This window comes from Dendropsophus ebraccatus, chromosome 2 (assembly GCF_027789765.1).
Source record: "Dendropsophus ebraccatus isolate aDenEbr1 chromosome 2, aDenEbr1.pat, whole genome shotgun sequence".
NCBI lineage: Eukaryota > Metazoa > Chordata > Amphibia > Anura > Hylidae > Dendropsophus > Dendropsophus ebraccatus.
The window spans coordinates 23,825,878-24,114,235 of NC_091455.1; the positions used below are offsets into that span (position 1 = coordinate 23,825,878).

General features: G+C 44.4%; 2 protein-coding genes, 1 long non-coding RNA gene and 6 other non-coding genes across 11 annotated transcripts; 8 read left to right on the forward strand and 1 right to left on the reverse strand.

Moving 5' to 3' along the window:
* Positions 1-29,322: 29,322 nt before the first annotated feature.
* On the reverse strand, positions 29,323-35,372 carry UTP23 (UTP23 small subunit processome component). The gene is made up of 3 exons (XM_069959849.1): positions 35,058-35,372; positions 31,747-31,921; positions 29,323-29,929 (listed from the first exon to the last, which is right to left on the reverse strand). Exons 1-3 carry the CDS (start codon positions 35,243-35,245, stop codon positions 29,555-29,557), a joined length of 738 nt encoding a protein of 245 aa, XP_069815950.1. The 5' UTR covers positions 35,246-35,372; the 3' UTR covers positions 29,323-29,554.
* Positions 35,373-51,941: 16,569 nt separating this feature from the next.
* Positions 51,942-59,343, forward strand: LOC138784325 (uncharacterized). 3 transcript variants are annotated; one of them, XR_011361815.1, is made up of 9 exons: positions 51,942-52,206; positions 53,928-53,967; positions 54,594-54,721; positions 54,942-54,979; positions 57,616-57,657; positions 58,219-58,288; positions 58,726-58,764; positions 59,007-59,048; positions 59,263-59,343. It is a non-coding gene; the product is annotated as an uncharacterized lncRNA (long non-coding RNA). The 3 variants fall into 3 exon arrangements; XR_011361816.1 differs by having other exon boundaries at positions 59,010-59,048; XR_011361817.1 differs by having other exon boundaries at positions 53,931-53,967.
* Positions 53,752-53,832, forward strand: LOC138785041 (small nucleolar RNA SNORD103/SNORD85). Its single transcript, XR_011362025.1, has one exon. It is a non-coding gene; the product is annotated as a small nucleolar RNA SNORD103/SNORD85 (small nucleolar RNA).
* LOC138785037 (small nucleolar RNA SNORD103/SNORD85) lies at positions 54,010-54,093 on the forward strand. The gene has a single exon (XR_011362021.1). It is a non-coding gene; the product is annotated as a small nucleolar RNA SNORD103/SNORD85 (small nucleolar RNA).
* Positions 57,389-57,469, forward strand: LOC138785042 (small nucleolar RNA SNORD103/SNORD85). Its single transcript, XR_011362026.1, has one exon. It is a non-coding gene; the product is annotated as a small nucleolar RNA SNORD103/SNORD85 (small nucleolar RNA).
* On the forward strand, positions 57,705-57,788 carry LOC138785040 (small nucleolar RNA SNORD103/SNORD85). The gene has a single exon (XR_011362024.1). It is a non-coding gene; the product is annotated as a small nucleolar RNA SNORD103/SNORD85 (small nucleolar RNA).
* On the forward strand, positions 58,844-58,924 carry LOC138785043 (small nucleolar RNA SNORD103/SNORD85). The gene has a single exon (XR_011362027.1). It is a non-coding gene; the product is annotated as a small nucleolar RNA SNORD103/SNORD85 (small nucleolar RNA).
* On the forward strand, positions 59,096-59,179 carry LOC138785038 (small nucleolar RNA SNORD103/SNORD85). Its single transcript, XR_011362022.1, has one exon. It is a non-coding gene; the product is annotated as a small nucleolar RNA SNORD103/SNORD85 (small nucleolar RNA).
* A 32,913-nt stretch (positions 59,344-92,256) lies between the features above and the next one.
* EIF3H (eukaryotic translation initiation factor 3 subunit H) lies at positions 92,257-202,961 on the forward strand. Its single transcript, XM_069959850.1, has 8 exons — positions 92,257-92,380; positions 122,488-122,644; positions 173,181-173,348; positions 177,890-177,989; positions 179,434-179,583; positions 191,360-191,480; positions 197,441-197,573; positions 202,767-202,961. The coding sequence occupies exons 1-8, from the start codon at positions 92,300-92,302 to the stop codon at positions 202,862-202,864; spliced, it is 1,008 nt and encodes a 335-aa protein (XP_069815951.1). The 5' UTR covers positions 92,257-92,299; the 3' UTR covers positions 202,865-202,961.
* Positions 202,962-288,358: the final 85,397 nt, after the last annotated feature.

Genomic DNA, 288,358 nt, shown 5'->3' on the forward strand with positions numbered 1-288,358 from the left:
ACAATAATCATTTTTCCAAATCGCTTGCATTGCCAATTCAGTGGTTTTGGTCTCCTAAGCGCCTGCCTCCAGTATAACATGAAGCACATGAGAATTATATTACATGCTACAGCGATGGATCCCATACTAGAGATGGGGGTCCAGGGAAAGCTAATCTGTTTAAATTATGCTTGCGTGTCCTTCGACCTTGACCACTTGCTTAACATGACCAGGACCTTACTCTATCCATTCAGCTATGGCTAAAGGTGACCATACATTTTCTCGACCTTCTCATACACATGAATGTTCAGCATGGCTGAGCCGAATGTTCATGTTTCCTGTATGGGGTGGGAAGGGTAAGCTGCAGTCAGATAGGAGGGTCGGGCAATGAAAGTCCATCACATCTGACTCTTCCCCAACACATCTGTCGGGAGAGATTCAGGAGGTCGCCATAGACCTTAAGGAGCCGAATGATCATTTGCCCACAATTATCTCTCCTGACCTCCCCATGAACACTTGGCACAGCTAAATGTTCCTGAGTTCTCTATGGGAAGGGGAGGGGTACTGTCAGGAACTGTCCAAAGCAGGAGAGGTTTTCTATGGGGATTTGCTACTGCTCTGGACAGTTCCTGACATGGACAGAGGTGGCGGCAGAGAGCACTGTGTCAGACTAGAAAGAATGCACCACTTCCTACAGGACATACAGCAGCTGATAAGTATGGGAAGATTTAAGATTTGTAAAAAAAAAAAAAAAAAAGTAAATTACAAATCTATATAACTTTCTGAAACCAGTTGATTCCAAAGTAAAAGATTTTCGCTGGACAACCCCTTTAATGTTTTCAACCATGAAAGCTGCTTATTCTTCCTGTCTGGTCAGTAATAACCCGTCTCTCCGCACTAGATATATATTTCTATTGCCTGTATTAGTGATACTACCTAGACGCTCTAAACAAATATTCGGAGGTCTGTTTTTGATCATTTTGAGCACTTTAAATGTTATAAGATGTAAGAAGATTGCTATTACGGTTTATATAACGCTTGTTGGTAAAGGTAGGCGTTAGCTTAGCATTTGGAAAAGTTTTACAGGGCAAAGCAAGGTGACATACTCTATAATAGGATGGGGAACCTGCGGCTTTCCAGCTGTTGCAAAACTACAATTCCCATCATGCCTGGACAGCCAAAGCGTTAGCTTTGGCTGTCCAGGCATGATGGGAATTGTAGTTTTGCAACAGCTGGAAGGCAAAGGATCCCCATCTCTGGAATAGTTGGTGGATCTAAGTTTGGCCACACATAGAAGCGTTGGGGCTTTTATCGAGACACGTCCAATAGCTGGTGATGGATACTTAGATACATCAGACTGGAGTGGATTAATTGTGACTGATTCCTTTGGATACAATGGCAGGAATTATTTGCTCTCATCATATTTCTTGCTGTCAGGAACATCCCGGACCCCAAGTTAACGCTGACCCCGACCAGTCCTGTACCAGATACGCTGATGGATTTGCGTTGTCATCTGCCGGCACATATTTAGGTTATTAGAATACAGCAATTAATTCACATTACTGCCCCATCAAATAGACTGAAGCCTTAGGATGCCGGTGATAATGAGACTTGTTGTATGCCTGGACTTGTCTTAGGGTGCCTTCACACCTATCGGATCCACCGCGGGTCTCACTTCTGCGGATTCGTAGCGAGAACCGCTGTGGATCCGGTACCATTCACCCCTATGATAGCACATACTATGATTGACATCCGCTGTGAATATGTGCTTTAACCCCCCGCTGTCCGCAGCCCCGCCGCCGCATCCCCCATCCCCGGCCACATCAGCCCATCCCCCCATCCCCGGAGCATCCCCCCATCCCTGGCCGAATCCCCCCATCCCCGGCCGCATCCTGCAGCCCGCCGCCGAGAGCATACATTACCTGCTCGGCAACGCGGCTGCATTGAGGCTCCCAGCAGCCTCACTGCAGCCGCGCCGCTGAGCAGGTACTGTATGCTCTAGGCGGCGGGCTGCAGGATGGGGGATGAGGGATGCGGGCTGCTGGATGCGGCCGGGGATGGGGGATGCGGCGGCAGGGCTGCGGACAGCGGGGGGTTAAAGCACATATTCACAGCGGGATGTCAATCCCGCTGCGAGTATGTGCTATCATAGGGGTGAATTGATATTGGATCCGCAGCTGATCTCACTGCGAATCCGCAGAAGTGAGATCCGCTGCGGTAGGTGTGAAGGCACCCTTAAGGTCCTATTACATTAAACGATTATCGGCCGGTATAGGCCGCTACGGCCGTTAATCGTCCTGTGTAATAGAACACAATGATCAACCGACATGAACGATCAAGCGATCACCTGGGCAGCCCCCCCCCCCCCCCCGCACCTCTCTGCGGCCCCCGGCTCTTACCCGCTCGCTGCTGGGTGTAATATCAGCGACAGCGAGCGGGGAACAAAGAACAAACGAGCACTGACATCACTCGTTTGCTCCTCACAGTCGCCCAGTGTAATAGGGGCTTTAGAGGGCACATAGATCCCATTAGTGTGCGCACTAAGTAGCCTCTGCCTCCTATGCGTGCCCAGATCCGCATCCAGACGCATACAATCAAGGAAGAAAAAAATGGATCCAGCATTCAATAAAACTGGATCCAGGGGAGCATGGCGGCTCAGTGGTTATCATGTAGCCTTGCGGAACCGGGGTCCTGGGTTCAGATCCCACCAACAGCAACATTTGCAAAGAGTTTGTATGTTCTCTCTGTGTTTGTGTGGGAGTACTCAGGTTTCCTCCCAAACATATAGATTAGAGCCCTAATGGGGACAGGGGCCAAAATTGGCAGAAACTATGGAAAGTGCTGTGGAATCAGTTGGTGTTGGCTATCTCCTCTGAAGTCAGCACTGACCTCTCTGACCTCTGAATACCGGCTTTCATAAAGCTCCCACTGTGTAATCCTTTGTTCTCTGTTGACGACTAATCTCCATCCTCCCTCCTCCCCCCTCCCCTCTCCATAGGTTACACAGGGCCTGACTGATGTAAAAGAGTCGAGATTTCCTGATAATGAGCAGTGGATGAGAGAGAGGGGCCTGGGGAAAGTCTTTTTGAATACAGATAATGGTATATTTGCCTAATAAACCCAAATACAAAGTTTTTTAAAATCGCCTGGACTATTGATTTCTGCAAAAAAAAAACAAAAAAAAACGACAGTGACGGAGTTGCACAGACTTCAAAGGCAGCAGGCTGATAAGCAGATTGCTAACTTAACTGTACTGTAAATTTGCTTATTTCTGATGAAAATTAAATAGCGGTATATATAGTACATCTAGTAATAAAATAATACACGCTAAATCACACAGGTCCAATGCTCGAAAGCAAAGATTCAGAATGTCGGTGAATTAAAGGGAAACTCCAGCGAAAATCTTTTTCTTTCAAATCAACTGGTTTCGGAAAGTTATATAGATTTGTAATTTACTTCTATTTAAAAATCTCCAGTCTTCCCATACTTATCAGCTGCTGTATGTCCTGCAGTAAATGGTGTATTATTTCCAGTCTGTGACAGTGCTCTCTGCTGCCACCTCTGTCCATGTCAGGAACTGTCCAGAGCACTGTGTCATACTAGAAAGAATACACCACTTCCTGCAGGACATACAGAAGCTGATAAGTACTAGAAGACTGGAGATTTTTAAATAAAAGTAAATTACAAATCTGGATAACTTTCTGAAAACAGTTGATTTGAAAGAAAAACATTTTTGAACTACCCCTTTAAGGATAAGCACGGAGCCAATAAGAAGCCATGATTTACAGCTCTCCCTGCAGTAAGGCAAACAGACAGCCCTGACATTTACCCACAATATATGCAGTTTGCGCCGGGCTATGACAGGCAGATAAATACATGGTGGGATTTCTATCCGCTAACGGCGAGAATTATAACTCAATTAGCTTGAATCAATGTGGGGAACACTGTGTAAATTACCCCGGAGATCATCCCGCACTATTTTACACTGTCTACAAATAATAGTATCTCTTATTTAACACTGAGCCGGTGCAGAAGATGTATCCTTGTAACTGGCTGGCGGCTCTCTCCAGGACGCAGCCGAGCACAGAGAGCATTAAACAAGTGCACGAGAAGCCGACAGCTCTGACAAGCATGAAAATCCCCATCTTATTAACCCCTTTTACACTAGTAAAAAAAATAATAATTATACAAATTAAATATAATAGATAGATAGATATGTATATAAATAGATATATGTATATATATATATATATATATATATATATATATATATATATACTAAAAAATGTACCCGGCGCTGCCCGGGTATAAAGTGTCAGTGTGTAAAGAGGGTCCTGTATACCTGTAGTATAGAGTTGGTGGAGCTGCTGTATACCTGTAGTATAGAGTTGGAGGAGGTCTTGTATACCTAAAGTATATAGTTCGGGGGTCCTATATACCTGTAGTGTATAGTTTGGGGTTCTGTATACCTGTAGTATAGAGTTGGTGGAGGTGCTGTGGCAGTGTTATCCAGTCACAGTGTGGCGGTATTGGTCAGGTCTGGTATGGCAGTATTATCCAGTCACAGTATGGTGGTATTGGTCAGATCTGGTGGGGCGCTGTTATTCAGTCACAGTATGGCGGTATTGGTCAGGTCTGGTATGGCAGATTCATCCAGTCACAGTATGGTGGTATTGGTCAGGTCTGGTATGGCAGTGTTATCCAATCACAGTATGTTGGTATTGGTCAGGTCTGGTGTGACAGTGTTATCCAGTCACAGTATGGTGGTATTGGTCAGGTCTGGTGTGGCGATGTTATCCAGTCACAGTATGGCGGTATTGGTCAGGTCTGGTATGGCGGTGTTATCCAGTCACAGTATGGTGGTATTGGTCAGGTCTGGTATGGCAGATTCATCCAGTCACAGTATGGCAGTATTGGTAAGGTCTGGTATAGCGGTGTTATCCAGTCACTGTATGGCGGTATTGTTCAGGTCTGGTATGGCAGTGTTATTCAGTCACAGTGTGTCGTATTGGTCAGGTCTGGTATGGCGGTGTTATCCAGTCACAGTATGGCGGTATTGGTCAGGTCTGGTGTGGCGGTGTTATCCAGTCACAGCATGGCGGTATTGGTCAGGTCTGATATAGCAGTGTTATCCAGTCACAGTGTGGCCGTATTGGTCAGGTATGGTATGGCAGTGTTATCCAGTCACAGTGTGGCCATATTGGTCAGGTCTGGTATGGCAGAATTATCCAGTCACAGTTTGGTGGTATTGTCAGGTCTGGTATGGCGGTGCTATCCAGTCACAGTATGGTGGTATTGGTCAGGTCTGGTATGGCAGTGTTATCCAGTCACAGTATGGTGGTATTAGTCAGGTCTGGTGTGGCGGTGTTATCCAGTCACAGTATGGCGGTATTGGTCAGGTCTGATATGACAGTGTTATCCAGTCACAGTATGGCAGTATTGGTCAGGTCTGGCAGTGTTATCCAGTCACAGTATGGTGGTATTGGTCAGGTCTGGTGTGGCAGTGTTATCCAGTCACAGTATGGTGGTATTGGTCAGGTCTGGTATGGCAGATTCATCCAGTCACAGTATGGCAGTATTGGTCAGGTCTTATATGACAGTGTTATCCAGTCACAGTATGGCAGTATTGGTCAGGTCTGATATGACAGTGTTATCCAGTCACAGTATGGCAGTATTGGTAAGGTCTGGTGTGGCAGTGTTATCCAGTCACAGTATGGTGGTATTGGTCAGGTCTGGTATGGCAGTGTTATCCAATCACAGTATGGTGGTATTGGTCAGGTCTGGTATGGCAGTGTTATCCAGTCACAGTATGGTGGTATTGGTCAGGTCTGGTGTGGCGGTGTTATCCAGTCACAGTATGGCGGTATTGGTCAGGTCTGATATGACAGTGTTATCCAGTCACAGTATGGCAGTATTGGTCAGGTCTGGCAGTGTTATCCAGTCACAGTATGGTGGTATTGGTCAGGTCTGGTATGGCGGTGTTATCCAGTCACAGTATGGTGGTATTGGTCAGGTCTGGTATGGCAGTGTTATCCAGTCACAGTATGGTGGTATTGGTCAGGTCTGGTGTGGCGGTGTTATCCAGTCACAGTATGGCGGTATTGGTCAGGTCTGATATGACAGTGTTATCCAGTCACAGTATGGCAGTATTGGTCAGGTCTGGCAGTGTTATCCAGTCACAGTATGGTGGTATTGGTCAGGTCTGGTGTGGCAGTGTTATCCAGTCACAGTATGGTGGTATTGGTCAGGTCTGGTGTGGCGATGTTATCCAGTCACAGTATGGCGGTATTGGTCAGGTCTGGTATGGCAGATTCATCCAGTCACAGTATGGCAGTATTGGTCAGGTCTTATATGACAGTGTTATCCAGTCACAGTATGGCAGTATTGGTCAGGTCTGATATGACAGTGTTATCCAGTCACAGTATGGCAGTATTGGTAAGGTCTGGTGTGGCAGTGTTATCCAGTCACAGTATGGTGGTATTGGTCAGGTCTGGTATGGCAGTGTTATCCAATCACAGTATGGTGGTATTGGTCAGGTCTGGTATGGCAGTGTTATCCAGTCACAGTATGGTGGTATTGGTCAGGTCTGGTGTGGCGGTGTTATCCAGTCACAGTATGGCGGTATTGGTCAGGTCTGATATGACAGTGTTATCCAGTCACAGTATGGCAGTATTGGTCAGGTCTGGCAGTGTTATCCAGTCACAGTATGGTGGTATTGGTCAGGTCTGGTATGGCGGTGTTATCCAGTCACAGTATGGTGGTATTGGTCAGGTCTGGTATGGCAGTGTTATCCAGTCACAGTATGGTGGTATTGGTCAGGTCTGGTGTGGCGGTGTTATCCAGTCACAGTATGGCGGTATTGGTCAGGTCTGATATGACAGTGTTATCCAGTCACAGTATGGCAGTATTGGTCAGGTCTGGCAGTGTTATCCAGTCACAGTATGGTGGTATTGGTCAGGTCTGGTGTGGCAGTGTTATCCAGTCACAGTATGGTGGTATTGGTCAGGTCTGGTGTGGCGATGTTATCCAGTCACAGTATGGCGGTATTGGTCAGGTCTGGTATGGCAGATTCATCCAGTCACAGTATGGCAGTATTGGTCAGGTCTTATATGACAGTGTTATCCAGTCACAGTATGGCAGTATTGGTCAGGTCTGATATGACAGTGTTATCCAGTCACAGTATGGCAGTATTGGTAAGGTCTGGTGTGGCAGTGTTATCCAGTAACAGTATGGTGGTATTGAGCGTAGATGAAAGAAAAAAGTGGTGGATACCGGCACTCCAGACGTGAGGTTAAAACTTAGCGTTTAATAAATATGCATTAAAAAAGGATGTCACTAGACGGACCAACGCGTTTCACGCGACTGCGCTTAATCATGGTCTGAGTGTAAGTGAGCAAAAAGTTAGTTAAAAACACAAAGCATCCAATTGTATGGAAGTCACGTCCTGATACGTGGGGGCGGATCCTGGGGCAATGAACATATGTTAACCCTTTTGGATCCAGAATACCTGATGTGCTTAGGAAGGGCAGAAACACTATGTGTGGGGGTTATTAGAAAATCATAAATAATGAAATAAGAGGTCATTTTTATAGTTCATCCCCCTAGGTCTACGTGTATCTAGGCGGAAGATAGTTTCAGCTTCTCTATGAAGCAAAATCTTGTGCCAATCCCCTCCTCTATGTGGTTTGCTGACTTTAATTATACCATAGAAACCAAATGTCTCTAAGCTGCCACCATGTACTTCAAGAAAATGTTTTACCGCACCAGAAGAGTTCACGGTGTTGCCCTTTCTTATGCCGGCGATGTGCTCACTGATGCGGTTTTTCAATTTTCTGATAGTACAACCGACATATTTGAGCTTACACTGGTTGCACTCAATAATATAGATAACATGGTTGCTTTCACAATTAATGAAATTGGTAATTTCATAAGATTTGGTGTTAGTGCTGTCAGTGTAACGTTTCCAGGTGTTAGTGTGAACACATACCTGGCAGCGGCTGTGACCACACCTGAAATTCCCCTTAATGTTATCAGCATTGTTTGTATTGGGAGCATGATACATGCTGGGGGATAAAATATCTCCCAGGGATTTGCCTTTACGTGCTACACATCTGTGGCCTTGCTCTAAAATTTCTGCCAGAGTGTCGTCCTGTCTTAAAATAGATAAATTTTTGTTTAATATCTTTATGATATCAGGATACTCCGGAGAATAGGTGGTAGAAAAAGTAAGAGGATGGGGCTCCTTGTTATCCATATTGGCAGGGTTTTTGTTCACACGGCCCTGTAGCAAGGTACCCCTGTGTTTGTTATTTACAATTCTCCTGGCTCTTTTGAGGTGGTGGCCAGTGTAGCCTCGGGCACGCAAGCGCTCTGATGCCAGTTCACACTGGATGTTATACTCAGCTGCATCAGAGCAGGTGCGTTTTACACGGGTGAGTTCACCGACTGGTATAGCTCTGATGGTATGTTGGGGGTGTTGACTAGATGCGTGCAGTATGGTGTTGCCAGCTGTGGGTTTCCTGTATATTGATGTGCATACCCTAGTGCCTGATGGGGACATGGTAAGATTGATGTCCAGAAATGCCATATTGGTGGGATGATAATGATGGGTGAAGGAAAGATTTAAGTCGTTATTGTTAATGTATACAATGAAATTTTCAATGTTTATGGGATCTCCCTCCCAAACCAGCAAGAGATCGTCTATGAAACGACCATACCATTTTATGCATTGGAGGAATGGATTGATGGGGCAAAAAATGTATGTGGCTTCCCACCATGCCATGTAAAGACCGGCAAGAGTTGGTGAGAAACGCGCCCCCATAGGGGCTCCCCTAATCTGTAAGAAAAATTCTTCATTAAACACAAAAAAGTTATGTTTCAATAGGTATACCGTAACATCAATAATGTATTCTTTCAATTCATTGGAGTAATTGCTATACCTATATAGATGATAAGCCAGGGCAGTGATAGCAAGATCATGGGGGATCGAAGGATACAGGGCTGTCACATCACAGGTCAGCCAAGTGAAACTCCGAGACCATGTAAAATTATCAAAAGCTGTAAGTACAGACCCTGAATCCTTCAAATAGCCCGGCACACGTGTCACCAGGGGTTGTAATAGCTTGTCAACCCATTCGCATATTCGCTCATTGAGCGAGCCTACCCCCGATATTATGGGACGCAATGGTGGAGGGTGTAGTCCCTTGTGAATCTTTGGAAGTCCATAAAATATGGACAAAGTGGGGTGAGATGGTATAAGATAGTCCGCTTGTTTCTCATCCAGAATGCCTAGGGCGACGCCCTCTTGTACAAGATTTTTGAGGATGGCCACAAATTCAAGCGTTGGGTCATGGGTGAGTCTTTTATACGTGGACATATCATTCAGAATTGTATATGTTGTTTCTTCATATGTTTGAGAGTTCATGACCACGATCTTTCCCCCCTTGTCCGCCATTTTAATCACTATATTTTTAGTTGCTTGTAGTTCTTTAATGGCCTGCCTATCTGACCAAGTAGTGTTTGATTGATAGCTATTCACACAGGATTTAAGATGCAGGTTTTTTTGAGATCTCTCTCCATGGCGTGTTGAAATTCATCTAGCGCAGTTACCCTGGACTTGAGAGGATAATATGTGGGGTTACACGTATGTATGTGTACACTGTGCAGTTCTTTTTCTTTCTCTAACCTGCCTTCATATTCCAAATCCAATAACTCGGTTAAGTTGACTTGTTCTGAAAATAATAAGTTGACAAATTCATTTTCATATGAGGCATGAGAGTTAGGGTTGAGAGTGTTGGTATGCCCTTGACATGAGTCATAAAAATGACGCTTCAGTGTGAGCAACCTTGCAAACTTGTTCACATCCATTAAGGTTTTAAAAATTTCAAATTTTTGTGATGGAACAAACGTAAGTCCTTTGGATAGTATTCTTATATGGTTAGGTTTTAAAGGAAAAGAGGATAGATTGATTATGCTTTCTGATGCTGTAGACTCGTTGGTTGTAGACTTTTCCACATTTTCCAGTTGATGCGTTAATATTTTTTGTTGTGTCGTCTGTTCCGTGCGGGATATCGGTTTTCTTTTTCTGTGTTTTCGTCCCGCACGTCGTATCCGTTTTTTGAAGGTTGTTTGTTAGTTGTTGTAGTTCCACGTGCACCCTCCTGTTTGTTTTTTTTATTAGTAGTGTATTTTTGATTTTTCTTAGGTTTATTGTGTTGTTCTTGGTTGGATTCCAGTCCTGATTCAGAGTCTGTATAATCCGTTGTGTCCAGGTCTATAGAGGAAAAACTAACATGTGCTGTGTTGTCTTGGTATGTTTGCTCTTTGTTGACTTTTTTTAAAATAGATTTTGGTGTTTGTCGTCTGTTGTTTTTCCAGGTGTAAACCTGGTCATAGGTATAGTCATCATTGTCTCTCTGGAATTTGCGTTTTTTGACGCTTAGGATGTATTCCTCTAGTTCCTGAATGCGGTTTTTAGTTGTTTTATTGAGCTGGTCATATTCCGATGTGTTGGAAAAAGTCTGTAGTTCAATTTTGGTGGTTTCAAGCTGCGTTTTTAGATCTTCCAATTTAATTTGTTCATGTTTTGTGATAATTTTTATTAGTCGGAATGAAAAATCATTAATGGCCTCCATCCACTCTTTTTGGAAGTCCTCCGATATGTTTGCACTGGGGCTTTTGTATATTCGTAAGCCTCTGGGGATCATATTTTTCTCTGCATACGTATTGAGGGTATTCAGATCCCACCACAGGCGCAATTCCTGTGATCGGAGTTTCTCCCATTTATGGAACAAGTTTTTGCACTCGGGATTACCGGTGCTTGTTAAGTCAAACACAGCGGTTATTTTGCGTTTCCTTTCCTCCATTAATCCATTCAGGTCAAAATTAGCAATTTCGGATTCAGCTGGTACAGTCGCCTGAGCAGGTTCTAGGGTTAGTGCAAGTTCTTGTGACATGGTTTATCACATATGAGGGTGAAAAAGGGGAAGCTACCAGGTATATGTTTTTGTTTGAAAGAATGATTGTTGCATAAACTTTGTTGCAGTATTAGAAAACGGGGTGCAAAAAGCAAAATAGAAAGAATGAATGAGAAAAGTTCATATTATGCACCCCGAAAATTCCAAAGGGAGACACGAATCCCACAAAGGCCTTGTAAATTAACAGAGAAAAAAGATTAAAAAGGGGATTCAGCTCACCTAGGCGTTGTCTTCCTTGCAGCAATCACAGAGTGTGGAGGGTGCACGGATGTCCGGTGCTGGCTAGGCACTGATTACTGAGCGTAGATGAAAGAAAAAAGTGGTGGATACCGGCACTCCAGACGTGAGGTTAAAACTTAGCGTTTAATAAATATGCATTAAAAAAGGATGTCACTAGACGGACCAACGCGTTTCACGCGACTGCGCTTAATCATGGTCTGAGTGTAAGTGAGCAAAAAGTTAGTTAAAAACACAAAGCATCCAATTGTATGGAAGTCACGTCCTGATACGTGGTATTGGTCAGGTCTGGTATGGCAGTGTTATCCAATCACAGTATGGTGGTATTGGTCAGGTCTGGTATGGAGTTGTTATCCAGTCACAGTGTGGCGGTATTGGTCAGGTCTGGTGTGGCGGTGTTATCCAGTCACAGTATGGTGGTATTGGTCAGGTCTGGTATGGAGTTGTTATCCAGTCACAGTATGGTGGTATTGGTGAGGTCTGGCAGTGTTATCCAGTCACAGTATGGCGGTATTGGTCAGGTCTGGTATGGAGTTGTTATCCAGTCACAGTATGGCAGTATTGGTCAGGTCTGGCAGTGTTATCCAGTCACAGTATGGTGGTATTGGTCAGGTCTGGTGTGGCAGTGTTATCCAGTCACAGTATGGCGGTATTGGTCAGGTCTGGTATGGCAGATTCATCCAGTCACAGTATGGCAGTATTGGTCAGGTCTTATATGACAGTGTTATCCAGTCACAGTATGGCAGTATTGGTCAGGTCTGATATGACAGTGTTATCCAGTCACAGTATGGCAGTATTGGTAAGGTCTGGTGTGGCAGTGTTATCCAGTCACAGTATGGTGGTATTGGTCAGGTCTGGTATGGCAGTGTTATCCAGTCACAGTATGGTGGTATTGGTCAGGTCTGGTATGGCAGTGTTATCCAGTCACAGTATGGTGGTATTGGTCAGGTCTGGTGTGGCGGTGTTATCCAGTCACAGTATGGCGGTATTGGTCAGGTCTGATATGACAGTGTTATCCAGTCACAGTATGGCAGTATTGGTCAGGTCTGGCAGTGTTATCCAGTCACAGTATGGTGGTATTGGTCAGGTCTGGTGTGGCAGTGTTATCCAGTCACAGTATGGTGGTATTGGTCAGGTCTGGTGTGGCGATGTTATCCAGTCACAGTATGGCGGTATTGGTCAGGTCTGGTATGGCAGATTCATCCAGTCACAGTATGGCAGTATTGGTCAGGTCTTATATGACAGTGTTATCCAGTCACAGTATGGCAGTATTGGTCAGGTCTGATATGACAGTGTTATCCAGTCACAGTATGGCAGTATTGGTAAGGTCTGGTGTGGCAGTGTTATCCAGTAACAGTATGGTGGTATTGAGCGTAGATGAAAGAAAAAAGTGGTGGATACCGGCACTCCAGACGTGAGGTTAAAACTTAGCGTTTAATAAATATGCATTAAAAAAGGATGTCACTAGACGGACCAACGCGTTTCACGCGACTGCGCTTAATCATGGTCTGAGTGTAAGTGAGCAAAAAGTTAGTTAAAAACACAAAGCATCCAATTGTATGGAAGTCACGTCCTGATACGTGGGGGCGGATCCTGGGGCAATGAACATATGTTAACCCTTTTGGATCCAGAATACCTGATGTGCTTAGGAAGGGCAGAAACACTATGTGTGGGGGTTATTAGAAAATCATAAATAATGAAATAAGAGGTCATTTTTATAGTTCATCCCCCTAGGTCTACGTGTATCTAGGCGGAAGATAGTTTCAGCTTCTCTATGAAGCAAAGTCTTGTGCCAATCCCCTCCTCTATGTGGTTTGCTGACTTTAATTATACCATAGAAACCAAATGTCTCTAAGCTGCCACCATGTACTTCAAGAAAATGTTTTACCGCACCAGAAGAGTTCACGGTGTTGCCCTTTCTTATGCCGGCGATGTGCTCACTGATGCGGTTTTTCAATTTTCTGATAGTACAACCGACATATTTGAGCTTACACTGGTTGCACTCAATAATATAGATAACATGGTTGCTTTCACAATTAATGAAATTGGTAATTTCATAAGATTTGGTGTTAGTGCTGTCAGTGTAACGTTTCCTGGTGTTAGTGTGAACACATACCTGGCAGCGGCTGTGACCACACCTGAAATTCCCCTTAATGTTATCAGCATTGCTTGTATTGGGAGCATGATACATGCTGGGGGATAAAATATCTCCCGGGGGATAAAATATCTCCCAGGGATTTGCCTTTACGTGCTACACATCTGTGGCCTTGCTCTAAAATTTCTGCCAGAGTGTCGTCCTGTCTTAAAATAGATAAATTTTTGTTTAATATCTTTATGATATCAGGATACTCCGGAGAATAGGTGGTAGAAAAAGTAAGAGGATGGGGCTCCTTGTTATCCATATTGGCAGGGTTTTTGTTCACACGGCCCTGTAGCAAGGTACCCCTGTGTTTGTTATTTACAATTCTCCTGGCTCTTTTGAGGTGGTGGCCAGTGCAGCCTCGGGCACGCAAGCGCTCTGATGCCAGTTCACACTGGATGTTATACTCAGCTGCATCAGAGCAGGTGCGTTTTACACGGGTGAGTTCACCGACTGGTATAGCTCTGATGGTATGTTGGGGGTGTTGACTAGATGCGTGCAGTATGGTGTTGCCAGCTGTGGGTTTCCTGTATATTGATGTGCATACCCTAGTGCCTGATGGGGACATGGTAAGATTGATGTCCAGAAATGCCATATTGGTGGGATGATAATGATGGGTGAAGGAAAGATTTAAGTCGTTATTGTTAATGTATACAATGAAATTTTCAATGTTTATGGGATCTCCCTCCCAAACCAGCAAGAGATCGTCTATGAAACGACCATACCATTTTATGCATTGGAGGAATGGATTGATGGGGCAAAAAATGTATGTGGCTTCCCACCATGCCATGTAAAGACCGGCAAGAGTTGGTGAGAAACGCGCCCCCATAGGGGCTCCCCTAATCTGTAAGAAAAATTCTTCATTAAACACAAAAAAGTTATGTTTCAATAGGTATACCGTAACATCAACAATGTATTCTTTCAATTCGTTGGAGTAATTGCTATACCTATATAGATGATAAGCCAGGGCAGTGATAGCAAGATCATGGGGGATCGAAGGATACAGGGCTGTCACATCACAGGTCAGCCAAGTGAAACTCCGAGACCATGTAAAATTATCAAAAGCTGTAAGTACAGACCCTGAATCCTTCAAATAGCCCGGCACACGTGTCACCAGGGGTTGTAATAGCTTGTCAACCCATTCGCATATTCGCTCATTGAGCGAGCCTACCCCCGATATTATGGGACGCAATGGTGGAGGGTGTAGTCCCTTGTGAATCTTTGGAAGTCCATAAAATATGGACAAAGTGGGGTGAGATGGTATAAGATAGTCCGCTTGTTTCTCATCCAGAATGCCTAGGGCGACGCCCTCTTGTACAAGATTTTTGAGGATGGCCACAAATTCAAGCGTTGGGTCATGGGTGAGTCTTTTATACGTGGACATATCATTCAGAATTGTATATGTTGTTTCTTCATATGTTTGAGAGTTCATGACCACGATCTTTCCCCCCTTGTCCGCCATTTTAATCACTATATTTTTAGTTGCTTGTAGTTCTTTAATGGCCTGCCTATCTGACCAAGTAGTGTTTGATTGATAGCTATTCACACAGGATTTAAGATGCAGGTTTTTTTGAGATCTCTCTCCATGGCGTGTTGAAATTCATCTAGCGCAGTTACCCTGGACTTGAGAGGATAATATGTGGGGTTACACGTATGTATGTGTACACTGTGCAGTTCTTTTTCTTTCTCTAACCTGCCTTCATATTCCAAATCCAATAACTCGGTTAAGTTGACTTGTTCTGAAAATAATAAGTTGACAAATTCATTTTCATATGAGGCATGAGAGTTAGGGTTGAGAGTGTTGGTATGCCCTTGACATGAGTCATAAAAATGACGCTTCAGTGTGAGCAACCTTGCAAACTTGTTCACATCCATTAAGGTTTTAAAAATTTCAAATTTTTGTGATGGAACAAACGTAAGTCCTTTGGATAGTATTCTTATATGGTTAGGTTTTAAAGGAAAAGAGGATAGATTGATTATGCTTTCTGATGCTGTAGACTCGTTGGTTGTAGACTTTTCCACATTTTCCAGTTGATGCGTTAATATTTTTTGTTGTGTCGTCTGTTCCGTGCGGGATATCGGTTTTCTTTTTCTGTGTTTTCGTCCCGCACGTCGTATCCGTTTTTTGAAGGTTGTTTGTTAGTTGTTGTAGTTCCACGTGCACCCTCCTGTTTGTTTTTTTTATTAGTAGTGTATTTTTGATTTTTCTTAGGTTTATTGTGTTGTTCTTGGTTGGATTCCAGTCCTGATTCAGAGTCTGTATAATCCGTTGTGTCCAGGTCTATAGAGGAAAAACTAACATGTGCTGTGTTGTCTTGGTATGTTTGCTCTTTGTTGACTTTTTTTAAAATAGATTTTGGTGTTTGTCGTCTGTTGTTTTTCCAGGTGTAAACCTGGTCATAGGTATAGTCATCATTGTCTCTCTGGAATTTGCGTTTTTTGACGCTTAGGATGTATTCCTCTAGTTCCTGAATGCGGTTTTTAGTTGTTTTATTGAGCTGGTCATATTCCGATTTGTTGGAAAAAGTCTGTAGTTCAATTTTGGTGGTTTCAAGCTGCGTTTTTAGATCTTCCAATTTAATTTGTTCATGTTTTGTGATAATTTTTATTAGTCGGAATGAAAAATCATTAATGGCCTCCATCCACTCTTTTTGGAAGTCCTCCGATATGTTTGCACTGGGGCTTTTGTATATTCGTAAGCCTCTGGGGATCATATTTTTCTCTGCATACGTATTGAGGGTATTCAGATCCCACCACAGGCGCAATTCCTGTGATCGGAGTTTCTCCCATTTATGGAACAAGTTTTTGCACTCGGGATTACCGGTGCTTGTTAAGTCAAACACAGCGGTTATTTTGCGTTTCCTTTCCTCCATTAATCCATTCAGGTCAAAATTAGCAATTTCGGATTCAGCTGGTACAGTCGCCTGAGCAGGTTCTAGGGTTAGTGCAAGTTCTTGTGACATGGTTTATCACATATGAGGGTGAAAAAGGGGAAGCTACCAGGTATATGTTTTTGTTTGAAAGAATGATTGTTGCATAAACTTTGTTGCAGTATTAGAAAACGGGGTGCAAAAAGCAAAATAGAAAGAATGAATGAGAAAAGTTCATATTATGCACCCCGAAAATTCCAAAGGGAGACACGAATCCCACAAAGGCCTTGTAAATTAACAGAGAAAAAAGATTAAAAAGGGGATTCAGCTCACCTAGGCGTTGTCTTCCTTGCAGCAATCACAGAGTGTGGAGGGTGCACGGATGTCCGGTGCTGGCTAGGCACTGATTACTGAGCGTAGATGAAAGAAAAAAGTGGTGGATACCGGCACTCCAGACGTGAGGTTAAAACTTAGCGTTTAATAAATATGCATTAAAAAAGGATGTCACTAGACGGACCAACGCGTTTCACGCGACTGCGCTTAATCATGGTCTGAGTGTAAGTGAGCAAAAAGTTAGTTAAAAACACAAAGCATCCAATTGTATGGAAGTCACGTCCTGATACGTGGTATTGGTCAGGTCTGGTATGGCAGTGTTATCCAATCACAGTATGGTGGTATTGGTCAGGTCTGGTATGGAGTTGTTATCCAGTCACAGTGTGGCGGTATTGGTCAGGTCTGGTGTGGCGGTGTTATCCAGTCACAGTATGGTGGTATTGGTCAGGTCTGGTATGGAGTTGTTATCCAGTCACAGTATGGTGGTATTGGTGAGGTCTGGCAGTGTTATCCAGTCACAGTATGGCGGTATTGGTCAGGTCTGGTATGGAGTTGTTATCCAGTCACAGTATGGCGGTATTGGTCAGGTCTGGTGTGGTGGTTTTGGTCAGGTCTGTTGTGGCGGTGTTAAATGTGACGTGTGGAGCTATTACCTACCAGTCCTGATGCTAATTGGTGAGTGAGGATGGGGCGTCCTCAGGTTTAGTGCTTAAGGCAGCAGCAGCTGGTAATACTGCCCTGTATACCTGTATAGATGGAGTAGGGGGTCCTGTATACATGTACTGTATAGATGGAGTAGGGGGTCCTGTATACATTTACTGTATAGATGGAGTAGGGTGCCCTGTGTATACATGTACTGTATAGATGGAGTAGGGGGTCCTGTATATACATGTACTGTATAGATGGAGTAGGGGGTCCTGTATATACATGTACTGTATAGATGGAGTAGGGGGTCCTGTATACATGTACTGTATAGATGGAGTAGGGGGTCCTGTATATACATGTACTGTATAGATGGAGTAGGGAGTCCTGTATATACATGTACTGTATAGATGGAGTAGGGGGTCCTGTATACATGTACTGTATAGATGGAGTAGGGGGTCCTGTATATACATGTACTGTATAGATGGAGTAGGGGGTCCTGTATATACATGTACTGTATAGATGGAGTAGGGGGTCCTGTATATACATGTACTGTATAGATGGAGTAGGGGGTCCTGTATACATGTACTGTATAGATGGAGTAGGGGGTCTACCAGTTATTACTGTGGATGTTGTGAGGCAGCTTCCTTAGCAACCACAACTCCCTGTGAAAATGAAAGTAGTAATCCTATTGGTTGCTAAGGCTCCAACTGCCGCTTTCTCTGGGCAGCTGCAACTGATTATATCTCCTGTGTGCAGTGAGGAGTGTGCCGCTCTTTCCGCTCCCCCTCCCCTCCTGTACATCTAGCGAGGACGGACCTTCGCTAAAACCTTCCCGGGCACCCAATGTATCTGTGTGCCAAATTTGGGGTCAAACGGTTCAGGCGTTTGGAAGTCTATATGGGACAGACTTTCATTTTTATGATATAGATCAGGGGTGGGGAACCTCCGGCCCGCGGGCCGCGTCCGGCCCCTAACACCTCCGGATGCGGCCCGCGGCACCCCTGTGACATGCGCCGCTCTGGAGGAGAAGGAGCCGGCATTCACAGCTTCCTCCTGTGTCTGTGACAGTTACCAGACACAGGAGGACGCTGTGTATGCCGGCTCCTTCTCCTCCAGAGCGGCACACGTCTTCTGCGGTTTGCGGCTCTCCTGTCATATGCGCCGTGGTGGTGAGGCAGGAGCCGGCATACACAGCATCTTCCTGTGTCTGTGCCGGCTCCTTCCCCAACAGAGCGGCGCACGCCTGCAGGAGAAGACCGGCACAGAAGAGAGGAGGGAGAAGAGGACCTGGATAGCGTGGGAGCAGAGGAAAGGTGAGTGGGATGTTTATTTTTTTTTTTATTTGGGGCAGGCACTGGGGATTAACTAGGCCACCAGGGACATGACTGGGGGGGGGGGAGGGTTAAGAAGGCCACCAGGGACCTGACTGGGGGGTTAAGAAGGCCACCGGGGACCTGACTGGGGGGTTAAGAAGGCCACCGGGGACCTGACTGGGGGGTTAACTAGGCCACCAGGGACATGACTGAGGGGGTTAGGAAGGCCACCAGGGACATGACTGAGGGGGTTAAGAAGGCCACCAGGGACATGACTGAGGGGGTTAAGAAGGCCACCAGGGACATGACTGAGGGGGTTAAGAAGGCCACCAGGGACATGACTGAGGGGGTTAAGAAGGCCACCAGGGACATGACTGAGGGGGTTAAGAAGGCCACCGGGGACATGACTGGGGGGTTAAGAAGGCCACCGGGGACATGACTGGGGGGTTAAGAAGGCCACCGGGGACCTGACTGGGGGGTTAAGAAGGCCACCAGGGACCTGACTGGGGGGTTAACTAGGCCACCAGGGACATGACTGAGGGGGTTAAGAAGGCCACCAGGGACATGACTGAGGGGGTTAAGAAGGCCACCAGGGACATGACTGGGGGTTAACTAGGCTTCCAGGGACATGACTGGGGGGTTAACTATGCTACCAGGGACATGACTGGGGGGTTAACTAGGCTACCAGGGACATGACGGGGGGCTGACTAGGCTACCAGGGACATGACTGTGGGGTTATCTAGGCTACCAGGGACATGACTGAGGGGCTAAACTAGGCTACCACGGACATCACAGAGGGGCTTAACTAGGCTACCAGGGACATGACTGGGGGTATTAACTAGGCTAGCAGGGACATGACTGGGGGTATTAACTAGGCTAGCAGGGACATGACTGGGGGGATTAACTAGGCCTACCAGAAGCATCATTGGGTGTGGGTGTGGGGGGTAATTAGGCTACCAGGGACATGACTGGGGGGTTAACTCAGGCTACAGGGTATCACTAAGGATTCACATCAGGTACAAGGGGCATCACAGAGGGTTAACTACAATAGCAGGGGCATTAGGGGAACAATACTTTGCCTTGCCCCGGGTGCTGCAAACCCACGCTACCCTGCTGCGCACGGTATGCGGCCCTCGAATGATTTTATAAATGCCCGACCGGCCCTCGACATGGAAAAGGTTCCCCACCCCTGATATAGATGGTCCAAAAGTAGGTGGACAGAAGTGTACTAGGGTTATGAAGGGGGAGATTTATCAAACATGGTGTAAAGTGAAACTGGCCCAGTCGCCCCTAGTAACCAATCAGATTCCACCTTTCATTCCTCACAGACTCTTTGGAAAATGAAAGGTGGAATCTGATTGGTTGCTAGGGGCAACTGAGCCAGTTTCACTTTACACCATGTTTGATAAATCTCACCCTTCATAACCCTAGTACACTTCTGTCCACCTACTTTTGGACCACCCTGTATATCACACAAGTAATAATAAAAAAAAAAGAAAAATAATAATTTTAACCCCTTAAGGTCAAAGCCTATTTCCATTTTGCGCTTTTGCTTATTCCATTTTAAGTTTAAAAGTCCATAGCGCTTGCATTTTTTCACCTAGAGACGTATATGAGCGCTTATTTTTTGCGAAACCAATTGTACTTTGCAATGACAGGCATTATTTTTCCATAACATATGCTGCGAAACCGGAAAAAAATCATTTGCGCTGTCAAATTGAAAAAAAAAACGAATTTGTTTTGATTTCGGGGAGTTTCGCATTTACGCCGTCAGTCCTATGGTAAAACTGACTTGTTATGCATGTTCCTCAAGTCGTTACGATTACTATGATATATAACATGTATAACTTATATTGTATCTGATGGCCGGTAAAAAATTCAAACCATTGTTAACAGATATATGTTCCTTAAAATCGCTCCATTCCCAGGCTTATATCGCTTTTATCCTTTGGTCTATGGGGCTGTGTGAGTTGTCAGTTTTTGCGCCATGATGTGTTCTTTCTATCGGTACCTTGATTGCGCATATACGACTTTTTGATCGTTTTTTATTACATTTTTTCTGGATTTGATGCGACCAAAAATGCGCAATTTTGCACTTTAGAATTTTTTTGCGCTGACGCCGTTTACCGTGCGAGATCAGGAATGTGATTAATTAATAGTTCGGGCGATTACGCGCGCGGCGATACTAAATATGTTTATTTTTTTATTTGTTTATGAATTTATATTTATAAAATGGGAAAAGGGGGGTGATTTGGACTTTTATTAGGGGAGGGGATTTTTTATTAATAAAAACACTTTTTTACTTTTTTTTTACTGTAACTAGAAGCCCCCCTGGGGGGCTTGTATATACATAGCACTGATCTCTCATAGAGATCAATGCTGTGTATATACACAGCATTGCAAAGATCGATTAGATCGGTCATAGATTACTATGGCCTGCTGCAGGCCATAGCAATCTATTGCCGAGCCGGGATCAGCGTCATTCCGACGCTGAGGCCCGGCACGGGCAAAAGAACGGATCTCCCCCCCGCGATCGCATCGCGGGGGAGAGATCCGTCCCACTAGACACCAGGGACGTGCGGCGCAGTGCCTCTAAGTGCAGCTGTTAGGTTTGACACGCGCCGGCTAATAGAGGCACTGCCCGGCTGCACGTGTCAGTCGGGATCAGCGCCGTTCAGAGCGCGGTCCCGGCGGGACCCCGCTCTGAACACCCTGAGCGGCACCATGACGTATCAGATACGTCATGGGTCGCTAAGGGGTTAAAAAAAATAAACAGTGGTGCCCTGGATTACGAGCATAATTCGTTCCGGGACCGCGCTTGTAATTCAAATCACTCAATTACTCAAACCAAAGCAAATTTTCCCATAAGAAATCACTGATATGCAGACAGTTGGTTCCATACCCCAAAATAATGATTTTTTTTATTCTGAATAACATGTAAAACAAATGAAACAAACAATGATAAACAGCAGAATATGTGATATTATAAATTACTGTACAGTATAGCAATCAGCATGTGGAGTGTAATGTACAGTTCATAAACCTGAAATAACAGCAGCAGTTTGCAGATACAGGATACAACAGGCTAGAATAGAGAAGCAGGGCTGCTGTCAGAGGTCTGTGTGGTCACATGACAGCAATCGGGAAGGGGGATGTTCAGCATGGACCAATCAGGAAGTGAGAATCAAAGAGCTGTGCAGGAGGACAGAGACAGAAACTTTATATACAGCAGTGTGTATAGCTGAGTGTGAGTGCAGGCACATTATAGGAGCAGTGTATATAACTGAGTGTAAGTGCAGGCACATTATAGCAGGAATGGAGAGGATGGAAAACACAAGGACTGACAGAGACTGCAGGGAGTATGAAGGAATGAGCAGGGAATAAGTGGGCACATAAATGCAGCTCTCTCTGTCCAGGAGCTATGAAGAGATTACCTCCACAGTCCTGTCCCCTGATGTAAGCCCCAACCTGAAGTGTATCTGCTATGATTATGAAGGTGAGGGAGACTTCCTGGGTCAGAGTACAGGGCTGTAGACCCCGCTATGCAGACCATACCCCTCCCCCACTCCCCCTCCCACCCAGTACAGGGAGCTCTTACACCAAAGCAATGCTCTTACACCAAGTTACAATTTTGAAAAACTGTGAGCTCTTCTTGCAAAGCGCTCTCAATCAAAGTTACTCTTAAACCAAGGTACCACTGTGTGTGTGTATATATATATGTTCCACTAGTAAAAAGATAATAATTTAAAAAAGAATTATATATATTGCAAGGACCTTCCAAGTGCACAGCTATGACCGGAGTGTATTAATAGAGCGGGCGGTATTAAAAAGACTGTCACTGCGTCCAGGATTGATCAGTCCAGTAAACGCAATGAACATTGCCAATGGCAGTAAATCTATTACAAGCGACTCGAGCCTCTCTTGAAATATGTCACCTGGTAACACCTACCGTGCCGCCGCCGCCCCATCCCCCCCACTCGTGTTCCCTACACACAAATCCCATTCGTTGCATTTTATCCGTTTCATTCTGTTAATGGGTTTAGAGAAATAGAAGTATGATTTATACGGCCTGTAAGTCACAGCGATGGAGATGATAATGCATGGTGTCTCCGCCACGTACATTATCCGCAGACAATGAGCAGGGAAACTTGCTGACAGAGCGTATACAAGGGGTTTGGGAGGGCTTAAAGGGAATGTCCACCTTTTGACACTGGGTTGTATTTACTGTAGGTTCGGCATTTCCTAATCAATCTTCACTGTGGTCTAGTTGGCTGGCAAAGAGCGGCAAATCAGTGTATAGATATAGAGCGAAATGATAGAAGTGTCACTACCTGTAGTCACCTCTAGGGGGAGCTTAGGAGCTACACTGATATTGTTTGCCTGCTGTCTCCAACAAGCATATAATCTATTATGGAACTACATTGCTATTTAGTCTTTATTCTCTAAGACAAGAAGAAAAATGTACCCATACTGTAATTGAAACGAGTGATACACGCCTTTATGATGTCAGCAGAGAGAACATGCGTGCATGCCCAGGTGTTCATATAAAAATCAACAGGAAAAGTAAAATTAAAGGAGAAAGTCCAGCGAAAACTTTTATTAAAGTATTTTATTGCCCCCCAAAAGTTATACAAATCACCAATATACACCTATTATGGAAAATACACATAAAGTGCTTTTTTCCCTACACTTACTACTGCATCAAGGCTTCACTTCCTGGATAACATGGTGATGTCACTTCCTGGATAACATGGTGATGTCACTTCCTGGATAACATGGTGATGTCACTTCCTGGATAACATGGTGATGTCACTTCCTGGATAACATGGTGATGTCACTTCCTGGATAAAATGGTGATGTCACGACCCGACTCCCAGAGCTGTGGCTGCTGGAGAGGATGATGGCAGGGGGATGCTCAGTCTCCCTCCCGTGCCCTGTGTCCCTCAGTGTCCCCCTGCCATCATCCTCTCCAGCAGCCACAGCCCGCACAGCTCTGGGAGTCGGGTCGTGACATCACCATTTTATCCAGAAAGTGACATCACCATTTTATCCGGGAAGTGACATTACCATGTTATCCAGGAAGTGACATCCCCATGTTATTCAGGAAGTGACATCACCATGTTATCCAGGAAGTGACATCACCATGTTATCCAGGAAGTGACATCACCATGTTATCCAGGAAGTGACATCACCATGTTATCCAGGAAGTGAAGCCTTGATGCAGAATTAAGTGCAGGGTAAAAAGCACTTTATAAGCATTTCCCGTAATAAGTGTATATAGTTGATTTGTATAACTTTTGGGGGACAATACAACACTGTAATAAAAATTTTTACCGGACTTCTCCTTTAGGCTTCCTCTACACTCCTTTAAAAAAAAAAATCAAATGTTTCGGTCACTACCTATTAAACAGAATATAGCTTGTTTAAAAGTTGCCGATAGGTGGCGCTGTTGCACTACCAGTTTTTTATTTTATTTAATTAATTAAAGGGGTTGTTCACCAATTTTTCAAATCATTCAAATCAACTGGTGCCAGAAATTTATATAGATTTGTAAATTACTTCTATTCCAAAAATTTCTAGTCTTACAGTACTTATCTGCTACTGTATGTCCTGCAGAAAGTGGTATTCTTTCCAGTGTCTGGGAAGCAGTAGAGGTTTTCTATAGGGGTTTGCTCCTGCTGTGGACAGTTCATGACATGGACAGAGGTGGCAGCAGAGAGCACTGTGTCAGACTGGAAAGAATGCACCACTTCCTGTAGAACATACAGCAGCTGATAAGTACTGGGGGACTTGAGATTTTTTAATAGAAGTATATTACAAATCTTTGGCACTTTTTAGCACCAGTTGATTTTGGTAAACTGCCTCTTTAAGGCTTTCAAAGATGCGCAGATGAACAGCCTTTACTTCCCAACAGCGTGGCCTCCTCACCCAATCTTATCCCAGGTTGTTGGGGTTTTTTTTTTTTTTTTTGTAGGACCAGATCCACCCTGAAGGACCCACATGATTATCAGATCCGAAGGACGGCATTTGTTGGGTGATGTAGGGATTAAAGCTGACTGACTTGGTTTTGTGAATGGAGAGCATTGTTGAAAACCAAGGTGGACATAATGAAAGAGTTACAGCGCCACCTAGCAACGATTTTTTGAACATTTTTTATTTTAGCAAAAATAGTGAACGCATCATGTTATTTGTAGCAGCAAAATGTCCTCCAGAGCCCTCTGAGATGGGAAAGTTAAACCCTGTATAAAGAGCTTACACTGATCAGCCATAACATTAAAACCACTTACATGTCAAGTGAATTACATTGATTATCTGAGGACAATTGTATCTGCCAAGGGTCAGGAGATATTAGGCCGCAAGTGAACAGTCCTGACATGCCTAACACCAGTTTATAGATAAGACATAGCTGTATAGATAAGACACAGAGCTCCACCGTTATGTAAAATGACTTCTGCACAGGTCACAGGGCATGCCAAGAAACGTCTCCCATACAAATTAGTAAGGTCGGCTACAGACTAATGTGCCTATGTCCATGGGGCTTGCTGTGAAGCATATCTCTAGAAACTGTTAAAAACAGCTAGGACAATATTGCTACCTGCATAATAATGTTTAAAACATCAACAACAACAATAATAAGTAATATAAATGTAAATTTCCTACCATTTAGCTCTGAAAGATACCTGTCAGAGTCTTAGAAAATGTTGTTCTCTCAATGATAGTGATAACAGTAGGGCGGAGGTTACAGGCCAGCACAAAAAGCAGACAGGAGGGAGTGAAACCTTAAGGTCCCAATACACCTTCTACTTGTGGGGCCCGTGGTTCAGCCATCAGTATAAGGTACAGTATATAGGGCACTCCAGACTGTCCATCAACAGATGATGTTGGTGGATATAGGGGTCACACGTCATGGAAACTCACTGCCTGACTCCTTTGTTTTGGGAGAGATAAGCTGCAGCCAGAGCCTAAGGACAGTCACTGGACAGGAGAAATAAATGGTCGAATAATAGTTATTGAAAGTGTATGCCTACCTTACGAGGACATCTAGCACAGGCTGATGGGGAAATTAGATACAAGGCAGTCTGCTGGGGGGAATCATATAGGCTGTGTACAAGTATAGAGAGAAAATAGAGCTCATACAGCACACTGTAAAGGCTGTAGAAACAAAAGTAAGCAACATTTTAATAAAGACCTATAGAGGAAAGATTTATTTCCCAAAAATCCCCCCAAAAAGTGACAGCTAAATGATAGTTTTCCCAAGGTGTATAAAGTCAGACTGTATCCTTAAAGGGATACTCAGGCGAAAATCTTTTTCTTTTAAATGATCTGATGTCACAAAAGGTATGTAGATGTGTAATTTACTTCTATTTAAAAACCTTGTCTTTCTATACTTATCTGCTGCTGTATGTCCTGCAGGAAGTGGTGTATTCTTCCCAGTCTGAAACAGTGCTCTCTGCTGGCAACTCTGCCCATGTTAGGAACTGTCCAGAGCAGCAAATGCCCATACCCCCACCCTGCTGTGGACAGTCCCTGACATGGGCAGAAGTGGCAGCAGAGAGCACTGTGTCAGACTGGGAGGAATACACCACTTCCTGCAGGACATACAGCAGCTGATAAGTAGTGGAAGACTGGAGATTTTTAAATAGAAGTAAATTATAAGTTTATGAAACCAGGTGATTTGAAAGAAAAATATTTTCGCTGGAGTACTCCTTTAGGGTTTGGTGATAACTCCCTTGTCCTCCATAGGGGAGAGAGTTGTGGGCGTGCTCTGTGTGGAGGTTATTATGCAGGGAATTTTTATTCCTGCTTTGGCTTATTATAGTGTACAATTTTTTTTCCAATCTTTATAAAAATATTGCTCAGCGTCTCTGCTACCTGTTTTTACCTATAATGCCTGCTGGGTCCCTTTCAGACTGAAATACATAAAAATTACCAAGGAATTGGTTATTCACGATGACACATTCCCTTTAATAATTTGTATTAACACGTCTAGCCTGCAATTTCAGAAAAAAAAAAAAAATTGGAAAAACCGTAATTGGTTATTTTGTGATGATTCCAGTTAATATTCTGTATTACATATAGGAATTATAATACTCGGCCGGGCTGCCTGGCTGTAAATGTCCCTAATAGATAATAATTACACCGCTCGCAGATTTATGGCGCTCACCATCCTCAGTTAATCATTGTACATTGTACTTTTTTAGTTCGCTCACCACAACAAACTTTATTTCACAGCTGATGGCGCAGACATGGAGACTTACTGCAGGTCCTTGAACCGCTGTACTGTGACATTAATCTGAAAGTAGAAAAGTAGTTTTCAAGGTTCGGTTCATTGTATTGTTACCTCTACATATCAAGTTTTTACCAACCTTCAGCAAAAATATGTGTTTCCGAAGCTTAGTATCAAGTTCTTGAAGTCGAGAGAAAAAAAAAAAAAACGCCAAACTTTGTGTTTCCCATTAGGAATGTTCAGATCTAGAGAGAAAATCCACATTTTAACCATCAGCGGGGAGATTTATCAAACATGGTGTAAAGTGAAACTGGCTCAGTTGCCCCTAGCAACCAATCAGATTCCACCTTTCATTTTCCAAAGAGTCTGTGAGGAATGAAAGGTGGAATCTGATTGGTTGCTAGGGGCAACTAAACCAGTTTCACTTTACACCATGTCTGATAAACCTCCCCCTGTATTTCTATGGGAGTATCCCATGTCTGCTGTAGCTTGCTAGTCAGCTTTACTGTATAGATTGGGGCAGAATGAGTCATTAAATTATCTTCAGAGGCCCATAACACATCTCTGAGAATGGTTCACTACAGACGAGTGTGGAGAGCACAAAAGAGCTACAGCAGAGGTTGTGCCTTTATATTTGCAGGAAAATAACCCTTTCCTGACCACATGTGAGAATTCCCTCGGCTTGGAGCCCCTCACTCCTCTACAACAGATCTGGGAATGGAGAAGGTGGTGTGGGGGGAGATTGGGGGAAAGACAAGTTGGGGGGGGGTAACTACAATTGGAGAGGGGTCAGAGCTGCTATGAGTCTGTGGGGGTTAAGTTAGCAGGTGCCAGGTGGGTAGAGGGATGGTGGTTTGTCTCTGGTAAATATTTATTTCTGCAATGCAGTGTTGGTTTTCTTTAGGTTAAACGGTACACATTACTCCACTGCAGTGTTTTGTTTGTTTTTCTAAGTGGAGCAGTATGTATTCTGCAATGCAGTGTTGGTTTTCTCTAGGTGGAGCAGTATGTATTTCTGCAATGCAGTGTTGGTTTTCTCTAGGTGGAGCAGTATGTATTTCTGCAGTGCAGTGTTGGTTTTCTCTAGGTGGAGCAGTATGTATCTCTGCAATGCAGTGTTGGTTTTCTCTAGGTGGAGCAGTATGTATTTCTGCAATGCAGTGTTGGTTTTCTCTAGGTGGAGCAGTATGTATCTCTGCAATGCAGTGTTGGTTTTTATTAGGTGGAGCAGTGCACATTTCTACAGTGTTGGTTTAATCAGGTAGAAAATGATTTATTGATGCTTTGTTGTGTTGGTTTGTCACTAGTATTTGACTGTAGGTGTTTGGAATGGCAGTATTTGGTGCAGTATGTGTTTGTCAGCATCAATCATGGGTTGTTGTACCCTGACTGGCAGATCTCTCTCCATAGACGCATATATAAAAAAAATTATATATATGACACTTATTTAACTTTTGTCTAAAAGAACTATCATTGAAACTAATTTCTGACACATCAGCAGTGTGTATTGGTGGGGGTCCAGGTGCTGAGACCCCTGCCGATCGCTACAACGGACAGGCAGATATGCTCAGCAGCGAGCCCCCTGCCCCTTCATCTCTACTTTAAACTGCTTTAGTGAGCAGTCTACCGAATTATAACTGAAGTCTATAGACCTTCCAGCAATTCTGCACACCGGAAGTCTCATAGGCTTCCATTATAACCATAGACCACTCGCATTACCTATTTACAGCAAAGGTAAAGGGGCAGAGCTCGCTGCTTCTTCTCTCATCACCTAGACCTCACCAATACACACTTCTGACATGTCGCTATGACTTATCAGAAATTAGTTTGAATGATAAATAAGCACACTTTAAACTCTGCAATAGTTGGACATCCCGTATTAAGGTGCTCTGCCTTACTGTGAAAAAGTTTGCATTAGTTTCTCTAGTGTTACCTTAGACGTGGTCTGACTATCTACTGTACTGTATGAGTAAAACGATTCGTTATCTCTGCGATCCGCTCATCAGCCCTTATGCCTTTTAACTCAGTGCCGCTCCTCCCTGGGTGCTGGGAAAAGCTAGATCCAGTCCTGGGAAACTTCTTCCAGGACTGGATCCAGCTTTTTTCAGCACTTAAAGTGGAGCGACACCAAGTTAGAAGGCAGCCGGCTGATGAGCCAATTGCAGAGATAACAAAGAGCTTCACTTCATTATTACTGTAAATTCACTCATCTCTACTTACCTGTTCCGGGCCGCTTGCGCTCAGTTTTTCAGCATCATCCTGTGACGTTCCTATTGGAAATGGCTGCTTAGCTTAGAACCTATACCGTCTATACTGAGCATTACATCATAAGATGTTGCTGAGAAAACTGGCTGCACTGGAATGGGACAGGTAAGTATATATCACCGTCAAGTTCCCCGCACCATCCCCAATTATGAATTTTTCTCGGACAACCCCTTTAATTTTGGACAAAGGCTACCGAAATGAAATGAAGGGAAACTAAGAAAGCTAGTGAATGCACCGATACTCAGTGTTATGATGATTTCTGACATTGTTATGGTGTAGGTTAGGGAGGAAGGAAGATGCAATTCAAATAAGCACAAATTCACAATGTCAGCGCGAGTGTGAAAAAGGAAAACATTTACTGAAATAAATACAAAGAATTCTTTAAAATTTATAATAATAAATGTTGGACAAGATTAAAAAAACATGGCTGATTTCCTCCAGTCTATAAGCAGGGCCTGGTATTACAGCGGCAGTACCAGCCACAGCCAATCATCAATAGTGGCGCTGTTGTGGTAGGAAAGCCGCCATGTTTTTCTAATCTTCTGTGGTTGTTGATCTGGTGGACTTAGTTATGGCGTCTCTGCGGTGGGATTAGCTGTGGGCTTGTTCCTTTTTCTCTTTCTTTTCCTCTTCTTTTGCTCAGGAGCCGGTGCCAAGGGTTTCGGGTCACTTTTCTTCTTTTTCTTCATGCAGCTTAAAGGGTTGGGACCCCCGACACGCTTCCTCTTCCTCCCCTTGCGTTCTGTGACTCGGGGGACCCCCTGCTCGTCTTTCAGATGCTCGATGTTGTGTTTCTGGTGCTCAGGGAACATCTGGCTGGCCTGCAGAGCCTGGACGTGGGCCACAGACTTGGGGGACGGCTTGTCGAGAACCATCGTGTTCTGAATGATGAACATCAGGGGGACGCCGGCTCTTTTTTTCACTTTGTTTGCGAGTTCTTGGTCCTGGGGGGGAAACACAAAGGTCAAAATTGTTACATAAAAAGTTAAAAGCGCAATAAAAATCTAAAAAAAAACCTAACAAGTTACCTGTATATAGAAGGTAAAAAGATACCCACTTAAACCTTTAGTGACCACTGATACGGCTTTCTATGACGGTCACTTCTGGATCTTTTTCTGATTCTGACAGTTTTTTACGGCGGAATCAGAATAAGGATTTGCTGCGCTCCTACACCAGAATCACTAAAGATCAGTTTAACCCCTTAAAATCATAACAGCCTCATGTAACGGATTCTGGTAGTGTACCTACTGATCATAAGTCCCCTGGTAAGCTTCCGATCATCTCCATGGCAATCCTGGGGGCCTTCTGAAGACCCCCGGGCCTGCCATGGATATGGCTGTGTAAACTGCCTGTCAGCATAGTGCTGACATATACAATACACTGTACTATAGTAGTAGTGCAGTGAACTGTAACAGTGATCAGCAGATCATTGTTTAAAGGGTTATTCCATTTAAGCATAACTTTTCATATGTTGCTGCCCATGGTGAGACTAACAATTCCTTCCATACTTGTTATTATCTATTCAGTCTCCTTCCCCCAGTTCTGAGCTGCTGCTTTCTGCTGAAAACACAAAAATCTGTGTGTGAGCTTTTCTCTCTGTGTCCCCCTCCTCCTTCTGAGACAGATTATGTAAACAAGTCCCTGGCAAGCTGTATCTACAACATTATAGCTTCCTTGTAATGCTGGGAGGCTTAATCACAGTGGGTTCATCAGCAACCTGACCTCAGTTTAACCCTCGCAATATTACAAAGAAGCTACAATGTTGCAGATACAGCCTGCCAGGGACTTGTTTACACCAGCCGTCTCAGAAGGGAGGAGGGGGAGACGGAGAGAAAAGCTCAAACACAGATTTGTGTGTCTTCAGCAGAAAGCAGCAGCTCAAAACTGGGGGGAGGAGACTGAATAGATAACAGCAAGTATGGAAGGAATTTTTAGTCTCACCATGGGCAGCAACATATCAAAAGTTATGTTTAAGTGGAATAACCCTTTATGGTGCGTTCACACCTACAGGATCTGCAGCTGATTTTCTGCAGCAGATTTCATTTAAATAACTGAACACAGCATCAAATCTGCTGCAGATCCTGTAGGTGTGAACGCACCCTTAATGTACACTAGTGTAAAATTAAAGTTTGCAATAAAATATACCCCCCCATAATAACATTTCATTATATTCCTCACAGAGAATAAACTGAAGTGTTACATAAAACAAAACAAAAAACATACAAAAACTATACATTACACGTCAGTAACAACCTAAGCTTTAAAAGTATACCATTATTTATACTGTATGGTGCACACTGTATATAGCAAAAAAAAACAGAATTGCTGTAATTTGTCAATCCACCTCTGAAAAAACGTCATGACTGGCTGATGAGGATCCAACCAAATAGGCATCTACCTATCACAGGATCAGAGGTCCTAACCGCTAAGCTATTAAAGATGTCATCCAAGATTAGAAAAAACAGCTACTTTCTTGCAAAACAGCGCCATCCCTGTCATCAGGTTGCAAGTGGTATTACAATTCAGCCCCATTCACTTCAATGGGACTGAGCTGCAATACTGCATCCAACCTGAGGACAGGAGTGGTGCTGTTTCTGCATGTAAGTGCCCATGTTTTTCTAAGCCTTGCGGTAACAGTGGAAGTCTCCCATCTCTGCTTACTCCCGGCCTGTACAACAACTCTCCCAATCATCCGCAGATACTAAATCCCCACCAGGTAAGTAGACAGCTGAGCTGCAGTGTTTGGTTTTCTCACAGGTACCTGGGTGGCGATGAAATAATGGTGCTTGTTGTCGTCTGCGATCATGGATAGGAGGCAGGCGGATCCGCTGAGCGGGCTCTGGGAGTGAGCGCAGCTCCGGGTCTGGAATCTCTGAGCGATGAGTTTGGCTCCATACAGCTCCTTCCCCAGGGACTCCAACTCCTTAATAACACAGCTAGAAACACAGACATCACTGCATCAGGTGGCGTCATATACCTAGACAATACCCTCCTATTACACCCGTATTACTGGCGATTGTCGGCTCATCCGCGGCTTCATAGGCTTACACAGTCGGGAGACTTAGCTGCAATAAGGGGGGAAACCTGCTATAATATTCTGGGGTGAACATGAAAGCTAATGACCTGTTCAGATATTCAGTTCCATCTGTATTATAGTGCACAGCTGCACTGACAATTGTGCAGGCTTCAGAGCTGAAATCTCCCAAGATTCCCTGTTGACTTGAAGGGATTAACGTTCAAGGCAATGTCTTCTTTACGCTATGAACGGTATGAGGTATAACAACCTGTCCCTCTAAGTTACAGCTGCGCAGCTAAGACGCCATTCACATCTCATTGTCGGTTATACCGATACATAATGCGGCACACCTATAGTAGGACTATTGGATTTAAAGGGGTACTCCAGTGTGGGGGCACTTTTTTACTGGGACCGGGGAGGAGGTGGCCAAGGAAAAAGACGTCCACTCACCTCCCCGGTTCCAGCTGTGAGTCGCACATCGCGGCGCTCCGGTGCCAGGCCGCTTCCGGGTGTCTGACACGGGCCCGAGACATGACGTCTCAGGTCCGCTCAGCCACTCAGTGAAGGATGCGGGATCCGTTTCAAGTCTGATCAGATCCCGCTTCCTTCACTGAGTGGCTGAGCGGACCTGAGACGTCACGTCTCGGGCCCGCGTCAGACACCCGGAAGCAGTCGGGAACCGGGGACCAAAACGCCGCAATGCGGGACCCGCTGCTGAAACCGGGGAGGTGAGTGGAATTCTTTTTCCTCGGCCACCTCCTCCCCCATCCCAGTAAAAAAGTGCCCCCCTGCTGGAGTACCCCTTTAACGGAGAGAAAATATTTTACTACTGACTACAATCTGTCCGTCTTCTTCAAGGGGTACTCCCATCTGATGAAGTTATCCCATAGATGAGAGAATGAATGGAGTGGCAGCATGCACACACCGCTCACAGCTCCACTCAGCAGGGATCTGAGGGTTCCCCTTTAAATGGAAAATGTCAAAAGAGAAAACTTTTAAGGTCATGGAAAAGTATTAAAAGTTTTTATCAGTTGGGGTCGAAGTGTTCGGGAGAAGCAGCCAGGAGACGTCCACAATGAGCGCAGAGGCTACACAATATAAGTCTATAGCGCTGTCCGGCTCACAGAGAGAGGCCCCCCCATTACTCTCCACTCTACTACTGATCGGATGATTCCGGAACACTCACACCCCAACTCATAAAAACTTTTAATAACTTCCTTTGACATATCATAGAGACAAGTCAAAAGTTTTGATCAGTCCGTGTCTGAGATAGAGGCGGGAGAAGAAGCACTGCAGTACGTCCTCTCCCCGCTCTGTGTGACGAGATCAGTCGGGCTCCATAGAGCTCCATTATAAGTCTGACTGATCATGTGACACAGAGCCGGGAGAGGATGCGCTGCAGCACTGTCCTCTCCTGTGAACACTCAGACCCGGAACGATCAAAACTTTTGACATGTCTCTATGACATGTCTCTCGGATGTCTCTATGACATGTCTCTCGGATGTCTCTATGACATGTCTCTCGGATGTCTCTATGACATGTCTCTCGGATGTCTCTATGACATGTCAAAAGTTTTGTGAAGTGACAGGGACACTTTAAGGGTTCACAATGCTTTTTTGCTGTCCGTTTAACGGATGTGTTTAATGGTAAAAATGGATTTGTGTGTATCTGTACTTCCACTGACTTCTATTATAAAAAATAAAGATCAAACCGCATCCATTTTTGTGTACGCTAAAAAATACATGCGTTCTGATTTATTTTTTTTATAATGGAAGTCAATGAAAAAACAAATGCACACAAATCCATCTGTTTTCCCCTATTAAACGGACGGCAAAAGCACAGCGTCAAGCCGGTCTTACAAGTAAGAGATTGCGGGGGTCCGACCTCTGAGTTTGGAAAACCCCTTTAGGGTGTGTTCACACCTACCGCATCCACAGCTTATTTTTCCGCAGAAATCCGCAGGTCTGGTAGTGCAGATTTCAACCTGCGAGAAATCCGCGTATGTGTGCGTTTTGCGGTTTTTCCGCAGCAAGTTTATCGCAACTGAAATGTCCGTTTAAAATGTCTCTCATTCTAAATGGACATTTCAGTTGCGATAAACTTGCTGCAGAAAAACCGCAAAACGCACACATACGCGGATTTCTCGCAGGTTGAAATCTGCACTACCAGACCTGCGGATTTCTGCGGAAAAATAAGCTGCGGATGCGGTAGGTGTGAACGCACCCTTAGGGTATCAAATCCGCAGCGGATTTCACATTGCAAATGCGCAGTGAAATCCTCTGTGGATCCAGTGTCATTCATCCCTATGAGAGCACATCCTCGCGGCGGGATCGGCCCCGCAGCACTGATTGGCTGATGGGGATTGGCAGGAGCCGGGTAATGTATGCTCTTGGCGGTGGGCTGCGGGGGGTTAACTCACATACTCACAGCGGATGTCAATCCCGCTGCGAGTATGTGCTCTCATAGGGATGAATGGCACTAGATCCGCAGAGGATATCACTGCGGATCCGGTACGTGTGAAGGCACCATGAAAATTAAAGGCTATAACTGACTGATCACAAGAACGGAGTGAATGGAGCTGCGGAGTGTGTGACGGGGGGCGTCAGCATCCAAATACAGGGATCGTGACCATAAGACGCTGCAGCGGGGTCACACTGCTACAAGACTGGTGACTCTATAGCGCTAGGGTGCAGCAGCGACAAAACACAACAGCGCCAAGAACAGAGATGCCGAAATGCGACAATGCACAGGAGATGCTGAAATGCGACAATGCACCGGAGATGCCGAAATGCGACAATGCACCGGAGATGCCGAAATGCGACAATGCACCGGAGATGCCGAAATGCGACAATGCACCGGAGATGCCGAAATGGGACAATGCACCGGAGATGCCGAAATGGGACAATGCACCGGAGATGCCGAAATGCGACAATGCACAGGAGATGCCGAAATGGGACAGTGCACCGGAGATGCCGAAATGCGACAATGCACCGGAGATGCCGAAATGCGACGACACAGCAGCTGCAGGGGGCGCTCCGCTCCTGTAATACGGGTACCTGGTGGTGCACAGCTGCACCTCCCCCATCAGATACTTGGGCAGCTGCTCCTTGATCTGGATCTGGTTCTTCAGAGCCGCCTGGCAGAACGTCCCGTCCACCAGCACCTGGTACGGCTCCCGGAAGCGGAAGTTGTGTTTGTAGAAGCTCAGGTTCTTCTTGGCGTGTTTCTGCCTGGTGATCTTCATAGTGGCCGATTCCCGGTCACCCGGTCCCGAGCCGTGACGTCACGCACACCCGAGGAGCTGCGACTCTGCACGTGGGCGCTGTGTGCCGGAATTACGTCACGCCCCCCGTAAGGGCGGCGCCTGGGTTGGTCATGTGACTTGTTGGTGGCGTCACGTGAGCGCTCTGGAACGTTGGAATGATGGCTCAGACGGGGAATGTTCTAGATTCTAGAGCGTGATGCTTATCAGAGGTGTCACGTGATCAGGCTGGTCTATGTGGGACTACAACGCTCAGCGTGTCAAATGGGAATAGCAGAGCTAATACACAGTCACTGTCTAGTTATAGGATAGAACCCGGTGCTGATGGACATGTGGCCCTCCAGCTGTAGCTAAACTACAATTCCCATCATGCCTGGCTGTCTATGTATGATGGAGATAGATAGAAACAAAGCTTCGAGCCCTGAATAAGCAAAGTGCTGTCCTACAAGGTGACTCCACAGACATCACTACACGGTGACTCCACAGACATCACTACACGGTGACTCCACAGACATCACTACACGGTGACTCCACAGACATCACTACAGGGTGACTCCACAGACATCACTACACGGTGACTCCACAGACATCCCTACACGGTGACTCCACAGACATCCCTACACGGTGACTCCACAGACATCCCTACACGGTAACTCCACAGACATCCCTACACGGTAACTCCACAGACATCACTACACGGTGACTCCACAGACATCACTACACGGTGACTCCACAGACATCCCTACACGGTAACTCCACAGACATCACTACACGGTGACTCCACAGACATCACTACACGGTGACTCCAGAGACATCACTACAGGGTGACTCCACAGACATCACTACACGGTGACTCCACAGACATCACTACACGGTGACTCCACAGACATCACTACACGGTGACTCCACAGACATCCCTACACGGTGACTCCACAGACATCACTACACGGTGACTCCACAGACATCACTACACGGTGACTCCACAGACATCACTACACGGTGACTCCACAGACATCACTACACGGTGACTCCACAGACATCACTACACGGTGACTCCACAGACATCCCTACACGGTGACTCCACAGACATCCCTACACGGTGACTCCACAGACATCACTACACGGTGACTCCACAGACATCACTACACGGTGACTCCACAGACATCACTACACGGTGACTCCACAGACATCACTACAGGGTGACTCCACAGACATCACTACATGGTGACTCCACAGACATCCCTACACGGTGACTCCACAGACATCACTACACGGTGACTCCACAGACATCACTACACGGTGACTCCACAGACATCACTACGTGGCGACTCCACAGACATCACTACAAGGTGACTCCACAGACATCACTACACGGTGACTCCACAGACATCCCTACACGGTGACTCCACAGACATCCCTACACGGTGACTCCACAGACATCACTACACGGTGACTCCACAGACATCACTACACGGCGACTCCACAGACATCACTACACGGTGACTCCACAGACATCCCTACACGGTGACTCCACAGACATCACTACACGGTGACTCCACAGACATCACTACGTGGTGACTCCACAGACATCACTACACGGTGACTCCACAGACATCACTACACGGTGACTCCACAGACATCACTACACGGTGACTCCACAGACATCACTACACGGTGACTCCACAGACATCACTACATGGTGACTCCACAGACATCACTACATGGTGACTCCACAGACATCCCTACACGGTGACTCCACAGACATCACTACACGGTGACTCCACAGACATCACTACACGGTGACTCCACAGACATCACTACACGGTGACTCCACAGACATCACTACACGGTGACTCCACAGACATCACTACGTGGTGACTCCACAGACATCACTACACGGCGACTCCACAGACATCACTACACGGTGACTCCACAGACATCACTACACGGTGACTCCACAGACATCACTACACGGTGACTCCACAGACATCCCTACACAGTGACTCCACAGACATCACTACATGGTGACTCCACAGACATCTCTACACGGTGACTCCACAGACATCCCTACATGGTGACTCCACAGACATCACTACACGGTGACTCCACAGACATCACTACATGGTGACTCCACAGACATCCCTACACGGTGACTCCACAGACATCACTACATCCGGTCAGTGAGATCTGTTTTCCAGGTACGGTGCTGCTCCCCAATATCACCAGCTAACTCCCTGGGAGCAGAGGTTACTTGCTTGAAGAGTGCCTGTCGCTTGTAAAAACTTTTGACAATAAATAGGGGAGAGAGGCGGTAACTAGTCATCTGGGCGGGGAGCTGACTGTGACTAGTCGCCGCTCTCTGCCTGTCGGGATGATTGACAGACAGAGAGGTCACTAACAGGTCTCTCTGCCTGTCAACCATCCCCGCACTGCTCGATGACAGACAGAGAGAGGTGACTAGTCACGGGCAGCTCCCCGCTCAGATGACTAGTTGCCACCCCCCTCTCTCTGCATAATAAAACTTCTCCCCCTTTATAAAGCTACTGCTGCAGCCGCTTTGGCCGGTATATACTCCAGGAGCTGCATAGTAGATCTATCCTGTACTACTAGAAACATATCCACACAATCGTGCTGATTCCCTAAAAGAATACCCCACCTCTAAGGTTGTCGGCGACTGTCTTTATACCGGAGGGAATTTCTGAGGAAAGGAAGACACTGCATGAGATTTTGTCCAGTATGTAACTATTATTAGAATCAGGATGGCATGGGTATAGCTGGGTATAGCTGGGCTAGAGCTGCCTCCCAGCTGCTAAGTCACTGACTAAATTACATTATATTTGTACAAATCTCTGTCTGCCCCCCCTCACAGGGAGCCCTACAGCTGTGAGCACTGCTTATGCCCCTCTACTCTCCTCACCCCTATCAGTGCAGGGAAGTAACAGGAAGCTGAATGCCAGTTCCTGACACGGACAGAGGTGGCAGTATAGAGCACTGTGTCAGACTGGAAAGAATACATCACTTCCTGTAGGACATACAGCAGCTGATAAGTACTGGACGACTAAAGATTTTTAAAGTGATATTGTCACCCCCTTTACTCTATGTGTAGATCACCGCACCTTCCACAAGCTGCACAATCTATATATATAAAGTTTGTCTCTGTCTTCTTTATGCTCTAAAGTCACTGTAGTTCATCTGCAGGCAGTGTCACCTTGGTGGCGGCTTCATAACCTCTTCTGCCTCAGTCCATGATCTCATCATTGCACTTCATGAGGCTACAGTGCTGGGCTTATATATACCTGCAGTGTTATTCCGCAGGAGCCACACCCAGGACTGAACAGACCATGACTAGAGATGAGCCAATTTGCCGAAGTTCGGTTTCGTATGAACCTGAACTATCGGCTTCTTATTCCTGCTATCTGCAGCCTCCGTGAATAGGGTGGATACAGCCAGAGGACCGCCCGAAAAACTGGGATACAGACATTGGCATAGGCTGTATCCCAGTTTTCCGGGCGGTCCTCAGGCTGTATCCACCCTCTCCACGGAGCGGGCAGACAGCGAGAATCAGAAGCCGATAGTTCAGGTTCATACGAAACCGAACTTCGGCTAATTTGCTCATCTCTAACCATGACGTCCTTAAAGGAGAAGTTCGGTATTTTTTATTTTTTTAAGTTATTTCTTATGGAAAGTTAGACAAATTCCTAATGTACATTAATTATGGGAAATGCCCCTTAATTTAGTAGATCATGGAGACTTCTCGGAAATACCGTGACATCACGAATAAGGGTGTAATTCCTATGGAGTGGCCAGCACGGGGCGCAGTATATATAGAAGCCTATGGACTTCATTGATGGGATAATTTGGGGAGCACTACTACTCCCATCATCTGCTCATAGTATGAGCAGATGATGGGAGGAGTAGTGCCAGGGAGATCCCTAGCACCAAACACCGCCTCAGCAGACAGCCCCCACACCCGCCGCGCTCATAGATATAGATCTGGCCCCCAGCCACCCCACACACACGCCGCACAGCTGCCGCCAGGGACCTCAAAGATCTGGCCCCCAGCCACCCCACACACCTGCTGCCGCCAGTAAACTGCCAGCCCCCCCCATCACCCCATCACCAACCCTCCAGCCTCCCTGCCTCCCCCACCGCCGCACAACTCACTTCCCTGCCGGCGCCAATATCGGACTGCCAGATCACTGCAGCCCCCGTGTCCTGCAAATATCGGCAGGATGAGGGGGGGGGGCAGTGATCTGGCAGTCCGATACAAGCATCAGCAGGGAAGTGAGTTGTTCGGCGGTGGGGGAGGCAGGGAGGCTGGAGGGTTGGTGATGGGGAGGGGCTGGCAGTTTACCGGCGGCGGTGGGTGTGTGGGCTGGCTTGGGGCCAGATCTATAAGGTCGGGGGTGGGGGCTGTCTGCTGAGATGGGGGGCTTGGTGCTGGGGATCTCCCTGGCACTACTCCCATCATCTGCTCATACTATGAGCAGATGATGGGAGTAGTAGTAGTGCTTATCTGTCCCACTGCACCAAGCAGGGAGGGAGGGAGGAGGTAGTTAGATGCACATACCTCTCTCCCTCCCTGCTTGGTGCCTTCCATTTGGGGAGCAAATGTCCTTGCTCCCCAAATTATCCCATAAACATAGTGTACCAATAAAGTTTAGATTACATTACATTACACATTACATCTCCCATAGACTTCAATAAAGTCCTTAGGCTTCTATATATACTGTGCCTCCTGCTGGCCACTCCATAGGAATTACACCCTCATTCGTGACGTCACGGTATTTCAGAGAATCTGAAGTCTCCATGATCTACTAAATTAAGGGAAATAGCCCTATACAGTATGTGCATTTCCCATAGTTAATGTACATTAGAAATGTGTCTAACTTTCCATAAGAAATAACATATTAAAAAATACTTTTGGCCGGAGTTGTCCTTTAATATAAAATTATTAGGTATACATGTTCCCCGTACACCCTGCCAGTGCACTGTTCTCTGCATGCTCTGTATATGTGTCTGGCCCCCACCGGCCACCATATCCCCTCCTGCTTATATTCCATCTTCTATAGGAACCGCAGGAGGGACATTGGGGAAATGTGTTTTCCTGGAGAGCAGAACACTTCACTTATCTCATTACAGCGGCCATATCATTACCTCCACACCACGCTGAGCGCTCCTGATCTTCTCTCAGCCACACCATGGATTTATACATCAGAGGGGTCTTTTGTTGTGTGTTTTATTGGATGTTGCAAAATCCTTTTTTTTTTTTTTTTTAGCTAAAGGGGTGGTCCAGGCAAGACACCATCACGTTTTTCTACATCAGTGAGTTAGCCAGACCTTCAACCGGGAAGGAACAACCAAGCCTGGACAATCCACTTTAAGGCTATGTTCACACAATGCATGGACAACAGCGGCTGTACTGAGAATCAAACGAAGGCCATTGTTGCATAGAATATTGCATTGAAATCAATGCACGATGGCCGGAAATAATTGACATGTCTATTATTTCAACGGCCATAGCAAACAATGCATTGTGTGAACAACAGCTGTTGTTTGCATTGACTTCAATGCAACCTATTTCCCTATTAAAAGAACGGTCATTGTTTTAATTGAAAACAACAGCCGTTCTTTTCATAAAATGTATGTTGTGTGAACATAGCCTAAAGCTCATTCTGAGAATATTACATATAGATTTAGGCTATCTTAGCTCTGTGTAAGAACGGCCGCTGTCTTATGGTACTTTAACAATAATTCGCCCAATAGCACGATTAACAATTTTGAAGTAACAATTTGTTTTTAATAACGATCAGCGTTTAGACGGAACGATATATCATATGGAAAAATCGTTTTGCGATCGCTTAACCCTTTCTCGCACATAGGTTAAATCAGTGAAAGACTGTTTACACGGAACGATCTGCGAATTTTTTGCGAACGACCAACGATGATTTGAGAACATGTTGAAAGATCAAAATGAACAATTTCTCGCTCGTCGTTTGATGGTTCGATGCGTTTACACGTATGATTATCGTTCGAGTTCGATCGTTATCGTGCAAATTCGAACGATAATCGTTCTGTGTAAAAGGACCATTACAGGTTCACTTGGTTGATACTGCAGTACCGGATGAACATCATTTTATTTTAATTGGAATGCGGGCACATTCAGGTGTACCCACACTCCAATTGATCACAATGTAAAGTACGTCTACAAGCCGTATTCTACGGTCGCTTTTCACCGAACTGTGGCCCTAGAAAATAGACCTGTAGATTATTCTCTGGCTGCAGTGAACAACGGCCATAGTGTATACAGTCTGTATACACAACGGCCGTGATCCCATTCACTTCAACGCAACTGAACGCTGTTAGCAAACAACGGCCATTGTTTAATGAAAATATACAGTGTGTGAACTTAACTTGTGTGAAACCTACAGTGACCATTCTGGCCGATATATAGTTAAAGGGGTACTCCGGTGAAAATCTTTTTCTTTAAAACCAACTGGTTTCAGAAAATTATATAGATTCGTAATTTACTTCTATTTAAGAAACTCAAGTCTTCCCATACTTACCAGCTGCTGTATGTCCTGCAGGAAGTAGTGTCTCTTTTTCAGTCTGACAGAGTGCTCTCTGCTGCCATCTGTGTCCATGTCAGGAACTGTCCAAAGCAGCAGCAACTTCCCATAGAAAACCTTTTCTGTTCTGAACAGTTCCTGACATGGACAGAGGTGGCAGCAGAGAGCACTGTGTCAGACTGAAAAGAAAAGAAAACTTCCTGCAGGACATGCAGCAGCTGATACGTATGGGAAGACTTGAGATTTTGAAATAGGAGTAAATTACAAATCTATATAACTTTCTTAAAAAAGCTGATTTGAAAGAAAAAGATTTTCATCAGAGTACTCCTTTAATCCAAACATTTTGGCAGATATATAGTTAATCCATGCACTTTCCCGATATAGAGCTACAGGTTGCACCCCATACTATATGATGGCATTGATATGATTCATGGTGTAGATCTCTAATAGCCTCAGCCTGAAGGAACGGCTCGAACAAGTCAATATCCAGCAGTATTCCCATTACCGGACGCTTTGTTATTACAGCAGAGCTTGTGTGCGGCACTAATAATTATTGCTCAGTGTACGTATACACATATACATGATCACAGATGATAGAATAGCTTATTATAATAACAAGAAATGGAGAGACCCCCCTGCTAGTAATTAGAGATGAGCGAACCTGGAGCATGCTCGAGTCGATCCGAACCCGAACTTTCGGCATTTGATTAGCGGTGGCTGCTGAAGTTGGATAAAGCCCTAAGGCTATGTGGAAAACATGGATATAGTCATTGGCTGTATCCATGTTTTCCAGACAACCTTAGAGCTTTATCCAAGTTCAGCAGCCCCAGCTAGTCAAATACTGAACGTACGGGTTCGGATCGACTCGAACCCGAACCCGGTTCGCTCATCTCTACTAGTAATGTCTATGTGTGATGCTATGTAACTGCTGTGTGTATCCCAGTCAGAGAAGATAAGGGCCCTATTCCACCAGACGATTATCGTTCAGATTATCGTTAAATCGTTCGAATCTAAACGATAATCGTTCGGTTGAAATGCAGTTAACGATTAACGACCGAACGAGAAATCGTTGATCGCTTTCTAAGACCTGGACCTATTTTTATCGTTGCTCGTTCGCAAAGCGTTCGCAAATTGTTCGCATTGAATAAGACATCGTTCGGTCGTTCGCAATAGATACGAATGCAATAGCGAATAAATAGAGAAGAAAAAATTATCGCAATTACGATCATAAGTAACGATTATCGTTCCATGGAAATGAGTGAACGTTTTCAGGTCTTTCGCAATAGCGATCAATTGAGATCGTTAATCGTTAACAATTATGCAAACGATAATCGTCCGGTGGAATAGGGCCCTAAGAGTCAGCCCTGCTTGCATCTCCAACGTCCACAATGGGTAGTGTTATATGGAGACCCTGCAGCCGCGTCAGTAATTGTACTAAGATGAAAACGGTTCTCACCTTATAAACATACAGCAAAGGTGAGCTAATAAGGGACAGGACATCAACGTTCTCATTGTTGTGTTTTGCTTGCTATTAACCACCGTTGTGTGAACATAGCCTTAGGCTGGGTTAACAATTTTTTCACCATTTTTGAAAACTTTTTTTCAACCGTTTTATGCAAAAAAACAAAACAAAACATGAAAAACTGACTGGAATAACGGATGTATTTTTGATCAGTTTTTTGATCTTTTTTTTTTTTATATAATGGAAGCTAATGGAAAAATGGATCAAAAAACAATCCAAAAACTCATCCCTTATTTTTAACATACACAAAAAAACAAAACAAATGATTTTATGTCGTTCCCAAAATCGCTCATTTGCAATCGTTTATAGTTAATCGGTGGAAATGGAAAATCGCTTTGTCTAATAGTAACCTCATTCACTCCAGCCTTTCACAGTTTTAACATTCCGGCTGACTGGTGTCATTGTAACCCTCCTAGTTTTTTTTTTTTTTTAAACGATATTTTATTAGTGGCTTATGTAATGTTTGAACATACATATTGAAAATTCATTACATATTCAAAAAGAAAGTCGCTCACAGGCAACAAAGGATTGTATGTTTACAATATCATACAGATACAATGAGCCTTTGTAATAACCTTAACCCCTTAAGGTCAAAGCCTATTTTCGTTTTTGCGCTTTTGCTTATTCCATTTTAAGTTTAAAAGTCCATAGCGCTTGCATTTTTTCACCTAGAGACGTATATGAGCGCTTATTTTTTGCGAAACCAATTGTACTTTGCAATGACAGGCATTATTTTTCCATAACATATGCTGCGAAACCGGAAAAAAAAATCATTTGCGCTGTCAAATTGAAAAAAAAACGAATTTGTTTTGATTTCGGGGAGTTTTGCATTTACGTCGTCCGTCCTATGGTAAAACTGACTTGTTATGCATGTTCCTCAAGTCGTTACGATTACTATGATATATAACATGTATAACTTATATTGTATCGGATGGCCTGTAAAAAATTCAAACCATTGTTAACAAATATACGTTCCTTAAAATCGCTCCATTCCCAGGCTTATAGCGCTTTTATCCTTTGGTCTATGGGGCTGTGTCAGGTGTCAGTTTTTGCGCCATGATGTGTTCTTTCTATCGGTACCTTGATTGCGCATATACGACTTTTTGATCGTTTTTTATTAAATTTTTTCTGGATTTGATGCGACCAAAAATGCGCAATGTTGCACTTTGGAATTTTTTTGCGCTGACGCCGTTTACCGTGCGAGATCAGGAATGTGATTAATTAATAGTTCGGGCGATTACGAGCGCGGCGATACTAAATATGTTTATTTATTTATTTATTTATTAATTTATATTTATAAAATGGGAAAAGGGGGGTGATTTGGACTTTTATTAGGGGAGGGGATTTTTTATTAATAAAAACACTTTTTTACTTTTTTTTTTACTGTAACTAGAAGCCCCCCTGGGGGACTTGTATATAGACAGCACTGAACTCTCATAGAGATCAATGCTGTGTATATACACAGCAAAGATTGATTAGATCGGTCATAGATTACTATGGCCTGCTGCAGGCCATAGCAATCTATTGCCGAGCCGGGATCAGCGTCATTCCGACGCTGAGGCCCGGCACGGGCAGAAGAACGGATCTCCCCCCCCGTGATCGCATCGCGGGGGGGAGATCCGTCCCACTAGACACCAGGGACGTGAGGTCTGAAGCCTCTAAGTGCAGCTGTCAGGTTTGACAGCTGCACTTAGAGGCTTAATTAGCCGGCGCGGCAACGGGACCCGCGCCGGCTAATAGAGGCTCTGCCCGGCTGCACGTGTCAGCCGGGATCAGCGCCGTTCAGAGCGGGGTCCCGGCCTGAACACCCTCCGCGGCACCATGACGTATCAGATACGTCATGGGTCGCTAAGGGGTTAAAAGATATATTATCATATACAATACAATGTAGTCTTACCAAAAACATAAGTAGAAAAACAGTAATTTAAAAAACATGGTATAGATGTCAGATATTCAAATATGCTACCAATAGAATGGAGAGAATTGTCTTTAACAGGGAAACGGAAAAGCTTAAAGGACAACTCCCGCGGGACCCCCCCCCCCAAAAAAAAAACACAGACACCATACTCACCATCCCTCCGGTGACGATCGCCACTCCATTCGCCCGCAGTCCGCCTCACCGTCACCGCCGTCCGCCGTCCAGCGATGTCTCTGTCTTCCGGGTCCTGGGGATGGAAAAGGCTGCCAGTGCGCTTGCGCACCGGCAGCCTTTTCATTGGCTGGAGCGCATCACATGGCTTTCAGCAACCTCAGCCAATCAGGGCTGAGCAAGCTGGAAGCCATGTGATGCGCTCCAGCCAATGAAAAGGCTGCTGGTGCGCATGTGCACCAGCAGCCTTTTCCGTCCCATTCACTCTCTATGAAGACGCCGAGGAGGAAGAAGACCCGGACCGCCCCCCGGCTCTGACGTCGTCGTCACCAAATGCCGCCCGGGAGAAGAGGACCGTGACGATCGTAATAGGTAATGTATATATTCTTTAACTTCCGGGCGGGGGGGTCGGGGGTCCGAAAGTGGGGGAAGGGGGCCAGACCGGGTATTTAACCACATTACAAAGTTATATAACTTAGTAATGTGTGTTAAATAAGCTAAAAAAATTTTTTGTGGGAGTTGTCCTTTAAGATATTTGGAGTGCTCCCAGAGTTCCCTTTTGCGCGGCCATGCAATACCAATCAGTGTCCTTAAATTGATTAATGACAGAGTCTCTCTCTTCTATAGTAAAATCATGAATTAGAAATTGTGTCCATTTGGACATAAATGTTTTTGTTGATTTTTCTTTGGTGCGCAATACATCCAAAAGTTCCCAATGAAAGATCTCCTTCAGAGCGGAGATTACCTCAGAAATGTCTGGTAGAGTATCCAGTATCCAGTGTCTTAATAAACATTTCAGGGAAACTAATAGAGTTATATGAATTCCTTTAGAAGTAAGTAATTTAGGAGAGGGAGTAGTAGAGTCTATATCAATAAAATGAAAAAGATAACTAAGAGGGAGAAGTGGTATGGCATGGCCCCAAGTGGACAGAAGATAGAGCCGCACAGACTCGCGTGCAGGCCCAGGCACAATGAAACAAGTCTGCTTTAGGAAGTGAACATTTCGGGCAACTGTTTATGTGAGAAGTGTGGGAGTTGGAAAAAGGAATATTAAAGGCATATATAGCCTTGTGTATAAAGCGGAAATGTATTTCACGTAGAACCACATTGGGAGTGGCAGAATGCACTAGTTGAGATCCTCTCAATATTTGTTGGGTAAGATCCTCTGAAAAAATTACGGAGGACCATTTTTTGAAAAAAATTTGTCTAGATAAATTCTTTTGAGAGCGTGATCTAAGTTCTCCATATGTATGTGATAAAGAATTATGAACCGGTGGTGTTGGGAATAGATTATCAAATTCTATATCACTTTCTGCTTCTGCTATGTCCCGCACTCTGGAAGTAAGAAATTCAATTATAGAATCGTATTGAGGTAAATAAAATGAAGACAATTTAAATCGTGTTGACGATATCCCATGATAAGAAAGTGTTGGAATTAGTATCCAGCAGATCCCCAACAGAAGAAACATGTGCACTCTGCCACTCCGAGTAGTCCAATTTGCCTGAGTCAGGTGGGTAAAGTGGTGAATGCCACAGAGGAAATCTTTTCGATAGGCAAAAGGGTAAACCATATAATTTTCGTATCGCCTTCCATGTGGCAATGGTGTCTTTAAAGATAACACTTCTCTTAATTTCTGGGGGTAGTTCTGGTAATTTAGCATGTAGCAGGGTGGGTAAAGGCCAAGGTGCTGCTAAAGCTTTCTCAATTAAAATATTGGAGAAATATGACGTGTCCATAATCCAATCTTTAGCATGGCGAAAGAGAGCGGCTAAATTATATAATCTAATATCTGGGCATTGAGCGCCACCTTTAGAAGTAGGGAGACAGAGAGTGGAATAGGCAATACGAGGTCTCTTTGATTGCCAAATAAATTTAGTGAAATATGATTGGAGTAGGGAAACGTCAGAATGTTTGAGTAAAAGGGCTATTGTTTGCATTGGATATAACAGTTTTCCAAAACACATCATTTTGATTAAGTAGGTACGTCCTAGAATTGACAATGGTAGAGATTCCCATCTCTGGAGATCTTGTTTTATTCTCTTAATTATAGGGCGATAGTTCAGGGAATATAGTGAGGAGGGAGTTCTGCCAATCTGGATTCCAAGATAAGTAATATAGGATTTAGCGATGGAGACCCCCGCAGGACCCGAAGTAGACCTCTTATGTGGAGTTAGGTAAAGAAGTTGACTTTTATGTATATTGATTCTATACCCAGAAAAGGAACCAAAAAATTTTAAGGCATCTAATACTGCCGGAACATGTAGATCTGGGTTATCTAAATATATTAAAGTATCATCAGCAAAGCATGTAACTTTGATGACTTGGGAACCAACCCGTATGCCTGAGAAAAAGTCAGAAGAAATAAGATATCTAGCAAGAGGCTCCATTGCCAAATTGAACAATAGAGGGGATAGGGGGCAACCCTGTCTGGTACCTTTTTGTAAGGGAAAGCTATCTGAAAGGAAACCCGGGGTATGAATTCTAGCTTTCGGAGATGTGTATATTGTGGAAATAAAATCTTTGAATTGACCTGTGATACCAAATTTTGTTAAGGTCATGTCCAGCCACTCCCAGCTGATATTATCAAAAGCCTTTTCGGCGTCAATTGCCAACAGACCTGGAGAGTGGCTGGAACGACCCCCAGATTGGACACCAGACTGGGCCGCTAGTACCGTTCTTATATTAGTGACACCAGAACGTCCTTTTATAAAGCCAACTTGATGGCTGCCTATTAGTGATGGTAGGATGTCTGCCAATCTATTGGTCATAATCTTTGCCAACAATTTTAGGTCTACATTTATTAAAGAGATTGGCCTGTACGAATTAGGAGATGTCGGATCCTTCCCCTGTTTGTGTAGTATTTTGATATATGCAGTATCTCCCGAGGGGAGCATGTGATGGTCAGTCAGAATAGTTTGGAAAGTAGAAAGAAGAGTGGGGGAGAAGACAGAAGACGTAGATTTATAAAATTCCGCACTATAGCCGTCAGGGCCTGGAGCTTTGTTATTTTTAAGTGTAGAGATAGTGGCAGTAATTTCCTCCAATGTGACTGGGGCGTTGAGAGAATCAAGAGAAGGGGTATCAAGAGAAGGTAGAGTTAATGACTCTAGAAAGTTCTTACCAGCAGCTAGATCAAGCCTATCTTTGGAATATAGTGAGCGGTAAAATTGTTGTAAAAGTTGTGATATGACTTTAGGATCTTTTTGTATATTACCCGCTGTATCTTTGAGAGCAGGGATATGTGTAGTAGGTCTACGTCCTTTAGCAAGGTTAGCTAACATTTTCCCTGATTTATTACCATAGCGGAATAAACGGGATATGTATTGATCTCTATATATAGCATTGAGTTTTTCCTGTGCAATTTCGAAAGCTTGTCTAGCTGCTGTCCATTTAGATTTATTGTCATCTGTAGGGGAAGACAGGAAAAGAGTGTATGTAGAGCGCAGATCTTGGGAAAGTTGAAGATAGTTTTTACGTGCTTCACGTTTCTGGGCAGCCACATAAGAAATGATTTGGCCCCTTCGAACTGCTTTTGCAGTCTCCCAGAAAAGTATTGGGGATTGTGTATGTTCAGCATTGTTAGAATAAAAGTCTGACCACCATTTTTTTTAATAGTTTGATAAATGATTCATCATTAGCTAAATGAGAAGGAAGTCTCCAAATAATATCGGATCCCTTCTGAAAAATATCTCTTAATTGTAAACTAACCCTCCTAGTTATAATAGTCTCGTCCTTTCTATGTTACTGTGAGCGGATTATAATCCTCTAGGTGACTCCTGTACAGAAACAAGTGAGAAGGAAGCTGGAGAAGAGAAGGCTATGGGGGAGATTTATCAAACATGGTATAAAGTGAAACTGGCTCAGTTGCCCCTAGCAACCAATCAGATTCCACCTTTCATTCCTCACAGGCTCTTTGGAAAATGAGAGGTGGAATCTGATTGGTTGCTAGGGACAACTGAGCCAGTTTCGCTTTACACCATGTTAAATAAATCTCCCTCTATGTCTCTGTCTATTTTGCATTAGAGAAGAGGAGAATGCAATTTATTTTGCTGGGTGTCAATGGGCCATGACATTATAGGAGTCTGTCTCTGGAGCTATGATTGCTATGGTGGTGCGGTGTAGTTTATCATTATGGATTGGTTATAAAGTCTAGCTGGCGCAGCGAGAAATATCATTTGTCTCGTTTCAGATAATAAAATGTGGAAGCCGGTGCGCGGCTGCGCTGTCAATAATAAGGAGGCAATGTATGGGGGGGTTCTACTGATTCTTCTCGGGATTCCTATAATCTGCCCATAAGTAATCATACTAATGACTTCCTGCCGCTTCCTGCATCCATCTATGTGCCGCCACAATACTGGATCCACCGCGGACGCATCCTAACCCTGTTACTAACCTGGTAGTGAAGGGGTTAACTCTGTCCGGTTAATGGCGCTCATAAGCTTCATGGATCCCACTGATCCCTACTTCACGTATCTGTGTAAATCCATGTGATGTGTAAAGCTTAGGGAGGCCCCCCGCCTGGCGGTGACATAGTGCCGCTATATCCCAGCCGTGATTTCATTTCCTGTAAATCCTCCGGGTATTATAAGGAGCAGTGTAATCTAAAGAGCTATAGATCTCATGGAAAACAAGACGTTTCCACGGTTTACAATGGCGGCCGTGATATATATTGTATCAGGATACGTTACTGGGGCCGCAGGTTTTTAGATTTATTCTGTTTTCTTCTGTTCAGGACGTATTAATGGTTACGGAGAGGAATATATGACGCTGTGAGGGAAGACGGATTCAGTCTGTATCAGAGAGGACCTGATGCTTGTATAGAATGGATACAAAACTCCTACTCTCACTAATTTAAAGGGGATCTAGCATGAGGCCTGGGCGTACTAACCTGATGGTAATGTAAAGTGGCCAAGGCTGCCCTGATCAATGCACTCTCTTACGTTTCCCAATCCGTTTTGCTGTTCTTGAGATATGGGCAAAAATTATATGATGGTTTGGTACACTGCAGGCGGTCAAGAGCCCATAAGTGCCCATACCTTTCCTTATTGTGACGTTGCAACACCCAGCTCCTATGTGAACTCATATCTGGAGAATGGCGCAATGGATCAGGAATGGGATGCAGTACGTGTGGTTTACACGTACCATTATCGTTCGAATTCCATCATTATCGCGAAAATCCGCCCGATAATCGCTCCGTGTAAACGTAGCATAAGGGTCCGTTTACACACACAGATATCTGACAGATTTTTGCAGCCAAAACCAGAAATGGGTTTGAAAAAAAGAGAAATCTCAGTTTTTCCTTTATGACCTGTTCCCTGTTTATAGTCCATTCCTGGCTTTGGCTGCAAAAATCTGTCAGATAATCTGTGTGTGTAAACGGACCCTTATGCTACGTTTACACGGAGCGATAATTCGCCCGATCGTACGATTTCGAAGTAACGATTTTTTTTATAACGATCAGCGTTTAGATGGAACGATATATCGTACAGAAATTTCGTTTTGCGATCGCTCAAGCCTATCTCGCACATAGGTAAAATCAGTTAACGACTGTTTACATGGAACGATCTGCAAATTTATTGCGAACGATCAATGACGATTTATTAACATGTTCAAAGATCAAAATGAATGATTTTTAGCTAATCGCTTGATTGGTCGCTGCGTTTACACAGAACAATTATCGCTCAATGCGATCGTTATCGCGAAAATTCGCCCGATAATCGTTCCGTGTAAACGTAGCATTAGGCCTCAGTGTCTGCCATGCCTGATGTGCTGGTATAGTCTGCCTGTGACTGATCATTAGTGATACAGAGCAGGTGAAGATGCTGCCGCGCGCTGCTATAGTGACAGGTAAATCCTACAAACAAGGTCAGCTCAAATGATGGATAACCAATAAATTTATAAACAATTCACTTTATTAAGCATGAAAAATTACAGAAAAAATTAATATTTTAAATCTCTTTAAGCATATAGTACATGATCTATCACAGACCACAGGTATCAAAACCACATAATAATGATAGGAATAAAACAAAGGTGATATAGCAGCCACAACAATGATGTATAAATACAAAGGGGAGATTTATCAACCATGGTGTATGACTCAGTTGCCCCTAGCAACCAATCAGATTCCACCTTTTATTTTCCAAACAGTCGGAGGAATAAAAAGTGGAATCTGATTGGTTGCTAGGGGCAACTGAGTCAGTTTCACTTAAATACACCATGTTTGATAAATCTCCCCCATAGTGTGAACATAGCCTAAAAAACAATGCATGCAGCATTTTTTTTTCTTTTGTCCCATTAGATTCCAAAGAAAACCTGTCGGATCTACTAAAGTCAATTTACAGATGTAGTTGAGCTCTCTCTGCCAGACCTGAGCAGCACCTACGGCAAAGGCTTAGGAGCCCTCACACAGTGTCTGCGTTATCGCTGCGGTAATTGAGGATGTGTTTTGGTTTTTTTTTTTTCCCACCGGGTGCTGCCAATCACCGGGGTGGGCGGGGCCTCTGGGCAGTGACGTAACACGGCGCGCCTGAGCAGGAGAGCCACGTGCAGCACGGGGGAGGGAAGGGAGTCTCCGCTGCCCGGTCGGTAACATCCCGGAGCCCGACCTGACCCTGCAGCGCCTCAGCACGGCTCCGGGGACGGTACCGGAGGATGCCTGCTATACATGTGCTGGCGGGGCGCTACTGCCGCTTCCTCCCTGTTCAGACGAGGAGACGGCTCCGGCTTGTGAGACGCATGTGAGCCGCAGGGATCTGCAAGGTGAGAACAGCTTGTATTGTTTCCCAGCTATAAGTGTATGGTGAGGGCTGCCATGGTGTGTGCACGATGAGGATGCCCGGGCCTCGTGCTCTATGGCTGCCACGTGCTCCATACGATCCTATAGGCGGGCGGTGGGAGAGTGTTGTGGGCATGCTCTGTGACCTCTAACACGGGAGCTGGACCTATTGTGACTGATGGATCCTGGGTTTCTGATTAGAGAGTTTCTTGTCATTATCAGGGTCCCTGTCACCTGTATATGACCCCGGTGACATTACCTGCATGTGGCCTTCGCTATAGAACATGGATGGGCCACATGGGCGATTTTATTACCCCAAGATATAACTTTATCACTTAGACTATAAATGACTTTCCCATGGACACATATTCTCTGCCGTCTCTCCAGTCACTGTCTATGGGTATTTCCATCAGAAGCCAAATCCAGCGCTCTGCGGGAAACCCATAGAGAGAGGAAGGAGAAGAGGCCGGCATGGCTGGCAGAGGGCCCGGCGAGTTGTCGCCCGTCCTGTACTCGGGTAATTCACAATCTTGGAATAACACCTGGCATCAGCTATGCTACACAGCGCGTAGTAACTTACTATTGGGGGGGGGGGGGGGGGGCAGTTGTTTTTTTAGATTTAGTTTATGAAAGTTTATTTTACTGGAAATTAAAGTTTTTTCATCGAAAAGTAATCTAGGTCTGTAACTGAGTCAGCTCTAAGCAGCTGCAAACCAGAACCCCACGCCTATTCATTCTATTGCTGCTTATCGTTCGAATTTGCACGATAACGATCGAACTCAAAACGACAATTGCACGTGTGAATGCAGCGAACGATCAAACGACGAGCGAGAAATCGTTCATTTTTATCTTACATGTTCTTAAATCGTTGTTCGCAAAAAATTCGCCGATCGTTCCGTGTAAACAGTCCTTCACCGATTTTACCTATGTGCGAGATAGGCTTAAGCGATCGCACAACGACCGCAAAAGATATTTCTGTAATATATATCGTTCCGTCTAAACACTGATCGTTATTTAAAAAAAATTAAAAATCGTTACTTCGAAATCGTTAATCATACGATCGGGCGAATTATCGCTCTGTGTAAACGCAGCATATGACTTCTCCCTATGGCCACAGGTGGCAGCAGAGAGCACTGGGGCACTGACTAGAGTGATAGGAGAAAGGTATAAGATATTCTTCCAGAGGGACATATCAGCAGGTTAGAGGCTGATAGTTTCCATTTAAAGGGGTTTTCTAGAGTTGGATAATGTTTTTAAAACTGGCAGAAGTACAGGAGTAATCTATAAATCCTTGCTTGGTTTCTGTGGTTGGATCCCACTTCCTTGGAGGGTAGAATCTGCAGAAGAGCAAAACTGAGGTCAGGAAAGTTTTGCGTTCTGCTTTTTTTTTTTTTTTTTTTATATAACATAGAAAACCTTTCTGGTCTGTGATTAGTATTTTGCATGTTGTGCATTAGTTTTGGTTTGTACCTTATTGATATTTTCCAGTATAATGGAGTCGTAGCAGGTCACATGACCTGGTGACAAGGCCCGGCAGGGATGACACACTTGCCCTCACTGACCATATACTGATGATACATCTATCCGTACTCATCTGATACTGAGCCGGGCCTTGTGCACAGGATGTAACTGTATATCTGTCTCTATACGTGTCGTCATAAGTCGATCAGTTCTAACTTTTTTTTTCTTTTTCTTGTTTTCATAGCAGTAAAAGCATGAGGAGCGTTCCCTCTCCTGATCAGCTGGTAAGAATGAGTTATGGACATATATACATTGGGGCGTCTAGATCAAGCAATGATGTCTAACTTGCCCTATCTGAGAACTGTGTTCGATTGTGAGACCTTCACCGTACTCCTATTATCTGAGCTTGATCTCTACCTATAAAAATATAACGTCGGCACTTGGGTGTTGGGTTACTCATTCTTAAAGGGGTGGGGGGAAAGATTAAAAATACAATTATTAAAACATATATAATTTTTTTTACAACTGTAACCTAGATTTATGAAAGGGAATTTTTTATTTTATTTTTTACTTTTAAGTGGCAGGACTACGTAACCTCTCTGCTGCCACCAGTGGATCTGTTAGGTACTGCAGGGCTGCTGAAGCTGTGGTCTTCTGGTCCAGTTATATATCCCCAGTGCCTCTGCATACAGTGAAAGCGATACTGAGCCCCTCATGATTGTATATGATACATGTTACCATTATAATAGACATTACACATGGGTGACCTACCTGTGTCACTATGAGGGTGTTAAAATCTTATCCACTTACTGTAAAAATGCCGACAGTTGTTTGAATGGAAAACCGCAGTAAATGACGTATTATGCTACTTGACAGTTTCCTAATCTTTTTAAATGACTTTTCTATGCAGCAACAAGGACTTCGGTAACAGAGATGACCCTATGATATGGCATCACTTTATTATTAGTGGAACCAGAAAGGGAAGGGTCTGCAGTGTGGATGAAGCCCCTTGCTATGGATCACTATGACACCTAAGAGGTAAGATTTTGCCCTTTTGTATTTGTAAATCCAGTCTGACAAGGCCCGGCAGGGATGACACACTTGCCCTCACTGACTACATACTGATGATACATCTATCCGTACTCGTATAACACTGAGCCGGTCTTGTACTAACAGGACTTTACCATGAGCTTTTCCTGTATATTATTGCTATGAAATATTCAAGCATTTATACAGCTATTTTATTCTTTTACTCTAGTATCCGAAGTGTGAGGAGCGGCCTCTCCTGATCAGCTGGTAAGTATAGGAGTGTAAATGGGAAGAAGGGGTCTCCTTAGGGCTGGGCGATATTGGCCTAAATCAATATCGCGGTTTATCATTCATGTAGCCGCGGTAATGATAAATTGAACGATAATTATGACACGCCCCTTTTAAAAGCCACACCCCTTTTGAAAACCACATTTTCCGATGGTGATACAAACGTGGATTTATTCCATATAACAATGTGCAGCAAACTTCACAAGTAATATACGACGTTTTGGCGTCTCCTACGCCATTTTCAAGTGCCACTTGAAAATGGCGTAGGAGACGCCAAAACGTTGTATATTACTTGTGAAGTTTGCTGCACATTGTTATATGGAATAAATCCACGTTTGTATCACCATCAGTGCTGCAGAGTATTTTTTACTAGCTGACTTGATCCAAGATCTGGGATTCGACTGCTGGCAGCCACAGTTCATTTAGTGTGCGGCCTATATGGTTTGCTCTATCTATCTATTTATCGACAGATGGGAGATAGATAGATACTGTAGATAGATAGATAGATAGATAGATAGATACTGTAGATAGATAGATACGATAGATAGATACGATAGATACGATAGATAGATAGATAGAGAGATAGATAAGGAGATAGATAGGAAGATAGATAGGAAGATAGATAGGAAGATAGATAGGAAGATAGATAGGAAGATAGATAGGAAGATAGATAGGAAGATAGATAGGAAGATAGATAGGAAGATAGATAGGAAGATAGATAGGAAGATAGATAGGAAGATAGATAGGAAGATAGATAGGAAGATAGATAGGAAGATAGATAGGAAGATAGATAGGAAGATAGATAGGAAGATAGATAGGAAGATAGATAGGAAGATAGATAGGAAGATAGATAGGAAGATAGATAGGAAGATAGATAGGAAGATAGATAGGAAGATAGATAGGAAGATAGATAGGAAGATAGATAGGAAGATAGATAGGAAGATAGATAGGAAGATAGATAGGAAGATAGGAACAAAAAAAAGTCTATTAGTGCAGCACTCCTTTTTATAAGTATAGTTCGGTGCCTTCCAGCGTGCACCCTTGCGACCACAGGTGCTAAAGTATACAAATAGAAAAAGCTGTGGCACTCGAAATTCAGTGAAAAAATAATAAGTGTTTTTTATTCGCCCAAACCCGCGGTTTTGGGCGAATAAAAAACACTTATTATTTTTTCACTGAATTTCGAGTGCCACAGCTTTTTCTATTTAGATAGATAGGAGATAGATCTATCTCTCTCTCTTTATCTATCTATCTCCTATCTATCTATCTCCTATTATCTCTCTCTCTCTCTCTCTCTCTCTCTCTCTCTCTCTCTCTCTCTCTCTCTCTCTCTCTCTCTCTCTCTCTCTCTCTCTCTCTCTCTCTCTCTCTCTCTCTCTCTCTCTCTCTCTCTCTCTCTCTCTCTCTCTCTCTCTCTCTGTCTCTCTGTCTCTCTCTCATCTACCCCCAGTCACTCTGTCACAAGCTGTTCTGCCCCCCCTCTCCCTCACATACAGTTGGTGTCAGGTATGGGTCGGCACCTCCTTGCTCCACCAGCCACCGCTGTCTGTCTCTCCCGCACAGCCCCTGTCCCTCAGTGTTGGTGTAGCTCCGAGCACATATATCTGCTGGCAGTGTCCGGGGAAGAGCGTCACACACGGCTGCTTCCAGGACTGAGAAAAGATAACGGGCGCCGGGGATTCCTGTGCGGGACAGAGTGCGGTGCCCTGTGGAGCGAGGAGGTGCTGACCCATACCTGACCCCCTGCAGCCACTGTATATGCGGGAGAGGGGGGGTAGGGCTCACCGTGCAGCTTCCAGAGAAGCTAGGAGAAGTGAGCCGCCCGGCAGCAGCAGCGCTGAGCACACAGCACGCCTGTGCGCAGCCTGTCAGCTCTCCAGCCTTTCTCTTCAGCCCCCGCAGCAGGATCGTCTATCCCTTGCCTTGCACCAGTATATGTGCGTCCTGGCTGGGATCGGAATAGTTTTACACAGGCCAGTCAGGGTAGGAGCAGGGACACGTGGGAGATTAACTGAGGGGAGCAGTAGATGCGGCCACCGGGTGAGGGGAGGAAAAATACCGCAGATACCGTCCAGGCAGAGATGAGGTCGGTTAACCGACACCAGTGACGGTATCGGTATTTTTACGGTATATCGCCCAGCCCTAGGTCTCCTATCCAGCAAGGAGGTCTACCTTGATTTGCGGTAGTATGGGAAGATGGATTCCCACATCCGATACAGATCGCCTGTGCTAAGGATTGAACGTCAGTTTTGTTGTCCTGATAAACTTCTCGTAAGGGGTTTTATAACTTGTGCGTGAGTTTATTGAGTGATTGTCTTTTATAGGATGATTGTTGTAGATATATATATATATATATATATATATTATAAGGTTATCCACATGACAAGGCCCGGCAGGGATGACACACTTGCCCTCACTGAACATATACTGATGATAAATCAATCGGTACTCATCTGTGACTGAGCCGGGCCTAGTAAGCAGGTAGGGCTGTAATGTATAGCTCCTTCTGTATACTCTGCTATTGCTGTGCGGCTTCCAGGGAATGTGCTTTTATTTGCCTATAAATGCAGGTTGATCAGGTCTAACTTATTCTTCTCTTCCCTTAAATCCTTTAGTATCTGAAGTGTAAGGAGCATTCTCTCTCTTCTGATCAGCTGGTAAGCATGTGACTTTGGTTATAGACCTATATACATTGGTGTCTTGATCAAGCAATGATGTCTAACTTGCCCTATCTGAGAACTGTGTTCGATTGTGAGACCTTCACCGTACTCGTATTATCTGAGCTTGATCTGGACGTAGGAATATGTATAGTATATTATGACGTAGTATATGTATACATGTTGGGTTAAAAGCAATCTTAATCTTGTCAAAGAGGTGTGCCCGAAGTGCCGCAGAAGCAACTCTGTGTGATAGACAGGGCTTGGCTTCCAGCACCAAGCCCAGTTTAAATCCAGTGCATGCCCTATAGTTGTGGATTGCAGTTGTCCTTTGCTATAGACAGAGAAATAATGTGTTTGCTTTTCCTGTAACATTGTCACCACTTTGGTACTGAATTTCCAGATTCCCTGTCATTGTTCTTACAACACACAGGCCCCACAACACTTCCTGAGCGTTCTAAATCCTGTCTTCTAAGCCAGGGTTGTTATATCTGAGAAGCTAACTAGGATGGGCCATCATCTTATCAGAGTTGCTCATCTTATATTTGTTTTTACATATAGATGAGTTGAGAAGATCTGAAAAAAAAATGCTACAATAGGGTCTTGTCTGGATCTCTTTGGTTCCTCAAAGGTAAATTTTTGCTTTTTATTTTTGTAAATCCAGCCTATCTTGTCTAAAACATATTGTAAGTGCATGTTAGTGCTGTTATTCATACAGCTGTGGTGCCTGTCCTGATGGGATGCACTTGGGTACACTATATGTCTATAGAATAATCTGTGGTGAACTAGTTTGGGTCCATGTACCTCATTGAGATTTTCCAGTGGAATGAAGTTCCTGCGTCTAGATGGTCACATGACACAATGACAAGGCCCGACACGGATGACACACTTGCCCTCACTGAATATGTACTAATGATAAATCTATCCGTACTCCTCTATCACTGAGCGGGGCCTTGTACACAGGATGTTACCATCTACCTCCTCCTATGTGATTGCTTTGGGCAGACAGGGAATGTGGATTTATTCTGTTACAATGAGCTGATCAAGTCTGTGTCTTTTCCTCCTCAGCGGCAGACATGGTGAGGACAGGACTCCTCCGATCATCAGGTAAGATTATGGCTTCCTAAACAATTCTACATTTCCAGTATAATGGAGTCGTAGCAGGTCACATGACCTGGTGACAAGGCCCGGCAGGGATGACACACTTGCCCTCACTGACCATATACTGATGATACATCTATCCGTACTCATCTGTGACTGAGCCGGGCCTTGTGCACCGGACGTAACTATATCTGTCTGTATATATGTCATCATAAGTTGATCAGTTCTAACTATTCTTTTTTTCATAGCAGTAAAAGCATGAGGAGCGTTCTCTCTCTCCTGATCAGCTGGTAAGCATATGACTTTGGTTATTGACACTAACATTGGGCCGTCTCGATCAAGCAATGATGTCTAACTTGCCCTATCTGAGAACTGTGTTCGATTGTGAGACTTTCACCGTACTCCTATTATCTGAGCTTGATCCATACATAGTCATATGTAATGTATAGATATGGGCGCTGTTATTTATAACACACTTATGATTTCCTAATCTCTTCTATACAGGGAGAAGGACGTTGTTTCCGGGAGAAGATGATTGTTACAGGATCCATACGAGCTGAATACTTAATAAATGACTTGAGAAAAGATCGGAGTAGTTTTTTTTTTTTTTTTTGTCTATAACTTCTTATTTTACTTAATTGGATTCCAGGTCGAGACTTAACTCCATCTTATATAGTGGTCTCTCTTCTGGTCCAAGATGTAGTGTGGAACCATTGTTTGGTGGAGGAGTCAAGGTTTTTTTCTGGGATGACAAGTTAACTCCTATCAGTGGAGCTCTAAATAAATAAATAAATTATTTATTTTATTTATATAATATATATATATTATATCCTTTCCTTGCTCTAATACTGGCTTAGGGTATAAACCCACACACCGTATATGCAGCGTATTTACTGCTGCGATACGCAGCAAACTCGCAGCAAACTCGCAGCAGACTAGATCCAAATAACTGAACACAGCATCAAATCTGTACCAACAAATCTGCTGCGTATTTGTTGCATATCTGCTGCATATACGGTGTGTGGGTTTATACCCTTAAGGTGAGTTTACAATGAAGAATCTGCGCAGAGAAGTTCCTGTGGATTCCGCCTCATGCAGCTCCGCCCGTCCCAAAGACTCCATTCTATGGTTAGGTGGATTCTGCCACCCGCCCAAAGAATTGACGTGTCCATTATTTGGGTGGACTGTGGAACATGCCTGACCATAGAATGGAGTCTATGGAATGGGTGAAGGTGCGAGCGGCGGAATCCATGGGATGTTTTCCGCGGATTCCTCAGTCCTATCTTGTAAGTAACATTGGCAACAGGATGTGACCATTGGCCAGCACGTTCTCGACAGTATACATAGGAGACTGAATATGTGTGGCTTATGTGTAAGGGTTGCTAGAGAAGGTATAAGTAGACTAGTAGGGTCTGATAGGGTTTTTTCACCAGAATAAATACCAGTCATATACTAGAAATACAAAGTGACCTGTATTCACAATTAAAAGTAATTGTACCATGATCTGTGTCAGTATAATTTCTACATCAGACCTGTCAGGAGTTATTTGGCTGGCATAGACATTAATGGCCTGAGCATAGTCACCTGGGAGTTATTATTCGGTCACTTTCCTAATGTTTATCCTTGGACCCTGGATCTCTGTCCAGGTGCAAGTTTGGAAACTGCAATACTTACAATTAGTAAAATAAAACCTGCTGCCATCAGTATCCTAAACAAGGGACGTACGTCTTTATACTCTTCTAGGCTCCAGAGTAACCCAATTGTGGTATCCAGTGAGGAACGTTACATGTTCTGACATTTTGTGGTAGTAGTCAGTAGTCTCCCCCTGGCATGCTTACAGAACATGGTGTGCGTACAGATGGGGGGGAGACATAGAATAGTGTGCCTGCTGTCAAGATCCACGAGGGAATTCGATGAGTAGGGTGGGGCTGGGTCAGGTAGGTGGTTAGCGGCCTTACTTTTAGGGGGTGTCTAAGTTTGGGGTGGGTGCCGTAGTTTAGGCCAATGGGTAGGGTAGTGTGGGTGCCTTTATAATAGGAGAATGTCTGTCTTATTTTCGGTAGCTGTACGTTACTTTCTATGTAGAGTACTGAAGCATTTTCAGGGTTCTGCGCAGGTCAGATGGTCTCAGAAAAATAACATGAAGCCGCCCTCACCTGTTGCCCAGAAGCTACTATAGATGTCATCAATACGGAGGTTACACCAGTAGAATGGCCACTTTTATTGGTTGATCATCTAGTTCAGGGGTGTCAAACTCAGGCCCTCCAGCTGTTGCAAAACTACAATTCCCATCATGTCTGCTTTGGCTGTCCAGGGATGATGGGAATTGTAGTTTTGTAACAGCTGGAGGGCCTGAGTTTGACATCTATGATCTACGTAATCTGCAGATCCTGACAGTCTGTAGCGTTGTATGTTCAGTCTGGGCTCAGGTTATAAAGGTCCCGAAAGGAAAATATTGTAATATGAGGCTATTGTAAGTGGAGAGATCACTATAATACCTATGTATTTAAAATTATATCTAGTCCAAAGCAAACGATGGGATTATGTAAAATGAGATTGAGACATGTGTCCTGTGTGTCTCTAAAATTATATATATATATATATATATATATATATATATATATATATATATATATATATATGTGTGTGTGTATATGTATACACAGAAACGCACACACGCCTTGGATTACGAGCATAATTCGTTCCGGGACTGTGCTTGTAATCCAAACACACTCTTAAACCCAAGCAAATTTTCCCCATAAGAAGTCATAAAAAATGCAGACAATTGGTTCCACACCCCTAATATATTTTTTTTATTCTGAATAACAACATAATAAAAACATAATATAAAAAACATAATAAAACATTCAGAAACAGCAGAATATGTGATATTAAGTTACTGTACTGTAATGGAGAGGATGGGAAACACAAGGGCGGACAGAAGCTGCAGGGAGCAGGAAGGAATGAGCAGGGCAGATGTGGGCACATACATGCAGCACTCTGTCTGGGGAGAGATGGGTTACAGCTATAAAGAGATTACCCCCTTGAGTCCTGTCCCCTGATGCAAGCCTCAGCATGAAGTGGATCTGCTATGATTTGGAAGGTAAGGGAGACTTCCTGGGTCAGAGTACAGGGCTGTAGACCACTCTGTGCAGGACATGTCCCTCCTCCACTTGCGCTCCCACCCAGTACAGGGAGCTCTTAAAATAAAGCAATGCTCTTAAACCAAGTCACAATTTTTAAGAACCGAGTTCTTAAACCAAGGTACCACTGTGTGTGTGTGTATGTATATATATATATATACACACACACACACTTTATATAGTGTGTAGTGGAGTCAGTAAAGCTACAGGTTCCTTTCCATCACATTAGTGTCTTTTTAGCTTTGAATCATATAAAGACTGAACATCAATGTGGCTTATGTTATAGATCTATAATAGCTTCAGCCTGAAGGAACGGCTCTAACAAGTCAATATCCAGCAGTATTCCCATTAATGGTCGTCTTGTTATTACACCAGAGCTCGTATCCTACAGTAATAATTGTTCAATATTTCTGTATAACAGCAAAATAGGTCAATCTGGTTGACGTGTCTGTATGAGTTATTATAGCCAGAGATGCAGAGCTCCCGCCGCTATAATCTATGTAAGTGCTGTGTGTGTATACAGGCGGCCTCCATACTGATGGTTTTATTAAGATATCAGTTATCTGTTTTACATTACAGTGTCTTATTCCACCTTGGATGAAATGATAGATGGCAAATCTAAATCTTCTCAAAATTCTGTAGTGTAGGAAGCATTGGCTGCCTTTTTGTTTAAGGGTGCCTTCACACCTACCGGATCCGCAGCGGGCCTCACTTCTGCAGATTCGTAGCGAGAACCGCTGCGGATCCGGTACCATTCACCCCTATGATAGCACATACTCGCAGCAGGATTGACATCCCGCTGTGAATAAGGGCTTTAACCCCCCCCAAACCCCGGCGCATACATTACCTGCTCGGTGGCGTGGCTGCAGTGAGGCTTCCGGCTCCGGTCCCGCTCAGCTGATCTGAGCGGGACTGGAGCCGGCAGCCGCGCTGCAGGATGCGGCCGGGGATGGGGGGATGCGGACAGCGGGGGGGCTAAAGCACATATTCACAGCGGGATGTCAATCCTGCTGCGAGTATGTGCTATCATAGGGGTGAATGATACTGGATCCGCAGCTAATCTCACTGCGAATCCGCAGAGAGAACCGCTGCGGATCCGGTAGGTGGGAAGGCACCCTTGAAAAAGATAGGAGGTGCTCCATCCGTCTGCAGCGGTTCAATCAGATGTGAATATATACCATTGTAGGGTCACTACAACCATCAATGTAGTTTGGTTTTTCCGTCTTAAAGGGAACCAATCAGTACATTTGCGCTGATTGAGCTCCCAGAGAGTCTGCGCGCTTCTTGCAGCCGGGTCTTGCAGCCGGGTCTCTGGTGGTATTGGGGTATCTGGGCTACATAGGCTACATGGGCTTCATGTGTGGTAAAATGCATTTTAAAGTGACTCTGTACCCACAATCTGACCACCCCCAAACCACTTGTACCTTTAGATAGCTGCTTTTATTCCAAGATCTGTCCTGGGGTCTGTTCAACAGGTGATATAGTTATTGTCCTAAAACCCAATGGTCAGGGCTTAGATTGTGTATGCAATAGGCTGGCACACCCTCTCTGTCCTTCCTCCCCACCTTCCTCATCATTAGGAATGCTCCAGGCAGATTGTCTCCTATTCCCCAACTGTGTGAATACTAAACATGGGTTGGATTGTTAAGGCACCTGTTCAATGTTCAGACAGGAGAAAATGTTTCAGTGGCATTCCTAATGATGAAGAGGGTGTGGAGGAGGGACAGAGAGGTGGTGCCAGCCTAATGCATACACAATCTAAGTCCTGGGCATGGGGCTGCAAGTTTAAAAGTTGTTTTTTTAGGACAATAACTGCATCTTGGATTAAAATCTTGGATTAAAAGCAGATATCCAAAGGTACAAGTGGTTTGTGGGGGTCAGATTGTGGGTACAGAGTCACTTTAAGGCCAAGTTCACACAGTGTATTTTTCACTAAACAACGTCCGTTGTTTAATGACAGTGGCCGATTACTTTACAGCCTATGGAGTTATGGCCGTAGTGTATACACACTGTATACACTACAGCCGGGATTCCATGCGGCCCTACAGAAAACTGACATGTCTATTTTGTGCGGCCACTACTCCGTGAACACTTGAGTATTTTACATTATGTCCAATGGCAAATTGGAGTGTAGGTACACCCAACTGTGCTCAGATTCCAATTCAAATACATTGATGTTCACCCGGCCGGGTGAACATCACAGGCAGCCGCCGTTCTGTGACACACAGCTGATCTGTGAATGTCGCTGTCATCTACGAAGACAAGAAAGTCAGGATGAGAACTTCATGTTAGTGATCAGGTGTTATGGGAACATACAAGATGGAGGCTGGTCTGGTTATTGGGGGAGATTTATCAAATATGGTGTAAAGTGAAACTGGCTCAGTTGCCCCTAGCAACCAATCAGATTCCACCTTTCATTTTCCAAAGAGCCTGTGAGGAATGAAAGGTGGAATCTGATTGGTTGCTAGGGGCAACAGGGCCAGTTTCACTTTACATCATGTCTGATACATCTCCCCCATTGTGTTTCTGAAGTAATTCAGATAAAACCTGGCAATAAAAAATGCACAAACAATAATTACAATCAGTGGGATATTATGGATGATGGGGATGAGATTTAGGAGCAATGGCCTTGCATATACTCTGATCTCATCCTTGTCTTATTATAACTAGATGGCCCAGATTTATCACAGGGTCTAACCTGCCCACAGCAGCCAATCACAGATCAGCTTTCATTTTACTATAGCTAAAAGCTGAGCTGTGATTGGTTGCTCTGTCTATGCCTGCCTGTAACCTTGTAGCCACCTCTTCTTTATGATGTCACTGTATGACATCACAATAGCCCAACAGGTCTCTCTGATATGGTAATTAGGCTATTGTGATGTCATCAGTGACATATATAAGAGCTGACAGATATAGAATGTTTTGCTGGATGTCCTCTCAGTTGCTCACTGTCTGCCATATCGGCTACAGGCGGCTTCTTTCTCTCCCGTGGATTAGCGATTATTACTGATTATTGCTACTATTGGAGATATTTGGATATTATAGAATGGGCTGGTTCGGCTTCATAGCCTTCCTGCTCTTGTTTTCTGGCATAGATGCCAAACCACTGCCAACAGGCAACAGCCCGGAAATGCCGTTACCAACGGACATGAGCCTGGAGATGCCATTAGCAACGGACATGTGCCTGGAGATGCCATTAGCAACGGACATGTGCCTGGAGATGCCATTACCAACGGACATGAGCCTGGAGATGCCATTACCAACAGACATGAGCCTGGAGATGGAGACCACCAAAACTAAGAAGTTCATGCCCAGATCCTCCCTGGTAGAAGACCTGACAGAGGGGATATGGGAACTGGGAAAGTTGGTCCTCGCAGTCCTGGCCGTCCTTGCTGTAATACTCTGCATATGCCTACGTTTCGTCTGGAACATGTTCCAGAAATACGGGGATAAAATTCCTACTGAACAAATCCTCGACCTTTACAAGAAACCTCAAGTCGGCGGCAGATAAAAGATCGGTAAGTTGGGAATATTAATCACTATCTTATTTATTGTTTTATATGTTTATATAGCACAAGAGCTTACAATCTATGAGGGAAGGGTGGGAGGCTAGAGGCAGGGGGGGTAACATCACCTTTATTGATTATATATTTTTTATTGCAGGATTCGATGAGATCGACCGCACTGAAGATCTATAGAAACATCAGGATGATGAGTAACATCTGGAAATGCCGCCATCCTAAATTATACTTATTAATTGATCAATAAACAAAGAAAATCAGATCTTGGCGTGTTTCTTGTCTGTATACATGCTAGTGACAATCACTGATCAGCTTTACTAAAGGTGCGTTTAAACAGAGAGATTTATCTGACAGATTATTGAAGCCAAAGCCAGGAGCAGACTATAAACAGGGAACATGTCATAAAGGAAAGACAGATTTCTCCTCTTTTCAAATTCATTCCTGGCTTTGGCTTCAAAAATCTGTCATAATTCTCTCTGTGTAAACGCATCATTAGAAATGTAGTAGAGCTGATTTATTTTTAAAGGGAACCAATCAGCCAAGTTCGGCTAATATAGTTCCCGGGAGCACTGTATAAAGCTGTTATGCAGCTCGCGGCAAGGGAGGGCCGGGCAGGTAGTCATCTGGGCGGCTCGCCGTCTGTGTGTAGCCACTCATCTCTGCCTGTCAATCATCCCTACACATGGATGTGGAGCCGCCCAGATGACTACCTGCAGTGTATTGGCGGATTAAGGGTAGCTTCACACACAACGGATCCGCAACAGATTTTACTCTGCGAATTTGCATCGAAATCTGCTGCTGGTCCCTTGTCATTCATTTTGAATGAAAAGACACACTTGCAGCTGGATTGACATCCCGCTGCGAGTATGTAAATGCCTCCCCTTAACCTCCCACTGCCCCCCCCTTACCTGCTCCACACTTCAGCTTGCTTCGGGGGCTCCCGGCATCTGGACGTCTAACTCAGCCAATCAGTGTGCTGCGGCGGGGCAGTTAAGCAAGGATGTACAGCATCCTGAACACAACAGTTTGGCCCCCATGTGGTTAAGTGGTGATGCATAGCATATGGGGATAAAATTCCTTACAATAAAATCCTCCACCTTTATAAGAAACCACAAATCGGCATAAGATAATAGATCAATAAGTTGGAAATATATATATTTTTTTAAACTGTAATTTTTATTAGAATTTTATATGATAAAAGACAAATAGAAATAAGCAATGAAGCCAAAAACAGGTGGTTATACAGTACATCACATATCCAATGAAGCCTCAGAGGGAGATTGTACAGTGAGTAATCAAACAAGAACATTCAGTGCATAAGGAGACATGCTACATAGTCACTATAATATTGCAGCAATGAAAGTTCCAATGAGAAACTTCAGAATCAACCCAAATAAAGTATAATCTGTGACCTTAACCACCAATAGTGAAGAGAATTAAAGAAAAAGGAAAAACACACGAGAAGACAAGCAACTGAAACAGAAGGGAACGGGGAAAGACAAGACATGGAGAGGTAGGGAAGGGAGGGGAGGGGGGTAGAGTAGCGGTCCAGACTCCCTCAGGTATAGCCTTGCTGTGTAGAGTAAGCATCCCACGGGGACCACACCGCCTCAAAGAGGTCCAAGCGATTCGCCAGGGAGGCAGTGAGATAATCCATAGTTCTCATGTCTTTTATTCTAGCCACCAAGTCCGCCAGCGGGGGCGGTAGGGTCTGCTTCCACTGTTGCGCTATCAAGGTCTTAGCTGCTGTCAGTAGTTGCAATACAAGTTTAGTAGCTTTCTTACCAATAGTTCTGGGGGTCAGGTTGAGGAGGCACGCTAGGGGGTCACAGGGAAAAGGCTTCTGTATAATAGTAGATATCATGCCACAAACGGTGGACCAATAAGGCTTAATGCTCGGACAGTCCCAAAAGATATGGTGGACTGTTCCCATTCCCCTCAGGCATCGCCAACACAGAGGGGAAATGGAGGCATTCAATTTGTTAAGCAATTCGGGGGTGTGGTACCACAGCTGCCCTCTCCCATATGATCCCCCTCACTCCGGGGAGATGGTTTTTGCCAGGGCTCTCTCCCATTTCACCATGTACTTGTGACGAGTCGGGGTGTCGTCTACAGGCGAGCCCAGTACTTTATAAATATCAGAAATCAGGCCTTGCCCATTGGGGCCAGCTCTAGACAGCTGTTCGAATGCCGTAGGCTTGGAGACCGTGGTGGACCCCAACAGGGTGGTCATAAAGTGATGTAGCTGTAAGTACCTGAATTGCTCCATCAGAGGGAGTCCATGTTTTTCGCGCAAGTCCGCGAAAGATAGCAAGGTACGAGTAAGAGGATTGACAATGTCTGCAAATTGAAACAGATTGCGCTCTCCCCATGTCCGGACCACCACAGACTCCGTACCCGGGGCAAATGCGGGGGTAAGGAGGAATGAGGCTAAGGGCGAGAGTGGGGAAAAAAGTTTAAATTTAGTGGAGCATGTTAGCCAAATTTGTCTAGTATGTCAGATAGGGCCCAGGAGCGGGTCAGGGAAGGTAATGTCCGGGTTAGGGAGCCAAAGGAGGGAATTGGATGGATAGGGGCAAACCATCTCCGTTCTATGGCCATCCATTTGCTATAAGCATGATAGAAAGTCCAGGAGGAAATAGACCGTAGGTGGGTGGCCCAATAATAATGTACAACATTTGGCACTGCCAAGCCGCCCTGAACCTTACTAGCCAGCATTACGGATTTAGGGATTCTGTGTCTCTTCCCGTGCCATATAAATCTAAACATGGCTGCTTGGATGGCTTTAAGTTCATGCATTGGGACCCTAACTGGTAAGGTTTCAAAGTGGTACAGTAATTTAGGGAGAATAGACATCTTAACCGCTGCTATGCGGCCCAGGAGGGAGATGTAATGCTTGCTCCATTTCACCATAAGAGCTTTAACTTCTCTGAAGAGTGTGGGGAAGTTAGTGGAATACAAGGAGGGGTAAGATGCAGTCAAGCGGATCCCCAGGTATCGGATAGAGTCTGTTGACCAGCGAAACTTAAAGTTAGTACGCAAATGGTGCAGCTCCTCTGCTGGCAAGTTAAGAGGTAATGCCTCAGTTTTTGCCGTATTTACCTTGTAGCCCAATAACACCCCGAACTCTTGCAATAACTTGTGCAAATTAGGTAAGGTTACAAGTTGGTTGGTGGGGTTTAGTAATACATCGTCGGCGAACAACATTAGCTTGTATTCCCTCCCCCTGATGGAAACCCCGCTGATGTCCACATTATCTCTAATGGCAGCCGCCAGGGGCTCTATACAGAGAACAAATAACAGGGGCGAGAGCGGACAGCCCTGGCGGGTACCATTAGAGAGAGGGAACACTCCTGAGCTGTGATGCGAAGACTTAACAGATGCTGTCGGATGGGAGTATAATCCCTGAATCGCTGCCAGGAAAGGACCCGTGAAGCCGTAGGTGCGGAGGGCCTCGAACAAGAAAGGCCATCCCAGGCAGTCAAACGCCTTTTCGGCGTCTAGGCTCAGAACCAGTGCTTTATCATTTTGGAGGTTGACAGCATCTATTATATCGATCGCTCGCCTAGTATTGTCTGCCCCATGTCTGCCCACAACGAACCCCACTTGGTCCTTATCCACTAGAGATGGCAAATAAAGGCCTAGACGTGTGGCCAGAATTTTTGTGAAAAGCTTCAAATCTGTATTCAGAAGGGCTATGGGCCGATAATTGGAACAGTCTAGGGGGTCTTTGTCTGGTTTGGGAATTAGGGTTATGAGAGAATGGAGCATGGAAGAGGGGATAGGGGAGCCCTGCATGTAGGTGTTGAAGAGAGCAACTAGCCGGGGAGAAAGGAGGTCAGAGAAGGTTTTGTAATATAAATAAGTGTAGCCATCCGGCCCCGGAGATTTTCCCGAAGGAGGATGTTTAAGCACTTCTTGCAATTCCTCAAGGGTAATAGCTGAGTTTAGGTGCTCGACCGCATCGGGGAAAAAGCTGGCAAATGGCAGGAAGCCAAGAAGTCTTTTATCTTCTGAGCCCGAATAGCAGGGTCAGATGGCAGGGAAGATGGGAGAGAGTATAGGGCAGAAAAATAATTTACAAAAATTCGAGAGATATCCGCCGGGTGATATTTCATGGTTCCCAGTTCATCTCTGAGAGCCTGCGGAGACTGCGCTGCCGAGCGTTCATACGAGCTAGAGCTTTATTGCCTCTCTCGTAAAAACGTTGCCTAGAAAATAGGAGCAAACGTTCAACCTCGTGAATAGAAAGGTCCTTAAGCTTAGCTCTGGCCGCAACCAGTCTGAGCAGGGTGCTCACTGAGGGCTGTGAAGACAAGGAGGCCTCCAGGGTCCGGATATTGGGTTTAGTCTCCAATATGTCAGCCTGACGGTCCTTTTTCAGTTTAGAACTAATTGCTATACGGTGTCCTCTAGTAACTGCCTTATGGGCTTCCCAAAGGACTGATTGGGAAGATACTGTCCCCTCGTTTTCTCTAAAATAGTTTTCGATGCATTGTTTAATTGAATCCCGTGACACCTGGGTTTTGAGTAAGGATTCGTTAAGGCGCCAGTGGCATTGTCGGGTGGGTGAGAGCATGGGTGCCATGGTGATGTGAACAGGGCCGTGATCAGACCAGGAAATGCATTCAATATCTGCTCTCCGAAGCAAGCGCACTGTTGTGATATTCCCAAAAAAATAATCAATTCTAGTGTGTGTTCGGTGCGGGTGTGAGTAAAAAGAATAAGCTCTTTCCGGGGGGACGCACAATCCGCCAGAGATCATATAGGTTATGGCAGCGAATTAATTTACAGAATTCAGCCGACAGCCTACGCAGCTCTTGGGAGGGAGGTAGGCCTGAATGGGAGTGTCTATCCATTAGCTCTGAAAATGGAAGGTTAAAATCACCCCCCAGCACCCTAGGTGAGGGCGGGTAAGATGCAAGCCATTTGAGCACCCCCCGGAGAAAGGGAATTTGCCTGCGGTTTGGAGCGTAGATGTTGCATAACAAGAGGGGTTTACCCTGTAGGTTACCCTCCACTACTACAAATCTCCCCCCTGGGTCCGAGTAGGAAGACGGTATCTGCAAAGGACAATGTCGGGAAACTAGAATGGCGACTCCTCCTTTTTTACACCCCATTGTGGCTGAGTAGGTATGCGGGTAGGAATGTTTAGCGAAATTAAAATTGGCTTCAGAGTCAAAGTGAGTCTCTTGTATAAAAGCAATATCTGCTCTCAGAGAGCGTAGCTCCTGTAAGAGCAGACGTCTCTTAACATTAGTGTTTAGCCCTTTGGCATTTATCGTGACTATCTTAGCCATAGGGGAATCAGGTTGTGGAGAAGGCTAATAAAGGCGTAAAACTCACCCGGGTCTAGTGCAAAGGAGACCCTCTGCAACTGACGGCCTGAGGCAGCTGGAGATCCATTCGGAGTCTGGAACCGCTGGGGACAGAAAAGGGAGGGGAGGGAGGGGTACACACAGAATCTACACAGAAAAAGAAGAAGAACAAGCATTAAATCAAACAACAACCTAGAAATAACCCAAAATAGGGCATCTACGGCTCTAAGCCATATACCCATGCAACACAAGCATGGGAGGGAGCAAAAAACCCAAAAAATGTTCCCACTGTTAGAAACATGTAGTAAAATAGTCAAAAATAGTAAGGGGATAGGGCTCCTAGGGGGAGGGAAGAAACGATAACAGAGATGAACAATAACAATAAGTGAACAGCCCTTCCACGCAGCCTAATTAGCTGGAGAAGCAAAAAAAAAGGCCAACTATGGAGCAAGAAACAATCCCACACAGAGGTGGGAGAGCAACGGGTCCCCTCAGTTCCAGATCAGCGAGGGGAGGAGGAACCCCCAGAGCCACGGTCAGGAGGGGGAGAGGGACGAGAATTAAAGCTGCGTCGTTTCTGTTGCCACACAGTTCCAGGAGGGGTTGGGGGACATGCGACAGTCCATTCCGTGATCTGGGGAACAGGGAGAGCAAGGGTCTCACAGAATGCAGGGAGGTCAGACAGGTCTCTTAAGGTAGCCGATCTACCATCCTTTCTAGCTACCAGAGCAAAACGGAAAGTTCAAGAAAAAACATAAAAAAAAAACAACAGTGGGGATGGACCGAAGGGTCACATCTCCGAGAAAAACATGGAAGAAATACAATAAATCACATATCCTTATTGGCAATTCCTCGAGCATTATTAAAAAAGTCCTGTGAGTCTGTATCGATTATAGTCCAAGGGTTCCATTTCACATAAAGAGTATTGCGTCTAAACCGTACCACCTAACATACACATTATAATAAATCTGGTCCGCAGTGTTACACAATATTGCTTGTTCCCCATCAAGAAGGTGGCGATGGAATGGCCCTACCCCTCGTCAGCGACAGTGGTGGCAGGCCCGGAAAGTCTAGCCAAAGAGCCCAAATTTTTTCAAACTTTTTTAATGCCTCTCTCTTCTCGTAGGCATATTTATCGTTGGCTACAAGCCAATTTATTTTAGCAATGAGGGTGGAGATCTGTGGGGGATCCCGGTCGAGCCAAGATTGTGCGATTAGCTTCCTGGCCATATACAATATTCGGGCCACCGCTAGTTTTTCAGGAGAAGGTAAATCTAGGTCTTCCACGTATCCCAAGATGCAGACCAAAGGGGATTGCTCTAACTGGATGGAAAATACTCTATGTATAAGGGAACTCACCTCCTGCCAGTATCTCGTTAACTTTGGGCATCGCCAGAACATGTGTAGAATTCCTCCCTCATCCCTACGACACCTGGGGCACAAAGCGTCAGATCTGACACCCACCTTGAACAAAAAGGCTGGGTTCCTGTACACTCTGTGCAAAAAAAATAACTGGGACAAGCGATGCTGCTCACGCACCGACAACTGAGGTGTCATCTCCAGGACCTCCTTCCAAAGGGTATCCTCTATGGGGCCCAAATCAGCTTCCCATTTTTCTTTTATAGTGAGAGGGTAGGTCTCCGAAAATGTATCATGTAAATGTATATACAGCAGGGAGATCAAGCCAGCGGTGGACGTAGAAGAACCTACCATATTAATAGGTGGTATAATAACCCGTTCTCTAGTTAGTATCTCTCCCTCCCTCTGGCAGGCATGCCTCAACTGCAAATATTTATAGAAGTGGGATCTTGGAATAGAGAATTCCTCCTCTAATTGTTGAAAATGTTTAAGGTGGCCCCTTTCGTAAAGTTGTCCCACTCTTCTAAGACCCAATGACTGCCACTGTGCGAACCCCTCTAGGAAGAAGAGCTCTCCTAACCATGGAGTGTCCCAAATAGATGTATAGGCCAAGCAGCCCGTTAGTCTGTACATGTCCCTGACCTTCCACCACACCCTATGATACAGTTGTAGTGTAGGTCGGCCAGCTGAAGCAGTGGTGAACCTCTTAGCCTCTAACACCTCAAACAATTTTTGGGAATTAAAGTGAGCTTGTAATAATTTGGCAGTAGGATCAGAAATAGTGTCGGTTTCCCACCCCCTTACATGTTGTAACTGGGCCGCTAGAAAGTAAATCATAGCATTGGGGACTGCCAGGCCCCCCGCCGACTTTGCCCTCTGTAATGTTTCCAACTTTATACGGGGGTGTTGAGAGCCCCAAATCAAATTTCTGAAGAGGCCATGTATTTTGTGAAAGAAACGTAGAGGGACCCACATGGGAGAGTTATGCAACCCATATAGCAGCTGAGGCATCCACACCATTTTTATTAAATTTGAGCGGCCGACCACCGATAATGGGAGCCTATGCCACACCGCTAACTTGGCTTGAAATTTAGCAATCAGACGGGTAAGATTTAGTCGTTCGTATGCTCTTATGTCTTTAGAGATCACAATCCCAAGATATTTAAACTCGGTAACAACAAGAGGAATGAAGGGGTCCGACAATTGCACCCTGTCGGTATCTACCGGCATCAGCGCCGACTTGTCCCAGCTTATAGACAAACCAATGTAGGTTGAGTCGCCATGCACGAACTGTAGAGCGCCAGACCCCAGGGTGTTCTAGAAGGAGACTTAGAGGAGAGTGATCAGATAGTGAGCGCGTAAGATACTCCACCACTCGTGTCTTCGCTATTATGCGGGCGTCCCCCCAAGTCTATGCGGGAGAGACTTCCATGTGTGGTCGAATAGCAGGAATCGGCCCGTACATCAGGATGCTGTGCTCTCCATATATCAAATAAGGCTGTCTCAGACAGCAATGCATGTAAAGAATTTGGGCGGTCAGTGGTGGGCGCGGGCCCCATGGACACTCTGTCCAACTGATTGTCCACGACCGAGTTAAAATCTCCTATGATAAGCAGTGGAGCATCCGGATGCACGGCACCGAAACCCAGCACAGTTTTCAGTATAGTACTATTGTACGGTGGAGGGACATATATGGAACACAACACCCATTTAACGGCGTAAACAGAGCAGTAAAGACATACATATTGGCCCTGAGAATCTATCTTTACCTCGTGGCATTCAAACAGAATATTTTTATGTATTAGAATGCTAACCCCACGGGAGTATTGTGAGTAATGCGAGTTGTAAACCCACCCCACCCATGCCCTCTGCAGCAACTGCACGGTGTCCTTTGTAAGATGGGTCTCCTGCAAGCACAAGATGAGAGGCTGCAGTGTGCCTAGCCTATCAAATAAAGCATAACGGTTGTCTGCCTCATTAAGCCCTCTTATGTTCCAGGAGACCACCCTAATACCCGTCGCCATATTGAGAGCTGTAAAAATAGAACCACAAATATAACAGTCAGACATAGAAACGCAACTATTATGTGATGAGAATTGCCAGAAAAATCATAGGCCACAAAGGGCCAGACCCAATTCCAACCGAGGAAAAGGGAGAATAAGAAACAAGAACAACAAACAAAGAACATGTAGAAAAAAAAGGAAAGATAAATGAAAATTTCTCCCGTGCTAAAAATTGAGGGAAGGGAGAAAGAGAAAAAAAAAAAAAAGGGGGAAAAACACCAACCAGGTCAGCAATCCACTACGCGCGGATTGGTGGGGCAATAAGTTCTCCACTCTACTGGGTGCAGAAAGATAGTTCACTCTTCGGAGAACGGCCCCGCTATAACAGGATCAATGTTAGCAACTGCGGGCTTTCATCTTCAGGACGGTCTAAAAACCGTAATAACAGAACGGGAGTAAAGAGACCTGGGTCGTTCAGGGACGATTATCCTGCCTGATTTGCTGCTGATGAGTGTCCAGCCAGTGAGCTGCATCTTTAGGTTCCGTGAAGAAGTGTGTTTCACCCATGGCAACCACTCGCAGTTTGGCCGGATACAACATGGCATACCTGACAGACCTGTAGTTGTCGCAGCCTGTGTTTCACATCAAGGAAGCGAGCACGTCTCTTCTGTATTTCAGCTGAGTAATCCGGGTAGAAGGAAATACGTTTACCATTGAAAGATATATCTTGCTTTTGGCGGGCAGAGTGCAAGATAGCGTCCCTGTCCTTATAATGTAGAAGTTTAACCAGTACTGGTCGTGGCGGACCCCCTGGTGGTAGTGGCCTGGTGGGGACCCTGTGGGCTCTTTCAATGGCGTAAAGGGGGGACAAAGTCTCATCACCAAATATGTCCTTTATCCATTTTTCAAAGAACCGTGTGGGATCAGGGCCTTCCACTTTCTCAGGGACCCCAACTATGCGCACATTATTGCGCCGAAGTCTGTTCTCAAGATCGTCAGTTTTAAGGAGAAGTGCAGCAATATGCTGGTCATGCCTGTGAGTGTCCCTGGCAACTGGGGCTATCTTATCTTCCAGATCACTGATTCTGCCCTCCGCAGCCACCACCTTTTCATTAACCTTCTGTACGTTCTGGCGCATGAAGGATAATTCCTCCTGAAGGGTGCCCACCTGCTGTTGTAAAGCCATGTTCCCTTTAGTCACTGCATGAAACACCTCACGTAGTGTGGGTTCCGGCTGCTCTCCCTCTTCCTCCTCCTCCCTGTGTACCTGCACCACGTGTTCTTGTTCTTTAGTCATGGCTGGTCCCCGGGCTGTCTGGGTCAGGGTTGCCGGATCCGGAGACCCGGGGCTGCGAGGCTGATTTTGTGCTGAGCCTCCTCCTTTCCCCTCAGTGCTGCTCCTAGCATACGCAGCTAGTTTTGTGGCTGCATTGAGGGAGGCTGCCTTGCCAGAGCGCGTCGCGGAGGGGCCGGCGCCATCTTGGAGATCCTTCTGCCCCGGATCAACCACCTCCCGCAATCCTTTTCTTTGTATTTCAGCCGGTTTCCTACCACTAAGGGTGGGTCGGCCCACCTCCAGTGATTCAGCCTGGGCCTGGTGGTACAGTCACTTTAAATAATAACGTGTTCAGCTACATCTACATGCTACATCTGCTCCATATACATGTCCTTGTAAGCAGTATTACATTTAGGCCTAATTCACACGTCAGTATTTTTCATCCGTTTTCCCAGACCAGGAAATACGGAAGCCATTACAACCCATTATTTTCAATGGTGCTATTCATACATCCAGTTGTTTTTTTTGCGGATCCGCAATCTGTGACAAAAAAAACCAAAAAAGGACCTGTTGTAATATGGTCCGTAGTTACAGAACGGATAGAATAGAAGTCTATGGAGAGTAAAGTGCAATCCGCAAAACCATCAGCAAAACCATCCGTATCACTGAACCGTTTTTTTGTGACATCACCAATTTTTTTTTGTGACATCACCAAGTTTTTTTGGGACATCACCAAGCAAACATAGTTTTTGCCATCCCTTCTTTTTTCTTCACTACACCTTTTTTTGCGGATCTGCAAAAACGGATCAAAAAACGGAACACAATATGGATGCAAAACGGATGATTTTTTGCGGATTGCGGATGAAAAATAGAGGATCCAGATTTTCATCCAGGAAAATATACTGACCTGTGAATGTGGCCTTTGTCTTTACTTATGTTAAAAAGGCCAAAAGCAATGTCCCTCACAGGTGCACATAAGATGTAGCAGAGCTGAATTTGTCAACACAGTTGTCACAGCTACATTCACCTTGTATACATGGTTTATGGTGAGGGGGCTTAAAGACTTCATGGGGTATGACGAAAATTCAACAGTATCCAAAATACTTCAAAAGTTTATTAGGTTCCTAGTACATGGTGACTAAACATTTGAAGGATTTTGGATACAGACGGATGCTGTTGGACTTTCTTCTTTGCATGTCTAAGGACCCTGTCAAAAGTGGGGTTTCAGGTGGTGTGTGTGTGTGGGGGGGGGATAGGGTGTGTATGTGGGGGTGGGGCTCAGATGGGGTAGTGTGTGTGTGTGGGGGGGGGGATCAGGTGGGATAGGGTGTGTGGGGGGGGGGTTCAGATGGGGTAGTGTGTGTGTGGGGGGGGTCAGGTGGTGTGGTGTGTGTGGGGGTCAGGGGGGGTTGTGTGGTTGAGGGTTCACGTGGGGTAGTGTGTGTGGGGGGGTCAGGGGGGGTGTTTGTGTGAGGGTCAGGTGAGGTAGTGTGTGTGGGGGTGGTGGGGTAGTTTGTATGGATGATCAGCTGGATGGCTTGTGTGGAGTAGCTTGTGTGTGGGGGTCAGGCGGTTTAGTGAGTGTGGGGGGTTCAGGTGGGGTAGTGTGTGTGTGGGGGGGTAAGGTGGGGGTGTGTATGTATAAGGGGTCAGGTGAGGTAGTGTGTGTCGGGGGAAGGGTCAGATGGAGTATGGTGTGTGTGGGGGGGTCAGGTGGGGTGTAGTGTGTGTGGGCAGTCAGGTGGGGTAGTGTGTGTGAGGGGTCAGGTGGGGTAGTGTCTTGGGGGCATCAGTTTGGGGGGTCAGGTGGGATAGTGTGTGTAGGGGTGGTCAGGTGGGGTAGTGTGTGTGGGTGGTCAGGCCGGGGAGTGTGTGTGTGTGTGTGGGGGGGGGTCAGGTGGGATAGTGTGTGGAGGGGAGGTCAAGTGGGTAGTGTGTGTGTGTGTGTGGGGAGGGGGGTTCAGGTGGGCTAGTGTGTGTGTGTGTTGGGGTTCAGACGGGGCAGTGTGTGGGGGGTCAGGTGGGGTTGTGTGTATGTGTGTGGGTCAGGTGGGGTAGCGTCTGTGTGTGTGTGTGAAGGGGTCAGGTGGGGTAGTGTGTGTGGGGGGGTGTCAGATGGGGTGGTGTGAATGTGTGTGTAGGGGAACAGGTGGAGTACTGTGTGTGTGTGGGTGGGTTGTCAGGAGGGGTGTTGTGCGTGTGGGCATGAGGTGGGGTAGTGTGTGTTTGGGGGGATCAGGCTGGGTAGTGTGTGTGAGTCGGGTGGGGTGGTGTGCATGGGAATAAGGTGGAGTAGTGTGTGTGTGGGGGTCAGGTGGGGTACTGTGTGTGGGGGGGTCAGGTGGGGTGGTGTGCGTGTGGGGATAAGGTGGGGCAGTGTGTGTGGTTCAGATGGGGTAGTGTGTGTGTGTGGGGGTGTCAGGTGGGGTGGTGTGCGTGTGGGAATAAGGTGGGGCAGTGTGTGTGGTTCAGGTGGGGTAGTGTGTGTGTGGGGGGGTGTCAGGTGGGGATGAAGTGGGGTAGTGTGTGTGGGGGGGGGAAATGGACGGATGGACTACAAAGCCATCAGCAAAACCATGCAGCACCAGAAGTCACATTAGCGATAAGATGTCCTTTAGTCTTCATTGATAGCAGCAGCAGAACAATAGTATTAAAAAGGATTCAGAGACCTATTGTACGGTATAAGTACGCGGCTAAGCAGCTGATGAAGCGGCAGAGGGCGGCCGGCACTAGAGAGGTTCGTCCCGAAGATTACATCATTGTCGCAAGATGGCGGACGGAGTCAACACGCATCAGGTGAGTATAGAGCACTACACTTCCGGGGGTGGCGTGGGTGGGGGGAAGGGGGCCAGTCACTAACATAACATACATTACAAAGTCGTATAACTTTGTAATGTGTGTTATTTAGTGAATAATTTAGTGCCGCACTACCCCTTTAAATGTACTCTGGGCCCCAGGTTGTCCACCCAATCTGGGACACTTCCCCCCCCTCCTCAGTACACAGACACAGTGGTGAAGGAACTTAGGGTAATGAGCTCACTTGCATCAGTGCGCCTGTGCTGCCTCACCAGCAAAATGTAATATTAGGTCTCTCTGTGCAGCTTTCATATCGTAAATGGTCCCCTGTGTAGTCCCCATATAGTAGATGGCCCCCTCCTGTGTAGTGCCCTTATAGTAGATTACCCCCTCCTGTGTAGTCCCCTGTTATTAAATGACCCTCTCCGTGTAGTCCCCACTTTAGTAGGTGGTCCCCTATGTAGTCCCACTTTAGTAGATGGGCCCCGTGATCATAATATAAGATGGAAAAAAAAATTAACCTCCAACACGCTCCCCCACTGCTTCTGCTCCTTCTCTCCCAACAAAGTCCTCTTCTGTTCTGACTTCCGGCACAGGCAATAAGTGCTACAGACGTTTCCTGTTACAAAAGTCCCAGTTGCCTTGACGTCAATTGCGCGTGCGCATTAAAGTAACACAGGTAATTGAATAGCGTTCTCACCTGGGACATTGCTTCAGCACAGCATATAACTCAGGGGTCCATCAGAGGATCCTCTGGTGGGCCCCTGGGTTATGTACAGTGCCACTTTCATAATGTGGCACTTGGAACGGCCAGTGTCAGAGATCATCCCGGCCAGTACTACAGTACTGACCGGATTATCTTTATTTCTGATGAATTGCCTGCATCCTATTTCTTTATCTTTATTTCTGATGCGCCTGCATCCTATTTCGCCGCTGCACACAATAGAGCGTGTGCGGCCGGAGCAGATTCCCTGCTTGTACTACACATAGGTTGTGTATTAGTCACGGCCATTGTTGCACATCGGCAACAACAGCCATGATTAATACACAACTTACGTTGTGTGAACATAGCCTGAATGTGTATCTGATTTCATGATAATTCTGATAGGCTTAGATACACTTAAGGGTATGGTCGCACATGTTGGAGTTTCATTGCAGTAATACTATGAAAGATGGCTGGATGGCAATTAAATGATTAATTACTGCAATGATATAATGCAGTAACGGTATGAAAATGCAATGTGTGAACAGAGCCTAATAGATGGTATCAAACAAGAACAGCTTAGATACACCTGCCGAGCAGACAGCATCACACAAGACAGGCATAGATGCAAAGTCTTGGGATTAGATGCAAAGGTGCAGATAAACTCTATAAAATAGGTTGGATACAATGGGCGAGTAGCTTCAGATATTGTAGGTTTAGATACCTCTTTTAACCAGACATTATCACAAATAACAGGTTTAGATACGCTGCTGCTGATAAGAGGCTGAGACTGCGCTGCACACAAGCTTGGAATCCTGCAGCATACAGGGTTGGCATCTGGGGGCGTGGCTAATGTGTATAACTGCCAGCCACAAGATGGCCGCTCCAGTGAGCTGTTTCCATGGTAACTTCTTTACCTTATAACAACAGAATTTACAGAGTTGTTTTATTATTTGCTTATATTTACTTATATTTGCTGATAGGTTCTCTTTTATAACATAATTGAGGAGTGCTTGTAGCCACCTCTTCTTTATGATGTCACTGTATGACATCACAATAGCCCAACAGGACTCTCTGATATGGTAATTAGTCTATTGTGATGTCATCAGTGACATATATAAGAGCTGACAGATATAGAATGTTTTGCTGGATGTCCTCTCAGTTGCTCACTGTCTGCCATATCGGCTACAGGGGGCTTCTTTCTCTCGCTTGGATTACGATAATTGCTGATTATTGGTGATATTGGAGATATTGATAAACTCTACAATGGGCTGGTTCGCCTTTATGGCGTTCCTGCTCCTTTTGTATGCCAGACCATTGCCAACAGGCACGAGCCCGGAGCTGGAGACCCCCAAAACTGTTAAGATCATGCCCAGATCCTCCATTGTAGACGACCTGACAGAGGGGATATGGGAACTGGGAAAGTTGGTCCTCGCAGTCCTGGCCGTCCTTGCTGTAATACTCTGCATATGTCTGCGTTTTATCTGGAACATGTTCCAGAAATACGGGGATAAGATTCCAACGGAAAAAATCCTCGATCTTTACAAGAAACCTAAAGTCGGCGGCAGATAAAGGATCGGTAAGTTGGGAATATTAATCACTAACTTATTTATTGTTTTACATGTTTATATAGCTATTGAGGAGCGAGGACACAAGAGCTTACATATATATATATTTTTATTGCAGGATTCGATAAGAACGACCGCACTGAAATGAGTAACATCTGGAAATGCCGCCATCCTAAATTATACTTATTAATTGATCAATAAACAAAAAACAATCAGATCTTGATGTGTTTCTTGTCTGTGTAGATGATAGTAACCATCACTGATCAGCTTTACTAAGAGATGTAGCACAGATGATTTATTTAAATTTTTTTTTTTTTGGGGGGGGGCTGATATGGCTGTTGTTCTCGCCGCAGAACTACGGCCATAGTTTTGCGGTGTGTAACAAAGCCTTATGTGCAATGGGATCCCGGCCGGAGCGTACACACATCGTATACGCTCCGGCCGGGATCCCATACGGCGCCGGAAAAAGCTGACAGGTCAGTTTTCTGCGGCCGGAATTTTCTCCGGCCGCTCGCTTCACTGTGGGCTATGGGAAGCTCTGATGCGGGCGCGCGCTGATGCGCCAGCACCAGAGCTCCGCGGCCGGAGAGATCACCCGGACGGTCACGGAACGGCCGGTCTCATACGTAATGTGAACATAGCCTTATATGGGAGAAAATAAAGTTTTAATCCACGGGCACGCGGCAGGTAGTCATCTGGGCAGCTTCCCTTCCGTGTGTAGTCACCAATCTCTGTCCGTTACTGGCCTCTCTGACTGTTAATTATCCCTACACTCGGGCAGGGAGCCACCCAGATGACTACCCACCCACCTCTCCCTGCCACGCGCCGGTGGATTAAAACTTAATTTTCTCCTATATAAAGCTGCTGCTTCAACCACTGCCGGTACATGCCGTGAGCTGCACAGGAGCTTTATACAGGGATGCAGGGAACCATATTATTGGGCTGATTGTTTCCCTTTAATGCACGACTCTTTAACATCAGTCGGGCCCTGTGTAACCTATGGAGAAGGGAGGGAGGAGGAGGGAGATTAGTCGCCAGCAGTGAGCAGAGAACAAAGGATTACACAGCAGAAGCTGCATGAAAGCTGGTATTTAGAGGTCAGAGAGGTCAGTGCGGACTGTCATAGAGAACAATGAAGACAGGGGGGAGAGCTTCAAACTGCTTTTTCATGATAAAAATGCATTTTTCTGCTAATAAACCCAATTACAAAGTTTCTTAAAACTTTGTCGCCTGGACTATTGATTGCTGCAAAAAAAATTTAAACGACAGTGACACTTTAGGGGAATGTTCGTATGTTGGAGTTTCGTTGTAGTAATCCAATGAAGGACGTCTGGATGACAATTAAATGATTAATTACTGCAAAGAAATTATGCAGTAACGGTATGAAAATGCAACGTGTGAACACAGCCTAATAGATGGTATCAAACAAGAACAGCTTAGATACACCTGCTGAGCAGACAGCATCACACAAGACAGGCACATATGGAAAGTCAAAGATTTTCATGGGTTTAGATACACTAGCTCACTAACACATATCTGAACTACCACAGGATTAAATACATGGGGTTGGCAGCACAGCACCAAGTATCTTGGGACTAGATGCAAAGATGCAGATAAACTCTATAAAATAGGTTGGATACAATGAGCCAGTAGTTTCAGATATTATAGGTTTAGATACCTCTTTTAACCAGACATTAACACAAATGACAGGTTTAGATACGCTGGAGCCCAGAATCCTGACCCTGCTGCTTATAAGAGGCTGAGACTGCGCTGCACACAAGCTTGGAATCCTGCAGCATACAAGAGCTTACATATATATATTTTTTTATTGCAGGATTCGATAAGAACGACCGCACTGAAAATCTGCAGAGACATCAGGATGATGAGTAACATCTGGAAATGCCGCCATCCTAAATTATACTTATTAATTGATCAATAAACAAAAAACAATCAGATCTTGATGTGTTTCTTGTCTGTGTAGATGATAGTAACCATCACTGATCAGCTTTACTAAGAGATGTAGCACAGATGATTTATTTTAATTTTTTTTTTTGGGGGGGGGGGGCTGATATGTCTGTTGTTCTCGCCGCAGAACTACGGCCATAGTTTTGCGGTGTGTAACAAAGCCTTATGTGCAATGGGATCCCGGCCGGAGCGTACACACATCGTATACGCTCCGGCCGGGATCCCATACGGCGCCGGAAAAAGCTGACAGGTCAGTTTTCTGCGGCCGGAATTTTCTCCAAGACTCTCTGATATGGTAATTAGGCTATTGTGATGTCATCAGTGACATATATAAGAGCTGACAGATATAGAATGTTTTGCTGGATGTCCTCTCAGTTGCTCACTGCCATATCGGCTACAGGCGGCTTCTTTCTCTCGCTTGGATTACCGATAATTGCTGATTATTGGTGATATTGGAGATATTGGTAAACTTTACAATGGGCTGGTTCGCCTTTATGGCGTTCCTGCTCCTTTTCTCTGGGATGTATGCCAGACCATTGCCAACAGGCACGAGCCCGGAGCTGGAGACCCCCAAAACTGTTATGATCATGCCCAGATCCTCCATTGTAGACGACCTGACAGAGGGGATATGGGAACTGGGAAAGTTGGTCCTCGCAGTCCTGGCCGTCCTTGCTGTAATACTCTGCATATGTCTACGTTTTATCTGGAACATGTTCCAGAAATACGGGGATAAGATTCCAACTGAACAAATCCTCGACCTTTACAAGAAACCTCAAGTCAGCGGCAGATAAAGGATCGGTAAGTTGGAAATATTAATCACTAACTTATTTATTGTTTTACATGTTTATATAGCTATTCAGGAGCGAGGACACAAGAGCTTACATATATATATTTTTTTTTATTGCAGGATTCGATGAGAACGACCGCACTGAAGATCTGTAGAGACATCAGGATGATGAGTAACATCTGGAAATGCCGTTATCCTAAATTATACTTATTAATTGATCAATAAACAAAAACAATCAGATCTTGGCGTGTTTCTTGTCTGTGTAGATGCTAGTAACAATCACTGATCAGTTTTACTAAGAGATGTAGCAGAGATGTTTTTTTTTTTTTTTTTTTTGGGGGGGGGGGGGGGGGGCTGATAGGGCTCCCTGCATCACTGTATAAAGTTTTAATCCATGGGCACATGGCAGGTAGTCATCTGGGGGGCTTTTCGCCCGTGTGTAGTCTCCGATCTCTGTCAGTTACTGGCTTCTCAGCCTTTCAATTATCCCTACACACAGGCAGTGAGCTGCCCAGATGACTACCCACCCACCTCTCCCTGCCACCCGCCGGCGGATTAAAACTACTGCCAGTACATGCCGTGAGCTGCACAGGAGCTTTATACAGGGATCCAGGGAACTATATTATTGGGCTGATTGTTTCCCTTTAATGCACAATTTTTTATTTGTAGTTCTATCCTTCATCTATATCAGGGATGTCAAACGCAGGCCCTCCAGCTGTTGCAAAACTACAATTACCATGAACAAATGGAGCACTTCAACTACAAGTGGGTGTGATACTTGTAGTTTCCCAGAACCAATGTGCCACTACTATGTCTTATTCTTTTCTAGTTGGCACTAAAGGAAGCTACCAGGCTGGATGATAGCTCTGACTGGGCGGTTAATCTGCAGGGTTATAGCTTATTCAGAAATGACATGGAACAAGTCACAAGGACTAAAAGGAATCTCTCTCATGAGGCCGTGTCTCTTATGGGGCAGATGTAGCAGAATGCAATTTGTCATTGCAAATAAATGCATAAAGCTTCAAAAACAATGCGTGTAGTGTGTGAGGGGTCAGATGAAGTAGCGTGTGTGTGTGTGTGGGGGGGGGGGTCAGGTGGGGTAGTGTGTGTGAGGGGTCAAGTGAGGTAGTGTGTGTGTGTGGGGGGGTCAGATGGCGTAGTGTGTGTGTGTAGGTCAGGCGGGTAGTATGTGTGGGGTGATGTCAGGTGGGGTAGTGTGTGTATGGGGATCAGGTGGGGTAGTGTTTGTGTGGGTCAGGTGGGGTTGTGTGTATGTATGTGAGGAAGGTCATGTGGGGTAGTGTGTGTGTGTGGCTGCAGGTGGGGTAGTGTGGGTGGGCATCAGGTGGGGTAGTGTGTTTTTGTGGGTCAGGTGGGGTAATGTGTGTGGGGAGAGGTTAGGTGGGGTAGTGTGTATGTGTGTGATGAAGGTCATGTGGTGTAGTGTGTGGGGATGCAGGTGGGGTAGTGTGGGCAGGCATCAGGTGGGGTAGTGTGTGGAGTAGTCAGGTGGGGTAGTGTGTGTGTGTGTGTGTGTGAAGGGGTCAGGTGGGTTAGTGTGTGTGTGGAGGGGTCAGGTGGGGAAGTGTATATGTGTGTGGAAGGGTCAGGTGGGGTAGTGTATGTGTGTGTGTGTGTAGGGGTCAGGTGGTTTAGGGTGTGTGTGTGTGGGGGGGGGAGGGGTCAGGTGGGGTAGTGTGGTAGGTCTCTTTGTGCAGCTTCCAAATCATAGATGGTCCACTGTGTAGTCCCTATATAGTAGATGACCCCCTCCTGTTTAGTTCCCTTATAGTAGATGACCCCCTCCTCTGTAGTCCCCTTATAGTTGATGACCCCTTCCTGTGTAGTCCACCCTTTAGTAGGTGGTCCCCATGTAGATATTATAAGATGAAAAAAAAATAACCTCTAACACGCTCCCCCACTGTTTCTGCTCCTTCTCTCCCAACACAGTCCTCTTCTGTTCTGACTTCCGGCACAGGCAACACGTGCTACAGACTTTTCCTGCGACAAAAGTCCCATTCGCCTTGATGACCATCAATGGCGTGTGCGCCTTAATGTAACACAGGTAATTGAATAGTGCTCTCACCTGGGGCATTGCTTTAGCACAGCACAGCACATCACTCAGGGGCCCATTGGGGGATCCTCTGGTGGTCCCCGAGTCATGTACAGTACCATTTTAATAATGTGGGTGGTTTGGGGGGGGGGGCATGTATAATCTGCCCCATGGTACCACTGTATATGTGAGTTACCACATGCGGAATACTTCCTGACAAACTGGTGAATCTAAAGGCCCTATTCCACAAAACGTTTATCAGCCGATATCGGCCGTTATGGCCGATAATCGTCCTGTGGAATAGAAGGCAACGATCAGCCAACATCATTCATGTCGGCTGATCGTTGCAGTCGTTTGTCTTTCAAACATGTTGAAAAACAAACGACTGTAATAGCAGCGATCTGCTGCCGCCTCTCCGTGGAATAGGACTATCCTCTATGGGCTGCCCGGACGATCTAGCGATCACCCGGGCAGGCCCCCAGCAGCTCCCCACGGCTCTTACCCTCTCGCTGCCGCCCCATGTAATAGCGGTGGCAGCGAGCGGGGAACAAGGAGCTGACAGCGCCCCGTGTGGAATTAATAGTGAGCTGCTGAGCCTGTATATAAGCCAATCCTCTGTTATAGTGTGCTACTGTGAATGTGTATCTAATCCCATGATAATTCTGATAAACTTAGATACACCAAAGGGTTTGTTCACACACATTGGATTTTTAGTGCAATAATTCAATGGAAAACAGCTGGATACACTTGACCTGCCAAGCAGACAGTCAAACGGGCAGCAAAGTCAAAGATTTTAATGGGTTTAGATACACTAGCTGGCACCGCTTTCACCTTCAATCCTGAGTGCCGCTAACTTTTTTTCTAACACATATTTGAAATATCACAGGATTAGATACACAGATGTAGCAGCACAGAACCAAGTATCTTGGGATTAGATGCAAAGGCGGGTTTGAATACAATGGGCGAGTAGCTTCAGATATTGTAGGTTTAGATACACCCTTTTCACCAGACATTATCACAAATAACAGGTTTAGATACGCTGGAGTTACACCCAGAATCCTGGCCCTGCTGCAGCTGCTGCTGCTTATAAGAGGCTGAGACTGTGCTGCACACAAGCTTGGAATCCTGCAGCATACAGGGTTGGAATCCGAGGGCGTGGCTTATGCGTACAACTGCCAGCCACAAGATGGCCGCTCCAGTGAGCTGTTTCCATGGTAACTGCCTTACTTTATATCATTTCCCCAGTAGCCAGAATCCTGCTCCACACTGACGAGGGGCAAATACCCCGAAACTGCAGTCTGTGGATGGATGCCTAGCCTTGGTAACCCTTGTCTTATGTCGTTATACTCGCCACAGAGTTAGACTTTGGCTTACAGGGGCCACCCTGGTGTTTCCCTATTTAGGTCCAAAAGCTCGCAACAGAGTGAGGACCTGAGGGACTACGTATCAGGGTGGTTTGGTGCTCTCCCCACTAGGAGGCACCCCTTGGCAATGGGCTTCCTTCTTTGGAGAGAGGGATATCTGGCTATTCCCGTGTTTTGAGACTTGTAACTGAGGCTCCACGGACCCCTTCTTTGCTTACTTTATAACAACAGAATTTACAGCCCTCATGCTTCCAGGGGTGAGTTGTTTTATTGTTTGGTTATATTCACTTTTACTGTATTTGGTGATAGGTTCTCTCTTATAACATAATCAAGGAGTGCTTGTAACCACCTCTTCTATATGATGTCACTGTATGACTTCACAATAGCCCAACAGTATGTTAATTAGGCTACTGTGATGTCATCAGTGACAGTGACAGATATAGAATGTTTTGCTGGATGTCCTCTCAGTTGCTCACTGTCTGCCATATCGGCTACAGGGGGCTTCTTTCTCTCCCTTGCGTTTCCGATTATTGGTGATATTGGATACATTGGGAAATTTCACAATGGGCTGGTTCACCTTTATGGCGTTCCTGCTCCTTTTCTCTGATATGTATGCCAGACCATTGCCAATAGGCACGAGCCTGGAGATGGAGACCCCCAAAATGATTAAGATCATGCCCAGATCCTCCCTTGTACACGACCTGAAAGAGGGATTATGGGAACTGGGCAAGTGGGTCCTCGCAGTCCTGGCCGTCCTTGCTGTGATACTATGCATATGTCTGCTTTTCGTCTGGAAAATGTGCGAGAAACACAGGGATAAAATTCCCACTGATCAAATCCTCGACCTTTACAAGAAACCTCAAGTCGGCAGCAGATAAAGGATCGGTAAGTTGGGAATATTAATCACTAATTTATTTATTGTTTTACATGTTTATATAGCACAAGAGATTACAATCTATGAGGGAAGGGTGGGAGACTAGAGGCAGGGGGGTAACATCACCTTTATTGATTATATATTTTTTATTGCAGGATTTGATGAGAACAAGTTTACCGAAGATCAACATCAACATCGGAGTGATCAGGTACATCTGGATATACCGCCATCTTTCATCCTTCTCTTGTTATTAATTAATCAATTAAAAAAAATCAGATCTTGGCGTGTTTCTTGTCTGTATAGATGATAGCAACAATCACTGATCAGCTTTTCTCTTGGGGGAAAAAAAAGAGATGTAGTAAAGCTGATTTATATATATATATATATATATATATGTTATAATATATAATGAATATAAGAAACAAATGTTATTACTACACCTTTACCACCATCATTACCACCACATACTACTACTATCACACTATTTTTACACATCCACTGTGCAAAGACCAGAATACCCCCCATGCACTGACCCATATAGAGGTAGATTTCATCCAGTGACTCAAAGGGGGCGTCTTCTCTCATCGCAGTCGCTCACTTTTAACTTACTTCTCCATCTGGTTCGTCCATCATAAAGACTTTTCCTGGCCAAAACTCATCTTTTTTAGAATCTGCCAGACAAACATTTTAGTCTTCTCGCTCATATGAGTACAGTATAGGCATCCTGTGTAGTTAGGCCCCCTTCTGTGCCTCCATATAGTAGCTAGGCCCCTCTGCCTTGTGTGCATCCATTTAGTAGTTAGGTATCTTTGTGCAGGTAGTATAACCCCGCAGAGTCATCATTCTGTAAATAATATCATCATATAGGTATTTTCCCTGTATTTTAGCCTCCACACCCCAGTACATAGTATCCCCCATCTTAGGCATCCCCTGTAAGTAATCCCCCCCAATAGATAGTATCCCCTATTACCCCATGTAGTAGGCATCACCGTGTATGTACTCTTACTGTTAGTTATCCCCCCTAGTAGATAGTACCCCCCCCCATGTAGTAGGCATCCCCCTGTAGGTAGTCCCTCTTCTAGCCCCCAAATAGGTAGTATCCCCCATGTAGGAGATATCTCCCTGTAGTTAATACCCCTGCTAGCCCCTCCAGTAGATAGTCTAGCCCCTCCAGTAGGTAGTATTCCCCATGTAGTAAGCATTCCCTGTAGGTAGTCCCCTTGCTAGCCTCCTGATAGGTAGTATCCCCCTCATAGTAGATATCTCCCTGTAGTAAATACCCCCCCCCAGTAGGTAGTATCTGCATGGTAGTTCCCAACCACCCCGCCCTATAGTAAGCGCCCCCACCCCCATATAGGCATCTCCCCTCTATAAAAAAAACAAAACAACGACACACAACATACTCACCTGTGTTTTGAAGTCTTCCGGCTTGTCCTCTGCAGAGTCGCTCCCTCTATTCTTCTTCAGTGCTCTGGTACAAGAGTGGTGTCATTTGTGTGCCTGACCAATGAGGGAAGAGCGGCCTCTTGTGGCCGGATGTAGAATGCTGCCTGCGGCCACAAGGGTGATTGGCGGGGCGGGGAGCCAATGGCTTTCTGCTCTGCAATCACAGTGGCACAGGAGCTCATCAGGAGTTAGAGAGACATTTGCAGCCAGGTCTATTACCGGACTGGGCCCCATAATGCACCAGGCCCTGAAGTGCTGCGGCGCTGGCCAAAATAATTTGAGGCTAGCCTTAATTGCGTCAGGGCAGGTGCCTCAAACATTTATGGCTAGTGAAGCCCCTGGTCAGCATGCCATTTTATGCCATTCTATGTGAACACTCAGACCTTGATTGATCAAAACTTTTGATATGTTGCTATGACCTATATAAAGTTTTTGGCCATGAAAGTGCCCATTTAAAGTGATATATAGCAGCCCGATAGAGCCCAAGAGGCTACTTCTATAGGCACCCATCTCCAAAGTGACTGACAGGCTGCTATGTATTGTATACATGGATATACTGCAACCTGTCAATCACAGCCATTAGAGAGTGGAGAGCGCTTCCTTCACAGATCCATCCAACTCATAACTATATGCACCATATTCTTTCATTGCTCCTAATAACCAATACGATAGGCTTAGACATAAAGCCACTTATTCACATGTCAGACCTAGATAGTTTAAAGGGGCTATAGAAAAAAAAAGCTACTTTTTTCAAAGAACAGTCCCACACATGTCCTCAGGTTGAATGCGGTATTACAATTCACCTCCTTTCTCTTCAATGGAATTGAAAGAAATCTGTCATGTTTTCCTAAGCCTGGATAAACCCTTTATGGTGCGTTCACACCTACAGGATCTGCAGCTGATTTTCTGCAGCAGATTTCATTTAAATAACTGAACACAGCATCAAATCTGCTGCAGATCTGCTGCAGATCCTGTAGGTGTGAACGCACCCTTAAGCTATATTTCAACAGCAATGGATGATGAACATTATAATAGTCTCGTCCTTTCTTTATTACTGTGAGTGGATTATAAGCCTCTAGGTGACTCCTGTACAGGAACAAGTGAGAGAGAAGGAAGCTGGAGAAGAGAAGGCTATGACTATGTCTCTATGTCTCTGTCTATTTTGCATTAGAGAAGAGGAGAATGCAATTTATTTTGCTGGGTGTCAATGGGCCATGACATTATAGGAGTCTGTCTCTGGAGCTATGATTGCTATGGTGGTGCGGTGTAGTTTATCATTATGGATTGGTTATACAGTCTAGCTGGCGCAGCGAGAAATATCATTTGTCTAGTTTCAGATAATAAAATGTGGAAGCCGGTGCGCGGCTGCGCTGTCAATAATAAGGAGGCAATGTATGGGGGGGTTCTACCGATTCTTCTCGGGATTCCTATAATCTGCCCATAAGTAATAATACTAATGACTGCCTGCATCCATCTATGTGCCGCCACAATACTGGATCCACCGCGGAGGCGTCCTAACCCTGTTACTAACCTGGTAGTGAAGGGGTTAACTCTGTCCGGTTAATGGCGCTCATAAGCTTCATGGATCCCACTGATCCCTACTTCACGTATCTGTGTAAATCCATGTGATGTGTAAAGCTTAGGGAGGCCCCCCGCCTGGCGGTGACATAGTGCCGCTATATCCCAGCCGTGATTTCATTTCCTGTAAATCCTCCGGGTATTATAAGGAGCAGTGTAATCTAAAGAGCTATAGATCTCATGGAAAACAAGACGTTTCCACGGTTTACAATGGCGGCCGTGATATATATTGTATCAGGATACGTTACTGGGGCCGCAGGTTTTTAGATTTATTCTGTTTTCTTCTGTTCAGGACGTTTTAATGGTTACGGAGAGGAATATATGACGCTGTGAGGGAAGACGGATTATCCGATTATCGCTCCGTGGAATAGGCCCCTAAGCATCCACTGTATAACCCATGTACATCCACCTTGATTGCCCTCAATATAGGCTTATGGAGGATCGATTAAAACCTAACTTTTTTCTTTCAAAGACAGCGCCACCCCTTTCACCAGGTTGTGTTTGGTATTACAACTCTGCCTCATTCACTTCAATGGAACTGGGCTGTAATACTGCACACAAACTGAGGACAAGAGTGGCACTATTTCTTGGGGAAAGAAGTTATGGTATTTCTTTCTAACTGTGGATAACCTTTTCTTTTTTTAAAGTGACAGTCTTGGGAAATTTGGGAAACTTGTGCTGCTGTAGAACCCCGACATATGCAGATGTGCGCCATAATGTTGCCATTGACTATGAGGCAAAAATAAATACTACAACTTCTAGCATGTCCGAACAATCTGTCTGGCCATGCTAGGAGTTGTAGTTCTGAGAAAGCTAGAGAACTTTAGGTTAGGGAAGTGCAATTTGCTTAAATGGGTTGTCCAGAGATTTTTTTTTCTTTCAAATCAACTGGTGTCAGAAAGTTATACAGATTTCTAATTTACTTCTATTTAAAAATCTTAAGTCTTCCCATACTTATAAGCTACTATATGTCCTACAGGAAGTGGTGTTTTATTTACATTCAGACACAGCGCTCTCTGCTAACCCCTCTGTCCATGTCAGGAAATGCCCATACACAACCTCTCCTGCTCAGGACAGTTCCTGTCTGGGCCAGAGGTGGCAGCAGAGAGCACTGTGTCTGAATGTAAATAAAACAACATTTCCTGCATGACATACAGCAGCTGATAAGTATGAGAAGACTTGAGATAAAAGGAATAAAGATGAGCGAACCTGGAGCATGCTCAAGTCGATCCGAACCCGAACTTTCGGCATTTGATTAGCGGTGGCTGCTGAACTTGGATAAAGCCCTAAGGCTATGTGGAAAACATGGATATAGTCATCGGCTGTATCCATGTTTTCAAGACAACCTTAGAGCTTTATCCAAGTTCAGCAGCCCCAGCTAATCAAATACCGAACGTTCGGGTTCGCTCATCTCTAATAAGGAACCTTCGGCCCTCCAGCTGTTGCAAAACTACAATTCCCATCATGCCTGCACAGCCAAAGCAAAGCTTTGGCTGTGCAGGCATGATGGGAATTGTAGTTTTGCAACAGCTGGAGGGCAGAGGGTTCCCCGCCCCTTGCTTAAAAGGAGTCCCTTTGGCCATTCATTTGGTCTATTGTGTTTTATAGAGAGAATATGTGTACAATAAGAATGAAGTGTTCACTGGCAGGCTGAAATTCCTAGGCATGCCCACAACCAAGATGGCGCCTTCACTTACCGCCGGCGCAGCGATTGACGTCACTCAAGCGTCCACTTCCTGTTTCCGTCGTGCGTGTTCCCTCTCTCTTTCTCTCCGGCACCTGAGAACATGGCATCTCGCAGAGAAACCAACAGCGCGGCCCCGGCTACCGCGGAGATCCCGGTGAAGCAAGTGCAGATAGACGGACTGGTGAGTGGCTGAGCCCGGGATGGGACGGGCGGGGGCGCTGTGTGATGCTTCAGCGCTGCTCGAGACTGCTGGGACTTGTAGTTTGGTGACTGATGTTATAATAGACTAAAGCGGAGATCTGCAGTGGATGAAACTACAACTCCCAGCATTCCCTAACATTCAGCGTCTGGCTTAGGCAGGTTGTGGTTTACAGCAGCTGGATAGCCATAGCTCCCTGCCCTATGTCTCCTACCCTCTGTTATCCCCTATGGCAGGGATAGGGAGTCTTGGCTCTCCAGGTGCTGAAAAACTACAACTCCCATCATGCCTGGACAAAGCTTTAGCTGTCCAGGCATGATGGGAGTTGTAGTTTTGCAACAGCTGGAGGGCCAAGGATCCCTACCCCTGCCCTATAGCCTGGATTAGGGACCTGCAAACCCCCCAGCTGCTGAAAAACTACAATTCGCATCATGCTTGGACAAAGCTCTGGCTGTTTCTGTCCGGGCATGCTGGGAGTTGTAGTTGTGCAACACCTGGAGGGCCTCAGCTCCCCATCACTGACCTAGGGGAATGCATTGTTCCACTTGCTGAAGCATTGGTCGGACGATGTATAGAACAGCTGTGTACAGAGAAATGCTTGTGAGTTGTCGTCAGGGATTCTTAAAGGGGCTTTACAGAACAGTTTCCATTCATGCTCTATTGTTAGGGCCCTATTACACGGCTAAAAAATCGTTATATCGTTCAAATTTAAACACTAATCGTTCTGTGTAATTGCAGGAAACGATCAAAAAATCGTTCGTATGTCGTTGATTTAGATCTGATCCTAAAATTATCGTTAATCGTTCGCTGTAATTCCGCATTTGTTCCCTAATCGTTCAGTGTAATTGCTCATTGTTTTTTGTTTTTCCAGGATCAGAAGGAATAAACGATCATAGTGAGGGAGCGTTTACACAGAAAGATTTATCTGACAGATTTTGGAAGCCAAAGCCAGGAATGGATTTAAAATAGGATGGATCCCAGTCTTTCCTTTATGACCTGATCCCTGTTTATAGTCTGCTCCTGGTTTTGGCTTCAAAGATCTGTCGGATAAATCTGTCTGTGTAAACGCACCATAACAATCGTAACTAACGACTGTCGTTCGGTGTAATATGGTGAACGATTTCAGGTTAACGATAAACAATCTCGTTTGCGATCGTTTAGCATCACGACGCGTTTACACGGAGCGATTTTCGCGATAACGATGGCATTTGAGCGATGATCGGCTCGTGTAAACACAGCCAACGATCGAGCGAAAAATCGTTCATTGTGATCTTTCAACATGTTCTCAAATCGTCGCTGGCTAAAAAATTTGCAGATCTCTTCTTGTAAAGAGTCTTTCACCGATTCACCCTATGTGAGATGGGCCTAAGCGATCTTTAAATCAAAAACAGTTTTTCCAACAAATTTTCTAATGGTTTTTCTAACGATTTATTCTTCTAAACGCTGATCGTTTTAAAAACCAAATTGTTGCTTCAAAATCGTTAAACAATCAATTGGGTGAATTATCGCTTCGTGTAAACAGACAATTAGTCGTTAATCGTTAAATATTGCTCTGTGTAATAGAGCATTATATGTCTTGTGGCCATGCTGGGTCACTGCAGCTGTTTCCGTTGAGTTTAGTGGGAATTGCAGTAATCCAGCGTGGCCACTACACAGTGAATGGCGCTGTGCGGCTCTGGCTTTGTTTGCTGTGCTGCAGGCCTGACGCCCAGGGCCTTCTTACACCTACCCCACACAGAAAACAAGTGCAGGTCTTGTAGATCAGCCCTCCTTTGTACGGCTTGGTGGTCGTACACTTGCTGGATTATTCATGGCATCGGTTATAAATCCCCTATTACTAGGGGGGGATGTGCAGCCAATGAGCAAGTGTTTGCTGTTAGTGTGTTCCATGCTCCCCTGTGTTCTCCAATGGCCGTGACTTTTGACAACATTGTGCTCCTATTGTTAACTGCATGGGGAAATGGTTTGTGTGGAGACTCTGCTGTACCCAGAGGGATATTCGCCTGCCCAGCTTATAGTGGCCCTTGTAATAAGGCCCATAGATGATTGGAGGAGGCTAGATGTCCATACTCATTTTAGAGACTGTCTGAGGCCTCCACACATTGTGCCACCAGCTTCCTTGTTGTGTGACCCCCCCCCCCCCCTGCAGCCTGTGGTCACTGTACACTCTGTACCTGGGTTCCAGTTTCCTTTGATTCTGGCCCCATTTGTTGTAGATACTTGGTTATCACAGTCCTCTGCCTGATCTGTCCCTCCTAGAGAACAGGCAGGAGAGAAGACTGGGCCTATGGTGGGATCTGTGGAGGAGACTGGGCCTCCGGTGGGATCTGTGGAGGAGGAGACTGGGCCTCCGGTGGGATCTGTGGAGGAGGAGACTGGGCCTCCGGTGGGATCTGTGGAGGAGGAGACTGGGCCTCCGGTGGGATCTGTGGAGGAGGAGACTGGGCCTCCGGTGGGATCTGTGGAGGAGGAGACTGGGCCTCCGGTGGGATCTGTGGAGGAGGAGACTGGGCCTCCGGTGGGATCTGTGGAGGAGGAGACTGGGCCTCCGGTGGGATCTGTGGAGGAGGAGACTGGGCCTCCGGTGGGATCTGTGGAGGAGGAGACTGGGCCTCCGGTGGGATCTGTGGAGGAGGAGACTGGGCCTCCGGTGGGATCTGTGGAGGAGGAGACTGGGCCTCCGGTGGGATCTGTGGAGGAGGAGACTGGGCCTCCGGTGGGATCTGTGGAGGAGGAGACTGGGCCTCCGGTGGGATCTGTGGAGGAGGAGACTGGGCCTCCGGTGGGATCTGTGGAGGAGGAGACTGGGCCTCCGGTGGGATCTGTGGAGGAGGAGACTGGGCCTCCGGTGGGATCTGTGGAGGAGGAGACTGGGCCTCCGGTGGGATCTGTGGAGGAGGAGACTGGGCCTCCGGTGGGATCTGTGGAGGAGGAGACTGGGCCTCCGGTGGGATCTGTGGAGGAGGAGACTGGGCCTCCGGTGGGATCTGTGGAGGAGGAGACTGGGCCTCCGGTGGGATCTGTGGAGGAGGAGACTGGGCCTCCGGTGGGATCTGTGGAGGAGGAGACTGGGCCTCCGGTGGGATCTGTGGAGGAGGAGACTGGGCCTCCGGTGGGATCTGTGGAGGAGGAGACTGGGCCTCCGGTGGGATCTGTGGAGGAGGAGACTGGGCCTCCGGTGGGATCTGTGGAGGAGGAGACTGGGCCTCCGGTGGGATCTGTGGAGGAGGAGACTGGGCCTCCGGTGGGATCTGTGGAGGAGACTGGACTTCCGGTGGGGGGGGGGGGATCATGATTTTCTGCACAGTGCCATGGGATGCCGCAGCCAATCTCTGGCCCCAGTGATCACTTGCACTTGAACCTGTCTGTGAATACAAGTGGTTATCTGTATATTGTTTCTGAGATTATTATATTGTTGGGCCTTTTGCACCTGGATCTAGTTGCCCTGTACTCGTGCTGGAAACATGGATGTCTTTTAATGAAGGTGCCTCCTGGCCCGAAAAACGACAACATGCTCCTCTGTGGCACTCAAGTGCCGTGATCTGTACTACCTTACACTTCTTGGACAGACAGGCCGGAGTTGTAATTTGTACATTTTATACATAATAGAGTCCTATCCTTTAAAGCTGGAATACCCCTTTAATTCTGGATGATGGGGGCTCTGTATGTAGATGCAGGCAGCTGGCGTCTCCCCAGTTATCCCGCCGTGCACAGACAAGTGCTGAGTAAGTGCGTTATCCTGGCAGCCAGGGTGAGTACCTGCTTATTGCTGTTCGGGGGGCTTCGCAGATGGCAGTAACCTGTCGCTTTATTGCTTTTCTTTGTTTGTCAGCGGTTTATACTTTATGAAGGAATCAGGAGGCGTCTCTCCGCTTACAGGAGGTAACAGCCTGGCCGCGTCTCCTCCGCTCCCCGCACCGCGCTTATCATTCACAGCTTGATCTCCGGGAGAGCTGGCCGTGGTGTGTTCCCTGGATGACCGCGCTCTTTTGGACTATAGCAGCACTAAATATTAGCTTACCTTTATATCTGTGTCGTAAAAGCTGCAGTATTACTTGTATGATGGTTTTTATATTGATGCACTTTATTCTTTCTCATATGAGGAGTTTTATTGCTGATGCACTCACACCAATCCTGGCTAATGTTCTGATTTTCAGGCTTTATCCAGATACTTGTATTTGTTACACAACATATTCCCAATTCACATGACCATTTGTGAGCCCCGGTATATGTCACCAATCCCCACAGAAAACCTCTCCTGCTCTGGACAGTTCCTGACATGGACAGAGGTGGCAGCAGAGAGCACTGTGTCAGACTGGAAAAAATACACCACTTCCTGCAGGACATACAGTAGCTGATAGCTACTGATAGACTGGAGATTTTTTTAATAAAAATAAATTACAAATCTCTGACATTTTCTGGCACCAGTTGATTTGAAGAAAAACATTTTTTTTGGTGAGCTACCCCCTTTAAGCCTTCTGCCTTTTATCCTTTTAGCTATATTATTGAAATTGTATGTTTTAGTATTTAAGTTTCTTTTTACAGTAAGCTTTTCTTTTTAATAAATGGTGGCCTACCAGACTTTGAGGACAAACCTATTGTGTGTTTTTCTCTAAATTACAAATCTGTATAACTTTCTGGCAGCGGGTGTTTTGAAAATGTTTTTCTTTCTGCCCAAGTACCCCTTAATGAATTATGACCAGGTTTTCCCAAAGCTTAGTGGATTTCATCTGTGAGGCTTATTGTGTTAAATGACTATTTTCCTGTCTGACACAGTACTCTCTGTTGCCACCTCTGTCCGTGTCAGGAACTGTCCAGAGCAGGAGAGGTATCTCCTGGTTAGGACAATTCCCAACTCAGACAGGGGTGGCAGCAGAGAGCCATCATGTGGGATCAGGGACCCTTGACCTTGGCCAAAGTAGAGAACCCATCTTTGGACAGTGCAGCATCCATGATTCAACACTGTGGGGCTTTTATCCAATGAAGTAGTCACATAAATTTCTATCTTACCAGAGACTGGCCTAATGTGATAGGTACGGCATCTTATTGTTCTCCTCAAGGCTGGATATACATGTCTGCCTGCAAAATAGGTTGATGGATTGAGTAGGATTCTGATCTCTTGGTGTTACTTGCTGCGTCGGGATCACGGGAGACTGTTTGTAAGATGAAGAACGTTGCTTTTTAAGTTTAAGACAGATCGTCCCTCCTCCTCTTGCCAAAATGTCTGAGCGATGGGACACACTTACCGAGACCTCGTCTCTGCAAGTGAAAATGAATTGAGCCTTTTGTCCTGTGACAACTCTGGGGAGCAAGATGAGGACAAAGTGTTCGGCAGATAAATGGCACGCTTCCCCCGGCGAGCTAGCCGTATCTGCAGAGGAGCGCTTACAGAAAACGAAACACTGTCTGGGAAGGCGAGCGAGTCACAGCTCAACCCACACCTTCTATGCTTATATCCCTGTGTCCAGTGGGGGGGTGGGGGTGGGGATTTGTTCTTTCAGGAGAGTCCTCAGAGATATTTCATCGTAAGCACTTTGCAGAGAGGGTCGAGGGATGACAGTGAGTCGGCACAATGTACAAGATGGGTTCTTCTTTTTTATGACTTCGATTTGTGACTCTGTGTACCTTCGGCTATTAGGACACAAGCATGTTTTAGAAGATAAGTTCATCTAGAGTTGTCTGGTTCTTCACACACCCTGTTAGGGGTGTTTTTTTTTTTTTTTTTTATTTGTAGCCACACTCCATTTAGGGCATAAGGACCCTGAACCAATAGGACTCCTCCTTTTTTTTGCATTACTGATTGAAATAGACATTGTGTAATACTTCATTTGCCCTGTAGTGGTGCTGTAGGGAAATTGAACACTTACAGATCTGTGCATACACTTGCCAGTAACTTACATAGTAAGTAGCAACCTACACTACCAGTGTAGCACATTACAGCACCTCTGTACAGTAAGGAGGAGGGAGTTGCCTGCTTCACCTACAAAACAGTAAGCCAGGAATGCTTCATACATCCCTGGCTTACTGTTAGCATATTACTTGGGTCAGTAGAACACTGTGCTAAAAAATTTTTTTTTCTCTTTTAAAGTATTACAGATATCAGTATCTTTTATGACAGAAAAGAAAAATCACAGGGTCTAACTTAAATTTTATTTAGGAGTATAGAATCTGGGTAATGCAGATCATATGAAAGCCTTGGTAGAATTTAGTGGAATGGCAGAAAGAGATGTCCCTGTGTGTCTTACTGTGTAGGTTGCTGCATTAGACGGTCTTGATGTTATCCATGCTGTGATGTATTTTTGCACTTTTCCTCCTGACCTTTCCTATTGACCGGCTTCTAGTAAAAGCCGCTCTGCTGAACAGTAATTACACTACTTTTCACCGTTTTTTTCTCAGTTCTTTAATTTCCTTCAGGGGTCTTCAGTTACGTCTCCTGTTAATTCTCTGTGCATTTAATGAGCGCCCCCCGTCAGAATCCTTCACGTCTGCTGATGGATGGGAGCCGGAGGGTAGTAAATACATCGGAAATGCTGGCGATGAGGGCCGTGTCATGTCATGATTGATTGGAAATAGTTAAATATTGTAGCTGTGGTCCCCATTATTATGTTGTATTACGGCACTGGACAGAGATGATATAGCCAAGGAGGTTTATGCTGCTTTCTGTGAGGTTATGACAGGGAAAGTGGCAGCAAGCATGCCCCGGACACTAAAACAAAGGAAACCCTCAGCTGATCATCTCCACTTCTGATGGACTCACTCCTCAAGCAGAGCGACCACCGTATAGGCTCACGGACAGTCCGTCAGCAATCACGGTTTGCTGAGGACTAGTGTTGAGCAAAGTTGCCGTACCCAGTTACTCAGCATTTAATTTGCGGAGTCTGAAGAAGTTAGATGCCGCCCTAAAGAGTCCTGGAAAACATGGATACATTCATAGGCCATAGGCTGTATCCATGTTTTCTTGGCAGCCATAGGATGGCCTCTAACTTCTCCAGACGTCAGGAGTCAAATGGCGAGCGCTCGGGTTGGGTTCAGCAACTCCGCTCAACACTACTGAGGACAGCCAAGCGCAGCAAATCATAGGAGGGTATAACACATAGGTGGGCGCTTTAGTGGTTGATGGGGTCTCTGCACTCAGAGCCCCCATGAGTCTTAAGTTCTGATGTCAGTAACAAGTCAGAAATAAGTTAGACTAGAAGAGACAATTCTGTCCATATCCAGAGGTCCTGACACTAGATCATGTGTGGGATGGAAGTAGATCTCTTTGATTTTGGAAAAAACAATGTTCCGCAGCACTCAGGGGTGAAAATATCTGCTTTGTGCCTGCCGTCCTCCTTGATCCACAGGTGTAGCCAAATCTTAGAAAAATGACCGCGGCACTCCAAACTTGGGTGAAAAAACTGAGTGAAAAATTCATTACATGTGGAAACTGTGTGTTTCCCCATGTGTTTCCACATGTAATACATTTTTCACCCAAGTCTGGAGTACTGCGGTCATTTTTCTAAGATCTCTTTAATTTTGGCTATACAGGATGATCCAGTGGGAGACTTGTGTGTGATGACAATGGATGGACTTTTTGCCGGATAGACTCTTTGACCCTTGGATCGCTCTTATATGCACTTTGGGATCTATTACACGGATCGATTTTTACCGATTATGGTGGTTTTACACGGAACGATTTATCGTTCGAATTTGCACGATAACGATCGAATTCGTACGATAATCGTACGTGTAAACACAGTGAACGATCAAGCGACGAGCAAAAAAAAAATCGTTCATTTTGATCTTTCAACATGTTCTCAAATCGTTGTTGATCGTTCGCAAAAAAGTCACAGATCATTCAATGTAAACAGTCTTTCATGATTTCACCTGTGTGAGATAGTTTTGCGATCGCTTAAGCCTATCGCATAACGATTTTTCTGTACGATGTATCGTTCCGTCTAAACCCTGATCGTTATAAAAAAAAACCCATTGTTCATTCAAAATCGCTAATCGTGCGATCGGGCGAATTATCGCTCCGTGTAAAACCACCATAAATGACTAATGATAAACGATCGCAAACGAGATTGTTTATCGTTAACCTGAAATCGTTCCCCATATTACACAGAATGATGGTCGTAAGTTACAATCGTTACTATGATTGTTATTGCGATCGTTACTACAATCGTTTATTCCTTCTGATCCCAGAAAAACAAAGAACAATGTGCAATTACACTGAACGATTAGTGAACGAATGTGGAATTACAGCGAACGATAAACGAAAATTTTAGGTTCAGATCTAAATCAACTAAATCGTTTTTTTCATTGTTGCCTGCAAGTACACAGAACGATTATCATTTAAATTCGAACGATATAGCGATTTTTTTGCACGATAATCGTCTCGTGTAATAAGGCCCTTATTCTATTGGTTTTATAGAGTCTTATGTTTGTGCTGTTCTTGGTTTGAGACATCTATTCCCAGTACACCCGTTACAACAATGACGCCCCGGAGGAGAATTTCCCACCATGGCAGAAGTGGCTAATGTGACTTGCACTGAGCCAGATTTTCATTTGCACCTAAAATCTGCCATGTTGGCAGCTTGTAATGACCATGCGTCCATGGCCCAGCTCATACCTTATTTGCGGTGACAGGCTCAAGTATCAGAGTCGAATCTGGTGCCGCTGTGTGTGCGCAGTGAGAGCCGCCACCACCGAGGCTCTGCAGGGTACGGCCGCACTGTTCTGCTTGTCACACGGAGCACTGATGTAAGTGACTCTGAAAAGATGGGACAGATTACAGAGGCCTTGGGTGAACTATACGCAGACTTCAGTGTCACAAAATACTTCATAGGAAGGAGGATGAATGCCGCCCTGGATCTACAAAGAGACTGAATGGCAATTGGCATATAAATATACACACACACACACACACACACACACACACAACGTTCTCTGCCAAGGACTTTTTATGTCCTGCAGTTTAAACACTTGATTCCTAATATACTTGGACGTCACTTCATTTACCTAAAAACGACTCCATACCTGCTCACAAATCATGGCCTCTATGTTTTGCATCCTATATGCTTTCCACTGCTTATTGCTAGGTATAATCTGTCTCTAGTAACAGCTAGATCAGACAGAACACACAAAGTGGGGGCACAGTTCAGCTTTTAGTTTTGTCCTATGTGAAGAGAGAGGACCTGAGACAGCCTACCCACTCAAGATAAATCATTGGCTCACCACAGTGCCAGCATGTTCGGTCTAGCAGAGAGGAATATTAGTTCTGCTGTAACTGCCCAGAGAATGTAAGGAAGGGAAGTCCTTTGTATGTACTGCTGGCAAACAGCGCGGCTCTGATCCCGTTTCCTGAAATGAAGAGAATGAATAGCTGCGCACCATGAATCTGGATTACAGTGAGTCTCGAGAGCGACAGGGAGAGGTGGTTTGGAAGGGAATCAGGGGGAGCAGTGGATTGTTGGAGTTTGATCAATTGATCAGGGGGAGAGGGGGCTTGGTGGGGCTACAAGGGGAGAAGTGGATTGGAGGGGGATCAGGGGAGAGGTAGATTGGTGGGAGATCAAAGAGAGGGGGATCGGGGGAAAAGTGGATTGGTGGGACCGCAAGGGCAGAGTGGGCATTGGTGAGGCAGCAAGAGGAGAAGTGGATTGGAGAGGGAACAGGGGAGAGGTGGATTGGCGGGGGATCGGGGGAGAGGTGGATTGGCGGGGGATCTGGGGGAGAGGAAGGTTGGCGGGGGAGAGGTGGATTGGAGGGGGAGCAAGAGCGTTAGATGGGTGACCACAGGGAAGGCTATTTAAGGGCCCTCTGTGTAATTTCAGGCAACGTTTGAAAAATCGTTCGTATGTCGCTGATCGTTAATTTAGATCTGAACCTAAAATTATCGCTAATAATTTGCTGTAATTACACATTCGTTCGCTCAAGTTCCGCATATGTTCACTAATCGTTCAGTGTAATTGCACATTGTTCATCGTTTCTCTGGGATCAGAAGGAATAAACGATCATAGTAACGATCGTAACCGACGATTATTGTTCTGTGTAATAATGTGAATGATTTCAGGTAAACAATCTCGTTTGCAATCGTTAATCGTTAAAAATCGCTCAGTGTAATAGGACCCTAAGGTTTACATTTTTTGCCAGAAACGATTTCCCTCTCCCGTGTCTTGCATCCAGTATTGTAGCTAATCTGCAGTGTCAGACAAGGCCTGTGGATAAGAGCGGCGCTGTTTCCGGTTGCATAACGAAGTGCTTATTTCTGACCTATTTTTTTTTTTTTCCTGTTTGTACCTTACACCCATCAGCTTTATGCATCACCATCATGTATGGTTCCCTGTAACCCCAGGCCTCACCGATAATAGATCCAGAGCTATGTTTTATTACAGTTCAGCCTCCTGGCCGCTATTCATGGCTCTCTAGTATTGCTTATGTGTATATGATGATTGTGTGTGTCAGCACTGAGGGTTATAGATGGCGGAGCAGCAGAAAACAATCCCGCCGTCTTCTCCTACAAGGATGCAGAACTGATTATTTCTGCTCTTGTCTTCCGCTCCCTGTTGCACGGCAGATTGCAATACTCATTCAGGGCTAAAATATTACTGGATAAAATGGAGTTACAGCGTCGTAAAAGTGCTGACTGTGGTACTATCTCTGCCGTTTCAACAGGCCCATAAAAAATCAGATTTAATCAGCACAAAACGCGGCGCTTCTGTTAAAAGGGCCGTAAAGTTAACAAATACAACAGTCTGGTCCAGGACGCCGGAGAATATGTACCAAGGCCAGATGTGTATTTCTGACACTGATGCTTTGGTTCTCGGTGTTAGCCGGCATCTTGTGAAATCGCAGGGGGAAGTAATCGGAGTATAATGTAATAATACGTGGAGTATTAGTCACAGTAAATGCCACCTGTTGAGAAGAGAATACCTCTTTTTAAGGGCAAATTTTTAAATTATTTTTATTTTATTTCCAGATGATCCTCTTCAGCCATATACTTGAAGGAGCTGTCCAGTTTTTTAAAAATTTTATTCCTTTAAATTTTCTTTCACTGATTAGAATCAGATACTAAAGCTTGTTGTTTTATTATAATTATTAGAGATGAGCGAACCGGGTTCGAGTTGATCCGAACGTTCGGTATTTGATTAGCTGGGGCTGCTGAACTTGGATAAAGCTCTAAGGTTGTCTGGAAAACATGGATACAGCCAATGACTATATCCATGATTTTCACATAGCCTTAGGGCTTTATCCAAGTTCAGCAGCCACCGCTAATCAAATGCCGAAAGTTCGGGTTCGGATCGACTCGAGCATGCTCCAGGTTCGCTCATCTCTAATAATTATGTTTCTATTTTTGTGTTTCACTATTTGTACATTGTTATTGTGGCGGCCATATTACCTGGGATGTTTTTAACAGCATTTAGTGACATGCTTTACAGCAAGCCTCATGGACATAGACCACAACAGACAGACTCTGTTCCGTTGAGATGAATGTAAAACATCATCCTTTGCAAACTTCATTCCACAGGGGGCTGCTATTGTCTCCTCTATCTACTGATGTCACATGACGCTGCAATGCTGTACAGATCACTTTACAGCAGCCGCCTCTTATTACCACAGACAAAACATGAAGTCTCAGCTTCGTTTTATCCCCAGTGGTGAGAATGAGAACTGCAAGAGATCAGGATTATTTTATAGTATAGATAAAAATATTAGGAAAAAAGTCACCAAAAATTCTTAAAAAATATGTTTAACATAATATTATTTATACAATAAGTCATTTTCTGTTGACACCTTCCCTTTAGTAAACCTGCCTAGCCCTTCTAAAACCTGTCTGGCTTCTATTGTCAATTCCATCTAGTTCTGGGGTTACCCAGGTAGGTCATGTGACGCAATGATGTCACCAACTGGGCACCTGGCTCGCATACTAGTCACGCCAATGACATTCCGTGTACGAAGCGTGCCTCAGCGCACTAGGAAAGCCCTCCCTGCTGCTCTGTGAATATATAGAAGTGCCCCAAGACAGTGATTTATGCAAAAGAAGAGCCCGTGGAGCCTCATCAAAGAGTCTCGAAACACAGGACTAGCCAGATATCCCTTCGGGAAGGACCCGGCCAAGGGGTGACTCCCGTAAGGAAACCACCAAGACCACCATATTAAGTGTCCCTATAAGTCAAGACAGTGATGGCTTCAGGAGCGGGACAGGGCAGATGGCAGCAGGCTCAGTATGCATATGTACCTGCTCTCATCTGCCTAGCCATATCCCGCTCCTGCAGCTATAAGCTGCGCTGTCACGACTGCCCAGAGCCGCTCCTACATTCTGTGAGGATGTTGGCTGAATTGGCTAAAATTGCCCAACCATGAATGTTGAGTTGACTTACTGAGCTGTTCGGATGTGGCGGCGTTCTTTGAGCCTGTATGTTCGGCATTTTACTCTTTGCATCTGGAAGAGTTGGATGCAGCCCTTCCCCAGATGCCGGAGTCAAATGCCGAATGTTTGGGTTCGGAAAAAGTCGCTGAACCCAAACAGTTTGACAACTCTGCATAACACTACCAATTTGGAGGGAGAACAGTTGGGCATGTTGGTTTTCGCCATGCCTAATTCCTGTGTAAGTCCGGAGTCTGGTGCCGGTTTTCTTCTCCCCCTGTTGACAGTACATGTACACCCGGCCAAGGTGTGCATGTGTATGGGGAGAGGGGATTAGGAGGAAACTGTTGAACAAATGTGTCCGACAGCTGTAGAAAATGTATGGCCAGCGTTAGAACAGATAAATAATTTAGTTCAGACCCTCTGGCTCGGATTCTGCGATAGCCCGGGGCTATGAATCTCAATATACACAGCTGTCCACTTTACCTTACAGGTTGCCCCCCCCCCCCCCTTTCCTTCAGAAAGAAGCGCTGTGTAAATAATTTGGCGTTCGTTCTGCCCTGAGAATCCAGCGTCGGGCTAGAGAAGTGCACTCCAGAGCCGGCTCAGTGAAGCAGATGGATTGAGAATTGGCTTGTAATACAGATCAATGTGAATGATTCTGGACGCCGGGCCAAGCTGTAGATCCAATTTACGTGTTTTTTTTTTTTTTTTTTGCAACGCGGTTGCTGTACGCACGTTCTGCCAGCACTTTGTGAACAAATTGCCAAAGGTGATGTTTCTACTTGTAAAATGCAGTTTTCCTATGTGATTCCTCACGATTGTTAACTAACAATTAGTGGGCGTTAGTTTTGGCTTTGTATTTCTATCTCTTATTTTTTTTGTTTTCCGGCTTTCTGCACGGACCAGATGTTGTGTGAGTTAATGGGAATGGATGAATTCTTATTCCCGCAAAGCAGGAGTGTCCGGAGTGCTCTGAGGACATGCTGCATTTTATTCCGATTACAGCGGGGGTTAGTCGTGCTTCCCCATTGACTTTACGTGCACTGTGCTACGAATGTATGCGGCATATTGAAGTATATAGTCTATAGAGGGTTATATTACATGCGCTATATATAGACTGTTCACGTCATGTTTCAACTGAAAGAAAGTTATGGTGACATAGCCGTAGAGTCATGTAGACTAAACAGTTTTTTGTTTTTTTTTAGCATAATGGGAACAATCACCTGAGTATGTGGTGTTCACCCTCTGCCATTTTATTTTATGTTACATCCTGGTTTCGAGACATTTGCCATTTAGCTGATGATTATGTTGGGTCACCGACTGATCAGGCACTCCTTACTCCTTGTATTAAGGTGTTGCCAGGATGTAGTGAACAGTAGGGGATCATGGCAGGTGAGTACTACCTTTTTTTTTTTTTTTTTTTTTACTTTTCACACAATTTCTGAGATATCGGAGACTTGTCAAATGTGACTGGTTCAGCTGCTGAGATCTCTATTGATCACTAGAGCCTATGTGAACCACCCCACTCCACCTGTGGATACTATTTTTATGCATAGGGACTAGCCTTTCAAAGGAATTGTTAAGAGCGACCTGCCGCACCCAACTGTAAGTGTCGGGTACACGATTTGGATTCTAGGCATTCTTCCTTTAAGCTGTTTTTATATTTTGAATGGTTACTGTAAAGCAAATTGGTATTTTTTTTTAAACACCTACCTATTAATGGTCTTGCAGTCTTAGGGTGGTATTACACAGAACGATTATCGTTCGGAAAATCCTTTTGGATCGTTGGAACGTTGGTCGTTTAATAGAATTTGGACCTATTTTTATCGTTAATCGTTCACGTGTTGTTCGGCCGTTCGCAGTAGCCACAAACACAGTGGTGACGACAAGGCTAACGCAAAATTGATCATAAGTAACGGTCATTGTTCCGTGTAATTGAGTGAACGATTTCATGTCATTTGCCGTTTGAGTTTATTGTTGATCGTCGAAAAATCGCTTTGTGTAATAGTACCCTTATACACAGCTATGGTATTCAATGATCGGGTTTTCCAAAAGTCTTCGCAGCACCTTCCAAGAGGCAGAATTACTGAAGGTTATCGGCACTCGCTACTTTTCTAGGAAAATGTTTCAAAAACTTTGAAGAATCCTTCACGTGGAGAATAGGCAAGTGATTCAGCCGGACAAGGTTGCACAATGACTTTGTCACTATGGATGGCTGTAGAAATTCTGATGAAAACGAATAAAAGAGGTGAATAGATGCAGCCAGAGTACTTCATACTGATTGGATATTATATCCGCATTGATTTCTGACAATGGAGAAATCCCAACCCTGTACTTTTGACTCATCACTAGAAAATTCTGTAAATGCTTCCGTTCGTGATCGCCGGACTGGTAGGTTACTTGTCATTGACTGGAGCCATGGGTCTCACACAGTCTTCTGGTTACCTGCAAAAGGTAATTAAATTCACACAATCCATGCAATATATATATATTTTTTTAATGCAGTGAACATAATTTTAATCCTAGATATGAGAACTGTAGGCTCATTGATATGCATGTCAGGATCAGCTATGCCGCACATTAAGTCAGTGAGGTGCATGGAAACACCTGTCAGGTTATAAGCTGACCTGTTGAATTTTTGATTTTCTTCAAGGTGAAATTTAAGAGGATTATTTGCATGAGTAACACTTCTGCTTATTATGTAACCTGTATATAATTATGACTAAATTCACACTGCTGATGCATTACCTTGTTCCGTTATATCCGTTTAGCGCACCCTCTTCATGGAGGACAGTATAGAGCACCACTGAGCATTGTAAGCTGTGAATCCAGCCCTGCTGTAAGATGGAGACAGCAGCAGCTTCTGTCCGTCTTCCTCTTTCTGTTTTCGTAGACTTCTGTGGCCACAGACCCTAAATTCTTGTTCTGCTATATCTGTATAACTGAGATTGACGAACCTCTCTCGGACAGCCGAGCGTCTCATTGGAGAGGTCGAAGACGTTCGGCTGCCAGTAGAGCTTTGGAAGAATGAGAGAGGCGCCGTAAGTTCCCAAAGCTCTCCCGGCAGCTGAGCGTCTCCGAGCCTCTCCGATGAGATGCTCTGCTGACTGGGAACAGGCCCCAGGTGAGTTAAATGTTTATTTTTATAGTGGTCGCCCCATACAGTGGGGGTGGGGCCATTTTTGAGCCCCCCCAGTAAAAAAAATGGGTGGATACTACAGAGCTGGGATGAAACGGATAACAGTGCCGGAACAGTGATGATTATTATTTGGGAAAAAAAAAAATTGCAGTAGTTCTTAATCTTGTTTCTCATTGTGTCGCCAACTTTGCTTCAGTGTTATTAATGTAATCTTCTCCCTCTTCGTGTAACTTCTATAAACTTGTATGTTTGGTATTTAAGTACCAGCCTTGCCTTGATAATTGAGTGTGCCGGCCGGTGGTCAGATGGCTGTATATCACTGGTAACAGCTTCAGCGATTACACAGAGTGTCGGGAAGAGCTGCCTGGTGTGATACGCCGCCGCTCGCCGTTTAGCCGCACGCTGACCACCAGCTCTTTTTAATAGTTGCAATTTCCTATGTAGTGAGCCTGACATTTACCGGACTGGCGCTCCTCGCAGAGGCCTCGCTGTGTGTTAGTAGATAAAGGTCAGGATAATTTTCTAGATCCTATAATGCCGCCTCACAGAGTTCAGCCTGCTTCCCGCCACCGTCCTCTTTACTAATGTTATACGCTGTGGTTATTATTATCCTTATCAACCCTCCATGAGGCAGACGAGATCTCCCGCGTTAGCCCTACTCCTTACTTATTGATCGCAATCTGGAGCCACCAGATAGGCTTAATACTATGACTTCTGAATTATAGACCCGACTCCTTCTCCTCCATAGAAACAAAACCTAAAAAGATCACCATAAATTTTCTTTGTCATACATCAATATATATTTTTTTTTTAAGTTTTTTTTTTTTCTTAAAGGGTTTTTCGTACCTGGCCAGAAAAGGGGTGGGGGGTGTTAACCTTCATGGAAATTTCCTGCACACCCCCACTAATTGTACTTGATGTCTCAGAGGCAGTCGTGTGACCATTTAAAGGGGTTATCCAGCCTTAGAAAAACATTGCCACTCCAACTTTTCCATTGAAGTGAATGGAGCTAATTGCAAACCACACTGGAGATAAGATTCATGTTGTCTCTAAAACACAGTGGCCATGTTTTTCTAATGCTGGATAACCCCTATAAGGTCAATGATTGGTTGCTGGGTTATCTGAGCAATGTGTGACATTGCTCAATGGTGGGGACATGAGAACGTTTCTTATTTAGCATGTTTCCAGTCTCCACACTTTTTTTTTTTTTTTTTTTTTTTTTAAAACAAAATCCCTTTAAGTAATATGGTAGTCACTGAGGAGGAGCCCTGCTCTTGTTCTATTACACACGTGTAGTTGTGAAAAGTTGCCTGTAATTAAACATTTTCCCTGTAGGGGGGAAAAATAGTGTTGGACCGGTGGCGATCAGCTCTCATAATATAGGGGTTGGTGCCAGTAAGATCTCACAGTTGAAGTTGTATATGATCGCTGTGATCTGATTGGTATGTCTTGTGGTTTACATAAAAATGTTAGCCTTCCTGTTTTTTTTTTTGTTTTTTTTTTTTTTGTGTTGGTGAAAATTTTAGACTTGTTAGTGCCGTGTGGAATAACGTTACGGCTGGCAGACCTCCTGATAAACCTGAACGATATTGGTGGAGATCAGGTACACATGGAAGCACTGTTCTGGTCAGCTCCCATCGCATCCATATTCGACATCCAGAAATGTTTTCTAGGTAAAAACTTAGAAACTGTTTTCTGCAGAGATGTACTGTCCGGTGCGCTCCTTGAAGTGGAAGCCCTGCATGTAATTCCCTTTGTGGCACAAAGTGTCGGTCTGAATGTTGCTTGTACAATTTGTGTGTCACGCTAAGCTTGCTTTTGTTTTTTTGTCTTTTTGCGCACCGTTCATTGCGGCCTAAATTATTGGGTTGCAGTGTCAGAAATCCGTCCCTTTATAACTGCACTTAATGTTAGTAACACTTGTTCTATAAAATGTTCAGGTGCTGAACCTGCCTGGTGCTATATAGGGAATATTAAAGGAGAAGTCCAGTGAAAATTTTTATTAAAGTACTATTTTGCCCCCCCTCCAAAAAAGTTATACAAATCACCAATATACACTTATTACGGGAAATGCTTATAAAGTGCTTTTTTCCGCGCACTTACTACTGCAGGTCCTTCCCGGAGGGATATCTGGCTAGTCCTGTGTTTCGAGACTCTTTGAGGCTCCACGGGCTCTTCTTTTTGCATATTCATGTTTCCCAGGGGGGCAATGCACCTAGGACTTCACTGCATTGAGCGCTTTCACTAGCAGCTGGCAGTGTTTTTGTTTGGCTGGTCTCCCTGAGATCAGCGATCTGTTTCTCCTATGGCTCTACTAGGCATTGCTCCCACCTAGCCAGAATCCTGCTCCACACTGATGAGGGGCAACACCCTGAAACAGCTGTATGTGGATGGATACCTGACCTTGGTTTATCCCTTGTCATTACATTGACTTAGGGAACCACCAAATCCACCATATTAAGTGGCCCTATAAGTCAATGAAAAGCACTTTTATAATCATTTCCCGTAATAAGTGTATATTGGGGATTTGTATCACTTTTAGGGGGCAATACAATACTTTAGTGTAAATTTTCACCGGAGTTCTCCTTTAAGTATCGGTGATTGGACAGTCTAGTGATTTTTATGGGAATTTCACACCATTGCAGTTAAGAGTTAGGCAGCTGCTTATTGGATGAAAGACCTCTGACATAAAAAGATTGGGTCCCATCTCGCTCTAGTATGACTTTTCAAGGGGTTCGGAGTACATGGAAAGCAGAACTTTTTTAAAATTATACACAAAAGACCCATTACTGTATGGTACGGTAGTTTTTCATCTCTGTTCTGGTGCAGTGGTACAGTCCAGATGTGACATGTCAATTGGGCGGACGGCAAATTCGCCCGACCATAGAATGGAGTCTATGGCATGGACGGAGATGATGATTGGCCCGGATTCCTCAGTGTGAACGCACTCTTACTGCCGATAGGAGTCTGTCTCGGAATTTATTTTTAAGGTTAGAATATCCCTTTAAAAATGTATGAATATATGCCCAGCTAAACCAATTGTGCATATGTATGGGAAAATTAGCTCTTTGCTGTAAACAACTGATAGTGTATGGCCACCTTCTTAAGACATTCTTTACTTGGACCACCCCAAGCCAGTCTTGAAGATTAGGTCCCTCTTTGACTGAATGCCACGTAATAGTCTTATCTTCTTCGAAGGATTGAAGTATCACCTCTAAGCCTGTCTGTATGTATCAGTATGCTTCTCTATATAATCATGTATCTGCAGCATTACTTTATATACAGACTATTTCATTCTCTCTCGTACTTGGTGTTTAAAGGTCGCGCTATCATCTTGTATTGGAATTAATCTCCTTTATGATTTTCTTGGTTTTATTCCAGGCGTCTTCCTGGTATTTACTAGTCTGATATTAATGCGGATGGTTATGGGAGCTGCGGCCCCTGATAGACTTCATCCCTGGTTAAGTTCTCCGCTTCCCCTCGTAGTATAAAGCGTGATTGATGTCCCGGGAGCCTCCAGACTGTAAAAACTGTTTGCCGCTGTCCTTGAGTGTGTTTGATGGGTAATAGTGAAGCCTTTTATAAGAATTACAGCCACCAACCTGACAGACAGAAATAAAATAGCTGCTCGCTCCATCCTGGTCTTTATTTTACCCCGTTCCTGCCTCTTCGTATCTTGGAATAATCGCTCTTGTTCCTTTAACCCTATGGCACCCATAGAGCCACCTTTTGCGTCCTACAGTGCTGGCTGCTGAATGGTTAACCCCTCCCACCCTGCGCGCAGTAAGAAAACCAGGAAACGGCCTGTGACACTGACTTCAGTGCAATTTTCTGCTTTCTGCCGGTGAAGTTATTTAGGCTCGGCACGTGCGCGTAGGGTTCGCTATTTCCTAGCTGCATCTCATCACATTACTGTCTCGCAAAGAGACCATTCATTTCTTCCGGCTAATGGAATTTCATGCTTTCAGACCAGGCGCACTCATGAAAATTTTCCGAACCTTTAGCTAAGGGGACGCGTGGAGCATTTCCCCCTAAATTAAAGAGATGGGAAAAGTCGTTCCTGAATTGTCCTCTTGCGTGAAGCCTTCAGCTGTTCCTTAGTTATACTACAAGACCTGGCCGCTCGATGATGTGGCACAGGCCAGGAAAATGCTTCCCGTCTGCTTCTTCCCAGCACTCCAGGAATTCATTTATTTTTGATTTTTCGTTTTAGGCTATTAGAAAAAAAAAATGTGGCGGTACTTATGTGTATGTGCCTTATGCTGCGTTTACGCGGAGCAATAATTCTCCCAATTGAACGATTAACGATTTTGAAATGTGTTTTTTTTTTTAAATAATGATCAGTGTTTAGACTGAACGATATATCATTTGGAAAAATTGTTATTGCGATCGCTTAAGCCTATGTCACACACAGGGTGAATCGGTGAAAGACTGTTTACACAAAGCGATCTGCGAATTTTTAGCGAACGACCAACGACGATTTGAGAACATGTTTAAAAATCTAAATGAACGATTTCTTGCTCATCGTTTGATCGGTCGCTGTGTTTACACGAGCCGATTATCGCTCAAATGCGATCATTATCGCGAACCATTATACACCATTATACTTACCTGTTTTAGCTTATGTGAACAGCTTTGTTTTCCATTTATACTGATTTTAATTCCACCAGAGAAATGATTTCCTACTGCTGCCTACTTTTCCCATGAATCCCCTGAGCTGGCCGGTAGGAAGTTAGCTGACCCAGGACAGACCGCCGCCTCTGACACATTTAGCACTGTGATTTTCTGTGGGTCAGGCTGGCAGTCACATTATTCAATTGGATAACATGGAAGTTTGCAGTTGTTGCTGCACAACTGTGATGTGTTTCCTTTAAAGGAACAAAAGGAGTAAAAAAATTACCAGCAGGCAGTGACGGGTGTGGGAACATAATAAATGTATACTTACTCATCCCTGTGGCCTTGGCTCCTGCTGGTGCAACCTCACTGTCCCGCTGATGGATTGCCTGCTCAGCCAGTCAGTGACTGCAGCTGTGTCCCACCCCAGTAACTGGTTAGCTGAGCAGCTGTCAGAGATCGGTAATGATACGCTTACACCGAGCGATTATTCAAATTTTTGCGATTACGATGGCATTTGAGCGATATTCTGCTCGTGCAAACACAGCGAATGATCAATCGACGAACGATAAAATGTTCGTGATCTTTCAACATGTTCTCAAATCATCTTTGGCTGTTCACTGAAAATTCGCAGATCGTTTCGTGTAACCAGTCTTTGAACGATTCACCCTGTGTGAGATAGCCTTAAGCCACTTTAAAACAATCGCAATAACGATTTTTCCAAACGATATATCGTTCCGTCTAAGCGCTGATCCTTATAAAAGACACATGGTTACTTCGAAATCTTTAATCGTTCGATTGGGCGAATTATCGCTCCGTATAAACGCAGCATAAGGAAACGCTGCAGGGACATGGGGATGGGCAAGTATACATTCTTATGTTCTTGTTCCCGCCGTCTGCTTGTGATTTTTTTTTTTTTTTTTGTGGGGCTTCTCCTTTAGACGTTCTTTGGCTGTTTGTAACACCTTTTTTTCATTTCTATATTGCTAATGTCAGAGAAAATAACCCCCTTTAAGAACCCCAACAAGGTGCCACTTTCAGTTTCTGTCCAGGATGGACATCTTGAGTTAGGCCGCTGCCCGTCACCATTTCCTCAGCTCTTTGTTGCTCGGCAGAGATCTGCATTGCCTTCATATCATGCAAGTCAGAGCTCCATTTCTCCAAAGCCCTCAGGACTCCTCCGTAATGAAGCTTAATAGGATAATAAGGGATGGCTTTTTGTTTGCCGGGAGGTAAAGAGAAGCTCCTGAGGACGGTGCATGTGTCGCAAGTCACTGAAGTTTCTCGCTCCTCCTCCACCCAATTCCGAAGGATTTCAGGTTTTAAGATCCGGGGGCGACGTGTGAAGTCTCACAATGACAGCTGCTCCGGGGTCTGGCTTTGTGTCGGCTCATTGGACCACACGGCGGTGATTAGCTTAATGAACTCCCTTTCCTCGCCTGCCCATTTGGCACCGAATGGATGTGCCGCTACAATGACTTTTACTTTATTTGTTCTTAGTTGCCTTCCCCAGAGGCTTTGGTGTTCTGCAATGTGCTGGCATTCGCCGTGCTCCAGCTTTTCTTTTTAGGTTTCTCGTTTTGGATGGTGTTTGTCTAAACTTCGCAAAAAATAAAAAAAAAACATCAAATGTGGGAAAATTCAGCTTAATTATTCCTCCGAGTAAAGAATCACCGTGACAGGAAGTTTTTGATGTATTATTGGATTTATAGTAATTTGTCAAATGTCTTTTTTGGATAAGAGAAAAAAAAAAAGTTTTCAGCAGCCGTTACTGTTGGGGTTACTTCATCTCATGCAGTACAGGATAACTTTGCATATGCATTAAATAGTTTTCAGAGATGAGGGCAACTCGAGCACGCTAGAATTTAGTAAATACCAGTGGCTGAAGAAGTTGGGTGCAGCCTTAAAGCAAATGTACCATCAGGTACATTCGTGTTAACATGACCCATGGATAGATATTCGCTGGCACAGGGAATCCAGTGCCGCAGTTCATTTTTCGAACCGCGGCCCGATTCCCGTGTACGGCGCCATTCTATCCACGGATACCTGGCCGGGGCTGAAGTACTGGAGGCAGGCTCGGCCACCCCCAGTGGGAGGAATTCCCCGCCCCTCTATGACGCGGCTCCATTGATTCTAACGGAGCTGCGTCATAGATTCCTCCCACTGGGGGCGGCCCGGCCCACCTCCAGGGCTTAAGCCCCGGCTCAGTACCTGTGGATAGAACAGCGCCGTACACTGGAACCGGGCCGCGGTTTAAAAAAGGGACCGCGGCACCGGCTTCCCTGTGCCGGCGCCGATCTATTCATGGGTCCCGCCGGTCCCGTTGCCGCGTCGGCTAATTAAGCTCTTCATGTTTGACAGCTGCATTGAAGTGCTTTACACTTCACATCCCTGGTGTCTAGTGGGTCGGATCTCCCCCCCGCGATCGCATACGTTCTTCTGCCCGTGCTGGGCTTCAACATCGCAATGACGCTGATCCCGGCTCGGCAATAGATTGCTGTGGCCTGCAGCAGACCACAGCAATCTGTCACTGATCTAATGGATCTTTGCTGTGTATATACAAGTCCCCCAGGGGGACTATCAGTTACAGTAAAAAAAAAAAGTAAAAATGTTTTTTTTATTAATAAAAAATCCCCTCCCCTATTAAAAGTTCAAATCACCTCCCTTTTCCTATTTTATTACGTTGAGTAATAACCCATAGGTTGTATTCAATGTCTCGTTGGCTGTCACTTTGGGTTAACCAGCAATATAAGATGCACGTCTTAATATTGAATTCTACCTACTCCATTCTGCTCTATTGTATTCTGGGTGATGTAAGTTTACACCCTGCATCTAAATCCAGAAATTCTGCGGCCTATCACAGCAGCAATGTAGATAAGATTTCAGAAAAAAGTTTTAAACAACTTTGCTTATTTTCATAGCCAGTCTGATTCCCACCATTAGTAAGTCCCTGTATTCACGAAATAAAAAAGATAAAAACAGCTCTAAATTCTTATCCTCTCGACCTTGTATCTCTCTTTCCTGCAATCTGCTGTCCACTGCTTGTTGCCAGGGAAAATAGGTCTCTAGTAACAGCTAGATCCGAACAGTACACGTGAAGTGTGGTTGGTGCTGAATGTACAGGAGTGAGACTGGGATAGTGTGCACCTGCAAACTGAGGACCCTATTACACGGAGCGATAATCTGCCAAATCAGACCGTGTAACAGAGACCACTGTCAGCTGATGACAAGCGAGCAGTGGGCGGAAGAAGACAGAGCGTGGAGAGGTAATGTATTAACAGTTTAGGGCAAGGGCTGCACGGACGCTGCTAATGATGTCTGTGCAGTCCTTGCGAAACGATTATCGAGCCGTGTAATAGGCTCAGTAAACGAGTACCGATCTAGCATATTGAATCTCATTTACATTATTGGTCGGGCCCTCATCGGCCCGTCTAATAGTACCCTGAACCAATTTTCCTGATAACTAGTGGAAGACTTGAGATTTTTTAAATAGTAGTAAATTACAAATCTATATAACTTTCTAGCACCAGTTAGTTTTGACAAAAAAATAAAAAATAAAAGAAATTTGTGAACTACCCCTTTATCAAGGTTTCCATTCATTGCCAGCAAACAGGAACATTACAAACCACAGAAACTGAAAGCAGCCTCGCTTTTCATTACACTAATGATTGAAATCGCCTCCCACTTCTACGTGTCGGGTGGGGGGCACTTATTATTACCCAGGAGTGGGACATGCCTATTGACTTCTGTCCTGGATGGCGTCACAATCCGTAACAAACAGCAAACACGAACCTGAGCAGTCGGACAGGAATCCTGATAAAGGAGGCAGCACAATGGCTGAAAGTTAAAAAGGCTAATATCTCTGCAGGATGACAATGGGAGAAGCGATTTCTATATTTAATGTTCTCTTATCACATTTGCGGCTGCCGAAATCAAGCTGTTCCAGAGTAGAGCAATGCATAAAGGCGAGGCTGGTAAGACTGATGTGCGGGGCAGAGGTTACACTGATGGGAAAGCTGCGGAGGAACACAACCAGCCGGGGCCCGCCTGCCACAAAGGAAGGGGACCTCGCCCGCATGCCGAAAACCCGGTATTTTACTGGGATACAATAGCAAATCATACATACATTACAGAGAATAAAATGAGTAAAAAGCTTTCTACCTGCACGGTTAAGAAATTGTCTTTTACTTTGTTCCCCCCCCCCCCTTTTCATTTCTTGGAAATTGTGTTACCATAGAGACCTATTCATCGTACGCCGCAAACCTCGCTTGCCGCATGCACAAGTAGGATCAGGCCCTGTGGATTTCACGGCTCGGCTGATGTTACTGAAGTATTGGACGGAGTACGACTTCGGCGACAAGACTGCACCAGAAGTTCCTTGAAGAAATCCACGAGGCCTGTTCTCAATAATTTCATGGCTTCCGTATGTCAACCAAAGGATCCCATTGACTTGTAATGGAGCGATGGCAGTGTTTTAGTCCTCATTCACACGTCAGTGTCAGTTTTTCCTTTCATGAAATCTTGATCAGGAGACCTTAAAAGTAGAGATGAGCGAACCAGGTTCAGGTTTGAGTCCATCCGAACCCGAGCGTTCGGGATTTGATTAGCGGTGGCTGCTGAACTTGGATAAAGCTCTAAGGTTGTCTGGAAAACATGGATACAGCCAATGACTATATCCATCTTTTCCACATAGCCTTAGGGCTTTATCCAAGTTCAGCAGCCACCGCTAATCAAATGCCGAACGTTCGGGTTCGGATGAACTCGAGCATGCTCCAGGTTCGCTCATCTCTACTTAAAAGGCTTCAGGAAAGCATCAGGATTTCCTGACAGTGATCAGTTTTTATGTTCAGGAAACAATCAGGAAACCATCAGTAGTGTCTTCAGGATTTCCTGAGGCGCATCAGGGTTTCCTGAACTCCCATAGGCTTCTATGGGGGCACCCGTTCAGGAAATCCTGATGGAAAATAGGACAGGTTCTATAATTTCCTGTTTTTCTGAATGGATACCCTTCAGGAAAAATCCTGAAGGCTGTCAGTGCTCAATGCAACCCTATGGGTCAGCAATTCCTGAGAAGAAAAACAGACAGATATTCCTAATGTGTGAAGGGGGCCTTAGTAGTTTCATGTCATGAAGTGATGGAAAGTAAAAATGTAAGTGACAACGTGGCCTGACCATTTTTGAATACAACTGTGGTAGCTGTGAACTAATGGCGGTGTACGTGGTGAAGAAATATGCGATCTTTAATGCAGTGGACATACATGACTGTCCTTGTGTGTTATAGTAAGTTCTACGGTCCGGTAGAAGCTAGAAGCACCCTGTGCTCAAAGGTGATCAATACATATGAGATGTGGATCGATTGAATCTTTGAGGCAGTCATACACATTGTACTCCATATTGGACGTCAGAAAGTTCAGTCCTGTCAAAGATGATCAGGGACGTCGGACGAAGGCTGAACAAACTTTCCTGGAAAGTTCCGACAAGTTTTCTGAAAGTATTATGCGTGAAATCTTTCCGGAATGAACAAGCTTCTGTCCAATGGCAGCCGAGAGATATAGAGCACAGATCTCGTTGATCTATGCAGTATATCTATACTGCATAGATCTCTATGAGAAATCAGAGCAGTGATACTAGAAGTCCCCCAGAGGGAATAACCCTAATCTCAGGGGGAATAACCAGAACCACAGGGGGACAGAGGACTTACAGTTAGTGTGTGTGTGTGTGTGTGTAAAAAAAATAAATAAATAAATTTAATAATAAAAAAAATTCACTCCCCTAATAAAAGTTTGAATCACCCCCCTTTTCCCATTTTATAAATAAAAATAAACAAACATGTTTGGTATCGCCACGTGTGTAATCGCCAAAACTATTTATTTCCTTCCTGGTCTCGCACGGTAAATGGCGTAAGCGCAAAAAAATTCCAAAATGCAAACTTGCACATTTTTTGGTCACATCAAAACCAGAAAAATTGTAATAAAAAGCGATCAAAAAGTCGCATATGCGCAATCAAGGTACCAATAGAAAGTACAGATCATGGCGCAAAAATGACACCTCCTAGCCCTATAGACTAAAGAATAAAAGCGCTATAAGCATGGAAATAAAGCGATTTTAAGGAACGTTTTATTTTTTTAAAAAGGTTTTCATTTTTTAAAAGCCATCAAATAAGATAAGTTACACAAGTTGCATATCGTTGTGAGCGTAAGAACTTGAGGAACATGCTTAACACATCAGTTTTACCCTAGGACAAACGGCGTAAACACTAAACCTCCCCAAATAAAACATTTTTTTTAACTTTCACCACACATTTCATTTTTTTTTCTGGTTTCGCAGCGTACTTCATACAAAAATGAGTCTTGCCATTGCAAAGTAAAATTAGTGGCACAAAAAAAAAGGGCTCATGTGGGTCTCTAGGTGAAAAAAGTGCTATGGCCTTTTAAAGGAGACCTGTCACCCCCCGCGTCGGGGTGACAGGCTCCCGACCCCCAGCTAGATTCCCTTATACTAACCTCATCTGGCAGAGTTCCGCTCCCGGAGCTGGTCCCGGGACGGAGATATCCTGGACAGAAGCCGGCGCGGGCTGTGGAGAGGTCCGGCGTCCATAGAGAATGAATGGAGCCGTGCGTGCGCTGCAGAGATGAGTCCGGCTCCATTCATTCTGCTGACCGGGATATCTCCGTTCCGGGAGCGGGACTCTGCCAGATGAGGTCTGTATAAGGGGATCTAGCGGGGGGTCGGGAGCCTGTCACCCCGGCGTGGGGGGGGGGGGACCTCTTTAAGCACAAGGAGGAAAAAACAAAAGTGCAAAAATGGAAATTGGCCTGGTTCTTAAGGGGTTAAAGGGCTATTGTCTAAAAATCATGGGTGCTTTCATGTTTAATTGCTGTAGTGCGTAGTTTTACATCGGCCCCAGCCTTCTGCGGCAAAGATTAACTTACTCGCCTGGTTTTGCATAGAACATTGTATTCGTCGATTGCCCGCACATGGTGTTTATGTAAATCTACTTGTTCTCTGTATAGCGTAGCTTGTGGTGGTATAAATCCCTCTATATTCACAGTCAATTATGTGATTTCTAGTGGAGCTGGGCGTCCGTAACCTTCAGTTCTCAGTACATGGTGCTCTACTTTGTTTCCCACTCTGCAGGAGTCCAGCGGCACAACCAAATTACAGGTGACAGAAAGTGTAAAGTGCTGTACAGGCCTGTGCCACAGCCGTCGTATCTGTGTGCGGCGCCATTTACACATATGTGACTTCCCCGACTGTGTTACGTCGATGACATTACTATATCACACTCCAGTAATGCATTTCTGTTATCGCTTCTACCACTCTTGTTGCTGTTTGTTTTTTTTGTATTTTTTCCATTTTCTTTTTAACCGCTCGGCATATAAAGTAGTAGCTAACACTTGTTCTTCAGCTGGTCGCTGGGATCACTTGGCCCTAAAATCTGGCTGCTCCGCTGCTTAGGTGAATGAGACGTGTGGCTGACAATGATGATAGTCTGGGTCCATTTACAAAGAAAGATTATCTGCCAAAGATTTGAAAGCCAGGAATGGATTTGAAAAGAGGAGAAATCTCAGGCTTTCCCTTATGATTTGATCTGTTTATAGTCTGTTTCTGGCTTTGGCTTCAAACCTTTGGCAGGTAATCTGTCAATTAATCTTTCTGTGTAAATGGACCCTTAGGGTACAAACCCACACACCGTATACACAGCAGATACGCAGCAAAAACGCAGCAGATTTGAAGCAGATTTGGTGGTGCGGATTTAATGCTGTGTTCAGTTATTAAGATCTAATCTGCTGCGTATTTGTTGCGTATTTGCTGCGTATCGCAGCAGTAAATAAGCTGCATATACGGTGTGTGGGTTTGTACCCTTAAAGGGGCATTATGCTCATTCCCTCCTTGTATAAAGACTTCCAAACTCCCTTTTTTTTTTTTTTTTATACTGCTCCACCATCATTTTTTAGACACCTTCTCCGCCTTTGAGTCTGCTCCTTTCCTTTGTTCAAAACTTTTTTGTAAATTAGGGACTATATTAAAGATAGTGCTGGACTGGAAACGACATCTTCCAGCATGGTTGTCTCTACTTGGATACACATACTGAGCGTGTATGCTGTGTGTTGGGGTCCCAGGGTCACCGTGCTCCATCCTCATGTCTTCAGCCTGTATAATCCTATGTGATCGAGCCCCGCCCCTGGTCCTCCTTGGCATGTAGAAGGACCCGGAAGCTCGTACACACAGATGGCTGGAGTGGAGGAACACCACGAGCAGCTGGTTGGGCCTCATTGTTCTCCTGTGCAGAGGATGACTGACTTGGGTATACAGAAGACCCTTACTGATGGGAGAATGGGGTAAAGCAAGGCCCGCATACCATCCCAGACCACTGATATCATTGGATCATGTGCCCTCCATCTCTACAATGGGCTGGACTGTTGGGCACATTGCTTTTTGGTGTAGCAGAGCTCGGGTAGCTACTCTGTTCACTATTTTCCATCTCAGTGTTATCAGCTCCTCATCTATATTCAGATGGAGGATTCTTATGGCGTATCCTGTGATCCGTAGTATCTCCTGGCAGCCATAGGATCCTAGGGTGGCATCCAACTTCTGCAGCCACGATAACCCAAATGCTTGGCATTGGATTCAATCCTAACAGTTTGATTGGTCCTCTAAACACTTCCCATGAACCATCCTTGTCCAAGCCCTAATGGAGGTCGCACTGAATGTCGACCAGCCTTTTACTGAAAATTATAATAAAATTGTCTATTAGAAAATATTCCCAGTAAATATAGGACATCCATTCGTCCTTTCTTGTCACGTTATCAATGGTAAATGCTCTTTGCCGATGGAAAGCTGACAGAGCAGAGTTGTCCATTATGCTCCAAGGCCGGGCTGCTCTTATACACACCTATAATATATGTGTAGAGCCGAGTCCTGCCATAAGCCGGACATCGCGATCGTGACAGAATCCTCTTCCACCCGAGCCAGATGCAAATCCATTATCATAGCATGTGCGCCCACAGACATGGAAATCAATAGTGCTTTGTTAGCGATGAAGCCTTTCCTTGCGTGACCGGCTCAGATGGATGAGGCCTTGGTTAGCAGCCACTTGTTTCTGGGTGCCGTCTGCCACACAATACCTATCACTCTTGTAACTTGTTTTCGGCTGCGATTCCTCACCCCCGAACGTCTGTTTCCGGCCCGTGTTTCTGGTAATTGCTGTAAGCGCCTGACATTTACTGCTTTATCTGAAATGTCTGAGTGATTCTACTTTTGCTACAAAGTTCTTCCTATTTCTTTGCAGATTAAAGGGTAAGAAAAAGTTTCAGTTCTGAAAAAACACTAAAAATCTGTGTTTCATGAGCCTTTTTCTGTATCCGATAATCCGTCCGTTCTTTAGTTCTAAAATTCCCAAAATGCACCTCTTTTCCCAGCTCTTCATCACAGCGCTCCCGCAGCAAGTGTGCCTAACCTGCTGTATTCGCTGTCTGCTCCTCTGCCTGTGGCATCATTCAGCACAAGGCACCGTGCTGGAATTCCCAGCATGTCCCAATAAAGATCTATATGTATATGACAGGGAGATAGTGATGAAGATTGTCGGGGGATGGTATCAGTCGGGGGCAGGGCTTGAGCTCAGACAATCAGCCAAGCCTCCTGAGACAGCAGAGGATCACAGAAAAAGGGAGGAGCTGGACACAACACCACATTGAAAATGAAAGGGCTACACAACTTCCTGTCTGGTTACATTGAGCAAGAACAGGGTGAAACTTGTACAATCAGTGGTAACATTATATTAGGAACTTATAGGTCTTGGGGTGAAGGAGCTGTCTCATTAGGACAATACCTGTCCATGCTCTCAGGACATGATTGTTTGATAAAGATTTCCTCACACAGTGTTCATAGGTAACAGGGGTCATGTATTGCATTGGATGCATTTGTAATTTAGTAGATATGAGAAGACTCATGTCACATGACCTCTCCTCTTCCTCCCTGTAGGTGGTGTTGAAGATCATCAAGCACTATCAGGAGGAAGGACATGGCAGTGAGGTGGTGCAGGGCGTGCTCCTTGGCCTCGTGGTTGACGATCGTTTGGAAATAACAAATTGCTTCCCCTTCCCGCAACACACGGAGGATGATGTGGACTTTGATGAAGGTATGAAGAAAACTTCTTTATTATATTAAATACCTATGTGACCCATACATGTATACCTTTAGGACTAGATCCAGTATTACCTTCCAGCACATTTCACAGAAATTTTTTTTACTAGATTGGGTCTAGTTTGCTGAGCCTTTTTCACAGCTCGGTGATCGTTTAGCAAGACCTGTATATATCATTAGCGATGTCCATGCAGCCCTTGCCCACAACTGTTATATATCACCTCTCCATGCTCCTTGTCTTCTCCTGCCTTCTGCTTTCACTCCCAGTGCGACAGCTGCAGGTTCAGAGCGGCCTGTCTGAGCTGACAGGCTGCTCAGCCAGTCACTGGTGGGGAACGCCATGGGCAGTGATTGGGGTTGAGTGGCCTGTCGGCTCAGAGACCACTCCCAGTTTGCAGCCGCAGCACCGGAAAGCAAGCAAAGGCAGGAGAAGACAAGGAGCGCGGAGAGGTGATCAATGTTTCCTCTATAAGCTTCAGCCACTGCTGAGCGGAATGGCAAGGGAACTGAGCAATGTTCATGCAAAGTTTGGCAAACCAAAAACCTAACACAGGAATGTCTGTACCTTAGTCTAATGTGAGATAGCAAATCAACTCTAGTGTTAGTGTACCTTTACATATACATTTGGTTACAGATTTGATGCGATAGTTAGAAATTTAGTTATATTGGGTTACACAGCATCACATCAGTGCAGTTACATCCAGTGACTCACGTGGGGTGTCTTCCATGATCAGTCGTTCATTTTTCCTTTCCAACCAGGCCAGGCCGTCTTGAAGACTTCTCCTGGCCACAAATCCCCTCTCCAGAATCTGCGAGAGAAACATTTCCGGTTCCTTGCTCCAAAACGTATTATTTAAGCCCCTCTGTGCCCCTGTATAGTTTTAAAGCCCCCTCTAGGATGCCCCTAATATTATTTCTAACTCCTTCACTGCCAGGATGCCCCTAGTATTATAGTTACTCCTGCCCCCTCCAGGATGCCCCCAGTATAAGTCCCCCCTTCCCCTTGGATTTATATTAAATGATCCCTCCCAGGGACACCTTGCATTAACCCCTCAGTCCCCAAAGTAATCGCCTTGTCTGTGCAAAGTCCAAGTTAAAAAATAAATTAATAAAAATCCCACTCACATGTCCTCTGTTCCAACGCTGCCCGGCCTCATCCTCCTGTAGTCTTTGCGGCTTGCAGGTCTTCTCCTACAGACGTCCCTGCTTCTGTATGCTTATTACGTAGTTCGCTTCGAAATATACGTACAGGAGCAGGGAATTACCTCTGGATTTCCGGCTCCTGTACAGTAATGTCACAGAACGTCCGATGTTACTGAAGATCATTATCTTAATTTCTGATGAATTCGGATGCGGGTGAATTCCCAGCTGCACACAATAGAGCGTGCGGCCGGAGCCAGTTTTCCGTGCGGCCGGATGGAATCACGGCCGGAGCCTGAAGTCCTCTTATCCAGACTTATCTGACATATCAGAAGTTGGATTAAAGTTTAGGTACAGTTTAAGGCAGAAGAGATTTAAGAGTTCAGCAGCCCCCTGCAAAGTGCTACCGAGGCCGAAATTCAGACCCTTCAGTCTCATTCCTACGTGTTGTTGCACCATCTAATGATTGGACCGAAGCCCATAGAGATCGGTTGCATGGGTGACATTTGCCTGTGATAAGATCATGGATGCTATGGGTTAATAATACAGCCACTGAGACCATGATAAAAATCAGATTTGAGACGAAAAAAAAAAAAAATCTTGAGCTCAGGATTTACCAAGAGTAAATCAATTTACCTCGAGCAAACTGCAGTACATGCCGCGCGGTGCGATGTGACAGGATGATAAACAGCCTTTTCTCCTCCTGCAAACAGTCTTTGTTTTTTGATGAATGGATTAAAAAATTTAAGTGGTTTACAGTATTGCCACGCTGACTTTATCGGCGCCGCACATCTAGAGGGCATCCCGCTTCTCACGGCCCAAGATCCCACGCTGCTAGAAGTTTCCCTGCGCCTTCATTTGATCAGTTTGTTTTCTTTTCATGTCATTTTTTGTTACTTTTGGTGTCTGATTTTTCTTGTTTGCGGCGGTGTATCAGCGGTGCTATCTATCTGATGTGTAGTCATAGTCTTATCCAGCGGGTGGACTCTATAAAGGATGCCAGTTTTGTGCCAGGCAAGTACAATGAAATCTGAGGGGTGTATTCACATCCTGCAGATTCGTATTGGATATCTACAAGCACCATTCAGGTGAATAGGACTAATGTGATGCATGTGAATGCAAAAAAATCCAGGTCTTTACTGACCAATGGCCATGTGTTATTGAGGAACTGATATTGTTTGGAACCATGCATAAAGATTCCACAGTCTTACCCACAGATTTGTCATTTTTTTTCCTGCAAACTTTTACAATACCTCAATTGTACAACTGAATATAAGAAACTTATAATAATATATCTTATCAGACACAAATGTAATATATCTTATCAGACAAATCTCCTTAGTAACAACTGTTGCTTACCGGTTACAGCTTGTAGGGGCTCAGGGATCAGATTCCAAGCAATACAAGTCTATGGCAGTGCCAGGGAACACATGCTGCCTAAAGATGGCTAAAATACAAGTTTCATAGCAGAAATGCCACATACAAGCCAATAATAGCCGGATATAGTGTTGCAACCCATGTAAACACAGGACAGCTATGCTTTAACCCTTGATACATTCTCAATACAGTATTGTGACTTACTAGCAAATCCCATCTCAGCCACTGGGTGTCTACACACACACCCACCTTGCATCTAACAGTGAGATATATCAGAGATGCTGCCTGTTGGCTCAATCTCCAGCCCTTCTCTTTTTTTTCTCCTGAATGAATCGTTGAACTGACTTATAACCAAATAAAAGGTCCGCTGTATATCCTGTATCTGTGTAGAGGAGGGGTGGGGGGAACCTTTTCCGGGTCGAGGGCCATTCGGGCATTAATAAAATCATTCGAGGGCCGCACTCAATGTTATACTGTGCGCGGCAGCGGGGTAGCATGGGTGCGCAGCACCTCGGGCAAGGCAAATTATTGTTCCCCTATTGCCCCTGCTATTGAAGTTAACCCTCTGTGATGCACTTATACCTAATGTGAATTCTTAGTGATGCCCGGTGCCATAGTTAACCCCCAGTGATGTCCCTAGTAGTCTAGTTAACCCCTCCAGTGATGCCTTGGTAGTCTAGTTAACCCCTCCAGTGATGCCCTGGTAGTCATTGTTAACCCCCAGTGATGTCCCTGCTAGTCATAGTAAACCCCCTGTGATGCCCCTGGTAGTTATTGTTAACACCCTAGTGAATGCCCCTGCTGGTCATTGTTAACCCCCCAGTGAATGCCCCTGCTAGTCCTAGTTAACACCCCCCCCCCCCCCAGTGATGCCCCTGCTAGTCCTAGTTAACCTCCCAGTAATGCCCTGGTAGTCATAGCTAACCCCCAGTCATGTCCCTGGTAGTCATAGCTAACCCCCAGTCATGTCCCTGGTAGTCATAGCTAACCCCCCAGTAATGTCCCTGGTAGTCATAGCTAACCCCCAGTCATGTCCCTGGTAGTCATAGCTAACCCCCCAGTAATGTCCCTGGTAGTGTACTTAGCCCCATGTGTCTGTACCAAATAGAAAAAGAAACCTCCCACTCACCTTTCCTCTGCTCCCACGCTGCCCAGGTGCAGGCGGCGCACAATGAAATGACGTGATGGGGCGGCCTGCAGGAGACGGAAGACGTGCACCGCTCTGGTAGGGAAAGAGCCGGCACATACAGCATCCTCTTGTGTCTGGCAGCTGTCACTGAGGATGGTGTACAGTGAAACTGGCTCAGTTGCCCCTAGCAACCAATCAGATTCCACCTTTCATTTTCCAAGGAGTCTGAGGAATTAAAGGCAGAATCTGATTGGTTGCTAGGGACAACTGGGCCAGTTTCACTTTACACCATGTCTGATAAATCTCCCCCTTCATAACCCTATTACACATACTGTCCACCTACGTTTGGACCACCCTATATATCTATATATATATATATATATATATATATATATATATATATATATATATATATATATATATATATATATATATATATATATATATATATATTCACATTTATATACAGTTTTTGCATTGGGTTTTCATTATAGTAAATCAGTGTATTACAGTGCAGTCTGCAATCCCTGTCCTGCCACTAAGGGGCGCTGTTGTCAAACATTTGTGCAAATATTTCCCACAGTGTCCTAAAGTAGGGTGGGTGGGGGGTGTACGATTTTTTTTTTTTTTTTTCCCTTTTTCTTTTCTTTTTTTATATTGGGAATTTTACAGCATGGTTCATCATTCCCCTCTATAAAGATTCTGCAAAACTTTACAATACGTTGCACAAATATTAACCCCCCCTCGTCCTCTGCTCAGTAGTAGGTGAGGGGGGGGGACTCTTTCTGGGGTCAGACTAATCTGCTCTCTTTGTACATATGTAGCAGAGTTCAGCTATAATTTGCTTGGTGAAGCACAAGCTGCGCTCCTCTCCCCAGCAGAGTCTGTTAACCCTCGGCGCTGCAGCGTCACTCGGTGTGTTCAGTCTTCTCTCACGTCACCTGGGGTTATCACTGGTTGGATCATAGCAAAGTAATATCGTAGACTGCTGGGGCTGTTTAACCCTTTCTCAGATCACCAGTCAAATATTTAGAGTCTGCAGTCTCATGTTCATAGGAGCCGGGGGTCCCACTCATCAAAGGAGAGGCGAGGGCCTTATCGGTCGGGTCTGGCCGCACGTCTCTGTGGCTGTCGTGTTTGAAGCACAGAGAGGATTATCTGATGTGCTGACAATATGGTCTCAGCAGGTTTCTCCGCTCATTCATCATAAGCCGGTTTGCGTTGCTGCATACATCTCATCTGCAACATCCTATAAAGAGTTTGTCACCTGTGGATGTGGAGCGTTATATTGGGGGTGCACGTCCAAGCTGGGGGGGGGGGCGGGTCTTGTTTGTAGATGGAAGGGCTGAACAGCAAAAAAATCCATTTAAGGGGTAATTCACCATTTTTTTATTTTTTTTTCAAATAAACTGGTGCCAGAGATTTGTAATTTTACTTCTATCTATCTATCTATCTATCTATCTATCTATTTAAGAAATACTCTGCAGCACTCCAAGATGCGTGGAAAACGTGAAGAAATTTATTCCATAGTAGAATTCACAGCAAACAAGGAAAAAATACACGACGTTTCGGCGTACCTTACGCCATTTTCAAGTGGCACTTGAAAATGGCGTAAGGTACGCCGAAACGTCGTGTATTTTTTCCTTGTTTGCTGTGAATTCTACTATGGAATAAATTTCTTCACGTTTTCCACGCATCTTGGAGTGCTGCAGAGTATTTCTTAAATAGCTGATTTTGATCCTTTGGTCTGAGGATCCGTCTGCTGGCATTCAACTTTTAACCCTTTGGTGCTGCTTCTATTGCTATCTATCTATCTATCTATATAATATATATATATATTAATATATATATATTAATATATATATTAATATATATATATATATATATTAATATATATATAATATTTATATTTATTCTTCCAGTACTTATCAGCTGTTTTATGTCCTGCAGGGAGTGGTGTATTCTTTCCAGTCTCACACAGTGCTCTCTGCTGCCACCTCTGTCCATGTCAGGAACTGTCCAGAGCTGGAGAAGTTTTCTATGGGGATTTGCTGCTGCTCTGGACAGTTCCTGACATGGACAGAGGTGGCAGCAGAGAGCACTGTGTCAGACTGGAAATAATGCAGCACATACAGCGGCTGATAATACTGGAAGACTGGAGATTTTTAAATAGAAGTAAATTAGAAATCTAGAGAACTTTCTGAAACCGGTTGATTTGAGAGAGAGTTTTTTTACTGGACAACCCCTTTTAAGATAAAAATGTCTGTCTCTAAGCAAGTAATATGCATTAAAGGGGTAATCCAGTGCTACAAAAACATGGCCCCCCTCTCTTGACTCCAGATTGGGTGGGGTTTCAAACTTAGTTCCATTGAAGTAAATGGAGCTTAATTGCAAACCGCACCTGAGCTGGAGACAACAGTAGGGGGAAAAGTGGCCATGTTTTTGTAGCGCTGGATAATCCCTTTAAGGATGTGTTTGCTAAAATCACTGATTTCAGTTGGGGCTGGGTCATGATTCAGAGAGAGATAAATCAGACAAGTTGGAATTGAGCTGTTCTGGAGGAGGTAAGCCACCACCTGGCAGCCGCTTTCTCCCCATTCAGAAGACATGCCATAGGCAGGTGTGTATGGGGGAGATCTACAACTACAACTCCCATAATGCACCAACATCTTTCAGCACTTGAAATCTGATGGGAATTGTAGTTTTGCAGCAGGCCCTAGACGATGAGATAGAGAAGCGCAGAAAATCCTCTCTACGTGGCAAGCTTCCCTTGTACTGATTGTTTCCCCAGGAAGGCGGCTACTGTTGCAGCCTGATATGAGAGAAGACACGGACCCCACCTGGTAATCCAGGAGCGTGCGTGTGTCACTATTCCGCCAGCACCTGACCCGCTCTATGATTTACGCAGGGAACATTCCGGATTTGCACTCCCGCCTCTCGAGTTGTCATCCTCACCGTTGTAATAAATGGCTGCTATCAGCGTGGGTGAAGCCGTTCCTCCCACGTGCGGTCGGCGTTGATGTTTTGCCAGGTGTGCGGGATTTATCCGCCGCGTCCTTCATGTCTGATCTGACATCTCAGCTATGAAAAGTGTTAAAGCAGATCCTGACAGATCGCCGGGCCTCGGCTGTCTGCTGGACCCAGACCCCCCTCTTCTCTCTGTCTTTCTGCTTTTCCACTCTGCGCAGGAGACCACACCTCACGAAACATGTTGCAGACAAGCAGCCACCAACAATAAAAGAAGAGCCATTGGCCGTCAACAGTGTGTTACGTGATTTATTAAGTGAGGCTAAAAGACGCTCCTCTGCTCCCGCTCCAGCTATGAGGGAATGATGCGGATTAGGGCAGATGAATGTCATTTTTGTCAGCCACATGTTTTAATACTAAGCAGAGAAGGAGAAAGCCAGGAGTCGGCCCCCGTCTGCTGAATGCAGCATTGTGATCCGCGCGCTGCGTGACTCTGCCTGTCCCCCATTGTTCATTCATTGCTTTATATTGGAAACACTCGAATTGTGGCTTCTATAATTTAAAGGGAAAGTGAACCCTAAAGCTGTAGGGATGCAAGCTATTGTTCTCTGTTATCAGCCGTTTCCAGAAGAAGCAGATTAGTAGTGTTCTATCCCCGAATCCCAGATGGAATCCTTCAAAATTCAGACTTGAAATGTCAATTTGGCTATATATATATATATATATATATATATATATATATATATATATATGTATATTAGATAGAATATTATGCTAGAGCAGGGGTGGGGGGCCTTTTTCCTTTCAAGGGCCATTCAGGCATCTATAAAATCATTTGAGGGCCATACAGTACATGGCCGCTGCACTCAGTGTTATACTGTGCGCAACAGTGACGTAGCCTGGGTTGGCAGTACCCCAGGCAAGGCAAAATATTGTGCCCACCGATGCCCCTGCTATTGTAGTTAACTCCCATTGATGCCCCTGGTAGTCCTAGTTAACCCCCCCCCCAACCAGTGATGCCCCTGGTAGTCCTTGTTAACCTCCACAGTGATGCCCCCGGTAGTCCTTGCTAAACTTCTCAGTGATGCCCCCGATAGTCCTTGCTAAACCTCTCAGTGATGCCCCCGATAGTCCTTGCCAAAACCCTGCAGTTATGCCCCGGGTAGTCCTTGCCAAAACCCTGCAGTTATGCCCCCGGTAGTCCTTGCCAAACCCCTGCAGTTATGCCCCCGGTAGTCCTTGCCAAAACCCTGCAGTTATGCCCCCGGTAGTCCTTGCCAAACCCTGCAGTGATGCCCCCGGTAGTCCTTGCCAAACCCTGCAGTGATGCCCCTGGCATACTTTGCTTATTAGAGTTGCGCTGATCTGTAATATACACCGGACAGCCATAACATTACCACCACCTGGTTTATGCTTCCTTTAAAGTGGTCTGTGTATCTGACACCACAATGTTAGCAGCAGATCCTGTGCGGTGTGAGATGCGGCCTCCATGGATGGGGCTTGTCTTTACAGCACATCCCACAGATGATCGAGCAGAATGATCTTGATCTTGAAAAGGGGGCGGGGATATGGTGTGTATAATGGTTAGGTAGGTGATCGATGTCACAGTAAGTAGAACATTACCCATCACACTTGTTTTGGGCTTCCTCTTGTAGTATATAGAGAAGTTCTTACTCTTCCAGATGTATCCTGAATTGTACTTCTCCTCAGCCTGGGTAGTAGTTACCCTGGGCATATGTAAATGTACAGCTCTGGAGTATGATACAGGATGTAACTCAGGATCAGTACAGGATCAGTAATGTATGTACACAGTGACCTCAGGCAGAATAGTGAGTGCAGCTCTGGAGTATAACTCGGGATCAGTACAGGGTAAGTAATGTTTCTCTCTCTCTCGGATGAGCCAGGTTATTTAATGGCGTTTTCTGCCTTTGCTGACAATTTGTGCTCGCAGCTTTGCTTACACTGGAGACCATATGCAAATGAGCAGCTTAGATGGCGGCGAGCCACCGCCGACTCAACGCCTCAAATTTTTTTTTTTATTTCCCCTATCATTTGCTGGCACTTATCCAGAGCCAAATTATTCCTTTCACAATGTTAATCTATCTTGTGATTTAAAGGAAAGAATGACAGAAAATGCCTCTGAGACGAGCGGAATGGCTGTCTGATCATGAAACACAAGTCTTGGCCCCTGCCAGGCTGATCCTGTGATATACGGCCGGGCCGCCGCGGTGTGTTAAGAGATGGCTGCTGCGTCGCCCATGCTGGGATGTGATCCTCTACCATTTAGTGCTCCCTTCCATCTGTGAGGCTGCCGCACCATCACATTTTCCAGCGTTTTATTAGGAAGCTTCACTGGCGGCTGATGAAATGTGGAGGCCGGAGGCGCTCAGCGGTGGGGATCCCGACCAGCCTCTGACTAGGCCTCACGCTGGGGGAAGCCATTCACTGCAAATGGGAACAATTACCCGCACTTTTACCCTTAACATGGCTCTGTACTGTCTGTAGCAACATTACACAGGCCGTACTGTCTATAGCAGCCTCATGCAGGCCGTACTGTCTATAGCAGCGTCCCACAGGCCGCACTGTCTATAGCACCCTCTCACAGGCCGTACTGTCTATAGCAGCGTCCCACAGGCCGTACTGTCTATAGCACCCTCTCACAGGCCGTACTGTCTGTGGCAGCGTCACACAGGCCGTACTGTCTATAGCACCCTCTCACAGGCCGTACTGTCTATAGCAGCGTCCCACAGGCCGCACTGTCTATAGCACCCTCTCACAGGCCGTACTGTCTATAGCAGCGTCCCACAGGCCGTACTGTCTATAGCACCCTCTCACAGGCCGTACTGTCTATAGCAGCGTCACACAGGCCGTACTGTCTATAGCACCCTCTCACAGGCCGTACTGTCTATAGCACCCTCTCACAGGCCGTACTGTCTGTGGCAGCGTCACACGTTCCGTACTGTCTGTGGCAGCGTCACACAGACCGTACTCTCTATAGCACCTTCTCTGTCCATACTGTTTATAGCAGCCTCACACAGGCCGTACTGTTTATAGCAGCCTCACACAGGCCGTACTGTTTATAGCAGCGTCCCACAGGCCGCACTGTCTATAGCACCCTCTCACAGGCCGTACTGTCTATAGCAGCCTCACACAGGCCGTACTGTTTATAGCAGCCTCACACAGGCCGTACTGTCTAGGGCAGCCTCACACAGGCCGTACTGTCTAGGGCAGCCTCACACAGGCCGTACTGTCTAGGGCAGCCTCACACAGGCCGTACTGTCTAGGGCAGCCTCACACAGGCCGTACTGTCTAGGGCAACCTCACACAGGCCGTACTGTCTAGGGCAGCCTCACACAGGCCGTACTGTCTAGGGCAGCCTCACACAGGCCGTACTGTCTAGGGCAGCCTCACACAGGCCGTACTGTCTAGGGCAGCCTCACACAGGCCGTACTGTCTAGGGCAGCCTCACACAGGCCGTACTGTCTAGGGCAGCCTCACACAGGCCGTACTGTCTAGGGCAGCCTCACACAGGCCGTACTGTCTAGGGCAGCCTCACACAGGCCGTACTGTCTAGGGCAACCTCACACAGGCCGTACTGTCTAGGGCAGCCTCACACAGGCCGTACTGTCTAGGGCAGCCTCACACAGGCCGTACTGTCTAGGGCAGCCTCACACAGGCCGTACTGTCTAGGGCAGCCTCACACAGGCCGTACTGTCTAGGGCAGCCTCACACAGGCCGTACTGTCTAGGGCAGCCTCACACAGGCCGTACTGTCTAGGGCAGCCTCACACAGGCCGTACTGTCTAGGGCAGCCTCACACAGGCCGTACTGTCTAGGGCAGCCTCACACAGGCCGTACTGTCTAGGGCAGCCTCACACAGGCCGTACTGTCTATGGCAGCCTCACACAGGCCGTACTGTCTATGGCAGCCTCACACAGGCCGTACTGTTTATGGCAGCCTCACACAGGCCGTACTGTCTAGGGCAGCCTCACACAGGCCGTACTGTCTAGGGCAGCCTCACACAGGCTTGCTGTGATTCTCGCTGCGAGTCCGGCAGGTCCTGGCAGTTCCCACACACTATATACTCGCTGCGGTCTGAACGACCGCAGGGAGTATGTAATTCTACCGCCCTTAACCCCTTCTGCTCCCGCCCGGCTCCCCCGCTGTAAGCATACACTACCTGTCCTCGCTGCACTGCTTCGGCGTCCTGCTCTCCCGTCCGGCCAATCAGTGTGTTGCCCAGCCGCAGCCACTGATTGGCCGGACGGGAGAGCAGGAGGCCGGACCCGTGCAGCGAGGACAGGTAATGTATGCTTACAGCGGGGGAGCCAGGCGGGAGCAGAAGGGGTTAAGGGCGGTAGAATTACATACTCCCTGCGGTCGTTCAGACCGCAGCGAGTATATAGTGTTTGGGACCTGCCGGACTCGCAGCGAGAATCTCGCTGCAAGTCCGTTTGTGTGAATATACCCTAAAGGGGTTATCCAGCGCTACAAAAACATGGCCACTTTTCCCCTACTGTTGTCTCCAGTTCAGGTGTGGTTTGCAATTAAGCTCCATTTACTTTAATGGAACTGGGTTTCAAAACCCCACCCAAACTGGAGACAACAGTAGGGGGAAAGTGGCCATGTTTTTGTAGCGCTGGATAACCCCTTTAACCGTCACAGCATTAAAAAAGAAGCTACATACAATGTTGCAGATAAGGCCTGCCAGGGACTTGTTTACATCGGCTGTCTCAGAAGGGAGAGGAGAGGATACGGAGAGAAAAGCTCACACACAGATTTTTGTGTTGTCAGCAGAAATCCATCCTTATATAAGTGGTCTCCTAGCTGTTGCAAAAATACAACTCCCAGCATGCACTGACACATTTCTACCTTCATAGCATGCTAAGAATTGTAGTTGTGTAACAGCTAAAGAACTGCAGATTGAAGATGCCCCTGCATTAGATAGTTGACCCAATCCTGCTGAAATTGAAGAGCTCAGTCACAGTTTATCTGATGCATATGAATTCACTATGTGGCGTACATGTGCATTGGCCTTTGATTACAATGGACACTGTGTAATACTTCATTTCTCCTGTGGAGGCGCTGTAAGGAAATTGAGCACAACCACTTTATCATTGTTCCCCCTTGTTCTCAGTTGCAGTAGTGGACCATGCTTCATGTCGGCCACCATTCATCACTCCAGCTTGTTGCCGTCCCACTTATCACCTCTTAAATGCCCAGCGGACAGCAGAGATAGGCGCAGCCGCACACGTAGACGCCTCCTGACGTTAATCATCCGCCGCGCCTGAGAGTTGCGCCGGTTTAAGGAGCTCCATGCAATGTCTGGTTAATGCTTTACAGTAGTGGCCGGCTATGCATCGACTCCTCCGTCACAATGGGCAAACATATCACAGCAGCAATGAAGCGCAGGCTCCGAGCTGTGTAACGGTTAATGGAAGCACGCTGTGCCGTTAGTCCTTGGCGCGGCTCTTACACGGCTGAGCGCATTTGCTTTATTGCATCTCCAATAAAAGGTGCCGGCCTGTTTTTCTAATTGCAGGAGTAATAAAACCCAAGTCAGACAATCGCTGGAAAGACTTAGCGCTAGCGATCGATTATATTGGAGCTGCCGTCAAGTGAGCGGCGTCATCCGGCTCCCCTGCCTTATTTCACTATATCTGTGTGGATATGGAAGGTTTCCGGTGTCATTAATATCGCCGCACAATGGGGGAGGGCTGCTTGGAAGCGATTACTTTGGATGCCGTTAAGGTCTACCACCAGTGGGAACGGTCCAAAGCCATTCTTTATTAAAAGTTATGTGTAGCCAGACAGCTGACGCGTTTCGTTCAGATCTAAATCTTCAATGACTATTAAAGGGGTAGTTCACCAAAAAATGTTTTCTTTCAAATCAACTGGTGCCAGAGATTTGTAATTTAATTCTATAAAAAAAATTATATAATATAATGTAATATAATATAATATAATATAATGTATAATTTTCTACTACTAATTGATTAGATCCCCCCCCCTTTAAATTTTTTTTTTTTTTTTTTTTTTTTTTATATACCAGACTACAGAAATCTCTCCTTAAATAGGATATTTCTAGTTTTCAAATAAGTTGTCAACCATTTTAACCACTTCTTGCTGGGCGATCTGCGGTCAGGAGTGTAAATCCTGCCAAGTGATTAAATGCCTTCCCAACCCGGATTAAAAAAAAATAAAATAATGAAGCCTCCTCTTAGCGGCGCGCAGCTGTCGTCTTTGAATAAGCAAATGTGGGCCGCGCAAGTGAAGAAGCATTTGAAGACATAAGTGCTTTGACAATGCCTGTATATCATCCCCGGCTATCGAAAGATGAAACATGTGTAAGGAGAGAGAGATCAAGTACACGGCGAGGCCCCGCGCTTGTAGCCTTCTCTTAAATGTGTTTTTAAGGAAACATCAAGAGAATGGATGAGACGGTGTGGGAGGCCCCAGCTTCATTACACGTCCTACAAAGCCAGGAGTTTATTCTCTTGATTTCCATATTACTTGTGTATTTGTGAAGATTTTCTAACCATACTATGATACCTCTGTGTCCTGCCTATCTGTAACATGAGAATACTGCCTCTACCTGGAATAAAGCATTGCTTGTGTGGTCTAGTGTCGTAGACTAGAACAGGTGGTAAAGATATTCAAAAATTGCAGCTCATGGGGAACATGGAAGAAACAATGGGGCACCCGGCTGGGCAAAAAGTATGTTTAATAATATATACTGTAGGGACACTTTTGATAGTCTGCTGTTCTTTTACAATTGGAGCTTCCAAAATTTAAGAGATTTAGTGGGAGTGGAATTGCCGAACTGTTTGGGTTCGGCAACGTGACCCGAATGCTCGGAATTTGGCTCAATGCGTCTGAAGAAGTTGAGTACCCCCCTAGGGGAGTCCTGGAAACATTTATACAGCCTATGCATATTTTTTTCAAGCAGCAGCCCTAGGGCGGCATCTTACTTCTCCAGACACCGGGAGTCAAATGCCAAGGGTTTAAGTTTGGAGAGTGTTGCCAAACCCGAACAGGTTGGCAACTCCACTTAATTTTTAATTTTAGAGTTGAGCGAGCATGTTTTCTGTGGATCAGTTACAGGGGTTGACTCCACATTAGGACTAAGTGATCAAGGTGACTTTGATCGAGGCCTGGTCATTTGGGCTAGACTAGCTGGGTCAAGGATCGCACAATACGGAAAACTTGGGTGCCGCCTTTTGAGTGAACAGAGAGTGGTGCAATTGAGGAAAATTATCCAACAAAAGAGGGGTCCTGTGGAAAGAGTCAAAAGGATAATAGGTTGTAAGGCATTATTCTCATGTACAGGTGGTGCATGGTCAAGGCATCTGCAGTTAGATACAACGGTTGCACTACTCATTATTACTACTACTCACTATCCATGTACCATGGATGAGCAATACAGCAGACAAATACTTCATTTGCTATTGCTGTCTAAGGGAAACAGGAAGACGAGTTTAGTGGGCAAGAGGTTAAAAGTAGAGAAACATGGCCTGACTGGATAGATCCAGATCTCTGGAGAAACATGGCCTGGTCCGATGGATCCAGAACTCTGGAGAAACATGGCCCGTCAGATGGATTTAGATCTCTGGAGAAACATGGCCAGTTATATGGATCCAGATCTCTGGAGAAACATGGCCAGTTATATGGATCCAGATCTCTGGAGAAACATGGCCCATCAGATGGATTTAGATCTCTGTGAAGAAACACTGGCTGGTAATATGGATCAGGATCTCTTTGGCACCTTCAGCATAAAATTGTGTCAAATGTGTACAGTCCAGACTGGTGGAGGTGCAATGGTGGGTGGTATTTTGTTTTCTTCTTGGCACACCCTGGCTGCATCATGGCAGCTCTTTCCTCTGGTAGGATGAGACTGTAACCAGGACTATGTACCATTCACACGAGTCATATATCATGGATTGGTTCTAAGAATATGGTGATGGGTTTTCCTTGCTGATTCAGTCTTCATTGTCCCAGATCTTCATCCTACAGACCTCCTGTGGAAGGAGATACAATGGGTTGATCAGAGCATTGTAGGACAACTGTGGAAAGCAATCCCGTCTACATTGACCAATTTTACTGTATTTGGTGTAATATGTGCCATGACAATCTGGTGCAATTCTGAAGGGCAAAGGAGGTCCTTATTGCTATTAGATAGGGACTATGCAAAACAGGAGTCCGTGGAGCCTCGGTTGCGAGTCTCAAAACACGGGATAACCAGATATCTCTAGCCTGTTGTCACGTTGTTTTGCATATTTAAATTTTTGGGGGCATCAGTGGAGACTCTTGATTGAGTACTTCATTGGAATTTTTTTCGCTGTTCTCTTTGAGTTCAGTGATAACTGTGTTTTATAAGATAGGGACACCATGGTGGTTGAATTGTTGATCATCGAAAACACTTATTACCTTCTGTGCAGCCTGTCATCTAGGATAAAAAGGTGTTTACGGTTATGACATGGTACATTTTGGCCATTAGGTTGGGGTCACTAAGGTTGTCTAAGAAGGGCAGACCCTTCATAGAGCTCCTCACATCCTTTACTATTATCCCCATTGGGCCCATAAGTGCATCCATGTACCGAGTCTAGAGAGCGGAGTAGACTGAACATTACGAGCGCCTTGTTCCTCCTTGTAATACATGGTGAGATCCTGACGTACCGCACTGTGGTGTATTGTATTTTTTGGAATTAAGCTCCTAACCTCGGGGCCACCTTACAAATGTTTGTTTTTGTGCCGCATTAATATCGAAGAATGGTTCCATGTGTACGGAGAGCAGAGATGTCACAGATCACGGCTGCGAGCGGCAACCACCGGCCTGGCCCATAATAGCTCCATTTACTAATGATTACAACCCAGTCTCCTAATAGGGACATTCCTGCAAATCAATCATCCCTATCTTAATCTAATTTATGCCCCTCGTGCTTCCTGTACAGATGGGGGGGATGTGAGGTTAATTTTTAATACATGTGCTATAGAAATAAACTCTAAATACCTTACAAATTTGATGCTAATCGTCTCTAAACGTCCTTTTATTGCAGTTTACAATCTGGTTTTTCAATAAGCCCCCCAGCACCACTACCCCCCCCCCCCCCCCTTTGCGCTAATCATTATACCTTGTAATACAAGTAGCTTTAATGGGAGATGCAGGATTTGATTGAGTCTTAAGATTGGAGCGTAAGGGGGAAGCAGTTTTATTGAGCACCCACTTCCTGACTACGAGGCTGACGTTACAGAGAGACAAGAAGCCATTGTAAGTCTAGTAACCCATTAGTGGATACGAGGGGAGGCTGCCGAGTCCATATAGTTTGCACGGATCAGTAGTAGAGGTTGTGTTCCATAGAAGAGCTCAGAACTCGCTTATAGGGTTACGGTATAGTTAGAGCAGACAACAAAATCTTATTAGAAACCTGGTAAGGGTCTTCTGAGGTTGCCCATAACCTAAAAGCAGGATCATCTCCTAACATGTGTACAAGGTGTAAACCACTGCTCATTTTTTTTTTTTTTTACCGGTTTTGCTGAAAGTTACATGCAGCCCTTGGGAGTCCTGGAAAACATGAATACTGGTAGCCATAGGCCTTAGGTTGTATCCATGGTTACCAGGCCTTTCTAGAGTTGCATCCAACTTCAGCCCCTGGTATTCAAATGCTGAATGATTGGGCCCGAATTGCCCCATTGGGCAACGTGGTTAGGCCTTAGGCGGAATTCACGCGTCCTGTGCTGACCGTATTTACGGAAGGCTTGCTATGGACCCACTACCTTAAAGCGCTTAGAAGTAGCACTGCTACTTTCTTGCTAAAACAGCACCACTCGTCCTTAGGTTGTGTGAAGTATTAGGCCCCGTTCCCACTGAGCAAAACTAGCGGAATTGCCGTTAGCCTCCCGCTCATAATGGGAGTCTATGGGAGGTGCGCGCTCCTGCCCTGTCCGCGCTGAAGAATGAACATGGAATTCCGCTAGTTTTGCTCAGTGGGAACGGGGCCTTACAATTCAGCTCAATTCACTGAGCTCCAATACCACACCCAACCGGAGAACAGGAGCGGCGCAGTTTCTGGAAGAAAGCAGCCATGTTTATTTAAGCCCTGGACAAACCCTAGTGTTAATTTTATTTTTCTTTCAAATCAGCTGGGGCCAGAAAGTGCCAGAGCCATTTGTAATTTACTTCTATTACAAAATCTCAACTCTTCCAATTCTTATCAGCTGCTGCATGTCCTGCAGGAAGTTGTGCATGTTTCCCAATCTGGAGAGCTGGAGAGGTTTTTTATGAGGATTTGCTACTGCTCTGGACAGTTCCTGACATGGACAGAGGTGGCAGCAGAGAGCACTGTGTCAGACTGGAAAGAATACACCACTTCCTGCAGGACATACAGCAGCTGATAAGTACCGGAAGACTTGAGATTTTGTAATAAAAGTCAGTTACAAATCTCTGGCATGAGTTGATTTGAAAGAAAAAGTACATATTCACAGTTTTTTAAACCTATTTAAGATTTTTAGATCCATTATATATTTTCTATAGCAGTCAGAATTAATGTTTTATAGAATTGCAGAAACTATTGATTAAAAACCAATGACTGTTTTGTCCGCCCACAGCCGCTACTTTAGGAGCATCTAAGATAATTATAGTTATTATTGGGCCCTCTTATTTCTTGCCTAGATGTAACACATTGTAGCAAACCCTCAGCGATGAGAAATATTAGGCCCTTATGCATCTTGGATAGGCCTTACTTTAACCTATTAGATGCTTTGGCATCCTCTGATCACCTGCTGGGACTTGTAGTTTCCCAAAACACCTTTTACTCTACACCGATACACTTGAGATTTTCGATTCTTGGAAAGCAAAGAATAAGATACAAGATACGGACAAAGGCCGGAAATAATTGACAATGTCAATTATTTCTATGGCCTGTAGCAAACAACGGCCATTGTTCAATGTGTAAAGTTTGCATTGACCTCAATGTAACACATTTTACTATGACAAAAGTAACTGCTGTTCTAATTGAAAACAATGGCCGTTGCTTTCATAAAATATACATTGTGTTAACTTCAGTAAATTGTCCGCAGATCCTACACCCACGTTCATAATCCAATCAGTCCCTATGTGGGGAAGACACATTTCTCCACTCATTGACTGAAATCTACAAGATAAGGAAAAAGTAAGATTGCGGGTGGGGGGTGTCTGACCCCTGTACCCCCTTCAGTGATCTCTGTATTGGCCTGCGGCTTCTTTTTGTTTTGAATAGAGCTGGCACGTGACCCGTGGCTCTATTCATTCCTATGGAGCCGCTGGAAAGAGCCAAGTGCTGTACTCTGCTCTCTCTGGCAACTCCATAGAGAAACATTAGAGCCGCTGGAGAAAGCTGAGTACAGTACTCCGTGTCTTCCGACTGTGGATAGGGGACAAGTTATTTTTCTCCTTAGCTTTCTTCCAAAAACAGCTCCAGTGCTGTCCTCAGGTTTGGCAACTCCATCCCATTAAAGTGAATGGAGCTAAATTGTAATACTGCACACAACCTGACAGGGGACGTGCCGTTTTTGCATGTAAGTAGCTGTACTTTGTCCAGCTCTAAATCACCCATTTAATTTCTCTACTCCTGTGTAGTATAAGAGCCTTTTTTTTTTTGTGTGTGAAGATAAAACATTAAACCTAGAGTTAGCGTTGTCTCTCAGGGCATATACCATTCACATGTAGTGATGTCATTGTGGTACAGCGAGCCGCACACAGAATGCACAGGCGAGGGGGAAGCCATCTCCGCGCTCCTTCAATAGGACAGTGATTAATTACACGTCTGACGATTCATAGAGCAGCAGCAATTGTTTCCCGGGAAAATTGTCAGCAGAGAACCAAGGCAAATATTTCCTCTTACGCCTTATGAGCCGGCGGGACCGGCAATACATTGCTTTTCTCATTTGCAATACTACATAGAGATGTATATTAAAGCGGCGATGGCAGCTCGCAGTGTAATCTGTACTCGCCCTCCCCCCCCATCCTCTTCCCGTTCAGTGCCAGGAATACAATGCAGAGAGATGCCGGCCTCCCTGCGCGTTGAATTGTTTATGGCCGGTAAAAGATGTCCATTATAGGGTAATAGCACCGTACCTGCCAGCTGTCATCCCTTACAGGTGAGGAATGCGCTCATGCACCGCATTGTGATATGGCTGCAGCTCGGAAGAGAGGACGATACAAAGGGAACTGTCAGAAACCTCAGCCTCTCTTTTCTATTTTCTTTCTTTCTTTTTTTTTTTTTGTGTTTTATAATGGAGTATACTGTGCTGAATACAAAAAAATAAGTCTGACACCTATTCAGCTTGAATAATGGTACAGATAGGCCTGAATTCACACCACGTTTATGGTGCACGTCTGCTGGGCATTGGGAAATGTACAGTACTTGTTTATTGCCATAAAAGGGAGAACTAAAGAAAAATGTAAGTGTGTGTGTGTGTGTGTATATATATATATATATATATATATATATATATATATATATATATATATATATATATATATATATTATGTATATTATAATTAAATTTTTTCTTTTTTTTAGGGTATATTCACACGAACGGGCTCGCAGCGAGATTCTCGCTGCGAGCCTGGCAGTTCCCATACACTACATACTTGCTGCGGTCTAAACGACCGCAGCGAGTATGTAATTCTGCCGCCCTTAACCCCTTCTGCTCCCAGCCGGCTCCCCCGCTGTAAGCATACTTTACCTGTCCTTGCTGCACGGGTCCGGCGTCCTGCTCTCCTGTCCAGCCAATTAGTGGCTGCGGCTGGGAAACACACTAATTGGCCGGACGGGAGAGCAGGACGCCGAAGCCGTGCAGCGAGGACAGGTAAAGTATGCTTACAGCGGGGGAGCCGGGCGGTAGCAGAAGGGGTTAAGGGCGGCAGAATTACATACTCGCTGCGGTCGTTTAGACCGCAGCAAATATGTAGTGTATGGGAACTGCCAGGACCTGCCGGGCTCGCAGCGAAAATCTCGCTGCGAGCCCGTTCGTGTGAATATACCCTTAAAGGAGAAGCACTGGTGACTATTTTTTAATCTATCATTACTCACCTGTCCCTGTACCTCTCGGGCGCTGGATTGCCACTCTGGGATATTTTCTGGTCTGACGTCACAACCCGGTTGATGGACGGGCTGCTCATCCAGTCAGTGACTGGGAAAGGACACCACTGTAGTCAGAGATTGGCTCAGCGCGCTGTCCGTCAGCCGGGTTGGCAATTTACTTTAAGCCATAACATCAAGGCTCAAGGGAAAAATCCTTCTGGCCGGGTTTCCAGTGTCTGCCGAAGTAAGTGATAGTTTCTTATATTCCACCAGCCAGTTACTTCTCTAAGAAAAAAAAAAAAAAAATTCTGGGCATCTGTATATTCCCATGACCCATACCGCCGACAGATATCGCGCAATTCAATGGGGAAAGAGCCTTAAAGGGGTTATCCAGCGCTACAAAAACATGGCCCATTTCTTTCAGAGGCAACGCCACTCTTGTCTCCAGTTCAGGTGTGGTTTGCAATTAAGCTTCATTCACTTCAACGGAAATGAGCAGCAAAACCCCGCCCAAGCTGGAGACAAGAGTGGTGCTGTCTCTGGAAGAAAGTGGCCATGTTTTTGTAGCGCTAGATAACCCCTTTAAAGAAGCACTCTAAGATTTATTGTTTCCTTATGTAGAGGTTATGTAGAGGTTCTTATGTTTATCTTGTGCTTACTGTTTTTGATTGTATTTCAGACATGGGTTTTCAGCCATATTGATTTGTGTTTCCCTACGTAAATGATTTCCTAATGCTGCCTACGTTTCCCATGATCAGAGAAGGGGTGGAGCCTCATCACAGCGAGTCAGCTGATCAGGCTGCTGGAGTGAAATAATTAGACCCATAAGTGTGTTGGTGTCAGTTCTAAACATATACGGTTTTATATGTTAGTATCACAGATTGCCATATTGCAGTAAAACAGCACCATTTGCTTTGATTTCTGGGAAAATAGGGGCAAAAAAAATGCTGAAAAAAATCTCCTTTTCCTCCTACCCACCCTGTTTTATTCAGTAGTAAAATGTTTGACAGGGGACAGGCTAGTAATTTTTGTATTTTATGGCTGTGATAAGTGCATGGTACATATAGTGAACATAACACAGCTGTTTTCTGCACATAAAATGTTCATTATTGACACTCTGTTGTGCGTAAACCCTTCAGCACAATTGAAAATTGCAAGCACAGACCTAACTTGCATAAAACGCTCACAAAGCAACACTCCAAAACTCTGTTAAACAAAAAATATTAAAACAAGAAAAAAAATTGAAAATTGAGGCTTATTCTGCATGTTAAACAAGCTATTTTTTTAACTCTTTGTGAATATAATCTACGAAAACATAATTCATAAGCATTAAGCTTGCAGTAATAATGACCAGCGTACAGATCGGCACGCTTTCTCTATATTCCCTATAGACCAATCAGACGGCAGAAATAAGAGCCACAAAAATATCCGAAACCTAGAAAATAACGTCATGTTTCAGAACTTTTTATTGTATGAGAGTGTGGAGCGGCTTCTTGCCACCAGTTTGCTTTTGGGAACTTCTAGAATGTAATCATAAAATACAGATCTCTGATTGCTTCATTTGGCTCTGGAGTCATTGGGTTAACTAAACATATATTGGTAAATACCGTTATTTTACTACCTTTCTGGGGGTTTATGCTTTTTTTCTGTTTATGATGCAAACTGCTCTGTTGTCATCATCCCGACTTCCTGCCTGGAGTACATCTTGTAATGGACATAGTAGCGACGTTTCGACCTACATGGTCTTTCTCAAGCTAGCTTGAGAAAGACCATGTAGGTCGAAATGTCGCTACTTTGTATGTGCTATGAGGTAATAAAGCGCTTTTTGCTTTTTTGCACTTTAAACTGCCTGGATGCTGTTACCTTTTTTTATTATTTTTATGGGCTTTAGTTCTGGTGGCGTACGGGACTGGTAACTTTGCTTCATCCATTTTTGATTCCTGTTAGCAATTTTTAGGACTGGAGGAGTGCTGTGGTATTTTTCCTATTTCTAGTTGGGAATTCAGCCAACCTCTCACTACATCCACTTTACTGTAACTTCACCTGAATATTGGAAGAGGAAGGTAGTTGGTCGACTTTGATGTCATATACATGGCCAGTAGAGATCAGCACGACTAGAGCATACTCGAGTCCGACTGTTCAGCATTTGAATACCGGTGGCTGAGAAAGTGGGATGCAGCCCTAGGGAGTCCTGGAAAACATGAATATAGTCAAAGGCTGTATCCATATTTACCCAGACTGCCTAGGGCTGCGTCCAACTTTCTCAGCCACTGTAGTAAGTCATAGGGTCCTATTACACGGGACAATTATTGTGCACAAAATCGTTATATCGTTTGAATTTAGACGATAATTGTTCTGTGTAATTGCAGGCAACAATTTAAAAAACGTTCGTACGTCGTTGATCATTGATTTAGATCTGAACGTAAATTATCGCTAATCGCTCACTGTAATTCCACATTCGTTGGCTCAAGTTCCGCATTTTTTCACTAATCGTTTATTGTAATTGCAATTGTTCATTGTTTTGCTGGGATCAGAAGGAATAAACGATCATAGTAACAATCGTAACTAAGGGCCATCGTTCTGTGTAATATGGTGCACGATTTCAGCTGGTTGGCGGGTGGGGCAGTTCTCCTAACGGCTTCAGACGGTCTTATCAGACTGAGGAGTAAGACTAACTGCACAGGAACGGTCTCCTGCGCAATAGGGACATATCCGCTGCTGATTAGTTCCCCTTTAAAGGGGTTATGCAGCACTACACAAACATGGGCGCTTTCTTCCAAAGACAGCACAACTCATGTCTTCAGCTTAGGTGTGGTTTGCAATTAGGCTCCATTTATTTCTATTGAACTAAGTGGCAAAACCTGCACCAAACTGGAGACAAGAGCGGTGCTGTCTTTGAAAGAAAGTGCCCATGTTTTTGTAGCGCCGGATAACCCCTTTAATGAATTCCAGAATGAGAGAATTGGTTCCCCAAAGCATCCCTACTCCTCTATTCTCCAGCAGGGCGCAGTGTACCATTCAGACTCCTCCTTGGCACACTGATATAGATTAACCCCTTAACGGCAAAGGGCGTATATTTACGCCCTGTTGTTAACGGCTCTGAACCGCCGCAGTCCCGGGTGCCGTATGTAGCCCGGGACCGCGGCTATTAGCGGGCACTGTCCGATCGCCGTGTCCGCTAATAAGGTAATCGGAGGCAGCTGTCAAAGTTGACAGCTGCCTCCGATTACCGGAGGCATCCGTTCCCTGATGTCTAGTGGGGGAGATCGCTCCTCCGGGACAACGTTACTGAAGCCGTTACTGAAGCCGGCCGGGGACCGCTCCAAGATGGCGCTGTCCCCGGCTCGGCACTCGTTTGTTTTCGGCTGCAGCAGCCGAAAGCAAACGAGTGCTGATCTCATTGATCTTTGCTGTATAACTATACAGCAAAAATCTCAATGAGAGATCAAAGTGTATATACTAGAAGCCCCCAGGGGGGAATAACCCTAACCCCAGGGGGACTTCTAGTATATGTGTAAAAAAATAAAAATAAAGTGTTATCAATAAAAAGCCCCCTCCCCTAATAAAAGTCTGAATCACCCCCCTTTTCCCAGGTTATAAATAAAAATAAATAAATAAATAAACATGTTTGCTATCGCCGCGTGCGTAATCGCCCAAACTATTAATTAATCACATTCCTGATCTCGTACGGTAAACGGCGCCAGCGCAAATCCTAAAGTGCAAAATTGCGCATTTTTGGTCGCATCAAATCCAGAAAAAATTTAATAAAAAGCGATCAAAAAGTCGTATATGCACAATCAAGGTAACGATAGAAAGAACACATCATAGCGCAAAAAATTGACATGATGGCATCACACAGTTGCCGCAGATTTGTCGGCTGCACATCCATGATGCGAATCTACCGTTCCACGACATCCCAAAGATGCTCTATTGGATTGAGATCTGGTGACTGTGGAGGCCATTTTAGTACAGTGAACTCATTGTCATGTTCAAGAAACCAGTCTGAGATGATTCTAGCTTTATGACATGGCGCATTATCCTGCTGAAAGTAGCCATCAGATGTTGGGTACATTGTGGTCATAAAGGGATGGACATGGTCAGCAACAATACTCAGGTAGGCTGTGGCGTTGCAACGATGCTCAATTGGGACCAAGGGGCCCAAAGAGTGCAAAAAAATATTCCCCACACCATGACACCACCACCACCAGCCTGAACCGTTGATACAAGGCAGGATGGATCCATGCTTTCATGTTGTTGACGCCAAATTCTGACCCTACCATCCGAATGTCGCAGCAGAAATTGAGACTCATCAGACCAGGCAACGTTTTTCCAATCTTCTACTGTCCAATTTCGATGAGCTTGTGCAAATTGTAGCCTCAGTTTCCTGTTCTTAGCTGAGCGGAGTGGCACCCGGTGTGGTCTTCTGCTGCTGTAGCCCATCTGCCTCAAAGTTGGACGTACTGTGCGTTCAGAGATGCTCTTCTGCCTACCTTGGTTGTAACGGTTGGCTATTTGAGTCACTGTTGCCTTTCTATCAGCTCGAACCAGTCTGCCCATTCTCCTCTGACCTCTGGCATCAACAAGGCATTTCCGCCCACAGAACTGCCGCTCACTGGATGTTTTTTCTTTTTCGGACCATTCTCTGTAAACCCTAGAGATGGTTGTGCGTGAAAATCCCAGTAGATCAGCAGTTTCTGAAATACTCAGACCAGCCCTTCTGGCACCAACAACCATGCCACGTTCAAAGGCCCTAAAATCACCTTTCTTCCCCATACTGATGCTCGGTTTGAACTGCAGGAGATTGTCTTGACCATGTCTACATGCCTAAATGCACTGAGTTGCCGCCATGTGATTGGCTGATTAGAAATTAAGTGGTAACGTGCAGTTGGACAGGTGTACCTAATAAAGTGGCCGGTGAGTGTACAGCCCTATATCCCAGGCCCATATAACCTATGTATTCCTGTTTATTGGCCCGCTCCAATCCTTTAAAGAACTATGGACATCACAGCTTAGTTTTATTGGCCGCGTTCTTGTCTAGTATCTTGCCATGCTGCGGGGCCTCGGCTCTTGAAGTGTAGACGAGCTTATTTTTATTGTCTGGGTCTATAGTTTTTTGTCATTGCTCATATGCAGAGCATGTTTAACGTGACAAGACAGGAGCGGGGACGGTTGGGAGCTGTGCTCGGTGAATCTAGGCCATGCGGTGCATTGTGTGCCTCCTAGTCAGCCCTGTCTACTAGTATTTAGCTGATTTGTCAGCTTGGCTGCTTGTTATCGGGAGTTTCTTAGAAGGTGATGGAGGGCAGCAGGAGGTCAGGAACATACACAAGTCACAACATCGAGGATGGATCATTGCTCGCTGCCTGCTCTCACTGGGGCTTTTTTCTTCTAGGTATATTTAGACTTTCTAGTCTTTGATTTTTAATACCATGACATATTTACTCTTCCTCTTTCTGGCATTGAGGACTCAACCATTATATCAGGTGTAAACCTGTAATAATTCCTGAAGCCTTTAATGGAGGCAAATTGTCATTCAGAAATGGTGTGCAGGAAAACTCATCATACATCAGATAGATGTAATAAATCAATAATACTCCGTCATAGAGAATATGGAGATATTACCATCCCAGTGTGTGTGTTTGGCCATATTCACACTGCGCCAGTCCTGCAGGCTGATGCAATTTAGGCTTTCAGTATAACTACAGTACATTGTATCTCGGGGACGGCTCTTTATGTGCAGCTAAATGTCGCCGGCGCTTACAGCCCTGGGTATCTTTCATCCGCAATCACTGGGTAATGAGGGGTCTGTGCACATGGACAAATACAGGAGGTGGGAGCAGTCTGTGCCCCCTTCAGCCAGGAGCCTCGTCTATGCCATTTGACATGATTATTCATGTGGTGTGCCGCCAATGTGAAGAAGTATTTCAACATGCTCCGAGCCGTCGTGGCAGTCTGGGTCTATAACTGCTGTCCGTGTTTTCTCTCATTATCCTTCATTGCATTCTCCTGCTCTATTCTGGGGATGACAATCAGTCCAAAAAGGAAAGAAAAACAAAAAAAACAGCCTGTCTTTAAAGCAAAAAAAAAAGAAAGAAAAAGAACACTTTAAAGTGTGCGCCTCGTATGTCACAAGGATCCCTGTAAAAAAAAAAAAAAAATTGCGTCTGTGCCGAGATCCTCAGCAATCGGCTCCGATCTTCAGGGAGAGGCAGTAGCAGGAATTCAGTTTGCCCACAGCACTCCCAGAGGGGAAGTGAGGTATTACATGGTTTCTAATTAAATCAGTCGGGGACACATGCTGGGTTCTCCAGAGAGACACTTTGGACTTGCAGTTTTATCTTATTTCTTTATTATTCTGATGCAGAACTTGTTTTATAGAAAGTCAGTCTGAGTATTGTATAGGAGAAAATTGCACATGCACTGATTCTGTAAAGTCAGCTAATGTACAGACATGACAGACATGAATGTGAAGACGAGAGTGTGTGCTTGGGCTGCGTCAGCTCATTGCAGGTCAGCGAGCAGTAATGGTGGGTGATCTCATACTAGTCAGCGGAGCGGCGTGGCGTCCATCATTGCCTCGCAGTGTCGGCTCTTTGTGATGTCATCGGCCGGCCTGGAATTGCTGACGCTATTATTTATTGTGCCTCTCTGTTCTCTACCACTTGCACTATGCAGTGTTGTGTGAAATGAAATGTGTGTAAGCGGCTGACCTGTGTGGCTATCCTGACACTGTGTATGGACTGATGTCTCCTGTATACATTAAGACCCTTTTTTTCTTTACTGCTAGTGAAAATCTTCTATAAGGGCTATGAAGTACACCCCGAATCCCCACCCTGTGTTACCTATGGGGCAGATTTAGCGATTTGGTATTCAGAACTTGGAAGTTTAAGTTGGATCAGCCAGTGATCTAGTGTTAAAAGGGATGCATACAATGGTTTTACATCTGCTCTTACTGGAGCAGGCATAGGTCACGAATTTAAGGTTTGTTCGCTTGGTCCTTTTTCTCTTATCCTCCTCTTTCCATTAATCTTACTAAGTGGCAAGTTTATGTGGTAGTCAGGCAGGAGGTGCACCTGAGTGTTGCTGACACCATCTTTTGTATGGCAAACTTAAAGGTGCCTTAAACATGAGAGTAGACAGAGCCTTCCAATTCCACAACTTTCTTATGTACATGGGTTCGTGCCGACTCTTCCCCAGACTGTAGATGTCTGCGAGAGAAAGAGGATTAGACGTTAATTTTCAATACCCAATCCTTTTGCTGTTCCTGGAAGTGTCTGGCAGCGGCTTATTACGCTCTTCTCACTAAGAACACAACCAGGGCATAATAAGAGTTGTAGTTTGGCAGCAGCTGGAGAGCCACAGGTTTGGGACCACTGAGCCTTAACACACGTCGCTGCCTTTTTGTATGGTACATGTAATCGATTCGCCCTTTATGCTGATGGTAGGAAACCCTAATCAGTCAGATGAGTAGTGAAATATTGTCCTCTTGCATTGCTCACAGCAGCCACATCTATACGCTGCTAAGTGTAGGCGCTCCACATGACCCCGTTCTTCATACATCATTTTATCACAAGGCGTTTTATTGATCGGTGTCCTCGCGCACGCTGACAATTCGTTGACTTCCCGGCTGCACAATGGGAAATCTCATTGCCTCTCGCCGTTCACTTTTTTTGCAGCCAACATCTGCAGCGACGTGTCTGAAGTTCCTCCGCTCCCCCTTGTTTTAAATGCTTTACAAATGTTAACAGGGCGACAACATCAAGAGCGAAGCGCAATATACGGTGCAGCATACATATGTCATGGCTCCAATGTGCCTGGCTGAGGGAAACTGATTCAATGATCTCAAGCTGTTGGACTACATGTCAAAGCATGCTTTATACACTGGATAGTGGGGATTTATACACATTTGATTTTCATGTGCGGTTAGTCCTGTTCTGTGGTGCGTGGGGGGATGGGTATAAGAGCGCATGTCTTTTTTTTTTTTTTTTTTTTCTCCAGCCTCTAAGAAAACTACTGTAGACGTGTCAGCCTTTATATTAGATAATGTCATCCCCTAGCTCTGTGCATTTGTCACAATCTCAAATAGAGACAAAGGCTCAAACCTTGTCGAACATATGGCCCTGACATGTACAACTGTTTGCCGTAGAGTTGCATATGTCGCTTGTAGATTTGCATTGTTAAGAAAAAAAATTGGAGGAGAAAATATGGACACGCGGTGTCAGAATGACTTTACGAATGGAAGACAATGTGTCATTTCTGTGTATGTATGTCGAGGATGGCAATAAACATAATGTGAATGGGACTGCTTGGCTGTTTTCAGTTTCCTGACCAATTCCTGTGACTATGTGCAGGTTGGAGGGGGCTGCAGGACCCCTGGTCTTGGGGTAGGTGCTTTCCTGCTTCCAAGATTAGTGGTCGAGGGCAGGAGCATGTCCTCTACAGCTCTTATTCTTTTTCCTTTTGTTCTCCAACAATTTTTCTCCCTGTTTCCACGACAAGCACACGAGCAAGACCTGGTGGGAAAAAGAAATAGAGGGTCACCTTCGTCTGGTCTCCAATCTTCTCGCTTCCTGCTTCCATGGCAAGCCCCCAAGAGCAGGACCTGGTCCCCAGCAGCTCCCATTCTCATTCGTCTTGTTCCCCAATCATTTTTTTTATCCTGCTTCCGAGATGAGCACTCGAGAGAAGGATCTGCATGCACAGGAATCTCAAGGGGTTCCCTTTCGCTTGGTTCTCCAATCCTTTCTCACCTACTTCTGAGACAAGAACTTGACACCTGCGACCTCAGGTCCTGCTCTTGAGCGCCTGTCTTTGAAGCAGAAAGATGAAGCCCATTGCATTGGGTGGACACCAAGGGCATAAACTGTGGAGCTACAAAGAGCATGTCTTGCTCTGGAGGACCCAACATATTCATGCACTCTACAGACTGCTTATTGATTTTAAGAGGAGTGGTGCTATTGTTTATTTCCCCTGTGGAGGCACTATAGGTAGTTGAACACTAGTCAGCTTGATTACAGATGAAGGCTGAAGATACCAGTAGTGGTGGTCCATGTAGGTTTCTTTTGACTAGAGGGCCCTCATAGCAATAGGGGTTGGTCTAAAGCTGACAACCCCTTTAGTTCGCCATTCCTTTATATATTCTATATTCTTGCCCCGATGCTGCTGTATGTCTTCAGATATTGTGAAGCAATGTTTATATGGGACCTTGGTGTAACCAGTTGGCCTTGTTAGTCTATCACCGCTTACAGAAGCTCTCCGGGTTCCTTCTCGTACTTGGAAATGTCAACCAATAATGAAGTTGTATATTAAATCCCACTGAGGCATTAAGCTGCAAGTGGGTTGCCTTTCAGCCGCTTTAATGGACACAATTCTCTTAGCTTCTTTGTCTGTAACCAACCACAACTTACTTTTTCCATGCAGAGAACCCAAAGTAGTAGTGGTACATTGATGGCGCGCTGTGCCGTCTTCCTGCCAGGAGATTGATGTCTTGGCTCCATCAGTATTTGTTGCACAGGATTAGTCATAGGACACTGAAGTGTTGTATTTTCCAAATGACTATTTTAGCCATTGAAAGCTTTTTTTTTTTTTTTTTCTTTTTATCCCTGGATTCTTACGACTTTGCTGCTGTTTGACTTCTGTTTTTTATATGTCACATTGGTTTGAGAAGCATAGTGCGGGCGGCATTTAGACAGCTGTCTTTCTGAGAAAAATGTGGCTGTGACGACAATGTTGCAAAGTGTTTTTATACTGATGTGTCCTGTATTATGTGCTTGGCGAAGGAGAAAAGATATGTTTTATTGGTCAATGCTTTAGCTAAATGTTATGATCAGTGGGCGGATGTCTCTGATCTCAATGCATGCCCCACCTCTGACTCTTGTTGTCTCATCATTATGTCACTACGTTTCTGTTGCTTTTGTATGACGATGTCCCACTGCCCTTTGCTCTCAATCCTACCGCCCCATTCCTGTTGTGTCTCGAGCACAATGGAGCGGGGCAATGTGCTGGAGAAGCAACAAGAGCCCCCGGCTCTTGTTGCTTCTCCAGCACATATGCCCCACTCCCATTAGTGCTTCACCATGCTGCCCCCCTCCCGTTGCCTCCCGACTTCATTGTTCCCCTCCAATTGTCACAGCACTGCCCTGTCCCTGTTACCTCTCCACTCCACTGCCCCGCTCCCATTGCCTCTCCACTCCACTGCCCCGCTCCCGTTGCCTCTCCATTCCACTGCCCCGCTCCCGTTGCCTCTCCACTCCACTGCCCCGCTCCCGTTGCCTCTCCACTCCACTGCCCCGCTCCCGTTGCCTCTCCACTCCACTGCCCCGCTCCCGTTGCCTCTCCACTCCACTGCCCCGCTCCCGTTGCCTCTCCACTCCACTGCCCCGCTCCCGTTGCCTCTCCACTCCACTGCCCCGCTCCCGTTGCCTCCCTGCTGCTGTTGCCTCTCTAAAGCACTGCTGTATAAACTTAGTAACAAACACTTAACCTCAGTAATAAAGAAGTAATAACATAGTTGAACTTCATAATGAATCTTTATGTGCAGAGTTCTATTCTCATGGGTGAAAAACTACAACCTCCTCTAGATTTAATGTTCTCCAGTACCAAGGATTTGTGTATGCCAGGTACGGTATGCCTTATAGATATATGGGCACAGCAGGTAAGCAATGGATCAGCGTGATAGAATTGCACTTCACTATCTGACAGTATCGGCACTGTCTGAGAGGCGGTAATTAATTCTGCAGCACACTGGCTGAGGAGCAGCGCTCTATAATAACTCTGCATGTAAATCGAAAATGGTGTCTTGCCGACAATTAATCTCCAATGTTCCTCACTGTTTCTTAGAACACCTCTCAGCAGCTTTCACGAGTAAACCCATCCCTCACCTATAGTGAATGGTGAAGAAGCCTCATTCTCCTTGATGTCAAGTTAAAACCTTAATCTAGATGTTAGTTACTTTTTTCCTCAGCGAACCCGTCAAGAAAGGTCAGGCAGCTGGCTAAATGAATTCACATTTCAGTGAAGTATTGATCCTCGAAGGCTTTTGTGTTAGTGTAATACTCAATTATGTATCGCAAGTGTTCATGGGTAAGTGTGCACTAAGTGAAGGGTATATATCTCCTCCGGACACATGCATGCCTAAGGTGGTGTAGTGAATCACATTTCTTCAACAAGACCCATAATTCTAAGCCCTTGAGATGCCTTCAAGGTGGGCAAGGCTCTTGCTCAGTTGTATCTTAGTCATACCTTGAGGCAGTGGTCAGGAACCTGGGGCTTTTTCCTTTGGCTGTACAGACTTGATGGGAATTTTTGTTGAGTGCTGCAGGTTCAGCACCATTGCCTATAGAGATTAAAAGAAAGTGGGACAACTCAACACTTCTCCATCTTCTCTGTATGGGGGACTCGCCGATGTCTGACGAGAGACTCACTTGAAGGTTGGGCATGTGTGATATGGCAGCAACTTATTCCATTCTCCCAATTAACATAAACATGCCTCTTGGCCAACCATTCATATACACAGGATAGAGGTGGAAAAATAGCATCTGGCTTATGGATATTTAATGTAAGTGTCCATGTTTAGACAACTAAGGGTGGTGTGACGCGTTCAGAAACCCCAAGAAATTGTTTTAACCGGATTTTGGGGATGAAGTACATCCATAGTACATCTTCCATACTCGGACCATAATCGTGGAACGTGCCCCCTTACACGGACCTGAATAAAACCGTCACCGCATTTCTGCTGTCTGGAATTAAGACGCCTACAACAAGCCCCGGTCGCTGGTCTGGTGATGGGTGAAGCTCTACCGCTTCAGCTAATTGCTTGTTTAGAATCACTCTCGTCTCTGAAAGCCGTAGTAATTTGTAGTTACGAGCACCAGATAATACCAGTGATTTAAAGGTTTGGCTCAAACAGAACAGGATTGATCAGCTCAGACAATTGTCAAAACATTTACCTGTTGCTTCAGTAACAGAAGCCTTTGTAAGGAGAATCGATATTGTAGGACGGTGAGACATGGGCAGAGCGGGCAGAGCAACAGTACTGTACTATTAGTCAGTGGCCTTATACTTTATAGCACCAAAGACCCCGTTCATGTATTTGTTATCTTGATATACTTTTAGTCTATTGTGATCTTCTTATGTGTATATCTGTATTCACTTTATTTTGTCATACAGCAACTTCCTTCATAGCAAAGGAAATCCTAATTCCCAGCTGTTTATATTGGTAAGGTGGTCCTAGGCTAAAAATGTATGTTGTACAAAATAGAGGGAAACAAACCGTACTTGCCTCCCCTACAGTCCGGAACACAGATCTTACTTCCTGTTTCTGAGACAAGCACTTGGGAGCTGGACTTGGCTGCTCAGCCAGTCATTGGTCACAGCAGTGGCTCTCCCCAGCCAATGATTGGGCAGGACCTGTTGCCGAGCACTCGTGGCAGAAGCAGGAAGCAAAAAGACGATTGAGGGCTAGACATAGTCGAAAGGGAGGTGCAGAGGAGCAGGGTTAGGGTAAGTATGTGTTTTTTTTATTTTATTTTTTATTTTTTTTATTTTTAGCCTACGGCCAGAATATCACTTTTAATTTGCTCATGAACTTCTATGAGGATTAAGAATTCTAAGATATGATGTCCTAGCAGTGTACTTACATGGAGAATACAGATATTTCCCATGCAATCTTCACCAATCACCTAACTAGTGGGGGTGACTAAAGTTTGACTACTGGTGCCTCCACTGATCATGAAAATGGGTGTGCCTGTTCTATCTTTGGCAATCCCATACAGAGTAAAACCACCGCGCCCTTTCACATGGGGGAGGCTGCTGGATCCCCCATCGATCACCTGTCCTATATTATTTTTAACCTTGGAGTGACCTCTTTCAGTGTTTTCCATAAATTCATTGACCGCAGGTGCACTAAGGTGACACTTTATAATAGCAAAAAACAACAACTAATATAATCTGCATTGTGTGTGCAGAGGGTGTGATGGGACCCATTGACAAGGATAAGATGGTGAGCCGGCTTCACGGCAGCTCTCAGTAGGGTTCACCAGTTGTTAGGACACCATTGTTCTTTACCGTCCCGCTAATGGAAGTTCAGGCCGATGGAGACGTCTTTGTTTTCTAAGCATTGCTCAGGTGGCCGTTGATTTCTATTACTCCCCAGAACGGATCTTTCACAGCTGTTAGCAAATGCAAGCAAAGCAGTTTCCCCCCTGCCGTGCAGGTCTTTTGTATCTCCCTAAGCCAGTTACCATACTATAGAGGCTTTTAAATGTGTCACAAATGCAGATCCATTTGTGCTCCTCGTAACCTGTGCCGACGTCTGGATTGTATTATGTGCTACTACTGTGCTGCAGCCTGGCTCACTTGCCTAAGTAAGCTGAACGTGTACAGCTATATGGAGGCAGTACAGTGCAGTCTCTTCCAACTATTAAGACATGCAGTTTTGGTGCATTTTTTTTTTATTTTGAGTCAAACACAGGATCAGCATGGGACTTTCCTGTATACATATCAAATTTTTTCCCTCCTGCACACCTGTTTGGTTCAAAAACTGCATATGTGATGCCAGCCTTATGCTTTTGTGGGTAAAGCGGCACAGTGCGCTCATCACGCCCTTTGTACCCATGTGTAAAAATGTTACTGGGATTCTCAGAATTTCACTCCCCTAGTGGTGCCGCCACTTCATTTTTGCAATATACCGTCAAAGATGACCACTTTACTGTAGCCTTCAAATCTAAAGGCTATAGAGTTGGGGTCCTTTGGTGGGGTTGCAGGAAAGGGTTTTTATTAACTATATGAAAGGTAAGGTTGGACCAGGAGTCTAGCCATTTTATAACATGTGCCCTTTTATGCCATTCATGGCAGCTAACATCTATGCGAGAGAGTACAAAGAGCAAACTACCCATAGCATACCCTTACCTGCTTGTCCAAGTATGCAGATATGCCCAATGGGTTGAGCGGAACGAGCCATTGCCAGACACCCCTGGGAGCAGCTTATTTTCCTATGGAATTAAAGGGTCAGGTGTTGACAATTGATAATAATAATATTTACTTGTATAGCGCCAACAGATTCCGCAGCGCTTAAGTGATCATCTGGGTGTTATCGAAAATGGACCTTGCTACATGTAAAAAACTTTAGCTTTCAATTTATTGCTACTACCTATTATATTCCTTGTACGTTGTTGCTGTTTTGCGGTGACCACATAACAAAAGACTTAACATTCTGCCTTCCAGTCTTCTGTGACACTCGGAAAAGGTGAAATAAATTATACTTCACCGGCCCATAACCCGGATCAGCCCTCTTAGCGGCTTTCCAGTAAGTGCAAAATTAACGTCCGCTTAGTCCCCTCCTCGTGCGTTGATCTCCTTTAAGGGTGACCCCTCGACCCACGTACTTAGTTTCTATTACCACTGTGAGCAGTCTTGTGATCTTGGAGCATTTTGAGCCTTCCTGTAGAGGCTCTTTCCCCCCCTTCCCTACAGTCACTTCTTGGAATGAAGAATGGTTTGCCCTTTTACGATGTACATACGACCTCCAAAGTAGTTTCCTGCAGTTCCCCATCGAGTCAAAGGCAACGGCTTCATTTTCTACCTCTTCTTCCTGCTGCTTGTTTTTCTCTTTTCGCTTTATTTTTTTATGTGGCATATAAGTTGTTTTTTTTTTTTTATGGGTTTTGTTGTTAACGGGAAATTCTCTATTTGTGACCTTCACGGCCCTCTGGATGTCAGAGCAGCATGTTGTCTGTACATTAGCAGTGACATGTACGTTCTGGATTTGACACACTGCCACATACACTAAACATTCGGAGAACGCCGGCAATGTTTAATTCTTCCATCGTCTTACACGATGCGCTCCATGTCTCAAATGATAACAGAGCAGCGCAGCTCCAGTAGCAGATGTGAGCCCGGAGCCTTCTGCATGTTCCACCAGATGTTTCTTTATATTTAAGACTGTCTTCTGCTTGGGTTTATATTTCAAAGTCCCGTATAAACAGATTTTGCTTGTTTATCAGTTTGGAGTAAAACGGGACCAATCCGCGAGCTACATATGTCACTGCAGAATATTTTCTGATTCCCAAAAAATGCATTCTGTAGCAAAATTCAGCTTTGTGCATTTACCTCCCAGCATTGTGCCCCCGTTCAGAATAGATAAATGCTGACGCAAGGCTTGCTTTAATTTTACTTGCCGTGAATTGTTTCTACTTGGCCAAGAAAGATTTGTAGGCTCCTCTTACCATTGGCTCATAACCATCAGAACAGTTTTTGTAATTTTTTTTTTTTTCTTTGATCTTTTAGGTCATAACATTCCCTATATGTTGGTTTTTTTTAGGGTTTATTCACACCATAATAGGTGTGGTCACGGATGGGTGAAAATTATGTTTCGCTGTATCTGTGCATGGGCTGGCCCAGACCCTACTCACTTCGAGTGGTTATGTTTGGGTCATTTCCCACATGTGGACCAGTTTTTACTTGTGCATTGGATTGCTACAATTTGAGTCGGGGTGAAAACTCTTGTACATGTGGAAATTTACCTGAGCAGTCACTACCTGACTACATTTGGGCTGGAGTAGTGGGCTCTATGCACAGATAGGTCAGAAGACACATCAGAATTTTCCCACAATCCGAATGCGAACACTGCCTAAACCAAATAGCAAGGGTTTTATTTTTTTTCACAAAAGAAAAGACCACCTATTCTTGTAAAATAAGGGGGGGGGGGGGGTAAATTTTGCCCGGGCAGCCCATAGGATGCAGCTGCTGTCGGCGCTCCTATTCCATGGAGCGACGGCAGCAGATCGTTGCTGTATCAGTCGTTTGTCTTTCAACATGTTTGAACAGAGCGTCTGTTTGAAAGACAAACAACGTAACGATCAGCCGACATGAACGATGTCTGTTGATCGTTGCTGTCAATTCCACGGGACGATTATCGGCTGTAATGGCCGATATCTGCCGAATACGGCCGATTATTGTTTCGTGGAATAGGCCGTTTATATTCCCTAGATTTACCAACCACATCTGCTGGAAGTTTGTTTCAATGCCAGTGGGAAAACTGCAAGCGATAGTGATGATTTAAAAACAATAGTTGCAACTTTTTCTGAATTAAAAATGATTAATTTTACCACCATGAAATAATACTGCAGATTCCTTCCTAGTGAAACCCGGGTATATGCGCACTTCTTTGAAATGGATGAAAAGTCCTGTAAAAGTAGGAGACATACAATATTCATTTATTTCAGCATAACTTCAAGTCACTAGTTGTGCGGAGAACATTTTATTGAGTCTTTCCTTTTATTGTAGGAGCTGTAGCTGTCTCACTTTACATAGCCCTTCTCTCTCGTTCTCAGTTCCCAGTTATTTTCCGCCATTTAATTGCTGGTGTTTTCCGTCCAGTAGATAGAGCGAGTGCGGCATTGTGTAAATAGAGCAAGTGAGACCCTACAGCTCTTGTAGAGATTTGGTGGCCTCGTGCCCAGCTCCATAAAACAAGGTGTTAATAGGAAATTTTAGCGTATCATTGGACTCTTACTTGTGTTTTTTCTTTTTAAAGCATGAAATGTGTGCGTACCCCCCCCCCCCCCCCCCCCTCCACTATCATGTTTCTATAAAGTGGAGCTCTGGTTTAGAGCTTAGAAGTTTGCTTAGAGTGTCTGAGCAAAGCCGACATAGTGGGCATCATAGAAGACGCAAATGCTGTCTCGTCATTCCGTAACAGGACTGTCTTAAGATAGGGTCAATCTATGCTAAGTATCCTTTTTTTGACTGCATTGATTTTGGTAGCTTTTCACAAATTGACAAAGTTCATTTATGACTTGTAAGACCTATATGGTAATCTTATCTTAAATTGACTTTTTATTTAAGACACAACACTTTTCTTTACTTTTTGTACATTATGGGGACATATATACTCGTGGACATAGACGACAATAGACAGATTCTGTCCCTTTGAGATAAATGTGAAACAATATTGAGCATGCTCTGTGACCTGTGAAGAGATCATTCCACAGGAAGCTGCTATTGTCTCCTCAATCTACTGTTGTCACATAATGCTGTACAGATCACTTTACAGCAGCCTCCTCTTATCACTACAGACGGAAAAGGAAGTCTCAGCTGAAGCCCCTATTACATGGGGCGATTAAGAGGAGCAAATAAGCGCCAACCTCAGGTCTGCGCTTGCTTGCTCCTCGTTCCCCGCTTGCTGCCCAACAGCGAGCGGGTAAGAGCCGGCGGGCTGCCCGGGTAATAACCAGATCGCTCAGGCAGCCAACAGAGGATAGCGGTGGTCTGCTGCTGCCGCACCTATTACATGGAGAAAGACAACGATCAGCCTATTACGGCCGACAATCGCTCTGTGTAAAAGGGCCTTTAGTTTTAGCGCCAGTGGTGAGAATGGAAACTATATGATATCAGGATTATTTTATAAAATAGATAGAAAAATGCTCTATGTTTTTGTGCCGAAATTCTTAAATTCTTAGTCTTAAATTTACTGGATGGGTTTCCTGGAGGTGATGAGAGAGAATTGGCAATGGTAGCATTCCAGTCTTTGTAACTTATGATGGGGCGGGTTATAAGTATTATTATTTACGGCACAAGTTCTTTGCCATTCTGCGCTTCCCACGTCACCTCGTAAATACAGTTTGACGAGTGAGTGGAGGGAAACGGACGATCGACAGATTTACTGTAATTCCAGGAACTGTAGTAAACCGTGGCAAATCTACATCCCAAATTTTTGGTTTCATGTTGATGCACTTGACCGGTCACGTGGCATCACATGGTTATCCCCATTTCCCGTTTTTCTTTCATAAGGAATATCGCTCATCGGCTACGACAGGTAATCCTCGGCTTTCTCTGCATACATTTTAATAAGCCGAAATTCAATTTCAGGTAAAGCTGTGGTAATATATGTGCATATAAGTATGCGCGCCTCTTACCTGCCCTCGCTATAGGTCAGGGGGAGCCGCGTGCGAGGACGTCTCAGCGTATTAGTAATATTTGTAGTAGCGGTGTTTATTTTACTGGTGGATATTATCTTAAACATCTACGTCTGGTGGCAGGTTAACAAGTGCGCTTTCCAGCGAATCCTTACAAAACGTCGACATGTCATTACTCATTGTCAGCTCAACCCTCGCCTGCTAAGCAACAAGAAATCATTTCTGCCTTGTGTTTTCTTTCTTGTCTGGGTTGACTGCATACATATGGTAGTTATTCTTCTGCTCGGGAAGGGTTCCTTCCTCTGTCATACCCGTACAGCTGTGCTGCGGATTTCTCTAGTCCACCAAGACCGGAGTTACGACACAGACGTTTCATCGGGGATTGCATCATGTGACGGACAGACGCACAGATGCTCAACGTGTGGCTCCCTTCGTTGCTTTTTATTAACCACTGCATTGCTGGTGGAGGCTGGGTTTTCTCCTAGAGACACATTATGCTTTATAGAGAGACTTCTTCCACCTTACGGATATCCTTGTATTATGGGGGCAACCTCCCTACTTGAACTGCTGCTAGCAGCATTTAGGGATATGCTTTACAGCAAGAAACAATAGACTAGTGGAGACTGGATCTTGGACTTGCTAAGAGGAATCTTAAAGGGGTATTCCGCCCATCTCCTCCTAAAAGAAAATAAAAAAAGGGGGGGGGGGTTCTGACACCTTTCACACCTTAATCGGTGGCTCCGTTCGTCTGTGCAACACTTCTGTAGATTCTGCACTATATTCAAGATGGTGCCAGCTGGTAGTCTTAATCTCTCGGCATGCCTTGTGATTATATTTTATAATGGTTTGTACCCACCCCCTTTAGTGCAGACATCAGAAGTGGGGTGAGAGGCCTGAAAAACTGCCGGAACGCCACTGACTGCTTAATCTAGGTTACAAACTGACATAGCTAGGGGTTTACTATTTAGTGGTGCAAAAAAAATTATTTTTATTTTATTTTTTTTTACAGGAATACCCTTTGGAATGTGTTTATTTCAGATTACCCAGGACAGATGACACTTGACACATTACGCACTTTAACGTTCTGTAAGCCATGTTGGTGATCACGTGACCCGATCACAGTAATGAAACCGAAGGTGCTGATGCATTGATTGATGGAGTGATTGAGTTTATATAAAACTGAAGAAAAAAAAAAACTAAAGTTGTGGCCGCTGGGACCCCCACTGATCTCAAGAATGGGAATAGAGTTGTGCAATGAATGTACCAGTCGCCACAGCATGCCCTCCATTCTTTCCCTATGTGGCCCTTGAATTCTTTCAGGTGCTTAACTTTGCCCCTTAGAGCATGAATGGAGCAGTGTATGCTGGATCAAGCCATTGGTGGGATTTAGAGATGAGCGAACCTGGAGCATGCTCGAGTCCATCCGAACCTGAACTTTCGGCATTTGATTAGCGGTGGCTGCTGAAGTTGGATAAAGCCCTAAGGCTATGTGGAAAACATGGATATAGTCATTGGCTGTATCCATGTTTTCCAGACAACCTTAGAGCTTTATCCAAGTTCAGCAGCCCCCGCTTATCAAATGACGATCGTTCGGGTTCGGATCGACTCAAACCCGAACCCGGTTCGCTCATCTCTAGTGGGGTTCCCTGTGGTTTTATCCCCAGTGATATTAGCGGATAACAAGCTGGGAATACCAAAGCAGAGAGCACACCTTCCTGTACAGTAGATACAATGCAATATAAATCTTGTAGCCAGTGGACAGTGTATACTTCCGTAAGTGGCTTCTATCGGAGCCTTCTATTAGACAGGTATTCATTGGGGATTACTCCTTGCGTACAGCGATGACGTGGTGTGAACAGAGCCGTACGCACGCTCTCTCCCCGCCGCATTCCCTCTTGTGCCGGCTGCGTATAATTGTTGTGATTTATTCTCGCTGTCTCCTTTGCTGGAAGAAGCTGCAGCTCAGAGCCGGTTCCCAGATTTAATGCTCAGGAACTATGAAGTGTGGCCTGTGCCGGTGGATGTGTCTGGTAGGGGGTCTTTACAGCTATGATGAGATTTTAGCAGGTGCATTGAGCACTGTATGCTCAGATCATTTCTGTGTTCGCTGAAGCTTCGGCTCCATATGCCTCCAGATTGGGAACAAAGCAGATTAATGTCAGCCGATCTCTCTTATCCCTTCTGTAGATGTGCAGCGTGACTGTGCACCTCACTGATATATTAATCCACAGCAGCCCTCCGGAGCGGCCAGATTATTCAGTCCTCCCTATGTGAGATGTGACCCAGCTGTGCTCGGGTGGCAGCGGTCAGGGCTACTGTGCGTGTTATTGGTTGTGTTAATACAGAGTCACTGCGTGTAGATAGGGCTGCGAGGGGTCCGGGGCGCTCTTATGTCTGTTTTCCGGTCACTTCATTTGTATGACTGCAGGTTACTAATGCTGTAATGTCTTGCTATGAGGAAATTGTCAGAAATTCAGATTTCTTTTTTGTATTTTCCCCCGCCGCACTCTGAAGTCAGTCGCAGCCTCTTAGCAGAAAGCAAAATGGCCAATATAGGAAGCATTTGCTTGCACCCAAGTTTGGCATGTAGACCACTGGTGGGGAACCTGTGGCCTTCCCGCTGACCCTGTTAGTTCCATAAACGGCAACGGCGCTCACTAATACAATAGTATCCTGGCTTCTATTGTGCAGTCCAAATTGCTTGAAATGTCCACATTCGTCTGGTTAGACACAACAGCAGCAGTCCTTGGGGGGTAAGAATTGTATTTTATTTTCATTGATATATACAGATACTTTGGTCAGATGGAAACATGACTTCCTCCTTCAGTCCATTGGCTCACACTTGAGCACCTGTATGAGTGGTGATGGTCTGACCATTGGGACCACTAACAATGAGTAGTTTCCAGGAACAGTGCCAAACATACGTTGTGACAATACCTGGTTTTGCAGCACTGTGATAAACAGTTACACCCATGTAAGTGTCCTATTACACTGGGCGACTACGGCGCGATTATTTTAGTAAGTTTACTGGACCTATTTTAGGGGGTTTACTGGACCTATTAGACGGCCTGATATTTGGGCAGTAAGGACTGCATGGACATCGTTAGCGATGTCCATGCAGACCTTGTCCAAACACCTGACACCTTACCTCTCCCTGCTCCTGGTCTTCTCCCCTGGGCTCCACAGCTTCCACGTCTTGGCAGCGTCCTGTCAGCTCACAGGCCGCCGTGGCCTGTTATTGGCTAAGCGACCTGTCAGCTGAGGGGAAGTTCAGACACTGCAGCCAAGGGGATCGGGAAGCTGCAGAGCACAGGAGAGAAGACAGGGAGCAGGGAGAGGTAAGGTATCAGGTTTTTGGGCAATTGTCGTTCGCGCATCGCTATTACACATAGCGGTGTGTGGTCAGCACCCGACAGTTTTAGGTCCAAACCTAAACCAGCAATCAGCCAATAATCGTTTCATCGACTGATCGTTCTCTCTTACATTGAGCGATAATCGCTCGAATCAGCCCGATTTGGCCGATTATCACCCCGTTTAATAGGGCCCTAAAACTCTTGTCGACTGTAGTTGTATATACCAGAATGTCTTTGCTGCAAGTAATAAAATTTGCTTTAAAGGGGTTGGCCACTTTATAGTAAAATTGCTCAGTGTACAGTATTAGTAAGTTTACTCACTGTATATAGTGACAGACGCTCCATGTGTGCCTCAGAGCTAAAATCAGACTCCTCCTCCTCCAGGCTGGGGTGCCCTACTCTGTGGTGGTCCTGTCCATAAAATGGCCGACATGGAGGAGCATGCCCCCCAGTGTCCACCACTGAGTCTGTATATGTCTATAGTGGACAGAGGGGGCCGGGCATGGTCACATGCTCCTCCATGTCGGCCATTTTATGGACAGAAACAAAACAGAGCAGGACAGCACACCCTGGATGAGGGGAGTCTGATTTTAGCTCTAAGGTACACAGGGAGCTGCTGTCAGTATATACAGTGAGTACACCTATTAATACTGTACACTGACCTATTTTACTATAAAGTGGCCAACCCCTTTAAGTAATAAGATAAATCATTGAGACCACTTGTGCGGTCTTGTTCTATATACAATACATTAGATCAGGGGTCTCAAACTCGCGGCCCGCGGGCCAACTGCGGCCCTCGGGACACTAGTTTGCGGCCCCCACCTCAATGTTAGCTTCCCTGTAAGTGCGGCCCTTATCAGCAGCTCAGCCGCGATTGGCTGAGCTTAACTTTATGCTCAGCCAATCGCGGCTGAGCAGCTGATGACGCGGCAGAGGGGGGCCGGCATCAGGGACGGCTGCAGCTGTTCGGCCGGCCTCCCGAATACGACGGAGAGGTGGGCAGTGGCGGTGGAAGGGGAGTTGTGCGGTGCAGGGGCCAACAGCCGCCTGGCAGAGCCGCCGCCCCCTAGCGTCCCTGCCACACATGCAGCTTCCCGGTCTCTGGAGGAGGAGGCCGCAGGGACTCAAGGTGATCGCATCGCTGCAAGTCCTGGGGCTGTTCAGCAGGATCGGGGGATGCAGTGCAGATCCCCGATCCTGCTTTACAGCCCCAGGACTTGCAGCGATGCGATCACCTCACCCTGCAGTCCCCGCGGCCTCCTCCTCCAGAGATTGAGGAGCTGCATGTGCGGCTGAGAGGAGCACGCCAGTGTCGGGGGTGAGAGGAGGAGGAGAGGTGTGTCCAACTCCCCCCAGTCCCCTCTTAGCTCCCCCCAGGTCCCCCCAGTCCCCTCTCAGAGACTCCCAGTCCCCTTTGTCACCCCCCTGCTTCCCCCAGTCTCCTGTGTCACCCCCAGCTCCCCTCTGTCACCCCTGCTCCCCCCAGTCTCCTGTGTCACCCCCAGCTCCCCTCTGTCACCCCTGCTCCCCCCAGTCCCCTGTGTCTCCCCCAGTCCCCTCTCAGGGACCCCCAGTCCCCTTTGTCACCCCCAGTCCCCAGTGTCACCCCCCTGCTCCCCCTAGTCCCCTGTGTCACCCCCAGTCCCCTCTCAGGGACCCCCAGTCCCCTTTGTCACCCCCAGTCCCCTGTGTCACCCCCCAGCTCCCCCCAGTCCCCTGTGTCACCCCCCTGCTCCCCCCAGTCCCCTGTGTCACCCCCCAGCTCCCCTCTGTCACCCCTGCTCCCCCCCAGTCCCCTGTGTCACCCCCAGTCCCCTCTCAGGAACCCTTAGTCCCCTTTGTCACCCCCAGTCCCCTGTGTCACCCCCAGTCCCCTTTCAGGGACCCCCAGTCCCCTTTGTCACCCCCAGTCCCCTGTGTCACCCCCCTGCTCCCCCCAGTCCCCTGTGTCACCCCCCAGTCCCCTTCTTGTGGAAAACCTGATGCGGCCCAGCCTCACCCAGACTCTACCTCCAGCGGCCCCCGGGTAAATTGAGTTTGAGACCCATGCATTAGATAGTTGTTCAGCTCTTCCTCCTTCTACTTCATATAGTTTAGCAAGTCTTCCCAATGGTAAAAGCGGGCTACACAGTCATAGAGATCTTTGTGGTGGTGGATTTACTTCCCTGAGAACAAAAGGAATCAGGCATGTTAAATTCCAACCACACAGTCCATCTTTTTGTCAGGACACTTCCATATATATTACATATTTGTCGGGATCGGTCAGTATTTATCTAATGTGTATGGTCATCTTTTAATTTTATATCACACTATTTTCATAAAGAATATTTTGATCAGTTTTTTTTTTTTTTTTTTTTTTAGATACTTTTATACTGTACCTTAGAATACTGCAGCTTTTTATTATACAGGGCCGCCTTTTGATATCGGTCCAAACCCAGAACTCCCCAAGACATAACTTTGCAAGTGAGAAGAGCCGTCCTTTCTGTTATCGCTTACTCATCTGCGAGCTGCGGTGTCTATAAAAATAACGTGGCTGAGAAGATAGCATTGCAGCTATGTGTTTATAGAAGAGACTGACATCAGGGACATATATGAGCAAGTCTTCACCGACGGAGCATGAAAGGCCTGCCACCTCAGCCTCTACAGTCGTGCATTGAGAAGCGGGATATCTATGGAGTGCGGCCAGGGAAGCTTCTCTTTCTTCCAAGATGTTGACATTCTCAGGAGTCACCGCAAAGTTTATACATTATGTATAAACCTCTGACATATTTTGTGGCGGTGGGTAAGGTTAGATAAACATTATTCATTGCCGGGCAAGAAAAACAAATGCAAGATTCCGGGCTACAGGAGCTCACAATCTGTTCAATGTATTGGGTGCTTAAGCCCAATTTTGATTTTCATTAAAGGGGTTGTCCAGCAAAAAAAAAAATTTTTTCAAATCAACTGGTATCAGAAAGTTAAATAGATTTGTAATTTACTTCTATTTAAAAATCTCAAGTTTTCCCATACTTATACACTGCTGTATGTCCTGCAGGAAGTGTTGTTTATTTACATTCAGAAACAGTGCTCTCTACTGACATCTCTGGTGGAGTCAGGAACTGTCCTGAGCAGGAGAGGTTTTTTATGGGGACTTGCTGCTGCTCTGGACAGTTCCTGACTCCGCCAGAGATGTCAGTAGAGAGCACTGCTTCTGAATGTAAACAAACAACACTTCCTGCAGGATATATAGTAGCTTATAAGTATGGGAAGACTTAAGATTTTTAAATAGAAGTAAATTACAAATCTATTTAACTTTCTGAAACCAGTTGATTTGAAAGAAAAAAAAAATTCGCTGGACAACCCCTTTAACTTAGCCATTATATTGGATCAAAACCATTTTAAAGGATTAGCAACCTCTCAAAACGTAATGCATACTATTCATATCTAGGAATTCAACATGAACATTGGATGGACATTGTATTATCTAAGCAGGCCTGGAGTTAGGTTGCATGGTTCTGTATTGTTCTTACCGAGCTGGGATGTGATGACTACATTTGGTGGTCAAATGCCTTGATCTTTGGAGCCATGGGTAGGTTCAGTGATATGAAGCTGAAGTGTAGTCAACACTGAATGTCATGACTACTTTCAGTGGTTAAATGTATAGATCTTTTGGTAGTTTGGTGAGTTGAAGAGGTCTAGAAGGATAGCTGGATGGGGTGACTACTAAACTTGCCGTATATTCCTATGAACCCAAGCAATCAGCATTTGAATCCCGTTGCCTGGAAAAGGTTGATGCAGCCCGAGGACTGCCATAGGCTGTGTCAGTGTTTTCCAAGCAGTCCTCTGTATAGGTAGTGGGCACTGGTAGACTGCTTTCAATTGTTGAATGTTTAGTTCCTTGGGAGCTGTTGTTTGAGGAGGTCTAGAGATGGATGTGGTGGCTACCTTTTGGTTGAATACATCGGTCTGATTGTTTATTGGTTGAATGTATAGCTCTTTGAGAACTTTTTGGGCTCAAAGTATACCTATATGCGATGACTACTTTTTGTGGGGTTAATACATTGATCTACGAGTATTCCGGAAGTCAACAATGGATGACTACTATCAGTGGTCAAATGCATTGGTCTTTGGGAACATTGTAGGTGTGATGATTTGAGGATGGTCAGAAGTATAGGGAACACAGGATGAGATGACTACTTTTGATTGTCAATAATTTAGATCAGGGATGGAGAACCTTCGGCCCTCCAGCTGTTACAAAACTACAATTCCCATCATGCCTGGACAGCCGAAGCTAAAGCTTCGGCTGTCCAGGCATGATGGGAATTGTAGTTTTGCAACAGCTGGAGGGCCGAAGGTTCCCCATCCCTGATTTAGATTTTCAGGGGAGCTTGGTGGTCTTAGTGATTCGGAAATGGCTGAAAGTACCCACAACACTTAACCCAAAGCTCAAATCAAAGATCAAATCTCACAAAAAATAGATTTTAGGTCTCATTGCACCTGTAGCTTATGATGTCTACTGTGAGTAGTTGTGATGTGTTTATTGTTTCCAAGGTTGTTTTCTCAGATTTTCTTGATCAAAGCATTGGTAATTGAGGGGTTTGGTGGTATTTCAAATCCAGTATTCCTCATTTAATGGAGCAAGCTGAAGAGCTAGTGAGGGCTAGTTCTCTAGTTTTCATGCAGTATCTAGAGCTAGGTTTTGGAGAACCTAGGGCATCCATCTCTACTACCTCAGTGTAACTTTAATAGGTTCACGCAACCCTAAAGCCTTGTTAATAGGGGTGTGGACATCTTTATTATCAGCTGAAATGCTTTAGGCCAACAGTATCACATCTCTAGTCAGCCTTGTATCTATCCCATCCTACAGAGCAGGATGGGCATGCACACCATGTTAAATATCCTTTTGCCTGCCGCCATGGTCCTCGAGAACAGTGTTAGGGGACATATTAGTAAGATGAAGAACCACACATACCCAACTCTATTATCTGTATTCACAGAATTCTCTTACAACCCATTATAGACGGATAACATCATGCTGGTCTGTGGGAATATAAATCTAGAGGAACGTATCTTTTGAGCATGAAATGCCCCGTATTATCGAAACCTAAGCACTTTCTCAGTTGGGAAAGGCTAAGCCCAGCACTATGGACGTCTTGCAGAGCATGCATTTTTCTTGCAGCATCACAGATAAAAGCTTAGAGTTGAATAGCCAGACACACATGCTTCATGGAAGCTGTGATGGGTGCAGTTAACCCTTTTGAGTGAGAAGCAATAGCTTGAAAGCTCAGCCTGTCTGAATTTAGGAATTCCTAGTAAATGGAGGGTCTAGTCCAGTATCGACATATCTTGATCAGAGCAGAGAGTGGTTATCAAGAGTGCTCTGGAGGACACGCCTGATTCTGTATTACACAGACGGTGCACAACATGTAAGGTTTTTATCTCCCTGTGGTGGTACTGCCGCAAAGTTAAACACTCTTGGTAAATCTAGCCGACCCTGTGCTCAGCTCAAGCATTTTGCAAAATCTACGCCTGCTCTGAAGGTTTATATTTGTGCCTGGTTTACACCTGTTTCCAGGCGTAAACCTTAATAAATGACATGTGGGTGGAGGCTTCCCGCCTTTCCGCACCTGCCCATCGGGCGAACAGGGGATATGACTGGCATACACCACAGAAAAGGGGTAAATCTGCCCCTTTTCCGTAGTGTATGCCATGGGCACATCTTAATAAACGTCCCCCTTTGTGATCAGCTTATTAATAAGAAATCTACCAAGTATGGGTTTGTTCATGCTCTCATGGGTCGGGTTGTGTGCCAATCTTTCATGGTACCTGCCTACTGCAATTACTACCTCCCCTCTCTTTCATTGATGCCTGGTTCCTGGTGTTAACCACTTCCTGGTGATGTCTTGACACAAGGCGGTGCCTGCTCAGCCAATCAGTGGCAGCAGCAGTGACCCACCTCATGCAGTGATTGGCTGACCAGCTGCTTCCTAGTATCAAGATCATGAAGAGTGTTGAACAGTGTCAGAATAGTGGAGAGTCATATGATAGGACATTGGCTTGGAAACATGTTCTTACATATATTATATTTTTCTATCCTTACCAGGACTCATACTCATCAGGTGCATACTACTCCCCAGATATTGTACGGATTACTTTTCCACTTTGTGTCAGGTTTGTCAGAAAAGCATCAGTGAAGGTCACCAGCATTTGTACAAGCATTTAGGCGCACCAGCAGTAAGGTCCATCAACAGCTAACACCTGCTTGCTGATTGCCTCTGGTTAGCAACAAATGTGCCTTGGGCCTATACAAAGCATAGGGATCTCAAGTGTGGTACATAGGACCCGCCTGGGACCGGTTTACCCCCCCATAGTAGGATCTTTCTGCTGTAACGTCTGCAAATCCCATCCATTGACTTCCTGCAGGTTGTCTGGCGTCTCTCCTTTGTTTTCCTCTCGACGTTTCGCTGCATCAGAGTCGCACACAGAATTCCGATTTCCCCTTGTTTTCAGTGAATCTGCTCAGATGTATCTTAACGCCGAGAGCAGATGTGCCTCTTATCATTAAAAATGGATTAACCTCGCCGCTGATAACTTTGCGTGGGATTGTTTCAGTCTCATAAGTGTCTGTAAGCATTTCCTCCAGCAAAGCGGGAGGAGGAGAGAAAATCATGAAATGAGTTTATTTGGAGACTGCTTCCCCGTCCCTCCCTCTCCTGAGTGGAGATAGCCATGGCGTCCTGATGATGGGCTTTATTATAGTGGCCGCTTTATTGTGTCTGTGTGTAATATTATCCACCGTTCCGTCCAAGCCATTACATCCATTACCAGGACTAACGCTTGTTCCGTCATTCTCGACGTCTATTAATTATTGTTCATTCTTGTGAGTCTAATGAAGCGGCAAATAGGCAAACATGACTTTTTAGGGCACTATCAAAATTTACAGGTCCTCAGCCCTTTTTTGTGTGCAGGTCCATTGTGATGTTACAATGGATCTAAATATCTACAGAAAAAAATTAAGCTAAAAAATAAATATATAGTGAATTTTGATGGATATGCTGGCCCCCTTGCTGATCAGGCACAGCGCCATACATTTATAGTGGCTGTGTCTGGTACTGCAGACCTACACCAAGATATTTTTTATTTTATTTTAATCACTTCGGATTACCTTATCCAGCAATCGCTGCGGTCCACAAGATTACATACATCCCAATGGATTATTTTCCACTATAGCCGTAGCTCAATAGTTAGTGTCCTTTTCATGTTAAGAGAAAAACTTTTAGATTGGCAGTCGGATGGGGTGTGGGTGTTCAGACCCCAACAGTCCTTAGCTATTAACATTTGATGCCCTCCTGGCCTGCTATAATGATCTGTAAAGGGAAGCGCTTAGCTAAATACTTCTCTCTGTTCTGTCTATTGAACATTGGTGGTCTAAACCCCCAGACACCAACCGATGAAGATTTTACAACCCCATTGGTTAACAAAGCAGGTGGAACAAGTGCGGCTTTCTTGGTCGCTATTGTGGGGTGCCAGCAATGTATATACAGAATTTTCTTGGTAGCTTCAAGACACCATCTATCTTGTCATTGTTAACTGGTAACATTAATGCCCATGTTTTATTACATGGTGCCAATACATGCTATACGGTTGTTGGCTATATACAAGGTCCTTTTCCTTCCACGTCTTGAACAATTTACATTGCGCTGTTTAAAATCTAAAAATTTAGGAAGTGTCTGTGGATAATAAGTGAACTATTATTTGGCCTGGACTCCCGGCAGCCGTATCTTCAGTATCCGCATGAGTTGAACTAGGCACATAGTTGGAACAAATTATGCTTCGGTTAAACGAATGGATATCTTGATGATACGGATCTGAGATACTGCGCTCGCTGCCTCCGGCAACTTATAAAATCTAAAACGTGTGGGAAGATTAAGGATAAACAAAAGCAGATGCCCAATTGATTGGAGTTCTGACTTTTGCCAAACAAAAACTTTGCTGTTTTGCCATAAGAAGGCGAAAGCCCTCCCGAGCCACTCGCGTAACAATATTGCCATACATATAGATCGAAATCAAACAAGGGCTTGTATTTTTTTTCTCTTTTCGTCCCACCAGCTCTGGTTTCCTGCTTCACCGCTGCGATCTGTTAATATTAGACAAAGCTTTTCATTCACAGCTTAGAGGAGCTTTGATTGCTCTTAACTCAGAATTGGAGCAGCTATTTGCTCGAAAGTGTGGGTGAAAAATGAAATATGCCACTTAGGTTTATGGTTTACCATCACTGACTTATCTGTACACAATGTTGGGTTTTATTTTATTGCCGTTTGGTCGCAGTGTTAATTCTTTATTGTAGTAAAGTAGATTTTTGTTATCCATTCTGAGCATGCGGACAAAATGGCGCAGTTGATGTTTTTGAAAAACCATGTCACGTTTTACCCGCCGTCTCCTACAGTAGCGCCAGATCTGCTTCTGTTAGAAGAAGCGAAGCGAGAACTTTGCAATACACACGTTTTCTTACAAAAGGAAAAGGGACCAGTGCTATATGAGACCACCACTAGATCTCTTTTTGGGGTCCTTTTTACATGGCCTGATAATTGAGAGAGTTGCTTATTTACAAAATCAATCCACTCCTTGTTCTAGTTTACACAAAGTGTAGTTGACTATTGATTATATAAATCCCTGTACAAAAGATACAATCTGTAGGTGAACATTGCCGGGAGCTTGGCTAACTATGGATACAACCACTCTGGGTGAGTTCCATAGGTATGAGCGTAACTTTAACATACTTTGGTGCGTCCGAACCTGAGCTTGTAGCATTTGATTAGCGGATGCAGCCCTAAGGCTGCTTGGAAAACGGATACAGCCAACTCGAGGTACCGCTAATCATATGCTGCTTCGGACAGGCCCAATCCTTTGGCAGCAGGAACGTCTGCACGCCTCAGGTGAAGGTGGGGGTTTTGGCGTCCTCGCTACAGCCGCAAGATGTATACTTTGCGACTTTACGAAAGTTGTTTTGGGGTCATTCTAGGTTTAGCTCTAATGAAAAATGGGATGGTTGGGTTCATATGTAAAACCAATTCTCCTGTGCGTCACTGATAAGAAGTGTCTGTGGTAATATTTTGATAATTGAAACAATAAGCAGTTGTGGAACTTGATTTGCACCCCCATGAATACACCTTTCAATATTGACTTGTATCTACTCCACCTTTGCTTGGCCTGTTTGTTGAGCAAACTTGTTGAACTGTTCAGGTTCGGCATACTGTTCATACGCTCTGCATTTGACTTGCAGCGGTTAGAGAAGTTGGATAATGTCCTAGGGACTTATGGAAAACAAGGATACAGCCATAGGCATTTCCTGGTAGCCCTAGGATGGCATCCAACTTCTGCAGCCGCCAGGAGTCAAATGCCAAGTGTTTGGGTTCAGAGAACTTTGCCGAACCTGAACAGTTCAACAAACTCGCTCAATGCTTGACTTGTTGCCTCACCATTGCACCACACTACCATTTCCATATGTTGACAACACAATCCCTGAAGACCCTTAAGTCTCTACACTGGCAGTTTTGCCATTGAGTGATATTTTTGCCAATGATATTTTTTATTCTCTCCCCATATAGTTCAATATCAGATGGAGATGATGAGAAGCCTCCGCCACGTCAACATTGACCATCTCCACGTGGGTTGGTACCAGTCCACCTACTATGGCACCTTCGTCAGCCGTGCCCTCCTCGACTCACAGTTTAGCTACCAGCATGCCATTGAGGAATCTGTGGTGCTCATTTACGGTAAGGATATATAAATGTATTTTTTGCCTGCTGTATTGGCCATGCGGAGGTGCTCTCGTAGTGATTGGGATGGGGGGGGGGGGGTAGGGGGCGAGCTGTCTGAGGTAGCCTGGCAGTCCCTTTTAAGTAAATACCAACTGTGTGTGGAGCGGGCCCGAGCAGCAGCACAGTCTAGACAGCGTTTCCTTCGGCGTGTTTATTTTTCTTGCTATCAGAGACCTGATGTGTACGCTCAGGAATGCTGGAGAGTGGTCGCTTCATTTTTATTCCTCAGTCTTTCTCCCTCGGTGAAGGCTGGTGAAACTAGACCAGATGTCTAACATACCTCGATTACTAGAACGTCTGGCCCTGGAATACGTGACTGACCAATCATATTGCAATTGGCCAAGTCTTTCCAATTTTATTATTTTTTTTTTCTTTAATACCTCTGACAGGGGCGCACAAACACGGCTCTGTTTCCCAAATGCAAATTTTTTCCCCCCCGTTCCCCGTCCGGTTTTAATGGTGTTTCCTCAAGCTCTCCAGACCAGATGTTCTGTGCTCTATCAGAACCATAGGCAATTTAACAGCTTTATGGCTCCCCTACCTACCCCCTTTTTTTTTCTCTCTTTAAACACTCACTATGCCATATCTGGCAGGCCTATAGCTTCCAGCCGAGAGGCGAATGTTAATGTCCCGCATATCTGTCAGAAAAGGAAAAAAAAAAGCTCCTAATGAAGGCGATGAATCTCGCACGCTGCCCCCAAAATTATTTCAGCATGTTAACAATTGGATTACAGTAAGAGAACAAGTTGTTAAAGTAGTTTTAGATTGGCTGGAAACATGACATCATGGCCTTGATGAATTTTCCACTTGTTCTACGTCTTGTGTCTCGTTTTGTCACCTTTCTGCTCGAGCGGACGCCATTCGGGGAAACCGAAAGTCTTAACTTATTGTTGAAAACGTGTCAGCAGAGGAGCCCGTAGAAGTGGAGGAAGCCAAAAATAGTTTTATAAAAAATTCTATTATGTGCTTTATGCTGTTTTTTATGACTATTTTTATGAAATCGTAATTGATAAATTAATATTAATTCTCCCAAATAAACTTCTCTGGGAACATAGGACATTTAGGAGAAACCAGATGTCCTCCCTTTTTGTTTTAGACCACTTACAGAAGCCGCATATAGACAGATTTTTTTTTTTTTTTTTTTCCTGTCTTTTTTTATTTTTTTTCTTGCATTTGCTTATATGACAAACTTATGTAAGCTTTAATACATTTTTTTAGTGCAAGTGCTGTCTTATATGTTAAAGACAGTAGCACCAGCCGAGGGGAATCATGAGTATCCGTTGAATACAATAACTTTTTTTTCTTCTTCGAGGTTTGTGGATCTGTTTTATAAAAATGGTCAGTAGACAAAAAGTATAATATGGATAAATTTTAATATTATGACCCAATCGAGAGTGTTACGATCCCCACTAACCACATCCCAGGGGCTCGCTAAGATTCCGCCGCACCTATATTGTCCTCATGTTAAACCGAAAAAACCAGGAGCCAACAAGAAGTCCTGACTCCTCCGGTAAGACGTGCAGGCAGCAGTCCTTTATATTCCTTTAGTCTTTCAGGCTCCTGGATAGCTTCCAGCCGTAGGTAACAGAATATTTCCAGCACCTAACTTCCAGGTGTCAAGATTTTTGGCCGCACTTGCCGATGTGATTTAATATTTTTTGTAATGTGCGAGAAGGAAATTTTGTCTACATCATAATGCGCTGGCCGGCTAATGTTGTGGATCTTGGCTTCGACTTCTTTTTTTTCTTTCTCCTTTTTTTGTTCTTTTTTTTTTTTTTTTATTTATATACTGACAGGTCCATACGGAGATTTTAGTGTTGTAATAGGTCTGATCATATGAAATAGAAGAAGGAAAAGTTCTTTTTTCTCGTCTGTATTTGGTTGCTTTGCTTGGAGGATGATGTGCAGAGACCGGTATTATAAACCCTGCTGTGTTAGGAATATGGAGCGGTCCGGTCATGAATATGCTTATAGCCTCCGATAGCCCCATGGGCCTCCGGCTTGATATGGAAACAGCGTGCACCCCAGTGTATGCCATATTACAGATACATTCACAGAACCCATATTCACTTTTCCCTGTTGTCTTTATTGGGAAAGTCAAAATCTAAATTTAAATTTGCAGTGTTGTGCATTTTGCTGTGGATCCCCATATTGTGTTTTATTGTATTTTTTTCCCCCTGAATTTACATAATCTGCAGCGTTAATTCTTCATGAATTGGGGATGATAACTGGAGAAATTTTGCACTTTATAAAAGAAAAAAAACTATTTCTGATGCATGTGGCCCATACACCTAAAGGAGTGTTTTGGCAAATTATTATTATTCTTTAACTTGGTTATGTAACTTCGTAGTATAAAGAAGGGGGGGGGGGGGGAGAAGAAAAGGGGGAAAAAAAAATAAATAAAAAAATAATAATAATTATATATATATATATATATATATATATATATATATATATATATATATATAATTTTTTTTATTTATTTTTCTTTACAAATTTAAGTGATACAGATTCTCTGCTGCCACCAATGGTTGTATCACGAACTGCAGGGCTGCACAAGGAAACAAGGAACTACCACTAGGAGTTTTTTTTTTTTTTTGGCCAGTTGTAATTTCACACCCAAATAACGGCTATTATTTTAAAACAACGTTGTGAAATAACGGACGTTACTTGGTTGTGAAATGACTGCCAGCGAAAAAAAACAAACAAAGAAAAATGTCTGTTGAAATCAACGTGGTCATGTAAATGTGTTTCCATTGACCTCAATGGGAAAGTCAACATTTGTAGGTGTTACGGATTCTGCGGCAGGTGACAGATTTTGCTCTGAAACGCGTTGACTTTTTTCACCTTCACGTGTTTTTTTCCCCATCATTTTATGATATTGCTTTATTTCTCTAAGAATTATCATCATGATAAAGTTATTTATGAGCTGTGGAGAAGACCCCCGTATTAGGAATCTGACTACTATATATTTGCCGTAGGATTTCTATCCCCTCCTAAATTACTGTATTCCTTGTGGATCCTCACCCCTAAGTAGCTGAGTTATGTCACATCCTCACGTACCATAAATATTCTACAAGCAGCACATTGTAAAACCAACCTGCCCCGTCCGCCCACATCCATCCCCTCACCTACTCCCTCACCTCTCGGCCAGCTATCTGTGCCCACTACATGAGCTGCACGTTGTATGCTGGGAGGGAATCTGTATCTCTGTGAACTAGAAAGACAGCTCTGCGGCCATTGTATTCCTGATTTGAGATGCACCGGAGGCATGCAGTGTGGCGGCCAGCTTTGTAGTCTGCATGCTAATAAGGCCGGCATTGATATTGTAGTCATTCCTCAGCACACGGCCTTTCTCTTCCTTATCGCTGGTGGACGCAGCAGAAGGCAAATAGATGACTAATTGTTTGTTTTCCTTTTTATTGCCTTAAAATTTTTATCACGTTACGGTTATATCGCATGTGCGCCATTTAGGGGATTCACTGTCACCCGTAGCTGTAAAGAGGAGTCATGCGACGCAAGGGTTAATCTGTAAGGCTTCTGCTATACAGACACCAGTGCCAGAATCCGGCTACGTCTGAGATATCCATAAACCAGTGGTGTCAAACCTGCGACACTCCATTTGTTACAAAACTACAGTTCCCATTATGCCTGGGCAGTAAAGAATCCTTTCTGTGTTGTGTCGAAACTTTGGGGTTGTTTATCCCTTTCGTTACAATTCTGCTCAAACTTAACTTCTTATATATTGCTGCCTTTGGGGAGAGCATAACAAACAGCAAACTCTTGTCTTTTAGCGCTCCCCCATTGTCTGCTGGCGTCATCTTCGGGTTCCGGCTGAACAATCTTTCTTCCAAGGTGCGGTCGTCTAGCAGTGACCGCCCGGTCAGCCAATCACTAACTGAGACGATACAGCACCGCGGCCAGTGATTGGCTGAGCCGGCTGTCACTGCAAGACGTAGTCCACTTTGGAAATGGAGGCAGGATTGTTCATCCGGGACCTGAAGATGACAGAGGACACTGGAGGAGCTCAGAAAGATAAAAAATAGCCGCCTTATGTTCTCGTCAAAAGCGGCAACATATAAAAATTTAGAGGTTGTCCATGCAAAATTAACTTGTCCCTTTTCCACAGGATAGGGGACAAGTAGGAGATCAGAGGGTCCGACCTCCGTACACCCCGCAAGGCTCTGTTCCTATGGCGTTGACACAGAGCTGAGCGCTATACTCGTGCCGTATCGGGGATCTATCACTTGTCCCCTATCCTGGGCATAGGGGGCAAGTTATTTGGGGTGGACAACTTCCTTAAGTTTGAGCAGAATACCCCTTTAAGACACACAAACTCAGTTACCAGCAAAGAATTTTAAGACCTCTTTCTGGGCTTTATTGCTTTCTCTTTGGGTTGTGCAGGTAGTACAGCTTTAATTTTTCTCTTCCGTGACTATATATTTTATTTCTTACTGCCCATTGATGACTTTGACTTTTTCTGTTTTGATTTTTAGATCCTATTAAGACTGCTCAGGGTTCTCTGTCGCTCAAGGCTTATCGACTGACTCCAAAACTGATGGAAGTCTGCAAGGAGAAAGACTTCTCTGCGGAAGGGTACGTGTGTGCGGGGAGCTTGGCAGGCATCTTGTTTCTTGAGTTGTAGAGGTGTTGAGGTAAGCGGCAGAGAACATGATGTCCAGCGATGGAGGGTAAACAGATTACCACGTCCAGGCTCCAAGACTCTTCTCTCCGGAGCTGTATTCAGTCCGTCCACATTCCTCACCCTGCAGTCAGTGCACCGGGTCAGATGCTAAAGTAGAATGCTAAAGTGGCATCTGTTAGTAATGGCAGAAGTTGTAGGTTTATATTTACTTTAACTGGTGGCAATTGTTTCCTTATCTGAGAAATGGAAATTTTTAGAGGGTCTATGGATAAGACATGTAGGGGGTCCATCCCTATTCTCTTCATGAAATGGGAAGGATGAACATATACCATAAAAACAGGGTAGCATTGGGAGAGTGGATAGTAAAGGGGAACCCCCACTATAAAACCTATATGTGGCCTAGTTGTTGCCCAGTGGGTTAAAAAGTAGTTTTTAGGTATAGAAAAAATAATTCCTATACATTTGATTATGTATATGGAGCACTTCCCTGCACTAAGGCTTAAGGGGGCACTGTCATAAGTAAAAAAGAAAAAAAAAAACTTTCGATATGTCAAACTCTAGGTCGGGACTCTCAATGATACACACTTCTGATATGTTGCTATGCTATGTATGTATGCTATGTCTGAAGTTTGTTTAAAGAGACTTTGTCTATGCTGTACTATCTCAGGGTAGCATAAACTAGTGACAGAGAAGCTGAACAGTATGCTGTATCATTTACATTGTTCTGTGCAGCTGATCCAGAGAGATCCTCCTGAATAACATGGACAATAAGTAGTCTTCTCCATTATGTGCATGAGCCCAGTAGTCCTGGATATTCATGAGAAGCAGAAAACTCCGCCCACCAGCTGCTGATCGGCAGCTATCTATCCGTGCTGTGTATAGGCAGTCAACGGTCAAGAATCCTATTCTCTAATATAAACCTAGTGACAGATTCCCTTTAAATGATAGGTACCCTCCCTTTAAAAAAACAAAACAAAAACTGAGTTTCTGACGTGTACAATGAGACAGTCCCATTATTTCTTCAATATTTACATTTAGGGCCAGTTTACAGTAAATTTGTCGGAATTCTGCGGCGGAGCTCTCCGCTGCAGACTCTCTCCTTCCTCAGTCTCACAGTATGTCCATGGGAGGCCTTGCGGGCCTCCGCTCTAAGAATTGACATGTCATTTCTTTGAGCGGAGGGCCACAGAGAGCGGAGGCGCACGAGCCCTCACATAGACACACAGTTTGACACTGAGGCAGGCGTGTTGTGTGAACTTGACCTTATACAGGGTTAATTGCCCCTGGAGAGAGACGGCCAGTGGCACTCTATTCATTTTCTATGGGACAGAAGGTTAATACATGGCGATTGATGGCTGCTTTTCTTCTGATATGTGAATGTCCTTCTCTCCACAGACTGAAGAAAGCCAACATCGCCTTCGAGCACATGTTTGAAGAGGTTCCCATTGTCATCAAGAACTCCCATCTCATCAATGTGATGATCTGGGAACTGGACAAGAAGGCTCCTGTATCCGAGAAGCATGAACTCCTCAGTCTGTCCAGCAGGTGAGAACAGGGGACTCCTCTAGGATCCAGCATCATGTTATAATCAGAGGTTCTAAAAAGCCTTGTCCACAGAAGTACCATACAGTTGCGCACATCGCCTATGAGTCTCTATATATTCTGTAGGATGCTGTTTAAAGTAGATGATCCATGATTCCAGGGAAGAACATATTGCCTTAGGTTTCCACCATGTAGCGACATACAGTGCATTGCATCCTGCGGCTTTGCTTGCTTTAGAAGCCTATATACCCATGTAGCCATAAAGATGGCTGTCCTGAAAGATATCCAATCATTTCCCATCTTCTCCACATTGCAAGCAGTTTTGTCGGCTGACCCAATATTCACCAATTATACCTCTTACCAGCATCTTTATGTGGATGCTATGGTAAAGTGAACCATTGTGTGCTTTTCTTAGTATGGTCAGAAATGATAGAAGCGATACCATTATGCCAACACTAGAGGGAGCTCTCTGTATACAATATTAGTTACCAGTATATAATAAGGTGTTAGGAATTGTGTCATTTATCTATTGCAATACATAGGGCTTGGAGCTGTAACCGAATAACAGAACCAACTTCTATAAGGTTATGTTGGGATCTGCACGATAGATAATTTAATAAAATAATTCCTCCCCTGAATGATTCTTTTTCTTTTTGTCAATGTAAAATTTGTCCAGCGGAAAACATTAAAGTGTCATTGTAGTTTTCAATTTTCTTTTTGCAGAAATCAATAGTAGGGTAACAAACACACACATCGTATATGCAGAAGATATGCAGCAAATACGCAGCAGATTTGATGGTGCAGATTTGATGCTGTGTTCAGTTATTTAGATCTAATCTGCTGCGTATTTGTTGTGTATTTGTTGCGTATTTGCTGCGTATTGCAGCAGTAAATACGCTGCGTATACGGTGTGTGTTTATACCCATACAGGTGATTTTAAGAAACTTTGTAATTGGGTTTATTAGCCGAAAAATGCATTATTATCATAAAAAAGCAGTTTGAAGCTCTCCCCGCTGTCTTCATGGTTCTCTTATGTAGAGGTGGGGGGGGGGGTTGAGGCAGATGGGGCACCAAACCAGGCCAAAAAAGAGTTTAATCTACAGCTACATCACGGGGCTATCTCCTCTGAAGTCAGCACTGACCTCTCTGACCTCTGAATACCGGCTTTCACACAGTTCCCGCTTTGTTCTCTGCTGCCGACTAATCTCCCTCCTCCCCCCTCCCCTCTCCATATGTTACACAGGGCCCGACTGATGTAAAAGAGTCGATTTCCTGATAATGAGCAGTGGATGAGAGGGGGGAGGGGGGGGGGACCTGGGGAAAGTCTTTTTGAATGCAGATATTGGCATATTTGCCTAATAATGCCAATTACAAAGTTTCTTAAAATCACCTGTACTGTTCTGCAAAAAATAAACAAATAAATACGACAGTGACACTTTAAGGGGAAAAAAAAAAAAGAATCATTAGTATGTATATACCCATATATTTTCGAGGTGGACTCCTGGTACAGTGTGAAAATGTCACCAAGCACTTTACACTCCTGAGCGCCTTCATGCAATTTTGCACCAAAATTACAGGTTCATGGTTTCGGCTGAACGTAAAACTCTTAACACTTAAAAATAAAGGTGTGTATGGTTCATACATGAGGCTTACGCCCGTGTCTGTACGCACATTTTTACATCTCTAGAACTAGTGACCAAGATGGCGGAAAACATTGAAGAGCATGACATGAAGAAATGTGATTGCTCATGTCCCCACCTCTCTCTCTAGTAAAATGAATAGAGCGCGGCAGTTCTAAGGCCTGGGAACATTTCATCACCCACGCTCTCTCGAGCAGGATCGTAGCGTTCAGCAGTCATCGGTGAACGTCTCCGTTTCCATCATTTCCGACCTCCATCAATACCCCCCCTCCCCCGCCTTATCGCACAGTCTTCTAATTCAGCTTCCTCCGTCGTGGCACGCGGGGCCGACCCACCTCCAGAAAGAACGGCCGGCGTCCCTGACAGCCGCAGATGTGTTCCCTGATTCATGAAGCTTTTATATACCAGCTCAACGAGGGGGATGAAGCGATGACCGCGGTTCAGCTCAGGGCAGGCCGCGCACATTTATTACCTTGTAGTGGTAGCGAGCAATCTCGCAGCCTGCCAAAGACATTTACCATTTCGGATCTCAGAAATCAAATTCCGCACAATGCATATATTGAATCAAGTGCTTGTTATATTCAGCCACGCAGGAGAGACACGCTATACATCATCTCATTGGCTCAGAAAAATGGCAGATAGTTGCTGTTTTTTTTTTTTTTATTTTACGCGTGAATGTAAACCTGGGGTGAGTGTGGGGCACGGGGCCAGGCGTAACACTTCAGCTGATCCGGTAACATTATAAACGTGAGCTAATATAATGTCATGATACACACTATAAAGCTTTCCTGTCTGGGTCTGTGTTCCTGGATAATGCATAACGTATGCGGCTTCCCTATACCGGGCTCGGGTTACCGCATGAAGTACATCGCTTTTATACTTTTAGGCTTCTTAATTTCACATTTTTACTTAAGTTCATGGTTCTCAGCCTCCTCCGGCAGCTGCAGGGTTAAGCGTCTGCCGTATTCTTTCCCCGCAGACGATAACTACATAAAAATTCATCTCACCCCTTATCCTAAAGCTCTATCCCTCCCGCTGGGTCCTCCAGGTTTTATTGACAGCGTTCACACGTTGGTTCTCCGTAACTACATTTCTTGTCGCTCCCGACCAGCAACTTGTTTTATGTAAGTGGGTTTAGCGCTGTTAAAGTAACTGCCCCCCTCTGACAGGATATTTATGATCATTAAATAAAAGTGCTCACGCCCCAGGACCGTTCTCATGTAAAGGAGCGGGCTCCGGCCACTGCTGCAGACCAGTTATAAATCACGTCACGGGGCGACATTAACATGTACGCTGCCTGCTATTTATATGGCTGCTTATAGTTGTTCCTTTTTTTTTTTTTTTTTTTTTTTTTTTTTTTTTTTAAGAATTTCCTTTCCTTTTTTTTTTTTTTTAGTTTAGTCAAGTGGATTCTTGTAGGGTTCTGGTTGTTTTGGTGTCTGGTTCTGAGCATCTCATCACAGGCTCTATTCTTCAAAAGATCACTGATACAGCTGTATAGATGAGAGACACACAACTGTGTGTGTGTATGTATGTATATATATATATATATATATATATATATATATATATATATATATATATATATATATATATATATATATATATATATTACTAGAAAATGTACCCGGCGCTGCCCGGGTATAAAGTGTCAGTGTGTTAATTAGATTTGTTCTAAGGTGCCCAGGAGGCCAAGCTAAAGGTATTTGCATCTGAGTTAATCAGTGGAATTAGTGTATACCTGTAGTGCATAGTTGGAGGGGTTCTGTATACCCACAATGTATAGTTTTTAGGGGTCTCGCATATCTGTAGTGCATAGTTGGAGGGATGTATACCTATAGTGTATAGGTGGGGGGTGGGTCCTGTATACCTGTAGTGTGTAGTTGGGGGGGGGGCTGTATACCTGTAGTGTATAGTTGAGGGAGGTCCTGTATACCTGCAGTGTACAGTTGGTGAAGGTCCTGTATACCTGTACTGTATAGTTCGGGGGTCCTGTATACCTGTAGTATATAGTTGGTGCTGTATACCTGTAATGTATAGTTAGTAGAGGTCTTGTATACCTGTAGTTTATAGTTTGAGGGTCCTGGATACCTGTAGTGTATAATTGGTGGAGGTCTTGTATGCCTGTAGTATACAGTTCTGGGGTCCTGTATAACTGTAGTGAATAGTTTGAGGGTCCTGGATACCTGTAGTGTATAATTGGTGGAGGTCTTGTATACCTGTAGTATACAGTTCGGGGGTCCTGTATACCTGTAGTGAATAGTTTGAGGGTCCTGTATAACTATAGTATAGAGTTGGTGGAGGTCATGTATACCTGTAGTGTATAGTTTGGGGTCCTATACACCTGTAGTATATAGCTGGTGGAGTTCCTGTATACCTGTAGTATATAGCTTTGGGGTCCTGTATACTTGTAGTATAGAGTTGGTGAAGGTGCGGTATACCTGTATTATAGAGTTGGTGTAGGTCCTGTATACCTGTACTGTATAGTTTTAAGGTCCTGTATACCTGTAGTGTATAGTTTGGGGTCCTATATACCTGTAGTATATAGTTGGTGGAGTTCCTGTATACCTGTAGTGTATAGTTTTGGGGTCCTGTATACCTGTAGTGTATAGTTTTGGGGTCCTGTATACCTGTAGTATATAGTTGGTGGAGGTCCTGTATACCTGAAGTATATAGTTGGTGGAGGTCCTGTATACCTGTAGTGTATAGTTTTGGGGTCCTGTATACCTGTAGTGTCCTGTATACCTGCAGGGTTGTATTTACCCGTATGGCAGTGTTATTCAGTCACAGTGTGTCTGTATTGGTCAGGTCTGGTGTGGCGGTGTTATCCAGTCACGGTACGGCGGTATTGGTCAGGTCTGGTGTGGCGGTGTGATCCAGTCACGGTATGGTGGTATTGGTCAGGTCTGATGTGGCGGTGTTATCCAGTCACAGTATGGCGGTATTGGTCAGGTCTGGTATGGCGGTGTTGGTCAGGTCTGATATGATGGTGTTACCCAGTCACAGTTTGCCGGTATTGGTCAGGTCTGGTGTGGCAGTGTTATCCAGCACAGTATAGCGGTATTGGTCAGGTCTGGTGTGGCGGTGTTACCCAGTTACCCAGTCACAGTTTGGTATACCTGTAGTGCCCTGTATATACATGTACTGTATAGATGGAGTAGGGGGCCCTGTATATACATGTACTGTATAGATGGAGTAGGGGCTCCTGTATATACATGTACTGTATAGATGGAGTAGGGGCTCCTGTATATACATGTACTGTATAGATGGAGTAGGGGGCCCTGTATACATGTACTGTATAGATGGAGTAGGGGCTCCTGTATATACATGTACTGTATAGATGGAGTAGGGGCTCCTGTATATACATGTACTGTATAGATGGAGTAGGGGGCTCTGTATATACATGTGCTGTATAGCTGGAGTAGGGGGCCCTGTATATACATGTACTGTATGGATGGAGTAGGGGATCCTGTATATACATGTACTGTATAGATGGAGTAGGGGGTCCTGTATATACATGTACTGTATAGATGGAGTAGGGGGCCCTGTATATACCTGTACTGTATAGATGGAGTAGGGGGTCCTGTATATATATGTACTGTATAGATGGAGTAGGGGGCCCTGTATATACATGTACTGTATAGATGGAGTAGGGGGCCCTGTATATACATGTACTGTATAGATGGAGTAGGGGGTCCTGTATATACATGTACTGTATAGATGGAGTAGGGGGCCCTGTATATACATGTACTGTATAGATGGAGTAGGGGGCCCTGTATATACATGTAATGTATAGATCGAGTAGGGGGTCTACCAGTTATTACTGTGGATGTTGTGAGGCAGCTTCCCTAGCAACCATTGCTCCCTGTGAAAATGAAAGCAGTAATCCTATTGGTTGCTAAGGCTCCAACTGCCGTGTCTGCTGCAGCTAATTATATCACCTGTGTTTGCAGTGAGGAGATTTTCCCATTCATCTCTATGGGGCGTCGCTCTTTCCCCTCCCCCTCCCCTCCTGTACATCTGGCGGGGACGGGACCTTCGCAATAACCTTCCCGGGCACCCAATGTATCTGTGTGCCAAATTTGGGGTCAAACGGTTCAGGCGTTTGGAAGTCTATAGAGGACAGACAGACAGAAGGACAGACAGACAGACTGACTTTGATTTTTATGATATAGATAATATATTTACATACACACACATATAACAATGTGTATGTATCTGTTTATTTTTGCATTTTTACTGCAAGGGGTTATCCAGCATTAGAAAAAATCTGACCACTTTCTTCCAGAGACAGCAACGCTCTTGTCTCCAGTTTGGGTGCAGGTTTTTGAACTCTGTTCCATTGAAGTGAATGGAGCTTAATTAAAACCCACACCTGAACTGGAGACAAGAGTCGTGTTGTCTCTGTAAAAAAAGAAAATGTCCATGTTTTTCAAACGCTGGATAACCCCTGTAAAGCAACGTTCACTTGTTCTGTACTTTTATCCCTAATTGCAGATCCGCAAAAGTAAGGAACTATTTATTTCTATTGGGGTATTCACACCTTGGTCATTTTTACGCATCCACGAATAGCTTGTCATCCACTAATCCATAATTTGCGGACGTTATGTATACGTGTCCGTAATTCTAATGTCACAGGTGTAGCTCCTTCTGGCAGCCATTTTAATAAGGGACTTCACACTTATACGGATCTGCAAATAATTACGGATGCATTTTGGATATAATTTTTGCAGATTGTGGACCTATTATATAGTCCTGATTAAATTCAAAAATGTGTGAATAGTTCCTTTTTACGGCTACAATCGCATCCAAAATCGTAGTAAACCATTGCCATACAGGACTGCACACACTGCCTAAACATGTAACTATTCTCTGTCCCTGCCTGCTGTGCCCCCAAAACACACTTTTATAATCTCCTGCGGTGTATGTAATTTTGGGGCACACTAGTCATAGTCATTGGGCTTATCCATCACTGTAATCACGCTGGAACTGGTCCCCCGTCTGTATTGCAGCAGACGTGCAGTACAGTATCGTCCTATCCCGGATGTACTGCGCATAACGCTGAAATACAGACGGGGTAGCAGTTATGACATTGTGGAAAGCGTATGGAGACCTCTCAACTCTCCTCTGACCAGTCTTGGTTTGCTGAACTGTTGACTAACATGTATAGGAACCTCAAGAAGATTTTATTAGGTTACATTCACACACAGGCAAAAATTACTAATCATTCTGGGCCTAACGGGGTTGTCCAGGTTATTAAAAAAACCCCATTGTTGCGTTCTTCTAGAAACAGCACCTCTCTCCTGTCTTTAGTTTGGGTGTGGGGTTTTGCAGCTCAGTTCCATTGAAGTGAAGGAAGGTATTTTGGTATATAATACCGAAGAAATGGATTGTGGTCCCAACACTCCGAGAGTAAAACTTCAAAAACTTTATTTCACATCAAAAATAGATAAAATAAGAGCTTATGTAGAGACCATGATTAAGCGCGCGAAACGCGTTGGTTCTTTTGGCAGCCTCTACATGAGCTTTTATTTTATCTTGTTTTACCTATTTTTGATATGACATAAAGTTTTTTTTTTTATTTTACTTTCGGAGTGCAGGGACCACAATCTATTTCTTCTCTACTACTAAACAGGCCTAAGGCCAACGCCGAACCGTGCACCATCTGCTATCGACACTAAATCTCTGGAGGTGAGCTGACTCCCATTGTTTCTATATTGTAATACCCCACACAACCTCGGGACAGAGACGGCGCTGTTTCTGCAAAGAAGGTAGCTGCACTTTTTCTAAACCTGGATAACCCCTTTATGTAGTCATATAGGCGGTCCTACTTAGTGATTGACAGCATTCTCGCGGCTGATAGAGCGGACAGTCCCTGAGTAGGACTATGAGTGGAGATTTACATGAACACATGACAAGATTTTCCGGACCTTGCCCACAAATCTGTCAGTCAGTGTCATTATATTAATAGATATCTGTGGCCAATGTGCTGCGAAACTTGCTCTGAAGCCTCCCGCCCTGGCATGATGGGGGTTGTAGTTCATGAAATCGCTGATATAAATCATGGATCCCGGTCCTGTATAAGTTAAATGACACGTTCATCTCTGCTACATCTGTGTATTCATGTCTGCGGTATAGCGTGTATATATGTGTAATTTTTTTTAGGACTGTTACATTATGAATCCTTAGTTTGGGAGTAGTCCCGTCTATTTAATGTCCGCTCCATCTTCATGTTTCCTTTTATTAAAATAGCAGTGTGTCAATCAGCCGGTCCCCTGGATAGGAGCGCCGGGGGCGGACTGCACTATTGAGATCTATGGAAAAAAAGAGAACTCGGGGCCTGTACACTTGGACGGCACTTATCAGTTACTTCATGTCTCGCACCACATCTGTTTTAGTTATCTGTTTCCAGGCCTGGGTTTCCACGACGACCGAAGCAAACACAGCGTTACCACAAAGTTCTAACAATAACTCCCTGTTCCACGGCCGGAGTCCCAGAGTTTCTTATAAAATCCGCTCATGCAGCTCATTTTCTTTCATAGTGTTAGTGTCGTAAAAAAGAGAGAAAAAAAGTGATCTATGGCTGCGGTGCACGAGGAGGGGGTGTATGTGGGGGGGTCTGGCTCCTTGGTCCGGGCCTCGCAGCTTGTACCTTGTCACTTCTGTTCCTGACATACACGGCTATGAAGTTAACGTTAGACCAATGTTACGTCTATGTTCTTGTATGGTTGGCAATCTTCGGCCCTCCAGCTGATGCAAAACTACAATTCCCATCATGCCTGGACAGCTAAAGCTTTGGCTTGATGGGAATTGTAGTTTTGCGGCAGCTTGATGGTCTATGGTTCCCCATCCCTGTGTTAGCCTTTGACAATGTACCATTGCCGCTTAATCCTGAAGGGGTTAAGTCCTGTGGTCGGAATATTGCTTCAAATGACGGAATATTACGAGAGTACGGCTTTTATATTACAGGCATGCACCAGATAGTTATCATATTGGTCAAGTGACAAATCAAGATGGCCAAATTACCTCAGGCCATGTACTATTAGGGCCCTGTTCCACGGGACGATTATCGTTCGCATAATCGTTAACGATAAACGATCTTAAACGACCGCTATTGCGAACAACCTGAAATTGTTCACCCAATTACACTGAACGATGATCGTTACTTGTGATCGTTCTTGCGGTCGTCTTTACGTCGCTATTGCGTTTGTCGCTACTGTAAACGACCGAATGACGTCAACGCTAAAAATAGGTCCAGGTCTTATTAAGCGATCAGCGATTTCTCGTTCGTCGTTTAATTGTTAACTGCTATTAAACCGAACGATTATCGCTTTGTTCCGAACGATTTAACGATTGTCCGAACAATAATCGTTCCAATGAGTAGGGCCCTCAGATGTAGGTGTGAAAAAGGGGATCTGAGCTTTGGTCTCTGCATTGGTGCCAACGACTCACCACATCACATATGTGGATTTTCTTAGTATAGGCTAGTAGTTTTTTTTTTTTTTTTTAGTTGTAGCTTCAAGGGATTATCTAGGATTAGAAAACAAAGATTTTCCTTCCAGAAACAGCGCCACTCTTGTCTTCAGTTTGTGTGTGTTATTGTAGCTCAGCTCCATTCAAATGATTGGAGCTATGTTGTAATACCCGTGTTGTACAACCCAAGTGTGGTGCTGTTTCTTTTTAATTTTAGGCAACCCCATAAAGGAGTTGACCACTTAAGTTATATTGCTCAGTGTACAGTATACTCTGTACTATAAGTGTACTCATTGCACCTATTGCCAGCAGCTCCCTGTGTACCTCAAAATGCTAAAATTAGACTTCCTTCTCTAGGCTGTGTTGTCCTACTCTGTGGTGATTCTGTCCATAAAATGGCCGACATGGAGCAGGATGTGACCATGCCCCCGCCCCTCCGTTGTCCTCCATAGGCATATACAGTCTCAGGAGTAGTCCTGTCACATGCTCTTCCATGTTGGCCATCTTATGAACAGAATCACCACAGAGCAGGACAGCAAAGCCTGGAGGAGGGGAGTCTGGTTTTAGTTATAAGGTACACAGGAGCTGCTGTCAGTATATACAGTGAGTACACTTACTAATACTGCGAATGGAACTATTTTACTGTAAGGTGGTCAACCCCTTTAAAGAATTTTTAGGTTATATATGTAATCTGAAGAGAGCCATTTGTTGAGGTCCTCCCCTCCCCTATGCTGCTGCTGAATCCATATATATATAGATATTTTTTATATTTCACAAATATTGGACGCATGTATTTGGCAGCTTACATGCACAGTGTTACGGTCATTACCTAGTAAGTGCTCAGATCCTGAGGAAGGGAAGTCCCTTAATAACAAATACATTTTTCCATTTGCCGCACATCATTAAATGTTAATGTACGTCCCAGTAGTCCCTCCTCTTGGACGTCCATACGCATTGTCCCACTTTATAATATGTTATATTGACCTGCTTGGACGGGCTCCTGTGTTGGCTCCCAGAAGCATCTGTTTGGCTCCAGTATATGCAGCCGTGTGTCCACCCAGTATATTAAGTCTGCGTCGGTGCTTGCAGCTGTGTGTATAATATTATGTGTGCAGCTATATACTGGGAGCGCAGTGTATATATTAGTATAAGTGCGACTGTATACTGGAAGCGCTGTGCATATAATAGCATGAATGCGGCTATATACTGGGAGGGCTTTGTATATAATAGTATGAATGCAGCTGTATATATATTGGTATTAATGCGACTATATACTGGCAGCCCTGTGTATATCACATGCACGGTCATATATGTAGGATGCTGTGTATTGTCAGTAGTGGGTGATAGGATTTTATTCCATATAAAAGGCTTGGAGTGTAAGGAGGACATCACATGTGTATTGTTAGGGTGAGTTAATGCAGGACAGAAAAGCTGCAGGGTTACCCTTAGATTTGCGCAGGATTATGTTGGCAGGATAATGGATAAAATATTAGTAATCCCATCTATCTATTGCTGAATTTGCAGTGCAAAAAAAAACATCCATATGTTATGGATCCTCCAATGGAATTCAGTACTCTCAATGTAGCAGAATTGAAATGCGCCATGCATTTGTAGGGAAATCCGCATGTCATGCTTGGTGACTTTGTTGCGTTTGGTGAGTTGCACTCACAGATCCTCTACCGATTGTATGATACCTTTCCCACTTGTATCTGCTGCTCCTAGCCCAGATTCAAACTTTGATCTCAGTTTTACATCATGGCACTACATCATCATCTGTTCATCTACATAGAGTAGAGAAAAAAAGATGGAACAACAGTGTGTACTTTGCCCTATACTGCTCAGGAGAGGCTGTTGTTTCCCCATCCCTGGCTAGGTGATTACTGTGTGATGTCAGTGGTGGGCGGAGTTACACATGATGCGAGACAGATCATGTGACCTCTGTCTCACAGGGGAGAGAGGTAAGTTAGTACTTGTAATCAATTTTACCCCAGCTGGCTTTTATAATACACTGGACTTCTCCTTTAAAACCCTCAATAACCCCTTTGTTTTCTAATCCTGTACAACCCCTTTGTAGTTGCCCAGATCATTGGAATAGAATTGAAAAAACCTAGAATTCTATCACTTGTGTAGTTGATCTTATTATCGAGCCGTAAACAATGAACCAGCTGCAAGTGGTAGCGTATAAATAAGAGAACTACATCTCCTGCCATGAGCGCTCGGCCTTGTGCTGCGTTGTACACTAACTCTTCCCTTCAAGGTCCCGGACTATAGCGATTTATGGACTTTCTACCCAGTAACGGCTCATAGAACAAAAGCAACGAAAGAAAAGAAAAAAAAGACGCCAATGCTGCTTAATAAGCGATAACACGTGTGTGTACAGTGCATGTCTGATCCATCCGGCAGCTTCCATGCTGATTGTCTCTCCACTCCTCTTCCATTCTGTATTCACGTTGCTTGTTGCTCTTTGCTGTGTATACTCTGCAGCGGCGGTGAAGTGCTCTTTACCCAATCTTAGCATGTTCAATGGCCCCATCACATGTAAGGCCGCCTTTTCACCAATCGAATGTTCAAGTGCTGGCTTATGTAATCACCAGGCGTCCCTCCCGCCTTGTGGATGGTCTGTAAGTACTCCTGTATCCTAACTCCTTGCTTATTTCCCTGTGCAGTAATCATCTAGAGAAGAGTCTTCAGCTCCTTATGGACCGAGTAGATGAAATGAGCCAGGATATTGTGAAGTACAACACCTTCCTGAGGAACGCCAGCAAGCAGACGCAACAGAAACACCAGGTAGGTCCTCTGATAGGAAAAAGAAAACATAAAAAGCCTATACAAGCTATACTGTAGGATAGGTAAAGTTGTCCAATGAAATAAGATTGTCATTTTTCTTTGCAATTGTTTTCTCTGTTCCCTTTAAATCAGAGCGCATCCCTCTCCATGAACAGAGTGTAGTTGCTGGGCAGCTGGTTCAGTAGATTAGCAGTAATATGGCAGCTTTCACACTGGCAGTTTTTGATGCAGTTTTTGATGCCAAAGCCAGAACAAAGAGAAATAGCATCTATCTTATATATGGCTGCTCCCGTTGGCTGCACTCACTAAAGAGACTGTGCGGCTGACTGTAACAGTCCTGCTTGTTGGTGCTGGGATTTCCTGCTACGAGGGGGGCAAAGGCAGCTCGCTTCTTAAAGGGGTACACTGGCATCAAGTAAAAAGAAAATAAAAAGCTGCAGTAACCAGTAAAAATCTATATTGTCAGATTTGATTCCCAGAATGCATTGCTGTCCACAGCTAGTCCACCACCTAATATTCCTGATACCAGGATATCCCTTTGAGTTTGGACAATGGGACCTGAGCTGAGTTGTATGCCAGTAGTGCACACACAAGATTTCCTTTCCCTTACTTATCTGGTCACAGCATAACATACACTCCTCTCTGCTGTGGCAGGTGAACGTACACTGGACTGAACAGGCTGCAATGTATGAAAATGATTTACAAAGCGCAGTACTATAGATGGTATATGGGAGGGAGAAGGGGGTTACTAATGTACTGGGTTAGCACAGTGATGTGTGGGCGGAACAAAGGAAAGGGTTACAATAAGTACGGAACTTCTGCTGTAACATGAACAAGGCTCTCGCCGAAACACGTAAACAATGTTTTTTCCATGACTGTCCCATGTTGAAAATAAAAAATGTTTTTAATCCACATCCGTGCTGAAAAAAAAGTTTAACACACTAGACATTTTAGGCGTGGTGAGAGAGAGAAGCAAAACCTTGATTTGCTTTTCAGGAATGGTGTAGATCACCTTCAGCAGGTATTGCTCGGGCTGCAGTTATATGGCTCATACTCTCTCCAGAACATAGGAAGTAGAGTTGGCTTTAACACCTGCTGTTTTCTGTTCTGATCTTTTTACTAGAGACAGATTTTCCTTAACAGCAGGCAGTGGTCAGCAGATTGCAGAGAAGGGAGACACCTAGTGGCCAAGACTGTAGAGCTGTTACTTGGTCTGATGTCTGGGCCTGCTACCACCTTCCTTTATGATCGCTCGTTCCTCCCGTCTCCTATGTGGACTAGTGGGGCGATCCTGCCAAAACTCTTTCTTTTAGGGCTGGATTCTGGAAAACAACCTTTTTTTTTTTTTTTTTTTTTTTTTTTTTAAAGGCACTTAGGAGCCGAGCAGAACTGTAGTCATTAAATATGTTTACAACGTTATCTCTCACAGAATATCACTCGGAAGAATAGAATTTTATCGGATGAAACCAGAGGAGAAAGTTCATCCGTGCAGGCTTCATTTCTTCCTAATTGCTTCGGTTCTGGTTTATTACAACATGTTTAATATCTGCAACATCGATCAGACAAACTCTCATTTGTTCCTGGGAAGTTTATTCTGTTAGAAAAAAAGTGTTCGGTTTTAAATGTCACTGATTAAAGTGATGTCCGTCGCGTTTTTAGCTCTAAATACCAAGCGAGTGAAACGCCTCCTATCCGGCGCTGATGGCTGCCTCACAAAAAAGATACTTTATAATAATTGTTCCTATTATGGGTTTTTACACCGAACAGCCTTAAAGTTTTTTTTTGCAGAAATCGGTAGTACAGGCGATTTTAAGAAACCTTGTAATTGGGTTTATTAGGCAAATATGGCATTATCTGCATTCAAAAAGACTTTCCCCAGGTCCCTCCCCCCCTCCCTCCTTTCTCTCATTCACTGAACATTTACATCATTCGGATCCTGTCTGGTCTATGAAGAGGGGAGGGGGGGAGGAGGGAGATTAGTCGCCAGCAGAGAACAAAGGATTACACAGCGGGACCTGTGTGACAGCCGTATTCAGAGGTCAGAGAGGTTAGTGTTGACTTCAGAGGTCATAGCCTGGTGATGTAGCTGTAAATTAACTCTTTGTTGTCCTGTTTTGGTGCCTCATCTCCCTCCACCGCTCTCCTCTCCATAGGAGAATCATGAAGACAGGAGGGAGAGCTTCAAACTGCTTTTCCATGATAAAAATGCATTTTTTGGCTAATAAATCCAATTACAAAGTGTCTTAAAATTATCTGTACTATTTATTTGTGCAAAAAAAGAAAAAAAAAATTAAACGTCACTTTAAGATTAAAAGCACAGAGAAGATAAAGCAAGTGATAATGGCCGAATTATGACCGGTCGAGTGGTCGGTCTTGTGGGGGTGTTCCTGGTATGTAGTGGTTAGTACTTATGGCTGACCCAGCACCTACAGTGGGGCCCACAATTAAACTATAGACTAATGGAAGAAGTCGACCTGGTCTGGTTCAGTCTGATCCATAAAGGCCGCTCCCCACAACTTACAGGACCTACTAGATCTGCTGCTGATATCTGTATACCGGATTGCACAGGACTCCTTCTCGCGTCTTGTGGAGTCCAGGCCTCGAGGGAGGCAGCTATACAATATTAAGAAGGGGGTTTTAATGTTACGGCCGGCCAATGTATGTGTGCTCAGATTCATGTGACCTTACTAGTCGCCCAATGTCTTATTAAACCGGAGACGCCAAGGATAAAGATATGTCTTTTTATATTTACCCTCGGCACCGTTCGGTGCAGTTAGTAGTTTGCTTCTCGGTCCAGTAAGACAGTAGGGACACTGATCTGCACCCATATTAATGATCCCGCCCTCTCCATTGATTATCATTAGAAAGGGACAGGCTGGACTGGGGCGAATCAGCGTTATGCGGGTGGGTCAGTGCTCCTAACAGTCTTACCGGACCGTGGAGCAAGTGATTAACTGCACTGGAACAGCACCGAGGATGAAGGTCACAGACATGCCTTCATCCTTGGCGACCCCTGTGTAATAGGGACATATACTACCTGCTGATAGTTCCCCATTTAAAGAGAATCGTTCATTAACTTCAGAGTGCCCAAAGTCACTACAAGTCATTGGGATGGTCCCTTCTCCTTGGCTAAGCCGCCTTGATTGATAGATTTCTCCCTGAATGTGAATACAGAGATGTCTATCAATCAAGGCTGCTTGGGCAAGGAGGAGGGACCGTCTCAAAAGTTTTGGGCAGCATGAAAATAAGGACTTAGCAGGTGCTGTGTTCTGTATCGATCTAGTACTAGAGACAGATTTACCCTAACATCAGGCCTCGGAGAGCAGGTTGCAGAGAAGTGAGACTCCTAGTGGCCAAGACTGTAAAGGCCCTCAATTTATCCTCCTTTATTCCTTTATCCACTAATCTCAGTATACATACTCCTCTGACAGTGTACCAAACATCTACTAATCCAGTATGTCCAGCAAGCTCCATGTTAGGCCACAGTAACATGCAGGGCTACAACACACATGGTCTGTTTGTTTATTTTTTCAACACATACAAATTTTATTGTTTTTTCAAAGCATACAAACCATGGTTAAGAAAAAAGTTAAATATATAAAAAAACAATAATAACAATAACAAAATATATAGATAATATAATATATATAATATATTGTGTGTGTATGTATGTATATATATATATTATGTGTGTGTGTGTGTGTATATATATATATATATATATATAATATATTATATGTGTGTGTGTATACTAGTGTGTGGATATATATATATATATATATTTATATATATATATATATATATATATATATAATTTTGGATATATATTGTGGATATATATATATATATATATATATATATTTATAATATAATTTTTTTTTATTTTTATTTTTTACAAAATTTGCGAAGTGCATGCTACAGGATGGTCACTAGAAGTTGAGGCAGTGAAGGGATTTTCTCCTGTTACTATGACTGCGCCTCTGTTTTTTTCCCATGCCCCATCTTTTCCTTCACGCCCCCATGTGTATTCTTTAACTGCGTTCTTAAGCATTAAATCACAACCATATTATCGGATGCGAAATTCTATATTGTGTAATGTTTCCCAGAAAAAAAAAACCCCTTCCATCTGTGACATGTAATATATAGATTATTAAAAAAAAAACCAAAAAACAGCATTAATACCCAGTGCATCACAGGCCAGGTGCGGAGTCCCACAGCTCGTCATACGGCCAATTTCTCTGGGCTAATGCCTGTCACAGCCACGTATGGTTTCCTGCAGTCATGCCTCTCTCAGACAGTGGCCAGCGTGCAAATAATAAGCAGCCTTTCCAGGAGGCTGCGAAGCACGGCCGAGCACAATCCCGCCAGGAGCTGCCGCCGAAAGTAAATCTAAATCATTATTGAAGGTAATTAAAAGATCAAACTTAATTTTGTGAGAGGTGAAGAACCTGTTTTACTGCTCTGTTAGCTGGAAGATCTAATGCAGACGTCTTATTACCTGCAACTGCCGGCTGGAAGCCTCCCAACTCCGACATGGCCTCCGCTCATCATCTTCTCTTATTCTTCCTCTCGCAATATACATGCATACTGTGCAACGATATAAATATAATATATATATATGGTCACGGAACGGCCGGTCTCTGCCCGGATCATCCCTGCCGGGTGATCTTTCCGGCCGCAGTGTTCTGATGCGGCGCATCAGCGCGCGCCTGCATCAGAATCTCCCACAGCACACAATGAAGCAAGCGGCTGGAGCCGCTTGCTTCATTGTGTGAACGGACAGGGTTTCCTACAGCCGCAATTCATTGAATTGCGGCCGCAGAAAACTGACATGTCAGTTATTTGCGGAGCCGCACAGGATCCCGGCCGGAGCGTATACGATGTGTATACGCTCCGGCCGGGATGCCATAGAAATGTAGACACCCCTGGTCAGGTGGTGCCTGGAACTCTGTGTCACTTACTGTTATATCGTGACTTACTCACCATACGGTGGTCTGGATGTTACTGTTGTGGCCAGTGATCGTGGGAATTGTTGTGTGGGAATTTGTTTTGCACTTGCCTACCTTCTCAAGCCGCCAGGTAAATCAAGGCTTCCCTCTCATCTCAGCAGTTCCCATTCCTTCATGTGCTGTTGCAGTTTTGTTAATTTTTGCTTACATTGCCAAACCAGTGTATCAGTAACCCCTTCTCCCTCCACATCTATAGTAGTGTACTGTAAGTCCTCCCCCTAGCTCAGTCCAGTGCACTTTCTTCAGCGCTGTGTAAATGTCTAGACAAGTAAGGGAAAGGATGTACCCGTGTGTGCACTACTGATATATACATCCCAGCTCTGGTCCTGCGGCCTGAAATAATGTGAATTACGAAAAGCTGTGCAACCTTGAGTGCTAAAATCATCTGGTCATTGCTCCGAAGGGTTAGTCCAGCAACTTTACGAGTCGTCCATGAGGATATGAGATGGTGCCAGTGAGTTTGGAGGAAATTATGGCTTTCCCATTGTAATGTGAGGCATAACAGAGGGGACCAATCTAAGGCTGCATACAGACAATACAGACCGTGTGCGGGCTGTATACCACAGACTGGACCATGGGACTCTCTGAATCAACATTCATTATATTGGTGTGAGCTCTGAAATAGTTAATCTTTCACACTACTGAAGTGACCCAGCCGTGCCGGTTCAGTAGTGTGGAGAGTTTCCAGTTTTAGAGCTCCGGGCACCATAATAAAGGTTGATGCCGGGAGTCCTGAGGCCTCTTCTATTGTCCATGCTCTGACTGTATATTAATGCAGCCTTATAGTGCATGTGGGTAGGCGGTGTTCCCATGGGGTTCCCTTTAGGGTTGAGCATACTACAAGTGGCTGTCAGCTGCCTAGAGCAATGTCCAGTATGTCAGTAACATATGGCAGCAGCAACGGCCCTGGCTTAAATCCACTAATTCAACGTATAATCCTTGTCTTTTCAGTACATCCAAAGGCGGCAGCAGGAAAACATTCAGCGGCAGAGTCGTGGGGAGCCGCCCCTGCCTGAAGAAGACGTTTCCAAGCTGTTCAAGCCGCCTCTTCCTCCACCCAGAATGGATTCCCTTCTCATTGCAGGTAATGCTCACCACCTTACATGCCAGACGTGCAGGTGTCTCAGACTGCCCTGTGCTATGGATGTTATAGGCTGGGTATATGTCATTTATTGCTGGGTACACAGCATCTCCATTTATGTGTATATGCTCTGTGAATAACAGGCAGGTAATACCTATCATGTACGTATATACACTATCTTATGAAGTGGTAGCGTATGCCTTATAGTGTAAACTCTGGGACACCTGCCGATACTGAGAATAAATGCTGAATTAGCGTTTTCTCAGAATCCGTAGGGGTCCCAGAGGTCAGACCTACAGGCTTAGTTTTTTTTTTTCTGCACAGCTTTCCCTGCACTACCACTAAGGGTATGTTCACACTGAGTAATATAGGCGGAATCCCACCTGCCTCAGTGTCACACGGGGGGATTCCATATCCGAGCTCTCCACCTATATTACTCTGTGTGAACATACCCTCATAGTACAGTGTTTGCAGGTAAGAGCTGGGTACACACTAAAAAAGTGCCCATATGAGCACTATTGTCCCTATATACCTATGTGTATAAATCATAATGTATATGAGAGAGAGAATGTGTGCATATATATATACATATATATATATATATATATATATATATATATATATGAGAGAGAGAATGTGTGCATATATATGTGAGAGAGAATGTGTGCATATATATATGAGAGAATGTGTGCATATATATATATAATATGAGAGAGAATGTGTGCAAATTTAAAAAAAAAAAAAAAAAAAAAATATATATATATATATATATATATATATATATATATATATATAAAAATATATATCCCCCAATATACATGTAGATTGTAATTTATAATGCTTGTGTGTTCATGAGTGTATACCCAGTTTATTTGAACTACACCCTTAGTCAGTAACGTCCATGGCATAGTTCAGTATGATGGATGGTCGGCGGGCAGCGTGTGATGCTGTGTGACTTTCTTTACACATCATTGCACCTTCCCGGGCTGTGTCAGTCTGGTTACTATACAGTAAGTCTCTTCTGCACATGTGTCATGCGTGTTTCTCTGTCTGGCTGAACCCTCTCCAGGGAGCCCCCCCTCCTCCGCTCCTTCCTGGTCCTGACAAGGTTGAGGGTCTCCCGCCCCTCTATAATTACAGACTAATTACACCTAATGGTTAGGGAAACTAGGCCAGATCACTTGAATATACAAAGCAAATGATTTTTAATGCGTTAACCCCTGTGAGTGTAACGATTTTCTCCTTGGCCGGACCGGTGCTGATTATCGGTATAGAGTTTCCTATGGCCGGGATGAAGCCTGTCTGTTAGGTCCTATAGTTTTTCCTTGTAGCTGCAGTTCTCGGGGCTGAATAAGAGGGGCATTGGCGGTCCACGAATGTAATGCATTGCATATGAGGACTGTGTGACGGCCGGGATTCATTTTCTCCTTGGATGGACTCTATGAGCAGCAGCTTTTTTATGGGTAAATAAAGCCCATTTATTATTCAGCTTACAATAAATAACACTCATTGCCGCTACTGAGGATTTCTTAGCTGTGTATTTACAAGGGATAGCAAAAAAAAAAAAAATCTCAATTATGCTTTTGGTGCTTTTCATGCACCTCCGAGACCCCGGGATACATTGTGAGTAAAATCAATTATTGTGCTGTAATTACATTGTGTATTTACATTCTAGACACTGGTAAAGCACATATCGTGCCAGCGCAGCCCACCTATCACTATACAGATGGGAACAAATGACAGCTTGTAATACACTGTGTGCTAGAGAGCCACAGGGGACAGGGAGGGATCGGGCGCCAGTCCAAAGCCTAGATTATAGGTTTTCTAAACTAGTCATAATGTGTGTATGTATAGTGACAGCGCATTAGAGCGGCTCCTACACATTATATTGTCTGGTGTGGTCGTTCCGGCCATGCTTACACACCATGGTTCTCCTGTCCTCATTAGTCGTTGCTTTCACCGATTTTGCTTTCGTAGGGGCCTTCTGCTATCCCACTTGTATGGCGGGTGAATCGGTATAGGTTCTCTTGTAGAATTGTGGGAATCTGCCTACGTAGCTCCTGAGCAAGGAAGTTAAGGACTTGACCTGTAACCTCCAATACAGAACAGAAACAAAGCACTATTTCGAACAGGCAGATGGTTAGCCATGAAATTTAAAGGGATTATGCCACCACTCCTGGGATTTAGGACAGAGAATGGGTTGATGTCTTCATCTCTGACTTAGGACAGTGAGGTGGTTATTGCCGGTGTCCCTGGTGGTGTAGGGCAGGAAAAAGGTCCCTGCAAGTATCTCTGGTGATTGAGGGAGGTGAGTAGCCTAATGCCGAGAGAAGAAAAGGGCTTAAAGGAGAAGTCTGCCCATAATGTAAAATCTGCTGCAAGCAGGGGGTGCAGGAGCATAATAAAGAAACTGTACTCACCTGTCCCCGTGCCCCTGCAGCGCTGCGTCACAAGTTTCCTGACTACTACGGGGCTCCAGTTTCTCCCGGGTTCCGGTGTTGTCACAACCTGGCAGGAAGGGCCTGTTTTCCTGAGCCAGGCCGTGATGTTGCTGGAGATCCTTGAGGTTGTGGGGGATCTGTGACCGGTGATGCAGCACTCAGGTGGCACAGGCAGGGACAAGGATGGGCAGGTACAAAGTCCTTATGTTGCCGCACCCTCTGCCTGCAGCGGATTTTTCATTTTGGCCGGACTTCTCTTTTAATGTCGAAATCCCTGATGGTGTAGGGTAGAAAATAAGTGACCGTCAGCTGCAATTCACATTCCAAATTGTGACGCTGTTAGGAAAAGGAGACACATGGTACCTTTTAGATTGGTACCTTTTAGATATCCACCTGCGCTTCCATAATGTAGACAAATGCTTCTATTTTCATTCCGGAGTTCCTGAAGTCCAGAGGGCTGTAACTTCTCCCCGCTCCCCCTCCCATCCCTGTCCCTGCTTGATGGACAGTCAGTTTAGCTTCCAGTGCTTTCAAATCGGATTTCTGCTCTGTGCATAGAAATGGTGTGCAGGGGTATGAGATTTGGAAACGGCATGATACCTTGTTGCAACTAGAGATGAACATAACTTATGCATGCTGCAATCCCATCATTCTGCATTTGAAAACCGGTGTCTGAAGAAGTTGGATGCAGCCTGTTGGATGTATCCATGTTTTCCCAGACTCCCTAGGGCTGCATCCAACTTCTTCAGACACCGCTATTCAAATGCTGAATGGATTTGAGCATGCTCGAGGTGCACTCATCCCCAGTTGTAACACACATGGATGTACAGTTCTCTCTTTGATCAGATCAGAGACTGTAAAGTTGCATAGTTCTCTCTTTGATCATACAGATGAGTGCTCGGAGAGGGTAGAGGGGACTGTATAGTTCTCTCTATAATGTAGTGCCGCCCAGGTCCTCATGAGCACAGCAGGCGTCAGCTAGGAAATGGACTTTTAGTCCATATAGAATGCCTGTGGCTGTCCCCTGCGCCCCTGCACCACCTCTGGCTGTCCCAACGCCCCTGCACCACCTCTGGCTGTCCCCTGCAGCACCTATGGCTGTCCCAACACCCCTGCACCACCTCTGGCTGTCCCCTGCAGCACCTATGGCTGTCCCAACACCCCTGCACCACCTCTGGCTGTCCCCTGCAGCACCTATGGCTGTCCCTGTGCCCCTGCACCACCTCTGGCTGTCCCCTGCAGCACCTATGGCTGTCCCTGTGCCCCTGCACCACCTCTGGCTGTCCCCTGCAGCACCTATGGCTGTCCCAACACCCCTGCACCACCTCTGGCTGTCCCCTGCAGCACCTATGGCTGTCCCCGCGCCCCTGCAGCAACTATGGCTGTTTAGAATAGAGTTAAGCACCTCTGCATTGCAGCCTTACTCCTCATCCAGAACTGGGCTTCTATATATTAGATGTATCCTACAGAGATGGTGAGCCCCGCAGGAGTGATGTGAATTAATGCATTTAATGTCACAGCAGATTTCCTGGATGCCGCATGAATAACAATACGCCTAAGATCGTGCAGGTTACCTATTGCTGGCGGATGCAGCGTTTTATGGGTTAAGCCCATGCATCTGAGGATGCAACCTGCAGAGCTCCTGACAAGCTTTGTGTGGGATTGTAGCTTGTGGCTTGGTCTCCTGGTGAGTTGGTTGGATAGAATTTTGCACGTATAGATTTGGCCACCGCACAGTTTGTCCGTTGCGTGGGCGCGGGTTGTCTGTAAGCAGTCGGCTCTCCTTCCCAGGTAGCTGCCATTACTCCCCCAGTGTAACTCCTGCCATGAACATATTAATCATTTTCTGTGCCCATGTGAACTTAAGACGTTCCAGACACCTAGTTATTCTTCATAAAGCCGGACAAAGCCACTTCTCATATCCTGCGAGTTAGAAATTGGAAACTAATTTGCTTTCCTGCTAAAGTGACAGGTCTCTAAAGTCAGAGGAGAAGAAGAAAAAAAACACAAAGACTCCTATTGAAAAAAAGTCTTCTCCTCGTGACATCACCCCGAATGTATATATACAAATGGCTGGTAATTGCTTGCAACTGTGCCCATTAACGAAAAACGGAGCCCATTGTGCCGACTTCACGTGTGTATGATGTCACCGGCTCAGCCGCAGCTACCGCTACCGACTCCGGATCACTTAGGAAGATTGGAAACGTGCGCTGGATCAATGCCGAAGCATCTGCTGATCGAGAGAGGATTAATTATCATAAAGCTGTCATGTCAAGAATTATGGGATTCAGGTCATCTATAGGTTGTGAAGCCCCGCTATAGGGGGGTGTCATTCTCAGATGTGCAGTGCAGCCAAGAGAAAAAAAATACTGATGGGTTTTATGCATATTTATGTGCGGTATAAGAGATGACTGCAGCCGCCAAGGCTGGTATTCCTATGTATGGTCTATGGACACAAGGCTGGTATTCCTATGTATGGTCTATGGACACAAGGCTGGTATTCCTATGTATGGTCTATGGACACAAGGCTGGTATTCCTATGTATGGTCTATGGACACAAGGCTGGTATTCCTATGTATGGTCTATGGACACAAGGCTACTCCTCTTCCTTGTAGTAGATGAAGTAGAGGTACATCTAACCTTTATCTGAGGGGCTCACAATCTGCTTTTTAATTTAAGTAAGGTTTTTTATCGTTTTACTATTTTTGTTCATTCATGGACATTTCCTTTAACCATCTTTTTGTTCTGTCCGCAGGTCAAATTAACACGTACATCGAGAATATTAAGGAATTCACTTCTCAGAATCTAGGAAAACTCTTCATGGCTGAAGCGTTACAGGACCAGGCTAACTAACCAGCCACCCAGCCGATCTGAGACCAACAACATTGTCATAACTTAAATAGCAACTATGATTTTCCGTACAATTCAATAAAGACGTCTTTTAATGATAGTGACCGTGCCACATAGTTTCTTTCTTAGAGTTGCTTCCATCCTCTTATTGTGCAGGATTACAAAAACATAGCTGCATTTCTTCCAAAAACAGCGCCACCCCTGTCTCCAGGTTGTATGCGGTATTACATTTTAGCTCCTAGAAGGTCAGAGGTATTGTTCACATTGTTCTTTCAGCAAAGAAATAAACCCAGCCACCTCATCAGGTGTGTAATCTGTCTGCTCTTACCTGTTGTTTTCCATGCTAATAAAACATATGAACAATACCAGTGACCTCTGACCTGTGCTGTCTGTTCGCCCTACTATGCATAATACATCTTGTTTATTCTGGACTCCCCCCTCACCCCCGAGACTACCAATGGGTTCCATATATTTTATCTTTTGAGTTTCCCTCCCCCAGTTTTGAGCTGCTGCTTTCTGCTGAAGACACAGAAGACCGTGAGTGAGCCGTTTACTCCATCTCCCCTTTTCCTTTCCAAGATGGCTCATGCAAACAGTGTCCCTCGTCTGCTGTTTCTGCTCCCTGTGATACCTAAAGGCACAATCACAGAAAGGTCACCAGCAACTTGACCTCAGATTAACCCTCCCAGCATCACAGAGTGCAGAGACAGCTGGCCAGGGACTCTGTTTACATGAGTCTTGGAAGGGAGGAGGGAGAAAGGAATATTGAGTAAACAGCTCACTCACAGTTTTCTGTGTCTTCAGCAGAAAGCAGAAGCTCAGAACTGGGAGAAGGGGAAATAACAAGCATGGAACCAATCAGTAGTCTTCAGGAGGAGGGATGATTCAACATGTCTTACCTCTTTAATGCTACTTGTACAGTGAAGGAGAGTGCATACCCCATATACAGGACAGGGTGCTGCCTTACAGCTTCTGTTGTAATAAACAGGACCTTTACAGCAGACGTTCATGTAAAGTCTGTACTTGATTATCAGCGTGAACGAAGAGTCACCCAAGGTGCAATGTGATTGACTCAAGAGCGATTGGAGGAGTATTATGGAGTCACAATTGTATGTGGAGCATTGTAACCCCCCAACTACCTTCTACTAAGGGGCCTATTCCACAGAGCGAGAATCTGCCTGATTCGGACGATTATCGGTCCATGGAATAGAGACAATGATCAGCCGGCTGATTTATTTAGGTTCAAACCTAAAATCATCGGGCACTGACTGCGTGGGATAGCGATACGCGGCGGGCGCCCGAAGATTTCACAAGCACCATGCTTTACCGAAACATGTTGCAGGGCTTCTCCTGTGCTCCTTCTTCCTCCCAGTCCTGCGCGCAGCAGCAGCTTCAGTGCGGCCTGTCTTCGCTGACAGACCGCTCAGCCAATCACTGGGCAGGACCGCCGCAGCCAGTAATTGGCTGAGCGGAACCGAAGCTGCTGCTGCGCACGGGACCGGGAGGAAGAAGGAGCGGAGGAGAAGCCCTGCAACATGTGTAGGTAAAGTATGGTATTTAAACAAGGGCTGCAAGGACATCGGTAACAATGTCCCTGCAGCCCTAGCTAAACGATTATCGGGCTGTGTAATAGGCCCAATAAACGAGCGCTGATTTACATTATTGATCGGGCCCCCATCGGCCCGTGGAATAGAACCCTAAGGATCTCTCCATAAACTTGCAATACTACACACAACCTGTGTACAGGAGTGGCGCTGTTTTTGCCATTTCATTCTATTCACTTCAGTTGAGCTAAGCTGCAAACCTCCTCCCAAACCAAGGACAAAAGTGGTGCTGTTTCTGGAAGAAAGAGACAATGATTTTTTTTTTTCACCCTGTGTGTGAATCCTATAGACAGGGGGCTATAGGAAGCATTTGCTGCAGACCACAGACGTCCATGGTCACGGCCGGCTCTGACCATCGTAGTGTAATTCCCGGCACGGTGTGCTAATAAGGATGCACAGTGCCCTATTAGTCAGCGCCTCTGACAATCCTATTACTTTGCCGCCACATCTTCTGGAGGTAGATCTGCTCAAGTAAAGAAAAATGAATCTCCGGAGCCGAGCGCCTTCCCTCACAGAGCGGAGGGATTTGGAGAGCAGCTATAAAGCCTTGGAGGTCCCGGCAATAAAATCCCATTACGGAATGCTTAATAATTTCCAGAGTAACACAAACCAGGCATCGCTTTCCTCATTAGAATTATTTCTGGCCGCTGGAAATTAGAAAGACGTGCCGCAGACTCAAATCCTTTTTCTCATTAGTTTTGGTGAAGAAGGAAAAAATTTTCTATCATTTAAGGCCCCAAATCTTTCAATGGTTGGAAAGCTTCATAAGGGAGGGATCCGACTTCATTATGAAAACCATTCATTATTTCTCTATATCGGTTACATCTGCATCTAGATCACATGGCCCCGAGGGTCCACCGCTCCAAGTGTGCACAGACCCTTAAAGGGAATGATCAGTGTCGCCTATTCTTACTAATAAATGATGCATCCTCATTTTGTAGCTTTTGGTTGTATTTAGTGTACATGTAGCGGACACGGCGCCACCTGTGCCCTTAGGATGAGTGTAGAATTACAACTCGATATCAATGGAACCAATTCAATTTAACGCAACTGAGCTGCAATACCACATACAAACTGAGGACAAGTGTGGTGCTGTTTCTAGAAATAACTTATGGATAACCCCTTGAATAACATTCAGAGATCTGCTTTACAGCAGCTTGGAGCTTACTTATTGACTTCTATGGGAGAGTTTTGTGAGCATGCTCTGTGCCCTGTACAGGGAGGTTTAAATGGTGGATCCAGTGTTATATATATACTGGTGCCACCTTTCGCCGTAATCCGGTCTGTGATAATAAAGGGGACATGTTCTCTACTGAACAGGAAGGGTCAACTGCTTTTTAAGCCTAGTGGCCAGAATGAAAACTGCAAGATGACTATATGTAAGGCTGGGTTCACACTTAGTTTCTTTCATCCGTTTTGGTCTATTTTTCGATTGACTTCCATCATAAAAAAAAACCCAAAAACTGATCTTTTTAGCAGACACAAAAATGAGGTTGACTACGTTTTTGTGTATGTTAAAAAAAACTGTTTTGATCCGGGTTTTTTTTTTTGTTCCTATAATGGAAGTCAATGGAAAAACTGATCAAAACAGATGTACACAAATACATGGTTTTTTTCATCCTTTCTTTGCAAAAACGAATGAAAAAAACAACGGATTGCTAAAACGTAGTGTGAACCCAGCCTAAGAAATAGGTTTAATTTAAAAAGTGACAAAATTCATTTTTCTGCGTAGTGGCTTGGTTTGGTGATCATTTCCTTATAGTAGGTCTAGAAATGAATACATTTTCCTTTTGGTTCATTGAAGGGAAGAGGTCATTGATGACGGTCCTGGTCGTCTATAGTTCTGTGCAGGGTTAAAGCGAATGTACCAGTTCAAGTACTGTTTTTTTTATTTATTTTTATTTATATATATATATATATATATATATATATATATATATAAACTACCTGGCTGGCCCTGGTGCGTTAATCCCAGTGGCATGGTCTGTCTGGTTGCTGTTATCCTATTATCCTCCTCCTCCTTATAGGAGTTGTCCGGTACAGACAATCCTGCAAAGAATCCTTCTGCGAATACTGAATCTATATAACCTCAGATATGGAGGATATAGGTCCAGTAGACTCTGCATTTACTATAGCTGCAGATATATAGCCAAGTCCTCGATCATCCAGCTGCAGTATTATAGCTACCTGCTATATAGTAATCTACTTCATCCGTGCAAAGTCTGAGACTTGTGGCCGGAATGCAAAAACTAAAAAGCCTTCTCTAACAACTGCATAAAATAGAATAAAAAATATATGTACGGTATATAATTTTACTCCTACGGTAGGAATCATGGAACCTTCCCTTTCTGTTCCATCTGTAGTTCCGTCTCTTTCCACCAGGTGGTGCTGGAGGGCTCGCAGAATCCTTGACTCTGTTAGAAGTTTGTGTTGAGTGTCGGCATTTAGTAGGATGAGAAGCATACGTAGTACTAAACACATACCTGTCATTTCAGTCGCTGCTGGGAAAACAAATTTCAATGGAGGAGTAATCTTTTTACACCGCTTTATTCCTGAGATGTCAGTGTAACGCTTAACAAGTAACAGACTGCATCCATTGACATCTGCCATCGAGGCAGTTCTCGCTCATTTTGGTGGTTTTGTGATTCGGTGCCAGACGATTGTAGCCATGCACATCAGGCAGGCTGCGGCCAGAGAAGCTGCACATTATTTAAAGGTAATTATTATGTCCAGCTCCCTCTGCTCTTTATAATTTCCCTTTAAGAGGAATGCACGTCAAGCTGTCCGCTATTGGCAGAGCCTAAGAGCAAAATCAATTCCATACTTCAACATGTGTGCGAGTATATGAAAGGCGTTAACTAGATGCAACAACACTGATTGATTAGTCAGGAGCCCCGCTGCCTGCCCGCCACATGTCTGACACAATCCACCGCAGGCCAACCTATGACCACAGTAGCCATGCCACCTACTGAGACACCTGGCTCTGTTCACACTGGTGTCATGGCTTACGTTATTACAGGAGCCAGGACATTTACCGATTACCCTAACGTGGTGGACTCTAAAGCCAATATAAACATAGCCTCCTATATAGTAGTATTATAGTAGTTATATTCTTGTATATAAGGGGCAGTATTATAGTAGGTATATTCTTGTATATAGGAGCAGTATTATAGTAGTTATATTCTTGTATATAGGGGGCAGTATTATAGTAGTTATATTCTTGTATATAAGGGGCAGTATTATAGTAGTTATATTCTTGTATATAGGAGCAGTATTATAGTAGTTATATTCTTGTATATCGGAGCAGTATTATAGTAGTTATATTCTTGTATATAGGAGCAGTATTATAGTAGTTATATTCCTGTATATAGGGGGCAGTATTATAGTAGTTATATTCTTGTATATAGGGAGCAGTATTATAGTAGTTATATTCTTGTATATAGGAGCAGTATTATAGTAGTTATATTCTTGTATATAGGAGCAGTATTATAGTAGTTATAATTCAGGGTCAAGAAACAGAGTCTCGCACTCACCGGACTGAAGCTGCAAGTGGTTTATTTCCGATACATCAGAATCAGCATGGCAGGGAGAGGGGAGATGGCAAAGCAAGTGTGTTCAGCAGGAGCAACAAATGTTTCACGCCTTCAGTGGCGCTTCGTCGGGCTAGGAACGCCGTTTACGTGCAGGGGAGGTGCTTATGTAACAATGCGGTTAACAATAAAGTTGTTGAAAAACAATCAATAAAGTTATTACAAAAAACAAAATAAAAAACAATAACAGGTCAACTCGGAAAACAGTTACAGCAGAGTATTAAGGTCGTTCCTCTCGTTGAGGCCACTTGGCCCCGTAGCATCTAAGCGTAGAATCCATCGGGTTTCCCGCTTGAGGAGAAGCTTTAATCTGTCTTCCCCATTGCTGGGGGGATCTACTCGTTCCAAACCTATGAACCGTAGTGACTTAGTGTCACTAGCGTGGACAGTGCGTATATGGTCAATTAACCTGGGGACCCCCTTTCCCGTGCGGACAGAGTACTGATGTTCTTTAAAGCGTGTCCACAAAGGACGTTTTGTTTTCCCAACATAGTACCTGCCGCACGGGCAGAGGATGGCATACACCACATGAGTCGTTCTACAGGTTATAAAGTCACGGACATAGCATTCTCTGCCCCCAAGGTTGACATATGCTTTGTTTAACATTTGGGGGCAGTAATGACAAGTGCCACATCGCTTGTTGCCTTCCGGCAAGTTGCGATCCAGCCAGCTCCTATTTTGGGTGGCCCGACTCTCAGTCAGAGAGTCCGCTATAGTGGTACTTTTTTTGAAAGTGATCAGGGGCTTACGGTCGACCACATCCTTCAGGTCACTGTCATGCTGCAATAAGAACCAATGTCTTTTTATGATACTAGTCACCATATCATTCTGATTGCTGTTCTGCAACGCAAAAGTGAATCTTTTGTTGCTAGGGTCAAAGGACTTTTTAGACCGTCTGTAGGAATTAGCAGACAAGAGTGTATCGTTAAGGCACCTGTGCAATGTTCAGATAGTAGAAAATGTTCCATTGGCATTCCTAATGATGAAGAGGGTGGGAAGGAGGGACAGAGGGGTGGTGCAAAGTTAAGGCACAGATATTTTAAGCCACGCCTGTTGGGCACGGGGCTGCAAGTTTAAAAGTTGTTTTTTAGAACAATAACTGCATCACCTGCCAAACAGACCCCAGGACAGATCTTGGATTAAAAGCAGCTATCCGAAGGGTACAGAGTCGCTTTAAGTAGTGGTTGAAAAAGATGATGCAGCGTTCGCTGTTTAGTAGCCAAGGGAAAGGTTGGATTAGCAGGTGCGTTCCTGGAGCAAAAAAAAAAAAGGAATTTTCCTTATTAGTGTCATAATTATCTTTTATCTACGTTTGAATCGATTCTACTAAGCAGTGTCAGCTTAGCATATGGACACATACACATCATGATGTTATACATACATGTAAGGATTTTGTGCATTAATGATTTATAATGCATTTGTTTGCTCAAAACCTGGGCACAATTACTTTGTATTTTTACAAACCCACATATTGAACCCACATGATGGTGCTGGCACACACGGTCTCTACCAGTCTATTTTATGAAAGTGTAGTTATTATGTCAACTATGCCTCTGTTAGTCTACTTATGCTTCTTTGAGGCAATATATATAAAATTATATTGCAGATGATTGGTGCCGTATTAAATGGGTGGAAGATACCACCTGTCAGCAATTTCATGCCGGGCATCCAGGCAGTTCCAAGTGACTTCTGCATGTCCCACCGGCCTTTAAATGATCTATATATACAGTATTCTCCCTCTACTACTCAAACAAGGAGAGATCTATCAATTAAGACTGGTGGGAGAAGGAAATGTCTCCAAGGACTTGTGGTTAGTTATGATAAGATCCCTTTAAGGGCTATCCTCGTTTTATAAATTGTCGACCAATCCTTAGGGTCAGTCATCACAAAAAGATCATCCAGGATCAGACTACCACTAAACTGCCTACCCTAAGGAGGATATCCTGGACATCATTGTAGAAAGGATGGGGGGGGGGGGTGGTTGACCTACTCCAAACCATCCTTTGTGAAACATAATGGGGGGCCCCCTTGTTGGAAATTGTACATGGACAACCATTCATTGGACGCTGCGCCAGATACGTCAGGCTGGTTGTAGCTTTCCCTGTCAAAATTGGACATCAGGACTAAGGATGGTCCAAACCTGCCGAGGTTCAGGTTCGTATGAACCCGAACACTCTGCATCAGATTCCCGCTATCTGGCCGCTCCGTGCAGCGGGAGGACCGCCTGGAAAACTGGGATACAGCCTATGGCTACGGCTGCATCCCAGTTTTCCAGGCGGTCCTCCCGCTGTATCCACCCTCTCCACGGAGCGGCCAGACAGCGGGAATCATTGCAGAGAGTTCGGGTTCGTACAAACCCGAACCTCGGCAGGTTTGGACCATGCCTAGTCAGGACCCCTACAGTATATAAATGCGGTCTGTCCATTGCCTTAGAACCACATTGAAATTCCGTACACAACTTTGTGTTTACTCGCGGAGCCAAGTGACTCCAAGTTGTAGTAGTTAAATTAAGTCTAGATAATTCCCCTAACACCTCCATTACCAAAATAAAAAAAATTCTCTGTGTAAGTAAATACAGGACAGTCATTTAGGAAAGGGGGAAAAAAAACTTTCTACAGTCGACAGAGATTTTTGTTCGACTTCTTTGTTTCTTTCCAATAAATTCTCTGTTTAAAAAAAAAAAGATTCAGTCTCAGCACAGCTGGCAGACTAGTGGCTGAGATCATCGGATGCTATTTCTTCTCATAAAGTACCTCGTTAGTCTGAAACTTCACCCGCCATGTCATTACGGCACATCCTCGCTCTATTTGCTGCCCGCTCCTCGTCGGTGGAGGAACGATTCACAAAAAAGCTCAAACAACAATAATAATAATAATAAGGCTGCATCCACTCCGTCTTCCCAGTTTACAGTCTGAGAAACCAAAAACAAAAAATAATTACGTTTTAGATCTTTTTTATTTTTTTAATTTTTTTTTTACAGCCTTTTGAAAGCCGAGTTGCCTCTTCAAAGTCAACCTTTTTGAGCAAGGGAGCAGGGATATCCGAATCTCGGTGTAATTGTATTATGGTCTGCCGTGTGACGAGCACCATCTTGGGTTAGGACGGACAGAGAAGAGATATTCACATCTTACTTTCTTCCAGGTCGTCTTTTCTAGTAGCTGAGATGAATCTTTTTTTTTCCCACTATCAAAAACCAATATTCCCAGACTTAGGTCCGGAATTTTTTTTATCAATATTATTTTTTTAAACTGGGAATCCCAGCACCATCAGGAGGGACTCCTTTTTGGATTTGTGAGCTATAGTTTTAAAGGGGTACGCTAGTAAAAAAAAAATTCAAATCAAATTTGTAATTTTCTTCTGATTACCCAGCTGTTGTGTGTCCTGCAGGAAGTGTTGTATTCTCTCCAGTGCTCTCTGCTGCCACCTCTGTCCGTGTCAGGAACTGTCCAGAGCAGGAGCAAATCCCCATAGAAAAACCTCTCCTGCTCTGGACAGTTCCTGACATGGACACCTGACAGAGGTGGCAGCAGAGAGCTCTGTGTCAGACTGGAAAGAATACACCACTTCCTGCAGCTAAGAAGTACTGGATAACTGGAGATTTTTAAATAGAAGCAAATTACAAATTTGTATACGTTTCTGACACCAGATATTTTGTTTTTGTCAATGTTTCCCTTTAAAGGGAACCTGTCACATTGAAAATGCAGTCGCTGTTGCAGAGAAGGAAGAGCTAAAAAGGTGAATATAGAGTTTTGAGGGGAAAAAATTTAGGGGTTTAAATCCCTGTTGATTAGGATTAGGAGTCAAGTGGGCGGTCCTATTTAGTGAATGGCAGCTTGTCCTGTTTAAATTCACATAGAGAGATAGCTGTCACATTGTTTAGGACTGCCCACTGGTCTCCGGAACCCAGAATAAGAAGTTTAGATCAATAAATGAAAAGTTATACCCAATGTTTCCTCACAAAATCAGATCAACGCAGATCATTCTCTTCTGTAACATGGTACATCCAAAATGGTAACATGATCTATGTGACAATTCTTTAGAAAGGGTGGCACAGTGTGCTGGCGGTGGGCAAGAAGTTAGGGAAACCTTGGCTATGGCATGCAGGCATGTAATGAGGGTGTAATAATGTTGCCCTGATTCCTTATGAGGCTCTTAGAGGCTACTTTTGGATAGTGTAGCTTTTAGTTAGAGACTTTTGACTGCTTGACATGCTTTTATAATTCTTCTAGATATAAAATGGCCCAAAACTTTAATTTTATGTCCCAAAAATGAGCATTTTTTTTTATATGTTTCTATTGAACTCAATGGTAAAAGGACTCCTGGCTCACAATGAACGTCACTTTATTGCCATAATTGTTTCGGCCATAAGATTAAGTGCCAGGCTCTCTTTATCACATAATTATGAGGCAAAATCAAGCCCATGTTTTGGCACTTATCTTTAAAAATGAACGTCCTCCCCCCCAAAAAAAAATAATAATAATAATTGTTTAACCCTTTGATGACCAAGGCCAAAATGACCCTGTGGACAACTTTCATTTTTGTGTTTTTTTTCCCTCCTCCCCTTCTAAGAGCTTTCATTTTTCTATCTACAGGGCATGTGAGGGCTTGTTTTTTACAGGGATAGTTGTACTTTGTAACGGCGTCTTTCATTCTACCATAACATGTATGATGGAACCTTAAAATTATTATTTATTTATAAAGATATAAATTGGTGAAATTGAAAAAAAGAATGCAATATGGTAACGTTTGGGGGGTTCCTGTGTCTACGTAATGCACTATATGGTAACAGCGACATGATATCATTATTCTATAGGTCAGTCCGAACACAACCATATGCAGGTTTACACAGATTATATATATGTTTTTTTTATTAAATCCTTTTTTTTCTTTTTTGCAATTAATAGTGTCCCTATTGTGACGCTTATACTGGTTTTATTTTTTCACCTATAGGGCTGTATGGGGTGTCATTTTTTCCAGCATGATTTCTTCTTTTTTTTAATACCATATTTGTAAAGATCGGTCGTTTTTATGTATATAATGTAACAAAAAAATTGTAAATCCTGGCACTTTTTTCCCTCTTTTCATTTACGCCATTCGCCGTTCGCAATGACGCTTGTTATATTTTAATAGATCGGACAATTACGCACACTACGGTATATTGTATGTTTATTTATTTATTTTATGTTTTATTTATATAATGGGAGAGGGGGTGATTTAAACTTTTATTGGGGGGGGGGGGGCTTTGGGGTAGTGTAATAATAATTTAGACTTTTTTTCTTTAACACATTTTAAGTCCCTTTGGGGGACTTTTACATACAGTACTTTGATTTTATACACTGATCATTGCTATGCCATAGGCATAGCATTGATCAGTGTGATAGGCGATCTGCTCATTGAGCCTGCCTGTGCAGGCTCAGTAAGCAGATCGCATATCGAACCGCACGGAGGAAGGTGAGAGACCTCCAGCAGTCCGTTACAAAGATCGGGACCCCCGCAGTCACAATGTGTCACTTACATTTAAACGCTGCGGTCACGTGATTGCGGTGTTAAAGGGGTTAATGACACACTGCAGCACGATTGCTGCAGCCTGTCATTAACAGTGAGGGGCGAGCTGCTCACTGCAGCCGACCCCCACCTCCTATGAAGCGCGATCTGCTCTGGAGCGCACTTCATAACAGGAGAAACACCCTGGACGTCCAGTTACGTCCAGGGTCGTCCGGTGACAGACTTCCATGGCGTAACTGTACGTCCAGGGTCGTCTAGGGGTTAAAAATGGAAAAATATTGGAAATTTGAAGGCGTAAAATATAAGCCAAAAACCATTGTGTGCACATAGCCAGATCAAACACATGTAGACATGAAAACTTATTGCGTTGACCATCATGTATATATTGGAGATGGTGATATATGGCCGTTGTATCCATAAATCAGCAATGTAAGCATTCCCCTCCGTCTACCTGCCAGAATTGAAGGATGGCCCGCTATGGTGTTGGTATAACGTCATTCCCGTGCAGCTAATCTTGAAAACCAGCCATGTTTAACCAACCAAGAAGAAAATCAATTATCATGAATATTTATGGAAAATAAAGGGGATTCAATAAAACTTTCCCTGCCGATGTTGCCGCCATGTTTTTCTGCAAAGGGCCGATCAGTGTGTCTTATTATAACAATAAGAATAATACCAATGTCCCAGTCAATATCTATAAGTAGAAGAATGGCTGGCGGTTACATTTCCCCATCACGATACACTACCCAGGCGGCGCGGTTGACAGGCTGACGCATTTCAGACTACCCATTAGTTCAGTCTATTTCAGTTGAACAAGTGCAGTAATGACAAACTGCTTATTACCATCTAAAACAAGAGCACATTTATTACGGCTGCCGGACGGCGAGAAAAGACCAGTTTATCGAATGTTCTCTACACCACAACACACTGATTAAACTGTCAGAGCAATGGAGGGATAAAATATTAGTACACAGGTATCACAAGAGTAATACCTTCCTAAACAGAGTCGACCACAATCACAGGGAGAGACGACGCCTTGGCCCTGCTTACGATTTATGCTCTGAATTCGCACAACGCTTCAATGTATCAATCTTGTCAGCAGCACCCGGAGATTCGTATAGAGAGTTTTATTGAGAAAATGAGGTCTACTCAATTCTATTAAAGCATGGGAGTTTTTTTCATATGCCATTTTCTAAGGCTAAGACTCAACCCCAAGGGACTGTGCAGTGACTCCAAACCTTAGAGAGGTGGCCTCCAACTTATGGCGTGCCCTGACTAAGAAACCATTATGGATTAGAAACCTGTCGGCTTGTTTTCTGCTTTTATAATTTATTTTTTTGCAGTAATGTTTCTGTCTTTAAACAAAGGGCGAAGAGTAAGTTTTATTGACAGGCTGCCGGATGAATTTTTTTCCTTTGCCTTTTAGATTTGATATACACTGCTCAAAAAAATAAAGGGAACACTTAAACAATACAATATAACTCCAAGTAAATCAAACTTCTGTGAAATCAAACTGTCCACTTAGGAAGCAACAGTGATTGACAATCAATTTCCTATGCAATTAGCAAGACACACTCAATAAAAAAAAGTAGTTCTGCAGGTGGAGACCACAGACCACTTCTCAGTACCTATGCTTTTGAATGTTGGTGGGGCTTTCACGCTTGTGGTGGCATGAGACGGACTCTACAACCCACTCAAGTGGCTCAGGTAGTGCAGCTCATCCAGGATGGCACATCAGTGTGAACTGTGACAAGAAGGTTTGCTTTGTCTGTCAGCGTAGTGTCCAGAGGCTGAAGGCGCTACCAGGAGACAGGCCAGTACACCAGGAGATGTGGAGGAGGCTGTAGTAGGGCAACAACCCGGCAGCAGGACCGCTACCTCCGCCATTGTGCAAGGAGGAACAGGAGGAGCACTGCCAGAGAATAGTAAAAGGACCTCCAGCCGGCCACAAATGTTCATGTGTCTGCACAAACGGTTAGAAACGACTCAGTGAGGATGGTATGAGGGCCGACGTCCACAGATGGACAGTGCAAGACACTTTAATTTTTTTTTGTACTGCTAAAGGCCAAAAGTATACTCTATATACACAGATAAAACACGTCTCTCCCTGGCATCTGCGGTGAGGGCTGTACTCCATCACTTTCACATAGACATTTTATGGTCAGTCCACTCGCAGTCATTGCAACTGCCATAAAGCACACACACCCCGCTGCTCTGTCTGTACAGGGAAGCAGGTAGGAAGTCTGTATGTCCAATATGACCACTTTGAGACATTCCTTTCGAGAAGCTCACTAACGGTAATACGGGAGCACAAGGTTACCCTGTATACAGTACATCTCATATTTTCCCGTCCTCATAGTCGGTGATGTTTGCACCGTAATTACATTAGCCGTGTTTGCTAAACCTTAGCGGCCTTTGCAGGTAAGTAAGGCTAAAAAAAAATAAAAAAATGTTATTGAATCATAAAATCAATACGTCAGCTATAATTCAGCATTTTACAGTGAGATCTTTCCATCTGGAGGCACTTAACCCTACGTGTAATTGATGCAATAAAAAGAGAATGATCCAATTCTGGTCTATAACGTCTTCTGTTTTCTAATCAGTTGAGTTTTTTTTTTCTTCCCTCCTCTTCCCCGAACCTGTGATTTATTTGCCTGCAATCGCCTGAATTTCTCTCCTGTATTCATGTCCGTCCAATTTTGTGTCATCGGTTAAAACCATTTGCTTGTAATTAGTCTTTCAAAATTTTGTTAATGTAAAAAATATTGAAACTTTTCGAAAGCTGTCCCTAAAGGGGGATGGGGGCCCACCCACTGATATCCGCTTTGAAAACTCCTTCTGCTTTTTTTTTTTTTTTACTGCCTTTAACTGTATGGGTAGAATCCATCAACGCTTGTCCGGCTCGGCTGGCTGGTGGGGTTTTTACGGCCGATGGGCGAACACTTTACAGACCTGTCCCAACTGGGAGAATTCCAAATGGGGATATGAATTTGGCCGGTGAGCCTATGAATTTATGGGTAGACGGAGTTTATTATGTATGCACTTAGTAACTGAAGTCATTATTTTATTCTGCCAATGCATTAAATGTCTGAGAGCTGCCAGATCAAAAAATTCCAAAGAGGAGCTTCAAAGTTGCCTGGTGAATATTCAGAAGGGGGAGAGAGAGAGAGAGAATGAGCAAAGTGTATGTTTAGCTGAAAACTATGGAAGGGCTATAAAATCTTACCTCTCCAATGTTCCCAAAAATAGATTTAAACCATTGTTCTTTTACGAAATTATTTTGAGAGTTGAAAGAAAATCAGGTTTTTCTGTCGAATGTTCTCGGTCCAGGACGATAGAGCACAGAAATGTGTAATTGTAGTCATCTGGATGTTGGTTCTACTGGAAAGGGGGTTGTATGAGGTCAGGAACAAACTCTGAGGCTGAGCTGCAATAGTGGACGCGGCCTGTGGACAAGAGTGGTGGTGTTGTGGGGGAAAAAAGACCCCCTTATTTTTAGGCAACATAGATATGGTGACTAGAGATGAGCAAACCAACTCTTACCAACCGAGATTCATTATGAATAGAGATGAGCGAACCGGGTTCGGGCTCGAGTCCATCCGAACCCGAGCGTTCGGTATTTGATTATCGGTGGCTGCTGAACTTGGATAAAGCTCTAAGGTTGTCTGGAAAACATGGAAACAGCCAATGACTATATCCATGTTTTCCACATAGCCTTAGGGCTTTATCCAACTTCAGCAGCCACCGCTAATCAAATGCCGAAAGTTCGGGTTCGGATGGACTTGAGCATGCTCCAGGTTCGCTCATCTCTAATTATGAACTTCGTAAAAAGTCCATAACAAGTTTGTAAAGATGCTGTCTGCTCATTTTAACCCCTGTTCCTCCAGATAGCGCCTTGAGGCTATTTTTGAAATCTGACCAGTCTCACTTTATGTGGTTATAACTCCGTGATATTATAACTTATCCTAGCAATTTTGAGATTGTTTTCTCATGACATATTGTACTTTAGATTAGTGGTAAAATTTCGCCGATATCCGTACAATTTGTGTGAAAAATGGCCACATTTTATGAAAAAAATTACAAAATTAGTGATTTTCATATTTTTTTTTCCTGCGGCCAACGTGCGGGTTTAGTTATGTGATAATTTTATTGCCAGCGTCATTACGCGTGCGGCAATACTAAATATGTTTAATAAATACTTTATTTATTAAATTTTTTTACATTTATTATTGCATTGGGGATTTTATGTGTTTTGTAATTTATTTATTTCTGTGTATGTTTTATTTACTTTTTTACTTTATTTTACTGTCCCACCATGGAGACGTTACTATCTGATTGCCTGATTACAAGCACATTACATTGCAATGCGCCTGTCAAACAGGCAAAGCTGAACAGACTCAGCCTCCATAGCTATGACACAGGAGGTTTAAAGGAAGCCTCCTGGTGTCATAGCAACCATCGGGGCTGTGCAATCGCTTCTGCACGGCCCTGATGGGAGCACTTATAGTGTTAACTGCCGCACTCCGCGCTCCGTGCGGGTCGTGGCAGATTCAGGGGGGGGGGGGGCCAGGCTATCTCTGACAGCCAGAAATTGTCGCGGGATGGTATGGGTGCAGCTCTTGCGCCTGTTTCATCCTAGAATTTAACTGTACGTCCTTGAGCGGCAATGCAAAAAAGGACGTACAGTTACGTCCTTGGTCCTGAACCGGTTAATACACATTTTAAAAAACATTATGCTCACCTGTCCTCACTTCCCTGATGTCCTTCTACTGGTCTCAAGTGTTTGCAGCCTCTCCGCCTCCAACCCACTCATCCAATCACTGACTGAGATGGGACATCGCCATGGCCAGTGACTGGAGAGGAGTGACAGCCCACTCAACCAATCATTGGCCAGGGAGCTGTCCATTCTCAGTCAGTGATTGGCTGAGCAGGCTAGAGGCAACTGCAGGGGAGACCGTAGAAGGAGGACATAGGGGAGTGCTGACAGGTAAGTATTGATAAGGGAACTCACTGAGCCACAGTAAAACAGCTGAATGTCTGCAATCATTTAGCTGTTTTAGTGTGTTTTGTTTAAGATCCCGTTTGGACGAACTCGACCTTTGCTTCATAGTTCGGCAAACCCATTGAATCGAACTTTTGAAAAGCTTTCTTATCTGTAATAGTGACCTATAAGGCAAGCAAAAAAAGTTTAACACGCATTTATTTCTCTACATAGATCCTCACTGTCCCATAGTGAAATCTATAGAGCTGCAGCCAGACAGCTCTGGAATTGACTTATGTCTTCCAGAACAATAGGGTCAGGAAGTTGAAATCTAACACAACTGACCCATCTCTCTGCCAGGATCTGCTGGTGGAGATTTAGGTGGCCATACAGTTTAGACATCGAAACCCTCCAAAGTCAGCAGGTTAGGAAAACTTTTGTCCAATTTGCGCTTTGGCCCAAAGCGCTCCTCTACCACAGAAGAAAACCCTAGTTATATAAATGTTCCATGGTAGGTAATTACTCTGTTATAGATTTTACATGGGGTCCAGGAGCTTCAGTGTTTCTTTTTTGGGTCATCATTTTCATTCAAAGAAGCAGTCCAGATTTTTTTTTAACAATTTTGCTCCTACAATGTACATTCACCATAGCTAGCCCTACAGCGCCATCTGTTTCATTCCAGCACAGCTGCATCATGTGATCAGTCACCCACAGAAAATGACAGTGGAAGTAGTCTTTCCTGGGTCAGCTGACTTCCTGTAAATTACATCATTACCTATCAGATCTCCTCTGGCTTCTCACAAACCCCTCCCCTTCCCACTCAGAATACACCACCTTCTGCAAAACATCCAGCAGCTGATACATACTGGAAGACTTTAGACTGTTAAATCAAAGTAATCTATATAACTTTCTTAATCAGTTGATTAGAATTATTTTTTTTACCCGAGTACCCTTTATACTATAGTTGCACTGTATGTCCCTTGACCATTGGTATCAGGTTATAGTGCAGCCGTCCAGTCTCCGGCTTTTGTGATACCATCATTCGGTTATTTGTTGTGCCAAGTTTTGTATGTTGGCACAGTCTCTTGGTAACCTCTGGGCCTTTGCCCGTCAAACAGTGCAAAATCAAGTTACTGTAATGCCAACATCTGGCATCCACACAGTCAACCAAGTCAGGAGATCTGTCGGATAATTATATATATATATATATATAATTTTTGTTTTTGGACGGGATCATCTATGCTGTTTAGCTCATTGCAGCTGACAACGTGGTGTCGATTATACCCAGTCGTAGAGCGTACAGACATTTTCAGTGGTTTGCATTCGTACGTGCTCATACCAGGTCCCAGGAGTTGTTACATAGGTTGGAATTACATTGTATTCTCACCTGAGGCTCTTTTATTATTACAGTCCTGTGTTTTGCTATGCAGGTATGCTGAAGTATTCCTCATATTTATTCTCACTGACGCCTCGCATGCGAGTTCTAATTGGCTCGGGTGAATGAGGGATGTTAATAATTAAATGTACGTTCTTATATTACATAAGGGTGTCAAATGTTCTCGATTCTGGAGAAAAAAAAAAGGTTAAAATAAACACATAATAAAGACCTATTTATTGCGAATATTGCTGGAGTTGAGCTGTGTTCAGATTCTAGATAAGGGGGTAGGTTTCTCTTATTTTTATTTCTTTTTGCCATAGGTGAATGTTTTCCCATCCTAGGTTTTTTGCCATTAAGAAAACTAGCCCCCCCCCCTTCCTCCAGGAGATGTGACCTCAGGCCAAGAAAAGGGATGGAACCCGGGTGTAGGATGCCCCTATCATTATGATCCTGGCAATGGAGGCTCTGGAACATTAAAACTCGCTCACTTACTTGTTAATAGTCCGTCCCTGCCTGGCTTACTTGGTGGCACTGGGGAGAGGATGGGAGCTGAAGTTGCCCGGGACCAGTAGAGGAGCTGGGGGCCCTGCTGGTCTGCTGTGGCCCTGACTCGGGACTTGGTCTTTTGGGGACTGAGAGTATCCCTGTGGGGGATTGAGACGGTCCACCAGGGCAAAGCTGTTTGGGAAGCAATCAGGCCTGATGTACTCTGCAGTAGAGACCATCCGCAACAGGGGAATGAAGAGGAATGATAATGTCCTGTGTAAGAGATATAGAATGACTAATGCCCCATGTGCCCGCTTTGTTTTAATAACCTACTGCCCTAGGCTATGAGCCACTAAGGTGGTCAGGCATGCTCCGTTCTACAATCACAAGAAAGTACTGGCAGTTGATCTCCACTGAGCCTGCAAGCAAGAGGGATTGTGGGAAAGTGTGTGTACTGTGGCATAGCAAGAGCAAGGTCACAATTCAGAGAGGAAACCAGGAATTGATCAGAAACATGGGGGAGAAAAACAGTACAGGGATGTAAGTTACTTAGCTAAAAAGCACATTTATATAGAGTATTAGCATGCAGTACACATCAGATTTTACCAACTTTTCTTCAACCCCTTTAGGAAAGAAGGTCTCATAGTGAATGCTTTATTATCAAAACCTGCATAAAAACTCAGGGGCGTAACTATAGGGGGTTCATGGAGTAGCAGTTGTACTCTGTTGCCTCCAAAAGTTCTATAATGCTTTTGTCAGGATGACAAAACTGAGTTCTGTCTGGCCATGTCATGGTTAATCTGTGTTCTGGTTCTGCTGTGACTGACAGGTCTTCCTGCCAGTGGATCTGTCTTGTTCTCAGGTGTCTGTGCTTGGAGATCAGCGGGATGGTCCAATTACATTCTGGACCAGAGCCCTGGCCTCCTATATAACAAACCTCAGCCTGTGCACTTATTGCTGGTTATTGACTTGTCTCTGCCCGCTTGTATCTTCTGTGTATTTGCTATTCCTGATCTTTGCCTTATTCCTTGACCCCCCCTGCTTGCCGCCTGCCTTTGACCATATTGCCTGGACTTTGACTACGTTTATAGGATTGTGATTTTGTACTTTTGCTGCCCGATTGTTGTGACCTGGACTGTTTACTATTCTTCATTGTGTTTTGTCTGTCTGTTTTGTATTTGTGTTTCACCTAGCCAGTGCAGGGACCGCCGCCAAGTTGCTCGCCGCCATCTTAGGGCGGATTGTGGCAAGTAGGTAGGGACAGTGGGCGGGGCTGAGCTTAGGGCTCACTGTCTTGTCCTGCTGTCCGGTTTCTGACAGAATAACCAGCCTTACCTCCTTTTTTTTTTCCCCTTCTCTCTCCCCACCTGGCCATGGACCCTATGCAAAGTCTCAACCAGCTTGTTTTGGACCTTGCACAACGGGTGCAGCAGGTAGAGTCTTTCCTGGGCCAAAATGCCATGCTATCTGCTGCTGTTCCCCCAGAACCTCCTGTGCAGCTTCCTGATAGGTTCAAAGGCGAGAGAAGGGCCTTTCGAATCTTCAGAGAGGGATGTAAGTTGTTTTTCAGACTTTGTCCCCGGTCCTCTGGGGATGAGAGCCAGAGAGTGGGCATCATTATGTCACTCTTACAAGGACCTCCGCAGGAGTGGGCATTATTATGTCACTCTTACAAGGACCTCCGCAGGAGTGGGCCTTTTCTTTGCCTCCAGATGCCACCGAATTGTCTTCTGTAGATCAGTTTTTTGCTGCTTTGGAGTTACTCTATGATGACCCTGACAGGGCAGCAGCAGCTGAGAGGCAGTTGACTACTTTGAGACAGGGCAAGCGACCGGTGGAGGAGTATTGTGCCGAGTTCCGCCAGTGGTGCGTTCCATCCGGATAGAATGATCCTGCGCTTAGGTGCAAGTTTAAGCAGGGGTTATCTGATGGCATTAAGGATGCCTGGACAGGACATCCAGAACCTTCCACCCTTAAGCAGGCCATGAATCTGGCTATCCGCATAGACCGTAGACTCCGTGACAGACATAGGGAAAAAGTAGGCTCTGACGCTTCTAATACCCCTGTCTCCTACTCTGTCAAAAAAACTTTTGTTACCCCTACTATTCCTGAGGACGAGCCCATGCAGCTGGGACAATTGGACGCCAGGACTAGACGAGAACACCGGAGACACAACGGTCTGTGCTATTACTGTGGTGACAGTGGCCATTACATCAGTTTCTGCCACAAGCGTCCCAAGCGGCAAGAAAACCAGCTCCCAGATCATCTGCGTCCAGGTGACTCCCAGGAAGGTCACTTGGGCGCACAGGTACCCTCCGGCGAAATAAACATTGCTAGTTCTACTGTAACTGATTTGCCTGTATCTGATGTGAATTTATCATGTACTTCTGCTCGTCCTGTCAGTAAGCCTGTTCTCCATGCCATGGACTCTTCTTCTGATGAATGGGAGTCAGATGGCAATCTTCTAAGTGAAGTTGAGCCCTGTGAGGGTCCTGAGGACCCTTGTAAAAGAGGGGGTACTGTCAGGATGGTATCTCTGCGGAGCATTATGCGTCCCTCTGCTCGTGCTGTGCGGCCGAGAAGGCACTGATATTCTCTTATTCTGTTCTGTGTTTTTTTTTGCTGTGTCTGAACACTGGTTTATTTGCTCTCTTTGGGAGACACACCCGACTTCACCTGCTGAGTTCTGTCTGGCCATGTCAGGGTTAATCTGTGTTCTGGTTCTGCTGTGACTGACAGGTCATCCTGCCAGTGGATCTGTCTTGTTCTCAGCTGTCTGTGCTTGGAGATCAGGGGGATGGTCCAATCACGTTCTGGACCAGAGCCCTGGTCTCCTATATAACAAACCTCAGTCTGTGCACTTATTGCTGGTTATTGACTTGTCTCTGCCCGCTTGTATCTTCTGTGTATTTGCTATCCCTGATCTTTGCCTTATTCCTTGACCTCCCTTGCTTGCCGCCTGCCTTTGACCATATTGCCTGGACTTTGACTACGTTTATAGGATTGTAATTTTGTACTTTTGCTGCCCGATTGTTGTGACCCGGACTGTTGACTATTCTTCATTGTGTTTTGTCTGTCTGTCTTGTCTTTGTGTTCCACCTAGCCAGTGCAGGGACCGCCGCCAAGTTGCTCGCCACCATCTTAGGGCGAATTGTGGCAAGTAGGTAGAGGACAGTGGGCGGGGCTGAGCTTAGGGCTCACTGTCTTGTCTTGTCCTGCTGTCTGGATGTAATGAGTGGCGTTATAGTCAAGGAGGTGTAGTGGAAGGGTAAAAGCGTTGGCTAAATTCACAGCTAGTGTGTACAGCAGGAACAGGAAGTCCGTTACAGGATGTGGAGGAGTAAAGACAACAAGGCATACGTAGCATAAGGAGAAGGAAAGCATTAAAGACTAGAGAAAGGTAGTATAATAACTTTATTAGGCTATGTTCCCACAGCTTGAGAGACCGGCCTTTCTGTGACCCGGTCGGGTCACGGAACAGCTGGTCTCTGAAAAGATCATCCAGGCCAATACTGCAGTACCAGCCAGATGATCTTTCGGGCCGCAGAGTTTTGATGCGGGCGCATCCGGATCCGCTCGCTCCATAGTGTGCACTTACAGGGTTTTCTGCAGCCGCTATTCAATGAATAGCGGACGCAGAATACTGACATGTCAGTTGTTTGCGGCACCACGAGAGATCCCGGGCGGAGTGTATACTATGGGGGACATGTATCATCCGGCGTATTTTTTTTTTCCGGCGTAAAGAGCCGATTTGCGAATATTTTATCAGCTCTTTACGCCGGGGGGTGGAGGGGGCGGAATGGGGGGCGCAGGCGCTTTTTTTTTTAAAGATACGCCGAAAACCTACTCCAGTCCTCAGCTGGCGTAGGTTTTCGGCCGTGCGCACCGGCTCACACGGGATTTATGTAGAGGCAGTCCGCCTCTACATAAATCTCTGTAGCGCCGGAGAGGCAGGGGCATTTTTAAGTCCGGCGCAGAAAACGCCGGACTTAATAAATGTCCGCCTATGTGTATATGCTCCGGCCGACATTCTAAGGCAGCAAGTACGCTGGTCTTATATTAGGCCCCACCCCATTTTCCCGGCAGGATTCACTAAGAGGTGCACGCCTCTTAGTGAATTTGGGTGGCTGGGCGTCCGAACCTGCGCCCCCGGCGTACCAAATCTACACCTGCTTCCATCAGGTGTAGATTTGGATCATGACTTACGCCTGTGAGCAGGCGTAAATCATAATAAATGAGGCGTGGGAGGAGGCCATGCCTCCTTCCCGCCTTTTCACGGCCCCCCAAGCAAACCGAGCCTGCCCATCGGGTGAGTGCGGCATACGGCAGGCGTACGTCAGGGAGAAGGAGCCAATCTCTACCTACTCCCTGGCGTATACCTCAAGCGTACATTTCATAAAAGTCCCCATATGTGTCCATGTTTGCCAGGCAGTCCTCAGGCTGCATCCACCTTCTTCTTTAGATTCATGTGAACTCAAACTTTCTTCATTCATCTCTAGTATCAACCTCCTTTGCTCTAGTTGTGAGTAAAGACCTTTATAACCCGGACCAGGAATGTGTGGAAAGCTACCTGATGCCCATGATGGATCTGTTTGACCATAATATATGGTTGGGGGAGTCATCAGATGCATCCGGTATAGTGTGAGGAGCCTTCATGATGCTCGCACTAGTATGAGGGGGGCAGGAAGACCTAGAATACTGCTTTTAAAAAATTAGTGTGAATGAACTGGTTCAGTTTTAAGTTTTGTTGCTGAAAGGGATAACGGTTCAAACAGTAAGTCTAAAGATGTATATCCTTTGGAAAAATGGGGGGCTGGTGGTCTGTCGTCCGGGGGCGGGCGGGATGGCGCAGAAGTGATAGTGAAGGAGACTCAGGAGAGGAGTGAAGCGGAGGGATAGAGAGAGGTTTTAGGCTTTAAGGGAGAGATAGAGCTTAAATGTGCAATCAAATATTTAAAATATGGATGTAACAATTGATATAATGGTGTTAGGGACTATACCTGATTTTCTTTTTTTGTGGTGGCTTATCCTTCTTGAATCCTTCTCATTGTTTTTTTTTCTGTAATGTTAATATTGTATAATATATATATATATATATATATATATATATATATATATATATATATATATTTTTTTTTTTTTTTAAAAAGACCTTCATAACCCTGGGCAAATTGGGATAAGTTCTGTGTTTCTAGTGAAGAAACAGGGAGAAGAGAGCACAGAACTAGTACAACCTCATTATCAAGGTATAACCATGGAAATCAAGGTACAAGCTAAAGGGGATGTCCAGCAAAAATATTTTTCTTTCAAATCAACTGGTGTCAGAAAGTTAGATAGATATGTACTTTACTTCTTTTAAAAAAATCTCCAGTCTTCTAGTACTTAGCAGCTGCTGTATGTCCTGCAGGAAGTGGTGTATTCTTTCTAGTCTGACACAGTGCTCTCTGCTGCCACCTCTGTCCATGTCAGGAACTGTCCAGAGCAGTAGCAAATCCCCATAAAAAACCTCTCCTGCTCTGGACAGTTCCTGACATGGACAGAGGTGGCAGCAGAAAGCACTGTGTCAGACTGGAGAGAGTACACCACTTCCTGCAGGACAAACAGCAGCTGATAAGTACTGGAAGACTGTAGATTTTTAAATAGAAGTAAATTACAAATCTATATAATTTTCCAACACCAGTTGATCTGAAAGAAAAAAATATTTTTGCTGGCGTACCCCTTTAATACTTGGGATCAGCCAAAGAGAATGGGAGGTTAAATAAACCTGCCAGATCCATCCTAACCTGAGTAATTGAAATTTTTGAAATTTTCAGCCCACAGTCCTGTTTACCACTATAGAATATGACAATATAGTGAGCAAAATAACCAACTCACCTCCTCTGTACGGTCAAACTTAGTCAGGCCTACGTATTATAGCTCAGTGTACTATGTAAACCAGCCAAGGAGACAAAATACAATTGGCGTTCGGTTCTGTCTTTGTATGTGAAGGTGAAATGCGTCATTACATTACTTAAGATTTTCTTCGGTATTCTTGTCAAAATCAGGCTGCTTCTGAATCGACAATAGGTTGTCATGGAAGTCTTGACATTGGAGGAGAACAATCTCTACACATAAAGGAAACGTTCCGCTGGAGGTCTCATAAATCACCGGACTAATTTTCTAATGAGCGTTGCCAATTTTGCAAAGATTATTGAGAATCCGTTGACTCACGACTGACACAATGGAGCTAATGACGGCGTTAGAAACGATTCATCCATTAGGATCTGAAGCTCGTGTCTGATGGCGGAAAAGCTGAGGTATACAGGAAAATGGAGGTGGGAGTCAAAAGCCTCTACAAGTAAATGTTTCAGGTTCAATGGGACCGCCTAGATTACCAGAAATATCATAATACTTCAACTAGATCCCTAAGACATTCAAAGAATTACAATATTTTCCTGTGTAGAAGACTACTTTTTAACCCAGGAAAATCTCAAAAGTCACGGGTCGTCTTATAAGCCAGGTGTCGTCTTATAGGGTGGGTGCTGAAAAACTGTGGAACGGACTGGAGAATCTGCGGTTCCAGCATACGGTGGAGGGAGGTAAAAAACGGCTCCATCCCCGCTGTATGCAGCGACCATATGAAGGGCAGGCATCCGAGGTATAGAAAAAAAGATACAGTAGAGTGGCACTGTGCCTGGTAAAACACACCTCTTTTACCCGTCTAGCTTGCCATTGTATCCTACTGGTATTACTCTACCTCCTTCTCCGATCTCACTGCTGTCTGATGTTTTTTTAATAATTTGGTGTGCGTTGGAAGAGGGGTAGTGTTATACGGCAAGTATATCCCAAACTCTCTAATTTAACTGAAAAAGTTGGGGGTCGTCTTATACTCCTAGTCGTCTTAGGAATAGCCTGACCCACTCTCTTGGCCTCTCTTGGTGGAGTGGGGTAATTATGGCTTACTTTGGCTGGCTTTATGTTAGGATGGGTTCACACTGAGGAATCCGCACAGAGAAGTTCCAGCAGATTCCCCAGCTCACCCCAGCTTACGGGCGCATGCATCCCCGCCTGTGCCATAGACTCCATTCTATGAACAGGTGGATTCCGCCGTCCGCCGATGTCAATTCTTTTGGTGGAATTCGTCTGACCATAGAATGGGGGGCCATCGATGGAATCCGCCAAAACTTCAACGCGCGGATTCCTCAGTGGGAACCCACTCTAAATGGATAAAACAAAACTCTCTTCAGACTCCCCACAAAGCATTAAGTGACTACAATCGATACTTTGTCTGGGGGACTACTACCCATGTCTCCTCTAAAAAAAAACTCCACCCATTCTCTGAGGTTAGTACTTCTATGGGGTACTGGGCTTTGCTCTGACTTTTTAGCTTTGATATCGGCTTCTTATGAGAACATATTGACCACTATGTAAAGTCAGTAAAGACAGTAGTGTCTTCTGAAGACAATTCCCTACCCATGTGCCCTATTAGGGACTTCATAGAGGTAGGTCCCCCTCCTACTGTATGAGATTGACTCTTGTTCTTGTATTTTCAAGCCATCCTTGTATTACACAGTCAGCCATTCCTTTGAGTAGTCGTCATGTAATATAATAAACCGCAGCCTGGCAAAATCTGCTCTGGGTGTCAAGAGTTGGACCTCTGGTGAACAAGTGGTGGTGGTCATCATCTTCTCAAAGTAGTTCTGTCTGATGAGGTGCAGAGGGGATTCCATGTACTTACAGTATGTAATCTCCAGGTTAACTAGTCCTGTGGAGGCAATACAAGAATAAAGGAGGCCATAAACCTTCAATAGCTTTTGGCCAAATTTTTTTGTCTCCCGAAACACGACTGAACGTTCACATGTTCTCTATGGAGAGAGATGAGGTAATCTGGTGTCAGACACCTCTGGTGGGGGCTTATCTCTCTCAGAACCATAGAATCAGGCAGTTGATATCCAACATGCACAATCCTTCTCTCCCCGACATCTTCTCTTGAGGGGACAGTTGGGAGGCCCCTTATACTTTAGACAGTTGTCCAGTCTTGCCAAAGTTGTTAGGTTCGGCAAACTTATGTCTAAGAGGTTTTTTTTTTTATGAGTTTGTTACACTTGGACTAAACATTTCCATGTGTCCTCCGAGGGGAATATGGAAGTCAAGAACAGTGATCTACGACTCCCCTTCCACGTTAACACTTTCTGGTCACGCCAATTGGCCGTTCCTCATGTGCAACTGACATCCTGATTAGAGATGATTGAACATCGGAAAATCGTAGGTGCGATCGAACTCAAACATTCTCGAACCTGCCGCATTTGATTGCTGATGCCTTTCCGGTCCGTGGGGAAGGAGGAGAGTGCCCGGGGACCACCTGGAATTCCAGGATTCAGCCTATTACCTAGGCCTAATCCCGGAATTCCAGGCGGCCCCCGGGCACTCTCCTCCTTTCCCACAGACCGGGAAGACATCAGCAATCAAATGCAGCAGGTTCGAGAATGTTTGAGTTCAATCGAACTTACGATTTTCCGATGTTCGATAATCTCTTATCCTGACGATCCATCCAGACTGTGGCAACTGGGACCAATAGGGGTGCTGGATAGAATACCAGTGCCATGTGGAGACTAGTAGACTAGTTGCTGTTGACTGATCTTGTTATGGCTGTTTGTTTTTAATACTTTTTTCTCATGACCTACCTTCAGGTCAAGTTTTGAGGATATCCCATGGAATGAACACCTTTGATAATACCTGATGCACTAAATATAATTTTATCACCTGTGAAATACTAAGGAAATCCTCAAAACATGACCTGTTGGTGGCCAAGAGGACTGGAATGGAGAAGCACCGATGTAGACCGATAAATAGTGTTGAGTAGACTTACCAAACTCTTCAAGTTCGTCAATGTTCCCTGAACCCGAACGCTCAGCATTTGACTCCTGGTGACTGGTGAAGTTGGATGCCACCCCATGGCTGCCAGGAAAACATGGATATAGCCTATGGCCTATGACTGTATCTATGTTTTCAAAGACTTCCTAGGGCGACATCCTACTTTTTCAGACACCACGAGATAAATGCCGAGCGTTCGGGTTTTAGAAAACGCTTTTGAACCGAACAGTTCAGCAGGTCCACTCCACACCCTGATAACCCTATAAATGAGGATTTAGAGGCCTAGTATATGGCCTGTAGGGAATGCTAGACTATTAAGTCACATAGGAATGCTCAATAGCTGAAATAGAATATAAATATTAATGATCCCGGCGTATAACAGATGTCCGTCCAGCTGCTGGATCCATAGAATTTTTTCCTCCTTAGACTATTTCCCGTTCCTTCTGGTTTGGTAAATCAGTAATTTACGGCCCTATAGGAGATATGTTGCCGGCAGACTGCTGGAGTATCTTTCAGGTAAATTAAATTGAAGTAAATTAAATCAATGTTCACTTTTAAGCCGTGTTGACAGCTCAGTAAAAAACTAGAATTTAACATGTGAAATGGATTTTGCAGCTTCAAATATGAATCTTTACGCGGAGAAAAATATACTCCTATACTTCCAGCTAAAAGCTATTTCTAACAAAAATGTAGAACTGTACAAAGTCCCTGAACTTTCTGAAACTGGAACCATGATGTGGTTGGGAAGGGCTCCTTCTCCACTGCTAGTGACCAATGGGCCAAAAAATATCAGTAGTAGTGCTCGGTGAACTTGCTGAAAGTTCGGCAATGTTCTTCCGAACCAGAACACTTGGCATTCGACTCCTGGTGGCTGGAGAAGTTGGATGCCACCCTTGGGAGTCCTGGATAACATGGATACAACCATAGCGGTGTCCATGTTGTCCTGTCAGCCTTAGGGCATCTGAATTCTCCAGATGTCACCAATCAATTACTGACCGTTTCTTGCTAAATTTGAACTTTCGGCAAGTTCACTCAACACTTGTCAGTAGCCCTCGGGTGGAGGATAAAAGGTGAAGAGCATGGCTGGCATCGGGGTGGTTGGTGCCCTTGGCAGTACCATCTAATTACATATCTAGTCATTGGTGCTAGTGGAGCCCCCTTCAGAAGTAACAGATGAGGTGCCTTATCCAGCGGAAATATTTTTCTCTCAAATCAACTGGTTTCAGAAAGTTATATAGATTTGTCATTTTCTTCTATTTAAAAATCTCAAGTCTTCCAGTACTTCTCCGCTGCTGTATGCCCTGCAGGAAGTGGTGTATTTTTTTCAGTCTGACACAGTGCTCTCTGCTGCCTCCTCTGTCCAAGGCAGGAACTGTCCAGAGCAGGAAAGGTTTGTTTTCTATGGGGATTTTCTACTGCTCTGGACACTTCCTGACAGAGAGCACTGTGTCAGAACGGGAAGAATACACCACTTCATGCAGGACATAAAGCAGCTGATAGGTACTGGAAGACTGGAGATTTTTAAATAGAAATAAATTACAAATCTATATAACTTTTTGAAACCAGTTGATTTGAAAGAAAAAGATTTTAGCTGGAGAACCCCTTTAACACTATATATCAGAGAACACACATAGTACACCAGTCCACACCTATTTGTTATTTCCCATCAAAAGATCCAATGTTCTTGCACCCACATAGCAGCTCTGAGATTTAGAGATACATCCCTGAGAAGTTTTTTTAATTATTATTTTAGCTACATTTTGTGTCATATTTGTTGTGCACAAATATTTTGTCTTTTCTAGCTGGTAGTTTATTCAGATTTTTACAGGGACAAGTTGCTGTTTTCTGCTGAATCTGAATTTGAATCCGAATCCTCTCCAAGCAGCCACAGCCCGCACAGCTCTGGGAGTCGGGTCGTGACATCACCATGTTATCCAGGAAGTGACATCACCGTGTTATCCAGGAAGTGACATCACCATGTTATCCAGGAAGTGACATCACCATGTTATCCAGGAAGTGACATCACCATGTTATCCAGGAAGTGAAGCCTTGATGCAGCAGGAAGTGCAGGGAAAAAAGCACTTTATGTGCATTTCCCGTAATAATTGTATATTGGTAATTTGTATAACTATTGGGGGGCAATACAATACTTTAATAAAAATTTTCGCTGTTCTTCTCCTTTAAGGATTCGGAAAGCCACTTTATATTAAGAAAAAAAAAAACATTTCTGAGCAATATCCTAAAAATAATGATTTCTTGTAATTGCTTGCAGCGTCTCTATATACTTGACACTTTCTAGGGAGCCTGGACATGCTGGAGATCAGCTGGAGTGAATGAGAAATCTTTTGAGATTGTTTGTCCTGATTAAAACCTCCCTGCGATTTATGCAAAATGAGTCTAAAAATAGGGGGAACGGACCCGAGACCTTTGTGACAACCGCAGGAAATGACTGCGACGGAGATGAAAAAATTCTGTGAAGAGTCTTCGTATCTACAAACGCCATTTATCCTGCAATAAGAGCTCATTGTCAGTCATATCAAAACATCAAATCCTCTGAAATTGAAGCATATCCCTGAAATATTTTTGGATTCAATTTTGATAACTCCGATGCACAACGGGCAGAACAGAACCTTGCACTGTGAACGGGTTCTCCACCTTGGACAATTTTTTCTTCTTCTGATTATAAGCTGATCACAAGGATCTTGTCGAATTTTTTGCAAATGTTTAATTCGCTGCAGCACCCCCGCAGGCCTTATGAGGAATTACAACATTCATTTTTAAATCAGTGAACTGTCTACGCCTAATAGAGGAGTTGGTGACCTAAATGGAACCTGTCATCATTTAATTTTGCCAGAACCACAAGTCATCAGGATGGTCTCCTCTTTGTAACCCACTAACCTTGATTGATAGATCTGTCCTTGTTTCAATGTAGGAAGATATATATGAGGCAGGAAGAGAACAATGGGGACCTCCCCAATGTCTTGTGGTTCAGGAAGCATGACAGGTTCCCTTTAAAGAGGATCTATAGCAAAGCCTCCAAAAATGAAAAGCTTATCCCCTATTGGATAAGCTTAAGTGTCTGATCATGGGAGGGTCCAACCTCTGGGACCCCTGTGATCCCCAGAACAAGTCTTCCCATTATCACTGGAAGATAAGTGATTTAGTGAGCTCCCTTTGTGTTGGTAGATAGAATTACAGACTTTAAAGGGGTATTCTGCTTAGGTAAAGTAAAAGTTGAATCACTCCTCCCTCCTGGAGACTAACAATTCATTCCATACTTGTTATTATCTTTTCAGTCTCCTTCTCCCAGTTCTGAGCTGCTGTTTTGTGCTGAAGATACAAAAAACTGTGTGTGAGCTTTTCTCTCCATCTCCCCCTCCTCCCCCTCCCTTCCGGGGTGGCTGATCTAAACAGTGTCCCAGACCGGCTTTCTCTGCACTCTGTGATGCCAGGAGGGTTAATCTGAGGTCATGTTGCTGCCAACCAGGGACACTGTTTACACCAGTCACCTCAGAAGGGAGAGGGGAGGAGGGGGAAATAGAGAGAAAAGTTCACACATTTTTCTGTGTCTTCAGCAGAAAGCAGCAGCTCAGAACTGGGGGAAGAAGACTGAAAACATAGTGACATGTATAGAACAAATTGTTAGTCTCCAGGAGGGGAGGTGATTCAACATGTATTTTATTTTAAGTGAAATACCCCTTTAACTTTAAATGGAAACCAATTCAAAGGGTCCTTGGAACAATGTCTATATGTTTAGATCCCAACTGATCAGTACAATGAGCAGAATTCTTACATTGTGAATCTTTTCTGGTCATGTGACTTAGAACTGGAAGAGGCTGCATTCAGTGTGAACTTATATCAGATTGTTTTTTTTACTTTTGATGAAACTTTTTTTTTAAACATATATACTTGAATCTATACAAAGTCTCTGTGATAACACTGATGGTGATCTGTCAATTTATGATCATCATGAACTAGTTAGAATAAGTTGTAGTCAATAAGATCATTAAAATAAAAGAAGCGGAGGGGGAGTATGCGGTGACCTGTACATATAAGGAATAATATGCAAAATCTATTTATCATTTAATTGTTTCTTGCTTTTTTTAACAAGTTTTGACCTGAGTGCCTGACCTGACTGCCCTGCCTGGAATTCATTGTACATTTTTATACTATTGCCACAGCTGAACACATGATCAACACCCTAGAAAGCAGCAATAAGATGAAGAGGGATAAATAAGGCTGATGGCTCCTTACAATGATGGCCTATGAGTCATTAGGGTAATTACCGGGATATAATCGCTGACATTATTACAACCTCTTTTGTTAGTATTTTTATATAATACTTTAAAAAGCTCCCAGGATCCTTTTCTCCGGCTGCTTTTTGTAGGAATGAAATCAAAATAATTATCGCGAATCAGAACAAAGGAGTCGGTCATGGTTCACCAAATACTTGTCTTGTTGTTTTCCGGGAGGTTCTTGCTAACTGTAATAAAGGCAGCGGCTGGTTGTAATAGAATGAAGGTCACCATTACACTAGATGTTATTATGTACTTAGCCCCGTACATTGTAAACGTATCAACAAATAGGAATTCAGATGAGACGCTCAGATAAGAGCACAAAGCGGACGGTAAATAGTGCTAATCTACTCCCCCCCAGACTGCACATGAATCATTATGCAATCATAATAAAGGTTTCATATTTATTTATATGCTTTTATTTCATGTGTTAACCTTAGATGTTAATGTATATTTTTAGTGTTTTGTTGTTTATACTAGCTGGTAGACATGAACATCTGGTAGAGATGAGCTCGGCAGTTGGCTTAAACACCGGCTGCCTTTGAACTCTGTTCTGCTCCCTGCTGCTCAACCCCAGGTGCCTGGAAAAGCTGGAACCAGTACTGGGAATCTGGGAAAAGTTTCAGAGTACTGGATCCAGCTTTACCAGGTACCTGAAACTGAGCGGCACAGATATTAAAGGCAGCCGGCGTATAATGCCCCTATTCCACAGGTCGTTTAGAGGAACAAACGAGCGCTCTCAGCGCTCGTTTGCTCCTCGTTCCCCGCTTGCTGCCACCGCTATTCAACGCGGCTGCAGCAGGCGGGTGAGTGCGGGAATCGCGGCAGGGAGCTGCGGGGGGGCTGCCCGGGGGATCGCTGATCGTCCAGGCAGCCCATAGGATACAGCAGCGTCTGCTGCCGATGCTCCTATTCAACGGAGCGACGGCAGCAGATCGCTGCTATATCAGTCGCTTGTTTTTCAACATGTTGAAAAACAAGCGACTGCAACGATCAGCCGACATGAACGATGTCGGCTGATCGTTGCACTCTATTCCACCGGACGATTATCGTCCGTAGCGGCCGATATCGGCCGAATATGAACGATAATTGTTCCGTGGAATAGGGCCTTAAGCCGACTGCCGAGCAAAAGAAGCTCTTCGCTTGCTGCTAATGTAAATTCGCTCATCACTACTTGCTGGTACAGTTGTGCCTTGGGGTGCACTTTTTTTTGTGAAGAAACGGCAACGGCTTGTAAAGCAGTATCAGATAGTGAAATGTACACTTCTTACCAGACAGGACTACTCTGTCCAGAATAAATGCAAAAAATTGGTGATGGAGACAGCACATCAATTGAAAAAACTGTGACTTTTATTCACACCCTCTTACGTGACATTTTGGCTCGGCTAAGTGTCTTGAAAAAGGCTGATAGCCGAAATGTCGTGCAAGAGGGTGTGAATAAAAGTAATAAAAGTAACACTCCACCTGACTCCTCTCTTAGAGAACGCACAGACTGAGGAAGGTCCTGGCAGGACCAAAATGTTCCTACGTCACATGGTCTCACTATTATGTTCTACTGTTATATCGGTCAGAGTATATTTGTATCTATACACTGTAAAATAAACTTTCTCATCAGCATGATTTAAGAGTGCAGTGGCCTTACTACTTAGCTAAAGTATCTTGAAAAAGGCTCATAGTTAGCCAAAATGTTGCGCAAGAGGGTGTGAATTCATGTAACTTTTTTCACTTGAGGTGCTGTCTTCATCAGTCTTTTAGATGGCCTCCGCAGGGCACTGAAGGGTTGACTAAATATGGTTGCACTAGCTCCTTCTTGGCTCCTTCATGGCACTCTCCAAGTATGTGTCTTTGCTTGCAGATTTAAAGCTTCGTGAACGGGAAACCACATTATACCGAGACTTCATTCCCCTTCATTCCTAGGATGTAGCAATGAGGTCCTTGCTCAACTTTTCCCCACAGCCTAAATTTTTCCTCACTTCCCTCCTCCAGCACACAAACCTAGGGCTAAATCTGAACAGTTTGCTGAACTAAAATTTAAGCTTGTTCTCCTCACCACATACTCCCCCAACAAGATCCTGAAGTGTTTTGTGTGTTTGAATGCATTACTGCCTTTAGTATTGTCTGGTACATAACCCAGGTGCTATATAAGATATTATGGCATACAATGCATACCCTGTTTCCCCGAAAATAAGACATCCTCCAAAAATAAGGCATAGTGGAGAATTTACAGGATAGATGGCACCATATAACTATTATGTATAGTCAGCCCACTAATCTTATACCTAGCTGTCCCCTACGTAGTCTTCAGCCTCCCTTTGTCTGCATTTGTATATATGTATATAGTCTTATAGCTTACCAAGTGGATATGGAATCTTTTATTTTGAATTGTATGTCCTACACCTTAGATACTGTGGTTTTACCCCAAAGTATTACTATATGCTAGCTGTACTGATTTACCGCATATTTGTTCTTTATAGAGACCCCATTGCCTGAGGAAGGTCCATAGCGGACCGAAACGTCGCACCATATGTTATTTGGTCTCATCTCTTGCATTTCTTATGTACGGTCGGAGTAAATACCTTGTATCTATTTACTAAATAAAAACCCTCACTTATTCTTGCAACATCGAGTGCCGTGGTTTTCTCCTATACAAGACTTATGGTTGAAGAACCCAGTCACCACTGAGCACCGGCTTTACAATTTAAGGCAGCGGTGTGCAGCACTGATCCTATACAGTTTAAAATAAGGCATCCCCCTGAAAATAAGGCATCCCCCTGAAAATAAGGCATCCCCCTAAAAATAAGGCATCCCCAGAACGTAAGACTCTGGCCTCCACCAGGGTTATTTCTGGTTATGCTGGTTTGTAATGACAACTGCTGTACAGTATATAATAAATGTTTAATTTTTTTTAATGGGAATTCTTCTTCATGGAAGAAGATTGTCTTATTTTCGGGGAAACACGGTCAAACAGTTTTAGGCTGGGTTCACACTATGTATATTTGAGGCTGTATTTGGTCCTCATGTCAGGTCCTCATAGCAACCAAAACCAGGAGTGGATTGAAAACACAGAAAGGATCTGTTCACACAATGTTGAAATTGAGTGGATGGCCGTCATATAACAGTAAATAACGGCCATTATTTCAATACCACAGCCGTTGTTTTAAAATAACAGCAAATATTTGCCATTAAATGATGGCCATCCACTCAATTACAACATTATGTGAACAGAGCCTTTCTGTGTTTTCAATCCACTCCTGGTTTTGGTTGCTATACAGCCTCACAAATACAGCCTCAAATATACATAGTGTGAACCCAGCTTAATGGTGCGTTCACACCTACAGGATCTGCAGCTGATTTTCTGCAGCAGATTTCATTTAAATAACTGAACACAGCATCAAATCTGCTGCAGATCTGCTGCAGATCCTGTAGGTGTGAACGCACCCTAAAACAGTACACAACTATACAGATTACAGATGACACCCGCAACACCCAACCACAATGTAGCGGTATGCAGTAGGCCTACCTCAGTACAGACAGGGTCTGATTGCCTACCAGTATACAAGAAGTTTCTCTTGGGGCAGCCATAGTCTGTATGCAAGTTTTCCAGGACTCCTTGGGGCTGCATCCAACTTCTTCAGCCACCAGTAATCAAATGCTGCACTCTTGGGTTCAGGCGGACGTGACCGTGCTTAAGATTCGTTCATTTCTCCGCTTTATCATTTTAACCTGGCTGACTATGGTTGTCACATCTTGTCTGGGTAGTATAGGAACAGCAGCTCTGAAGCACAAACTACTACTTCAGCAAGTATAATACTGTGTAGTATATTCAAATACAAGTAAATGTTTGACATGGACGGCATTAGGGTGTCTCATAAATCATATCAGGTCAGTAACACGTGCGGTGACCCTTTCTTCGCTCGAGGCTTATGGACATCAGCACATTTAGCACTTTGTGGTTCTTAGGACTCAGAGATCTGATTTATTTCTTGTAGACCTGAGGATGCGACAGAACGTCCTGCTCTGTGCGAGTCTTATGGGATACCTCATGCTGCTACTCAGTATCTATCCAGGAATAAACACAGAATGTTCTAGAACCCAGTAATGAGATCAGGATATTACCTGCCACTCTATCTTAACCTAAAAACTAAAGGAATACGAGATATTAGTCACGTCCGTGCTATAATGATGATGCAGAACAGATTGTTAGTCAGATGAATGATAAGCGTCTGTACAACAGATATCATTGTCTGTGGCTGTGAAGTTACTCTTAGGGTCCTATAACTAAGTATCCATTGCCTAATCCTACAATATCAATAAAGACGCGGATCAGCAAGATCGGCATCTTGACCCTGCTTCTCAATAATTGAGCGTTAAGTCGTAAAACTAAAATCTACTGTCAATCAATGGTGAGAGGCGGGGCTGAGCTCAGGGGAAGAGCCCGCCTCTGTGACTGGAACATTAAAATGGCAATTTCTTACTCCTGTAAAGTGTTTGACCAAGAAGAAAGACATGTCTGCTCTATCCCCAGTGCCTATTTAGGACTGTCACTTCAAAAAGTAAAACACCTTCCAACAAGAGTGGTAGAATGGAGGCTGTACTTCACTGAACACCCATGACTTTATAGTTCATTTAGGTGTGATGTGTCTTACTTGTACCATATTAGTGTTGATGTGCTCGGGTGCTTTTTAAATATTCGTGCTACTGTTCTGACACAGCATATATACGCGATTATTTAAACAGTTTTGGAAGCAGCCATACTTACCTGTCTGTACTCCTCCCAATGCCCAACAGCTCCAGTCCACAACTCAACCAATCACTGGTTGCGGCAGGCTAAGCAGGATGCCGGCAATTTACAACATACCGCCGGAGTTTTAATGTGCAAAAACCTATTAGATTTTTTTATTTACATTTTTTTTATATTTCGTTAAAAATTCTCTTCAAGGGACGAATTATACAAAAATTTTAACAATAAAATGCACTAAATTAACCAGACACTCTCCGCTCTGCCAAGCAGGGGCAACTGAGTGATTTTAATGAGGATCATTACTGGAGTCAAGCATTTGAGCTTTGATAAATGCTTGACTCCAGTAACTCGAAGCACTTGAACATTTAAAGGGGTACTCCAGCTCAAACAAACTGGTTTTAGAAAGTTATATAGATTTCTACTTTACTTTTATTTAGAAATCTTTAGTCTTCCAGGCCTTATCAGCTGCTGTATGTCCTGCAGGAAGTGGTATTTTCTTTCCAGTCTGACACAGTGCCCTCTGCTGCCACCTCTGTCCATGGCAGTGTGGTGATGTAGAAGTGATAACAGTTCATCACAAGATGTCGCTATTGTAAGTCTATGCACTTAGTTGCTGAACAACTGAAGTATGCAAAGGGTTATTGTTTGCTTATATGTCACGTGGATCTGTGAACCTATGGGAGTATCTTCTTCTTCTGTCCTATCATCTCTTTCCTTACTTCTTCTGTATGCTCTCTTCACCCATTCACAGCGCACCTTACAGGGAGCTGTAGATAGGAAATCACGTGGGTAGAGGAAGTGTAGAGGTCTTTTGTTTTGGACTTTGTAGGGGAAGGACGCAAGCTAGAACACTTCCTACAGTGGTTTCTTTGGGCCATGGCCCTCTGCCAGGTCCCCAGCCTCAGTGAGGAGTCTTAGTCGGTTCCTGACGCACTTAACAGTTTCTCTTCAAGTAACCTTACTCAGCACTATGCAGTGCTAAAACCCTTACAGGAAAGGACAAGTCAGGGATCATCTCAACCCACGCCGTAGACTAGGAGAGTCACAGTGCAGGACAGTATCCACAAAGGCAAATCCACAATGCTAGGAACTGATCCGGATAGAGCAAAGTTGCTAGAAGTTGCTCTCGCAGCGCGGTTTTCATCAGGAAACCCTCAGCATTCCGGGTAACAGGGTCTGGGGCTTGTCACCCTCTAGGACAGGTCCCCCGACACTGGTGGGGAAATAGGTGGTTCATTCTAACAAGAGTCGATGCACGGGCACAAGTGTTCTCTCAAGTATTATTATATCTTTACCTCATCCTCCAACATCCCGGAAGAGCGCAGTACTATTTGGGTTGGGACTCTCACAACATCCTCCTCTCTGCTTCTCTGCTTCTTCTTTGTACCTCTCACCTCTCAACACGCAACCCAGTCAGCACGACTATACTGCTCGCTATACTCCTATCACAAATCTGTGTATTATCAAGTGTAATGTATCCTGTCAATGCACAGCTGCATGTTCTGCTGCACACAAGTACTTTCAGAGTAAACAGGATTTTACTTATGGTAAAGAGACTCTGTGATTCTTCCCCCGCACCAACACAGTGTACACACACTCCTTGGGTCATCTCCCCTGTCTGTGGGTGGCAGTATCAGTAGTCAGGGTGTGTCACTACTCCACTCTGGCCCACTGTGACATTAACCCAAGGGACCTTGTAGCAGCCCGGCAGGTCACTGACCACAGGGGTAACAAGGTGTATCCGGCCCTTTAAAATAAAAGCAGGTGTGCCATCTGTGTGCTCAACCGACACTGGCGTCACGACATAACATCCTAGGGTCTGGCTATATCTCGGCCAACCGCCACAGGAGTGGCGTCACGCTCTACCATTTGGCAAGTGACCAGCTGTCCCTCTGCCATAGCACCACGGGGGCTCACCACATCAGGTCCTGTCCAGAGCAGGAGAAGCAAATTACAAATCGATATCATTTTCTGACATCAGTTGATTTGAAAGAAAAAGATTTTCGCTGGACAAGCCCTTTAAGCGCTAGCTCAACACTATTAGCTCTCACTTTAATCAACTCAGTTTGCTGTTTCAAAAAATAATAATAAAAAAATTTAGAGGGCCCTATGTGATATAGGAAGAACGTACATGCTAACCGGTGCCCAAGGACTGGGCACCGGTTAGCATGTACGTTCTTCCTATATCACATAGGGCCATTTATGGCGTTGTGCCGCTTTCGTTGTATAAATATCACCGCTCGGCAATAGATCAGGCTCAAGCTGTGCGGATTTTATCCCTTTTAGAGGAAAGGCTTTTGAACATCAGGTCACTCAGAAAGACAGAGCGCTGGCAGGTTCAATAAATATTTGTAGTGAAAAATTGTGGATTGACTGGCGATTTACTTTCATCCTTAGTAATTATGTAAGTATGAAATTTGAGTTCAATTACGCTCCGCTTCAACGTCCCTTTTCAGCTATAAACAGCTCCGTAATTTTACTTTTGTGTGTCAGAAGAGTCTCTCTAAACCATGGATTATAGCAATGTAAATTTTCCCACATCATGTTGTATATTATGGTCCGTGTACAGATCATTTCTAAGCATGCAAGACTGCTTTTATTTATTTATTTTTGTATAATTTTTTGGAATTTTTTCGCCACTTGTGATGCGTCCTCTGAGATATTATGTTAGGACATTACAGTCTTTTTTAGTATAATAATTCAAGTAACCTTCAATTTCCCTAATATAATTTTTTAGGTTTTACATATTTATTGGACAGTCCACATACATCACGGGATAAATATAACCTCCATACCGATAACCTCCATTCTTAAAGGGGGTTTTCAGATAACATATATTGGTAAAAAACTTTATTTTACTATCTACCTACCTTTCCTACCTTTCTGTGGTCTTTCATGGCTTCCTTCTGCTTCTGATGCATACTAAGGGTGGGTTCACACTACGGAACCTGAGAATTTCCGACGAATTCTGTAGCTCCTACCCGTTCACGGGCGCGCTCCTTTCCGCCCGTGCCATAGACACCATTCTATGCACGGGCGGATTCTGCTATCCGCTGAAAGAATTGACAGTTCCTGTCTTAGACAGAGGTGGCAGCAGAGAGCACTGTGTCAGACTGGAAATAAAACAACATTTCCTGCAGGGCATACAGCAGCTGATAGGTACTGGAAGACTTGAGATTTTTAAATAGAAGTAAATTACAAATCTAAATAACTATATCTATATTTTTGCCGGAGAACCCCTTTAAATCTGGTAAACATTGTATTGCAGGATGGTTCAAGTGCAGGATCTAATGTATATGGACTTTTGACTGTACAGAATTTGTTGCTATATAGAAAGTATACAATAATGTAACTTCTGTTGAATTCAACCTTATTCCTATACTACTGTATACTATGGGTTGTGTATGACATGCCTTCTAATTCTCAAAAAAAGAAAAAAAAATTCTCAAAAAAAGAAAAAAAAAAGATTGGGCTGGACTCACAGGTGTTACTAAATTACTGGATCACCAAAGACTCTGAGGTTTATTAAAGGGATTATACAGGATTAAAAAAAATATGTCTGCTTCCTTCCATACACAGCACCTCACCTGCCTGCCATGGTATACCTGGGTACGGTCCTTTGACTTCATTGGACTGAATGACTGATCGTACTGGAGTCTACTAGTCACTATGGGGGAGATTTATCAAACATGGTGTAAAGTGAAACTGGCTCAGTTGCCCCGAGCAACCAATCAGATTCCACCTTTCATTTTCCAAAGAGTCTGTGAGGAATGAAAGGTGGAATCTGATTGGTTGCTAGGGGAAACTGAGCCAGTTTCACTTTACATCAGGTTTGATAAATCTCCCTCTAAATTTTTAGTCCACTACTGTATACTTGTGGCCGTATTTCTGAATCCTGTTCAGCCACCAGTTACCTCTCCGGATCTCCCCATACATAGAATATATACTTGAATATTTAAACAGTTTTGGAAGCAGGAATACTTACCTGTCTGTGCTCCTGAATTCAGGAAACTACGGCCGTAGTGGTCAATGAAAACAACGGCTGTAGGTTTCCGAATTCATTGAATTCTATTGATTTCAATGACGCACAGTGCATCAACTACCGCCATTGTTTACTGTGGCAGCACAAAATAATGAACGTGTCTATTTTCTACGTCCGCAGTTTGTGAACAACGGCCGCAGAAAATAGACTGTTCACACACTGTCTGGCGGTTCTGCCGGCCGTTGTGTGAATGAAAGTCAATGGTTAATTGATGGGTGAAAAATAATGTTCCTACAGCTGATAATGCAATATTGGCCGGAGGAACATGTAATACAGCGGCCGTTATATTATACAGTGTGAACATAGCCTTAAAGGACAAGTCCGGCAGGGGGGCAAAAAATCATTACGGACAGGGGGTGGGGGGAAGTTAAAAAAGACAGTATACTCACCTGTCCCCGTGCCCGAGCTGTGCCACACCACTAGGCTCCCATACCCTGCTGGGTGTCCTCTTCTCCCGATTTCTGGGTACATCGCTCTGGTGCATCCCTCCCACGAAGACTGCCAGCTGGAGTCCATGAGCGGGACGTGACAGGTGGGCATCAGGACAGGTGGAAAAAACTTCTTTTTTTATGTTCCCCCAGCTCGGAATAATTTTTTTGCCCCTCGTTGGACTTTTCTTTAAGCTGCAGCCACACAACTTTGCTGGCTGATCTCTCCCAAAACAATAGGGCTGGGTGGTAAATATCCAACACACCCGACCCTACTCTCCACCAACATCACCTGTCAGGAAACTGCTGAACACCAGACCATCGGCCCAACCTGACGAAATTTAGATTTACGGACGCCTTAAACTGTACATGTCGTTAATTTTTTTTTTTTTGCAGAAATCAATAGTACAGGCGATTTTAAGAAACTTTGTAATTGGGTTAATTAGCCGAAAAATGCATTTCTATCATGAAAAAGCAGTTTGAAGCTCTCCCCCTGTCTTCATGACTGTCTATGGAGAGGAGAGGGGTGGAGGGTGTCGAGGTGCCTTCCCAAAGAAGGCCTGCTGTTGTTGGCTGTCTCCTAATTAAGTTGGAGAATGGGTCCGGATCCCCTCTCCCACACCATGCACTTAGAATGAAGACACAGACAACGTATCTTGCAAACAAGTCTGGTGTAAATGGGCCCAGTTTTTATTATGGTGATCACATTTTATAGACAGATAAAATATAGGGTGGTAACAAATGCTAATAAGGCCTAGATGAGGCGGTGCTAGTGATTTAGATATTCAGTCATGCGCAATAGCATCTATATTAGTATCCATTATTATTATTTAAAAAGGTTAGAACAACACATTCTGTGCAATGATACTTTCACATTATTCCCACTGTAACAGACAGTCAGCTTTCCTCTGAGAATGTCCTTGAACACTGATAAACATGTCTCTGAGGGAAATAGTTCTTGAGACAAAACATTCTTAGGTAAGCAATGTTCCAACTATCTCTGAGAACCCACCTTTGTTTATACAGAAAAAACCAATGGATATGAATGTAAAATGCAAAGTCATACACTATATACGTCATCAACTTCAAAAAACTAATAACTATGGATATATTTTGACAGATAAATTGTTTACATAAGGATGTTGATACATACATAAGGATGCTAAAAAACATTTGTTATCTGCTTATGAGAATTATAGAATAACATTTATTATCTGCTGGGAACAGGTTCAGTCACATAGGAGAGTTCCATAATCTCGAGACCAGCTGTATATCCTTGAACAAGTTCAGTGAAAGTTCCATGAGAAAAAGTCTTATTGTTTCTTTCAAACTTTGGATGGAAAAGGATTTATTTTTCTTTCAAACTTTGGATGGATTAACTCATTCCTCTCAGTGTCCCCCCTTTTTGGCGATGATGAAGAAATCTGGGTCCTGGACAGGATTAAATCCCAATATGTACCCTAAACACTCTCTAACCGCGGGTTGTCAGGGTGCGGATGCTTCTGGGTCCAACACCATCACCTAGAGCCACATGGGCATATCCTCCTCCAAGAGATTTCCTCATCATAACGCCAATCTAGAAGGAAAAGAAACAAACATCATTACTTATAGAGTATAAGATTTAGTCTTTGTAACTTGCTGACAACAACAGCATAATCCTTTGATTACACAATAGACCAATAAAAGAAACATCATGATCTGACACATCCCCCCTTGAGTAGCAGTCAGAAAATCAAGCACCACAGTGTGCTGGTTAAGTTGCCTCTGCACTGCTACTGAGGTGTTGAGTATATCCAGTATGTCAAATATCTGATCATCTAAATAGTCTGTGGCTTCAACTAATTTGTCCCAAGTTTGCATCACCATAAGATACAGAAATAAAGTACTAAAAAATTTGTTGAAAGTTATAGATGGCGGAACAAACTTACAGCAGATGAGATAGGTAGGTCTGCAATAACCGAAAGAAAATACTAAACAATGGGTGAGTCTGTACAGTATACATAAATATACAGCTTAGTTACAACAAAACAAATAAAAGCTTATTATCAATACCCAAAATAACATATATATATGACAAATACCTCTCCGGATTTTATCAAAATAACCAAACCTTATTGTCTTATCACTGTATATAACAGACGTGACTCTATAACAAGGACTTTACCACTTCGGTATCATGTGGGTATTGGAAAGTCACAACAACTAACTTTAAAGAGTTTCTGAAAAAGGAAAGTTTAGATGTGAGCAAATCTTATCTCATGGCAAAATTAAAATAAAAAGTTGATTGACACATAAACTAAAAACAGCACAACAGGTAAATGCAATAAAATCTCCACAATGTGACCTACTATGTAACCACTAGATTCACTTATAATAACTAGATAGTGAATTCACAATCTTCAGTACGGGATTCTCAAAATTTCCACTTCTTTTTAGTCTTTTTACTTCATTTTGTACCTAGAAAACATCTTTATGATTAGATCACACAGGTCTAATGACTGGTCGCATGGTCACATCTCTTCCTGTACATAATCATATAGTATAATACATACACCAATAATATGAAGTAACTTGGCTCTTATTACCGATATAATATTTGGATCCTACTGAATTGTCTCTTGTCTGACTGAGATCATCACATATTACACATAAAATAACCACCATAGAAATAAAAGCAAAGTGTAAACGATACATCACCTAAGGTTTCAAAGCCTTTTTATGAGAATAATATATCATATGATCCTTTTTGTAATAGTAGCATTGGTATGGATCCTTTATCCTTAAACCCATCTTTTGACTGACAGGCCTCTTTACAGACACTTGGACTCTTGGCCTCAGTTATATCGCTTCTTTTAAGGCCACTAGTATCACCTCAGACATTGGCTTTGTTGTCTCCCATAGCTTTGGCTGACCTGTAAAGAAGACACCAATACAAACAAGGAGATACCTATATAGGCCACATGTGGCAGGTGGATGACGTCCACTTACATTCCCTGAAACAGGCAGGAAGATGACAGACTATGCAGACAGGCACTTTACGGTGTTACTTACAGTAGGTTATGGCAGGTGTAGACAATACAGCCGTACACAACCCTCTCTGCTATATTTGTTGTCCCCTGGGCCGCCCAATGTGAGGATACCATACACCACATTACACATGGCTTCCTTCTGCTGGTTTTGTCAGATCACTTACAGTGGGATACAAGGCTGTCGGCAAATAGTTATTGGATGCCATCTTTACCCTGTACCTCTTCTCCATCCGCTGGTCTCACAGCTTGTTGCTGATTGTCTCTGGAAAAGACTTAAAAACAAACAGATCCACATCTCCTCCTCCACCTGTACACTATGTACGGTTACCTCAGGAAGAGACTGGAAACATCTCCCCATTCCCTTGTACGCTTTGTACGCTGTTACCTTGGGAAGAGCACAGAAACCACCGCATCACCAGCTTCATCCATCACCCTTTTTGGCATCAGGGTTTGTCTGCGTGAACGTTGCGTCAGCCGCTCTATGGCAGCTTTTCTTCACATTACACAGTTTTTGGTTTTTTTTCTTTTTTTTTCAAGTGTTTTTGGTAAGCCCAGGGACCAAACAAATCTCTAATTTGCCAATTAACCCATAATGGTGGGCTTCATATAGACATCTGCACAGTTACCTTCAACCATCCTACATGTCTCAGTGATTGTCCTCACCTCCAGCTTATGGCAGGAGCGGTTTCTGCAGTGGAACGTCACTCTGCATGGCGGTCACCATATATCCTTGCGTCTTGTGTCATCCATCTTTGAAAAGTCTGAGATAATCTACAATGAAAACTTTTAAACTTTCATTAATATTTGAGCTTTCAATTACATTTTCATCTTTCACAATTTAAAATATCAAAATTGGCTACTCCATCAAAATGGGCTGCTCCCATTTCCATACACAAAATATATATATATATTGGGGGCATAAGGAGTGCAGACTGGAGCTATGGATATGGGTTTGGCTTTACTAGGGATAAAACAATACATATATATTCATGAGCTAGTCTGCCATAATCATCACAAAACTGTTAACCCTAAAAATAAAAACATTAAAAAAATAATCAAACTCTGTACACTCGTCCCATATTAAACTTCTTTTGATAAAAAAATTAAATAAATCAGCTGAAATGAATATTCCTTCAATCCGCTGCTCTTATCAGTAAACAGAACACTCTGTAACCTCACTTCACTTCTAACCTTGAGCAGTGAAATCATAGATACAAGAGTTAAAACTGGAAGTTTTTTTTTTTTTTCTAACATCCTTGAAGTTACAGAAGATATCAGCGCTGTGCTCTTATGCACCAGACTGTAACCTTGGACAGTGGCCCACATACTTATTACTTAGTAGGAAAAAAACAAGTTGCGTAGAACTTATTAGGATAGATGTGTACACATATATACACATATATATATATATATATATATATATATATAAACACTTGTTCAATAAAGTTACATAGAAATATATATTACAGTAGTAAGTTACTACTCCTTAGAAATATATATATTTTACTGTAGTGAACTACTTCTTTTTTGAAATATCATACGTTGAGGACACACACTTAAATAAAAACTGCTTACAATATATATATTGGGATATATATATATACCTACAACATACTTTTTCTCTCTGACTCCTCCTACTGACACTTCCGTATAACAATCTTATACACTAATAGATCTACTAGACCTGGCTCCTTCAAACAGTCTCATTGCTTTTCCTTCCTACAAACCTTTGTCTAACTTTCCTCACCATCAGGTAATAATATTCATTAATAAATGTGCAAAACAGTTGTTAGACTCTATCGGAGAGTCCTGTGCCCGCCCCCTCAGTGACACTAAGCAGTATGGGCGGAGGACAGAAATGCCAGGAGTTAAAATGGCCACCGGACTAGATAACCGGATATAGGGGTGTTGGCTTAGGGCATGGTTTTGAGACGTCACAATTATAATACAGACGTGGATGATATGGGGAGTGGTTGGCTTTCAGTCGCCATCTTTGAGGGCTGATTACAGAAAAGTGGCGTAGCTAAATAAGCAAATGTTCCACGGTCGGGACAACAGAAAATGATCAACATTTTGTAACACGTAACATACTTCCAAAGCGGAACACCAGCTTAGTAAGACTGGCTGAAATACAACAGTATATAATGTAGGAGCGTACATTACATTACACTACACTAACAGCTCTGATTCTTTTTTTCCCTAATGCTGCTTGCATGTGATCTGCAGCCCTCAGAGCTGGTTGATGGCCTTGTACAAAGCATAACAAATAACACACATTATGTACTTTGTATGCTGCTTCACTACGCAGCATTAATTAACCTATTCAGCTCTCTCAGTACTGTATCTAGCAATGAGCTGGACTGTTCTCGTCTGAGTACGTGGCTTTGTACTCAGACACTTACATGGCACTGTACACTATTTGAGGTTAGGCTGCCACCTCCACAAAAGGCATTGGTCTTACTATCAGGTAAGGGGCACTTTAAATCAAAGTAACTACTTCAACAGCCGACCAAAGGGAAGATTCCTGCAGAACAAAGGGTCTATACGCCACCATTGGAGGTAGGTTGGCTTTTCGCAGGATCTGGGGTTTGTATACAGATATAAACTGGGTACAATGGTGTAACATAATGATGTGGCTTGGGTCTGCCACACAAACTACAATATTCTGTCTTATCTAGATATTGCTGGTAACCGGCACATGACATGTCCACCCATTATCAATTATTAATCCTCCCCTTGTTTCTTGGACTTTAGTCCAAGTATTGGGGTTAAAAAACAGCATCGTGTTGGATGTTAAAATATTTCAACATTGCTTTTGCCCTTTTTCTCTTGTTCTTTGCCATATCGGCAGGTCACTATGTGGGTTGCAGAAACCCCTTTTTGCTTGTTCTTTGCCATATCGGCAGGTCACTATGTGGGTTGCAGAAACCCCTTTTAATTCTGTGTGTCCCATTTTATATTACTTCGTGATCGTATAACAGGAGGCACCCAGAATGATCAACTGATGATTTTCTTTCTTGTGTCCTGTACACTTGTGACCACGGATCAATTACTTCGTGATCGTATAACAGGAGGCACCCAGAATGATCAACTGATGATTTTCTTTCTTGTGTCCTGTACACTTATGACCACGGATCACTACCAAAAGCTGGGACTTAGAATATTCCACGGTTCAGGGCTTCCTTCTCTTATGTTGAAATACACTCTTGCTGCTATGTAGATTGCAAAACAAGTTACCCCAAGTATACAGAGGACAGTAATAGGCATATTACAGATCTTTCCCTTGGAAACAACCAGACCACTGTCCAGCGTCCTTGTATAGTTAGGCTACTAGGCTCATTCCAAAGTGGTTTTAGCACTGGCACTGTTCCCACCGCACAACGCTCCGTGTCTATGAGGACCTGTGACAACCATGGCCGGGCTCTGGGTAACAGTTTTAGCCTGAATGAGCAATTCTTCGCCTACTATATACTAACCCTCACAGGCTAGGACAAACAGACATAGAACAGCCAACAAGAGGAGAACAAAGTTCAAATTGACACGCCTATCGTGAGTTCACTTTGATAACTTACTCTGCAGAGGTAGGTGAGAAAAGATGTGAAGGAGGAGAGCACAGAAAAGAGTAAACAAATTTTTTACTCTTACCTGGCCAGGTTTTGTGGTCTCCTTGTTCACCTCTCTCTCCCCTGGTACAGCAGTGCAGGTCATCCGATCTCCCGATGTAATGGGCGTGTCCCTGTTCGGGCGCCAATAATGTCGAGGTGCCTTCCCAAAGAAGGCCTGCTGTTGTTGGCTGTCTCCTAATTAAGTTGGAGAATGGGTCCGGATCCCCTCTCCCACACCATGCACTTAGAATGAAGACACAGACAACGTATCTTGCAAACAAGTCTGGTGTAAATGGGCCCAGTTTTTATTATGGTGATCACATTTTATAGACAGATAAAATATAGGGTGGTAACAAATGCTAATAAGGCCTAGATGAGGCGGTGCTAGTGATTTAGATATTCAGTCATGCGCAATAGCATCTATATTAGTATCCATTATTATTATTTAAAAAGGTTAGAACAACACATTCTGTGCAATGATACTTTCACATTATTCCCACTGTAACAGACAGTCAGCTTTCCTCTGAGAATGTCCTTGAACACTGATAAACATGTCTCTGAGGGAAATAGTTCTTGAGACAAAACATTCTTAGGTAAGCAATGTTCCAACTATCTCTGAGAACCCACCTTTGTTTATACAGAAAAAACCAATGGATATGAATGTAAAATGCAAAGTCATACACTATATACGTCATCAACTTCAAAAAACTAATAACTATGGATATATTTTGACAGATAAATTGTTTACATAAGGATGTTGATACATACATAAGGATGCTAAAAAACATTTGTTATCTGCTTATGAGAATTATAGAATAACATTTATTATCTGCTGGGAACAGGTTCAGTCACATAGGAGAGTTCCATAATCTCGAGACCAGCTGTATATCCTTGAACAAGTTCAGTGAAAGTTCCATGAGAAAAAGTCTTATTGTTTCTTTCAAACTTTGGATGGAAAAGGATTTATTTTTCTTTCAAACTTTGGATGGATTAACTCATTCCTCTCAAGGGAGATGAGGCACCAAAACAGGAACACAAAGAGTTAATTTACAGCTACATCACCGGGCTATCTCCTCTGACAGTCAGCACTGACCTCTCTGACCTCTGAATAGCAGCTTACACACAGTTCCAGCTGTGTAATCCTTTTTTCTCTGCTCTCTGCTGCCCACTAATCTCCCTCCTCCCCCTTCCCCTCTCCATAGGTTACACAGGGCTCGACTAATGTAAACCAGTTGAGATTTCCTGATAATGAGCAGTGAATGAAAGAGAGGAGGGGGGAGGGGGGCTGGGGAAAGTCTTTTTGAATGCAGATAATGGCATATTTGCCTAATAAACCCAAATACAAAGTTTCTTAAAATCACCTGGACTATTGATCTCTGCAAAAAAAAAAAAAAAGAGACAACAGTGACACTTTAAGTTATTGACACAAAAATATAATAGTACAGTATAATAATAAATGTAAGCTTATATAGTTTGTTCATTATAATACTTGCTAAACCCCCAACTTTGATATAGAATTAGAACTTGCACCTTCTTATTCCTTCCATATTATTATTTCTCCATAAATCTCTCGCTTTGCCTATTTTCCTACCTTAAAATAAGTTTTTCATTAACCATTTAGTAAATGACAGGACTCACTAGCACGCGCCCCCCCCCCCCCCCCCCAGTCCATGGCCATGGATGTAATGTATGGACGAGAGGTGTTCATTGCTCAATCTTCATCTGGTTATGCAATTAAAGTAACTCTATCCACCGGTCTCCTTGTTAGCACAGGCCTATTAGATCCAAGTAATATTCCATATGGTCAGATTCTGTATGTAGCTCTGTGATGCGTGTCATCCTCCGTACATGACAAAAATAAGGGAACATACCCAAACAGAGAGGTCTGCGATGCTCCGTCACTTGAAGAATGAGTTTTCCTGGTTGTTATCATTGCCTGAGCAGATGTTATCATATAAATGTCTGCAGCTTTCTTCTTCCTTTTGGGACCTATTAGCATAAACGTCCCCTGGAGTTTACTGTAAAAACAACACAGCTGAGAAATGATTCACGAGGATCTGAACCGATTGTCCGGTCTATACCTCCAGCATGTCTAAATGGAGATTATTGCCTTCTTAAAGGAAACCTTAAATATATATTCTTATTACTAAGTAAAAATCTGATATGCATTAGCCTTATAGCAGATAGGATAAAATAAAAAAAGTGTTAACTTTGCTCCGTATGATATACACCGCAACACTGGTTATTCAGATTGTCTATTGTGTATTAGCATACCTTCCAACTGTCATGGATCCGGCTGTACAATTATGATTTTGGGATGATGTCTACTCATCCCCCCAATTGCCTTGCTTCCCCCCGCACTGGGTGCTGTAATCAGCCTTTTTAACTGTTAGCGCTTCTGACAAGCATCTACAGTTAAGTGCGGCACTAACACTGGCAGAGTAGCAGCCTTCGGTGCTCCACTCTGCCAATTACTCTTGTAGGCGGAGGCAAAATTCTTCCTCTGACCACAAGAGGACGCTCCCTCACCCAGAGCTCTGGTGCACTCGCACTCAGAGCAGGGAGAGAAGACACAGGGCATAGGACATTTGCTGCAGATATTGCTAACAGGAAGGTCAGATACCCCATCCCATTTTCCACTTTTTGCTTTTTTGCTAACATGGCAGCCCTATATAGGCCACACACATGTGCATGTTCTGGCTACCCTATAAAGAAGTATTACAATCTAGGAACAAGGGATTCCCAACCCATTCCAGCCTCCTGCCGGAGGTGTTCAAGTACTGTAAACAGCTAAGGCTGGGTCGACACTACCTTTTTGCAACTCCCTAGGGTTCACACAAGTGGAATGAGGAGGCCACTGCAGTTAGTTTTTTTTTCCCACTAAGTGTCACTAGAGTGTCTTTTATTTACTATGCACAGCTTAAGTAGACTAAGGGTACACTATTGTGTGTCACATGTTGTTCTTCAACCACTTACAGCTGCAGGTGCTTTCTCTCCTTTCTTCACCATATCTTCTGCTCTCTTTCTCTCTGCACAGACAGCCCCACCAACCACAAAAAGGGTTAAACAGACACCTGTAGGAAGGATATAGTTCTTGGTGGGAGGAGTTTTTTAATCTTAAGTCTGTATTCAGTGTCAGAGGGAGCAACACAGACAAGTCTATGGTGAAGCCAAGCCAGGGCCTGGCTTTGGCCAGGTCCTCTGACAGGGACACAACTAAACAAGCTACAGTTTTTCCTTATGAGTAACACAACTAAAATGCAGTGCTAAGGAAGTATTAAGGGGAGAGAAGCCACACAGGGATCACCTTGTCCACACCAGGATCCTCTCTAAATGGGCAGGGCAGTTACCTCAGCAGCCATAGGAACTGACCCCAGTGGAACAAAGGTACGGAAAGTCTACGTATTCCACTGTGCAGTGCCAGACGACCAGGAAGTCTTGGAAGTTGGCTTTGCCCAGATAACAAGACCAGAAGCTCGTACTACCCACCTAAATGGGTAGCCCGCAACTAGGGGGCAGAAGGCGGTCAGACTAGAGTCCATCTATGAGTACGAGTGTTCTCTATATCTCTTTTACACATCTCTACAGTTCCAGGCAGAGTACTCTACTAAATTGGACAAGGCCCCTCAGGCAACCCCTCTCCTCTGAACTGTATGCGTACCACATACTGTTTTATTGATCTTCCAAGTAAACAATTCTAGTTTTGATTGTAAGCATTGGACTCTGTCCTATCCTAACGCACACACACACACTTGCACACTTGGGTTATTCTTGCCATATTGCAGCAGTGCCAAACTGTCCGGGTGGGTCCTAAACCACTCTAGGCTACCGTGATAAGTGCCCAAGTGACCCTACACCCATCCAGCTACCACACCACCGTACTTTCTGGGCCGGCAGGGGGGACGCAAACCAAACCTCTAAACCCCTCAGGACCTCAAAAGACATGAATACAGGGATATGTCACACCAGTATATAGATAACACAGACAGGAATACAGTGATATGTAACACCAGTATATAGATAGCACAGACAGCAGAATAGTGACAGGTGACACCAGTATATAGATAACACAGACAGGAATACAGTGATATGTAACACCAGTATATAGATAGCACAGACAGCAGAATAGTGACAGGTGACACCAGTATATAGATAACACAGACAGGAATACAGTGATATGTAACACCAGTATATAGATAGCACAGACAGCAGAATAGTGACAGGTGACACCAGTATATAGATAACACAGTCAGGAATACAGTGATATGTAACATTAGTATATAGATAACACAGACAGGAGAGCAGTAAGAGTTTACATCAGTATATAGATAGCACAGACAGCAGAATAGTGACAGGTGACACCAGTATATAGATAACACAGTCAGGAATACAGTGATATGTAACATTAGTATATAGATAACACAGACAGGAGAGCAGTAAGAGTTGACATCAGTATATAGATAAGAGAGGCACACTAAATAACTATGACTTACTACTTAGTATATGTCTGGACAACCAAAGCCAAGTCTAGCCAGGCATGATGGGTATTGTAGTTTTGCAACAGCTGGAGGGCTGAAGGTTCCCCCTTCTTACTTTAGGGAGACCTTTCAGCAGGTTGACAATAAAAGATAGATAGGTAGATAGATAGATAGATAGATAGATAGGAGATAGATAGATAGATAGATAGATAGATAGATAGGAGATAGATAGATAGGAGATAGATAGATAGGATAGATAGATAGATAGATAGATAGGAGATAGATAGATAGGAGATAGATAGATAGATAGATAGATAGAAGATAGATAGATAGATAGATAGGAGATAGATAGATAGGAGATAGATAGATAGATAGATAGATAGATAGATAGATAGATAGATAGATAGATAGGAGATAGATAGATAGATAGGAGATAGATAGATAGATAGATAGATAGGAGATAGATAGAAGATAGATAGATACATAGATAGATGATAGATAGATAGAGAGATAGATAGATAGATAGATAGGAGATAGATAGGAGATAGATAGATAGATAGATAGATAGGAGATAGATAGGAGATAGATAGATAGATAGATAGATAGATAGATAGATAGATAGATAGGAGATAGATAGATAGATAGATAGATAGATAGATAGGAGATAGATAGATAGATAGATAGGAGATAGATAATAGATAGGAGATAGATAGATAGATAGATAGATAGATAGATAGATAGATAGATAGATAGATAGATAGATAGATAGGAGATAGATAGGAGATAGATAGATAGATAGATAGATAGATAGGAGATAGATAATAGATAGGAGATAGATAGGAGATAGATAGATGATAGATAGATAGATAGATAGGAGATAGATAGATAGATAATAGATAGGAGACAGATAGATAGATAGATAGATAGGAGATAGATAGATAGATAGATAGATAGATAGATAGATAGATAGGAGATATATATAGATAGATAGATATATAGATAGATAGATAGCAGATGCAGACTATTGGACAGTATTTTGCAGGTTGCATGGATTTTCCTATGTGCGGCTCCCCGCTGTGCTCGGATAAGATTGATAAGGCACCGTCCTCTTATTCCCTTGTCCTTTAATGTTCTTTGTTCAGTAACCATGTGTGATGATAACGCTGGTTCATAGCTTCAGAGCATAAAGACCCATGGGAAGAGAGGTCAGAACGTGAAGGGGTCACCTCCGCAGCACTGAGGCAAAGGGGCACTTGGAGACTTTGAAGACCTTCTATTAGACATCTTTCATGTCGACTGTAAAACCGATAGACCTCAGAGATTGGATGATACTTGTGAGATACTGTTGCAGTGCGATGAATTAGTAATAAATTGCTTCCTGGAATTGTGGTTATTGGAATCCCGGTTGTCAAAAACAAAGATAAATACTCTGCATATAGTTAGTAATATAATAAAAGGGAATCAAGGCGTGCAGCATTACTCAGCGGCTCCGCACTCACAGAACACCATTTATTAGCCCGGTGCCTACTCATTCTCATTACTTTGCTAAATTTTATGATGTGCAGGATGTGCTGGGTCAGAACACAAGGTCATTGCATTGGATATCTATATATGTTTAGAGAGAGACAATAGCCAGTCCGGGATGTATACAGAGCAGCTGGTCTAGGAGATACTATGGCGGCCAATAGCTGAGTGTGTACAAGGATCCCACAGGTGAGGGAGCAGTAACAGGGTCCTAGCGATCATCTGATACTAGGAGGGAATCTGGGGGGAAATGCTAATTTATCCATGTGATGTATGGACTTTTCAGATCGAAGTGATCTTACAGAGCAACTCTTCATCTGGCAATACAAAGAGGTTCCCCCTCTATGAGCATCTACATGCCACCATTGCTCTTTATGAGAGTGTTGTATGCCGGGGTAGCTATGCAGTGTTGTGGCTGCTGGGTTACTTGGGCACTTTTCAAGGTGGCCGGGAGTGGTGTTGGAACCCACCCCCGGATAAACAGGCACTGCACTTGAGAGTTGGATAACCCAAGTGTGAACAGGTGTATAGGTGCAGGTTCGAAAGAATAGACCAGAGTCCAATGACTTAACCAGGATAACTTGCTTTACTGGTAAGAATTTCAGTGCAATACACGATAAATACACTCAAGTAACTGCAGGTGCAGCCAGGAGGTAGTAGCAAGAGTTGTGACAAAAGGGTACAGTAGTGGAACATCTTGAGGGCCCTGTCCAATGTAGCAGTGTACTCTACCGGGATAGCGTAGTAGAAGATAGAAGTTACAGAAGAAGATACTCGTACTCACCTATAGATTCACTGATCTGACTGCCTTTTGCCCTATAGTGTTGGGTTACCCGTCCTGCTAGGGTAGTATGAGGTCCCAGGTCCCTGTCTTTGGTTCAGCAGACTTTCCAAGACTTCCCAGAACAGCCGCACGTTGCAGTAGGATCTGGGGTCAGTAACTAGCTTCAGGTGACAGCCCTGTGTGTTGCAGAAGGTATCCCTGGCGAGGACAAGGTTTTCCTTAGAGAACGTCACTCCCTCCTAAGTTCTCTAGCACTGTATGTTAGCGGTAGTTACTTGCATAAGAAAGATAAGTCTCTTGGTTCCTGACTTCACTGGCCCTGGCTTCACTGCAGCAGGAAGTGCGCTCTCTGTGTCTCTCCCACTTCTACTGACACCAAAAAGATCTCCCACCAGGAACTAGCTCCTTTATATAGGGGCAACTTAGCCAGTGTGTGATTGGTGGGGCTGTGTGTGGGTAACAATAAAGAGGATAGGCAGAAAAGTGAGGGAAATAAGCCTGCACCTGTGACAGGAGGAAACACTGCATGTGACAAACAGTAGTTAACCCTTGGGCCTTCAGCTGTGCATTATATAGTACATACAATTAATACAACAGTGACACCTAGTGAGGAAAAATACACAATACAATCTCCTGCATCCCCTTTTGTGTGAGAGAGTTACTTTACCCAGTTGTATAAAACTTAGAAGCACACCTGGACTGGGACACAACAGGAGTACCCATTCAATCCAATATACTCACACGTGATCACTTTCCAGTTGTCTCCTCCTTATCATCACATACAGAACAGGAAGTTGACATATAGTGTTAGATGTTCATGATATGTTCATGGGATCCAAGTTTTACCTCTGATATGTGCATCTACACGTTCTGTGTGTGGTCTATGTATACTGTATATACATAAGCTGTGTACTGGAATGATTCTCGGCATCATGTATCACTATGATGCTGGAAGCCCAAAAACTTTAAATCATTGCGGTAGTGGTACTGTACTGACACAGCCGTGCAGCTTTGTCAGTACGGAAACACAAAGATTTAAACTGATTGGGAACTCCCGGGTCCATATGACAGATGATGCCTGGAGGTCCGTTATTCCGGTCCATGGCACATCTTCCATGCAGGGACCATATTCACAGAGCATTTAAATAAGCCCTATCTCCTGAATAGAGTTTCCCTGACCTGTTGCTGTGAATATAGAGGTGGCCACTGGCCATGCATTCAAGATTCTCTCCTTTTATTTCTACTATTTTCAAAACTCACAAAGACAGTTCAAAGGGAACCTCTCATCACGTTCATGCTGCCCGAACCACTATCAAGAGTTTGATAGATCTCTCTCTCTTAAAGTTTAGGAAGAGGTCTATCAATCTCAGCCCATGAGGTAGAAGCCACTTGGCATCACTCCAATGACTTATGGGTAAGGCAGCATATAAAGATGATAGGTTCCCTCTAAATTGGAAATACCCCTTTAAGGCTATGTTCACACTACGTAAAAGCACGGCCGTTGTTGCCATCGGCAACAATGGCCATACTTTCTGCGGAGTGGAACACTGCCTCTACTTCAATGAGATCCCGGACAGAGTGTATAAACATCGTATACGCTCTGGCCGGGATCCCGTGCGGCGCCGCAAAGAACTGACATGTCAGTTTTCTGCGTCCGCAATTCAGTGAATTGCGTCCAAAGGAAACCCTGTCAGTTCACACAGTGAAGCGAGCGGCTCCGGCCGCTTGCTTCACTGTGTGCTAAGGGGAGTTCTGATGCGTGCGCGCGCTGATGCGCCCACATCAGAGCTCTGTGGACGGAAAGATCATCCAGCCGGTACTTGATCCGGGCAGAGACCGGCCGTTTTGTGACCCGGCCAGGTCACGGAACGGCTGGTCTCATACATTGTGTGAACATAGCCTAAAACTGAATGTACAGCACTGTGCACAAACTGCAGCTCTAGTGGATGAAGTACTGTAATCCTCATTCAAAATACTTGATGAAAACCACTTCCACCATAAATTTCCGGCATAACTAGCTGACCATTGCCGGTGCAGCGTTCACAGTTCCCGGATCAGGACCAGTGTCGGACTGGGTATGATCCTGGGGGCCCACCAATGAAGAAGCAGTGAGAAACAACATGTCAGTCAGTGATAATGCAGGTTCTAAACCTGGGGGCCCACCGTAGGATCCCCCGGTCCTCTGGTGGGCCAGTCCGACACGGTACAGGGCTCTATATATACTTCCTTGTTTTATTCATTTTTTGGTAGTCAGTTTGTGTGTTATATTAGGCAATTGTATCAGCAAAAAATTCCCTTTGGAGCTGACCCGGACAATGGGGTGAAGTCCCCTGGTTGGCCATATGGTAAATATGGCAAAATTCAAGCACCATTTATCTTCTTCTTTGGGTCTTGCCTTCACAGGTTGCTCGCCTACAATAGATCTAGTTGCTGTTTTCATTTTTTAATCAGCTATAAAAAAGAGCTGCATTCTGATGTCATATCCACTATGGGCATTGTATGGCATTACTAGGGAATACTTTTTTTTTTTTTTTTTTTTAGCAGTTAGCATTGTTTGGCAAGGAAGACTCCCTAAGCTCTGAGGAGACATGTTACCCCTTTAGACCCCACTCTCTCAGACATACAGCACCCTGTCTGTACAGATGAGGGGCAAGAACTCCAAAACAACTGTTCGGACTGGTCGCTCAGACAGACAAGATGGCGGACACAGACAGTGGACCCTAATCCCTAATCATTAGTGTTGAGCAAGCTTGGCTGAGCAAGGTGCTTGATCGAGCTTGATGATTGGCCAAGCACTTTGTGGTGCTCGGGTAAAGGTGGCCATACACTGTCAATAACTGATGGCCGAACAATCACGTGACCGTCAGTTATATTTCCTGTCCGCCACAGTAACCTATTACATTTTTTTTCTAATTTTTGTATATTTTGTCCCTTGAAGGGATGTGTAAACGAAATATACAAAAATTAGAATTTGTACCATACCGCCAGAGTTCTAATTTGTCTTAAAGTAATGTATTAAATTTTTGAATTCTAACGTTTGTATTATTTGTATACATTATAAATAGGTTACAGGAAGGTGAGCTGGGCAGCTGTTGCTTTGCTGAACAGGAGGCACCTGGTTAAATGCTCCAGTCTTCCATTGATTTCATTGGGTTCGTTACTTGATTCGAGCACTGAAAAAATACACTCTACAAAGGGTCGAGCATTGAGTTGGGCTGGGTACTCTTTTCATTTTTTCATTTTTTTTTTGTGCATCCATTTCTATTCATTTCTTTATTGACTTCCATTATAAAAAAGGATGGAAGTTTTTTTAAAACTTTTTGGACACTAAGTGGCATGACTATAATGTATGATGCTTCATTTTACAGTATATGTTACTCATTGTGGGTGTTGTACAGTTATTTTTTAGGCTCTCTGTAGAACAAGGTCCTGGTTGTGAGTTGCTCCTGTATCTGAAGGACTGTGTTAGGGCAGGATCCAAGATCTTACAATTCCTACAAGGTGTCAGGTTGTAGCACTGTAATGACTTCTGTTTCCTTTCTAAATGGTTCATAGGACTAGAACAGAAGTTAACAAATATGTGAATATTTCCAATAACTGTTGGCTGATTGTACCAACAGCTATCTCTCCTAACCTCCCCATATACAGTGGTACCTTGGTTTAAGAGTAACTTGGTTTAAGAGCATTGCTTTGGTTTAAGAGCTCCCTGTACTGGGTGGGAGCGGGAGTGGAGGAGGGGCATGGTCTGCATAGCGGGGTCTACAGCCCTGTACTCTGACCCAGGAAGTCTCCCTCACCTTCCAAATCATAGCAGATCCACTTCAGGCTGGGGCTTACATCAGGGGACAGGACTGTGGAGGTAATCTCTTCATAGCTGTAACCCCTCTCTCCCCGGACAGAGAGTGCTGCTATACTGTGCCCACATCTGTCCTGCTCATTACTTCCTGCTCCCTGCAGTCTCTGTCCGCCTTGTGTTTCCCATCCTCTCCATTACTGTACAGTAACTTATAATATCACATATTCAGCTGTTTCTCAATGTTTGTTTCATCTGTTTTACATGTTATTTGGAATAATAAATCATTATTTTGGGGTGTGGAACCAATTGTCTGCATTTCTATGATTTCTTATGGGAAAATTTGTTTTGGTTTAAGAGTGGATTTGGATTACAAGCACGGTACCGGAACGAATTATGCTCATAATCCAAGGCACCACTGTACATGAATATTTGGCATGGCTAAACATTTGTGTTTTCTCTATGGGGATAGAAGAAGTAAGCTGCAGCCGCTAAGTTCTGACATTAGCCTATCCCTCCCAGGAAAAAAAGGGTCAAGCGATGTCTTTTTTTCCCAAAAAATTTCCTAAATTTTTCACTTCCTTTTGCTCAATAGGTGGCGCACAAACTGCACCTAAAAGGTGCAAATTCTTCATAAAGCATTAAAAAAATATGTTGTGCAGGTGACATAAAGGAGAAAAGTTAATTTTTTTTTTAAAGAAGTTAAAAACTATGTGCAGAATATTTTTGGATTTTTACATAAAATTCTGAAGACTTTGGGGGTAATTCTTGTTTTGTATCCCACTTTAGGCTTTCTTTTTGTTTCCTCTCTATATTATCATATTTGATAAATACGTCGGTACAATTACCTTCGTCGTCCTAAGTAGTAGATCAGTAATTACATTTGTTATCCCGGTGACATAATCAATCACATCCTTCCCTGAATTCCGGGAAAGTTACAATAATTAATCACGTAACATCAACAACACAAAGCGTCGGCGGCCGGCGGCTCATAGAGGTCGTCAGAAGAGAAGTGACAGCAAAAAAATGCATTTTACTCTAGAAATTTACCAAATCGACGTGACAAACTTTTGTAGTTGGAATAATTATTGATCCGGCTTCTCTTTTCCATTGTGGCTCGTGTTACTTTCTTGGAACGTTGACGTTTCTTCTGTTGCCCTGATCACCCTGACATGTTTTGTCATTTTCTGGTGCCAGACGTATTCACTAGCGCTGATCTTCTCTATCGCTGCTATCTGCTAATATTTTCTAAGTGTAAAAATGAAATAAGACGTAATATCAAATAATAGATCTGAGTGCAACTCGAGCATGGAGTCCAGGAAAACATGGATACAGCCTATGGCTCCTGATTCAGCCAATTATCGCTTTGTGTAATAGAGTCAACGATCAGCTGATGAAACGATCATTGGCTGATTATTGGTTTAGGTTGGAACCTAAAATCGTCGGGCTTCAACCGTGCATCGCTATTACACGTAGCCAGCCACTGATGAGTGCCAAAACACCCGATCCTTACCTCTCCTCGCTCCCAGTCTTCTCTCTTGTGCTCCGCAGCATCCCAGTCCCAGCGTCTGTACGGTCTGTCAGCTGACTGGTCGCTCAGCCAATCACAGTCCGAGACCGTGATTGGCTAAGTTGCCTGTTAGCTGACAGGCCGCTCAGATGCTGCTCCGCCGGGAAGCTACAAAGCACAGGGGAGAAGACCAGGAATGAGGAGAGGTAAGGGATCAGGTGTTTGGGCAAGGGCTGCATGGACATCGCTAACAATGTCCATGCAGCCCCTACTGCCCGATTATTGGGCTGTCTAATAGGTCCAGTGCTTGTTTAATAAAATGATTGGACTGTAGTCATCCTGTGTAATAGGACACTAAGTGGCCATTGGTAAGTGGATAAGAATGAGATCCAGTAGTAGGCATGGCCACATATATGGAGGCAGTATTGTGCCTGGACTTACATCAAAGGGGTAATGGAGCACTGTTAAAGAACTAATACTGCTCTGTGGGCTCTTGGATTTTAGCCCCCTATGAGTAGTTAGGCCATCAATTTGTTGTCCTATTGCGTTGAACATTGGTAATAGCGAAGAATGGTTAAATCAAGGTAAATAGCTAGGTACAAGGTCAATATAACCAGCAAGTAGCGGAGGATGAAGGGAATTGTGCATAGTCCGCCCCATAGTGTGATTGGCTGAGGGGCCATATGCCATATTGTAGTCCTACAGTGGCTAGGATAGGAGAAAGTAGGTTTACAGTAAGCAAAATGTTTTGCCATGTCAGCGTGAATCCAGTCTACATTTGGTCTCCGGTGCTCATCTGGATTTTCCATATTGTTAGCGCAGAGATTCCCCCTCGCGTGACTCTTGATTGGTTATCATTATCCCCTCCATGTTTAATTCCCATTAATCTTTACCTTCTACAGGAAGTATTCGGAGAGAAGTGTATTTTTTTATGTGCGGCCATAAAAGTTATTCTCACTGAGGAGACATGACTTAAAAGCTCATTTCGTAGTGTGGTTATTGCAGTCTGAAATGGTTTCAGGCTATGGGGTGGGCAGACAGACAAATCCATTGTTTAAAACTTTACTGTAGGGATTTCAGCTCTTCATTATCTTAAATGCCGGAGCGTCAAATGGAGCAAGTGATTTGTAAGATAAAGCAAGTCCAGGAACCAAAGCCGGAGCAAAACATGGGGAAATCTGAGACTGGATGCACGGTTTTCTGGGAATAATTCTTATGTCAGACCCATTCAGCCCTATGACTCATAGAAGAAGTTGGGCACCCAAGGTGGAAGATTGCCAGGGGTAAATAGTTTTCATATGGGAATAAACCCTAAACCTACAGTATTTTTGTCTCCCATGCTCAGCCCTTATGCATTATGGTGCTGGGGGAGAGAGTGGCCAGAAGGATAATGCTGCCTGCAGCCACAAGAGTGATTGGCAGAGCTCCTCGCTCTGTCAATCACAGCACCAAAAAATTTAACTGTCAGTGCTGTGAGCGCTCACAGTTAAAGGGGTAGTTCACCAAAATTTTCTGAAGCGCAGAAGAAGTTTTCTGTGGGGATTTGTTACAGCTCTGGACAGTTCCTGACATGGACAGAGGTGGCAGCAGAGAGCACCGTGTCAGACTGGAAATGAATAGACCACTTTCTGCACAACAAAAACATTTTTTTGGGTGAACGACCCTGAACGACAAGGAGTAAGTGCAACACCTGAAGGCTGGGTGGGTTCCTTCTATTAGCAGGTGGTGCCGCTTGAAGTGGTTCTCCGCCCCAAGCTTACTTTCTGTGCAGCTTTTTTTTCATTGACCATATTCAAACAATAAAAATAAACATATTGGAATATTAGAAAAACACACAAAGCCAGAACTGTAGTTTTTTAAATACATTTATAAATAGTGAACATGAATATATCATGAAATGAACATCATGGTGGTGTAAATGTTCAGCAGCTTTATCAGTTATCAGGAGTGGAGGTGAGAATCCTTTGGTTTTCAGTGGATTTTCCCTTTAATTTTCAGTTAAGCAGCATTCTTTATTGTACCTGCAAAGTATATATTTTCTCTTAACTTGAGATGAGAAACATTGACACCCTATCAGTATCAGTATCGTTCATCAGTGTCAAATATGTGACATTTGGATGAAGTTGCTTATGTACTTATAGGATAATGTGTAGCATTTTATGTCCCAATGTGGACCAAGGAACCTCTACTGTCAAAGCGGTACTCAGGCAAAATTATATAGATTTCTGTTTTACTTCCATTTAAAAATCTCCAGTCTTCCAGTACTTATCAGCTGCTGTATGTCCTGCAGGAAATGTTGTTTCAGTCTGACACAGTGCTCTCTGCTGCCACCTCAGTCCATGTCTGGAACTGTCCAGAGTAGGAGAGGTTTTCTATGGGGATCTTCCACTGCTCTGGACAGTTCCTGACATAGGTGGCGGCGGAGAGCACTGTGTCAGACTGGAGAGAATAAACCACCTCTACAGGACATACAGCAGCTGATAAGTATGGGAAGACTTGAGATTTTTAAAAAGAAGTAAATTACGAATCTATATAACCTTCTAAAACCAGTTGATTTGAAATAGATTTTAGCTGGATAACTCCTTTAATGTAAGCTGTACCTGCTCATTTCAGTGGGACTGGATCACAATCTTATGTGTATGTGATGGATTTCAATATGCTTTGACAAGCAGCTCACATGTATGCTCGGTGGAGCTGAGCGTGCATATGTATGAAGATTCTGGAGACATATCTGTCAGCAGTGCATGGGCAGCCTGTCTCCACCGCCTTTATAGCCTGCCCACCCGTACGTTTATGGTCGTATGACCATAACCCCAGTTATTATACGGCGTGCGGGCAGAGCTCAGAGACTTATGACATTCCCAGCTTTGTAGGCAGATAAGGGACGTGGCACACAATGCCCTGATAACAGCTTCTTAAAATCAACAGGAATAAAGTGAGATGGCGGCTGCTCATCGTATCGGGTGACACATCTCCGGTCTCCAACCAACCTCTGGGTGTATCTCAGCCATTGGTCAATCAAATCTTTCACTTTGTCGGTTGAATCAAAGCTTCTAAAGTCTACAATGTCTTACTGACAGTTCTGCCGCTATTACCGTCAGGGGCTTCATGCAATTTCCTGGATCCATAGAATGAGATGTATTATGTGTGCGCTCCACCGGACTGTACATTGTCTTAAAGGGGACCTGTCACCCCCCGTGCAGGGACAGAGCCCGGCCGACCCCCCGGTGCAGACCCATATACCCACCGCTCCCACTCCTGGACCCGCTCCCTCCACTGAGATATCTCAGTCCGAAGCCGTGCTCGCGCTCCCAGAGATGAGTCTGACGCCCATAGAGATTGACGGCTCCAGTCAATCTCTATGGACAGTGGACTCATCTCTGGGAGTGTGCGCACGGCTTAGGACTGAGATATCTCAGTGGAGGGAGCGGGTTCAGGAGTGGGAGCGGTGGGTATATGGGTCTGCACCAGGGGGTCGGCCGGGCTCTGTCCCTGCACGGGGGGTGACAGGTCCCCATTAAGACAATGTACAGTCCGGTGGAGCGCACACATAATACATCTCATTCTATAGATCCAGGAAATAGCATGAAGCCCCTGACGGTAATAGCGGCAGAACTGTCAGTAAGACATTGTAGACTTTAGAAGCTTTGATTCAACCGACAAATTAAAGAAAATGTTTTTCCTGGAGCTCCGGCCATAAAACGTGTCAGAAACCAAAGGAGAAGTGATTGATCAATGGCTGAGATACACCCAGAGGTCTGCCGGAGCCCGAAGATACGATAAGCAGCCAACGTCTCACTTGAATTTGAGAAGCTGTTATCAGGGAGTTGTGTGCCACGTCCCTTATCTGCCTACAAAGTGCGGCATACAGAGGGGCCTTGCCGGGCATCAGGCCTTAGATGTGGCTGTTACTACTGCACCCCTATAGTTATGTCCCTGTAGACCGAAATTATTGGTTTAGATCAGTCATGTCAAACTCTGGCCCGCGGGCCAAATCTGGCTCACGGTGCCATTATTTTTAGCCCGCCAGGCAATTTAGAGTTTGTATTACATCTGGCCGGCCATTGCATTAGATTATAATATGGGTGGTCCGGACAGCCGCTCGGACCGCCCATATTATAAACTTGTAGGCCACAGGCAGTTTTTAGCCCATGGCCTAGGAGTATGTGAGCGGTGTCCTGACGTCATCACACACGACCTGCACTGGGCGCCTCCCGTGGCCTCTGAGGCCACAGCAAAGGGTGAGTCCAAGCTAGTGCGGCAACCTGTCACCCCTGGACAGCCCCCAGAACCCACCCTACCCCATGATACGGCCCCCCATACTTATATGAGAAGATGAGTGGGCGGCTGTATCTCCACGGCAGGACCAACATCAGGAGCGGGACTGGCAGGATGGGGCAAATATGGGGGGCTGTATCCAGGGGTAGGGTGGGTTTGAAGGGCCATCCACGGATGACAGGTTCCCTTTAACAACTGTTCTAGGGGCAGGCTACTATATGAAACTACAGGGGAGGGCTGGCTACTATATAAGAGACTACAGGGGAGGGCTGGCTACTATATAAGAGACTACAGGGGAGGGCTGGCTACTATATGAGACACTTGGGGGGCTGGCTACTATATGGGACTATGGGGGAGAGCTGGCTACCATATAAGACTACAGGGGAGACCTGGCTACAATATGAGACTACAAGGGAGGGCTGGCTACCATATGAGACTACAGGGGAGGACTGGCTACTATATGAGCCACTTGGGTGGCTGGCTACTATATGAGACTATGGGGGAGGGCTGGCTACTATATAAGACACTATTGGGGAGGGCTGGCTACTTTATAGGAGACTATTGGGGAGGGCTGGCTACTATATGAGACTACAAGGGAGGACTGGCTACTATATGAGCCACTTGGGGGGGCTGGCTACTATATGAGATTATGGGGGAGGGCTGGCTACTATATAAGACACTATTGGGGAGGGCTGGCTACTTTATAGGAGACTATGGGTGAGGGCTGGCTACTATATAAGAGACTATGGGGGAGGACTTGCTACTATATGAGACTATGGGGGAGGGCTGGCTACTATATAAGAGACTATTGGGGAGGGGCTGGCTACTATATAAGAGACTATGGGGGAGGGCTGGCTACTATATAAGACACTATTGGGGAGGGCTGGCTACTATATAAGAGACTATTGGGGAGGGCTGGCTACTATATGAGACTAAGAGGGAGGGCTAGCTACTATATAAGACACTATTGGGGAGGGCTGGCTACTATGTAAGAGACTATGGGGGAGGGCTGGCTACTATATAAGAGACTATTGGGGAGGGCTGGCTACTATATAAGAGACTATGGGTGAGGGCTGGCTACTATATGAGATACTATGGGGGAGGGCTGGCTACTATATAAGAGACTATGGGTGAGGGCTGGCTACTATATAAGAGACTATTGGGGAGGGCTGGCTACTATATAAGACACTAGTGGGGAGGGCTGGCTACTATGTAAGAGACTATGGGGGAGGGCTGGCTACTATATAAGAGACTATTGGGGAGGGCAGGCTACTATATAAGAGACTATGGGTGAGGGCTGGCTACTATATAAGAGACTATTGGGGAGGGCTGGCTACTATATAAGAGACTATTGGGGAGGGCTGGCTACTATATAAGAGACTATGGGAAAGGCTGGCTACTATATAAGAGACTATGGGGGAGGGCTGGCTACTATATAAGAGACTTTGGGGAGGGCTGGCTACTATATAAGAGACTATGGGGGAGGACTTGCTACTATATGAGACTATGGGGGGGGCTGGCTACTATATAAGAGACTATGGGGGAGGGCTGGCTACTATATGAGCCACTTGGGGGGCTGGCTACTATATGAGATTATGGGGGAGGGCTGGCTACTATATAAGACACTATTGGGGAGGGCTGGCTACTTTATAGGAGACTATGGGTGAGGGCTGGCTACTATATAAGAGACTATGGGGGAGGACTTGCTACTATATGAGACTATGGGGGAGAGCTGGCTACTATATAAGAGACTATTGGGGAGGGCTGGCTACTATATAAGAGACTATGGGTGAGGGCTGGCTACTATATAAGACACTATTGGGGAGGGCTGGCTACTCTATCAGACTATGGGGGAGGACTTGCTACTATATGAGACTATGGGGAGGGCTGGCTACTATATAAGAGACTATGGGAGAGGACTTGCTACTATATGAGACTATGGGGGAGGGTTGGCTACTTTATGAGACACTTAGGGGTTTGGCTACTATGTGGGGCAATTTTGGTTGGGTTGGCTACTTCATGGGGCCGTTTTTGGGGATGGAGTTGGCTATTACATGGGTTGTGGTTTATTATATCATAGCAATTTATCATAGTGCACAGCGCTGGGAGACGCACACCGCTGACAGTACCAGGAACAATGCATGCTTCTCTGACAGTACCAGGAACACTGCATTCGAACTTCAATTATTATCAAGATTGGCCCGTGACTTTGTTAAATTTTAATTTTGGCCCACTGTGTATTTGAGTTTGACATCACTGGTTTAGATGGCCCACCTTCCTTTCCGTATAGAACATATATATTATATAGACACCCACATTAATTTACATACTTTTATTTGCATTGTAATCTTAGTTATTATTGCACACATAGGACAATGGATTGTCTTCTGCTGGACCTGTAGGTCTCAACACTGAAGGATATCTGATACTCTTGGGCCAGTCTGACCTTGTATACTATACACCATATTGTTTTAAAGGGGTTATCCAGCGCTACAAAAACATGGCCACTTTCCCCCTACTGTTGTCTCCAGATTGGGTGGGGTTTTGAAACTCAGTTCCATTGAAGTGAATGGAGCTTAATTGCAAACCACACCTGAACTGGAGACAACAGTAGGGGGAAAAGTGGCCATGTTTTTGTAGCGCTATATAACCCCTTTAAGGCCCCAATATACTAAAGTCAGCTGCAGGTATGATGATGATGTCATGCAGATGATGTCAGTGGGACTAGGGGTCAAGCAGGATAGATTTTCATTGCTTGAGGCCCTTGTTCTTGGAGACATAGGCCAGTGTCAGAAAAATCTGACTGCAACTTACCCCTCCACTGTCATGCCGAAAGTTCATATGTATGGTCTAGGCGCCTTTAGTTATACATCTGTAGAGAGTGCTGAATTGTAGCATTGAGTGCACCTGCCACACTGTTTGGGCCTGCAACTTTCTCCAAGCCCGAATGTTCAGCATTTGATTCCCTGCAGCTCTAGAAGTTGGATACTCGCAGGCATAAATCATGATCAAAATCTACACCTGCTGGTTCAGGCACCTGGTTGGCCGGATTCACTAAGGAGCATGCGCCTTTTAGTGAATCCTTCTGGGGAAAAGGGGGTGGGGTCTAATATAAGATCGGCCTACTTGTACGCCGGTCTTCATAAATCCCCCCCAATGTGTATACGCTCTGGCCGGGATTCCATTCATCCACATACAACATATGTTTTGTATAAATCACAGCTGTCGTTGAAAATTGCAACAACGGCCATGATTTATACAAAACATATGTTGTGTGAACATATCCTTAGGCTGTATCCATGCTTTCCAGGACTCCCTAGGAGGGCATCCAACTTCTGCAGCCACAAGGAATCAAATGCTGAGCATTCAGGTTTGGAGAAAATTACCGAGCCCGAACAGTTTGACAGGTGCACTCAACACTACTCAGCTGTACTAGGGTCATGTCCAGAGAGTATTAAAGTAGTTGGTAAAGAGGTTTGTCTTACTTAAGAAGTTAACTCCTTCCCAATTAAAAAAAAAACACCTTTGGCCAAACTTTTCCATTGCATGGGGCATGAAGCACATAGGATATATGAACAAGCCAGGTCCTCCAGACTTGTAGCCTCTGTAAAGGCGACTCTATACACATTGATGGCTCATTCGGCCATCAATTACTACACAAGTCCTCCCCTAAACATGCATGCTTGGTTTGGCTAAACATACATGGAGAGGTTACAGGACACCACTGGTGGTGGCTTATATCCTCCAATACATAGCCCCAAAGGGTCAAGTGCTACAGATGCATGAAACTCAAGCATGTTAGAGTCCGATCTTTCGACATCTGAATACCGATGGCTGAAGAAGTTGGATGCAACGCTATGGCCCATGACCGTATCCATGTTTTTCCTGACTTGCTAACGTTGCATCCAACCTCTTCAACCACCGGTATTGAACTACTGAATGATCAGTCTTAAGCATGCCCGAGTTGCTCTCATCTCTATTAAGCGTTGAAAATAAGCGTGACCCATCTGTATCTCTAGCCACATCATTGGGTGGGGGAAGATTGGCACACCCCTATAAACCTAAGACCGCTGGCTTGGCCATCTTTGCTCTTGTGCATGGCAACATGGGTACAAGTGCGGGGGTCTCAAGTAGGGGTTCCTCCTCTTTTTCATACATTTGCCCAAACAAGGCGGCATTCGCCCTTTCTCACACATGGTACAATGTCATTAGTTTTCCACATAAATACAGTAATAATGCAAAAATGCCATGACGCCATTTCTCATCCTCTAATATTACACGTTGTCCAAAGATGAAATCAGATGCGATGTAACAAATAATCGCAGACATCTGGAAAAGGGGCAAATACTTTTTTTTTTGTCCACGCTGTAAATAGCAATCCATTAGTCTGTCTTTGTTTGCCTTCTTGTAAGATAACTTTGACATTTAAAAACATAAAAAGATAAAATAAGATAAAGAAACAAAATGTTTACACGTCGACCGATTCATAAGCCTGTGAGTCACGTCGATGCTTCCTCCTCAAAGGATTTCCCAACCCTTGTTCCTAGTAAGGGAGAATGTGTGACAGTGAGTCACGGTGGTGGGGGGAGATGTGGACAATCATTACTGGTATCACAACTTTAAAAAAAAAAAAAAAAATTTTAACGAATATTTTTTTTTTTATTATTTAAACAGGGAACTATAAGATATAAAATATGACATCAAGCACAGAGATTTCTCTGGCCAACAAGCAGAACAGCAGGGGGAACCCATGCCATGAGGATGAGATATATTACGTACTAGAAAACTTACATATAACCAGGATAGAAGAATTTAGGAGCGGTTTATATGCCGCGTACATCCTACAGGTTACAGAAGGAGACATTCAGGACACATTTACTTTTACATATCTTCTAACAGCTCACTGTTATATCGGCCTAAACAGACCTTGCTCCTTTGGTGTGTCGGTCTTCATTGTAGTTCTGGACTTCTATTCATAAAAAGGGTGAACAGTAGAGGTGAGTGAACCTTGAACACGCTTAGGTTCATCCAAACCTGAGTGTGCGGCGTTTGATTACCAGTGGCTGGAGAAGTTTGTTGCAACTGTATTAATAATAATGATAATATTATTATTATTATTAGTATAACGCCAACAGATTCTGACAACTGTAGGGAGTTCCTGAGAACATGGATACAGCATATAGCTGTATCCATATTTTCCAGGCAGCCTTAGGGCTGCACCCAACTTCTACAGCCACCAGGGGCGTAACTACTGCCATAGCAGCCATAGCGGCTGCTATGGGGCCTGCCACATGAGGTGGCCCATCCCTGCAATACGCTTGGCCTCTTGAGCTGTCATCTTACTACCCAGGGAGATGCCTACCATGGGGGACACTATCTACGGAGAGAATCCTAACACAGGGGAAACTATGTACTAGGGGGGTGGGATACTAGGGAAGATGCCTACCATGAGGGGCACTATGTAAAAGGGGGGTAGGATACCAGGGGAGATGCCTATTTTGGGGGGACACTATCTACGGGGGAATCCTGGGGAGATTCCTACCACAGGGAAAACTGTAGTAGGGGGGTAGGATACTAGGGAAGATGCCTACCATGGGGGGCACTATCTGCTGGGGGGATACAAGGGGAGTTTCCTAACATATGCTATCTACTGGGCAGAGGGCTAACAAACAGTGGGATGGGGGAACAATCAAAAGTTTGCTATGGGTTCCAGCCTTTTCTAGTTACCCCCCTGTCAGCCACCAATAATCAAATGCTGCACACTTGGGTTCGCTCAAGGTTCACTCATCTCTGGAGAACAAGGTATACAGAGTTATAGTACCACATGGTAATGGATATAAATATATGGTTGACATAATTTACAACCAAACTTATGGTTGGCACCTGGCTTTTTAACGCCTCTTAAACACCCACTTTTGGTGATAGCTAGCATCATCTGCTATCCTTTACCTGCATGATTGGTACCCTGCTTTTTGTCTTTAGCATACAATAATGCTACTATGGGGTTTATGATGTCAAAATCCCAAGTGGGAAAGTTATTACTTTTAGCTTTAAAAAGTTTGTTCAGGAGTGAAAAAAGAGCTCCACGCCAGGGGGGGTCACCAGGGTATAATGTCCGGGGCCCAAGCCCTGAAGGAATTAGTGGTAACCCTGAAAGTTTGTGGTGCTGCAGCAAGCAGGGACTCCAGTCTAATGCTGGACTCCCTGCTCCTGCACTGTATGGGGCCTCCATGATGTCATCTGTGTCTATGTCCTGTTAGGGCACAGACACAGCCGACAAGAGGCACAGAGCAGGGAGCCTTCAGCTATGATTGACAGCCAGACCTGCCGCTGATGGCACAGGCCGTGCTTCTGGGAACAGGTTAAATGGGCTCTGTCGTAAAGCAAAGTTGGAGAAATCAGATGTACACCAGGTACAAACAGTATATAACTCTGCCGGACGAGAACCATCAACTGCTCTGGATTTATAGATACAGTGTGTATTCATCTGCTACTGCCATCTACCGATCCAGAGCAATCTGCACCTATTTAAACCAGCTCTGCCTGCCATTTCCTTGCCTGAGTGTTGTTGGAGTCTAGCATTCCAAGCAAAGGTATTTGTCTGCTGTTTTTGCTGTATTCCCGTATATCCTGACTCGTGCCTGTTCTTCACAGTATGCTTTCTGTCTGGCCCTCGTCTGTACTTCCTGCCTCTCCTGTTTGGACCCGGATTGCCTGACCTGCCTCTGTAGCTGCCTGTGCTTCCCCTTCACCTGTCTGACTACAATACCTGTCTCATCTCTGGTACTGCACTGCCTCTTCTTCTCACGACCTGGCTTGCTGACCACATATACTCGCCTGTTCCCCGGTGTCTTGCATTGTCTCTGATGATTGACAGGGAGAGAGGCCAGTAACGATAAGCCAATATCATTAAGTAGTTTACCTTAATATTATACCGCCTCTATATAGAAGTATTATTTTTGCACTATATGGCAATGTTATGTGAACAATAGAAATGAGTGAACCTCGTCCGAGCCTGCATTTCAATATTAATGGCTTAAGAAGTTGGATACAGCCCTAGTGAGTCATGAAAAACACAGATACAGCTTATGGCCGTATCCATGTTTTCCAGGCAGCCTTAAAGGGATATTCCAAGATAAATTAACTTAGAGAGGGCACAAGTAATAGATCACATAGGGTCTGACCTCTGAAGCCCCCGCTGATCTCTGTATCTGGCCCCCGGCTTCTGTGTTATGAATAGAGACACGGGTACGGCAAGTGGTACAAAGGTTGGATCCCCTGTAATCTCTTACTTGTCTCCTATCCTGTGGATATGGGACAAGATAATTTTTCTTGAAATATCCCTTTAAAGTGTCACTGTCGTTAAATTATTATTATTATTTTTTCAATAGTACAGGCGATTTTAAGAAACTTTGTAATTGGGTTTATTATCCAAAAAATGCTTTTTTTGTCATGAAAAAGCAGTTTGAAACTCTCCCCCCTGTCTTCATTGTTGTCTATGGAAAGGTGAGGGGTTGAGGGAGATGAGGCACCAAAACAGGACAACAAAGAGTTAATTTACAGCGACATCACTGGCTATCTCCTCTGACAGTCAACACTGACCTCTCTGACCTCTGAATGCAGGCTTTCACACAGCTCCCACTGTGTAATCCTTTGTTCTCTTCTCTCTGCGGCTGACTAATCTCCCTCCTCCCTCCTCCCCTCTCCATAGGTTACACAGGGCTCGACTGATGTAAAAGAGTTGAGATTTCCTGAGAATGAGCAGTGGATGACAGAAAGGAGAGGAGGGGGGGGGGGGGGACCTGGGGAAAGTCTTTTTAAATGCAGATAATGGCATATCTGCCTAATAAATCTAATTACAAAGTTTCTTAAAATCGCCTGGACTATTGATTTCTGAAAAAAAAAAAAAAAAAAAATGAAACGACAGTAACACTTTAAGGCTGCATCCAACTTCAGCCACCGGTGATCAAATCTGTCATCTCTAGCGGACAACCATTACGTGTCTGGCAATTAAACACCTTGTTGCCGGCCCCATATATTTCTTATAAACCAGGCCTGTATACACAATAAAGAATACGTCGTAAAGATTACTTGTCCGTCTTGTCTCCAGCACTCCTGTATGGTATTGGCAGTGGATTGAGGAAGGAAACGTAATCTTTAATTATTCTCTAAAAGAAATGGGGAAGATGTTGGTAAAGCGGACCTGATTTACAGCTCATAATTACACAGTGCGGCGGATTCATGGGCTGATTAATTGATCGTTGTAATTTCTTCCCGTGGAGAAGCCGATCAGTATTCCATACATGAAATTGCAGTGTACTGCCCGGCGGAGATTGCACGACTCGGCCGCCTTCTTCACAGATACTGTCACCAGTAATAATCTTGATGAAGAAACCTGTGATCTTTACAGGGCTCTTTATGTTTTACATTCATTAAGTCAATGATTATAGCCTGATAATATGGTAAATAGGAGCCGCATCTCTGGCTAATGGCACAAATCAGGCTCTAATAAGAGAAAATATATTGCCCAATGCAAAATCCTTTTAAATGAGAGAAACAGATGCTGAAGATGTGAGGAGCTGGATTACAGTCATTAGCATCATATTAAGGGAATTAGCAGCCATAGTCCTGGCTCATTGGTCCATAAGTTGAAGAAAATTACTGTACTATGGAAAAGTTGGAAAGTTGGCTGAGCAAGTTCCAGTAGACGTTTATCAGTCCTCCAGAAAAGCAATCTCCGACCTGCTGGAAGGAAACTACAACTCCCAGCATTCCATTTTAACCGAAGATTGTCAGGGCATGCTGGGAATTATGGTTTCCTGACAGTCGGAGAGCCTCACTTTGGGCGCACTCTCCACCTCCATCCCGACCAGGGGCATTTTGAAAGTGAATGGAGGCGGAGGAAGAAGCGCCGCAGGCCCAGGGCACTGATGCTGTAGGCCATGCCAGTTTGACTGCTGACCCCCGCGCCGCATTGATAAAAGTCGTCTTTCTTCTAAATAATGGCACTGGGAGACTGACCCCCAAGCCATCTGCACCGCGTTGTAGAGCTCCGAAGGTCGACCTGTCTTCCAGTGCCAGTATTTAGAAGAAAAAAGGCTTTAAAGGGTTTTCTTTGAACCAGGGGTTATCCAGCGCTACAAAAACATGGCCACTTTCCCCCCTACTGTTGTCTCCAGTTCAGGTGTGGTTTGCAATTAAGCTCCATTTACTTCAATGGAGTTTTTAAAACCCCACCCAAACTGGAGACAACAGTAGGGGGAAAGTGGCCATGTTTTTATAGCACTGGATAACCCCTTTAATGGCCTATTTTCAGGATATCAGAATGTTTGGGGTCTGACACCCTGCACCCCTGATGACCAGCTATCTATAGGAGCCATGGCAGCCAGACACACAGAAAATGGAAGTGGAGGATGTGTACACTGTGTAGTGGCTGTGCTGGGTTACTGCAGGTCTAGCATTCATTTCAATCATATCAGAGCTGCAGTAACACAGCATGAACACAACACATTGTATGGCACTGTCTATGTGGGGACTGTGCCTCTAACAAACATCGGATCCACAGGGGTGCCAAGTTTTGGACCCTTCACCAATTAGATATTGATAGCCTATCCTCAAAGGATATCATTAGAGATACTGAATTTTTTTCAAAGTTTAAAATGATTTGTAACAATAGTGGCCTAACAATAAAATACTCTGGTGTTCTCTAACAGGTCTCCTGTCACTCACTCCATAGACAAGAGTGATAGCACACTCTGCCAATCACTGGCCACGGCGCTGTCCTGTCTCAGTCAGTGATTGGCTGAGCAGGCTCAAGGCGGCTTCAGGGGACACTGGGGGAATGCAGATGGGTAAGTAGAGATGAGCAAACTTGCTAAGCGGCTGCAATTGTTTAACTGTTTTAATGCGGTTCATTAAGGGTACGTTCACACGTACCGGATCCGCTGCGTGTATGGGACCTGGCCCCTTTAACCCCCCTCCCTGGCGCCGGCTGGCCGGCCGCCCGCAGCCCCAGCCCCGAGCATACATTACCTGCTCGGCGTTGCGGCTGTGTGTGAAGCTCCTGGCTCCCCTTGGTCTTCATGAGCCAATCAGGCAGCAGTGATTGGCAGCAGGGTTAAAGGGGCCAGGTCCCATACACGCAGCGTGTATTGGACCCATTCAGCTTCACAGTACAGGATCCTCAGCGGGTCTCACTGTGAATTCGCAGTGAGAAATCAGCTGCAGATCCAGTACGTGTGAACGTACTTTAAAGGTTAGGTTCAAATGAACCGTAAAATTGCCGAACCGAACTTTTGAAAACTTCGCTCATCTCTAGACATAATTCAAAAAGTCCTGGAAAACCCATTTAAAGAAGTTCTCCAAGGGGCACAAAAGATCACTTACTCTCTATACCTTCCCAGATGTAAAGGGGACAGGAGTCTACCATAGATCATTGCATGCAGACAAATCTTTGGCCTAGGTTACCAATGACCACGATAGGCCTGCCTCCGTATGTTTTCAGAGAGTATACCTTCCAATTACAACATAAGTGCTTACAATTGTCTTGTGGTGGTGATCTGATAGGAAGCTCCGCCCCCTTATTGTACCAACCTGTCTAGTGCTTAGAACGGCGTATCCGTAGTATGGTTGAGCACTGAGGGGCATGTGACCATGCTTCTTGAATCACCAATCTGAATTCTGGGCAGCGTGTTACATCAAGGGGTGGCGACTCCTGTAAGTTCACTGCAGGCCACAGCGAGGCAATGGTACATTCTAATGCAGTGTCCCACAACCCCGCTTGTGTCTGCTACTAGGAACTGTTTTGCCCTTTATTTCAGGTTTTAGGGTATTCTGATGTATGTACTGCATTGTCTGTGTTTTACACTGTATTCTATTCACTGTTATCAAGCACATGCTGAAGGATGCTAAAGGGTTAACTGTGTATGTGACTGTTTGCACATTTACTTCTCTGCCACCTGTCGGCATCCTCCACTACCTCTGGGCCCTATCAGAGCTCTACCTTAAAACGTAACTGTCATTTAAATGTCATTTTTCGGAAATCAATAAATATCTATAATACAAGCGATTTTAAGAATCTCTGTAATAGTTTTATTAAGCAAAAGAGTTTCCTTCTGTACTCAAAAAGCTGTTTTCCTGCCTCCCCCTCACTTTAGAAGAAGCAGGATTTCTGTGTCCATTATGCTCTATGTAAGGGGGAGGGGCCGAGGGGGGTGAATGAGCACTGAGAGGAGAAAAGCAGGTCTGTACAAAACATCATCCTGCAATCTTCTCTCACCAAGCTCCTAGACAAGCACTGACCTTTCTTACCTCTGAATCCAGCTTTTTATGTGCCCAGACAGTCTCCAAACTTCTCTGCTCTTCCTGCTCACTCATCCCCCTCGGCCCCTTCCCCCTCCATAGGTCATAATGGACTCACAAACCTGTCATCACTTTGCTCCTCTGTAATGAAGACAGCTTTGCTTGATAATGTACAGATAAGAAGGCTGGAAAACAGCTTTTTGACTACAGAAGGAAAACCTATTACATAGTTTCTTAAAATTGTTGAGTGGGCTGTTCCAATTCCTATGTTACGGACTCTGCTTAGCATGCACTGCTAAGCCACCAGACATGTGGCTACCACCGGAGAGATCCAGCCTGTCCACACTGAGGGGGTAATATCTATCCATGCTGTGCATAGGCAGTCAGCTGTCAATCAGCACCTGGAGGGTGGGGGGAGGGGTGTGGCAAGTAATACACCGATCTGTTCAGCATTTCTGTCGCTAGTTTATGCTGTCTTATTTAAGGTAACATAAACCTAGTGACAGATTCCCTTTAATGTATTATAGTTTATAAAAGAAACAAAAGATTGTGAAAAAATAACATAAAGCTTCTAAAAAAAACATCCAACCAACCAACCAACAAACAAACATCTGTGATTATTCCAGAGTGTACTGTGTATTGTACCCATACAATAAAAATAACTTATTGATTATACTGCACAGTGAATGTGTCAAAACACAAATAGCCGAACGTCTATTTTTTTTTCATTCTTCTGAGAAAACAATAAAAATTGATCAATAATTTGTATGACCCGTAGACGGTGGCAACAAAAAGCGACAAAAAAACAATAACAAAATAAAAAAGTTTTCCTTTTTTTCTTAGAATTAAAAAAACCCAACATAACCCTCTGTCCTGGAGGCCCAAAAATAATCCGGATCCTTGGGGTTACATTGTATCAATAATCCTTTGCTCCGTGTTCTGCTCAGCGTTGTCAGGGAATCACCCTCGCATACACTATTATTACACCACCTTATTAGAACTTTGTCTGAGATCGATTCAGGTCACAGTCAGAAGAATCGGATTAACTTTCAAAAAGTTTTATGCTCTTTTTGTTTGTTTGTTTTAATTGTTCCTTTCACCGCGCAATGAGATGATAAGGTCGAAATCTGTTCGGTGTGATCTTACCGGACGGCTCTGATAGCAGAAAAGAGAGAAATCTATTCCTGTATTGGGGTTAGCACAAGGCACAATATCAAAGCGCTGGTGATACCGGAGAGCGTTGACAGGCTGGCATATGTAACATATCAATACGCACATAGGCATTACGACAGCGGCCTGATAAAACGGTCTAGACATAAACTCTACATTTTACAAATGGTTAAGATAAGTGCAAACCGTATTCTCATTTCCAATAAGATTGGGATCTGGACCACCTGCATCCCTGCAGGAGTTGGAGCACAGGAAGGAGGCTTGATGTTAAGAAGGCATCTGAAAATGGAGGCTGTAAATTAATAACAGATTTCCCATCCTCTAAAAGGGATTTTATCTGATCTAATATAATGCTTACAAGGGCCTTTCTGTTGTTACCGTCGTAAAATAGGACGGTAAAGCCGGGAGCCGGGTGATAGCAAAGCTTTTAGTCCGATCTCGGTGGCGAGGAACAATGGAAGGAAGACAATGCAGATGTGCTGAAATGGAAAACAGCACTTCATAGGGTTTAAACATAAAAGTTATAAAAGTAGTAGTCCTGCTGAGAACATCTACAGAAGCGTATCAGGTGTCATTTACTCCTCCAGACACCGGGGCTGCTGTGCTGGGCTAAATCGGTAGAAACATGATCTACTAACACTCAAGAAGTTGTAAGAGGGTGACTAAAAAGTCTCAGGGGGAAGGAAAAATGGAATATACGAATACCCCAGCAAGTAATAGGTGAAGGGGTCTATCTTATGGGTTATGTCTGGAAGATGGCTGCCATCTTAAAAGCCGCCATATTGGATTAAGGGCAAATTCAATGGAAAGGTGGTCATGTAGCATATCAAAGATTTTCTCAGAAATTGATTTCCACAATCATATTTGCAACAACTCTTGTGGTTCAAACTTTATCAACACAGAGGTATGCTTTGCGTTCAGCTTCAGCTCTGTGTTCAGCACCATGGACAACACATTGAACATGTCAAATAGCTGTGCTTCACTGGGAATGTTCTTGGTTGCGGCAATCGATTTCTGGGAGAATTCAGATTTCAGAAACGCTGCCTGACCACCTTCCTGTTGGAAAAACTTGCTCTTCATTCAATATGGCGGTTTTCAAGATAGCAGCCACATTCCGGAGATAGCCTAAATGATAGCCCCCCCTTACCCCTTTATTGTTATTTTCTATTTTGTTTCTGAAACAAAAGGCTGTCCTGAGACTTTACACTCACCCTGTACCCTGAATTGTAAGTAGGTGATGTATGCTCCGGCCAGCAGCGGGTTAACTTACATACTCACAGAGAGATGTCAATCCCACTGCGCGTATGTATTTTCATCTGACACCTGTTAAAAGAAAAATATTTTTGCTGTAGTACCCCTTTAAGAAGATTGAGTAAACATCCACAGTGTATGGATGAAAAGTAAGTTAACTCCTGAATTTTTAACCTGTGGTTGTTTACGCATTAAACACGAACAGTAAAACTGGTTGTGCTATTAGTTTAGTTAGATGTCCTTAAATGTCTACATTTTATAAGTATGCAATGTAAAAATCCAGTCATTGTAAAGAGTTTACTTTTTAAAGGTAATATATCAAAATCTAATGAAAAATGCTAATGGTCCCAGAAAACGTTGGGAGGGGAGTGGAAGCTTATCGGTTATGCAGCTTGAAAAAATGAGAAAACTGCTCTTTAAGAGTCCAGGAGGCGGGGTCTTCTTGTTCCTTGCAAAGGGTTCACTCTAGCAATGATATCAGCTACAATGATTGCCAGTAGCCATGTTGGTTTCTATACTGAGCTCACATTGACCCGGCTGATCCTGAACACGTGTGTAACCTTGTATACTGTGCACCACCGTGTGTCTGAAGTCACCTACTGAGTATAGCAGACTGGAAACCGAGGGAGGAGGATCAGCATCATAGATCAGACTATCACCTACTGAGTATAACAGACTGGAGGCCGGAGCAGTAAGATCAGCACCATAGACTAGACAGTCACCTACTGAGTATAACAGACTGGAGGCCGGGGCAGTAAGATCAGCACCATAGACTAGACAGTCACCTACTGAGTATAACAGACTGGAAGCCTGGGGAGGAGGATCAGCACCATAGATCAGACTATCACCTACTGAGTATAACAGACTGGAAGCCGGGGGAGGAGGATCAGCACCATAGATCAGACCATCACCTACTGAGTATAACAGACTGGAGGCCGGGGCAGTAAGATCAGCACCATAGATCAGACAGTCACCTACTGAGTATAACAGACTAGAAGCCTGGGGGGGAGGATCAGCACCATAGATCAGACCATCACCTACTGAGTATAACAGACTGGAAGCCGGGGGAGGAGGATCAGCACCATAGATCAGACTATCACCTACTGAGTATAACAGACTGGAAGCCGGGGGAGGAGGATCAGCACCATAGATCAGACCATCACCTACTGAGTATAACAGACTGGAGGCCGGGGCAGTAAGATCAGCACCATAGATCAGACAGTCACCTACTGAGTATAACAGACTGGAAGCCTGGGGGGGAGGATCAGCACCATAGACTAGACAGTCACCTACTGAGTATAACAGACTAGAAGCCTGGGGGGGAGGATCAGCACCATAGATCAGACCATCACCTACTGAGTATAACAGTCTGGAGGCCGGGGCAGTAAGATCAGCACCATAGACTAGACAGTCACCTACTGAGTATAACAGACTGGAAGCCGGGGGAGGAGGATCAGCACCATAGACTAGACAGTCACCTACTGAGTATAACAGACTGGAAGCCTGGGGGGGGGAGGATCAGCACCATAGATCAGACCATCACCTACTGAGTATAACAGACTGGAAGCCTGGGGGGGGGGAGGATCAGCACCATAGATCAGACCATCACCTACTGAGTATAACAGACTGGAGGCCGGGGCAGTAAGATCAGCACCATAGACTAGACAGTCACCTACTGAGTTAAGCAGACTGGAAGCCAGGGAAGTAAGATCAGCACTATAGACTAGACAGTCACCTACTGAGTATAACAGACTGGAGGCCGGGGCAGTAAGATCAGCACCATAGACTAGACAGTCACCTACTGAGTTAAGCAGACTGGAAGCCAGGGAAGTAAGATCAGCACTATAGACTAGACAGTCACCTACTGAGTATAACAGACTGGAAGCCGGGGGAGAAGGATCAGCACCATAGATCAGACAGTCACCTACTGAGTATAGCAGACTGGAGGCCGGAGCAGTAAGATCAGCACCATAGACTAGACAGTCACCTACTGAGTATAGCAGACTGGAAGCCAGGGAAGTAAGATCAGCACCATAGATGAGCCCAATGATGTTATTTTACTCTAACCCAATGCCATCCCTCCTTAGATTACATTTATTTTGCACTCCCGCCATGTGATTTTATGCAAACAAATGCGCTTTCTGTCGGCTATAGGAGGCGAGATAATTAAAAACAGATTGGAAAAGGATTATATTAGCATTTCCTGGCAAATATGTTTGACATTATGATAATAAGCTCATTGGGCAAAGACCGCTCTGCGCATTTGGCCATTAATAACATAAATTTTCTCTTTAAACAACGTGTTCAAAGGTTTTAACCCCTTGTGGTCACTTTTCATTGATTTTCAAGGCCGTTGTCTTGAAACATCTATATGAGTGTCAAGTCATAGCTAGTAGCTTTCTCTAGGCACCTGCTCATTGGTCAATACTCTTAAAGGGATGGTCCTAATAATCCGACAACCCTTGTAACGTCTCATATTATAGCTGTGTATGTTTTATCTATCACTTGTATACTGTTTATCCCAAACTAGTTTCACATCAGTGACTTCACACAGCCTGTACGATGACCTCACCATAGGATGCTGCCTTTGTTTAAGGCTGTACTTGTGGACGGCTGTCATTTTACAAATTACGGCAGTATTTATTTCATTTTTTTGGCTTCAAAATATTGGTAGTCAAAAATATCACCGAAAACAAACTTTATTCGAACCCGCTAATATCACATAGCTAAGGTCATCGCTAGAGGTGTCTGGGAGCAGCTTACTACCTCTTTCCATGTTTACAATACATAAGTGTTCAGGTTTATAGGGTGACTGGGAGAGCTATGCTCTATGTATGCTGTTTGAATGGTATTACATTACATCTAGGCACTGTTACTGAGTAGAGAAGCATCTAGGCACTGTTACTGAGTTGAGCACCATCTAGGCATTGTTAAGAAGTAGAGCGCCATCTAGGCACTGTTACTGAGTAAAGCACTATCTAGGCATTGTTACTGAGTTGAGCACCATCTAGACACTATTAAGAAGTAGAGCGCCATGTAGGCACTTTTACTAAGTGGAGCACCATCTATGCGCTGTTACTAAGTGGACCACCCTCTAGGCACTGTTAAGGTGTGGAGTACCATCTAGGCACTCTTACTGAGTGAAGCACCATCTACAATTTCCATCATGCCTGGACAGCCAAAGCTTTAGCTTTGGCTGTCCAGACATGATGGAAATTGTAGTTCTGAAACAGCTGGAGGGCCTGAGTTTGACACGTCTGGCCTAGATGGAGTTCTACTTAGTAACAGTGCCTAGATGGTCCTCTACTTAGTAACAGTGCCTAGATGGTGCTCTACTCTTTAACAGTGTCTAGATGGTGCTCAACTCAGTACCAGTGCCTAGATGGTCCTCCATTCACTGTTACTGAGTGGAGCACCATCTAGGCACTGTTACGAGGCACTGTTACTGAGTGGAGCACCATCTAGGCACTGTTACTGAGTGGAGCACCATCTAGGCACTGTTACTGAGTGGAGCACCATCTAGGCACTGTTACTGAGTGGAGCACCATCTAGGCACTGTTACGAGGCACTGTTACTGAGTGGAGCACCAACTAGACCAGTCGTGTCAAACTCAGACCCACTCAAACCTGAGTGGACCACCATCTATGCACATCGATTTGGGGCACATTGTGGGAATTCTCTATGACACTACTATTTTTAAGGTAACTATCTTAGTGGCAGTGTTATTTTATATCAAGTATTTGCATCTCAGCAAGCCCGCTAATGGGGGCAGCCACAGCCACAGCACTGAGAAATACAATGGGAAGTTTGTTTACAGAGTTGGAAATAGGTAAGAAGGATGTTGGAAAATCAAGAACTGAAAGATGTCTGCCCAGGAAACTATGGAGATGAATCACAGCTGGAGTCGTCATGGTCTGGACTAGATAGAGAAGAAAGGGAAAGTGAATGACTGTGATCAGACGAGAAGACAGTCGTGAGTCATAATGTATCTAAATACTCTGCAAATAGATACAGTTTTTGTTGTAGTTGTTATATGGTTTAGTCGACTATGAAGTCATAGAAAGATAAGGAATAGAGATGAGCGAACCTCGAGCATGCTCGAGTCTATCCGAACCCGAGCATTCGACATAGCGGGGCTGCTGAAGTTGGATAAAGCTCTAAGGTTGTCTGGAAAACATTAATACATGGATATGATTTCCACATAGCCTTAGGGCTTTATCCAACTTCAGCAGCCCCTGCTATGCCGAATGCTCAGGTTCGGATAGACTCGAGCATGCTCGAGGTTCGCTCATCTCTAATAAGGAACAATGCATAATCGGGGACCCTGTGGGCCCATTCTCCAACAATACAGGACACGTACCCTTTGTATTTGCATTGTAAATTTACAACACATCATCAATAAGGTCTAACCCAGGGGTAGGGAACCTTGGGTCTCCAGCTGTTGCCAAACTACAACTTCCATCATGCCTGGACAGCTGGAGAGCCAAGGTTCCCTACCCCTGATCTAACTGGTTGGCCATGAGCTCAACCCCAAATGATGTTACCACCCACAGGACCTCTAGGGCCCCTCAGCGTGTCAGGTCCTTGGCCAATCGGGGGATCCCCTGGCGGGCAAGCCTGACCGTCCTTACATGATACAAAATTAACCCCTTAGATCTTTCCCGTTCCTGTTCTACAATTATAGACAGCATTCTCTGCCTTATTATCAGACAGGAAATAACGGTCTTGGCCGAGGGTCGAATTTTAGTCTCTTTTCCAAGGTCTAATATAAACTGGCAGCTCATGAATATGATGTAAAGTCATTCACTTTTCCATTCACACAATATTATTTTTTCGCCTGCCTCTGTGTTTCGCATTACACTGTTTTTTTTTTTATTTTTTTTTTTATGTTTTTTATTTTTTTTATTTGACTATTTATTGCTTCCCCCCCTTTATGTTTCCAGCTCCACAACATGTCAATGGCCTTCAGTTAGAATAGCATCATTTTCCTTTCGCTGTGATGTTTGACTTCTTATAAGAACAAGACGTAGACGACCGCAGATTTCGGCTATCGAGCGCTGACCTGTGAAGGAATACTGTTAAATATTAGATCAACAAAAATTCTATTTTATGCCTGTGTGAAGTACAAACTGTACAGTGTTTCCGAGATGGGGAAGGCAGAAAATGAGTGATGGTTGGAATTCCTGTGGTCGAGGCGTGCTCCTCCGTGTCATCGCCAGCGTGACTTTGGAAAAGTTTACATAAAGAACAATTGACTTATTTCTTACCAGTAACCTTTTTGCTTTCTTTGATATAGAACCGGCATTGAGGAAAGAAGCTTCACCCGAATTCATAGTCATTACCACAAAAGATGAATGTGATTTCCCGTCATGCGAGCCTCAAGGAGAGACAATAAAGAGATTTATTCTGAAGGAGTCCAACCAACCATGATGTTCTATGGATGCACAGATGATCATTTAGACATGGTAAATGTAGGGGAAACCTGAAGGTAGAGTACGCGCTGAACACTGAGACGTCTTTCACAGACAGATGAGATCTTTACGTTACTCTGCAAATATTCTGGTGAAGAGGACACAGACACGGCTCATAAGTCCCAATGTAAAGTCTATTTTGCATCTTTAAGAGTACTTGTCCCTACTGGACAAAGAGACCTTAGGGACCTACTAGAGTCCAAATGCAACTGCACCCTCTAAAGTTACACATCTACATGTATATATGGAGTGCTATTTATTTTTAAAAAAAGTTGCACTGTGTAATTGTTAAAGGGGTTATTCCTAAATTGAAAGTTATGTCTAGAGATGATCGAACAGGGCCAAGGTTCAGGTTTGTACGAACCTGAACCATGGTTTTTTGACTCCCGCTCCCTTCCCGTTCCGTGGGGAAGGTGGAGACAGCCCAAGTACCACCTGGAAAACAGGGATACAGTCTATTACCTAGGCTGTATCCCTGTTTTCCAGGCGGTACTCAGGCTTTCTCCACCTTCCCCACGGAACGGGAAGTCAGCGGTTCGGAACGGGAACGGGGAATGTCGATGGTTCGGGTTCGTACAAACCTGAACCTCAGCCCTGTTTGTTCATCTCTAGTTATGTCCTGTCCCCAGGATAAGGGATAACTAACTGATCAATTGGGGTCCAACTATTGGGAACACAATTCATTATGAGAATGATGTTAAAGAGACTCTGTCAGTAGGTTTATGGTGTCCTATCTAAGGGTAGCATAATGTAGTGACAGAGAAGCTGAACACAATGATGTATCTCCATTACATGCATGACCCCAGTAGTCCTCATTATTCGTGAGAAGCAGAAAACTCCGCCCACCAGCTGCTGATTGGCAGTTATCTATCCATGCTGTGTATGGGCAGTCAACTGTCAATCAACAGCTGAAGGGCGGGGGGGAGGGGTGTGGCAAGAATCCTATTCTCCTGCATATTAGAAGAACGGCTGTACAGAATACACCGATCTGTTCAGCATTTAAGGCAGCATAAACCTAGTGACAGATTAAATTGTCCACCAAGTATATAGAGCAGCAGTGGCATGCATGCTACACTGCCATGCTATTCATTCTCTATTAGACTTCCAAGCATTGATGAGTGTTGAACTCGTTTTTTCTTGGAAATCCCATAGATGGTGAACGGAGTTATGGTCAAGCATGGTTCTTGGTGTTTAGAGCCCCATCTTATCAGTCACAGAATAGGGGATGCAGTGCAATTTTCTTAATAAAACTTAAAGTATTACCGTCATTTGCAGTAAGTTTGACATTTCATCAGACATGAAGAGAGTAGTCCTACAGCATCCATAGGTGTTCAAATTTCATGCTTTATTTACATCCACAGATACAGCAATGCAACGTTTCGATCTCTAAAGGTCTTTTTCAAGCTATTAGGGATGGTCCGAACCGAGTTCGTACGGAGTTCGTACGAACCCGAACCATCCGCAATGATTACCGCTGTCTGCCCGCTCCGTGCAGCGGGCAGATCCAGCGGGAGGAACGCCTGGAAAACTGGGATACAGCCATAGCCATAAGCTGTATCCCAGTTTTCCAGGCGGTCCTCCCGCTGTATCTGCCCACTGCACAGAGCGGGCAGACAGCGGTAATCTGATGCCGAGCGTTCGGGTTTAGCTGAACCCGATCCTGGGCGGGTTCGGACCATCCCTAATTGCTATACTTGTGGATGTAAATACAGCATGAAAATTTGATCACCTACGGATACGGTAATACTACTCTACCTACTTCTACCACCTGGCCAGACCAAGCTCCTGTGGTACTGTTGGACTCAACTTCATTTCGGTTATGTCAGCAGACGTGCCAAAAGTTACTGATCGCACCTTGTCTCACTTCCAATACCCAATGCAATCCTGAGATACAGTTGGGATGAGCCGTCTCTCCTCATTAGACATGCCAAAAGTTACTGATTGCAATGGGTCTAACTCCCGATACCCAGTACGATCCTGAGCTACAGTCAGGGAGAGCCGACTCTCCTCAGCTGTCAATCAAGTCAGATTTTCTGCCAACTGGTACACCAACAGATCAAATCCACTCCTGGGTTTGGCTTCAAATCTTTGGCAGATAATCTGCCGTCAGATCTGTTGGTGTAATAGGGCCTTAAGTGGAGTGCACTGCCATGCTCCCCCCACAGCTGTATCTCGGGATCACTGCTGTTCTCAGGAGTGAGATCCAGTGCAATCGGTAACTTTGACATGGTGATATGTCAAGAGTTACTGCAGATGGTAGTAATGCTTGAAAGGGTACTGTGACCCATGTGTAAAAAAGTATATGTTTCTGGGGCGGGGTGGGGGGTGGTGTTTTGGAGATTAATAAAACTACATACTTACCTAGCCATGATCCCCCTACTGATCCCTTGCAGTTCCTGTTTGTCTGGTCCCCCAACCGGGGGAGGGGGGCGAGGTTGGTAGAGGGTGTATGTGGGGCCATGGTCATAGCCATAACGGGACCTGTGGAGGAGCAGGGGGTGGGGGGGGGGGGTCAGGGCTAGGGCATTAATAAATTTTTGCACAGGGTAAAAATATTCATTTTATTTTGAAAAACTGTAATGTAAAAATAATTTATATAAAAATATGAAAATAAAAGAAAATAAAAACGTAATAAATGTAAATGCCATAAATTCTGTGATGGGAAGGGGTTAATACCAAAGTTCCCTTGTCTCACAAGCTGAGCTCACAAGGGCTTTTTTGTGCTGCCACAGATTTACACCTCTTCCTTGTTTTGGACACATTCCTAGTTCTAGTTTACAAATGCTGATCCAAAATTCTGAACTAGATACTGCTGTGTGAACACGGCCTAAGGCAGGCAGTCACATGTGAATACCTTTAACTAATTAACGCGGTAGAGAAAAGAAAAGTCAGCATTTACTCATCAGATCTCTAGAGAGGTTGTTACTTAGTGGTTTAACCCCCTATCTTACAGGTAGGTATCTGTACCCCTGGATTGATTCAGAGCAAATCAGAACCCAGTAATCTCTTCTAGCTCAAACTATGAACAGATGACTGATCATGAATCTTATACTACTGTTCTCTCCATACAGTGGATAAAATGTTCTCATTTGAGTGCAACGTCAGATTCCTAGGACAGGAGGGATCATTCTGAGGGTTTACGTTCCATCCATACACAACATATATATTGCTACTTCCATTTGCATTGTAATCTTTGTTGCTATTGCTTAACACATGTCATAGCCATTTACAGCTACTGCTTTGCTCTTCAAAATTACGTCTCTCCTCTCTACTCTGACCCTGGCATATAAGAATCAGGCCCCGCAATGCTCGCGTCAGACGCAGGCTGGATGAGCATAGGGAGAGAGCTGCTGTCTGTTAGGGAGAGTGTTAGGCAGGGAATTGGTGTGCAGTTAGGCAG

Bases quoted from the DNA above. Each gene is read 5' to 3' on its own strand.
- EIF3H (XM_069959850.1), top strand. From the start codon at position 92,300: ATGGCATCTCGCAGAGAAACCAACAGCGCGGCCCCGGCTACCGCGGAG. The intron at 191,481-197,440 runs GTAGGTCCTCTG...TTGTCTTTTCAG, and splicing joins AGACGCAACAGAAACACCAG to TACATCCAAAGGCGGCAGCA. The intron at 197,574-202,766 runs GTAATGCTCACC...TTCTGTCCGCAG, and splicing joins GGATTCCCTTCTCATTGCAG to GTCAAATTAACACGTACATC.
- UTP23 (XM_069959849.1), bottom strand. From the start codon at position 35,245: ATGAAGATCACCAGGCAGAAACACGCCAAGAAGAACCTGAGCTTCTAC. The intron at 31,922-35,057 runs GTACCCGTATTA...CTGTGTTTCTAG, and splicing joins GTGCAGCTGTGCACCACCAG to CTGTGTTATTAAGGAGTTGG. The intron at 29,930-31,746 runs GTACCTGTGAGA...TTTCCCCCCCAG, and splicing joins ATTATTTCATCGCCACCCAG to GACCAAGAACTCGCAAACAA.